Source organism: Peromyscus eremicus, chromosome 20, assembly GCF_949786415.1.
Source record: "Peromyscus eremicus chromosome 20, PerEre_H2_v1, whole genome shotgun sequence".
Classification (NCBI taxonomy): domain Eukaryota; kingdom Metazoa; phylum Chordata; class Mammalia; order Rodentia; family Cricetidae; genus Peromyscus; species Peromyscus eremicus.
The window spans coordinates 20925327-21206736 of record NC_081436.1 but is presented as its reverse complement, the minus strand read 5'-3'; the positions used below and the strand labels follow the sequence as shown (position 1 = coordinate 21206736).

At 48.0% G+C, this 281410-nt stretch overlaps 12 protein-coding genes and 1 pseudogene across 14 annotated transcripts in view; 8 read left to right on the top strand and 5 right to left on the bottom strand.

The window, feature by feature from the left end:
• Positions 1 to 18069, top strand: part of Csdc2 (cold shock domain containing C2) — a 19836-nt gene extending 1767 nt beyond the window's left edge. The window contains exons 2-6 of the mRNA XM_059248002.1: positions 3599 to 3602; positions 5573 to 5766; positions 15117 to 15418; positions 15685 to 15807; positions 16193 to 18069. Of these exons, the coding sequence (XP_059103985.1) occupies positions 3599 to 3602; positions 5573 to 5766; positions 15117 to 15418; positions 15685 to 15807; positions 16193 to 16355 (786 nt within the window). The 3' untranslated portion in view covers positions 16356 to 18069. The remainder of the gene's footprint in view (positions 1 to 3598; positions 3603 to 5572; positions 5767 to 15116; positions 15419 to 15684; positions 15808 to 16192) is intronic.
• Positions 18070 to 18260: 191 nt separating this feature from the next.
• Positions 18261 to 28050, bottom strand: Pmm1 (phosphomannomutase 1). 2 transcript variants are annotated; one of them, XM_059247841.1, is made up of 8 exons: positions 27891 to 28050; positions 24735 to 24852; positions 23361 to 23437; positions 23171 to 23262; positions 22764 to 22863; positions 19950 to 20025; positions 19113 to 19228; positions 18261 to 18770 (listed from the first exon to the last, which is right to left on the bottom strand). In XM_059247841.1, exons 1-8 carry the CDS (start codon positions 27975 to 27977, stop codon positions 18648 to 18650), a joined length of 789 nt encoding a protein of 262 aa, XP_059103824.1. In that variant the 5' UTR covers positions 27978 to 28050; the 3' UTR covers positions 18261 to 18647. The 2 variants fall into 2 exon arrangements, with proteins under 2 accessions (XP_059103824.1, XP_059103826.1); XM_059247843.1 differs by having other exon boundaries at positions 18261 to 18704.
• Positions 28051 to 33620: 5570 nt separating this feature from the next.
• On the top strand, positions 33621 to 34398 carry LOC131896931 (high mobility group protein B1-like; annotated as a pseudogene).
• A 5242-nt stretch (positions 34399 to 39640) lies between these two features.
• Positions 39641 to 41219, top strand: LOC131896669 (NADH dehydrogenase [ubiquinone] 1 beta subcomplex subunit 11, mitochondrial-like). 2 transcript variants are annotated; one of them, XM_059247419.1, is made up of 2 exons: positions 39641 to 39664; positions 40169 to 41219. In XM_059247419.1, the coding sequence occupies exons 1-2, from the start codon at positions 39649 to 39651 to the stop codon at positions 40627 to 40629; spliced, it is 477 nt and encodes a 158-aa protein (XP_059103402.1). In that variant the 5' UTR covers positions 39641 to 39648; the 3' UTR covers positions 40630 to 41219. The 2 variants fall into 2 exon arrangements, with proteins under 2 accessions (XP_059103402.1, XP_059103403.1); XM_059247420.1 differs by lacking the exon at positions 39641 to 39664 and adding an exon at positions 39739 to 39762.
• An 11415-nt stretch (positions 41220 to 52634) lies between these two features.
• On the bottom strand, positions 52635 to 73292 carry Desi1 (desumoylating isopeptidase 1). The gene is made up of 6 exons (XM_059247828.1): positions 73096 to 73292; positions 63838 to 63859; positions 62562 to 62631; positions 58376 to 58485; positions 56742 to 56864; positions 52635 to 52947 (listed from the first exon to the last, which is right to left on the bottom strand). Exons 1-6 carry the CDS (start codon positions 73181 to 73183, stop codon positions 52854 to 52856), a joined length of 507 nt encoding a protein of 168 aa, XP_059103811.1. The 5' UTR covers positions 73184 to 73292; the 3' UTR covers positions 52635 to 52853.
• A 172-nt stretch (positions 73293 to 73464) lies between these two features.
• On the top strand, positions 73465 to 99788 carry Xrcc6 (X-ray repair cross complementing 6). The gene is given in 13 exon segments (XM_059247827.1): positions 73465 to 74430; positions 75614 to 75671; positions 75673 to 75724; positions 77914 to 78052; positions 78293 to 78547; positions 82351 to 82534; positions 83916 to 84102; positions 86703 to 86871; positions 88294 to 88455; positions 89861 to 89990; positions 95462 to 95562; positions 96789 to 96902; positions 99404 to 99788. Coding segments are annotated over 13 exon segments (1821 nt in total). The 5' UTR covers positions 73465 to 74354; the 3' UTR covers positions 99598 to 99788.
• Positions 99789 to 102248: 2460 nt separating this feature from the next.
• Snu13 (small nuclear ribonucleoprotein 13) lies at positions 102249 to 107100 on the bottom strand. Its single transcript, XM_059247167.1, has 3 exons — positions 106931 to 107100; positions 104624 to 104744; positions 102249 to 102619 (listed from the first exon to the last, which is right to left on the bottom strand). The coding sequence occupies exons 1-3, from the start codon at positions 106931 to 106933 to the stop codon at positions 102357 to 102359; spliced, it is 387 nt and encodes a 128-aa protein (XP_059103150.1). The 5' UTR covers positions 106934 to 107100; the 3' UTR covers positions 102249 to 102356.
• Positions 107101 to 111466: 4366 nt separating this feature from the next.
• Positions 111467 to 118132, top strand: LOC131896633 (uncharacterized). The gene is given in 3 exon segments (XM_059247382.1): positions 111467 to 111736; positions 114113 to 117671; positions 117674 to 118132. Coding segments are annotated over 3 exon segments (4134 nt in total). The 5' UTR covers positions 111467 to 111526; the 3' UTR covers positions 118039 to 118132.
• A 2471-nt stretch (positions 118133 to 120603) lies between these two features.
• On the top strand, positions 120604 to 185309 carry Mei1 (meiotic double-stranded break formation protein 1). The gene is made up of 31 exons (XM_059247804.1): positions 120604 to 120781; positions 121587 to 121710; positions 122467 to 122517; positions 134522 to 134595; positions 137368 to 137473; positions 138942 to 139145; positions 139687 to 139817; positions 141024 to 141138; positions 142386 to 142502; positions 144800 to 144899; positions 145006 to 145140; positions 149112 to 149226; positions 150579 to 150670; positions 151948 to 152089; positions 153970 to 154081; positions 156230 to 156290; positions 158561 to 158658; positions 161590 to 161758; positions 162065 to 162212; positions 166444 to 166719; positions 170554 to 170719; positions 172752 to 172856; positions 175985 to 176095; positions 176376 to 176536; positions 178598 to 178679; positions 178839 to 179014; positions 182063 to 182144; positions 182567 to 182673; positions 183549 to 183680; positions 183846 to 183958; positions 184845 to 185309. Exons 1-31 carry the CDS (start codon positions 120605 to 120607, stop codon positions 184888 to 184890), a joined length of 3828 nt encoding a protein of 1275 aa, XP_059103787.1. The 5' UTR covers position 120604; the 3' UTR covers positions 184891 to 185309.
• A 650-nt stretch (positions 185310 to 185959) lies between these two features.
• On the top strand, positions 185960 to 199256 carry Ccdc134 (coiled-coil domain containing 134). Its single transcript, XM_059247482.1, has 7 exons — positions 185960 to 186082; positions 188012 to 188130; positions 189323 to 189444; positions 189650 to 189734; positions 192621 to 192802; positions 193114 to 193185; positions 197882 to 199256. The coding sequence occupies exons 2-7, from the start codon at positions 188028 to 188030 to the stop codon at positions 198005 to 198007; spliced, it is 690 nt and encodes a 229-aa protein (XP_059103465.1). The 5' UTR covers positions 185960 to 186082; positions 188012 to 188027; the 3' UTR covers positions 198008 to 199256.
• A 3769-nt stretch (positions 199257 to 203025) lies between these two features.
• Srebf2 (sterol regulatory element binding transcription factor 2) lies at positions 203026 to 262520 on the top strand. Its single transcript, XM_059247976.1, has 19 exons — positions 203026 to 203289; positions 227710 to 228144; positions 229095 to 229276; positions 230631 to 230777; positions 232963 to 233184; positions 235211 to 235325; positions 235482 to 235663; positions 238583 to 238775; positions 239273 to 239454; positions 241985 to 242261; positions 245244 to 245413; positions 251428 to 251596; positions 253230 to 253347; positions 254175 to 254284; positions 256020 to 256152; positions 257609 to 257777; positions 259441 to 259626; positions 261330 to 261441; positions 261910 to 262520. Exons 1-19 carry the CDS (start codon positions 203202 to 203204, stop codon positions 262128 to 262130), a joined length of 3411 nt encoding a protein of 1136 aa, XP_059103959.1. The 5' UTR covers positions 203026 to 203201; the 3' UTR covers positions 262131 to 262520.
• A 2659-nt stretch (positions 262521 to 265179) lies between these two features.
• Shisa8 (shisa family member 8) lies at positions 265180 to 270511 on the bottom strand. The gene is made up of 4 exons (XM_059247351.1): positions 269596 to 270511; positions 266652 to 266785; positions 265939 to 266085; positions 265180 to 265764 (listed from the first exon to the last, which is right to left on the bottom strand). The coding sequence occupies exons 1-4, from the start codon at positions 270117 to 270119 to the stop codon at positions 265370 to 265372; spliced, it is 1200 nt and encodes a 399-aa protein (XP_059103334.1). The 5' UTR covers positions 270120 to 270511; the 3' UTR covers positions 265180 to 265369.
• An 8350-nt stretch (positions 270512 to 278861) lies between these two features.
• Tnfrsf13c (TNF receptor superfamily member 13C) lies at positions 278862 to 280971 on the bottom strand. The gene is made up of 3 exons (XM_059247878.1): positions 280723 to 280971; positions 280337 to 280540; positions 278862 to 279877 (listed from the first exon to the last, which is right to left on the bottom strand). Exons 1-3 carry the CDS (start codon positions 280883 to 280885, stop codon positions 279699 to 279701), a joined length of 546 nt encoding a protein of 181 aa, XP_059103861.1. The 5' UTR covers positions 280886 to 280971; the 3' UTR covers positions 278862 to 279698.
• Between the last annotated feature and the right edge of the window lie 439 nt (positions 280972 to 281410).

Here is a 281410-nt window from a genome sequence, read left to right as displayed (position 1 = left end):
GTTTGAGGCCCTGGGTCCTATCCCAGTTAATCTCAAAGATGCAAGGAGAAAAACCGACCCAAATCATCATGGCCAATTTAATTAAAGCAAGCAATAAATTAAAGTAAGCTCAACCAGTGGTACATGCCTTTAATCCAGCACCTGGGAGGCAGAGGCAGGTGGATTTCTGTGAGTTTGAGGCTGGCCTGGTCTACAGAGCGAGTTCCAGGACAGCCAAGGCTACACAAAGAAACCCTATCTTGAGAAAGAAAAAAAAATTAAAGTAAGCTTTTTTTTTATTCATGTACATTGGCTGCCTCTCCCTAAGGTGAGGTTGAAGAGATCAGCATTGGACATGGAGAAGGGAAGAGCTTTTACAGCCCAGAGATAGGGGTTTCCAAATGGGGATTTAGCAGGCAAACAGTCGGTCGGGGTTAAAGGAGCAGGGTGAAACAAGGTGGTCATAGCAGGGTAGTTATAACAACAGGTGGTCATAACAACCTTTTGAAACAAAGACATGATTGCCATTCCTGGAACAGGCAGTACAGAACCATCTGTAGTTAAGGTTACAGGTGGGGCATAGCCCAGTTCTTGAGAAACAGAGATTTAATCATAAACAGGAATGAGCCTAGTTTATCTTTAGGTTAAGATGGCATTCAAGCCTAAAACTGGCAGCGCAAGTAATAAAATAAACTCTCAGTCTTCCTGTCTGGACCCCTTAGTGCTTTGTCACTCTTGGAGGGGAGCCAGCCCGGAGCTTACCTGACCTCATAGTATGTTAGATCACAAGCCACCCAACACCCAGCCCCACTCCCTAGCCCACTTCCTGCTTACTAGTTCTCTGGGACATTTACTGCCTTCTAACATGGCGGCACATGGTTATTAGGTTGTTTTATTGCCTTCCCCCTACTGGACTGTCAGCTCTATGAAGATAGAGTTCCTGCTTTGTTGGCTGGATTCCCCAGTACCTGGAAAAGAGCCAGGCGAGGACTGTTTGCCACCATGCTGAGGACCTAAGTTTGATCCCAAGACCCACGTGCTGAAAGGAGAGAAGCAACTCTCCAAAACTGTCCTCTGACCTTCTCGAATGGGCCACAGGTGGGCACGCACGCACATACACATAAATACATACAATGCTTTTTCTTTAAGTGCTAGAAGAGAGCTTGTCTGGCAGAATAGTACTGAGATTGGTGGGGGTGGGGATTAGCTGGGGGCTGGGGGAGCCAAAAGAAGGGAGGTGCTAATTTACGAGGCAAAAATGTTAGCAGCGCAGGCTGGGGATGAGTCCCATGGCAGAGGAGATGGGTGCCCAGGGAATAAGAAGCCACTTCAAATGGACTGTGGCACAGCAGAAAGAGGAAGAATGTAATGGAGCCAGAACCTGTGTGGTTTTTTTCCCCTCCAAGAAAAGGTATGACTAGGTAGTTCAGGCTGTGCTCAGACTCCAGATTCTCCTCTTTCCCAAGTGCTGGGATGATAAGCATGCAGCGTCATGCCTTTTTGAACCCTGCATTTTGTTTTAAAGATTTGTTTATTTTGTGTATAAGGGTGTTTCGTTTTCATGTACATCTGCACACCAGCAGAGGGCACTGGATCTTTTGGTTTGTTTGTTTGTTTGTTTTGTTTTGTTTGAGACAGGGTTTCTTTGTTCAGTCTTGGTTGTCCTGGAACTAGTTCTGTAGACCAGGGTGTCCTCAACTCAGAGATCCACCTACATCTGCCTCTGCAGTGCTGGGATTAAAGGCATGCGCCACCACTACCCAGCTGGCACTGGATCTTATAGAACTACAGTTATAGACAGTTGTGAGCCACCATGGGGGTGCCAGGAATTGAACTGAGGACCTCTAGAAGAGCAGCCAGTGCTCTTCACGACACCGGGCCATCTCTCCAGCCCCCTGAATCCTGCAGTTTAATACCAGCTCCAGTATGGGCAAGTTTCTTGTTTTGTTTTCATTTGAGGCAGAGTCTCACTATGTAGCCCAGGCAGACCTGGAACTCACTGTGTAGACTCTTCTGACCTCAAACTGTAGGCAATTCTCCTGCCTCACCCTCCTGAGTGCTGGGATTACAGGTATGAGCCACTATACCTGGGTGGACAAGGTTTTTAACCTCTCCTTGCCTGAACTTCCTATCTTCTATTGGGTGTACAGACACCACAGCGGTCTGTGTGCATTGAAGGGTTAAATCAGTGGATGCCACGCTGGTCCAGGGCTGGCCCAGCCTTTGGTTGTAGCAGGAAATTAGAGTGAGGCTTTAATGGAGAGAGCTGCGATGCTGTTCGGCTCCGCCCACCTCTCCCTCGGCTTCTCCACCGTGGAGGAAGGCTTTCGAGGAGAAGAGCTTTTAAATGCTCAGCTGTTCACAAAAATAGCCTTCCCGTAGAGCCCCTGGATGCAAGCAGACGATTTCTTTGTTACTCAGCGGCTGGTGGGTGGGTGGGTGTGTCTCTGCTGCTCACTTCCTGAATGAACAGCTGTGCCCTCTCCGTGCGTGGGGGGATAATCACCACAATACTTCAAACCAGGGCCAGCCTCCTTCATTCACCGTGCCCTGATGCTGGCAGCCTCAGCTTGTGTTTACCAGTGTCAGAGACGGAAAAGAAACTGGACGCAAAGGGAGGGATCAAGACCTTGGCCGTGGCCTTAGCCTGGTCTGCAAAGGGCCAAATCCTAGCCTCCATTAAACTGGCCTTTGAGCATGGCTCCCACCCACCTCATGTCTCAGCTCCTAACACTGACTTCCTTCACTTTTCCTGCTGTATCAACCCCTTCCCATTGCTCTGCTGAAGGATCCTTCGGCCCACCTGAGCAGAGGGCCTCTCCCCACAACCGCTTTCTAGGCTCAGGCAAGCCTGGCTCATTCCTGGCACTGAGCTCAGAGAAATCCTCTCAGGCCACTCCCTTCCACTGAATCCATCACTCCGTTCAAAGCCACTGGAAAGACAGCTGGCCTGGGCACCAATATCCCAACCAGGTCTGGTCACTGGTTCTGTTGGGCCAGACCTTGTCTCAAAAGATGCAGAAATTAGTTTCTTCAAGATTTATTTATTTCTGTTCTTTATGTATGTGTGAGTGCTCTGTTTGCATGTATACAAATAACAGAAAAGAGCATCAGACACAAGAAGCCATCAGATCCCACTATAAATGGTTGTGAATCACCACGTGTTGCTGGGAATTGAACTCAGAACCTCTGGAAGAGCAGCCAGTGCTCTTAGCCACTAAGCCATCTCTCCAACCCCTTGGAAAAAAAGACAAAGAAGGAAGTGGGGAACCAAAAGGGAGAGGAAGGCCCCTCAGTGTGGGGCAGCGGGACAGCCCCCAATCTCTCCTGGATTGTCACGACTGAGCCAGGCAGTGGTGGTGCACGCCTTTAATCCCAGCACTTAGGAGGCAGAGGCAGGTGGATCTTTGTGAGTTCGAGGTCAGTCTGGAATACAAAGGGAGTTTCAGGCCAGCCAGGGCTCTCTAGTATGACCCTGCCTAAAACCAAAGCAAACCAAACAAACCAAAAAACCACCACCACAACAAAATCATTTCCTGACATGTGATATGCATGGTGTTGCATTCCACACCCCTATAACCAGGTGACTAACACAGGCTGACCCCCCTTTCCTCTCTAGTACGGTAAGGACTACAAAAATAAGTGAATCTGCTGCTATACACAGTGTATAAAAAAGGACAATGCACACTTTCTGGCACAGAAGAACCATCAGTGCACCTTGGCTACTCTTTTTTTTTTTTTTTTTTTACTGTACATTCTTTTTTTTTTTTTTTTTTTTTGGTTTTTCGAGACAGGGTTTCTCTGTGTAGCTTTGCGCCTTTCCTGGAACTCACTTGGTAGCCCAGGCTGGCCTCGAACTCACAGAGATCCGCCTGGCTCTGCCTCCCGAGTGCTGGGATTACAGGCGTGCGCCACCACCGCCCGGCTTACTGTACATTCTTGATTTATCTGGGTTTTGTTTTCTGAACACAGAACATGCTTCTGGATTGGCAGTTAAGTCCCCATGTCAGTGTGATCTGTCCAGATATTTGTGGCCAGAATTAGTGCAAACATTTGGCTGCTCTTACTAGTCTTCGTTTTATTTTTCTTATCTTCCCTTTCCATCTTTTTATCTTTACTCTGGTGTTTGTTTGTCTGCTTGAGCTTTTTTAAAAATCATTTTTATCTATGTGTACGTATGTGTGTCTCTGTGAGTATCTGCCACATGTGTGCTGATGAGTTGGATCCCCCCCGGAGCTGGACTTGCAGGCAGCGCTAACCCATAGTACATGGCTGCTGGGAACCACACAGGTCCCCTGGAAGAGCATCTGAACTACTGAGCCCTGCCTTGTTTGTTTTTGCTTGGTTTTGATGGACATGGGTGCTTATCATAGACTCTAGGCTGACCTCAAACTCACGGCAGTCCTCAGCCTCAGCCTCCTTCGTGCTGGGATCACAGGTATGTACCAGTATGTCTGTTGGTGGTGTTTGTTTGTTTGAGACAGGGTCTCTCTAGGTGGCCCAGGGTAGACTCAAACTTGTAATCTTTCAGCCTCACCCTCCCAAGGGCTGGGATTTATCGGTCTGTGCCAGCTCCAGGGCCTCTCCTTGTGACTCAGTAGTACTAAATTGACACCAGAGAAGACTTCTTTCTAAGCTGAAGTTGAGGAGAGGCAACAGGAAGGAGGCAGAGAAGTCCCTTTATGGATGCCTCTTGCAGCCTGGCCCTGAGCTCATAGACAATTGAGCCTTAGCTCAACTAATCCTCTTGGGGAGGACTAGAGTTCTAAAGGAGTTGCCTAGGGTCTGAGGGTCAAATCCAGGACTGTCTGAAGAGAGACCCCAGAACTAAACTGCTTGGACTCAATCTGCTGAGTCTGGTCCCCTCTTCTAGGAGGCTCCCTGACGCTGTGTGTGTGTGTGTGTGTGTGTGTGTGTGTGTAGGAAACAGAGAGACACTCATTACTCTTTTAGATTCCTCTTCCACTGGATTCAGTAGCCCCTCCCGAGAACCTTTGTATGCCAGAGAGATGTGACCACATTCTTCACTGGAGAGTTCAGATCCTCTGAGGGGACGGAGCTCAGCACCAGCTGCTGGGGTCAGTCTGAGACTGGGCGGAGGTAGGGGGTCGGGGGGTGGGTGGGTGGGAGGAGATGGAATGTCTTGGAGTCCCTAGGAACCTGGCTTATTCCTAGAGGGTCTCCCCCCTCCGCTGGCCCCCTCCCTTCTCCAGGACACATCCTCCAACCCTGTAGGACCTCCCAGTATGAACACACACGCACATAAGCATCCCTCTGCACCTCAACGTTCCTGCTGTCTCTAGCTCTTCCTCCTCTGCATTCATTTCCCAGCAGCTACCCTGACCTGGTGGGGCTAATTATACCTTGGTCCAGCAATAAAAGCCACTTTCCAAAACAGGAAGCCTTAAAGCTCAGAGCGACGACGACGCAGCCTAGCCACTCACTCACCCAGCACTCGCCTGGCTCAGGAGGTGATGTCTGGGCCAGAGAGGAGAGAGAGCCTAGTGTCCCTTTAAGCTGGGAGTACAAATTCCCATCCTCTCCCAGTCCCTCCTCCAGCACATCCTGACGTCAGCAGGAAGGCGTGTGTGAGTGAGTGAGGGGCCGAGGTGCCTCCTGCACACACCACACACACACACACACACACACACACACACACACACACACACACACACGCCACCACGGAGTGCATCATCCAGACGTGACCCTTGCCAGCCAGCTCCACGGTCCAGAGATAGGTGCTGCCCACTACAGGAGGCAGTGCCTGGCCCCAGCTGCCAGGGCGAGGTAAGGGGCAGCCCGGGGGACCTGAGGGAAGCTTGCGATGGAAACTGTGGCAGAGGCAGGGGCGAGGGCGGTGGGTACCAAGAAAGGGTGTGTGGAGTGAGGCTGGAAAGGTCGCAGCTGGACCAGCCCCAGCTCTGCTCAGAGGATACTCGGGATGCGGAGGAGCCCACCGCCCTTCCTTTCTCTCCCCTTGACCCTTGAGAAAAGCCGAGGCAGGCGGAGTGGCTCCCTCGCGTCTGAATGCGTGTGAATGCCTGTGTCTGGGACTCTGTCTGGGTTCAGAGGCAGATAACTGCAGCTTCCTGCCAAGCCGCAGCCTCCAGTCTGGGGACTGAGGGAGGGAAAGCCATGGCTCCTTCCAGACCCTGAAAGGCCAGTCCGGAGCACTGCTGGATCTTGCCCCTGGAATCTGCATTGAGGCCAGGGCAGAGGAGAGAGACCGCCCGAGGCAGGCAAGGGTCCCAGAGCAGCTGTCTCCTCCTCACTCTATTTTCCCCGAGTATGGCAGAGATAATTGTGTCAACTGGCTGGAGGGATGGCCCCGGGTTATTTTTGCCTTTATGCCACCCCACTGAGTCCTTGCTCCCCCCTGCATGCTCGCTGGGCTAGCTCTGACCTCCCCTTTTGCCTGGGTACAGCCCACTGTAGGGCAGGGGTGACAGGCCGGCTGGGCCACCCTTGCTGTGGGATGCAAGGACTCAGGTTGGCCTGGGCTGGCATCGAGTCCCTGAGTGGTCTGACCCTGACACAAGGAGACTGAGTGGAGATAAGGGGTGATGCTGGCACCCACAAGGAGACAGCAGGTTCCTGCCAGGCTGCGGGCTCTTCCCAAGGGGGAGGGGGACAGGAGTGAGAACAATAATAAATCCAGAGTGTGAACTGCTGCATCCGCTGGGGCTGGGGGAGGGGAGAAGGACGTGTGCCTGGCGGGGGGTGGGTACCCTCTCTGACAGCCTGGCACTGGTTGCCTGGATGCCATCCAGTCAGGGCCTTTCCCTGGGAAGGAAGATTTCCAGGCCTTGTGGGGCAGAGTGTGGGGGTAGGGAGGGGGCTCTTTCCCAAACCTGACTCCATCCCAGAGGTCTCTGGATGTGAGTGTTTGGATTCTGAGTCTCCTCCCATTCTTGCCCCACATTGCCTTGAAGTCTTCCCCCCAAACACCTCTTTTCCATCCTTGTCTCACTGGCCCCACCTTCAAAAAACACAAACAGTGCAAACAGAAGCCGGCAGCGAAGGGTCCCAGGAGAACACACCAGTTTGTCCCAGGCCTGGGGACAGACAGCTGAATGAGAGGTTTGAGATGCTTATTGGCTAGGGAGGGGGCTCCCTAGTGGCCCTCGAGGATCCAGAGGGATGGAAAGATGATGGAGTAGGGTTATTTGCCAGCCATCCAAAGACAGAGTGCCCCCACCCACCCTAAGTGCGCCCACCCTTTACAGGTGATACCCAGCAGAGGGTGCTCTGGACCTAACAGCTGGTCACAATCACTAGTCACAAGCTTGGTGTCCAGGTCCCAGAGCCCTGTGGGCAGACAGCTTGGGGGACACCCACAGTCAGGCGAGGGAGTGAAATCAGAGGTGGGGCCTGCACACCCCAGGAAACGATAGTGACAGGGCAGGGGATGACTTAACAGTGACCACACTGAGCATCCCCACTCTGCCACTAAGTGTGACTTTGGCCAGTATGATCCTCTCTGGGGGGTGGGTGGGGGGTACCCTGAATGGGAAGGTGACTTGCTTAGGCTCACACAGTCAGGGAGAGGTGGAGCTTGTCTATGAACTTGGTTCTAGGTGATATTCTGGCTCCCCTTCCCCGACTAATGCCAGAGAAGCCCAAAGCCTTAGGAACAACAGCCCCAGAGCTGCCGGGACATGTGACCAGGAGTTGAGTAGAGGGTCACTTAAGTAATTAGTCTTTAGTATTGGCTGGGACACCTTACACACACACACACACACACACACACACACACACACACACACACACTATGGAGGGAAAGGAAGGAATCAGGTTTAACTAGGTCACCTCCAGCTGCAAGGGCAGCGTTTGCCCTGATGTGTTTTAAGGAGTGTCTAAGGGAGGAGCTGGGCGAGGGAGGAGCCAGGTAGGGTGGTCTCAAGGTTATCGTCACCTTCCCAGGACCCAGCACCACGGACAAGACTAAGACATCCAACCAGCTCTTCCACCACCTACCTTGTGTTCCCTGCCTTTCTATTTTTAAACAGATGTACCCATTCCTCCCTAGTGGTGCCCCCATAATGGGGACTTGGGGCGGGGCGGGAACGCTTTTATTGGGGGAGTTGTTTTGAAGCCTCACAGAGTTGGTGAGTGATTCACCCAAGGTCATGGTCTGAGTCAGCACAACACCAGAAATAGAACCCCAAATCCTGGCTCCCCAGTTCTTCTTTGGCCCTGTACATCATTCTCTGGGGGAGGCTGGAGGTGGGGAAGTTTTGTCCAGGGAATTGAGGGGTTTTTCACCTTGCCTTGGCTGCACACCCCTCTTCCATACCTCTCCAGGGCTCAAGAGGGCTGCTGGGCCAGCTGGGTGACTTCAGTGAGTCTCTTCACCCTTCTGGGCCTCGGTTTACTCTTCTGAGGAATGGGTACGTTGGTGGTAATTACTATTTAGGCTTCTTATGAGGCACAACTGGTACAGGAGCCTGACAGGTGGCAGAGACTTGCGGCACGAAGTCTAGCCCGGGAGTCTCAAATTCTACATTAGATGGGGACCCTCTATGGCCAAGGCTGCCTCTGCTGTGTATACTGCCCCAGTGTTTCTCAATCAGTTTGAGAGTGTGAGAGACAGAGTGTGAGTGTGTGTTGCTTGTGTGCGTGTGTGGGTAGATTTTGTAGGACATGGGTTGGGAATCGCCTCTTTGTGTATGCCCACGTGAGTATTTAACCTCAGAGGAGAGGTGGACTGGCCTTCATTGGTCGTCTGGATCAGCAATGATTCATGTGTCTAGGGATAAAGGTGAAGCCCAGAGAGTGAGTGACAGCTGCCTGTCCCAGGTCACACAGTGTGGATGGTGGAGCCGCTTGCTTTCACTGAGGCGCCCACACTGAAGGGGGATCCTCACTGTCAAGATATCCACTTGTACCCCAGTTTTTAGGAGGGAGGGTCTGAGAATTGGAGCCAAGTTCCAGCTGGCTCTAGTCACCTCTTGCCAGGGCTGACTCACCGTCCTGAGTGCCATGGTCCCGTGACACTGCATCACACCTTAGGTTAGCTCCAAACAGTCCTGAGGGATTTTTGGCTTTGCCTCTCTGGTCCCACCACTGCAGAAGTAGTCTGTTAGTTAGGTTTTCATGCGGGGGAATAGAGAGCCATGTGGTGGGCCAGAGCCACCGTGCATGGCCAAGGACATGCCTGTTCCTGGTGGGTCATGTTCTGGATCTCACATTGCCCGGCTTGGATGAGGTCCTGGGTTTTATCCCCAGTCCCGCATAGACTAGGTGTGATGATGATACCTATAATAACCCAGAAGATTAGGAGTTCGAGGCTAGACTTGACTACTTAAGACCTGCTTCAGTCTCCAGTACCCCAAGAAATAAACAAATGTAAAACAAAACACCAAACCAAAACAACCCAAAAGGCTTTTTGCATAGCGTGCTGGCATCCAAACAATGAAAGCCTTGATGCTACTTGTCTCTTCCTGCATCAATATTCTGGAGACAGAGTCCGGGCTGGAGGCTGGCTCTGCATTTTCTTCTCATCTCCCTGGGCTCTCTAGGTGTCATATAGCTTTTCCAACTCAGGTCCCTTTCTGGTCCCAGAGAGGGTAGAGCCCCGACCGACGAGCAGTAGCAAACCAGAGCATCACTGCTCAAGCCTGTATCCCAGTACTCAGAGGGTCCAAAGTTCATCCTTGGTCATAGGACTGCATGTTGAGGAGCTGGAGCAATGGATCATCCACTAAAAGCACTTGCTGCTCTTGTAGGGGACTAGAGTCTGTAACTCTAGCTCCAAGGGAATCTGATGCCCCCTTCTGGCCTTTGTGGATACTGCACACATATATGCACATTAACATGTACATACAAAATAAACAAATACAATTTAAAATATTTATTTATTTGTTTACTTATGGCTTTTCAGGACAGGGTTTCTCTGTGTAGCCCCTGCCTGTCCTGGAATAAGCTAAGTAGACCAGGCTGGCCTCAAACTCAGAGATCTACCTGCCCTAGGCCTCCCAAGTGCTGGGATTACAGATGTGCTCCACCACTGCCCAACTTAAAAAAAAAAAAATCTTAAATAAAAAGAAGAAGAAAAAGACTACAAATTAGTTCAAGGCCAGCATGGACTACACAAAAACCTGGTCTGGAAAGAAAGGGGTGGGGCACGGGAGAGAAGACTCACCAGTTAAGAGAGGTTGCTGCTCTTCCAGAGGACCCGAGCTCCTAGTGTCCTCTTCTGCACTCTGTAGACGTCTGCTCTTATGCATGACATGCATACAAATACGCACATATATACATGTAATTAAAAATAATAAAATATTTTTTTAAGATGTATTTATTATGTATACAGAAGAGGGCACCAGATCTCATTACAGATGGTTGTAAGCCACCATGTGGGTGCTGGGAATTGAACTCAGGACCTCTGGAAGAGCAGTCGGTGCTCTTAAACCTCTGAGCCATCTCTCCAGCCCAATAAAATAACTTTTTTGGTTGTTTTGAGACATGATTTCTCTGTGTAGCCCTGACTGTCCTGGAACTCACTCTGTAGACCAGGCTGTTCTTGAACTCAGAGATCTGCCTGCCTCTGCCTCTAGGGTGCTGGGATCAAAGGTGTGTGCCACCACCAACCAGCCAATAAAATTAAAAAAAATTTTTTTAATTTTTTGGAACAAGGTTTCTCTGTGTAATAGTCTTAGCTGTCCTGGTACTCGCTTTGTGGACCTGGCTGGCCTCAAACTCACAGAGATTCCCCCAGCCTCTACCTCCCAAATGCTGGGATTAAAGGCATGTACCACCACCACCCAGCAAAATAAATCTTAAAAAAGAAAAAGTAACAGTAGCCAGGCATTGTGGAGCAGGCCTATAATCCCAGGACATGAGAGGCTGAGGCAGAAGGATTGTAAATTCTAGTCCAGTTTGGGTTACGTCGGAAGTTCCAGGACAACTGGTATAGTGAGATCCTAACCCTCCCCAACTCCAAATACAAAAAGCAAAAGGGGGCCTGGGGATAGCTCGGTGAATAAAGGAACTGACATGCAAACCGACCTAGTTTGATTCCCAGCACCCCTGTAAAAAGCCAAGCCCATCAGAATACCTCTGTAACCCAGCATGGAGAGTAGAGGCAGGGGGATTCCTGAAGTTCACTGGCCAGCAGGCTACCCTATCTGTGAGCTCTGGACTGAGAGAGCAACACTGTTTTGAAAAACAAAGGGGGGGGGGGCTGGAGAGATGGCTCAGTGGTTAAGAGCATTGACTGCTCTTCCAAAGGTCCTGAGTTCAATTCCCAGCAACCACATGGTGGCTCACAACCACTTGTGATGATATCTGGTGCCCTCTTCTGGCCTGCAGGGACACATGCAGGCAGAATACCGTATACATAATAAATAAATAAATCAAAAAAAACAAACAAACAAAGGGGAGAGCAATAGAGGAAGACATTCAACATGAACCTGTGGCCACCACACCCATGCACACACATCATGTGAAACACACACACACGTGCACACACACACACACACACACACACACACACTTACCATTTCAAAGTCCCAGATTCAGTCTGTCCTGGTTTGGATGTTTGCCTCAGACACTGTGCCCTTGATTGATTTAACCTGAGCCTCAGTTTTCTTGTCTGTAAAGTGGGGTAATAATATTAGCCCTTAAGGGACGCTGCAGGAATTAAACCAAGGAAAGTGAGCTGTGGGGCAAGGAAGCCAGCCAGGAGCAGAGGAACAGTCCTTAAGGGAGGGAGGGGAATAGAGGGGACTGGTCTAGCACCTTCAGTCAGGAAGGAGCCCTATCTGTAAGGAACTGATTCCCCCAGGTGCAGCACCTGCGTGGCACCCCCACATTTACCTCAGAAGAGCCCCTGAGGAGGGAGGGCCTATTCTCATTCAGCTCCTTAGCTGGGTCGCTGAGGCCAGGCTTGGGAGAAGCTTCTTGATGTAGAAACCGCCTCTAGCCAGCTCCAGCCCTCTCAGCCTAGGTGAAGAGCCCTGGGAAGGCTTGCTTGCTCTTTCTGTTGCTCCCGAGGGCCGCCCCTGCCCCCTGCGGCTGCCTCTTCCGGAGCTCTCCCGGGTGGCAGTGTGTGTGACCTTCCCTTCTCACCGGCAGCTCAGCATGCTGCCCACAGCCCCCAGCGACCATCACCTGGCTGGTGGAGCAGTCCTCCTCAGCCTCTGCATCTCCTTGGTAACCACAGTGGCTCCTCCTATCCCATCCCCCAGTGACCTCCCGTAACCGGCGGCCACTGCACTGCCCAGCACACCGCCAGGTCTTGGGAAACTGTAGTGGGAAGGTCCAGTGGCCCTAGTTCCCACCGAGGAAGCAGGGATGTCTCCTCTACTGTCTCCCTCACCAGGAGGGAACCCAGGGCCTGGGACCAGGGCTTCTCCGGCTGGGTGATCCTGGGGACTTTGGTGCTTGCCTTATCTCTGGCAACAGCTTTATTGAGATTCAGTTCACATATTGTGCAGTTTATTTACTTGGAATCGGGGTGGAGCTCAGTGGTAGAGAGCTTGCCTAGTTGGCAACCATGCCCAGCATCAGAAAAAAAAAAAAAAAAAAAAATCACAAAGCTCAGTGGATTCACCGACTGTCACCACAGTGCTTACCGAATAAACGTTTTTTAGTAGTCAGCACCCTAAAAGAAATGACCTATCATTAGTCACCACCGCCACCCGCCACCCCGGCCCCGTGACAGCAAATCCACCTGATGTGTGCTATTGTAGATGCTTTTTCTGAGGTGTTCTCAAGGTTCATTGTGTGGTGACCGGAAGCAGTATTTCATCCCTGCTTAGGAGCCACATTCTGCTCTCTGCCTGGTAGAGAGCAGGCTATTAGCTTTCCCTTTCTTTATCTGCCCCTGGGGTGTTCGGTGGGTGGTAGAAGTTGTGACTGTTGTGAACAGCACTACTGTCAATATTCATGTGCGAGTTTCTTTTTTTGTGTATGAGTGTATGAGTGTGCGCACACCGAGTGCGTGAAGTACCCTTTAGAACCAGAAGAGGGCATCAGATCCCTGGAACTGGAGTTACAGACAGTCTGAGCCACTGTGTGGGTGCTGGAAACAATCTGGGGGCCTCTGCAAGAGCACTACGTCGTGTTCTGTACTTAAAGTAGCTGACCTTTGAGCCAATCTTCTCCACGCCTTTAATCCCAGCACTCAGGAGGCAGAGGTAGACAGATCTCTGAGTTCGAGGCCAGCCTGGGCTACAGAGTGAGTTCCAGGACAGTGAGGGCTACACAGGGAAACCCTGTCTTGGTAAACCAAACAAACAAACAAAACGACTAAGAGCTAGAGATACAGCTCAGTGGCAGTTTAATCCCTAGCACAAAAGCAGACTTTTTTTTTTTTTCTTAAATGAGGACACAGTGAAGGAATAAAGGGTTGGGGCAGTGGGGACTCTGCCCTGCTCCTGTCTTTGTGACTGTAGCTAAAGAAGGGCCTTCCTATTACAGGCTCAGCCAAGATTCAGGATGACCAGGGAGAGGGGCCGGGTCATCAGTCCCATTTCACAGATGAGGAAACTGAGGCCCAAGGTCAGCAGCTCTGAGGTCTCCTGGCCCTGAGGTCCTGCCAGGTCCTGCAGGCCACGTGTCTCTCCCCACGTCACTACAGTGGCATCTCTTAGGCTCCATGACTCTGAAGCTCTTGAGGAAGAGTAGGTGGAACATGCAAAGAGTTATAGTCTTTTCCTCAGTAGAGGTACATTTTCCCAAGGTCTTCAAGGTCGACGGGCCCTAAGATGTCACAATGGAAGACAATGAAATAACTCACAAAAGACTTTTTTTTTGTAAATAGTAGCACTGGTCAAGAAACGAGATCAGTATCTACTGATGCTCACAGGCACAAACTATCACTGAACCCTCAGCAGATACCTAGGGAATTACCAGTCTCCTCTAGGGATCTGGCCTGTTCCCTTACCCCCACCCCACCCTACTTGACGGGGATAGACCCCAGGGCTCTGAGCATGCTAAGAAAGTGCTCTCCCACTGAGCCGCAGCCCCGGCCCTTCAACCTCATTTTGAGAGGCAGAAACTGGGTTAATGAAAAGGAGAGACCATGTTCCCCAGAGTTCACCATGTGCTCGCTGCTCCTGTTTGGGGGCCTATTGAATGGCGTTTGGGCCTCAGGGTAACCTCCCTAGAACACAGGAACCAGCATTACCCACAGTAGAGGGCAGGACATGACATCAAAGGTCCAGAGTATTGACTGAGGCCGGTCACGCTTCTTGTCAGGTGGGCACCATTGGGAGGTCACCAAATCATAGGTAAAAATCTGAACCCAGAGCTGTGTGTGAATTTGAAACCACTAAGGTGTACACCAAATCTTGGCCACCACACGTCCCACCTCCAGCTCCCTGAGTCACAGAACTGCAAACTGGAAGAACTAAGGATTCTTTGTTTGTTTTGTTTTGTTTTCTGAGACAGGGCTTCTCTGTGTAGCCCTGGCTGTCCTGGAACTCGTTTTCTGTAGACCAGGCTGGCCTCGAACTCACAGAGCTCCACCTGCCTCTGCCTCTTGAGTGCTGAGATTAAAGGTGTGAGCCACTGTGCCCACAGCTGCATTTAGGGATTCTAAAGTAGGGTCTGTTTTGTGTTGTGACACAGAGTCCCATATGGACGGGGCTGGCTTCAAGCTTACGGTGGAATCCAGAACAATCTGGAACCAGGATTATTAAACAGATGCGTCATCATGCCTGCCCTGTGTGTGTGTGTGTGTGTGTGTGTGTGTGTGTGTGTGTGTATGTGTGTGTGTTTTCTTTTTTGTTTTTTTGAGACAGGGTCTCTCTTCATAGTCCTAACTGTCTTGAAACTCACTCTGTAGCCCAGGCTGGCCTCGAATTCACAGAGATCCACCTGTCTCTGCCTCCAGAGTGCTGCGATTAAAGGTGTGCGCCACCACACCAGGCCCGTGCCTGGCTTTATGTGGTATTGGCTGACTACCAGTTGAGCTACTTCCCCAAGCCCTTCTTTTGTTTTGGTGGTTCGGCTTAAAGCCATAGCCTCAGAGGCGCTGAGCTATGTGATTATTTTGTCTTCCTGGTGAGGATACTGAGGCAGGGTGGGGCTGCGGGTGCCTTTGGGAGTGGCTGGCCTCAACAATCCCCTCAACTTGTGTCCAGTATCCAGAGCTGTTCCCTGGCTGCATTTCACTGTCTCTTCTCTTCTAGACGGAGTCCATAGCTGGTGAGGCCGCTGAGCAGGGCAAGGCCGGGCCCTGCCCGAAAGGACGCCAGAGTCCTTCACCGGCCCCTGTGCCCCAGAGCCCACCAGGCTCTCCCGCTGGCCCCACCATGACATCCGAGCCTACATCACCCCCAGTGGTCCCACCTCTCCATTCCCCCAAGTCTCCTGTCTGGCCCACGTTCCCCTTCCACAGGGAGGGCAGCCGGATCTGGGAACGCGGTGGTGGGATCGCTCCTCGGGACCTGCCCAGCCCTCTGCCTACCAAAAGGACCAGGACATACTCAGCGTGAGTACCTTCCCCTCCCCTAGGTCCTCTGAACTTTCTCCAGGCCAGGGCCAAGCCATGTAAGTCTAAACATCTGGATGGAGGGTGCTATTAGAGGGATGCTGACAAGGAACCAGATGTTCTTGTACTACACCGAGAGACACTGGGCAGACCGTCACCCCGCCCTGGGCCCCAGTCTTTGTTATCTGCCCCGTGGCAGTATTATTGGGGGCGGTCCAAGAACAGGCTCTCCAGGCCACAGCTCCAATCCCCTACCCTCTCCCCAGGACAGCTCGAGCCTCAGCTGGCCCCGTGTTCAAGGGCGTCTGTAAGCAGTTCTCACGCTCACAAGGCCATGGCTTCATCACCCCTGAGAATGGCTCCGAGGACATCTTCGTGCATGTTTCTGAGTGAGTCCTCTCTACTTCCGTTTCTGGTCGGGCCCTGCCCAAGTGTCCATCCAGTCTCACCGGACCCTCCCCTAGCGGCTGAGGTGGGTGTTCCTGCTCTGAGGAGTGCTAAGACAGGGTGAGCTGGGGTCAGTTAGGGATCAGCTGGCAGTCTCCAAAACCCTGGTAGTTACTGCTGAGGCCCTGGGGTCCTATGCTAAGAATAATGGGAGTCCTGAGAGCCAGACCTGCTCAGTCCCCAGAGGGATTTCCCAGATTGTTCTCTGACAGCTTAGAAAACGAGAGTTCTGCGAAGTTGGAGGGTCCCTGGTCTAGGGAGGCTAAGGGCCACAGTGCTCTCTGGGGACTGGTCTGCTGATGCAATCCTTCCCCTTCTGTCCACCAGCATCGAGGGGGAGTATGTCCCCGTGGAAGGCGATGAGGTGACCTACAAGATGTGTCCCATCCCACCCAAGAACCAGAAGTTTCAGGCCGTAGAGGTGGTGCTCACCCAGTTGGCCCCCCACACTCCCCACGAGACGTGGTCTGGCCAGGTTGTGGGATCCTAGGCAGGTGGGGGGGGTATCCCCACGTGGAGGCAGGCAGCAGCCAGCTCTGTGCTCCCAGTGTGCCGCTGACCAGCCCTTGGGTGTGCTCGTTTGTCTGTCTGTCCGTGCTTGTGGCCGTGAATGTGTGCTTCTACCCACCTGTGACCCACGACTTGTGTGATCCGGCCTAGGGCTGGATGGAGCACAGCCACCAGTCCTGTTTCTCCTTCCTCCGACCCTGCCACGGACACACAGGACCTTCTCGTCCTCCTGCCCACCTATCTATACACTGAGTCTCTGTGGGTCTGTGTCGTGTTCCTGAGAACCTAGGGAGACGCCTCTCCTATGAGCCTGTTCCTCATCCCTGTCCTCAGACCCACTCAGTCCGGGACCTACCCGTCTGCTTGTGCTCCCCGTCTCCTGTGCCGGACCTGGGTGTCTGCTCTGGCCTGGACCCTTCCTTTGAGGAGCCAGGCCTCTGAGTGCTTTGTAGGGGCCTCCAACTTTAGGAAGAGGGCAAAACACGGAGGGAGGTTCATGGCCAGCCCCTGCCATAACCTAGCTCATCTTCCGGACCCCATCCTTTTGGTGCCCCGGAGAGAACAGAGCCGAGAGCAGGAGGGAACGTAGGTGCTCCTGTTGTAGACCAGTCCTCTCTCCTCAGCCAGCAGGGGCTCTTTGGAATCCCATGGACCTACGTTCCTTCCCGAGCTGGGGGAGCCAAGCTCATTCCCTCCCTAAGGTGAGCTGGGGACATGGTTTCCTCCAGCTCGAGCAGGACCATCTTTTCCATCACGATGCACAAACTCTGTGGATACCCTGCCCAGTGCTGGCCATGACAGCAGTGGAGGATGCAGTGACGGACTGACATGTCACCTCAGGCAAGGCCAGGTCCAGGCACCCACAAGAATGGTCCTCAGCCAGGGAGACCACTGGCCTTGCCCCCCGCCCCCGCCGCCCCCAATTAGACCCTCTTCCCAAAGCTATACAACGGCTCCTGTAGATCCCTGACAGGTCAGTAGCTGAGCTGGCTCTTATCTCATCCATTCCTCAAGTGTGACTGTCCCTCTTACCTGGAGTCCCTTTGGGGCTAAGCTGTATCCCTTCTAGAGAGCCCATTCCCTAACATGAAGATTAGTGGGATCACAGGCTCAAGAAGGGCCTGCTACAACAGTGACCCTTATGAGACCCAGTCTGCAAGTAAAATGTGGGCCTAGATGTCCAGGACGAAGGGGTCAGTGATTGTCTAGGTGGCCTTGTAGTTCCGGGACCACAGGGTAGTTATTTGGGGTGTTTGTACCCCCACCTTGTCCTAGAACCCTTTGCAGAGGCCAGCAGCCTAGAACCTCACACTGGAAAAGATCTACCTACCTGACACCCCACTGTGAACTAGGCTTCTCCAGCAAGGCCTGTCCCTGGAGAACCGTCCTCTGCAAGCACGAGGACCTGAGTTCAAATCCCCAACATGCCTGTAACCCAGCACTGGGTGACAGAGACAGGCAGATCCTTGACAGGGAACTTGTTGGTACAGGTGGGCCCCAGGGCCACCGAGGCCTTCCTCCTGTGAGCAGGTCCTCTTCAGGCATCAGTCTGAGGCCGCCTGACTGGCAAGGGGCACCAGGCCTCCTCTCTACTCTTGGACCCTGCAGGACCGAGTCAGAAACCTCTCCACCCAGACCCCAGCCACGGACAACCCATTCCTTCTAACACTGGCAATAAACTGAACTGTGACCCACCCTGCCCCCGAGCTGCCTGTGTGTGAGGGTTCTTGGGGAAGGGGCTGAGGAAGGAAACGACATGTTGGCCGTGCCTGGGGCTCCAATGGATCAAAGACTTCCTGGGGCAAGCCCCTGTCCCTATGTTTCCTAGTCTGAAAGTGTGGCCCTAAGAGCACGTGACAGGAACTACCACATCTTCAGACACATCTAACACGCCTTGTCTTGGAACTTTAATATCTGTGACAGTCCTTGGGTAGTGCCCCTTCCCTGTGCCACTCTGCACCTTGGCAGTCTGTGGCCAGCAGACTCCATAGCATAACTCACATGCTTCCCTCTGGGGTGCAACCTACGCTGTCCCAAGACCAGCAGCGTCAGAGTCCAGGGCCATCAGTGGAGTGCAGGAATAAGTCTTATCAGGAGCCATCTGGCTGGGGACAGTTGCCACACAAACCCTGGTTCTGTGTGGGTAGGCCTGTGGCGTCCCATATGATGCTACATGCTGGCCCAGAAGAAGGGGAACCCCGGCACCCCATGGTTCCCTCTTCAGGTCTGACCAGAGCTCTTTGAAGGTCCCAATGCTCAGCTGTGGTCACTGTCACGCCTCGTGGGCTGTCTCTGGGAAGAAAAGTTCTCGGCATCGTTGTACAGTATCCTGAGGGGAGACCACACTATGGCCGACAGTCCGGGGGTCCGCATAGATCTCAAAATCATTCCCACCCTGCATTCAGAGGAAGGACAGAGAAGACATGCTCTCAGGTGGTGCTTACAGGGCAGGATTACAGGTGCTTACAGGGATTGAGACCCAAGAGCCACCCTTCCCATACTGGCTCCTGCAGACCTGCCAGGAATCCCTCCACCCTGGCTTCTCAGACCTGCCCTGACTTGCTGTATAATGTGGAACACGTGTCTAGCCCTCTTTGGGCCTCAGGCTTCTGAACTGTAGAGTGGGAACACTGAGTGTCTTCTGGGAGGCCCCTGAGAGGTCTGTTCTATTGCCCCGGGTCCTGACCTTGTCCTCAGGTGCTTTGGGTTGAGGGGAACTGGGCAGGGCCACACTCACAGGACTGGTCTCATTCCCAAAGAAGTGGATGATGTCAAAGCTGTCCTCATCCAGGCTGTCGAGGCAGTAGCGCTTATCCCAGCCCTCGGGGAAGACATCGAAGCTTATCATGCCTCCTGTGGATGATGTGGGGGTTATGACAAAATCCTGGGCGGGACAGACCAAGGCTGGCAACTTCTCAGGGAAGCTCACAAGGCTAACTTGGGTGAAACACGCTTTGCTTTTGGGACAGAGTCTCGTGTACCCAGTTTGGCTTTGTACTATAGAGCCAAGGATGGCCTTGAACTCCCCATCTTCCTGCTGGGTTTACACATGTGTGGTACCATGCCTGGCTCTAAGGCACTTTCTTCATCCAACAACCCTGAGAGCCACCAAGGGCGGACTGGAGATCTGCGGGGTCTCATCTAGGCGGCCAACAGGCAGGAGCGAAGGCGGGCCCACTCAGCCGGCATCCAGGGAGACCCAAGGTGGCAGTAAGAAGCTGGGACACAAGCCACAGTGGGAGTACCTAGGGGACACTGAGCAGCAGGGTGACGCAAATGTCGGTTCTAAGTGACCATGGCATCTGTTCTCCCCTCTGGCTACTGGGGAACAAGCCGAGATGGCAGCTGGGAGACCAGATGTCCCAGGAGCCTCAGGGGAGCAGCTGGTGGCAGGGGTTGAGAAGCGTCAGCTTCGGAAAGATCTGCAGAGCCCTCGACTTCCTGGCCAGTTGGACTGAGCACGGGAAGGGTGGGGACCACTCAACATCGGGTGGTCATTGAACAAGGTGGGCAAAACTGGCACAGGTAAATAGCGTCCCCTGCTGTGCCTGCGCCCGCCCCAGCAAAGACATACCTCGGGAGAACCTCAGCCCCTTGCCAGCAAACTCTGTCTTCAGGGCTTCCACAAACTTCTCCCGGATCTTCTCCTTCTGTACAGGAAAGAGTGCATATTGGCTCAGGGGGGCCTTCTGTATACCATGCCTGTAACCCCCACCAGCTCCTTGGTTTTCTGGGTGAATATGGCCACCACTTTACAGATGGGGAAACAGAAGCCTGGCCTCAACGTCAATGCTGGGGTCTAGATCCAGAAATCAGTGACCCCCGTCAACAGGGGTATCAAGGCATAAGAAGAAAGGTGGAGGGCATGGGGGTAGGGTCAGGTCAGGCAGGACCCACCCTGGGATCTACAGGCTAACTGGGTTCTAGGCCTGGTGGCTAGGCTGCTTAGCTTTGTGACCCTAAGCAAGTTACCTGATCTCTCTGAGCCCATTTCCAGAACTAAATGATAGAGAAGAAATTAGTGGCCACTGTCTGCTTTTTCCTACAGGAAAAACAGAGCCGAGAGATGTGAGCCCCCTGCTGGCCTTGATTTTGCCTTCCTAGCTGGTGGTGTGTACCGGGGATAGCACTGTAGGTACCCACGCTCTGAGGAAATGTAGCTCAGAGCCCAGGGTTGGGGGGCTACACTTCTCTCCTTTACAGGGTCATTTGGTGGTTGGACAGCCTCATGTACCAAGTCCAGCCCTAAAATGTCCAGCTTCATGACTCTAAGCTGCTTTATCTAAGGAAGACATCTTGCCACCCCTCCCTGGAGTCTGAAGGAGATTTAAGCACGCACATGCCACTTGGACTGTGTACAGGCACACAGTTCTCAGAAACATCCACACATCCTAATCTCAGGAGAGATGAGAAAGAACCAGAGATGAGGGAAGGGGCTAGGGATGCCAGCCATATCCCAGCTTCCCCTACTGCTCCAGGCCAGGTTCATTACCTGTTCTCCATCCCCATCCAGTCAGTAAAGCTAGGACTGGAACCCTGGGGAACAGAGAAGGGGGCACCTGGCTGGGATGTTGTCAATGATCAGTCTTAACTATTCCAACCGGAAAAGCCCCTTACTCCTGTGTCCACTGCCTACTATAGACCTCTATGCACTGTGGGAGTGGCACTGTCGAGCCCAATCTCAGGGAAACATCTGGGACCAGCCAGCCATATCAAAGCGACACTCTGCAACCAACTCCCTAAGTGACCTGGGATGAGAATCACTTCTCTGAGCCTTGGTTTCCACATCGATACAGATGGGAATAATTCACCTGTTCATTCATTCCAGAGCATTTCAGGGCAGGTAGGCACAGTGGGACACACCCATGATACCAGCCAACAGGAAGTCACAAGTTAGAGACCAGCACGGTGACACAGTGAGTCTGAGGCCAGTCTGGGCTGCACACTAAGACGACACTGTTTCAAAAAGAAAATGTTTCTTGGGGCGGGGGTGTTGTGGGTGAGTGATAAGCACGTGCCTAGCAATGTATGAGGCCCTGGGACCCCCATACACTACCCAGGACCACAGGTCTCTGCACAGGACATAGAAGGGGGGGTGGGGCTGAGTGTGATAGGAGTAGTGAGGGTGAAGAAGAGGACAAGCCTGGTCTAGGGTGCTGTGCTCCCGGCAGAAGGCCCAGGGCTGAAGCAGGAAACGGCCATCTCTAGAATGAGCAGAAGCCGGCCGGGCGGTGGTGGCACACGCCTTTAATCCCAGCACTCGGGAGGCAGAGCCAGGTGGATCTCCGTGAGTTCGAGGCCAGCCTGGGCTACCAAGTGAGTTCCAGGAAAGGCGCAAAGGTACACAGAGAAACCCTGTCTCGAAAAACCAAAAAAAAAAAAAAAAAAAAAAAAAAAAGAATGAGCAGAAGCCATGGCTGCAATGGGGAGCAAGGGAAGAGCAGCTGGCAGAGTCGGAGTGAGAGCATGGATGAGGAGCACAGATGGATGAACTCACGCCACCCCTGAATGCCCGGTAATGTTTAGGGAGGCAGTGTACATGCTGAATGAGGTGGCACACTCTTGTAACCCCAGCATTTGAGAAGCTAAGGGAGATCACAAGTTCAAGGTCAACCTGGGCGAATACCAACAAAAAGAAACAAAAGCTGGCCGGGTGGGGGGCAGCAGCGCACGCCTTTAATCCTAGCCCTCGGGAGGCAGAGCCAGGCAGATCTCTGTGAGTTCGAGGCCAGCCTGGTCTACAGAGCGAGATCCAGGACAGGCGCCAAAACTACATGGAGAAACCCAGTCTCGAAAACCAAAAAACATAAAACAAAAATCTGGCATTTAAGAGAACTTGGTGTGTTCTGGATACAAGTGAAAACAGGACAATTGGAGACAGAAGGCTGAAAGGGTGAGCTGGAGGAGAGCAGACAGATGCCTCGAGCTGTGAGAGGCGCCTGAGACGCTGTCCAGCCGGCACTGAGGAGCCACAGAAGGCTTGTCACTGGGGAGCTACAGGCAGATGTGTTTTAAAGGTTCTTAAAGGCATGCTGGAAAGCAGAGGGGACAGAAGACAAAGGAAGGGACTTGGTAACCTGGAGGAGACAAGCTGGCCTGTGAGGACAAGAAGATGGGAGCCTAGAGTTGTTGGCTCTGGTGTGGGTAGGAATGTGGCAACGATACCGAGGCCATAGTGTGGGTCACTAGGGGCTGGTGGCCGCGGGTCACAAAAAAGGAGACCAGCAGGGACAGAAAGAGGCTGGTGCGCCTGCAGAAATGACACACAGACGGTGCCCAAGTTTGAACTCAAAACTCCTCCTTAAAACCCATTTTACTGATGAGAAAGCAAAGCCCAGAGTGTGGAGTGACAGAGCCTATGGGCCTGTAGCTGCTCAGCAAACGGCACCTTGTCCAGCTCAGAGAACTCGATCCTCTCCTCCAGGGTGCAGCTGCGGCCGATGGGGGAGATGTTCAGCATGCCATTCCGGAACTCAATGAAGGTTCCACTGGGGGTGATGAAGAAAAGGGGTCAGACAGCAAGGAGCCATGGGCAGGAGGGAGAACAGCTCTGAGTTCAAATCCTGTCCTATCTAGAACCAGCCTCCTTGGACTTCACAGGGTACAAAAATCTACCCATGTATAAGTTAGGGTCCTGGACCTGGGGGTGTTGCTCATTGTTAGAACGCTTGCCCGACACGGGCAAGGTTCCTGGGTTCTAACCCCAGTTGCAAAAAAAAAAAAAAAAAAATCCAGGGGCTCCGTGTGAGGGACTCCCACTCTCTTCCCCCAAGCCCAGCTCAGTGGGGGCCTCACCGCTTCTTGGGCAGCCTGAGCAGAGCCATGTAGCTGAGACAGAAGTTGATCAGGTCCTGCAGTAGCTCCTCCCCCAGGTGGTTCTGGATCGTCTGTGTAAGCAACACAAGGCTCGCACTGTGGCACACACAAGGCAGAAGGGACCAGCTTGGGAAAGCGGGGTGGCCCGGCTAAGGCCTGTGCCACTGACCTGCTTGGAGAGCAGTCGTCCATGCTTGTACTGCACTGTCCCGTTCTCGGCAAACACATAGTCAAACTTCTCGATGACTTGGGACCCATGGAGAAGTCGGAGAGGAAGAAAGAGCATGAGACAAGGACCCTCACACGGAGACACTGTCACCCCAGAGCAAGCCTTGGGGACGATGCCCGTGCTGTTCGGTTTGGCAGGCTTCACCCACTTTTCTACCCTAAACCGGCTTTTCTGGCATCCTGTCCTTCTGGCATTCTGTCCTTCTACGACAGCCAGTCACTCCTCTAGGCCATTGCTCAGTAGGTAGGACCTTCGGCCTGGACCCGCCCCCCTAGTGTCTCCTCCACTCATCCTCCAAGATCCAGCTCCCTCTTCTGGAAGACTTCCCAGGAATGCCCAGGAGAGGGCGCCATTTCCACCCTGCTCCCTCAGCCCTCCCCCACGAAGACTTCATTCTCCTTTCTAAAGTCTCCCTCTCTGTTGCCCACGGGGATTGCACAGCAGTTTCCAGCTCTGAGTGCTAAAGAAGCAGTTGGGAGTCTGGGAGCCTGGCTAGGATGCTCTGCAGCATCCGGGTGGTGGATGATCACGGGGCTATGGGGTGTGGTAGAAAGGGAGGCATGGACAGATGGCATAGAGAGTTTGGACTTGCTAGAGAACAAATGAGGAGGGACAAGGGGAAAATGATGGATCTCCAAGTTACTTCAGTTTTCACTATCACAAACAAGATAATCAGCTGGGTGTGGTGGCGCATGCCTTTGATCTAAGCACTCCAGGCAGAGGCAATCGGATCTCTGTGAGTTTAAGGCCAGCCTGGTCTACAAAGCAAGTTCCAGGACAGCCAGGGCTGTTACACCCTGTCTGGAAAAACTCAAAACCAAAACCAAACAAACAACAAAAATAAAAACAAAGCTGGACGGTGGTGGTGTACACCTTTAACCCCAGCACTCAAGAGGCAGAAGCAGGCCGATCTCTGTGAGTTCCAGGACAGCCAGGGCTGTTTCACAGAGAAACTCTGTATCGAAAAACAAAAAAGATTAAGAAGTAATAAATAAATAAATAAATAAATAAATAAATAAATAAATAAATAAATAAATAAATAAATGGAAACCAGACTCAGCAGGGAGCAAGGAGAATGTGCACCACCTAAGGGCAGGACGGCTGCCCACTGTGCTTCTAGCTGTCTCTCCAGAAGCTAGCACACCGGCTACTAACAGGTACTCACGAAATGTCTGTTAAGGGTGGAGCCCTCTGGCTGCTCCTTCCTCACCTCTTCTGCCCCACAGAAGCAGGGACAGGTACCCACATCTCCCGGCTCCATGCTCCTTCCACCCCACCCCAAACCCAACCGGAAAAGGGGTCGCCCAGGCCTACCTTCATCCCCATCACCCAGCTGCTCAGCGATCTTTGAGTAGTCAGAACCACCCACCACGCCAATCTGCACCCTACTTCGGAGCTTCTGCAGGAAGGCTGATACCTCAGGGTCAATTTTCTGTGGGGGGGGACAGGAAGGACAAAAGGACTCTGGTTATCAAAAGTCCAGGACCTCAAACCAGGCGGTGGTGGCGCATGCCTTTAATCCCAGCACTCAGGAGGCAGAGGCAGGCAAACTCTCTTGAGTTTGAGGCCAGCTTGGTCTACATAGTGAGATCCAAGCCAGTCGGAGCTACACAGAGAGGCCCTGTCTCAAAACAACAACAACAACAACAACGTCTGGGCCTCTACTTGGCTCTTAGTGCTCAGAATCAGGGAGTCCACCTTCCATGTGACTCTGAGCACCCCTAGTTAAAAAGCCAGAACTGTAAAATGCAGAACTGCTTGAGCACTAACATAATTCCACGGGTGACCTCAAGGGAAGTGTTGCAACTAAAACAGAAACACACTACAAATACTGCACAGAGCACTCAGGAGGCAGAAGCAGGTGGATCTCTGTGAGTTCGAGGCCAGCCCGGTCTACAGAGTTGCAGGACAGGCTCCAAAGCTACAGAGAAACCCTGTCTCGAAAACAACAACAACAACAAGACAAAAATATTGCACAGAATAGGGCTGGGATATATCCTTATGGTAGAGCACTTGTCTAAAATGCATGTGGTCTTGGGTTTGAAAAGAAAGGTATGTAAACAAAACAAAACACATATATAACATCCAATGAGTGGGCTTGGTGAGTGGAGGAACCTGCCTTGAGGCCTAACGACCTGAGTTCAATCCCAGAGCTCCACGCGCCCTCAATTGAGGCACAAACAAAATGCTACAATAAGCTCTCCTCAGAGTAGAACATGGTAAAGCCAGATGTGATGGCACACACTTGTGATTCCAACACAGAAGATTAGTTCAGAGTGTTTGCTTTGTCTTTATGATAGTGAAGCTGTCTCTAGGCTGTTTATCAGTTATATACAAACACAAATGAGCAGGGCGGTGGTGGTGCATGCCTTTAATCCCAGCACTCGGGAGGCAGAGGCAGGACTAAACAGAGAAACCCTGTCTTGAAAAACCAAAAAAAAAAGAAAAAGAAAAGAAAAAGAAAAAAAAAAACCCAAACTCAAAAAAACCACAAATGAACTTTGTGTTTACAAGTGGGTCCTACTGCCACGATAACTCATGTATATGCTCAGAATCTGAAAAATATCCAAAACCACAAACATTTCTGGTTGCAAATCTTTGAAATAAAGGATTCTTCACCTGCACAAGGCAGGGACCCCAGAAGTTCCCCCTGCTAAGCTCTGGCTCAGGTAACTGAGCAAAAGGCTCTGCCTTTCTTTGCCTCATTTCCCTTTTATAACATGTCTGCACAGCAGGAGCCCCTTTAAGGGGATCACAGTTACCACTGGGTGAAAGAATTGTTTAAAGTGTATACAGATTCTCCACTCAGGAAATCCGAACAACTGAGTCAGAATTCAAACTTCCATATACTCAGATTATCAAAGACCATTGCTGGAGACAATGGTAGGGGTATCAGGAACTCCCAAGTGCCGTCCGTCCGTCCAAGTATAAGTTGGTACAATTGTTTTGGAAGGCAATTAGGTGGGACCCACTGAAACTTAAAATGTCCATACCCTGTCAAACAGCATGTCAACTTCTCTTGCCGAAGGCACATACAGCAGTTCCTTGGAGTTTATAATAGTGAAAAGCACAAAAACAACTCCCATGCTTATCGGCCGGACAATACACACGCTTCCTCGGAAGTATTACCAGGCAGGGGTATACATAAGATAAGGCCAGATCTGTGCTTCCAGCAAGCAAGGCCCTAAAACATGCTGTTAACTGAAGCAAGGTGTAGCAGGATATTGCCGAGTCAGTAACCGCCTCACAAAATAACATCTAATATTTCCTATGGGCAGAGAGATCCAGATAAAAGCACCAAGCGGAGCCATACTACCCAGACAACATTACCTGGGGTGGGGAGTAGGGGCTGGCCCTAGCATACTGGTGAGGTCAAAGTGGTCTTTGGCCTTTAATGTTTGCATTCTTTACAAAAATAATGCACTTGTGAACACACCTATAATTTACAATTAACGGCCAAGCAGTAAACAAATTGGCAGGAAGTTTTTGTCCAGGCCTTGCCAAGTCAGGGCAGCATAGGGTCAGGAGAGGCGTGCCTAGGGCAGGACTACCCTCTGTCCAATCAATCCTGGCATCTTCATTCCTGATCCATCCCTGCTGGAAAGGAAGGTGGCTGATTCCTCCTGCAGATGGGAAGGGCTACCGGGAGGATAAGACTTGGGTTCCCACCAGCTTCTGCTCTGGAAGAATTTTCAGGTCATCCCGGTAAGAGAAAGCGGACTACTTGAAGGATGGGCAGGAACGACCCAGGGTGAGACAAAGGGATAAACACTTACGATGAGCGAAGATAGGAGGTTGAACCATAAAGCGCAGACAGAAAACACTCCCACTCTCACTGTGACTCAGTGACCCTCTTAGAGTATCCCTGGGGCCTCTCACTCCACATGGGTGGGCCAAAACGACACCACCAACAAAAGACAAAACTCATCAGAAAAGCAGCTCTCCCTCCGACCTGAGGCGGAAGGTAAAACCCTTAAGAGGCTTAAACTAAACCCCGGCTTCGGCCTGTGGACGCCAGGGCGGAACGGATCGAAGACCTTCCTTGCCCTCACTAGAGGGCGACTGTGGGCTTGGAAGCGCACCGAGCTCCGCCTGAACACGGCGTTCTTCTGCTAGCTTGAGGACTGACTAGTTGTGCATCCTAGGGCTGAAATTGGGTGGGAGCATCCCAGAGCCCAGCCTGGGCCTGTGGAAGCCTTGGGCCGGGGACACAGACGCTCCTCCCAGGACTGGATCCGATCTCTGCGCTCCCGGGAAGAACCGGGGGCGCCCACCCGCAGAGCGCTGTGGCCGGGAAGGCCCGGAGGGCCTGGGTCCCATCTCCTCGGTGACAGGAGCCGGTACCCCTGCGTTCCACATTCCACACCGGCTGGCGTGGGTGTCCGGGATCACGTGGCTGCCCGCCCCACGCCGGATCACGGATGTCCGCGTGACACCCGGCGGGAGCCGCCAAACCTCGGGGCCCCTTACCTGGCGAGCTGGCGTGAGGGTCCCGTCCACGTCAAACAGGCAGAGGATGCGCTCTTTCCTGCGGGCGCCCTCGACGGCCACAGCCATGGCTGCAACTCGGCGCGCCAAGCGCTGTCGCCGCAGCGGCCGCCGGGGTCGCGCGCGGCAGAGGTCGGGCGGGGCCGGGGCGGGGCCGGGGCGGGGCCAGCTGTGCGGCACGGGGAGGAGCAGCGGGCCCCGGTCCTCCCTCGAGGGAGCCGGGCCTGCGCCGCCGAGAGCGGACTCTGCGGGCACCTGGGGTGGAGGGGCGTGGCGGTGGGCGGAGTCAGAGTGCTCCGCGCCGACAGAGACAGGAACCGGCGGGAAAAGGGGTGGAACCGGAAGGCAGTGTCGGGCCAGGATTGGACTTTAGCTGGTTGGGGCTGGTTGCAAGGGCGCTCCCTACGGGGGTGGGGAGGCGAGGGCGAGGCTCAGAGCCCAGCGGCTCGCCGTTCCCAAGGTTTATGGGGCAAAGGGATTGCCCTGTAAATCCCGAGCTTGAAGAGCTCTCGGGGGAAACCTGGTGCCCTGGCTCACCTGTAATCCAGCACTTGGGAGGCAAAGACCGCGTGCGCCGCCACTGCCAGCGGTTATTCTTGGTTATATTTTTGTTTACTTTATGTATGTACTGTGTGTGGGCACATGAATGAAACAGCACATGGGGGGGGGGCGGGTCAGAGGGCAATTTACAGGAGCCGCTTCTCTTCCTCCACCATGTAGATCCCATAAATTGAACTGGGAGCGTTAGGTTTCGCATAGGTGCCTTTACCATTGAGCCATGTCAGTGGATGAGGCACACTAAATGCGCTTGATACAGGCTTGAGCATGAGGGTTAAGAAAAAGAGGAGCCAGGCGGTGGTGGTGCACGACTTTAATCCTAGCACTTGGGAGGCGGAGGCAGGAGGATCTCTGTGAGTGTGAGTTCTAGACCAGCCTGGTCTACAGAGCAAGTTCCAGGACAACCAGGGCTATACAGATAAACCCTGTTTTGAAAACAACAACAAAACCCAATATCAGCAAAAGAAGAAAGAAAAAGTAGAGAGGAGCTCAGAAGACAGTAACATACACCCAAGAGGTCTCAAAGAAGGGCCACAGAAAGGAAGACCTACCGCAGTGCCTGTCACGAGGGAGAGTCACAGTTGCTCGTCTTAGCGTGAGCCATATCTGTACCATCTTGATGACTCTCAGATTGGTCTCAAGGTTGTTAAACGCTCTTTCTCTTCTCTCTCTTTTGATGAGAGAGAGAGGTAAGGAACCGGAGAGAGAAGGCTCAGTGGCTAAGAGCACTTGCTGCTCTTAAAGAGGACCCGGGTTCAGTCCCCAGTCCCCAGACTGTAGTTCTCAACCCTCTGTAATTCCAATTCAGTCAATCTACCACCCTCTGCTGGCCTCCTCAGACCAGACACTCACAGACATGCATATGTGCAGGCAAAAATAAATAAAAATGAAATTTTAAAAGAGAGATGACTCCAGAGGTGCCTCAAGCGGACTTACAATATAAGGAAAAAACCAAAAGCCACAAAAATTGCACAAGGAGTTTAGTGTGTATCCTTTCCTGGTAACTGGGGTCTCTGGTGACATTCCTAGAAAATTGCAGTATAGCCAGGAAGGAAAAAAAAAAAAAAGACGCCTTAAAAGAAGTTGTTGGGGGCTGGGGAGATGGCTCAGAGATTAAAAGCACTGGGTGCTCTTCCAGAGGACCAGAGTTCAATTCCCAGCACCCACATGGCAGCTAACAACTGTCTGTAACAAGTTCCAGTGAATCTAACTCCCTCACACAGACCTACATGCAGGCCAAACACCAATGCACATAAATTTTTTTTAAAAAGTTGTTGATTTATTACATGAACAAGTTGTTAGTTGTGTGGAAATTCTTCCCTTTTTACTGGCAATTGGCTCCAACCGGATTCCTAGTGAAGGGTTCCTTTCTTGTCACATATCCCCAGGACTTCCTAAGACTCCCTATTCTGCATATTCCCTCCCCTCTAGACGTTGCTTCCTGATTTTTTTCTTTTCTTTTCTTTTCTTTCTTTCTTTTTTTCTTTCTTTCTTTCTTTCTTTCTTTCTTTCTTTCTTTCTTTCTTTCTTTCTTTCTTTCTTTCTTTCTTTCTTTCTTTCTTTCTTGAGATAGGGTCTCTCTATGTAGCCCTAGTTATCCTGGGACTCATTATGTACACCAAACTAGCCTCAAACTCATAGACATCCACCTGCCTCAGCCTTCTAGTGCCTGGATTAAAGGTGTATACCACCACCCTGGTTCTCCTCTTTTTTTTTTTTTTTTTTTTTTTAAAGATTTGTTTATTTATTATGTATACAGTATTTTGCCTGCATGCATGCCTGCAGGCCAGAAGAGGGCACCAGATCTCATTATAGAGGGGTGTGAGCCACCATGTGGTTGCTGGAAACTGAACTCAGGACCTCTGGAAGAGCAGCCAGTGCTCTTAACCTCTGAGCCATCTCTCCAGCTCCTGGCTGTCCTCTTTTTTTTTTTTTTTTTTTTTTTGTGGAGACCATTATTCACCAGTTCACTGTGTTGATATCATTTCCACATCTCCTTCTTTCCCCTCCAACTCTCCTCTTTTCACACACTCCCTCCTGGATTCATGGCCCTTCTCTTATTCATCTATAATTATAATGTAAATTATTATAAGATCTACTGAGTCCATTTACTGTTGCTCCTACATGTGTTTAGGGTTGGCTGCTTGGGACCCAATAACCTACCAGGATCTTATCCTTGGAGAAAATGGAGGACAGGGTCTCACTAAGTAGCCCTCACTGGCATGGAACCCACAGAGATCTACCTGCCTCTGCCCTCTGGCCTCTGGAGTATTGCCTCTGCCTCTGCGTGGTGAGATTATGAGATTAAAGGTGTGCACCATTATGCCTGGCTTCATTCTGGCCAGAGCCAAGGCCTCCACTTGGTTTCACCTAGGATCCACAGAGCACACCTGGGTGGGCATTTTTACCACTTGGATCGTCATTGTCTGGGCACCTAGGACCTACTTTGGCAATATGAAACAAAAATTATAGGAGGCCATTGTTTTGGCCCAAGTTCCTTCATAGGCCCCCAACAAGCCATACTGAAACTTGAAGTGGAAAACTGGAAATAAACTCAGGTTTTCAAAATCTGAGTTTTGGAAAGAAACTGAGAGAAAATTGTAATAGAATCATCTACATTGGAGTTTCATGTCAGCAAGCTGAAATCAAGCTTTGTCTGATCTCCAGGAAATGAGTAAGAGAGGTAATAGCTCAATATCCCAAGTAGGCCAGTTTTAATTGGCACAAATCCTCTATTTTAGTCCTTACACAGAAAAATAGCCTGAAATAACCTGATCTAACCAATCTACTCTTTTACTGTCCTCTCTGTCTCTGCCTTACAAGAAAAGTGTGACAGTTTGAATATGAACGGCCTCAAATAGGCTCATGCATTTGAATGCTTAGACACCAGGGAGCGGAACTGTTTGAGCATTTGAAGCATGGTGGGGGGCTGGCCTTATTGGAGGAAGAGTGTCACTCGGGGTGGGCTTTGCTGTTTCAAAAACTCATGCCAGGCTCAGAGTCTGTCTGTCTCTGCTTACGGACCTCTGAAACTGTAAGCAAGCCCAAATTAAATGTTTTCTTTGATATGAGTGGCTGTGGTCATGGCGTCTCTTCACAGCAATAGAACGGTGACCAAGACATCTATTGTCATGATGTTCCACACTGCATTGCGTCTAACCAAGGCATTCATTTCACAGCCAGAGAAGTGCAAGAGTGAGCCCATGATCATGAGATTCATTGAACTTTTTCTTTTCTTTTCTTTTTTTTTTTTTTTTTAGTTTTCAGAGCTTTATTAGGAGGAAACGGGGGAAGGGAAAGAGGCGAGCCAGGCCTGGAAAGAGAGAAAGATGGTGGGGGGTGGAGGGAGCAGAGCAGAGCAGAGAGAGAGAGCAGAGAGTCATTGGACTTTTTCAAGACTGGGTTTCTCTGTGTAGTTTTTGGTGCCTGTCCTGGAACTCACCCTGTAGACCAGGCTGGCCTCGAACTCACAGAGATCCACCTGGCTCTGCCTCCCAAGTGCTAGGATTAAAGGCATGCACCACCACCACTCGACGATGGAATGGCCTTTTGAAGACAATTACTGCATCAATTAGGAGACAGCATATGCTTTGAATCAGTGTCCAGTATATGGTACTGTTTCTGCCATAGCCAGGATCCAAGGGTCTGGCAATCAAGGGGTGGAAAGGGGAGTATTTCCACTCGTTAGCACCCCTAGTGATCCACTAGGAAATTTTTGCTTCCTGTTCCTGTGACCTTAAGTTCTGCTGGCCTAGAAGTTTTGGTTTCAGAGTGGGAGTGCTCCTGCCAGGAGCCACAACAAACATTCCATTGAACTGGAAGCTCAGACTCCCCCTGGCCGCTTTGGGCTTCTGATGCCCTTATTACACCAGGCTAAGTAGGAATAACAGTGTTAGGAGGGGTGATTGATCCAAATTACCGTGGGAAAATTGGATTGCTTCTCCACAGTGGAGGTAAGAAAGACTATGTCTGGAGTGTAGGAGATCCTTTAAGGCATCTCTTGGTGCTGCCATGTGCTGTGATTAAAGTCAATGAGGAACTACAACCCAATCCAGGCAGGATGACAAGGGGCACAGACCCATCAGGAATGAAAGTATGGGTCAGTCCTCCAGGAAAAGAGCTGAGACCTGCTGAAGCTCTTGCTGAAGGTGGAGGAAATGAATAATGGGTAATAGAGGAAGGTAGTTATACCAGCTAAGGCCATGTAACTTGCAGAAAATATGATGCTGTGGATCCAAGACTCTGAATCAACCCAAGCAGACACAAGAAATTACACAAAGCAAGACTTATTATTGGGCAGCCCAACAGAAACTGACCAGCAGGGACAACAGTATAGACTCAGGAGCTGACTGCATCCCTGAACATTCCTTTCAGCAAGTATTTAAGCACAAAACCCACAAACATCTGTGCCAAGTTACAGTTACATTTTCCACCAATCAGGATTCAGGGATAAGGGGCTTTCCTAGGAACATTGTTCTATGGTACATTTATCTTGTCCTCAGTGCTTGGTTTACTTTAGTGTAGTCGGGCAGCTTGCCCACCATTCAGGTCTCCACTTGCCAACCAGGATGCCAGTGACATCAGTTACCCAGAGATGTCTGGGGAGGTCTTGGGACTTAAACTTTATCTGGCCCCTGTTCAAGATGCAAGTTTTATTCAAAATGGCTTCAGTCTGGTTCCTTCCTATATTCCCTCCTTGTCTTTGTACATTATTCAAATCCTTGATTATCTATTTCTGAGTAAAAGGGATTGTACTGGGCCCTTAGGACCATGGGCTTAACTGAATTAACTTTAGAGTGAACAAGTTTAACTAAAGCATTCAGGATGGAAGACCTTATGAGGAGCAGGAGGAAAAGAAGGACCAGTTGTCCTGCTAAGGCATGAGCAAGGTGGTTAGCCAAGGGGACCAATCAAAGGGATTCAGGTACCAGTTGCCAGCGTGGCTCCTCTGTTCCTTCCTATCCAATAAGTTTTGTTTTAGTTTTGCTAAGGTGTCTAGGATTATTTCAGAATGATTGGCATAAAAACAACAGGTTTTGCCCCACTCTCACGGCCATTGCGGTACATTGAGCTCCACAGTGCCAGCGCCGGAGCAAGCGAGAGCCGGACCGGCACTGGGCAACTCTGTGCCTCGCGGAGGAAAATCAACTAAACATGGGCAAAGGAGATCCTAAGAAGCTGAGAGGCAAAATGTCCTCATATGCATTCTTTGTGCAAACTTGCTGGGAGGAACATAAGAAGTACCCGGATGCTTCTGTCAACTCCTCAGAGTTCTCGAAGAAGTGCTCAGAAAGGTGGAAGACCATGTCTGCTAAAGAAAAGGGGAAATTTGAAGACATGGCAAAGGCTGACAAGGCTCGTTTTGAGAGAGAAGTGAAAACCTACATCCCCCGCTAAAGGGGAGACTAAAAAGAAGTTCAAGGACCACAATGCACCCAAGAGGCCTCCTTCGGCCTTCTTCTTGTTCTGTTCTGAGTATCGCCCCAAAATCAAAGGAGAGCACCCCGGCTTGTCCATCGGGGACGTGGTGAAGAAGCTGGGGGAGATGTGGAACACCACCGCTGCGGACCACGAGCCGCCCTACGAGAAGAAGGCTGCCGAGCTGAAGGAGAAGTACGAGAAGGATATCACTGCCCACACAGCTAAAGGAAAACCCGATGCGGCGAAGAAGGGGGTCGTCAGGGCTGAAGAGAGCAAGAAAAAGAAGGAAGAGGAAGATGAGGAGGAGGATGAAGAGGATGAGGAAGAGGAGGAAGAAGAGGAAGACGAAGATGAAGAAGAAGAAGATGACGATGAATAAGTTGGTTCTAGCGCAGTTTTTTTTTTTGTCTATAAAGCATTTAACCCCCCTGTACACAACTCACTCCTTTTAAAGAAAAAAATTGAAATGTAAGGCTGTGTAAGATTTGTTTTTAAACTGTACAGTGTCTTTTTTTTTTTTTTGTATAGTTAACACAATACCGAATGTGTCTTCAGATAGCCCTGTGCTGGTGGTGTTTTCAACAGCCACTAACCTTGTCTGGTACAGTCTGGGGGTTGTAAATTGGCATGGAAATTTAAAGCAGGTTCTTGTTGGTGCACAGCACAAATTAGTTATATATGGGGACGGTAGGTTTTTTTTTTTTGTTTTTTTTTTTTGTTTTTTTTTTTTTGTTTTTTTCATCTTCAGTTGTCTCTGATGCAGCTTATACGAAGATAACTGTTGTTCTGTTAACTGAAAACCACTCTGTAATTGCAAAAAAGAAAAATGCAGCTGTTTTGTTGACATCCTGAATGCTTCTAAGTAAATACAATTAAAACAAAACAAAACAAAACAAACAGGTTTCCCCCAAAGGGAATTTGCCTTTGCCTTAGCATTTTCAGCCTGTTAAGGAAGCAGGGATGATGTATTCTCTTCTGTAACTACTTCCAGCTGAAACTGGGGCATCAATTGTCAGAGCCCTGGAAGGCTTGAAAGGCTAGTCAAAGGCTGAAAGGCTAGTCAAAGGCTGAAAGGCTAGTCAAAGGCTGAAAGGCTAGTCAAAGGCTGGGCAATGGGGTATCTATCAGAAGCATCTGATTAGCTGATCCAGGTGAAGGGACAACGTAGACTACTGTTTACAGCTCTAAAGGCAGTGGGACCTGGGAGAATGGAGCTGATAGATGAGGTGGACTAAAGTCTCAAGCAATAGCAACTTAATTTAAAGCATCAGGCAATGTATACTCTCAGAGTTAAGAAGAATCCTGTGAATATAAGGTGCCCAATCACAAGGACAGGCCATACAAAGGAAAAACTTGTATTTTTCATAGAGGCATATGATTAACCATAGCTGAAGTAAACTCACTTCTATCTGCTACACCTGAGAGGAGCGTGAAAACATATTCCAAGAATGTCTTAGTTAGGGTTGCTATTGCTGTAACAAAACACCATGACCAAAAAGTAAGTTGGGGAGGAAAGGGTTTATTTAGGACTGGAAATCAAATACAGTCTCAGTTAGGCATGGTGGCACACACCTTTAATCCCAGTATTCAGGAGGCAGAGGCAGGCAAATATCTGTGAGTTCAAGGCCAGCCTGGTCTACAGAGCAAATTCAAGAACAGCCAGGGCTGTTACACAGAGAAACCCTGTCTCGAACAACCAAAAATAAAAACAAACAAACAAAAACAAAAACAAAAAAACATAGTCTCGTGTCACCCAGGTTCTTTCTATGTAGCTGAGGATGGTGTGAACTCCTGATCTTCCTGTCTCTACCTCCCAAGAGCTAGGATTACACATGTACTGCCATACCAGTCAATATAAGCAAATTTTAGTAAAATTAAATAGGGGGTATATATTACCCACTAGTGATGTACTCAAAGAATTTTTTACTTCTTAAAAAATTTCAAGGAAATGAAACTTACATTATAGAAATAAATTCTTTAAACAGTAAAAAAAATTAATTCAATAGCAAAGCTTGGCAGCCAGCACCTATAACCTTTACGTTCATGAGGCAAAGACAGAAGGATTTCGGGGGGTTTTGTTTGTTTGTTTTGTTTTTTAGTTTTTCTTTCTTTTTTTTATTACTTGTACTTTCTTTTAATAAATATTTTTATTTTATAATTCATTTAATTTTACATATCAGCCACGGATTCCCCTGTCCTCCCTCCTCCCACCCCCCATCTTTCCCCCCAATTCCACCCTCCATTCTCACCTCCTCCAAGGCAAGGTCTCCCCTGGGGAGTCAGCTCAGCCTGGTAGATTCAGTTGAGGGAGGTCCAGTCCCCTCCTCCCTGCACCAAGGCTGGGCAATGTGTCTCAGCATAGGCCCTAGGTTCCAATAAGCCAGCTCATGCACCAAGGACAGGTCCCAATCCCACTGCCTGGGGGCCTCCTAAACAGTTCAGGCTCATCAACTGTCTCACTTATCCAGAGGGCCTGGTCCAGTTCCATGGGGGCTCCTCAGCTATTGGTTCACAGTTCATATGTTTCCGCTAGTTTGGCTATTTGTCCCTGTGCTTTTTCCAATCATGGTCTTGATATCTCTTGCTCATATAATCCCTCCTCTCTCTCACCAATTGGACTCCTGGAGTTCCACCTGGGGTTTGGCTGTGGATCTCTGCATCTGCTTCCATCAGTCACTGGATAAGAGTTCTATCATGACAGTTAGGGTGTTAGGCCATCCAATCACCAGAGCAGGTCAGCTCAGGCACTCTCTCGACCATTGCCAGTAGTCTATAGTGGAGATATCTTTGTGGATTTCTGGGGGCCTCTCTAGCACTCTGCTTCTTCCTATTCCCATGGGGTCTTCATTTATCATGGTGTCTCATTTATCATCATTTATCATGTTTGTTTTGTTTTTTAGTTTATCGAGACAGGGTTTCTCTGTGTAGCCCTGGCTGTCCTGGAACTCACTCTGTAGGCCAGGCTGGCCTTGAACTCACAAAGATTGGCCTGCCTCTGACTCCCAAGTGCTGGGATTAAAGGCATTCACCACCACTGCCCGGCAAGACAGAAGGATTTCAAAAAGATGGAGGCCAGTCTGGTCTACATAGTGAGTTTCAGGCCAGTCCAGACTATGAGGTAAGGCTCTGTCTAGACACAATAAAAGCAAATTAATGCAAAAAAAAAAATGGAAATCGATGGAGGATGAAGAGAAGCAAACAGTGCTAGCAGGCAGATGTTTACCAGAGCACCAGGTCATCTCTCCAGAGCTGGTGACAGACCAGGGATTTTACAACACACAGTGTGTGACATCCCTCACCTGCTTGGTGTGCTTACCTCAGAGGACTTACTAAGCCTGAAGCAGGAAAATCAGGCCTGGGTTGACCCATCCCACACTGGGGCCAGCACCCAGTCAGGACCACTGCTTCTCTTTCATGATGTCATACATGACACACAGAAGAGAGGAGAACTGAGGAGAAGCAGGGGATACACCAGTATGAACACCCAGGCTAATCATGAGGCATTTCAAGTTGTGGAATACCCCACGACAGCCTAGAAGGAAACCACTTGAGAGCCTGAGCCTCTCAGTGACCAGAGCATAACTGTCACCTGTCCCCCACCCCTCACCCATGCTGGCCGATACCCTGACTCCTGTGAGGATTTTCCTTTCAAACCAAAATGGAGCTAGAGAAAGACCCTTGTTTGTGGTCCAACCCAGGGATCCGACCTACCATTATTGGGTTAGACATGGACAGGAGCAGAAAATGAATACTGGTGCCTGTAGGCCAGCAACAAGCATGGAGTCCCCCACAGGCCCCGGTGACATAGACGGGTAGAGAAGGAGGTGGCAGGGGCAGCAGAGAGGAGGAGACCCAGGGTCTGGTCCTTGCTGAGGTGCTGCATGGTGTGGACTCCATCTCCTCTCACTCAGCTCCTGCCTCCCTTCTGCCACACTGGAGGGGGCAGCAGAGAGCGCCTGCCTGGATTCCACTGGGATTCTGAGCCTTTGATCTTCAGAGGTCTGGATCCCCAACAAGGACAGGGACTGCACCTTCACTGACCCTAGTGAGTGATGAGCTGACATGTGCAGTGTGCCCAGCTGTGCCAAGGACACAGGTGACATTTTTTTGAAGGCTCAGGACTCATCTTTCCATTCTCCTCATGGCCGCCCATCCTAACTACAGGCCTCTAGCATAAGAACACTGCCTCCATATCTTCAAATGGAAGACTGTTGGGGGAGAGATTGACCGACAAGAAACAAAGGGTGAGTAAAGGAAAGAGACCACCATGGGACAAGAACCTGACCCATCTATGGGCTCCAGGGTCTGTCTGACACTTGTGATACTTTCTTCTGCCATTGAGAATGATGCTGCCATTATCATGGGCTTATAATTATCTTCTTGAGCTTCGTTACAATTCTGTGGGTGTTGTATGCATGTGTATGCACACAATCAGACCAGAGGTCGAGAGCAGCTCTCTATAGTCTCCTCCACCGTATTTTATTTAAATTTAATATTTATTTTATTTTAAGTGTAGGAGTGTTTTGCCTGCATGTATGTCTGTGCGCCACGGGTGGGCTTGGTGCCCCAGAAGAGGGCATTGAATCCCCTGGATCAGATGGTTGTGAGTTACAATGTGGGTGCTGGGAATTGAACCCCGGTCCTCTGCAAGAGCAGCAAGTTCTCTTAACCACCAAGCCAACTCTACAGCCCCTTCACCTTAGTTTTTTGAGGTGGCATCCCTTCTTGATGAACCTAGAATTCTTCATTTCAACTAGACTGGCAGGTTCCAGAGCTCCTGGGATACACATGTCCCTGCCCACCAGCCCTGGGGTTACAGGTGCATGACTTGCTCTTACATAGGTCCTGGGGTCCTGTAAGATTGTATAAGTGGTCCATTTACCCTTAAAATTGTCTCAAGTGGACTTAAGTTTACCAGATCACAAGCAAGCAAGAGGCACCAGTCTCCTGCTGCAATTGCTACCTGCTTGCCTAGGCACTTTGAATTTATCTTGGGGTGGGGAATTATAGACATTCTGCTATGTGACCGAGCCCATGAGTCATGCATGGCTCTTGAGCTCCAGGATGTGTATGACAGAAGGGTCTGTGTCCTTGAAATTCAGAACCAAAACTAAGCGTAAACTTAACAAATAAAATGTGGGAACTTGGGGGTGGGCATTTTACCAGACAATGTGTTAGACTGTACCACCCTAGGTACCCAGCCAACGGGGCAAGAGAGGGATGGGTGATTAGGACTATAAAAACAATTGTTTGGAGCCTGATTGGCTTGCTCACCATTTTGTCTGAGCTGGTGCCTGACCCTGCAAGACTGTTAAATAAATCGTGTTGCTTTCAGAATTCTGAGTCTCTAGTATTCATTATTAATGTGTGTGCATGCGTGTGTGTGTGTGTGTGTGTGTGTGTGTGTGTGTGTGTGTTCCATTCCCCACGTTACCCTTTCTTTCTTTCTTTCTCTCTTTCTCTTTCTTTCTTTCTCTTTCTTTTTCTTTCTTTCTTTCTCTTTCTTTCTTTCCTTCCTTCCTTTTTCTTTCTTTCTTTCTTTCTTTTTCTTTCTTTCTTTTTCTTTTCTTTTCTTTCTCTTTCTTTCTTTCTTTCTTTCTTTCTTTCTTTCTTTCTTTCTTTCTTTCTTTCTTTCTTTCTTCCTTTCTTTCTTTCTTTCTTTCTTTCGTCCCCAAACTGAGTCTTTTCCCCCCTGGGAACTGTGGAACCAGTAAGACCAGACCTCAACTGGGCAGGGAAGGAAACTCCATCTTGACTAGGAATGAGAGAAGTCAGAGGTAAACTCCAAAAGTTAGGAGACTATCGACGTACAGAAAAGAGGTGGAAGGACAGACTATCAACGGTGGTGGTGCCGATGTCTTCCCCGAGAGTGGAGGTTTGCTGGGAATTTGGGTCCTGCCTCTCAGGTGACAGAGGCTGTTCCCAGGGAGGGAACAGGGCCTTGTAGATGTCAGCCTCGCACTCTACCCTAGCGGTTGTTCACAGTTCCTTTCAGCTCCTGCCGTGACAATCGTTGACGGTCAGGGCATTAGGTGCGTCATTTAATGTGCAGTTAGAACTGCTACCATAGTCTTGGAGGATGTCAGTGCTCTGTTGATATCAATCAGGGAAAGCTATTCTCCATCACATCCGTTTCCCCTCCAAACCCATTCTCCCCCCCCCCCCTTCCCCGCAAGGAGTGGATTCTGCCTCGGGCCATAGAAACAGGGCATCCACCCACCCGTTATTTCCTCCTTGGTACCCGCCCACCCCCGTCCCCACCCCCACCCCCACCTCTGCAGCTGTCATGGCGGCCTGGCGGTTAAGTTCGTGCGTTCGCAGCCTTTCGGCGATTCGAGGGCTCCAGGCTACCCACCTTTGCTGGAAATCGAGCTCTTCTAGGGCTGTGACTGCTCGGCCGGCTATGGCAGAAAAGAAGAAGACGAGAGAACCGACCATGGAGTGGATGGAGGACCCAGAACCCGAGGACGAAAACCTCTACGCGACGAACCCATACTACCATGGCTACGACGACGACCCCGTGGTGGACGACTGGAATATGCAAGCTGTCTTCTTCTTTGGTTTTTCCATCGCCCTGGTCTTAGGCAGCACCTTTGTGGCTTATGCGCCCGACTACAAGATGGCCGAGTGGACCCACCGGGAAGCTGAGATGCTCGTGAAACACCGAGAAGCCAGTGGCCTCCCCATCATGGAATCCAACTGTTTTGACCCCAACAAGATCCAGCTGCCGAACGATGACTGATGAATTACTGAGTGAGACGTAAGAAGCACTACCTTGTCCCAACCCCCTGCCTGACTTTCTGCTCACTCCCTAGAGCACCTATCAAAAGGACTGAAAGAAAGAAAAAAAAAGTGTGTTCCAGCTAGGTCTGTCAATTATTTGGCCAAGGGACCACATCTCAGGAAGCCTGACTCACCCAAAACTATGCTAAAGAGATGGGAGGAATAATTTATCTCCTTAATGAGACAATGAACTTTCCTTCCCAGAAACCCTTTCCTGGATCACCTGTGGGGCCTCTGCTTGTGGTCTGCACACTTTCCTGAATCCGAGCTTACAAAAACATAGCCCTTTCTTCCCTCCTTTTCTTTTGAGTACTTGCCAATGCCTGGGCATTTTCCCTTGATGTTCTGGGCTCTCTTGTTCTTCCTTCATATCTCCCCCTCCCTGCTTCAGTCACGGAGCGGCTCCGTCAACCTCTGTTACTAACCTTCATGCCTAAATCAAAAGGCATGGCTCTCTTCTCGGTCTTTCTTCTGGCCTCTGCCAGGATTTTCAGGTTGCTTGCCCTGCTATTTTTCTTTTAAACGCTAATAAAACTGTTCTTAAGGTTCCCTCTGGTTCCATTTTTAGCTTAGTTTTGTAAGGTTGACTTTAAATTATGTGTATACATGTGTCTGCGTGTGGGTATATGTGAGTGCAGATGCGAGGGAAGACCAGAGGCCTCAGATCCTCTGGAGCTGGAGTTGGGAACGGAACCTGGGTCTTCTACAAGAGCTGTATATTGGGCCATCTCTCTAGCCCTGTTCTTTTATCAATAAACCCAAAGAGGAGGCCCTAATTTCCCTAGTAGCAGAATTACTATTTAGGTAGAGGTCATCTGGCAGCAGTCTTAGACCCAACAACTTTGGCCAGGACTTCTGACCTATAGATGTCTCGTTCGCAAAGAGAAACGGGACTGGATGGGGTAGAAATGTAGCTAGGTCAGCTATCTTCAGAAATACTCAAGGTGTTGAACGTGGTGGTGCATGCCTTTAATCCCAGCACTTGGAGGCCAAGGTGGGTGGGTCTCTGTGAGTTCAAGGTCAGCCTGGTCTACATAGTGAGTTCCAGGATTTTGCCCCCCCCCATATATCTATATCTATATCTATATCTATCTGTCTATCTATCTATCTATCTATCTATCTATCTATCTATCTATCTATCTATCTATCTAATAACAAGACAGGAAATGTGCTGGACTGAAGAGCTCAGAATGGAGTCTGGCAAATGGAAGACTCATTTCTTTTTTTTTTTTTTTTTTTTTTTTTTTGGTTTTTCGAGACAGGGTTTCTCTGTGTAGCTTTGCGCCTTTTTCTGGAACTCACTTGGTAGCCCAGGCTGGCCTCGAACTCACAGAGATCCGCCTGGCTCTGCCTCCCGAGTGCTGGGATTAAAGGCGTGCGCCACCACCGCCCGGCGGAAGACTCATTTCTAAGCTCCGCGGCAGCTCTTTATTAAACAAACATGTCAGTCACTATTACAGATATTGGGAGCAATACAGGCCACAAAACAGTGGTCCCATCCTGTAACTACCACAGTGCCTCAACGCACATGCTCAGCTAATGAAGTACATTTCCAACCCCACAGGCAACCAGCATGTGTTCAGAATCACCTCTATGGAACGCATGGTCTAGTCTAACTCTCCACTGTACTTCCTGCTGGGTCCAGACAGATCTCTTAGATTTGGTCCCACAGAGCTCAAGGCTTTTCAAGGACCCATTTGCTTTAGTGCCTGTGGGGAAAGGGGGTTGGGAATGTGAGGGCTAAAGTTATGTTTTAAGTTTTTTGTTTTTTGTTTGTTTGTTTTTCTGAGACAGGGTTTCTCTGTGTAGCTCTGCTGTCCTAGAACTCACTCTATAGACCAGGCTGGCCTCAAACTCAGAGATCCACTGGCCTCTGCCTCCCTCAGTGCTGGGATTAAAGGTGTGTGTTAGGTTGGAGGTTTCGGGACAAAAAGATCCCCACCCACCCCCACTCCAGCCAGAAGCCAGGGCCTGCAGAAGTCCACAAATGGGACAAAGAGATTCCCCCCATAAGCCCTCACTTTCAAAAGCCCAGGCAGCCTGGCGGTGGTGGCGCATGCCTTTAATTCCAACACTCGGGAGGCAGAGGCAGGCAGATCTCTGTGAGTTCGAGGCCAACTTGGTCTACAGAGTGATTTCCAAGACAGTCAGGGCTACACAGAGAAACCCTATCTTGAAAACAAACAAACAAACAAACAAAAAAAAAAAAAAGGAAGGAAGAAAGTGGTAGTGGTTTTATGGTCTTCTTGCCCTGGGGTTAAAAGCATCTGCCCAGTTTTAAGTCTCCAATCCCTCCAACTGATGCTAGCTCCCTCCAGGAAGAATTCCTAGGTGTAAGAAGTGTTTTTTTTTTTTTTTTTTTTTTTTTTCTAGAAAAGGTAACAAACATTCTACAACTCTCTCCACTCTTTTTTTGTTTTTTTTTTTTTTTTGTTTTTTTGAGACAGGGTTTCTCTGTGTAGCTTTGCGCCTTTCCTGGATTTCGCTCTGTAGACCAGGCTGGCCTGGAAATCACAGAGATCCACTTGGCTCTGCCTCCCGAGTGCTGGGATTAAAGGGGTGCACCCCTGCCACCACCACCCAGCCTTTTTAAAAACTTAGCATTTTAGGCATCTGTACTGGCCTGCCCTCAGGGTCCTGACAGGATAGACCTCAGCTGCAGCCACTAAGAGCACCCCCTGTGCACATTAGCTACTTTTCCTTATACAAGGCGGGCCTTGCCCACCTCCCATCACCTTTCTCTTTATCTTCTTCATCCCCAGGGACCAGTCCTTGCCCCCTTCTCTGCCCCTTCTCGCTCCCCTTCCCCTCCATAAACCGCCTAGTGGACCCTGTCGTATGGTGTGGCTCCTTCCCGCCATTTTTAAAATACAACACCCACCCGGTTAAAACTTTTGTTCTCTTGATCTTCCTCCTGCCCCACTTTAGCCTACAAGCATTTACAGTGCTTCATGGCCTAGATACAGACCCCTTGGCCCTTCCTTTACACTGATTATTTTAAAACTAGCCAATCAAGAAAGGCTGTGAGGTCATTACCACAGCCAATGGGAAAAGACAGTCTCCACCTCTTGTACAATAGGAATCAAGTGAACCTGTGGCCCAGTGTACTTGCTGGGTAAGTTTGGTTCTGGAGCGCCCTTTAAACAAAAGGAAATTGGCTTGCCAACCTGCTTTCACTTTATTCGTGGTTTTTTTTTTTTGTGTGTGTTTTTTGAGATGGGGTTTCTTTCTTGCTCTGGCTATCTTAGAACTTGCTCTGTAGACCAGGCTGTGTAGCTAGAGTTTTTCTGCCTGGCCCATAGTCAGGACAAATCTCTCTCACCTGTCAGTCCCACAGCCGCTCAGACCCGACCAAGTAAACACAGAGACTTATATTGGTTGCAAACTGTATGGCCATGGCAGGCTTCTTGCTAACTGTTCTTACAGCTTCAATTAATCCATTTCCATAAATCTATACCTTGCCACATGGCTCGTGGCTTACCGGCATCTTCACATGCTGTTTCTCATCGTGGCGGCTGGCAGTGTCTCTCTGACTCAGCCTTCCACTTCCCAGCTTTATTCTCCTCCTTGTCCCGCCTATACTTCCTGCCTAGCCAATGGCCAATCAGTGTTTTATTTATTGACTAATCAGCAACACATGTGACATACAGAACATCCCACAGCAAGGCTGGCCTTGGACTCAGAAATCTCCCTGCCTCTATCTCCCAAGCATTGGGACTAAAGGTGTGTGCCACCACTGCCCAGTAGATTTATTTATTTATTTTGTGTAAATGGGTGTTTCATCTGCATGTATATCTATACACCAGAAGAGAGCATTGGATCCTATGGGACTACAGTTATAGACAGTTGTGAGCTGCCATGTGAATGCTGGGAACTGAACCCAGAACTTCTGGAAGAGCATCCAGTGCTCCTAACCACTGAGCCATCTCTCCAGTCCCGTGTATGTGTACAGGGTCTCTCCGTGTAGCCTTGGCTGTCCTGGAACTCGCTTTGTAGACCAGGCTGGCCTCAAACTCACAGAGATCATTTGCCTCTGCCTCCGAAGTGCTGGGATTAAAGGCGTGCACCATCACTGCCTGGCCCTTGTTTTTATTTTTAGGCAGGATCTTGCTACATACTCTTTGCTGGCCTACACTCCTTCAGCTTTTGCCTCTGGGGCAATGGGATTATTGGTGTGTACCACCATGGCCAACAATAAGGTAGTTTTATAAATGTTTTTCCTATGGCAGTCCCACCATAGTCCTTCAAGGATGAAGCCACTGAAACCCAGAGGTGGAACGATTTGCCTTGAGGCACAGATCCGTGTTGGGGCAGTCCCTGTGGCTTCCAGTGTGTCCCTTTAAGAGGAAGGTTTGTCCCTGGCAACAAGTGCTCAGATGGGGCCCTGGGGGAGCCCTGGGGAAGCTAGGAACAAGACTGGGGGAGGGGAAGACTGGCCAGTGGATGACTTTGAGAACCAGAGAAAGGCAGGACTGTCGCCAGAGGACCTGTAACTTCAGCCTGGCAAGATGATGGGCTCTTCTGGGTCAAGATAAGACTGAGTGTCTAGGTAAGTGCCTTCCATGTTTGGTTTGCGTGGTGTGGCTCCTACCTGGAGCATTTCCCCCACTCACTTCTGCTCTTCTACATCCCCAGCTTTTCCTGGCTGCCAGCCATTATTAGGAGGCAGCACATTACCAAATCCAAAGCAGTCGGAAGCTGGGCACAGTGGCATATTCCATAGGTTACAGCACTCAGGAGGCAGAGGCAGGTGAATCTCTATGAATTCAAAGCCAGCCTGGTCCACATAGTAAGGTCCAGGACAGCCAGGGGTTACATAGCGAGACCCTGTCTCAAAAACCCCACAAAGATAAAAATATTTATTTTCTATATGTATAAATGCTTCGCTTGATCGGAGGTATGTGTATCATGTGCGTGCCTAGTGCCTGTGGAAGTCAGAAGAGGGTTTGGATCCCCTGAAACTGGAGGTGGCTGTGAGCCACCATGCTTAATCCTGGGTCCTCTGCAAAAGCAACAAGTGCTCTAACCACTGAGCCATCTCTCCAGCCCCCAAAATATATTTTTTAAGTAATAAATAATTTACGGGGCCACCAGTCATTTCCTTTTTCTCTCCATGGAGTGTGACCTTTGAAGGGTGGACTTTCCGACCTCAAAGGGGTTGTTGAGACTTGACAGGTCATGAGGCTATTCTTCCTCTCTGGTGACCTTGGACAGGTGGCTCTTTTGAGTCAGTTCCTCTTTTTAGAAGCTGTCAACAGTGCTAGCCTAGGAAGGGGGGGCGGGAGCAGAGAAGTCATGGGCTTACAGAGGTTCTTGGCAAGACCTTCTGGGAATCAGTGGACTGGGACTATTGGTTATTTTTCCTTTCACGATGCGTGGTGTCTACATTGTCTCCCAATGGGCAGTCCACTGAATTGAAACAAAGGTTAAGGACGCATGCTCAGAGGGGGTTTGCTGGAGTGGAGGCTGTTGCTGTGCTGTGTACGGTCCCTTCGGGACTTCTTCCGCCAGTGAGGACAAAACAGTGTTCTCTATGGACCAAAGAGCACCCTTGGAGTACTGGACGGAGCATGTGAATAAGCCGCTCTCCTCACAGCACAGGCTAGGTCCAGAGAGTTGTTAGAGTGGATGGATCTTAGAGGCACCCGACTGACTTGGCTTCCACAGGTGAACACGAGGCCTAGAGAAGGGAAGACTGTGACCAAGGTCTCCGAGGCTCAGTTTAAATCTACAGGAATTCCAGCCCAGAGGGGTTTTGTTTTTGCGTTCATGTATGCACGTATTTATTACCATTGTTGTATCTAAGGGGGTGCATGGAACAGGGTCCATGTGTGGAGGTCAGAGGACAGCTTTGTGGAATGAGAAGTGCCATTCCACCTTTACAGTAGGTTCTGGGGATGAACTCTGCTGTCCGTTATCAGCAAGAACTTTGTAGCAGTACCGTTATGATGAGTGTCTCAGTGGCCCCAGAGGATGTTTGTCTGTTTAAATGACCTGCCTAATCCAACCCTCGTCCTTGTTATTATTCAGTTGATGCCATGGGAGATGGCCTGGTGGAAGTGTAGGGGAAAAAAAAAAATGCACCCTCATCAGGGGGTGTCAGATTAGGTGGGGAGAGATGAGGAAAGCTTTGGGGAGGCCTTATTGATGCTGGCCTTTAGTGCTGAGTGAGGCGTGAGGAAGGGGATCCAGCTTGGAGCAGATGGGAACTGTGTAAGGAACAGAGGTTGCAAAACCACCAAGTGACAGATAGGGACCAGTGTATTCATCAAGGTGTGGGGGTTGGTGTCCTGGGACAGGCTTCAGTTGGGCTTTGCTAAATTGGGGACAAAGAGCTTGGCTGTTATCCACTGGGCTCTTGAAAGTCAGGACAGCCTGATTCACAGGAGCCTGGCACACCCTGGCGTTTGGCTGAGGCCTGGAGTACCTTGCAGGTCTATAGCGCCGCCTGGTGTTCATATTTCTCCTGCAGTATAACCATTCCACTGGAGGAGGACAACATTGCCCTCCTGGACAAGTCCCCAGGCTCAGCAGGGGTTCCATTCATCGTTGTGACAGGTCCCTGCTGGGTTCTTCTAGGCTAAAGCCCAAGTGTGAGGAGGCTTGGGTCTCATGTTCTCCTTCCTAACTAGCATGGCAGGCGCCTTCTACATCATCACCCACTCTGGCCACACTCCTCTGGATCCCGGATGTACCGCTATCCTGTTGCCTATCTTCCAACCCACAAAGCTGTTCACAGAATGGTGAGCAGCGACTCCTTAGAATGAGGGACTTTCTGGTGACTTTCCTCCTTTGTCTTTGTGCTGTTATTGCTTACTGTCTTAGGGTTACAATCGCTGTGACGAAACACCACGACCAAAAGCAAGTTGGGGAGGAAAGGGTTCATTCGGCTTACACTTTACCTCATAGTCTGTCATGGAAGGAAGTCAGGGCAGGAACTCGAGGCAGGAGCTGATGCAGAGGCTACGGAGGGGTGCTGCTTACTGGCTGCCTCAGCCTGCTTTCTTACATAACCCAGGACCACCAGCCCAGGGATGGCACTTCCTCATCAATCACTAATTTAGAAAATGCCCTACAGGCTTGCCTACAGCCTGATCTTATGAAGACATTTTCCTATTTGAGGTCCCCTCCTCTACGATGACTTTAGCTTGTGTCAAGTTGACATAAAACTACCCAGCACGCTTACTTTTTTCAGAGCATTATTGCTATTATATTCTATCACAAGTTTCTTTTTTTGAGATAGGGCCTTGTTCTGTAGCCCAAGCTGGTCTGCAATTCACTATATAGTCCAGGCTAGTCCCAAATTAGTGGCAATTTTCCTGTGTTGGGATTTCAACACATTCAAAAGTGTTGGGATTGTGGGTAAGGCATGTGCTATCACACCTGGCACAAATTTTGTTTTAGAAAAAAAATAAGTTGAGAACTAAAGCATACCTCTTAAACCAAAGTTAGGCTTAGTGAAGCTCATGAAGGCAGGATACATGGCCCCGTGGCCCCATAGCTGGTCTTTGAACGTTTCATAGGGGCTCTCTTACGTGCTCCTGTACTCAGCTAGTGCTTCTCTATAGATCTGGGCATAGCTTTCCTCACCCAAATTCCTCCGCCACCTCCCACCAGTCTCTGTACAACTCCTGAGCTTCTCCTCCAGATTCCCATGACCCAAAAGGCCCTGCCCCCACACTGCTGCTTACTCCTGTTCAGCCACAGCGGCCTCCCTCTGTTCGGCTCCTCCAGGATTCTCATTTGCTGGTTCGGCTGCCCGGAGTGAACACCCCACTCCACCCGGGCTGTGCGTCACCTGGGTTTCAGGTAGATACCTCATCCTTAGAGCAGCCTCCTCTGACCTCCTAACCTCCATCCTCACACTGTTGGCACCTGGCATTACCACCTGGGTTCTCCTGTCACCTGTGTTTGCCTCTTTTCTCCAGAGAATGATTCCCGACCGGACAGGGCCCTACCTTCCCTATTGGCTGCTGTCCCCAAGCAGAGAGCCCAGTAACGCTTTCCAGTGGCTCCCGGGGAAATGGCTAGGGGTAAAGGGTCTCGGGTCTGGAGTTTGAGGGGGACACTAAGGTTGAATGAATTTACCCTAGATTGAATGGCCTCAAGTCTTTTTTTTTTTTTTTTTTTAAATTATCTTTTTTTTTTTTTTTTAAGATTTATTTATTTATTTTGTATACAGCATGTATGACCAGAAGAGGGCACCAGATCTCATTACAGATGGTTGTGAGCCACCATGTGGTTGCTGGGAATTGAACTCAGGACCTCTGGAAGAGCAGTCAGTGCTCTTAACCTCTGAGCCATCTCTCCAGCCCTCAAGTCTTAAAGTCTAAGGGTGGGGGGGGGGAACATCTGTTTTCTGTCATTTTTTTCCTCCAGAAGCAAGTCAGGTGGCTATACACCTCAGCAGAGAACTGGCCTATGCATGCCACTGATTTAAGGAAATCCACAGCCAATGGCTGTGGAAGTGTCTTAGTAACCTGAAATTTACTGACCATGTGACCCAAGCATCGGGTAGAGTGATCTTTACTTACTGCTTGGTACTACCCTACCAAGGTGGATAGCCCAGGCTGTTATCTGAGTAGGGATCTCAAGGTTCCCACCTAGTGTGTTCTTACGAAGCCGGTATGTCAGGCAAAGTCATCTCTACTCTGCCTTGTAGAAACCAGCACACTGGAAAGACTCCATACCTCAGTGATGACATGTGAGAAAATGGCCTGGATTCAAAGATGGCCTTGCCAACCTGCCACCTGGACGTTTCTCTGCCGTTTCCTCCTGTATAATGGGACCAACCCCCACCCCTGATCTGTTGTTGGGAAAGCATTACCACAGGCCTGGCCTACTGGATTTTGCATACAGCCACTCAGGCTGCACACCTGGCAGTACAAGGGAAGCTTCTAGAAAGCTGACCACCAACCACAGCACTTGTTCAGGACCATAGATGAAATCAGAAGCGAACACTTGCTAATTCATGAAACCAAATGCTCCTTGTTAGGTAGCACTATTCTTGGAGCCAAACTTGACTGCTCACATTTCCTCATAGGAGGGGTCCCTGGACCCTCAGTAGAATATTCACCCTTCCCAGCTAGTTGTATGCAATTCTGTCCTAACTGCACATGGCCCTGGGGTCTCTAGGAGGTGTCAGAGTATGTAGGCTGGAAAGACTCTATCTATGCAGGATGGAGAAGCCATCATGCATGCTGGGTACAGACCTTCCAGCGTGGCTGCCTAGGGCTACTCACACTTCTGTAACTCCCCACCTACGGCACTATGAGCACCCTAATAAACTCACTCAATTTCCAGAGTAACTTCTGGTAGGATGGAACTTTGGTTTGTCATTGGGACCTAGAGGGGGCTAGACATTGTATGGTCTCCCTTAGGGAGAAAATTCTTACATCTCCTAATGGTCAGGTCCTGGGGGAACACCTTAGAATCTGAAGCTACTCTATTACCAGTTGCATGCCAGTCTGGGGACACACACACACACTCTTACACAATTTTTGGGGAGGCAAGGGTCTCACTGTCTCACTATGGAGCTAAGGCTGGGTTAAAGTAGCCTCATGCCCATCGCACTCTCTGGGGTCCTTTCCCATCTCCCTACACCAATGGTGAGGACCTTTCTTTACTACCCGCACTCATCCACAAGCCTTCCAGCTAGGCAAAGGCAGCCCTCCTGGCCTCTGCAAGGTCAACCTCCCAGGGGATCAGGTGGGGAAGCCTGGGGTTGCTTCATGCCAGGATTCAACACCACATCACAGCAGCATAAATGAGTTTATTGCATTAGAAAAAACACCAATGAAAACCAGCAAACACCTCTGTATTAGACATAATTAGTTTGACTCCAAGGAATCTCAAAGGAACACGCTTCATTTTGTCTAGGAGAGGACAGTGGTCTCATACCTCCGCTTTTCTTGTCCCTTGACCAATGGACCTCCACAGGGGTGGTGTCTGTCATGTGGCACGAATGTGACTCAGTTCCCCCCCAGCTCACTTGTACATGCCCAGGTGGAGCCAGCTGGTCATTAAGAGTATGCTCCTGAGATACAGGGACAGAGATATGTGAAGGCGGGATGTGGGGTTCCTGGCCTGGGATTCTGGTGATAACAGGATTTGCATAGGGGAGGAAGAGCTTGCCTTCCTGCAGAGGTCTGAAACTGTCCAGTCCTCCCATCTCCCTGTGAGCCATGGGCACAGGCACTGGCATGGACGGCTGCTGGACATGACAGGAGGCTGTTCAAGCAATCAAATGACAAAAATTCTCAGAATATCATGGTATCTGAGTCACTGCTGCGAGGAGGGGAACCAGACGAATCTGGTCACATGGGAAAATCAGTCCAGCACCTGTCAGGAGAGAGGCGTGAGCTCTAGGTAGAGATGCTAGCAGCTGGGGCCAGGCAAATTAAAGGTGACGGCTTTTAGCAACCTCTACCTACCCAGAAGCCAAGCTTTGAACATTCCTCCTTCTGGGTCCCATTCTGTCAACAGACCAGCAGTAAACAATTCCTGTTGCTGTCCACTCTAATCTGTCATCGTCACGCACACTTGCAAACCGTTGAGACTTGAGACCCATTTGATTCCAATCTTCAAGTTCCAAAACACCACCTGACATCCCAGCTGGACTTGGCCCTGGTCAGGCAACAGGTCATCACTGAGGCTGAGATCCCGATGATGCCAACTGATATGGCTACTGGCAAGACAGCAGGGGAGCCAGCAGCAGCTTTTCAGGGAGGAAAGGCTGCCCCAGAAGGAGCAATTGAGCTCAAGTTTCAGAAGTAGTAGGAGGCCATGGCAGGGGCTCCCATAGATGTGGAGCTGAGTCTCAGGTGCCTGCTCTGAGTCCCCTTCTCCATATCCAGTCCCCAAATTAGCTAGTAGGAGGCTGACACCAAGAAAGGGAACCTTAAGTTCCTTCTAGAATCTAGAGTCTAGATCATAGACTTCTAGATGATTCCTGCCGATGAATCGTAGCGGCACATCACTAGGAAAATGCCCACTCACCCCAACACCACCTCTTAAGGTCAGAATGATGATGGAGATAATGTCTGTTCAAGACACTTTAGGATAATGTGAAAGTCCCTATTGTAGACAACTCTTAAATTTTCTTGCCACTTTGAATCTACACCATTATGGTATTCTCTCTACATCCTAGAGGGAACAACCATGTCCCCTCAGTACTTAGTTGACAAATGCATACTGGTTTGGGTGGGTGGGTAGCTGGCTGGCTCTACTGACTATAAACAAACTGATGTCATTATTTGCAGAGAAGGCCCAGGTCCCTGCCACTGCAGCCTAGACCTCCATTAATGGTGACAGGTCAAGTTATTGCTGAGGAAGAGCAGCTTGGGGCAGGCAGAGAGGACTGGCATTGAGTCTAGGAGGAGGAGGAGGAGGCATGGCTTTATCCTGTCTTCTCTGCCCTGATCCCGCTGCCACCGGCCTTTGATCCTGAGGCTCTGGCTGCTCCAGCTCCAGCCTGTGGCCTTGTTCAGGGATGAGGGGTAAACTTGCGGCTAAAGAGTAGTTCACTTAGGTTGAGGCAGTTAGCCTTCAGCCGACCCCATGTCCACCAACTCCTTTGGTTCACTTGCTGCTAGAGTGTGACTGCTCCAGGGTATGGACAGTATAAAACTCAGTGGCACACGCCTTTAATCCCAGCACTCGGGAGGCAGAAGCAGGCGGATCTCTGTGAGTTCGAGGCCAGCCTGGTCTACAGAGTGAGTTCCAGGACAGGCTGGGCTACACAGAGAAACTCTGTCTTGAAATACAAACAAAACAAAACAACACAACCTCAGCCGGGGCCCAGAGGTGTGGCCCCCTGGGTGGAATGTGGGTACCTCTGGAAAGAGGGTCCAGGACGGGATTCTCTCAGATTGTGACTCTTACTTTCTGTTTAAACAAGCGCCCCCTTTCTCCAGTGCAGAGGACGCTCAGGCAACAGCGTCAGAAGTGAACTCACAGACAAGACAGCCTTAATCAATTAGTATAATACTATTAGAAGGGATGGCATTTGTTCTGTTCTCAGGAGCACTGTCCTACGTGCAGCCCGACAAGCTCTTTCCCTGGGAAATTTAAAAAGCCGTCCCCATTAGCTCTGATGTAAAATTATAAAATAGAAATCTGGTAGGGTTTGTTTTGTTTAAAAAGGAAAATTCCTGGAGGGGCAGGCAGTCCCGTGCAGTCCTGTTAGCTCTGGCCATTGGGTCTGCCCACAGAGTTCCCTCCAGGAGGCTGGATCTGGATGGAGTCCAGGAAGGGTCGAAGTGCTTGTCCAAAGGGCCTGTGGAGAAAGAGACATGAGCTGGGAGAGCTTTGCAGTGCAGCCTAAACACAGACAGAACGGTGCCCCCGACGGCGGGCATGGCAGCACCGCTACACGCTGCCGTCCTTTTCTCTTTTGAGATATGTCTGTCTGCAACATAGAGTGATTTTCTTTTTTCCTTTCTCTTTTTGGTTTTTCGAGACAGGGTTTTTCTGTGTAGTTTTGGTGCCTGTCCTGGATCTCGCTCTGTAGACCAGGTTGGCCTCAAACTCACAGAGATCTGCCTGGCTCTGCCTCCAGAGCGCTGGGATTAAAGCTGTGTGCCCCCACCGCCCGGTGAGAGTGATTTTCAACTTTCCTAATACTGCGACCCTTTAATACAGTTCATGTTGTGGTGATCCTCAATCATAAAATTACTTCATTTTTACTTCATAACTGCAATTTTGCTACTGACAGGAATTGTAATGTAAATATCTGATAAACAGTGTATCTGATATGGGACCCCCAGAGATCGAGATCCATAAGTTGAGAACTGCTGTTCTACATAGTCTTGGCTGTCCTGAGACTAACTATGAGACCAGGCTGGCCTAGAAATCAGAGATCTGCCTGCCTCTGCCTCCCGAGTGCTGGGGTCAAAGGTGCGCACCACCATTCCCAGCCTTTTAGGTATATGTATTTTTCAGTTCGTTGAGTATTTTGTACAGTGTGTTTGGATTCTTTTAACCCTCCCTCCCTCCCAAACTCTTCCCAGATCCTCCCTACCTCCTTACCCACCCATCTCTGTGTGCCTGCCCTTTCCCCCCATCAAGGCCATTCTATGCTGCCCAAATATCTTGGATATATGGCTTTCCACTGGAGTATGGAGTATGGACATATTAGGTGTTACACTCTTGGAGAAAACTGACCCTCTCTCTCCCAGAAGCTAAACTTGCCAACAGCTCCTTGGGCAGGGGTAGGTTTCATGTCCGACTTCCCTCTCCATGCTGGGCTTTGGTAGGCTTGTGTATGCTGTCACAACCACCGGGAGCTCCTATGTTCAGTCAGTTGCCTTGAGTACCCAGAAGACACTGCTTCCTTGCAAGCATCTGTGGCCTCTGGCTCTTACACTCCTCCTGCCCCTCTTCTGCAATGGCTCCTGAGCCTCGGGAGGAGGGGGTGCAGTATATATGTTCCATTTAGGGCTGAGGATTCTCCAGTCTCCTACTTGGCCAGTTGTGGGTCTTGTTACTCAGCATCTCCTGCCACACTGGTCTTCGTAAGGGGGCTTGGTAAGTGTTCCCCAAGGTCCATGGGTTAGAGACTTGGTTCTCTGCCTGTGAAGCATTTGAGAGGTGGGGCCTATTGGGATGTCTTCTGGTCACTGGGGACATGCCCTTGAAGGACAAAGTGGAACCTTAGTCCCTTCTCCTCCTCTTTGCTTCTTGGCCACAAGTAAGCAGCTCCTGCTCTACCACGAGGAGCTTCTTTATCTCAGGCTCAAAGGTAATGGTGTCAGGTGACTATGAATCAAAACCTCTAGCAGTGCGTGTCTCTTTATAAACTGATTATCTCAGGTATCTGCTCCAGGAGCAGAAAGCTGACCAATAATCTTCTAAATAGCTTGCTTTATTTATTTTGTTTGTTTGTTGTTTTGGGTTTTTTAAGATGGAGTTTCTCTATAGTCCTGGCTGGCCTTGAACTCACAGAGATCCACCTGCCTCCCGAACGCTGGGATTTGTTCTAGGGTTTTACTCTCAGCTCCCTCCTCTGTGTGGGTGCTGCTATCTTATTAATGACACCTGCCAGGCCTGCTGAGCTGTGGGTGAACATTACCCACAGAGAACCAGAGATTTCTGTACTTGATGTATCCTTTGTTGAAAGGGTAGGATTTAAGACAGGCCTCAGGCATCTTGTACAGCTGAGGTTGGCCTTGAACTCCTGATCCTCCTGCTTCCATCTCCCAAGTGCTGGGATACAGGCATGCACCAAAACAACCAGCTTACTTGTATCTTCATTCTTTTGAAGATAAAAATAAAGCTGAAGCTGAGGGAAAAAGAGGGAAGCTGAGGTAAAAGGAAAAGGAAGTCAGGATGACGATGTCTGGAGTGAGGACGTTCCAAAATGAAGGTTCTTCTAGAAATGAACTTTTCTATTGAGCACAAGGACTATTCAGGATAAACAGTCATGTGAGGATGCCAGGTGGTGTTGTCACTTTCTAAAGGGCACCTGGATTGTTCCTAGAATAACTTAGCTGGAAAACCACTGTAAAAATGGAGTCTGGAGACTTTTCAGGATCTCTGTACCTGGAAATAAAGTACTCAGGAGGCAGAGGCATATGGATCTCTGTGCATCTGAGGTTAGTACAGTCTATGCAGTCAGTTCTAGGTAGTCAGGACTACACAGTGAGACCCTGTCTCGAAAAATAAAATAAAGTGGCTCATGACACACTCTGGGCACAAGCTTCATCCTCAGAGTCAGTCATATTCCCTGACTGAATATGTAACTCAGCCTGGCCTTAAACTCACTATGTAGCTCAAGCTGGTCTCAAATTCATTGTGATCCTCTTGCCTCAGGCTCACAAGTGCTATGATTCTAAGTGTGTACCACTGTGCCTAGCTGATACTGCACTTGTAAACTGATCCAAGTGTTAAATATCAACCCTAATCCAAACAAGCTCCAGGACTCCACCCACTAAGTAGTAACAGCAAGAATATTTGGCCACTCAGAAGTGCTCAGGGTCTCAGGACCCAGATCTCTTGGCAGGGAGGCTGGGTCCCACACATCCATCAGAAGGCAGTCCCAGGCCCAGGAAACTGGGTTCCACACATCCATCAGGAGAAGGCAGTCCCAGGCCTGGGAGACTGGGTCCCACACATCCATCAGGAGAAGGCAGTCCCAGGCCTGGGAGACTGGGTCCCACACATCCATCAGGAGAAGGCAGTCCCAGGCCCGGGAGACTGGGTCCCACACATCCATCAGGAGAAGGCAGTCCCAGGCCTGGGAGACTGGGTTCCTCGGCAGCCTTGTTTTCTAGGCTTTGTTCGTTTGTTTTGTTTTTCAAACTGAGTTTATCTGCCGGGATCCCTGTTGGTCAGGACCCCAATTCAAGAGAAACTGAGTCAGAGGCAACAAACGGGCACTGTCCTAGAGTGGGCAGAGGCAGCTTGGTACAATCACAAAAGGGAGTGATCAGGATATGGCTTGGGGGGGGTTGTGCCCTTTTAGGAGGTGACAGCTGGGTGACAGCCCACAGGCCCTTCTCAAGGCTGGGACCCCATCAGGGGCAGAGGAAACCTCTGTTGAGGGCTGTCTGTGCACTGTAAGTTCAAGCACAAGCAGAACTTGGTCTTTGGAGGGTGTCAAAGAGCTCAGGGTGTGGATGACAAAGACAAACAACAGTTATGAACTGGGTCATCCTGTTGTTCCTGATTCTGCCATCTACTTAGATAAGCATTTCTGGGAAATGACTTTGTGTACCAGGCACTAGGATTTTCTGTAAACATCTAAGCTAGTGTCAAGTGGGTTTCTTAAGTTCTGTGGTAGCACTTAAGCCCAGCTCCAAGGAGGTCTAGTGCATACTGGTGGGTGGAACAATGGTGGCCTTCTAGGTGGAACCTGCCATAAAACAGGTCCTACTGGCCAGAAGGATTCTGCTGCTGTAGGGGAGGGGCACTAAGTTTTCCTGTTCCTCTTCTTCCTGAGACATGGCCTCACATAGCTTAGGCTCCTCTCAGGAAGCTCACTATGTAGCCGAGGCTGGTCTGATCCTCTTGACTGCCTCAAATGGGGATTTTCAAGGCTGGCAGGGGTGGAAACAGAGTGGTCACACTTACGTGGAGAGAACTTCAGAGGGCAGGTCAGTGATGTAAGAAGGGATCTTCCGCCCAGTCAGGAACTGCGCCACTTCATTGCTAAAGGTGTTACAGTTGTGCTCAAAGAGGTTGTAGGCTTCTCCTCTGCACATGCAAGAGAGGTCGGGGGAGTGGGTGAGAAAGCCGGCAGCTGTGTGGAGTGGGAAGGTGGGCAAAGGCAGTCCTCTCAAACATTCCAGAAGGACCGCTGTCTGCAGATCTGAACCTCCGAGAAGTGATTCACAAGGGAAAGATGAACCAAGAATGTATGCTTTCCAGATAGTTCCAGAATTTTTACATTCACAACAGGATGAGGGTCAGAGGTGAATCCTTAATGAAACTGACTAGAGATTTACTTATTTTATGTATATGAGTGTTTGTATGAATGTATGTGTACCATGTGTGCCTACTTCCTGTGAAGGCTAGAAGAGGGGGTCAGAGACCCTGTTACCAGAGTTACAGTTCATTGTGTGCCTCCACGTGGGTACTGGGAACTGAACTCAGGCCTTATCCTCTAAGATATGCTCAACAAGTGTTTTTATCCTCTAAGCCAGTAGTTCTCAACCTTCCTAATGCTGTGACCCTTTAATACAGTCCCTCATTTCATGATAACCCTCAACCATAAAATTATTTCGTTGCTACTTCATAACTGTAATTTTGCTTTTGTTATAAATCTTAATGTAAATATCTGACATGAGACCCCCAAAAGGATCGAGACCCACAGGTTGAGAGTCATGGCTCTAGCCCCTCCTCTGTATTTTTTTTATATTATTTTCTGCGCATGTGTGTAGGAATACGAGTAAAGTCAGCGGACGATGAGTGACAGCAGCTTCTCTCCCAGTGTGGGCCTCAGGGATCCAACTCCAGCTGTCAGGCTCTCCGGCAATGCCTTCCTGATGAGCCCTCTTACCAGGCTTTGACTCAATGTTCTGTCTTTCCTCCGAGACAGGCTTTCTCTGTGTAGCCCTGGCTGTCCTGGAACTCACTCTGTAGCCCAGGCTGGCCTTGAACTCAGAGAGAAGGTGTGCGCCACCACAGCCTAGCTAAGTTTTTCTTTTTCTTTCGAGACAATCTCCTGCTCAGGTGGCCTTTCACTCGATATGCAGCTAAGGATGACCTCAAACTTCTGAGGTTCCTGCACTACTTCCTGAGTGCAGGAATTCCAAGCATAGGCCAACACACCAGTTTAGGTTTCTGTGGTGCAGGGGATCGAACCCAAGGCTTTGTGAACGATGGGAAAGCACTCTACCAACTGAGCTATATGGTCAGCCAGACTAAGGCCTCTTAGGATAAATTAATTCAAGTTGGTATTTCATCTCATTTCTCCCATAAACTCTGTTTTCAATATTTAGGAAAAACCACTTGGCCAGAGGACATGGGGAACAGCATTCACTGGTTCTACCAGGCTCAGCAGAAAGCACGCTGGGATGTATGTCTGCTGTTGAAGAGACCGGTGTGTGTGTGTGTGTGTGTGTGTTTCTGTAGCCCAGTAAGTGCTTCTTACTCTCTTACAAGGCCAGAGTTCAGTGTCAGGGCCGGCCACCTGGCTCCGCCTCCCAGAGTGTCAGTGTCTAGTAGAGGCGCACACAAGGAGCCGCCACCCTGTCCTTACTCACCGGAACAGAGATTCCCCCAGGGAGGACAGGTATTCCAGAAAGATTTCTTCTGTGACTTCTGTGTTCCCCACATCAACCACAGTGTCTGGAGGCCCAAGCAATGTCCCTCCCTGAAAGAGTTAACCCAAGAAAGTCACTAAGTCGCCATCTCTATCACTTTCGCTTTCTTTTGGCTGTTCTGGGGATCAAACCCAGGACCTTATGCATGCTAGGCGAGTGCGCTATCACTGAGACCCTCAACATCCTCTGTTAACTTTTAAGAAGGGATCTTAGGATCTCCAGGCTATCTTCTCCATTTGTTAAATTATTATGTAACCTGGCTAGCCTCCAACTCACTTGCCTCTGCCTCCCAAGTGCTGGGATTAAAGGTGTGGACTACTGTGCCAGGCTTGAGGGTTTTGTTTGTTTAAGATTTATCTTTTTATTTATTACTTATATATACAGTGTTCTGTCTGCATGTTTGACTGCAGGCCAGAAGAGGGCACTGGACCTCATTATAGATGGTTGTGAGCCTCTATGTGGTTGCTGGGAATTGAACTCAGGACCCCTGGAAGAGCAGTCAATGCTCTTAACCTCTGAGCCATCTCTCCAGCCACCCCCACCCCCTTGTCTCTTTTAAATTGTGACTTTCCACACAAAACTACACAACTTTGTCCCAACAGCTTCGTTTTTAACTGCTGGAACACTCTTGTCACAGGAAGAGGGCTATTTTCTGTTTGTACGGCTTCTGGTTGCTTGTGGGGCCTGGAAGCTGATTCCTGTGCAGTCTCTACACTGTCTACTCATTCTGTTGTTAAAAAGACAGAAACCTGAGTGTGATGGTGCACACTTTTAATCCCAGCACTCTGATGGCAGAGGCAGAAAGATCTCTGTGAGTTCAAGGCCAGCTTGATCTACATCTTGAACTCCAGGACAGCCAGGACTACATAGAGAGACCTTGTCTCAAAAAATATAAACAACAAAAAGACAGAAACCTGGAACCTGTGGTCTCCTTTGTCCCCAATAGATGATCATAAGGACAGAACATGACAGCTGGGCTGCCACAGGAGACTAAAGGAGTGGGAAGAGTAGCCAAAGGGTAAGCAACAGGACATCAAGGAGGGTAGACTTGGGGAAGGAGAACATTCCTGAACAGAGCTTGCCTATAAAAGCCACTAAGTGACAGCCCCAGAGCACTTCCTTTCAGGCTGACATTGTTTTAGGCACTGGGGAAGGCATGGTGAGCAGGATCAGTAATTATGGTAGCCAGAGGAAAATTACCTAATGTTCTAGAGGATAAGAGGTCACTATTGCGACTCCTATTATTCATCCATAGGACAAATATGTATTGAGAACTTATATGCTACTTCTAATACTAGACACTGGGAGTACAATGTATACAAAAAATGAGATTTCTGTCCTCACGGAACTTAAAGGTTATTAGGGAAGGCAGCTAAAAAATTCTATACATCAGTGGATGACAAGAAGCTGAAATAGGCCGGGTGGTGGTGGCACATGCCTTTAATCTCAGCACTCGGGAGACAGAGGCAGGCAGATATCTGAGTTCGAGGCCAACCTGGGCTACAGAGTGAGTTCCAGGAAAGGCGCAAAGCTACACAGAGAAACCCTGTCTAAAAAAAAAAAAAAAAAAAGAAAAAAAAAAAAGAAATTTTATAGCCAGGCGGTGGTGGCGCACCCCTTTAATCCCAGCACTAGGGAGGCAGAGGCAGGCGGATCTTTGTGAGTTCAAGGCTAGCCTGGTCTACAGAGGAGATCCAGGAAAGGCGCAAAGCTACACAGAGAAACCCTGTCTCGGAAAAACAAAAAACAAAAAACAAAAACAAAAACAAAAACAAAAAAAAAAAGAAGCTGAAATAAGGGCCATGCTGAAAAAGTGCAAAACACCATTTCTGAATACCTGTGGCAGGGGAGCCAGGCTGGGATTTGCCAGAGGGAATCAACACCCAGCTCAGACCTGAAGAATGGAAAGGCACATCCAAGTGAAGGCTTAGGGAACTAGACTGGAATTGGAGTACAGGTTCAAATGCCCAAGCTGGAAGAGGACGGGGTGGGGGGTGGGGGGGCACACCACGACGACGACGACGGGACGGGACGGACAGACGGACGGACGGACGACACAGAAACTGAAAAGAGGATGGCTAGGAGGGATCCAGAGACAAGATCAGCGGGAGACCCTACTGCCTTTGGCTAAAGCAGGGAGATACTTTGAAACATGAAATTTTTTTTAAAATACACGCCCCCCCCAAAAAAAACCCCCAAAATCACCCAGCATCTCGAAACTCAATATGTAGGGCATAGTAGCACACGCCTCTAGCCCCAGCAGGCAGAAAGCAGAGGCAGGAGGATCTTTTTGAGTTCAAGGCCAGCCTGTTCTACCTAGAGAGTTCCAGGATAGTCAGGGCTATGTAATCCCAGCACTAGGGTGACAAGGAGGGAGGGTCAGCAGCTCAAGGACACCCATGGCTACATGGTGAGTTTGATGCAAGCGTGGATGTGCATATCTTTAATTGGGAGGCAGAGGCAAAAGAAGATCTCAGAGATTCAGTCTGTCTCCTCCATGGAGGCCAGAGGGAGATCAGGCTAGCTCACAGGTCCAGTCTAGACAGGAAGTGGCCGGGACTGCAGTGAAAGCTCTGGAGGGATGGGAAGAGATGAAGAGAGACAGACTGACTTAAGACACACTGACAAGGTAGAACTGGCCGGGCTTTCTGGATGCAAACATGCCTGTGATCCCAGAACTTGGGAGGTAAAGACAGCATCGGGAGGGCTCAAGCTGAAATAATCAGCTGCATAGTGATCTTGAGGCCAGCCTTAGCCACAAGAGACCTTTTTATCCCAAAAAGCAAACACAAAAAGAAGTGACCAGGCCTAATGAAATATTCGTTATGGGTGGGGTGGTCAGTGAAAAATCATGACCCCCTACTTATGATATCAAAATGGATGGCTGGTCTTTGCTTGAGTCCATCCCTTGACAATCCTGAGGTGGCTCTCAGAGAAACGTTCTGAAAAGGGACCCACAGGAGCAGGCTGACTGGAGAGGGGTAACTGACTGGGTTAACTGGAAGGGTGTTACTGAATGAGGAGTCTTCTTCCCCTCTCCTCTCCTCCTCCCCAACCCCCATGATGAGAGTGTAATATGGGGCGTTGACGTTAGGCAAGTGTTCACCAAGACACACCTCCACCTACTGAAGGCATCTTAAGGCCTTTACTCTTTCTTTGGCTTACCCTTTTTTTTTTTTAATCTATTTGTGTGTATATATGTGTGCATGTGAGCAAAGTGGTCAGAGCATAACTTGGAGGAATCACTATATGGGTCACAGGGATCAAATTCAGGTCATCAGAGTTGGTAGGTAGCAAGTAACTTTCAGCTGTTAACCATCTCACCAGCCCTTTTTAATTTAAAACTTACTTTTATGTGCATGGGTGTTTTGCCTGCATGTATGTCTGTGCACTACCTGCATGTGGTACCTAAAGAGGGCATTGGATCCTCTGGAACTAGAGTTACAGTCAGTTGTTAGCTGCCACATGTGGGTGCTGGAAATCAAACCTAGGTCTTCTGGCAGAGCAGCCAGACTGTTAACAATCTCTCCCTGGAAGCCCTGTTTTATTATCTATCACAGCGTGCGCACACACGAGCTCCAGCCAGAGGACGAGGACAAGTTAAGGGATGGTTCTCTACTTCTGTGTATGTTCTAGAGATTGAACTCAGTTTGTCAGGCATGATGACAAGCACCTTGACCTGCTGTGTATTTCTGAGCCATCACACTAGTCCTTGTTAGGAGTGCTTTTTTGAGATAGGGTCTCATATAACTCAGGTTAGCCTTGAACTCAATAGGTAGCCAAAAAAGACTTGAACTCCTGATCCTCCTGCCTATACCCACAAGTATTAGGATTACAAAACTGCTCAGTTTAAGTCTTTTTTTTTTTTTTTTTTTTTTAAAAGAAAGTATCTCTGTAGCCCTGGCTGTTCTGGAACTCTCTGTAGACAAGGCTGGGCTTGAACTCACAGAGATTCATCTGCTTCTGCTTTCCAAGTGCTGGGATTAAAGGCCTGTGCAGCACACCACCATACTTGGCTTATGTACTATATGAGGAACTACCACAAGTCAGAGGTACATGGTAGAAGCCAAATTTCTCAGGCTATAGGAACCCCCCAGAAATCTGCAGGTCAGGGGAAGACACTCACCGGGGGACAGCTGGAAATACCGCCACTGCCGAAGAAGAACTCATCCTTGTGTACAACTATAGAGGTGTGCCTGCCACAGAGAGGGACAGTGAGCCAGAAAACTTGTAACTTCTCCAAGAAAAAGAAAGTACCATACTGCAGTGAGAATAATTTCTGCCCACAGATGTCCCTATGATAGCCAATTTTATTGTATTAGCCAGATGAAGACATGAGTAAGACATATTCAGTGTCCCTCTGAATCTGGGATGATTGATCTGGAACTGTCCCCATCTCCATACCCAAACTCACAGATGCTCAAGTCCCTTGTCTAAAATGGAACACAACATACATAGAACTTATACACACCCTTAAGTACATTTTGAATCATTTAAAGATGACACATAGTATTGTACATGATGTAAATGCCATATTGTCATTACACTCTACTGTTCAGAGAATAATGATAAAAGAGTCTGTATGTTTAGGATAAGCACTTTTATATTTCAGAACATTTAACATCCCCCTTTTTCTTTTTTTCCTTTTGTAAGACAGAGCCTCACTATGTAGCCCTGGTGGGCCTGAAGCTCCCCACGTAGACAAGACTGGCCTCTATTTCAGAGATATGCTTGCCTCTGCCTCCCCTCCTACGTGCTGGGATTAAAAGTGTGCGCCATCACTCCCAGCTAACACTCAGGATTTTGACCCTGCTTCCAGGAGCTAACTTAGGCACAGGAGAATGGACGGCACAGCAGCATACTCCTTTTTTGGAACATTTCCAATCTGCAGTAGGTGGAACTCGTGGACAAAGGTGGCAGACAGCACCACAGATTGGGGGTCCTCCCTCTGGACACTGACATTGGGGTGGATGACACTACTGTAGGAAGCATTAATGGAAGGTGATTACCTGTAGGTGACAGTAGCACCCTCCCTGTAGCTCTGACATGGAAGTCTCTAGACATGGCCAATGTCTTGGGAGCTGAAGGGACAAAATCAGCTCCACGGAGAGCTGCTGTTTTAGGATATGGGAAATTGGGGGCTGGAGAAATGGCTCAGCAGTTAAGAGCACTGCCTATCCTTCCAGAGGACCCAGATTCTATTCCTAGCACCCACATGGTGGTTCACAACTGTTTGTAACTTGAGTGTGATGGAATCTGACACCCTCTTCTGGCTTCCTGGGCAGCAAGCACTTACATGGTACACAGACATACATATACCATAAAAATAAAAATTCAAAATATATCTCTAGAAAAAAAAGGATACGGGATAGCATCAATATGAGGAGTCCCACCCCACTTACCAGATGCCTTCCAGTTGCTTCCCTGTGGAGAAAAGGAGAGGATTAGCCATTTGGGACAAGACTGAATGCCCTCCTCAGCCCAAGTAAACTTAGAACTCACTCAAACCAGGAGAACACTGTTAGAGAGCTCCTGGAAGTCTTTCTAGAAACTCAGCTCTTCCATGGCAGTTCTCTGGTTGTGACAAGGGTGCACTGTGTTCAGGAAGTTCAGAAGCAACTCTGCTTTATCAGAAAGCAAATAAAAACACTGGCACACGTGTTTATTTCCCAGCTGGGGTTAAATCAACTATGTCATTTACAGCAAACCCACAGTAAAACAATGAAGGATGTTACCTAGTTCTCCGTTAAGGTGTAAGTCTTAAGAAAACAATGGAACCAAACTAGATGGTGTGTTTTAAAAAGGCAATGCACATTTATTTGGTGCTGGGGACTGAATGAAGGCAGGTGTATGAGCATGCTAAGCACATGCTCTCCCACTGACCTGCACTTGGAGCTTATTATCCTATTCTTCTACCTACCAGCCACCTTCAGAAGCTCCAAATCAAGTGGAAAGAGACACACATAAATAATGAACTAAACACAATGCTGATAAGCTCTGAAACAGTGGTAAAAACAGGGTGCTATGTTAATAAAGATGAAGAGCTACCTTCAAGAGCTTGATTTCAGCCAATGAAGGAGCAAGCAGGGCAAAGATGGTTGTATCTGCCAGAGAGAACAGTCCGTGCAAATACGTGAAGACTGAGATAAGGTCTTATGCATTCTAGGCTGGCCTCTAACTTGCTATGTAGCCAAGGATGACCTTGAATTCTGATTCACTTCCCTCCCACTTCCACCTTCTGGGATTAAAGACGTTTATCACTATTTTCGGTTTATGTGACACTAGGGATCAAGCCCAGGGGTTTGTGCATGCTAGATAAGCACTTTGCCAGTGGAGCCATGTTTCCAGACCTATTCTCACATAGTTTAAATGTTACACAGTGTACATTTATAATCATTTAAAAAAGGTGAAAAGAGCCCTGTTTTAAGTTGGGCGCTAGTGGCTCACGCCTTTAATTCCAGCACTCAGGAGGCAGTGGCAGATGGATCTCTGAGTCTGAGGGCAGCCTAGCCTACAGAGCGAGTTCCAGGACAGCCAGACGGACGTTTTGTCTAGTACGAAAAGAAAGGCAAGACGTGAAGATGAGTTTGTTGGTGATGCTGAGGTAGAAATGCATGAGCCTACCCTTGGGAAGAAAAGAATGAGGACCATGGCCTCGGCAGGATGGCAGGCACGGGAAAAAGCAGGCTCCACCGTGTTTTAATTTTTTAGGCAAGATTAGGATAAGAGAAGGTGAGGTGTGGTAGTGCAAACTATGAAAGTAGGGCACAAAGCCCTTGGGGGACATGAATTAGACTCGTGGATATTAGCACAGCATAGAGAGGATTACTTCCCACCGGGATGTCCTCAGTCACGTGGCTGTGTGCCTCTAAGCTTATTGGCACACCCAGCACATTCACTCTGAGGCCTACGGAGTATGGATGTGGGAAACAAAGAGAAGACATGGGTGTCAGCTCACAGATGACCGAAGGTGTAGGGCAGGTGTGCTGGTGTCTGCCTTCACTGTCCAGGAGTAAAGAGGCACAGGAAGTGTTGGGGTGAGCACTCCATCTGCTCTTAGCCACGGAGCTGGAGGAGTGTAAACACACAGACACACAGGCCATCAGTCCCAGCATACTGCTGCTGCTATGCAGATGCCTATTACTAAGAGTTCAGAGGACGGCAGTAAGGAACTCCTGAGGCACAAGCCTCTTTGCAGTGGCCTTTCCTCTCAGTTTGGTAGGGAAAGGAAACACGTTAGCTCTATGGTATAGATCAAGTGCAGCCCTGGTTCACTCCACATAACCTTCCCCTAGCAACATAGTACTTTAACTGGCACTTCACCAACAATGAGATGCTTACGTGTTAACTGGAAACTCTGATTATTCTCTGGGAAAAAGGAAAAGAAGCATTTGTATAATGCAGCCCTCTGCCGTCAATATTATAAGAAAATGCTGCTGGGTGGTGGCGCACCTTTAATCCCAGCACCCGGGAGGCAGAGCCAGCCTGGTTTACACAGCAAGATCCAGGACAGGCACCAAAACTACACAGAGAAACCTTGTCTCGAAAGAAAAAACAAACAAACAAACAAAAAACACCCCCTAAGAAAATGCTTATTAGCAGATGGGTTTACCCTCCTTGTCCGTGAGGAGATAAGGGGTGCCAGGAGATCACCATGGAGGTAAAGCTCGGTGGTATGTGCCTTACACCATGCACAAGGCACCAAGTTCTAACCTGAGCACCACAAAGTAATACATTCTTCTAAAAGGCAGGCTTAAAAACACTGAACAGTATAGTACCAGTCTTTAGAGTCAGTACGGGATTTTTTTTTCCTAGTGTAAAAATAACTGTATCAGATGTGATAATACACACCTGTTACCCTAGCACCTGGAAGGCTGAGGCAGGAGAATTGCTGTTCGACCAGCCTGAGGTACAGGATATGTAGGTCAAATAAACCCTTTCCTCCCCAAGTTGCTCTGGTCATCAGAGTGTTTACCACAGCAATAGTAACCCTAACTAGAACACTATGTATGTATTTTTTTCTTAACAGAACTGGACTTTGTTGTAGAATCTGACATAGGAAGGCTGGTGTCTAGTGCGTTAAACATGAGGTGGCCGCAGATGTTAAGCAGGAGTGTGCAGAGTTGCAAGCTACATGGGTTTGCATTTTGCATAGAAAAGATGAAGGATTCCTATTCCCTCATTCCTTCAGTGGATATAAAACAGTGAGCACACAATGAACAACAAAAATGAAAACAAAGCACAATAGAGGGCACTAAAACATACAAGAAAAAACAAAACCCTCTCTCAGATCTGAATACACTCTAGTTACTCTCCAAGTCTGAGTCATTCCTATAACCAATACTGGGAAAGAGGGTACAGTTAGCGGGGCACTATCCACGTGGGTGCTCACATCCCTTAAGGAGCACCCACTCTCGGCAGTCACTGGGGGTACTCTGCGGAATGGGTGTCTCTGCCTCCAGAAGCTCCGGGCTCCTGCTGAAAAGATTCAAGCAGCTGCTGCATTTATCTTGGCATGAAACTGCCACCTCTTTTATATGGTTATTTCATTTTATACATGCATGCACATTACTTCTCAAGAAATTACACCTAAAGAGGCCCTATTGCTATTGTCCTAGGATCTAGATATAAAGACCCAAATAGTCACTGCATTCTGTCAAGATGAACGCAGATTCGGTGATTTTTTTTAAAAATTTTTTAAACCCATGGCATGCTAGGCAAGAACTCTAACACGCAATTTCCTAAAACTTTAACCTGAGAACAATTTGATGAGCTCCTAAGAAAAAGTAACTGTTAGGCATACATATAAAACTGAGTTAAGCCGGGTGGTGGTGGCGCACGCCTTTAATCCCAGCACTCGGGAGGCAGAGGCAGGCGGATCTCTGTGAGTTCGAGGCCAGCCTGGGCTACCAAGTGAGTTCCAGGAAAGGCGCAAAGCTACACGGAGAAACCCTGTCTCAAAAAAAAAAAAGACTGAGTTAAAACATGAAACACCTGTTAGCTTTGTTACAAAACCAATTTCAGGGCTGGGGAGATGGCTCAATGGGTAAATGTGGTCCTCATGCAAGCCTGAGGACCTGAGGCAAGAGTTCAAAACCAGCCTAAGCTGCATCATGAGACCCTATCTTAATCCCTTAATCCTCCAAAGCCTCTGTATTTATCTCTACATGATTTTTCACAAAAAGAGGTCAGGAAATTTAAAGAGTAGCTAAAGTTATTAAGAAGAGCTGAAGGACAATTTTAATACTAATTATATTAGCCAAATAGTGATATGGGGAGAAAAGGTGCAATTAAGCTGTCCACTCAATTAGAGTGCCAAGAATAATCGCGGCAAGTGAGGTACTGCAGAACACACACACACTTTCATGGGAGGCACATATCCTCAGAATAGGACAGGATAGGGGCCAGAGGGATGGCTCAGTGGTTAAGAGCTTCAAAGGGCCCAAGTTTGGTTCCCAGCTGCCATGTCCAGTGGTCCACACTGCCTGAAACTCTAGTCTTGGGGATCCAATGCCCTCTTTGGCTTCCACGGGCTACAGCACACATGGTGTACATTCAAACGAAGGTTATCAGGCTTGTATAACTAGAGCTTTTATCCACGAAACTATTTCCCCAGACCAGAAATGTGTTTGTTGTTGTTGGTGTGTGTGTGTGTATGTTTTGTCTTTTTGTTTTCTTGAGACAGGGTTTCTCTGTGTAGCCCTGGCTGTTCTAGAACTCACTTTGTAGACCAGGCTGACCTCGAACTCAGAGGTACACCTGCCTTTGTCTCCCAAGTGCTGGGATCAAAGGTATGCAACACCGCCACCCAGTGTGTTTGTTTTTTAAATTTTACTTACTACTGTAGTATACTCTCACATGTGGCATACAGGCACACATAAATAAAACTTAAAAAAGAAAAAAAGGACAAGATAATTTAGTGACGTCTAAGTCTGTGTTATTTAAGTCAACTATGAACTGTACCAGAATCAAATAAGGTCTTGAAGTTATTATTTTTTGGTTTTTTGAGACAGGGTTTCTCTGTGTAGCTTTGTGCCTTTCCTGGATCTTGCTCTGTAGATCTCGAACTCACAGAGATCCACCTGGCTCTGCCTCCCAAGTGCTGGGATTAAAGGCGTGCGCCACCACCACCCGGCGAAGTTATTATTTTTAAAAGTAACACCCGGCGAAGTTATTATTTTTAAAAGTAACTTTATTATTATTTATGTGTACAAGTGTGCACCTGGGAAGGTCAGAGGAGTGTCAGAGGCCCTGGAGCCGGAGTTATAGGCAGCTGTGAGCTACCTGATGTGGGTACTAGGAACAGGTCCTCTTCAAGAACAGCATGTGCTCTTGACCACTGAGCCTTCTCTCCAGCCCGTGGAAGGAAATTTACATGACTAAAGTGTGCCATGAATTTGCTGTGTGAAAAGGGCTAAGAGGGATGGGCACAGTGCTAAGAAGAGCAGCACACACAGGGAGCCCAGATTTTTTTCAGTAAATCTTGAGACGTCTGTCTAAGGACAGCTTTAGACATTAGTCGTAAGGGAACACATTACCTTGGACAGCTGGTATTAGCAGAATTGTGGTGAATAAGCTGTGTCCACAACCCAGCTCAGCTGTGTGACTTGGGGCAAATAACAAGACCTATTTCACAAGGTGTGGTGAGGATTCTAGTGTCCGCAACTCAGGAAAAGGGGTGGGGGGCAGGCTTGTGACAAGTTCTCAACTGCTCTGCTATATCCTTCTAGAATTCCTCTCAAACATGAGTAAATAAACACATTAATTTTAGCATATTTACTTCTGTGTGGTTGCAGAATGTTGCACATGTGGCAGTGAGAAGGCAACTTTCTGGAGTGGGTTCTCTTCTTAGGTTCTGGGGACCACAGTCAGGTGGTCAGGCTTGGTGACAAGGATCTTAACCTGATGAGCTGTCTTGCTGGCCCATACAAATGATCTCTTTTTTAAAGTGTACATATATTTGGGAATGAGAAATCAATACATGGGAACTAACTGAATGTGGGTATACCCAACTTTGATGATGGTGGTATCTCAAAGGGAACAAGAGAAAGGCCGTGCCTATTTCCACTTTTTTTGTTGTTGTTGTTTATTTTTGCTTTTTTAAAAAGTATTTTAGTGTGTGTGTGTGTGTGTGTGTGTGTGTGTGTGTGTGTGTGTGTGTGTACAAATGCCCACAGAGGCCAGAAGAGGGCGTCAAGTCACCTGGAACCATGGCTTTCCTAGTGGCTGTGAGCTGCTAGATGTGGGTGCTGGGAACTGAACTCCAGTCCTCTGCAAGAGCAGCAAGTACTGTTGACTGCTGAGTCATTTCTCCGGCCCTTTGGTTTGTTTATTGATTGATTGGTTTGTATGTGTGTGTCTACTTGTCTGTACTTACACTACATAATTACAAAGGCTAGAAGAGGGTATCTGGTCCCCTGAACCTGCAGTTGCAGACGTAGTGAACCGCCCAATGCGGCTGGTGGGAACTGAACCCATGTTCTCTGAAAGAGCAGCAAGTGCTCATAACTATTGAGTCATCTCTGCAGTTGATTCATTTTATTTTATTTTATTTTTTTGAGACAGGTTTTCTCTTCATAGCCCTGGCTGTCTTTGAATTCACTATATAGGTCAAGCTGGCCTCGAACTCACAAAGATCCACCTGTTTCTGCCTCCCAAGTAATTGGATTAAAGGTGTTCGCCACCATACCCAGCATCCGGTCAGTTTATTTTTAAAGAAGAGTTTACTGAATACAACCAGAGCACTGCCTGAGCACACATTTAATCCCAGCACTCGGGAGACAGAGGTAGGCAGATCTCAGTGTTTAAGGCCAGCCTGGTCTACAAACAAGTTCCAGGGTAGCCAGGGCTACACAGAGAAACCCTGTCTCAAAAAAAAAAAAATCAGTAATAATAACACCACCAGCAACAACAATCACTACTACTAGAGCCCTGGCTGCCCTGTGCTTACTTCTCAGAGACAGGCTCTCACTCTGCAGTCCCAGCTAGCCTCAAACTTGTTATCCTCCTGCTTCAGAGTGCTATGAACTACTTGGCTTTTCTTAAATGTCTTTAACTTTAAAAAGCAATGACTATGATTTTTGCTAATTCTTCCTTCCTTCGTTTTGTAAAAGGGAATAAAGACAATACAGGAAAAAGGAGAATTAAGTTTGTAGCAAGGCTCTAGCCTCTGATGTGCCATATTAGTGGAGTTTCATGTTTGGCTGATACCTTCTAGAGCATCTCATCTATTTAAAGGGACAGGGGTGCTAGGGATGGAGCTCAGTGATGGGACGCTTGACTAATATACTTGAAGTGCTTGTGTTCAAGCCCCAAGGGCTAAGGGTGGTGAGTCTATTACTTCACCTGTCTTATATTTTTTCCCCCTTTACAACCATACTCCCCACATAGGCATTTTTCAGCCCCTCCAACAGCCAGGCTTTCCTGTTCTAGATCTTGGCTGGTCAATCCTTTTATCTAGAGGCCTCTAACTCCCACATCATTTTCCATGGATGGTTGCTTCTTCCTCATCCTATATTTTCAGCTTAAAAGTCACAGCTTCTGAAACTCTTATTTAAAACCAAGTTTCTCATATTATTTTCTATCTTGGCATTTAGCACAGATCACAATTTGTTTTTAATATATACATATGTATTTAATATATATACACATATATTTCCCACACTAACTAGCTTCAAGATTGCAAACATCTCTGTTGGTTCTATTCACCTCTGTTAAACATTAACACATTATACATCAGCATATGCTAAACACTCCAATATTTGTTTAATGAACAAAACAATCTCTAGTGTTTCTTTTGGCTAAAAATAATTTTTTTGGATATTAGGACAAAAATTAACTAGTATGGGGGGGGGAGGCTTTATGGGTCTAGGAGACAAACAATGCCTTCCTGTGATAAAACTAAACAAACGGCTGCAGTCCAAGATTTAGCTAGAACCTGACTGATAGAATCTACTAATGACTCAAACGTCCCACAACTGATAAAGAAGACTGGGAAGTTTTGTTTTCAGATTTGCCTTACTTCCTTCTTAGGTGTGCTGGAGACTGAACTCAGGCCTTGTGCGTGTTAGGAAAGGCCTCTACCACTCACTGAGTCATACCTTGACCCTAAGCCCTGCCAACAACCCATGACCTAGGACAAACCACTCTAATAATGGGATGGGTTGGCTACATAAGAATGATCTGAAAAACTCATTCACAATACAGATTTCCAAAAATTCTGGTTTAGTGTTTGTGAAGCATGGCTCTATGATCCATACATTTAAAACTTACAGATGCGCACATCTATTTAAACAGTAAGAAAAGTTTAGGGTAAAGTTTCTCCTTCACTCCATGTCTGCTTTCATACCACATACCAGTTTCTTTGGTAGAAGAACTGTTTTAACCTCATCTCTCTCTCTCCATTTTCTTTCTTTCTTTCTTTTTTTCACTATGTAGCCTAGGTTATTGGTCTTGAACTCGAAACCCTCTTGTCTCAGCCTCCTTAGTACTAGGATCACAGGTATGCTTCACCACAGGTTGCTCTAATCTTTTTTTTCCCCCAATTTCAATTTAACCATGTATGTTGGAAATGAACGCATCTGTTTTTTGTTTCAGTGCTGGAGATCTAGCTTGAAGCAAGCCAAGCAAGAACTCTTCCAGCAAGTGAGCTACGACCTTAGTCAGGTGTGTTTTTAACAAACGTTCTAGATGATTCTGATGTGAAGTCAAATCTGGAAACCACTCACTGGCCCAGAGTTGAAGGATTAAGTTCAACTCAGTAGCACCTCACAAATGGATGCCGCCCTCAAAAGTTCCCTTGTCCTGCCTGGGAAGAACTAAGCCCTTCTTCAGGAAACTCTAGCGATTCAAACAAACAACACAAAACTATGTCATTTTTCAATCCCTGAAATCCTTTTCTGTCCACCATTACCTGAAAAGACAAACCTGGCAAGTCCTATGTGACACAGACATTTTGGTATTTGACTTGAAGTTGGACCTATACTGAAGGGCTGCTTTTCTCTCTCAGCATGAAAACATTCGAACTGAACATCATCGAAATATCTCCCTTTACTAATCCTTACTGATACAACAGCATCCCGTCCTCCCCCAGAATTGCTTTTTTCACCATCTGGTCAAAGGCAATTAACTGTTGAGCGAAGACTGCCTTGTCGGGACGGAATGTGATTAGTTCCAAGTTCTGGCTCAGGTTGACCTAGCTTGACCTAACCTGGAACCGGGCGAGGGCTGAGGCCCTCCGCCGCTCTAGCGCTCCCTTCCCATCCACTCCAAGGACTGCAGAGCGAGTTTCCTTTTGGCGCGGAGGGCAGTGACTCCGAGGGCCACCAGAGAATCTCCTCTGCAGTGTCGCTTCCACCTCCAGCGACACGCGCCGGAGGCATCCTCACTTTCTCGACTTTGAGCCAAGGAAGGAGTGTAGAGGGTTCCCCCAAGAAGCCAGGGGAACCCGCCAAGATCAGTCGGCTTACCCTGGTCCCTAGCTGAAGGGCTTGCTCCCAGCCCGCAAGGAGAGCGTGTGTGTCTCCTTGGATTCGATCAAGAAGCTGGAAAAGCGGTTCAGGAAACCCCACCCCACTCTCACCCGTGGGCCCCTCTTCCCGTCTCGGCAGGGCGCTGCGGGCGGCCACCTGCCTTCTTCCCACTGACCCCGGTCCCCTCACCCAGCATGATGGGGCTGAGCCTCCGGGCCAAGCCCTTGGACAGGTCGTACACGTAGAGCTTCACCGGATAGAGATTCGGCGGCTCCATCAGGACCCGTGGCGGCGGCCACGATGGCACTCGGGCACCCGGCAGCGGCTTGGACCTTCCGGTACCCGACCAAGGTGGAGAGAGGAGGGAGCTGGGGACCGAGCCCGGGCCCGGGCTGAGGGCGGGGGAGAGGCGGCCCTGCGCTACCCGCGCCCCCGCGCCCGCGACCAGCAACGACTACTGTGAGGTGACAGAGATCCCAGAGACTCCGCACGGAACATGGGGCGGGGACGGGGGCGGGGACGCACTTTCGCGCATGTGCGTTCGGTGCTGACGGGCCTCGGGGGCGGGGCTTCGAAGGAAGGGCGGGGCTTTCCCGGCCCGCGTGCGATCCAGTTTAGGAACTTGGGTGGAAGCTAGGGACGGGGATGGGCGTGCCCGCTTGACGGGCAGAAGGGCGTGTTGTGCGTGATGACGTGTCTGTCGTTGATTGGGAGAGAAAGCCGGAGCCCGCGTGGACGCGTTGCCCCGCCTTCTGTCCCCGCCGCTCGCTCACCGGCTGCAAAGGTAGGTCGGCTGTACTGTAAGTGTTGGGTGTGGCCTGCTGTGGCCTTGCACGTCCGCTCAGTGTCGCGCGGCCCCTTGCTTCGCAGCAGAGCAGCGCCGATCCGAAGAGACAAACTGTGAGTCCTGCTCCTTTCGCCCCGAGGTGCGGCGTAGGGCTAGTGGTTGAGGCTTCACTAGGAGTCCCCGGCTGAGGGTTGAGGGAGAGATGGGGGTGAAATAGAGGCGAGTGTTTTAGCCAGAGAACCAAGTACCCTCACAGTTGAGTAGGCGCCCGAGATGAGACCTTCAGGGCTGGGCCGCTCCGTTATACCCCGCCCCCCACCGCAGCCGCCGTGGTCCTGCAGCTTTCTTAAGGGATATCCAAGGGGAGGTTGCTGCTGGAATGATCCCCATGCTCATTTCCTCTGCTCCCTCCAGGCACCAAGAGCTCTGGAGGTAGCAGGACCCGTCATTCACATTTCCTCATTAGTGACCCGAGCATCTAAAAAGAAACTAGAAGTCAGTTTTCTTTCATCTATTTATTTATTTTTTTTTGTAGCACAAGACCTGGCCCGTGGTAGTCAGGCGCTCTATCTATCACAGAGCTGCTTTCCTCGGTATTTTTTTTTTCTGTTTAAATTTGTTTGTTGTTCATAATTTCTCTCACCTAGTGAGCAAAACCAACATGTCAGGGTGGGAATCCTACTACAAAACTGAGGGTGAGGAAGAGGAAGAGGAGGAGGAGAGCCCTGACCAGGGTGGTAAGTGGCTTCATCATGTAGTGTGGTCTGCTTTTTTTTGCTGGGGAGCACTTTGTTATCTGGTATCTCTTCCTTTTCTCCCCAGATAATCTAAAATGTTCATGCCCCCGCTTTGGGTTTTGCAGAGATATTCAGGTCCAATTCCAGTTTTCCTAACTGTAAATTTTTTTTTTTTTTAAAGATTTATGTATTTATTACGCATACAGTGTTCTGCCTGCATGTGTCCCTTCAGGCCAGAAGAGGTCACCAGATCTCATTACAGATGGTTGTGAGTCACCATGTGGTTGCTGGGAATTGAACTCAGGACCTCTGGAAGAACAGCCAGTGCTCTTAACCGCTGAGCCATCTCTCCAGCCCATAACTGTAAATTTTTACTAGTCATCAAAAGATTTTTCTTCTTAATCTCCAATCAATGATCTGTCCATGGTAATTTTTGTCACTTTATTTACATGTTTTTGGTTGTTTTAGAAACTATTTATTTTTATTTTTTTATGTATGTGTGTGCACCATGTGCAAGTCTGGTGCAAAAAGGAGCCAGAAGAGGGAGTTGGATCTCCTGGAACTGAAGTTGTAGGTGGTTGTGGGCATCTCTGTGGGCTCTTCGAAGTGAACTTGGGTCATCTGTAAGAGAGCAGCAAGTGTTTCTTAAATACTAGTTTAACCCCTGAGGTCACTCTGGCCTGTTTTGTTTATTATTTATTTATTTGCTTTTTCAAGACAGGGTTTCTCTGTATAGCCCTGGCTGTCCTGGAACTCGATCTGTAGACCAGGCTGGCCTCGAACTCAGAGATCCACCTGCTTCTGCCTCCTGAGTGCTGGGATTAAAGGCGTGCGCCACCACCTCCCGACTACTTAGATGAATTGTATGTGTGTAGGGCATGTATTTTGATGTTGGAGATTGGACCTAGGCCCTCACGCATGCTACAAAGAAAAATAAGAAAATGAGTACCCAAAAAAGTCAAGATAGTAGTTTCCTTTGGGGAGACATGGGAAGAATGTCGGGAAGACGGAGGGTGCCTGGCAGGACTTGGGGTCCTGACAGGAGTGGTGGGGTTAAGTGTGTTCACTGTCCAATAATTGTCAGGTTGCACTTGTGCTCTACGGGCTCTTTGTTTTGTGTGAGTGATAAAAACGTAAGTATGACGCAAAAGGCAGACATTTTCTTCCATTTATTTCCCCATAGGAGAATATAAGTATTCAGGAAGAGATAGTTTGATTTTTCTGGTTGATGCCTCCAGGGCTGTTTGAATCTCAGGCTGAAGATGAAGTCACACCTTTTGATATGAGCATCCAGGTAAGACTGCCTCGTTCTTGAACTCATAAAACTGAGTGGGGCATGGTGGTGCAGGCCTTGTATCCCAGCACTCGGGAGGCAGATCTCTGAGTTTGAGACCAGACTGGTCTATATAGCTAGTTTCAGGACAGCCAAGGGCTATATGGTGAGGCTCTATCTCAAAAAAATAAAACAAACAAACAAACAAAAATAGGAAGAAGTCTGTGGAGCAGAATGTGGGTGGGTAAGGTGCTATGTGGTAGTCAGTTCAGGCCCCTAGGAACAGAATAGCCTTTGTCTCCTGACTGACTGCCTTAAGCCTGCAGTTGAGATTAAAGACCTATGCCACCACTGCCTGGATATTTTTAAATTTTCATTGTGTGTGTGTGTGTGTGTGTGTGTGTGTGTGTGTGTGTGTGTGTAGGTCAGAGGGGTATCAGATCACCCAGAGCTTTGTGTGTGTGTGTGTGTGTGTGTGTGTGTGTGTGTGTGTGTGTAGGTCAGAGGGGTATCAGATCACCTGGAGCTGGAGATACAGGCAGTTGTGAGCTGCCTGATGTGGGTGCTGGGAATTGAACTTGGGTCCTCAGCAAGAACAATGTGTGCTCTAAACCACTGAGCCATCTCTCAGCCAGCCCTATTAACACTTTTTTTAAGTTGAGTGTCTCATGTAGCCTAGGCTGGCCTCAAAATTTACTTTGTACCCAAGGATGACCTTAAATTCCTTTTTCTATCTCCCATGTTACTGGTATTATAAATATGTACAACCATATCCAGCAAATGCCACATGTGTTTAGTTTTAAAGTTGACTTAATGAAAACTGTATTTATTTATTTGTGTGTGTGCTGTTTTGTCTGCAGGTAGGTCTGTGTACTGCTGGAATACTTGGTACCAGAGGATGCCAAAAAGGGCTTCAGGTCCCCAGACCTGGAGTTGCAGATGGCTGTGATGCACCTGAGTCCTCTGGAAGAGCAGCCAGTACTTTTAACCACTGGGCCGTCTCTGCAACCCCCACAAATACCGTTTTTAAGATTGCATGTTGATGGTGGATAGCCCCTCAGATGGTTACCTGCACTTGCATCTGATAAGGGTAGCCATGTTGGAGGACGCCCTCCGTTTTATTCTGGGTACTCGAGGAATACATTGCTCCCACCTTCTGTGTTAGCTTTGGGAAGATAGAGGTGGGTTCTCCAAAAAAAAAAAAAAAAGAAGTGGATTTTCCTTGGAGTTGGATTGTAAAGTCAAGTGATGCTGTTAACAGTGTGGATAAGGTCCTTTTGGGGCTGGCTTAGTGGTTCAATCCCCAGTACCACCACCACACACACACACACACACACACACACACACACACACACACACACACACCTTTTTGCAAGTAAAACCTGAGAGTTGAAAATTACTTGTAGTAAATAATTATAATGCAGTTTTAAAATGGGCAAAGAGGACTAGGGATATATATATATATATATATATATATATATAGGGATATAGTTGGTAGATTGCTTCCCTAACATGTGGAAGATGTTGGGTTGGTGATGTACACCAGTATTTCTAGCATTTGGGAGGTAGAAGCAAGAGAATTAGAAGTTCAAGGTCATCCTTAGCTACATATTCAAGTTTGAGACCAACCTGGGCTTCATGAGATCCTGTCTATAAAAGGGGCTTGAGGACAAAGGACTTGAGTAGACATTTCTTCAGAGATAACTAACATAAGCTGCTGTTAGGAATGCTGAAAGAGGCCGGGAATGGTGGTCACACCTGTAATCCCTCAGGAAGCAGGCTGGTCTATGTAGTGAGTTCCAGGACAGCTAGGGCTATGTAGGGAGACCCTGTCTCCAATAAATAAATAAATAAATAAAAAATCAAATAAAATAAAAAAATGTTTTTTTTTTTCCTTTTTTGAGACAGGGTTTCTCTGTATACCCTAGGTTGTCCTGGAACTAGCTCTGTAGACCAGGCTGGCCTTGAACTCGCAGAGATTCACTTGCCTCTGCCACCTGAGTGCTGGGATTAAAGGTGTGTGCCGCTTGGGGTTGGGGATTTAGCTCAGTGGTAGAGCGCTTGCCTAGCAAGCACAAAAGGCCCTGGGTTCGATCCTCAGCTCCAAAAAAAAAAAGGTGTACGCCACCACCACCCAGCAGTAGTTCTACTCTTAATGTATATAGAAGCTTGGTGTTCAGTCAACACTCACAGAATTTTTATTTTTTCAGTGTATCCAGAGTGTGTACACCAATAAGATCATAAGCAGCGACCGAGATCTCTTGGGAGTGGTGTTCTACGGTACTGAGAAGGACAAAAACTCAGTGAACTTCAAGAATATTTATGTCTTACAAGATTTGGATAGTCCAGGTCAGTAACCGTCAAAGAGCACGGTTTCCTTTCTGTGAGACCATCACTAAGCTGAAGCAAAGCTGGGCTCTGGAGGAGGAAGCAGCTTGGATCCTGGCTCCCCGGGGACTTGCCTTCTTGCACAGAAAGTCCCTGCTGGACCTCCACTCCAGTCACACGGTGGCGGTTGAGTGAGGCTGCCGGGGAAGGTGGTGCTGACGGTCTTGTTTCTCTGTCCCCTTTGACTCTGCCTCTTTCCAGGTGCTAAACGGGTGCTAGAGCTTGACCGGTTTAAGGGACAGCAGGGGGAAAAACATTTCCAAGACACGATCGGCCACGGCTCTGATTACTCCTTGAGTGAAGTGCTTTGGGTCTGCGCCAACCTCTTCAGTGACGTCCAGTTCAAGATGAGTCACAAGAGGATCATGCTCTTCACCAATGAAGATGATCCGCATGGCAATGACAGTGCCAAAGCCAGCCGGGCCAGGACCAAAGCTAGTGATCTCCGTGACACTGGTGGGTATCTTCCTTATCCTTTTATTTTATTATTACTTTATAAGACTATTGACTTGTTTTAGTGTATGTGTGTGCCTGTATGCATTGATATGCACCGTGTGCATTCAAGAGCCCATGGAGGTGGAAGAGACGTCACATCCCCTAGTGCTGGAGTTACAGATGGTTGTGCACGGCCACATGGGTGCTGGAAACTGAACCCAGGTCCTCTGCAAGAGCAGCCAGTGCTCTGTTTGTTTGTTTGGTTTTTCGAGACAAGGTTTCTCTGTGTAGCTTTGGTGCCTGTCCTAGAAGTAGAGCAGGCTGGCCTCGAACTCACAGAGATTCACCTGCCTCTGCCTCCCGAGTGCTGGGATTAAAGCTGAATGCCACCACCGCCCGGGCAGCCAGTGCTCTTATTTGCTAAACCATCTCTTCAGCCTCGTTTCCTTATTTGCTTTTTTTTTTTTGTTCTTTAATTTTATTTATTTTATGCATATGGGTTTTTTGAATGCATGCATGTCTGTGAATCTATCTGTCCAGCCGTACAGGAATGTATATTTTAATTTTTTAAAAATTTAATTAATTGGCCGGGCGGTGGTGGCGCACGCCTTTAATCCTAGCACTTGGGAGGCAGAGCTAGGCGGATCTCTGTGAGTTCGAGGCCAGCCTGGTCTCCAAAGTGAGTTCCAGGAAAGGCACAAAGCTACACAGAGAAACCCTGTCTCGAAAAAACAAAAACAAAACAAAACAAACAAACAAAAAATTTAATTAATTAAGAATTTTATTTGTATGGATGTTTTGCCTGCATAGATGTTTGTGTACCACTTTCATGCCTGGTGCCTATGGAGGCCTGAAGAGGGCATTGTATCCCCTGGAACTGGAGTTAGACAACTGTGAACTGCCATGTGGGTGCTGGGAATCGAACCCAGGTCCCCTGGAAGAGCAGCCGGTGCTCTTAACTGCTGAGGCATCTCACAAGTCCTTCTTATTCTTTTAAATGGCTCCTAACCTATTTTCTTTATAGCTGAGATCAAGCATTTGCTTTTGCCATCCAGGGACAAATGAAAGGGTAAAGTGGAACCCGGGGCAGACACTAGTGTGGCCTAAGTGGCCTTCCCAGCTGTCTAAAGGTCTCTAGCAGAGCATGCTTCTCTTGACCTCAGTGCCACTAGGAATGGGGGTTCTTTGAGTGTTGTTTGAAGTCATGGTAGCTGATTGGCATAGCCACTCTCTTTAGGTCCTGATAATGTGAATAGTCAATCTAGATTTTGTTTTGGGTTCGACCATTTTTCGAGATATTTTTGTTATATAACCCATGCTGGTCTGGGACTTGCTGTGTAGTCAGACAGGCCTCAGGCAGGCATTCTTGCCTTGCTTCCCAGGTGGTAGTACTGCTGGTGTACACCGTCGTGCCTGGCCTAGGGAGGCATTTGAAGGATGTGTGGCTTAGGCTGGAGAGATGGCTCAGTAGTTAAGAGCACTGGCTGGCCTTCCAGAGGACCTGGCCTCCATTGTTAGCACCCACATGGTGGCTAACAACTGTCTCCAGTGCCAGGGGATCCGACCAGCTTTCTGGCCTCTGTGGGCACTGCATGCATGAATTACAGAGACAGACACAGAGACAGACATGAAAACAAAACACAGATAACATATAAATACTTCTTTAAAAAAAAAAAAAAAGGATGTTTGGCTGTACCTGGTGATGCATGCCCCAAATCCCAGCGCTTTGAAGACTGAGATGAGGAATATGAGTCCAGCCTGGGCTACAGAGTGAGGTCCTCGCTCAAACACAACAATCCAGCAAACAAACCCCACTTGAATTTAACTGAGTTGGGCACAGTGTCATATCCACAGCTTCAGATGCTGGGGAGCCGGAGGCAAGAGGGCTGCCTAATCTAGGAGTTTCTGACCAGGCTGTACTGCAGGACACTGAGCACTGTCTGCCTGCTTGTTTGATAGATACAGATTCTCCTCTCAACCAGGCTGGTCTGGAAGTTGCTGCCGAGCTGAGGATAACCTTAAATTTCTGGTCCAAATCCTGACATACCTCCTGAGTACTGGGATTGCAGACATGCTCCACCACCGCCCTTGGCTGCATATATATTTTATACATATACCATATATATAAAAATGCATACATATTTGTCTTTTTGAGACAAGGTTTCTCTGTATAACCCTGGCTGGCCTCACACTTACAGAGATCTGCCTGTCTCTGCCTCCTGAATGCTGAAAAAAAGGGTGCATTGTAATTCACTGTGGCCCAAAACTCAGTACGTGGCATAATGTAGCCTCAAACTCACAGCAGTCCTCCTGCTTCGGCCTCCCAAGTACTGAGATTATTTGCATGTCTGGTGCAGACATGATCTTTTGAATATTTCTCTTTCTGGAGATAGGGTGTCACTGTGTATCTCTGGCTGGCTTGGACCTTGCTATGTGGACCTAGTGACTTCTAACTTTGTTACATTTCTCCTGCCTCTGTCTCCCAAGAATTAGGATTATCCATATATATCACATCTGGCCTGACATGTCTTAAACAAAAATGTAGCGGCCCCCGCCCCCCCCCAAAAATAACCACACTTAGCTGGGTATGGTGGTGCATGCCTTTATCCCAGCACTGGGAAGACAGAGGCAGATGGATTTCTGAATTCCAGGTCAGCCTCGACTATAAAGTGAGTTCGAGGCCAGTCAGAGCTATATACTGAGACCCTGTCTCAACTGCCCCCAATGAAAATAAACAAACAAACAAATAAATAAATAAATAAATGAAATTCTTAAAAATTACATTTATGCCAGGTAGTGGTAGCACACACCTTTAATCCCAGCAATTAGGAGGCATAGGCAGGCAGATCTCTATAAGTTAAAGGCCAGCCTGGTCTACAGAGCGAGTTCCAGGATAGCCAGGGCTACACAGAGAAACCTTGTTTTTTTTGTTTTGTTTTGTTTTGTTTTGTTTTGTTTTGTTTCCAGACAGGGTTTCTCCATGTCGTTTTGGTGCCTGTCCTGGATCTCGCTCTGTAGACCAGGCTGGCCTTGAACTCACAGAGATCCGCCTGGCTCTGCCTCCTGAGTGCTGAGATTAAAGGCATGCACCACCACAACCCGGCAAGAAACCCTGTTTTAAAAAAAGAAAAAGAAAAAAATTCCGTGTACTCATTTTATGTATCTGTGTGTGGGCACATGGATGTTACTTTGCAATCTGTGGAGGTCAAAGAATAGCTTGTAGGAGTCAGTCTTCTCCTTTCAGTGTGTAGGTCCTGGGTATTGACTCAGGTCGTCAGGCTTGGTGGCAAGTCCCTTTATCCAATGAGCCGTCATGGTGACTTAACAACATCTCTTTGTAGGACATGGTAGATGGCTCATTGGTTAAGAGTATGTAGATGCCGGGCAGTAGTGGCGCACGCCTTTAATCTCAGCATTCAGGAGGCAGAGCGAGGTGGATCTCTGTGAGTTCGAGTCCAGCCTGGTCTACAGACCGAGATCCAGGACAGGCACCAAAACTACACAGAGAAACCCTATCTCGAAAAAACCAAAAAAAAAAAAAAAAAAAAAAAAAAAAGTATGTAGAGCTCTTTTTTATTTTTATTTTTTATTTATTTATTTTTTTTTGGTTTTTCGAGTAGAGCTCTTCTTTAAAAAAAGTTCTTACCAGGTACAACCCATCATCCTAGCACTGTACAGTGGAGGGGTGTGGGGTGCACAGAGGCAGGAGCCTTGTCTCGAGTCCCAGGCCAGCGAGGACTACATACTGAGATCTGTCTGAACACAGACGATAAGTCTCATTTGCTGTATTTTGTTGTCCTGGTTTTGCTCTTCCTTTACATCAGGGATCTTCCTTGAGTTGATGCATCTGAAGAGACAAGGGGGCTTTGACATATCCTTGTTCTACAGAGACATCCTCAGCACAGCTGAGGATGAGGATGTCGGGGTTTACTTTGAGGAATCAAGCAAGCTGGAAGACCTGCTAAGGAAGGTTCGAGCCAAGGAAACCAAAAAGCGAGTGCTGTCCAGGTGGGCACCGGCCTGTGTGAGCTGCCCACCCTTGCCAAACAAATCGCAAACAGCGCGTAGATTGGACTTCCCCACCGATGTTTCTGCCACACCGTTCCTCTACCTGCTTTACCTCGGGTAGTATGGGCTGTCTCTTCTTGGCCGGAGATGGTACTGTGTGTTTCCACAGTAACGCAGCCTTCCGCTTCCTTGATGTCTAAGTACTCTGCAGCACTCCTTAGTACCTTGTCTGATCCCTTTAGGTGGCAGATGGCAGGAACATCTGCCTCGTTAGGTTATTTATTGTAAGGAGTAAGTAAAAGACATCTAACACACACAAAGAAGCTTAACAGATGTTCGTTCTTCCTTCCCCTTCCCCTTCCCTCCTCCCTTCCTACCTTCCTTCCTTCCTCTCTTTCTTTTCTTTCTTTCTTTTTTTCTTTCTTTCTTCTTGAGTTATATGTATGTGTGGGTGTCCATGTAGGCAAGAGGCACAGGATCCCTTGGAGCTGGAATTACAGATGGTTAATGAGCCACCCAATGTGGATGCTAAGAGTCAAACTCAGGTCCTCTGGAAGAGCAACAAGTGCTCTTAACCACTGAGCCATCTCTTCAGCCCCCAGATGTAGTTATCATTGTTAAAAATATATTATTAAGCCAATAAGATAGCTTACCAGATAAAGGTGCCTGCTGCCAAGCTTGATGACCTGAGTCCTATTTATTTATTTATCTGTCTATCTCTATTTGTCTGTCTGTCTGTCTGTCTATCTATCTATCTATCATCTATTTTTTCTGGACAGTGTTTCTTTGTGTAGCCCTGGCTGTTTTGGAACTTGCTCTGTAGACCAGGCTGGTCTCAAACTCAGAGATCCACCTGCCTCTGCCTCCTGAGTGTCAGGATTAAAGGCATGGGCCAACACACCTCGCTTTATTTTGCTTTCTTATAGCATAAGATCAATAGTAACAAGATTGTTAGATTATCATTTTTATTTATTTATTTTTTTAAAGACAGAGTCTTGCTCTGTATTTTAAGTTGGGGTTGTAGGTGTCTACTCCATGCTTAGCTGCATTCTGTGCCCCTGACCCCCACTTACTTATTTATTTGTTTGTTTGTTTTTATATTGTTGTGGACAGAGTCTTGTATGTAGACCTGCCTAGCCTGGTACTTGGTATGTTTCCCATGCTGGCCTTGAACTCATGGCGATCTTACTGTCTTAATCCCTCAACTGCTGGGATTGGACACTTGTCACTGTACCCAGTGCTGTATTTCGTTTACAGTCTACATGCTGAGATGATTGGAAAGAATAAAACAAATTGAAACTTGGCTGCTGTGAAACACTTTACATAGGAAAGTACAACGTTCCCATTCATGCTTGCTTTTTTTTCTTTTTCCCTCCCTCAGGTTAAGGTTTAAGCTTGGTAAAGATGTAGCATTTATGGTGGGCATCTATAACTTGGTCCAGAAAGCTAACAAGCCTTTTCCAGTGAGGCTCTATCGAGAAACAAATGAGCCAGTGAAATCCAAGACTAGGACTTTTAATGTTAACACCGGCAGTCTGCTCCTGCCTAGTGATACCAAGCGATCTCAGGTAGGTGGCTAATCACTGAGTTGTCTGCTCCAGGATTGACAGGAGGTGGGGGCTGGGGATGGCTCAGCAGTTAAGAGGACTTGGCTGTTCTTTCAGAGTACCCAGGTTCTGTTCCCAGCATCCACATGGTGGCTTACAACCATCCACAATTTCAGTTCCAGGAGTTTAGACCCTTTCTTCTGACCTCTTCATGCACCAGGCATGTGCATTGTGCATAAATAAATAAATCTTAGTGCAGATAAATAAATCTTAAAAAGTAACAGAAGCAAGGCGTGGTGGCACATGACTTTAATCCCAGCATCCCAGAGGCAGAGGCAGTGGGATCTCTGTGAGTCTGATGCCAGCTTGGTCTGCAGAGTGAGTTCCTGGACAGCCAGGGCTATGAAGAGACCCTGTCTGAAAAAGGAAAAAGAGCAGGAAGGGAACACTTTGAGCAGCCTAACCAGCTAAGTCACTGGTCACCTGCATCTTTCTAGATAAGCTGTTATGACAGGAAGCCGCTGACCTTGCAGCCATGGCATGTGAGTCTGAGAGCAGAAAGGTGAATAGGCCAGGTGTTGGTGCAAACTTTGGCCTTCATTGCTCAGCACACACCGCTGTAACTGTTCAAGTACAACCACAGGAAGTGCTTTGTAGTTAATCCCAGGCAGGTGCAACGGATTGTTGAAGGGTGGGAATTTATTTTTCCTGAACTAGGAAGATTTTTTTTCTTGCTTTGAATCATGCACATGTGCTTTTCTGAGCATGAAAGACCAAATGCAGCACCTTCTCTCTTGTCCTTTCTCTGATGTTTATTCTTTAGAAGGGTGTGATACTGAAAATTGAACACGTCCTTTTGTTATTTTGAGACAGGTTTTCACTGTATAGACCAGGCTGGCCTTGAACTCGGGGATCCACTTGCCAATGCCTCCCCACTGCTGCAATTAAAGGCGTGTGCCACCATGACTGTCTGAACACATCTTTTTTAATTATATAAAATATGGGAGAGGATCAGATTTTTGTATATGTTCAGGTCCTAACTGTTTGACTAATTATTTTTATTCAACCCATTATACACATGAGCATACACACACCCACACACACATTTATTTTTTGAGTATAAATTTCACACTAGAGGGTCTCTCCCTGCTGTTGGAAGGATAGAAGATATGAAACATTCTCTTTTTATTTATAAGTAACTAGCTATTGGGTAGCAGCCCTCTGACCACTCAGTTTATTAATTCAGTTTTCTAGATAAATCAGAAGGGCTGTTATTTTTTTTTGCTGTAAACCCAAATTTGACTCTACCACCACATTCTGGTATTAATCATATTCCAGGATCAAAGTTAAAATTTGGAAGTAAGTATTTTCTTTTTTTCTTTTGTTTGTTTGTTTGTTTTTTTGAGACAGGGTTTCTTTGTGTAGCCCTGACTGCCCTGGAATTCACTTTGTAGACCAGGCTGGCCTTAAATTCAGAGATCCACCTGCCTCTGCCTTCCAAGTACTGGGGTTAAAGGTGTGCTCCACCACTGACAGCAGGTGTAAGTGTTTCTTGGTGCCTCCTCCCTGCAACCAGACCTCAGTCTAGAACCTGATGTGGGATCTCCATCCCATAAAGTTCTGTGAGACAGTTGCTCTCCCACTGAGCCATTTCCACAGTCCTTGGTTTGTTTATCTGTTGTGTGTCATGGATAGGGCTGGGAGCTCAGTAAACATTAAATAAGAGAAAAAAAAAAAATTCCTGAGGAGCATGGCCTTTGGCACCAGAAAGATCTAGATTTAAAGACCACTGTAAGCTGGGCGGTGGTGGCGCATGCCTTTAATAGAGGCGGTCAGATCTGTGAGCTTGGGCCAGCCCGGTCTACAGAGCGAGTAGGACAGCCAAGGCCTCACAGAGAAACCCTGTGTTTTGGGGAGTGGGGAGAAGACCATTGCAGTTGTATAATCTGGAGCACATCACCCGACTTTTGGCCCTCGGTGCAGTTGTCTGTTAAACAGTTTTTTTTTTTCTTTGTTTAGCTTGTTTTAGTTCAGATTCAAGTCGGGCCTGCTGATTGCTAGGCAGGTACTTGACCGTTGACCCATCCCTGCAGCTCCTGTTAAACAGCTTTTCATACATATCTTCTCGGATTGTACAGAAGACAAGTTAGATGGCATATACATTACATGGATGTCCTTAAGTAAATGCTCATGTCTGCTTGTATGAGGAGGATGTCTCTGGTGACCTGTCTCCTGCTCTTTGAAGAAAGCTGGTCTGTGTGTGTATACACATCTGTGCACCGTGCACTCTTCTGTAGAGGCCAGAGAAAGACATTGATTACTCTGTTCTATTCTCCCTATTCTCTTAAGACAGGGTCTTTCACTGAACCAAAGCTTACTGTTTTCCTAGCCAGGTTGGTTGGCTGCAAGCCTTGAGATCGTGTCTCCTCCCACAGCCCAATAGTGTGGTTCCAGGCACATGTGGTATTACATGGGTGCCAGAGATGTAAACATGTGCTCTTCCCCACTAGCCACCCCAGACCCCACAGAGCTGATTTTAACTTGCTGAGGTTTGGTGGCCGCAAATGCATCTCTGCATAGCTCTTTTGTGGCCCTTCTTATTCCCATCCTTTCTCTTCTAGACCTACGGGAGTCGTCAAATTGTGCTAGAGAAAGAGGAAACAGAGGAGCTGAAGCGGTTTGATGAGCCGGGTTTGATCCTCATGGGCTTTAAGCCCTTAGTAATGCTGAAGAAGCACCACTACCTGCGACCCTCCCTGTTCGTGTACCCAGAGGAGTCCCTGGTAAACGGTGAGCACACAGACTTCCTGTGTGTAGACCCAGAGGAGTTCCTGGTAAACAGTGAGCACACAGACTTCCTGTGTGTAGACCTAGAGGAGTCCCTGGTAAACGGTGAGCACACAGACTTCCTTTGTGTAGACCCAGAGGAGTCCCTGGTAAACGGTAGACCAAGGGAGAACCCACATGTGTTACTGGGTTTATTGAGCCATGTTTCCTAAATGGATGCTGCTTGGACACCATACAAGAGATGGGAATGGGGTATTTTAAAAGTGTCTCATGTTCAGAAAAAGGAGAAAAGGTAATGTTTGCATGTAGACTGAGCAAAGTTAAATTTCTTCAGGAACCTCACTATACTGACATGCATTGTAAAAAATCCAGGGGTGGGAGGGGGCTGGGCTGTGGAATTTGAGTTGGGTTTTTGTTTTAATGGTCATTAGTGTTTTGCCATGGGTGTCAGGCCCCCTGGGAATGGAGTTACATACATTTGTGAGCTACCATGTGGGTGCTGGGAATTGAACCCGGGTCCTCTGGAAGAGCAGTCATCTCTCTAGCCAGCCATTGCTAAGCCATCGATGGTGGGTTTTTTGAGATAGTGTTTCTTTGTGTAACAGCCCTGGCTGTCCTGGTATTCACTTTTGTAGACCAGGCTGGCCTCAAACTCACAGAGATCCACCTGCCTCTGCTCCCAAGTGCTGGGATTAAAGAATGCTGGGATTAAATACGCCACCCCTCCACCCCCCACCCCCAGCTTTTTAAAAAAATTTTTTTTTTAAAGCTTTCATCCTATGGAATTGTAAGATGGACCAAATAATAGAGCCCAAACTAAACCCAGGACGTTCCTCTGCTCTAACTGTGGGCAGTTCAAGGTGATGTGACCTTTGCTCTTGTCTGTACCTGTGTTCTTCATAAGGAACTCTCCCCACACCCGAGTGGCTTCCATTAGTACTGGAAGCTCATGCCATTATCCTAATATCAGTGCAATGAGGTAACAATGATTCATACTCCCAAAGGGAGTATTTCAGCCCCCCAAACTTGGTTGCTTTTCTTTCTCTTCCTTTCTCTGCCCCTTCCGCCCTACTTTCCCTCGGCTCTGGGCCTTCACTTTTTACTTACTGAGGTATCATGGCCCTTTAAAGAAAATGAACAAAACTGTATGGCTGGGTGTGTTGGCACACTCCTTTAACGCCTTTCCCCCCAGCACTCGGGAAGCAGAGGCAGGCAGATCTCTTGAGTTCAGGGAAGCAGAGGCAGGCAGATCTCTTGAGTTCAAGGCCAGCCTGGTCTACAGAGTGAGTTCTAGGACAGCCAGAGCTACACAGAGAAACCCTGTCTCACAAAATCAGAGCAAAGCAAAAAAGACTATGATTATGCTGGGGATGAGGGGGAAGAAGAGTGTTTTAGGATGCAGGTCCTGTGATGTTTGTTTTCTAGGGAGCTCGACCCTGTTTAGTGCTCTGCTCGCCAAGTGTCTGGAGAAGGAGGTCATAGCAGTGTGTAGATACACACCCCGGAAGAACACCCCCCCTTATTTTGTGGCTCTGGTGCCACAGGAAGAGGAACTGGATGATCAGAATATTCAGGTGACTCCAGCAGGTATGTGGCAGAAAGAGCCAGACTCTTGAATCTTTCATGTGCTTTGGAATCTCTTAGGGGGTCTGAAACACCAGAGTCCCCAAGAATCAGGCCTGGGAAATGTGTGATTTTAAGGTTTTGTTGGTGGATGTGACGCCCTGACAGGCAAGGCCACCATCGATGCGAACAGTGTGCACAGTCACAGGGTTGTCAGGCTTCAGAGTTGCCTCCATTGTGACTTTTGGACATTTCTGATGCAAGTTTCAGAGCTTCTCTGTTGATACTTTTCTTTACTGGAAGTTTCTTGTCACTCTTAATACTTGGTTTATGTCCTGTAATTGCCAGGGCAGTGTGGTATAGTGGAGACATGGACAATTGGAAGTTAGGCTTGCTTTTGTTTCCTTAGCCCCTCTATACAAGGTCTCACTGTGTAGCCCAGGCTGACCTTGAACTTGTGTTCCTGCTGCCCCTGCCTCCTGAGCGTTGGTATTACAGGTGTGCACCACCATACCCGGCTGTGACTTTGTCTTATGCTGTACATCTGAGCACTCACTTTCTTTTGTTTTGGACCCATATCTGCCACTTGTCAGTTAGCCAACTTGGGGGCAGAATTTAAACTTCCTACTGTCGCCTGAAGCTTGTTTTATATTTGAGATAATTACATGTGCTTATTATGCTTAGCCCAAGATGTCTCTGAAGCTAGTCCTCCAGTCATGCTAATAAGAACAGATACCGACATGTTATTTCGGGGCTATCTAAACCAGGGTCATTGGCATGCTTGGTTAGAAGCACGTAACCTCTCAGCTGTAGTTCACCCTTTCGTGCTGTGTGCTGCCCAAGCTGGCTGTCCACGCTCAAAGTCCTTGTCAAAGGCCGACACACGGGGAGCTAGAGAGCAGAGGGGAGGAACTGCCTCGCTTGCTCTTGTTTGCTTAACACCTTCAGCCTTGCCACAAGGGCCCTCACCTGGCAGCAGCATTGATGACAGTGGCTGGGTTTTTTCCTTCTAGAACCATCAAGGAACTGTACCAGTATCCACAGGATAACTATCTCTTTAATCTGTGCTAGAAGCTACAGTAAAAATGGGAAAAGGCTGGAGCTCAGAGGAGAGCCCAGTGAAGCTAGGACCAGCTGGCTCTGGATTATTATTATTATTAACAACAACAACAACAACAACAATAATAATAACTAGACTCTGGGACCAACTGCTGTGGCCTGGCTGATGCTGCCTCTTGGGGCATCCCTCCTCTGTCAGGTTTCCCGTGTATCCCCAGAGAGTGTCTGTTAGACTGACTTTCACAGGTGTCTCTTGGTAAAGGAGAAACTGGATTTGTAACCCCCAGCCGCAGCATCACAGGACACAGAGTTGAACTTGGGGCCCAGAGACAAACAGTCAAACCTCAGAAGCCCTGTCTCCCTTCCTCAGGCTTCCAGCTTGTCTTCCTCCCCTATGCTGACGACAAGCGGAAGGTGCCCTTTACTGAGAAAGTGATGGCCAACGCTGAGCAGATAGACAAGATGAAGGCTATTGTCCAAAAGCTCCGCTTCACGTACAGGTGAGTGCAGGTGAGCACTGTCTCGTCCTCGGGCTTCCTTCTGGAGCTGTCTCCTGAGTTGGGCTGTATTAGAAATACAAGTTAGACATAGACTACGAGGGCATGGTTCTCTTTTCTTTAGTTAGTTAAAAACAGGAGATCATACTTGTCACCAAGAACTTAAAAAGTACATGGGCCTGGCCATGGTGGTACACACCTTTAATCCCAGCACTCAGGAGGCAGAGGTAGGTGGATCTCTGTGAGTTCGAGGCTAGCCTGGTCTACAGAGTGAGTTATAGGACAGCCAGGGCCACACAGAGAAACCCTGACTTGAAAAACAAAACAAACAAGAAAAAGGTACATAGAGAATGGAAGCTCTGCTTATCTTGAAGAGTCTCAGACTGCTGGGAGAGCTGAAAAGTCAGAGGAGAAGCCATGTGTGGCGGCATATACCTGTAATCCCAGTACTTTGGAGTTGAGGCTGGAGGATAACATATTTAATGCCAGCCTGGGCTATGTAAGTGAGATTCTGCCTCAAAAAAGAAAGGCTAGGTGTTTAACAACTTCAGAAAAGAATGGCGTGTGCTTACTTGGTTTGTTTCAGATGGGACCTTATTCTGTGACTCTGGCTGGCCTAGAAATCGCTATGTTGCCCAGGCTAGCCTTGAATTTGCAGTAATCCTTCTGCCTCTGTTTTAAATACTGGGATTACAGGTATGCATCACCGTGCCCGCCCCTCACACCTTTAAGATTTTTTTTTTTTTTTTTTTTTTGGTTTTTCGAGACAGGGTTTCTCTGTGTAGCTTTGCGCCTTTCCTGGAACTCGCTTTGGAGACCAGGCTGGCCTCGAACTCACAGAGATCCGCCTGGCTCTGCCTCCCGAGTGCTGGGATTAAAGGCGTGCGCCACCACCGCCTGGCTTTTTTTTGGTTTTTTGAGACAGGGTTTCTCTGTGTAGCTTTGCACCTTTTCCTGGAACTCACTTGGTAGCCCAGGCTGGCCTCAAACTCACAGAGATCCGCCTGGCTCTGCCTCCCGAGTGCTGGGATTAAAGGCGTGCGCCACCACTGCCCGGCAAGATTTGTTTATTTTTATTTTATATGTATGTTTAGCCTGCATGTGAATGTGTGCACCACACCCATGGCTAGTGCTCAAGGAGGTCAGAAGAGGGAGTTGCATTCCCTAAGGACTGGAGTTAAAGCCAGTTTGAAGTGCCGTATGGGTGCTGGGAACTGAACCCAGGTCCTCTACAGGGCAGCAAGTGCTCTTCATCGCTGAGCAGTCTCTCCAGCCCTCATGTAACTTTTTTTTGGAGGGTGGTGGTTTGAGACAGGGTTTGTTTCCCTGTATTAGAGACAGCTCTGGCTGTGCTGGAACTCACTCTGTAGTCCAGGCTGTCCTGGAACTCACTCTGTAGACCAGGCTGTCCTGGAACTCACTCTGTAGACCAGGCTGTCCTGGAACTCACTCTGTAGTCCAGGCTGTCCTGGAACTCACTCTGTAGACTAGGCTATCCTGGAACTCACAGAGATAGATCCACCTGCCTCCTGAGTGTTGGGATTAAAGGCTTGTGCCACCACCCAGCTCTCAAGTCACTTTTTATGAACTGAAAAGAGGACATCCTTTAAGCCGACTCCCTGTGACCACAGACATCATCCCGGGCCATCTTTCCTCGGTTTGTGTCTTCTGTAAGACGTTGCCTCCTCAGCAGGCTGTCAGTGCCCTGTAGAGGAACTGCTGGATGCTGCTCTGCTGCGGTCTGTCCTCCTGCACAGCTGCATGTGCGACCTGATCGGCCCCCGCCACTCTCAGTCCTGAGATTGACTGTTGCAGATGTGCACATCAGTGGAGTCACATGGTGTTTGTCCTCTGGCAGCTGAGTTCTTTTCCTCAGCACATGTCCCCGGGCTCAGCACTGTTGCTGCATGCGTCTGGATTTCCTTCCTTCTTTAAACGTTTGTAAAAAGATTGGTTTCTGTTTGATTTGTGTGTGTTACCTGAGTGTGTATTTGCACATCGTGTGTGCAATGCATGAGGTCAGAAGGGGGCATAGGACTCTCTAAATGAGTTACAGATGGTTGTGAGCAGCCACGTGGGTGCTGGGAATCACACCTAGGTCCTGGAAGAACAGCAGATCTATACCACTGAGCCATTTCTCTGGCCCCTTCTTCCTTTTTTTTTTTTAAAAGACTGACTAATAAATTCTAATATACTGAATATAAATATATAACATATACTATATTCTTTATCCAGTCATTTGTTAATGTATGTGTGTAGTCGGACTTTTCTTTGTGCTGCCAGCTTATAAATAATGACACAGAGACTTATTAATTATGAAAGATTGGCCTTAGCTTAGGCTTGTTTTTAGCTAGCTCTTATCTCTTATAACTTAAATTAACCCATTTCTTTCTTTTTTTTTTTTTTTTTAAAGATTTATTTACTTATTATGTATACAGTGTTCTGCTTGCATGTGTCCCTGCAGGCCAGAAGAGGGCACCAGATCTCATTACAGATGGTTTTGAGCCACCATGTGGATGCTGGGAATTGAACTCAGGATCTCTGGAAGAACAGTCAGTGTTCTTAACCTCTGAGCCATCTCTCCAGCCCCAAATTAACCCATTTCTATTAATCTATGTTTTGTCACATACTTCCCATCCTGGTTCCTCCATGTCTCCTTGCATCTTTCTCGTACACCTAGATTCTTCCTCCTACTTCCTTTCTCTGCCCAGAAGTCTTGCCTGTACTTCCTAGCTCTTGGCTATTCAGCTCTTTATTACACCATCACAGCATACACCTTCACACAGAGTACAGATATCTCACAACACATGTGTAAGGTTTCTTTCTATGTCTTGGCTGTTGTGAGGAGGGCTGTAATGAGATTGGGGATGTTGGTATATTTTTGACATCTTGATTTCAATTTTTGGATGGTTCTGTTTTTAATAAGAAAAAAAATCTACCTTTATTATTTATTTTGCGTGTGCTCCAGTTCATGGGTAGAGGTCAGAGGACTATTCATAGGAGTTGGTTCTCTCCTTCCATCATGTGGAATTCTGAGGATTAGACTCAAGCCTTGGGTTTGGTGACGAGCACCTTTGGGTATTGAGTTATCCTACCAGCCCTGTATTTTACATTTTTGCAATCTTACTTATTTGTGTATATGTGTGTGTGTGTAATGTGTATAGATGCGAGCAGGACAACTTTTGGGAGTTGGTTGTCCTCCAGTGCAGCAAGCCAAGTAAGCCAGCTCCTACCCACTGAGCCACCTCACTGGCCTGGCTGTACTTTTTGAGGACCCTCCTTACACTTTCCCATAGTGCCTGCCTATTTTACATTCTCACCCAAAGTGTACAAAGGTTCTAGTTTCTCCCCATCCTGGCCACGCTTCCTTGTCTTGTTGTTGTTTTTAAAGACAGTATCTTATTACTCACTGTGGTGCATACCTGTAGTTCCCAGCACTCTGAAGGTGGAGGCAGGAGGATTAGGAGTTAGCGGTCATCTGTGAGTTCAGGGCTTCCTTTGGGATCCATGAGATCTTTCTGAGGAGGTAGGAGACTGACTCAATATGTCAAATATGCCCTGGTCTGTCTTTACTGACTGTCTCCTGGATGCTGGCCTCGAACTTGCTATGTAGCTTAGGAAGAACTTGAACTTCTGACCTTGCCTTCCCCTCCCTAGCACTGGGATTACAAGCAAGTGCCACCATGCCTGGTTTGTTTGGTGTTGGGAATTGAACCCAGGGCTTCATGTTTAGTAGTCAGATACTCGCTCAGCTGAGCCGCATTCTCAGCCGCTGTCTTAGAGATGTGAGGTGATACCTCATTGTAGCTTCATTTATATTTCCCTCATGCTAACGACAGTTGAACATCTCTTACACACTTCTTGGCCATTGTATGTCTTCTTAGGAGACAGGCTTATCAAGGTCTAAGTTGTTTGGTTTTTCTTTTGTTAAGTTTTTGAGACATTGTCTTGCTATCTAGCCCAGAGTGGCCTGGGTGTGGAATTGGTGACATACATCAACATGTTTCGCCTGTATTCTATTTTAAAATCAGTTTACAAGCCTTTTTCTTTTCTTTCTTTCTTTCTTTCTTTCTTTCTTTCTTTCTTTCTTTCTTTCTTTTTTTTGCCATTGAGTCAGAGTTTTTTATATTCTATCTTTTTTATCTATGTTACTTCTACTTCTGGGCAAATGATAGTGTGGTGCACATCCATAATCCCAGCACTTGGGGAAGTGGAGGTAGGGATATGAGGAGTTTAAGGTCATTACTATGCTACAGAGTAAGTTTGAGGTCAGCTTGGTATATATAAAACCTTGTCTCAAAAAAAGCAAAACAAAAAAATGCTTTTCTCCTTCAGCTATAACTTCCTGCTATGGTCCTTTCCTAGAAAATGGGGGGGCTGGAGAAATAGCTCAGAGGTTAAGAGCACTGATTGCTCTTCCAGAGGTCCTGAGTTCAATTCCCAGCAACCACATGGTGGCTCACAACCATCTGTAATGAGATCTGGCATCCCTCTTCTGTATACATAATAAATAAATCTTTAAAAAAAAAAAAAAAAAGAAAATGGGAAAACTAAGAATCTACCATGTAGGGCTGGGGGTGCACTTTCCTAGCATGTACAAGGTTCTGGGTTTGATCTCAGGTGCATGTGTTTTACACACACACACCAAGAACTAAAATGTGCCATGTGTTAGACACTGTTCTATGTACAATGTCAATATTACGTTAATTATTTTTGTTAACATTTGGTGCTGAATTGAATCTGGGGTCCCGGCATGTGAAGCAACATGCTGCTACACCTCAGCCCTGTCCTTTATTCTTCATAAGAAACCTGAAAGGGGGCCCGAGATGGCTCAGTAGTTAGGAGCATCTACTGCTCTTGCAGAAGACTGGAATTTGATTCCCAGCATCCATGTCAGGTGGCTCACTACGACCTGTAACTTCAGCACCAAGGGATCTGACACCTTTGACCTCCGCAGGCATCTCTGCCATCTGCAGACACACACACACACACACACACACACACACACACACACACACACACACGTCTGAAAGAACCCTGCAAGGTTGGTTTTGTACCTAGTTTGCAGATGAAACAGGCTATAGGACACTAGGTCCTCTTTTTCGTCTCATCCAACTAGAAAAGCGTCGAGACCAGAGACCAGGCTCTGGGTTCAAATGCTTCACTGCTGTGCTGCTCTGTGCACATAAAACACTTTGGATTTTCTCCCTTTTCGTCCCGAGGTCCTTCGTTTCTCTTTAGTCATTCTTTTCTCTAGTCTCGTCTCTGCCTGAAGCTTCTAGTGACAACAAGTGGCCAGTCTCGCCTTGCAGTTAATGGGACAGCAATAAACTGGAAACTGAGGGAGAGAAGTTGATTTCTGACATCTCCATTTCCTCATGGTCTTTTTCTCTGCTGACCTTTGACCTGTGCTGTCTCAGCTGGCTATGTAGTTTCTCCCTGAAAGCTCTTCTGTTTTGATGTTGTTTTGACAGGAGTGGCAGTTTTGAGAACCCAGTGCTGCAGCAGCACTTCCGGAACCTGGAGGCCCTAGCTTTGGATATGATGGAGTCCGAGCAAGTGGTAGATCTGACATGTAAGAAATGGACTGAGCTGAAAGGCCTTTTGTTGTTGTTTGTCGGTGCTGAGGATTGAACCCTTGGGACTTACACACTACGGGATCGCCCTTCCACTTCATTTGATGAGCTATATCCTTAGCCGAGGCCTGGGCCTGTCTCAACTCCAAGTGGTGCTGGAATGTGCTTGCTGTGGGAAACCACAAAGGAAGATAGCTTTTGCTTTGCTGACCCTGACCAGTGATCTGAAGCATTTTTCTACCGTCTCCAACCCTCCTCATCCAGACTGTCTCTGCTTGAGAGCTTTTCTAGGTCACCTTAGACTGCCTGGAACAGATTTGGCTACCTCTGCAGTGACAGGAGGACAGAGTGCCAGGTTCCTGAGACCTGACTCGGAATTAACTAGGCCATCCCATGACCATGTTGGTGAAATTTAATGTTGATAACATTTCCTGAGGCCTACAGTGTGGCAGGCACTGTTGTCCTGCATGCGGACTCAGTTAATATTCATAGTTCTGAAGCAGGGGCTACTGCTGTCCTTACTTTACAGAGAAAGTTACAGGTGCCGAGCAGTCAGTACATTAGAAAACAGAGTCCTGCCCTCTCCGGGAACTACTGTGATTGCTGCTTTTCCATTAGGTCGGCCGTCTTGGGCCTTGCTATTCGACCCCTTCTTGGTGGTGTTTATGAGGACAGACTGTGACAGGAAATGAATAGTCACTGGACACAGATTGGACTTAATGAAGGTCCTCCTAACAGTTAAAAGGACCAGAACAATTAGTGTGACTTGCTTAGTGTCCTAGTTATCCACGGCTTCTTACACCAGACAAAATGGCTGTTATTAAAATCAGGCATGATTGTGGGGACTGTGTAGCCGGGTCTGGTAGAAGACAATCTTTAAGTTCAGCAACGTGTGAGGAAGGACTACTTCATATCCTCAGGTCACTTGAAGTACGCAAGAGGTGTGTGTAGATATATGCAGGTACTATGCCATTTAAATAAGGAACTGACATTTTCCAAGATGTGGGAATCTAAGGAGGTCTTAGAATGGTCCCTCACAATTGAGGACGCTATGCATGGAGGATGCCAGAAGGATTCTGTTCCATGTTTTCATGGTCAGCTGCCTTGTATCCAGCCCTTACCCCACCTGACTCAGTGCTCTCTGTATTCCCCACAGAACTGGAACTGGACAAGTCACTAAGATGTATGTGACTCACCTGACCACTGTGTTGTTTTGATTTTCTAGTGCCCAAGGTTGAAGCCATCAAGAAAAGACTGGGTTCTCTGGCTGATGAGTTTAAAGAGCTTGTCTACCCCCCGGGCTATAATCCTGAGGGAAAAGTTACCAAGAGAAAACAAGGTGAGGGGCTGGGTCTAGATGTACAGCATGTGCCTTTAAAAAGTATCCTCATGGTCTTTATGGTCTTAGCACAGAGATAGCTTATTTTACTACTTTTCTCTTCATTTCTTGGGGGGTGACGAGTGTACTGGGGGCCAAAGTCAGGACCTCACTGTATTACTGAGCTACATCCCAGCCTTTCCAGAAATTTATATACATAGAGTGGTAGGGCTTAGTGTTAAAATACTTGCCTAAAAATGTCTATACAGATATGCATATTTCAGCACAAATGGAATGCTTACATTGTTTCCCTGTGTGTGCATGTATTATGGGGCAGAGTATAGGCACATGTATGCCATGGCATATGTGTGGAGCTCAGAGGACAACTTTGTGAAAAATCAGTTGTCTTCTTCCACCTTTATTTACGTAGATTCCAGAGATCACTGTTTTACTTGGCAAATATTTGGGTCTGATGAGCCATTCCCCAGCCCTTTACCATATTAAAACTTCCTTTTTAGGTTTATTTTATGACTTTATGAGTTTTTCCTGCATGTATATATGTGTACCATCTACATGTCTGGTGCCTGCAGAGGTCAGAACAGAGTATCAGATCTCTTGGAACTGGAGTTACAGGTTGTCATGAGCCACCATGTAGGTAGGCTCTGGGAACCAAACCCTAGTCCTTTGCAATGTACATAGTGTTGTTAACCCTTAAGCCATCTCCAGCCCCTCTACCTCATTTTTAAAAACTTAGGCTGATGAGATGGCTCAGCCCATGGCTACTTGCCCTGTGCAAGCCTCCTGGGACCCCAATAAAGGTGGGGTAGAGAACTGATTCCATAAAGTTGTCCTCTTACGTCCACAGATACATCATACACACAATAGGAATGTTTTTCGTTAGGCTGTAGAATACTTAGAGTGGATCGGTGGCTAGATGTCCCTGCTTGCTTATTTACTGAGACCTCTTATTGAACATAAACAATCTTATGTATTTGTTTGAGCAGATCAATAGGGCAAATGTTAGCAGCAGACATTAAATGATAGACATTAAAAGTCTGGGGTTTGGAGCAATAGCTTAGTGGGTCAGAGTGCTTGCTAGGCAAGTGTAAGGACTTGAGTTCAGATCCTTAGCCTCCATGTCAAAATCCAAGCTTGGCCACACTAGCCTCTAAACCCAGTATGGGGGCAGACAGGGATGAGTTCAATGAGAGATCCTACATCAAGGGAATAAGGTGGGGAGCTGTAGATGACACCAAACATCCTCTGGCCTCTGCAGAGACATGCTCCTGTACACACAGGTGCACACACATGAATCTGATAAGAATTGCATTGGGTGTGGTGGCACAGGCCCATAGTCCTAGCACTCAGAAACCTGACAAGACCTGGGATATATAGCCTTCAAAAAAAGTGACATTTATACCCCATCGTGAAGAAATGAGTGTGTTTAGTATGCTCTTTAGTTGTTTTGTTTTGAGACAGAGTCTTTGTAGTTCAGGCTGACCCCTCAAGTCCAGGAAGCCCTGACTTATCCTCCTGGGTGGCATGGATCACCACACTGCCTTCTATGCTCTTAACAATCTTGTACTTCCCACCCATTATCTAAGTTTTTAAAGATTTATTTATGTGTTTTATATGGGTGTTTTATCTGCACACCAGAAGAAAGCATTAGATCCCATGGAACTAGTTATAGACAGTTGTGAGTTGCTATGTGGTGCTGGGAATTTAACTCAGGCCCTCTGAAGGAGCAGCCAGTGCTCTTGACTGCTGAACCATCTTTCTGGCCCAATTATCTAAACTTCTGTAAAAAAAAAAATGGCCAAGAGAATGTATGTCCTGTTTGATGTGTAGTTCTCTGGTTGGGAGTGTAGTCTCACTGGGTTCCCCCTCCCCCCATTATCTGTTCCTGGCACTGAGCATTTTTCTTACAGGACAGCCCTTTTTATTACTGATGGACCCCCAAGTTTCCTTTACTGTCAGGCTCACGTTTGTAGAGAAGCACCAGGTACACTGTCACCGTTTTGGAATGTCTTTGGCTAAGTAAAGCCATATTTAAGCCTTGTTGCCTAGTATATCCATGAGGACAGGAGTGACGAGATCAGATTGCTGGCCATCCTGACTGCTCCATTTTGCTTCAGAACCGACTCCTGTCATGACCTAGAAGTTGCTGTCAAAGCTTGTCAGACATTGTCTGTGGTTTACCAATGAATTTGTCACTTGCCCTGCCTGTTTTTATTGTCTGGTGCCTCAGAACTTAAATGGTTATTTCCTTACACCTTGGATTTGCTGACATTTAAACAAGGGCCTTAAGCATGCTAGGCAAGCACTCCGTTGCTATGCTGTATTTCCAGCTCCTGTAAATTTTTGTACAGAAAGAAAAAGTGATCGGCTCACACAGAATGATTAGCTGTTTTAGGTAAGCAGATGGTACATGGTCAACTGCAGCCCACATCATAGGAGGGTCCTGTGTCATGTAGCTGGGATACCACTGGAAGAATTTTTAGGTTGTTCCTTCCTTTCTCTAGATGATGAAGATTCTGCAAGTAAAAAGCCCAAGGTGGAGTTATCAGAAGAAGAGCTGAAGGCTCATGTTGCCAAGGGCACACTGGGCAAGCTCACTGTGCCTTCATTGAAGGAGGTTTGCAAGGCCTATGGGCTGAAGAGTGGACCGAAGAAGCAGGAACTGCTGGATGCTCTCACCAGACACTTCCAGAACTGACTGAAGACCACACTCACAGCAACTTCCCATACTACAGCCAGACCACCTGCTTGTGTTCCCGCCAGGTTAGCCGGTGTTTCTTAGCTACAGAGAGCTGCCTGACAGAATGCAAGGGACGTAATCATGGAGATTGCAGCCCTCCCACTTCGCTGTGCCTTCCACTACTAGATGAATAAAGAGCTCTAACTTTAGACCAAGTACTGTTCAGTATGAATGGGCAAGGAGCTTGCCTTGAATCAGAGGTTACCCTAATTGCTTTTAGCTAAACTTTCTCTTCCAAGGAAGCACATATCAAGGTGGAAACAAACATCTTAGAGGAGTTCAGGGAGTGTGACATTGACGGGTAAGTGGTCACACAGGTACTTCTGGAGTGACAAGCCTTAGCGAGACTGTATTTCCATATGTCCTCCCACTTGTTTTCTTTAAATGCTGGGGCTGGAGATGGCTCAGCAGTTAAGGGCACTTGTTGCTCTTGCAGAGGACCTAGGTTTGTTTCCCAGCACCCACATAGTGGTTCACAACCATCTGTAGCTCCACTTCTAAGGGATCTAATACTCTCTTTTGACCTCTGTGGGTACCGAGCATGCACACAAACATGCATATATTCAGGAAAACACAGAAATAAAATTAGGCCACCAAATTCCTTTTGGATTCTGATTAACTTAAAAAGGCAGAACTACCTGAAACCCCAATCCACAAATGTCAACTTACTGGGATGATGACTGGCCTCGTAGGTAAACAGGCCCTGAGGAGATGGGTCTTGGGCTCCCTTATCTTCAAGTGCGCTTCCTGCTGGTGTGGGAATACTGGCCCAAGCAGGCCATTAGAAAAATGAACATAATTTGTCCTCATTCATCTGGTAACTGTGGTATAGTTATCAGCACACTGGAAGGTTTGTGTGGCACAGGTGTGAAAGCACGGTAAGTAGGAGAGGTGGCAGTTCAGTTGCCAACACTAATTCTGCCTGTGCCTGACTGACTGCCAGTAGTGGTTTTCAACTGGGGGTGATTTTGTTCCCAGGGCACAGTGATTAATGTAGGATCATTTCTGGTTAGGAGTGGAGGTGGAATGTTACTGCCATCTAGTGTGCAGAGGCCTGCCAGGCTGCCCTACAAATGGGTCCCTGCAAACCAACTTGTGTTAGGAAATCCTGTTCTAGAATGTAACACTTCAGTGACTGCATCTGTACAAGAGAATTTTGAACTACCAAGCCAGAAACTTGTGTGATATGTGATAGCTTTACATAGCCCCTCCTTTTTTTCTATATTATTTTACTCTTATGTGCTTTGGTGTTTTGCCTGCATGTATGTTTGTGTGAGGGTGTTGGACCCTGGAGTTATAGAGCGCTGTGGGCTGCCATGTGGTTGCTGGGAATTGCTCTTAACCAGTGAGCCACCTCTCTAGTCACATAGCCCTCCGCTTTTTTTTCTCTTGAGATAAGCCCTAGGCTGGAGCCCCGACACCAACACACATTGAAACAAAACAATAAATGGGAGTGGTGGTGCATACCTGTAATTCCAGCATGGGAAGTGGAGGCAGGGATCTCTTGAGAATTCAGGCCAGCCTGGTCTACACACCCAGTCCATGTCTCAAGGCTCCCCCACCCCATGTTACAACTGCCCTAGAACGCTAAGCATTTCATTTCAAATATTAGCTAATAAAACTGAAAGTCAGGCACTGCTGCCATTTCATTTAACATGAAGTAGGAACATATTTATTAGGATGCTCAAGAATGAACAACATTATTATCACTCTCTTCATGTGATAGAGAATACATCTGACCCATGTTGTGGGAGGAAAAGGATAAAGCCTCCCTCCCAAAGTGGGTGTCAAATGGCTCCACAAAAAAATCCCCATTCAACCAAGGACAGGATGTTCCTGATAGCATTGTCACTGCTGTAAATTCCAGCCCCAGAGTCCTTTATTCCAGCACGAACTGACTATTTTGTCCTTGTCACTCTCAGATCCAGGCAAGTCAAACTCACCCAGGCTGCCTGAGTCTGCAGACCATCCCTTTGACTTGTTACTGCCTTGATACCCTCAGTAGGGAACGGGTGAGAATATAAGGTTACACATATCAAAAACACACAAACATTAATAGATGGCACTTGGACATAGGCTTAACATTATCAAACTTCCTCTACAAATGATGGTGTGGTGGGCGGGAGGGACTGCTCCCCAAACAAAGATCTTCAGTCCTGTTAACATTTATGGAGATCTTGTATGCAAAGGCATGAGGGACCAGTGTTACTTCATCTTACCCTGCACAGAGGAATGAGTTTGTAGGTGAAAATAGACACTATCCCTGGCTTAGGTTTTTCCTGGTTATTCCTGCTGTTAAATGGTGACATTCTGCCTCCCACCTGTCTTAGGTATCATTTCACTTTTTTAAAAGATTAAAAAATGGTAGAAGAGAGGATGAGGAGATGGGGACAAAACAACCCTGTAAGACAAAAATACAAAAACCGAGCTGGGCAGTGGTGGTGCATGCCTTTAATCCCAGCATTCGGGAGGCAGAGGCAGGCAGATCTTTGTGAGTTCAAGGCCAGCCTGGTCTCCAAAGTGAGTTCCAGGAAAGGCGCAAAGCTACACAGAAAAACCCTGTCTCAAAAAAACAAAAAAAAACAAAACAAAAAAATACAAAAACCGGATGTAGTACAATATTTATAATAGAAACTGGCTGAAAATACCGCATGCTAACAGACAATATGATACACAAGTGGGGTGGGAGTAGACAGGAAAGGGCAGAGGCCACAGGCCTACACCAGGAGCCTTTCAATAGACTGCTGGATGGACTGGATCTGCTGCTTTAGCTGGGAGCCTTCTTTGATGGTAACAGAACAGGCGATGACAGGTCTAGAGACCCCACAGGCCCGTCCTAGGGCCTGCTTGGAGCGCACAAATACATAGGGGACATTCTTGTCTTCACACAGCAGTGGGAGGTGCAGGATGATCTCCAAGGGCTCAGCGTCTGCTGCCATCACAATGAACTCAGAGATGCCCCTGTTGAGGGTTTTGGTGGCTGTTGAGACAGAACATGAAGCCAACAGATGACATGGGGCTTGGGCAGAGCAGCCACAGCAAAGTAAGGAAAAAGTAACCCATACAAGGACACAATGCTCAGGACAAGCCAGGCGAGGTGGTGCAGCTGGGAGGCAGATGTCTGAGTTCGAGGCCAGCCTGGTCTACACAGTGGGTTCCAGGACAGCCAAAGCCAAAGCTGCATAATTGAGACCCTGTCTCAAAGGGGGCCTGGGGCATGGAGAGAACAAAACAAAAACCAATTTTCTGCCTGGAGCGGCCCTGTAATGTAATAATACTTAATCCTTCCTCAGTGTCTTTCTCACCCACTCAGCATAAGGATATACCAGCACAAAGTAATGCTTCTATAGTTTTAACCTGTCCCCAAGGCCTCAGTTCTCTGTGCAAACCTCACTTTCTGAGAAGATTCAATCCAAAAAGATCCTCAAACAGCTACACGCCCCATCCTCCTTCACAGCAGGCCTGCCTTCCATAGTCCACACCTTCCTTCGTATGTGACCGCCAAGAATGGAGGACACAACAGAACAGGCCCATGAGCAGTAGTCTGCTTTGCCTTCTCCCCACAACATAGGTAAAAGACTCCCATTTCTTCAGGGTCCCCTAAAATCTCAAACGTGATATTTTAATTAATATCTTAAAAACAAAGCCGCTCGGCCGGGCAGTGGTGGCGCACTCCTTTAATCCCAGTATTCAGGAGACAGAGGCAGGAGGATCTTTGTGAGTTCGAGGCCAGCGTGGTCTACAGAGCAAGATCCAGGACAGCTAGGGCTGTTACACATAGAAATTCTTGTCTCAAAAAACAAACAAAAACCAAACCAAACCAAAAACAAAAACTGGAGAGATGGATCAGTGGTTAAGAGTACTGACTGCTCTTCCAGAGGACCTGGGTTCAATTCCCAGCACCCACATGGCAGCTCACACCTGTCTGTAATTTCAGTTCCAGAGGATCTGATACAGACATACATGCAGGTAAAAACACCAATGCACATAAATGGAAATAAAAATAAATTAAGAAAAAGAAAATCTCTACTACAGAAAGCTATTTGGTTTTCTTTTTTCTAGGCAGAAATGTCATGGCACATATAAAGTCCACTGAAAAATTGTTCATTCAACAAACTAAGCATGGCAGTGCACACCTATAATCCCAGCACTTGAGAGGGACAGGAGGATCAGCTCAAGGTTGGCTACTTAGTAAATTGTGAGGCTCTCCCAAACAAACAAACCAACAAAACACAAAAACTCCTCAGCCCGTCTGCCCCTACCCTGCAACTCCACCCCCTCCCCTCCACACACAAAAGAAAAATGTTTCTGAGAACCACTGAAATTCATGCATCCCACAGTTGCCAAATACTGAAAAGCATTACAATCCTTTTCTTTTTGATAGTTCTAAAGAGTAAAACTTCATACAGTTTTAACAACTGCTTTCCAAATGGCTCCACAAAAATAAATAAAATACATTTTTTTGGTTTGTTTTTCGAGACAGGGTTTCTCTATGTAGCTTTGCGCCTTTCCTGGGACTCACTTTGTAGAACAGGCTGGCCTCAAACTCAGAGATCCGCCTGCCTCTGCTTCCCGAGTGCTGGGATTAAAGGCGTGCGCCACCACTGCTGGGCTAAAATACATTTATATATTCAGAGAGAAAAGGCAAATATAGCAAAATGTTAACCACTGATGGCTCTACATCCTAACTACCTTTTGCATCTAATGCCAAATGGATCTTTCATTGGTCGGTAAAGAACTTCTAGAGTGCACATTAGCCCAACTATTTAAGAAGTTGAGGTAAGAGGACTGCTTGGGTTGGGGAGTTCGAGGCCACCCTGGGAACACACCAAGACCTGCCTCCACAAAGTAAAATAGAAAGTGAAGGATGGTGAAGATGAGTGAAAATAAAACATCCAGCCCTTCTTCCAAACTAGAAATCCAGGAGATCCCTGTTGAAAACAGGGGCCTTCAGCACCCCAGCATCACCCAGTGCTTATCTCACCTTCATTGGCTCCTTTCCGAAGCTGCTTGTAGTTACATGACTGCTGAACGAGGTCCAGCAACTTCTTGGTGAGGTGGGCATCTGCGAGGGGATAGGCCTTCGGATTTACATCAGCCTCTGTCTGTGAGACCAGAAGGTATTTCAGATAATTACAAACTATCAATGACTGAGACCAGCTTGGTTCCCTCCTTACACATACACATGCATACCACCCCCCACCCTCTACTTTAGGGATAGATGACACCCAACTTCAAAAACAGCCCCTAGCAATGCAACAAGAAACCAACCAAGTACAGACAGAATATGTATATTAACACAGGTCTGACCACTCTAATGCTGTCTTCTGGACCCTAAGGGCAAGAGCAATCATACACACACACACACACACACACTCACACACATATACCCATAATTACAAAATTTTAGCTCAGTGGTAAAAGCGCTTGCCTAGCAAGTGCAAGGCCCTGGGTTCGGTCCTCCGCTTTGGGGGAAAAAAAAATTCAAAAGTTAAACCACTTAATTTCATGTTTTTGTGATGCTGGCAATTCAAGACCTTGCGCATGCTAGCAAAGCACTGGATCTGTATTTTCAGCCCACACCTTTTTGAGACAAGGCTTGCTATACAGCCCAGGCTAGCCAACTTGAATCCCTAGCTTGATCAATTTGATCTCCTTGTATACCTGACAGTCAAACATGCATGTTTTTTTTGTTTGTTTGTTTTTGTTGTTGTTGTTGTTTTAAGAGATAGGGTTTCTCTGGGTAGCTTTGGAGCCTGTCCTGGAACTCGCTCTGTAGACCTGGCTGGCCTCGAACTCACAGAGACCCACCTGCCTCTGCCTCTCGAATGCTGGGATTAAAGGCGTGGACCACCACCACCCGGCTACACGCATGATTTTGATTTAGCAAATTACAGCCATACATAACCTAATAATGCCTCTGTCAACAAGACCCTGCTCACATAAAATTCCAACGGAGCTGAAAAAGGCCAGTGACACTAGCCACTTTGAAATTCTAGCAAAAAAGTTATGCTAGTTGTATACAGTGGTACATAAAATTACGCACAGTACATTAAAAGTTGCCACTTGACGTTACTGGCTTATGTTATTTACCACACTATACTTTATTATTTTTTGTGTATTATAAAGAGGTTACTGTAGATAGTACACTTGTTGTGGCAGCAGCATCCTGGTTTTAAGAATGACTGACCGACCAGCTTTGGTGTGGTGGCACACATCTGTAATCCTAGCTGAGGCAGGAGGATGAGAGTCCAAGCCGGAGCGCACCCGTCCTTAAGGGATGCAGGACTGCATTGCAAACATTACAGAAACTCGTTATCCCCATTTCACAGCCGGTGCAAACTGCCGCACAGTTCAACCGGAGAGCACCGGATCTCAAACTCTTCACTGGTTTAGCCCTGGCTTAGAGGCTTCCTCAAACCAGATGCAGCCAGTCCCTAAACCTCGGAGGAGGGGGCGCGAAAGTTACCAAAACCGATCTGGAACCCAAGTGCTGGATTAAATCTCAGTACAGACGTGAAAGGGCTCGCCAAACTCTTTCCTCCTTACTATGCTCCAATCCTAACTAGTCACAACAGGAAACACGACCTGGAACCCTCTCTCGACAACATTAAAGTGGCGACGATCGAGCGTTATCGTCACACGTGGTGCAAGCAGGACCTCCGATTTCTGAGTCTCACCGTAGGAATCTTTCCTGGGCCTCCAGCCGGGGTCACTCCACATTCTCCCTGACCCCAAACTTAAAACAAAACAAAACAAACAAACAAACAAACAAAAACCAAACGCCCCTGAATTCCCCAAGCCGTGTTAGCCCCTGACAGACATAGACAGTAGACGCAGACCCCACGGCGCCACTCTCCCAAACCCCGGGCGTGGGAAAGGAGTGGGCAGAGGCTGACAATCCCGTGATTTCTCGTCATCTTCTAGAGATCGTTTAAAAAGAAAAAAAAAAAAATAAGGCAAAGGGAATGGAGACCGAGTTTTCCAGACACCTCCACCACCCCACGTGGGGCGGTCATTTTCCCACGCGGCGCCCGGCCTCTCCCCCCCCCCCCCCCGCCCGGCCTCTAGCCACGCCCACCGCTGCAAAACCGATCGGGCCACGGAGCTCGGAGCCGGCTCCGGCCGCCCGGGTTCTCGACTCTGCCGCCCGAGTTCTAACCCGGGACCCGGAGGTCGGCCATGGCGGGGCTGGGCGAGATGGCGCGCGCGCTCCGCCTCCCGCGGGACGGAGCGCACCGAGGCCCGCGCCCCCCGCTCCGCGCGCTGGCGGCCCCACGCGCTCACTCACCATGGCTGCGGTGCGCCGGCCTCGCCGCGATTCGAGAACAGCCCAACTCCAGACGGGCCGAAACGCGGCGCAGAAAGAGGAGCGGAAATCACTTCCTGCGCGGGAGGAAGCGGAAGTGACGTCACTCCGGGTGCGCGGTGACGTCGCCCCGGCGCCGTTCCCACAGTGCTCAAGGGCTGAAGTCGTCTGTGGTTGAAGGAACGGCTTTTACTGGATTTTGTTAGCGTCCTAGTATAAATGATTGGCCCAAACTATGAATTAAACATTCGGGAAGCCGGGCGGTGGTGGCACACGCCTTTAATCCCAGCACTCAGGAGGCAGAGGCAGGCGGATCTCTGTAAGTTCAAGACCAGCCTGGTCTACAGAGTGAGTTCCAGGACAGCCAGGGCTACACAGAGGAACCCTGTCTCAATAAACCAAAAAATATAAGTAAACATTCGGGAGTGGCACACCAATACAAAGGGTTGTTTTTCAAGACAGGGTTTCTCTGTAGCTCTGTAGACCAGGCTGGCCTGGAACTCACAGAGATCCACCTGCCTCTGCCTCCTCTAAGTGCTGGGATTAAAGGTGTTTGCCTCTACCGCCCAGCTATTGCCTGTTTTTTTTTTTTTTGTTTGTTTTGTTTTGTTTTGTTTTGTTTTTTAGTTTTTTGGGTTTTTTTTGTTTTTCTTTTTCTTTTTCAAGCACGTCGTGTACCCTTTGAAAGTCGTCTTCTCAGGCCTGAGGTGATGGCCAGTCTGTCACTCCAGCACTTGAAAAATGAGGCAGGAGAATCATTTCGTTGCCAGCTTCGGTTACATAGCAAGTTCGAGGCCAGCTTTGGGCTACATGAGACCTTGTCTTCCTCCTCAAGAAAACAAAATAAAAACTCACCTGTCTAATCCCCCAGTGTTAGTCAAATTCCAAGTAAATATTTTCTTCCTCTTGAGATCGGCCTCATCAATATTTCTGGTGGAGCGTGGAGTTAGAACTCACTTAGGTGATTTCTACAGTCGGTTTGGAGTGGGGAGATAATTACAGAATGACAGTGAGGTTGTGTTTGGAGTCTTAATAACACACCTGCTTTCTTCTGCCCAGCGCCTTGCCCCAATCCTCCCCCCCTTTTTTTTTTTTTTTTTTTTTTTTGGTTTTTCGAGACAGGGTTTCTCAGTATAACAGCCTTGGCTGTCCCGGAACTTGCTCTGTAGACCAGTCTGGCCTCGAACTCACAGAGATCTGCCGGCCTCTGCCCCCGAAGTGCTGGGATTAAAGGCATGAGCCACCATCGCACGCTTGCCCCTTAATGCTGCACTAAAACTCTGGTTGCTAGGCCGGGCGGTGGTGGCGCACGCCTTTAATCCCAGCACCCAGGAGGCAGAGCCAGGCGGATCTCTGTGAGTTCGAGGCCAGCCTGGGCTACCAAGTGAGTTCCAGGACAGGCGCAAAGCTACACAGAGAAACCCTGTCTCGAAAAAACAAAAAACAAAAAACAAAAAACAAAAAACAAAAAACAAAAAACAAAAAACAAAAAACAAAAAACAAAAAACAAAAAACAAAAAACAAAAAACAAAAAACAACAAAACAACAAACAAACAAACAAACAAACAAAAAAACTCTGGTTGCTCTTCCATAAAATATTGGTTCAATTCCCAGCACCCACACAGCAGCTAACAACTATGACTCCAGTTCCAGGGGTATCCAACTCCCTCTTCTAGCTTCCATGAGCACTGTGATGTACAGACTTATATTCGGGCAAACACCCATACACAGGAAATGAAACTTTTGTTTTTAAAAGAGTGAATATAGAAGCCAGGTGGTAGTGGCACATTCTTTTAATTTCAGCACTCTGGAGTTCCATGCCAGCCTTGTCTACAGAGTTCCAGAACAGCCAGGGCTACACAGAGAAACCCTGTCTCGAAAAACTAAGTAAATAAATAAATAAATAAATAAAATGATAATAACAATAATAATAAAAGTGAATATAGCTGGGCAATGGTGGCACATGCCTTTAATCTTAGCACTCAGGAGGCAGAGGCAGGCAGATCTCTGAGTTTGAGGCCAGCCTGGTGTACAGAGTGAGTTCCAGGACAGCCAGAGCTGTTACACAGAGAAACCATGCAAAAAAAAACAAAAAACAAAAAACCCAGAGTGAATATCAAATCAGATCCTTCATTCCCCACACTAAACTTTATCTTTTGCACATCTAATAAGACTTGTTAAAAGGAAACAAAACAAAACCATCTCCAAACATTTCCAAAAAATGCTTGCTGATTGTCTCAGTGACTGCACCTCATCTCTGTTGGGTACTGTTTTATATCTCTGACTTATTTGGTTCAATTAGCCTCCACTGTTGGGGGAATGAAATCTATGTATTCTAATCCAGTCTTAGGTATGTCCTTATTGTTTGCTTCTTAGATGTGCTTTATGAAAATTTACAGTTATTATTTTACCTACTTGGTATCCTAGTTCACCACTCTAGATCTCCCTAGTAGTGACTGAGGGTTTTATTACTTTAATTTTCTCATTAGAATATGCTAATTATACATAATGAGTTGGCTAGTTGGTTGGTTTGTTGTGTTTTGACCTAGGGCCACACCCTAGCTGTAGCTGGTTTGAACTTGTAGCAGACCTCTTGCCTCCTCTCCCTCTCCAGTGCTATGGTTATAGGCCTGTCTCAAGATAATGTTTGACTCTACAGTGGGTAGGGATCAATCATCTCTGCCTGGCTGGGAAACTCAATATGTAGATCAACCAGTCTCTGAACTCACAGAGATCCTCCTGCCTCTGCCTCCCGAGTGCTGGGAATAAAGGCATGTATAGCCCAACTTTCTTTGGACCACCAGCTCCCAAATAATGACACAGAGACTTTTTTTTTTTTTTTTTTTTTTGGTTTTTCAAGACAGGGTTTCTCTGTGTAGCTTTGCGCCTTTCCTGGAACTCACTTGGTAGCCCAGGCTGGCCTCGAACTCACAGAGATCTGCCTGGCTCTGCCTCCAGAGTGCTGGGATTAAAGGCGTGCGACACAGAGACTTCTTATAGTTTGATAGCTTGGCCTTAGTTTAGGCTTGTTCCCAACTAGCTGTTAAAACATAAATTAACGAGCCAGGTGGTGGTGGTGGTGGTGGCAGCGGCGGCGGCGCACGCCTTTAATCCCAGCACTACTCCTTCAAGGTCACCTCTGTTTCAGAGAAGTAAAAACCCACCAAGCAGAGCAGAAAAACTTATTGTATTTTTTTTTTTTTTTGGTTTTTTGAGACAGGATTTCTCTGTGTAATTTTGGTGCTTGTCCTGGATCTCGCGCTGTAGACCAGGCTGGCCTTGAACTCGCAGAGATCCTCCTGGCTCTGCCTCCCGAGTGCTGGGATTAAAGGCGTGCGCCACCACTGCCCAGCGCTTATTGTATTCTTTAGCTCTAGAAATGGAATTTATTTTATTTAGTAAAGTAAATGCCTGGTGGCTTGTGCCTGTAATCCCAGCACTTAGAAAACTGAGACAGGAGGATTGCTGTGAGTTTGAGGTCAGCCTGGGTTATACAGTGATTTCTAAGCCAGAAATCTCAGAAAAGCAAAAGTAGGAGAGGAGAGGGGAGGGAAAGGGAGGAGAGGGGAGAGGAGGGGAGGGGAGGATAGTGATTGATTTGGAGATACAGTTCTTTAAGAACCTCGTGTGATGTGGTGGAGGCTGGCCTAGGTAGTTTTGCTTCTGGGATCCTGTTACTTATACAGGCTAGGTGTGGTGATGTACGTCTTTAGTTCCAACACCCCAGAGGCAGGCAGATCTCTATGAGTTCAAGGTCAGCCTGGTTTGTGTAGTGAGTTCTAGACCAGGTAGGGCTACATAGTGATATCCTATCTCAAAGAAAAAAATTTTTTTGTTTAATTAGCTATGTGGTTGGTAATGAATGCCTGTATTCCCAGCACTCAGTCTGAGGCAGGAGAATCAATGTGAATTTGAGGACAGCCTGGGCTATATAGAAAGGTCTTATCTCAAAACCAAGAAGCAGAAACAAAAAAAATCCAATGAGTTGTTGCCAATCACAGTTATCCTGTCATGCTGTAGAACGTTAGGAGCTATTCCTTCTGTCCAAATGCGCCCAACACCCATCAACGAGGTAAGCTTTTAGGCTACCACTAGCCCCCTCAAATTCAAAGTCCTCTGCCTAGTCTTCGCTTCCATGAGGGGCCAAGGGATCACCTTAACCTACTTATCAGTCACTACTTGGGTACAGATTTATGGCCCGGAGTTGAGGATGAGTCTTCCCTCTCTGTTCCTGGTGAGGGCTCTGGAACCAAGGTCTGGGAAAGCTGAGCAGGTCTATCTGTGCCCAACCTGCTGTTTAGCCATTTGGCCACAAGGGGGCATAACCCACCAGCTTGGAGCTCCTGTCTGAGCCTAGTCTGGACTGGCCAGGAGAGGTTTTCTCCACCAAGGGTCTGCTGGCCAGAACTACTAGCTAGCGCTGAAAGTGAGTGCAGCAGGCAGGCTCCTTTGTGAGGTGGCCCCAGTGACAGAGGGACTGTGAAGTAAGGGGGACCCCACCCCAAACTGAGTGAGCCAGCCACGCTAGTGTTTCCTACCCACTCCTCCCAACACCATCTACCGGACCTAAGCTTTGCCATGTTGCTACCACTTCTGGGAGCCTGTGCCGTGGTGGGCCCATTCCAGGGCCCTGAGTGGGAGCCAGTAAGAGGCCTGCTGTCCCAGGATCAAAGCTGCAGGGATCCCCGGTGCTGTGGTAATCTGCTTGTCTTCTGCCTCTTTCTGATCTGGCAGATCCAACAGTATTGGTACCGGGTCTCCAGGACCAGCAAGAGGAATACCATCAAGGTAAAAGGGGCCACTTCCTCAGCATCATGACTGTTAGTCACTCTCTACATGGACCCTGTTCGGTGTCTTGTGTATCAGAGGTGAACTAAAGAGCTTCGGCTGGTCTGTATAATCACCGTCTAGGCCTTAAAGCCAGGACTCATCTCTGTTCTTCACTCTATACACTCAATCCATTTGCAAATTTTAGGAACCCTCCATAAAATCCGTAACTCATAGCTATGACTTCTAGAGACCTCACTACGCCACCCAGGCAGAGCCACCAGCCTGTAGCTCTGGACCATGGTAATGGCTGTCTGTGTCTGCCTGGTGTGGCCTTCCTTCCTCCTTTAAAAAAAGCTATAATATGTACACACAATTACAAGTGTATAAATCAGCGGACTTTTACAGGCCAAACACACCCATGTGTAGTACCCACATTAAGAAACACCAGCAGGGGCAATCAAGATGGCTCTTTGGGTCAGAATGATTGTTGCCAAGCCTGATGACCTGACTTTGGTCCCCAGAACCCACGTGGTGGTAGGAGAAAAACAATTCCCACCAATCGTCCTCTGACCTCCACACCTATGCTATGGCATATACACATAGGCTTGTGTGTGTAATGGTTGATACAAGCCTGTAATCCCAACATTCAGGAGGCAGAGGCAGGGGCTGTCCCACGTTTGAAGCCATCCTGATCTACATAACTAGTTCCCATCCAGCCGGGGCTACAGAACTCTGTTTTGCAAGATATAAAATGAAAGAGAAAAGAAACAGACCATCAAGGAGAGTTGCCTAGTGATAGAATGTTGGTTTAGGTTGTATAAGGCCTTGGCTTCAAACACTGGCAATGAAAACCAGGCAGGAAGCTGGGCATGGGGCGCACCCCTTTAATCCCAGCACTCAGGAGGCAGAGGCAAGAGGATCTCTGTGAACGCAAAGACAGCCTGGTCTATGTTGTAAGTTCCAGGACAGCCAGAGCTACATAGAGAGGCCCTGTCTCTAAATAAATAAAAATAAATAAAGAAATAAAGAAATAAATAAAGAAAGAAAGAAAGAAAGAAAACTAGGTATGGTGGTTTATGCTGTAATCCCAGGACTCAGGACGATGATCAGGAGGTGTACTAGACTCGGTTCCAAGCCTTGCCTTCCCCTACTTCTCACCAAACAAACAAAAGGACCACCCCTCAAAAAACCCAGACCAAAACCCAAGTACTAGAAGATCCTGGGTTTAAACTCCAGCACTGAAGGAAAAAAAAAAAGACTTGAAGCCCCCAAATGTGCACTCAAAGGGGCTGATTGCTGATAGTGCAGACCTATACGAAAGCACACGGCAAGTATTCAACATTGACCTTACGTCCAATACTGTGCTTGTGAGCCAGACAGACTCTAAAAACAGATCAAAGCTCTCTCCTCCATAAGCCCCTGTGAGTCCGCTCCCTACAAAACTCAGCGCAAAACTCAAACTCTTGCCTCAATCCCAAGTCTGATAGGATCTAGCCTGTACCTCTCTCTGACCTCATCTTCCAGGGTTCTCCGTGTTGCTGGCTCCATTCTGATCCCATGGGTGCTCCCCCTCTCTCTTCCTTGTTCCCCTCTTCTTCTTCCTTGGTTTTTAAGGCTGGGGTAGAACCCAGGGCCTCCCACACTAGGCACTGTGCTATGCCGTTGAACAGCATTACGTTCTCACTGAGCTTCTTGGCTGTTTCTATGGACATAACCCTGCTTGCTCTGCTCCTAGGGTCTTTATACTTAATGTCTCCTCTGCCTACAGTACTCAAGTGTCATTTGATCTGCCCCTAATTTCATTCAGTTTTCCAGCCAAATATCACCTCCTCTGAGAGGTCTTCCTTGACTATTCTGTCTAGAGGCGTTAACGCCAGCCCTCTACTTTGCATTTATTTCCATTCAAATGCTTTTTGGGGTACTAACATGGATTTTTGTTTTAAGGTAGGATCTCATGTAGCTCAGGCTGGTCTCTAACTTGCTGTGTAGCCAAGGATGACCTTGAACTTCTGATCCTCCTTTGTCTACTTTCTGAGTGCCGAGATTATTGGAGTGGATTCTTTTCATGCTAGGCATAGACTCTACAAGTTGAGCCACATCTCTAGCCCGATAGTTATATATTTGGTTATTGTCTTCTCCATGTCTAGAATATAGCTCCCAGCAGGGACTTTGTCTTATTCACTTTGGTACCCAACACACAGAACGGTGCCTGGCTCAGAGCAATCTCTCACTATATCGGAGTGAATAAGTGCTGTTTGCTTAGGGGAAGTGTCCCCTCCCCTTTTTTTAGCACAAGTACCTTCATCCGGGTAGTGGGACATTTAGTCAGATCTGTAGGGGATCGAGGGGATCAGTTGTATGCCAGAGCTTTATTTCTCTGTCCTTGCTTTCCAGGTACCACCGCAGAGATGGGCAGTGTTATCCACCAGATGTGAAACTTTCTTTGGGATGATTCACAAATTCTTTACTCATGGAAAAATCAGAGACCTGGACGTTCCTGTCCGACAATGGACACAGAGGCAGAGATGGGGATATAGGAGGAGCCTCAGACAACAATGGGCCACCCAGTACCTGCTGTCTCCACAGAACTCATGCCAAGACCTGCCTTGGGTTGTCCACAGCTCTTCTGAGCCCATTATTTGTACCCCTTCCTTGTCAAGCACCTGTCTTCTCCCTCAGGACAATTCTTGGGAAGTGTGGCAAGTTCCCTGGTGTCCCAGCAGTAGCCAGGCCCACCCTTCCCTGGACATGTGCCAAAGAATGGAGCCGTGGCTGGCTCCCTCCCCGGAGAAGTTGGTGCCAATGGAGCCTGTTAGCCTGAAATACAACTCCACCTCCACCGCCTTAGCCATCTCTCTCCCAAACTTCCCTTTAGTTCACAGGTCAAAGTTCTGCCTCAGAGGGCTTCTGCCTGGTCCTCTTAACCAACAATTGGAACCGCCCACCAAGAAGTCCCTGGATAGCCCACAAGATCCCTCAGAACCACAGGGTGAAACTCAGACAGGCGGCAGAGAATATAGTGAAGATACCCTGCAATACACAGACCAGAGAAAGAGCAGAAAGGAGGATGCTTCAGAAATGCAATCATCTGGAGGCCCCCTCCTCCCTGTAGACTTTGGAGTGGAGAAGGATGGAGAGGCTAAGGCCCTGGGGTGTGGAAACCAGAGACTAGTAAGCAGAGAAACTGATGGAGAGATCTCAGTGCCAGAGCGGGAGAAGCAAGACCAAATGGGAACTGAAGATAGAGAACCAACTGAGAAACTATGGAAGAAAACCCAGAGGGAGCCTGGAGACAGGAATCCTTCTACCCAGGCTCATATGGGAGAGAATCAAGAAGAGGTCAGACGTAAAACTGACACAGCAACTCAGACACCAGAGTGGGGGAACCAGGAGGATGCTGTGGAGACTCTGGCTCGGGGGAAGAAGAATGAGAAAGAAGCGAGAGGGAAGGAAGAGGCAGAGGCCCGGGAGCAAGGACTGGAGACACGGAGCTGGATTGGAAGTAAGAACAGTGAGGATTCCCAAATGCTAAGTCAGGGCACACAAGACCCGATCGGAGGTAATACTGGCACAGAAACTGAGGCAGAGGAAGGAGGAAACAAGGGCCAGATGGGAAGTGAGGATGGTGTGAAAATCCGGACATCTGGGAGGGAGAACCTGAGAGAAACCAAACAACAGGACAGTGAAGAGACCTGGGCCCTGGAGTGGGAGAAACAGGGATGGGTTAGAACTCAGAATGAGGTCCAGACTCCAGCGGGGGAGGAGCGAGGATGGAGCGGAGGTGAGAACGCCAGGAAGACCCAAGCATCGAAGAAAGAGGACCAGAACCTGTCGAGACATGAAGTTCAGGTGGGGATGAAGAAGCTCAAGGAGATAAGAGAAGAGGACTGGGTGGTGATCCAGGCGCCCTGGTGGGGAAACCAGAGACTAGTACTGATTGCAATCGACAGAGGACTCAAGATATCATGTTGGGGAAATCAGGGTCAGATTGGAGGGGAACACACTGCAGGAATTCGGGCCCTGGAGAGTGACCAAAGACAAGGTGGAGATGGTGGAGATGATGGGACAAATAACCTGCCACCCGAGGCTGAGACGCAGGGTCAACTAAGAGGTAAAACTCCTCTGGAGACTCACGCAGTGGACAAGCTGTCACTAGGGAGGAGAAGCCAGAGAGAAGCTGGAGGTGATGTTGATGTAAAGACCCGGAGACCCAAGAGCAAGAACCAGGGACAGTTGACGGAAACCAGAGGAAGCCGTTCTGCAAGGTGGAGGAGCTGGGGACAGGCTAGAGAAGAGAAGGGTTCAGAAAACGGGGCCTTGGAGAAGAAAACCTGGGGCAAGGCTGGAAGCGAGGATGGTAGAAAGATCCAGAGAGCCAGGAGGAAGACTCAGAGGGTGCTAAGGAAGGTTAACGGAAAGACCTACTTGTTAGAGTGGAAGACCCCGCAAAAAATCAGAAAGGGGAACGATGCAGAAATTCAAAAACAAGGGAAGAGAAACTTGCGAAACTTCGCAGGTGATGGTGGCCCAGAGAGCCGAGCCTCACTGGGAGAGGACCAGAGACAGTCAGTGGGTGAAAGTGATGGAAAGATTCAGACCCAGGGACAAAGAGTCCAGAGCAAGGGTAGAGCTGTTGCTGCAGAAATCCAGGATGTAGGGGCCCAGAGCAAATGCGGAGCTGAGGAGTCTGACCAGTCTCACACGTGGAGGAGAGGAGACAACCACCAGGTCAGAAGGAAGGATGTTGTCAGGTCCAGTCTTCAAGGTGACTCTTCTGTGAGAGAGGGGCCCACAGGCAGGAAGCACAGCCTGGCTCAGTCTGCTTCTCTCATTTTTAGACATGGAACCCCTAGACACAAGCAGCCAGTCGCTGGAAATGGTACAGACTCTGCTCCCTGTCCTGAGGAACATCTAAGCAGGCAGGGCCCGGTCCCTGCCCGAAAGCACAGAGGCGGGGTCCGTGGAAGCTCCCAGAGAGCCCAACCTGGGTCTCAAAGAAGACAAGAAAGGGACGAAAGGGTGGAACCAGCAGAGGCTCCCAGCCTGACCTGCCAGCACCTCCACTCACAGTCTCAGCCATCCTCAGTCTTCCCCTCTCTCCTGTGTCCCCAAGTCCGCCAGGCTGCCGCGGCTCCAGCAAGCGTACCCGCTCTCACCACTCCGTCCAAATGGCCAGCCCTCAAGAAGAGCAAACATCTGCTCCTGGAGTCCCTCATGAAGAGGAGGATCGCACACCTGAGGTGGGGCCTCCCTCGACGAATCCTGGAGTCTTACTTGCTTTTTCACTTCTTAGAGTCTTGCGCTCTGCCTCGGGCTGGAGTGAGGCTGCCTGGATCACGCACAGACCAGGACCGCCAAAGGCAACAGGAACAGCACTGGGAGCCCCAGGGATCCCTGCTAGGCCCCGAGTGTCCAGGCAGGTCTCAAAGCCGTCCCGTTCCTGAAAGAAAAAGCTCAAAACTTTCTACCCAAGTCCAGGCTCTGGAGAAGGGTAAGCCACCCAAGTCAGAGCCAACGCGCAGCTCCGTTCCACCTAAGAAACCCAGGAGAATTAGGCCACCAGGGGGAGCAAGAGAACCACAGATCCAAGAGGAGGCCCCTAAGGCCAAGAATCCTGCTCCGAGGATTCCCAGGCCAGCAGCAGAGTCCAGGAGCTGGTGTGGCCCAGGACAGGTCCAAGAGCTTTCCACTGAGAGCAGTAGGGGCAGAAAAATGGTCAGGCCTGGAGTCTCCCATGTGCAAGAGAGGACTCCCAGCAGAGTGAGGGCACCATCCTGCACAGAAGGCCACAACCACTGGAAGAAGGAATGCGTACCAAGGGAAGCCTCTGAGCTCCCCAGACTCAAATGTCAGCAGTCCCCATACTTGAGAAGTGGAAGTGTGGGACCTGCAGAGGGCAGAGGGGGCTGGCAGCCACCTTTCCTCTGTTCTGCACATACCTCCAGCTTCAAGGGAATGTCCACTCTGCCACAGCCAGGCTGAGCATGACAATCTTGAGCAAGATGCCATGGTCACCACGGCTGGCGAAGCACCAGCTTTCAGCTCCTTTTCTTACCCCGAGGAATCCTACCCCATTTCCCAAAGTGAACGCCCCACATACAAAGGAGGACACCACCAGAGTCCCCACTGCTTTGGAGAGGGCCCTAGAGCCACCAGGGCATTGCTGTACAGGAGTCATTGTTCCCAAGATGGAGAGCGTCAAGGAACATGAGGCACCTGGGAACCCAAACAGGGCACCCCGAGATCCAGCAGTCTCACAGAAGTTTGGTTTTATGAGGCACTTGAGATATTTTCTCAGACACTATGGCCTTAAAAAGTAGGCCACAGGCCCAAAGTCCTTAGGGCGTGTCAGAGAAAACATGAGTGACCTGCTAAGTCCCAGAGCCTCTAATAAAATTGATTATTTGGATCGTGCAGGGCTGCAGATTCCTGTGGTGTGTTGTCCGACTGTTCTCTTTGGGGATTTGGGATACTTTGTGGATGGCAAAGACGCCACTTCTACTGTGCATCTTTTAAGGTTAGCAGAATGTAGGTCAACCCGGGGTCATCTACTACCAATCCTAACTTTAACCCTCTCCCTCCAGGCTCCTAGCTCCTCAGGGGAGAGGACACTGAGGATTTATCGTGGCTGTGTTTGCCCCATTCCCAAACTAATCCTGACTGAAGCAGGGTACTCAGTCTCAGTTGTTTGGAGGGTAGGGTAGTCCTCTGCATGAGACCCCTTTGATTACAAAGAAGTGAGGTCCTGTCAAGGCTGAGAACCATTGAGGAAGAGGGGACAGGAAGATGGTAAGAGGCAGAAACAGAGGAGGACCAGAGAGAAACTGTGTCTTTTGGAATCTGACAGGACGGCTGCACTCATAAACACACAGCAGCTGTGCAAGATCAAGCCAGTCAACATCCCAGAACAGAGTGTGAAGGGACTGATGAACCTATCCACTTCTGAGGAGCTGTGGGTACTCGACAGCTTCTGTGGAAGAGGAGAGTCAGTTTTCTTTAAGGTGTAGCTCTTAATAGGTCAACCGTACTCTAATGGATGGCCCCAAACCCAGGAGTATATGGGCAATAGGAACAGGAGTCAGGAAGTTATTTGAAACAAAAACAAAAACATGGAGCCAGGAGAGGCGGCTTGTGCTAGTTTGAATGTAATTGGCCCTCATAAGCTCACAGAGTGACACTTTTAGGAGGTGTGGCCTTGTTGGAGGATGTGTGTCACTGTGGGGGTGCGCTTTAAGGTCTCATATATGCTCAAGCCACGCCCAGTGTTTCAGACCACTTCCTGTTGCCTGAAAGCCAAGATGTAGTAGGACACTCGGCCACTTCTCCAGCACCATGTCTGCCTGCACGGCACCAGGTCCTGCCATGATGATAATGGACTAAACCTCTGAAACTGTAAGCTACCCCAATTAAATATTTTTCCTTTATAGGAGTTGCCATGATCATAGGTGTCTCTTCACAGCAATAGAAACCCTAATTAAGATAGAACTTGTGGCTTACTTAGGGTTTGACAAGTTGACACTGTCTTTAAAAAGTGGGGGAGACAGAAGGGTTGAATCCTGGAGCTCTGCTGCCCATGAACAAACTTCATAGACAAACCATCCTATTCTATAGTATTGCCCACCATAATTATTTGTTGTATTAGCCCACCCTGGGACATTCCAGAGCTAATAATTTAATCAAGTGGGAATCTTCAGGGCCAATCTTACGATGCTTCTTGCCTTGTGTATGCTGGGCAAGTGCTGTACCATTGAGCTGCCTTTTTAGCCTCTACATACTTTTTTTTTTGGTATAAACAAGCTATTTTTCTTCTACCTATGTCTTAATTCATCATAAAAGCCATACGTGCGCATTGAACACTTAGAAAATGCAATCTCAGCATTTGGGAGGTGAAGGCACAGGATTAGGAATTCAAGATCATTCTCAAGTACATAGAGTTCTCTACCTGCTTATTTCCTAAAAACAACAAAAAGCTCCCATAATTCTGCCACCCAGTTAAATTTTAATGTGTTCTTTCTGTTTTGTCCACCACTGCCCGCAGGATGTTCCTGTAGCAATCTCTCTACCTCTACCATAACACGCACACTATGGTAAGCCTGTAAAACAGCTTCCAGTGATCTCTCCCTTCGAGTGTTCACATCTTGTGAAATCCCCTCTCCTTGAGTGTGTTTTGGCACTACTGACTTCCAAAAATTTAGGTACAGCAGAAATTACGGAGCAATCCTCCAGTGTCAGTCTCAGGAGAATCAGGAATTTAAAGTCATCCTCAGCTGCATTTCATGTTTGGAACCAGTATGAACTGCACGAGAGCCTAACTAAAACCAACCAACCAACCAAACAAACAAACAAAAAAACAGGCTGGAGAGATGGCTCAAGGGTTAAGAGCACTTGCTCGTGGAGAAGACCTGGTTTTGGTTCCCGACACTAAATGGTGGCTCACAAGCCTCCTTTACTCCAGCTCCAGCCAATCCCTCTTCTGACCTCTGCAGGCTCCGGGCACTCACATAGTGCACATACATACACGCAGACAAACACTCCTACATAACATTGACTCTAAAAACATACAAACCCAAGCAAATAATAGCAGAAATTGATTTTCTTTCCTTCCTTTAAAGTAGGACAGCTACTTTATAAATACTTCTCAACTTTTGATGTACTGAGCACCAATTCCTGCCCAGGCCCATGCACAGTCCTTTTGGGTTTAGTTGCACAAACCCACAGTCCCTGCGGACACAAACCACCCTGGCAGCCGCTGCTCGCCTTGCCCTGGCAGCCGCGTCGGGGCACAGGAGACACGCGCACGCACGTACAGGGTGCGGCGCGCTCTTCCCAGTGCGCTTGCGCAAAGGCTGGGCGGGAAAACTTGCGCTGCAGAGCCCGAGCCTGGAGATGGCTGTGGGGCAGATGACGGCTGCTGACTATCCCGCAGCGTTTGGGAGGGATGAAGAAGCGGTGCTGCTCTTCGAGAGGACCCATCGCCGGCATGATCCGCGCTGGCTGCTGCCCGTGTCCCCTCACGTCTGCCTGGCCTGCGCCCTGGAGCTGCTGCCGGAGCCCGGCGTGTCGGTGCGACCTAAACCCTCCCCACCCCCCGAGGACCTGGCGTGGCCATTTCCCTCTCCTCCCTCACCTGGCTTCTCTGAACCAGGCTCACCTTTCCTGAAACCAAACCCCAAGCCGACACCCTTCCCCAAGGCTTGCCCCTCTCCCGGCTGCAGTGGCCATTGCTGCCCCCACCCTTAGTCTCTCCCCTGCAGCCCGCCTCCCGGCCCCCAAAGCCCAGGCCGACCTTTCTTCAGCTGGCCCTGCCCTGTCTCTAGTGAGCCTGTCCCTGGGTGCACTTAGGAAGTTAGTCAATGCCTGCTTAAAGGCTTGGATGTGAGTCCTTGGGCAAGTCTCTCGGAGACTGTTTTTCTCATCTACAAAATAGGGATAGCTTTTTTGCTTGCTTTACTAACTTGTTAGGCTGAAACGTGTTATTAGTGGCACACACTTGTAATTACAACGCTTGGGAGATAGAGGATCAGTTCAAAGCCAACCCCAGCTACATAGTGAGTTTGAGGCCAGCCCGGGCTACATGAGACAAAAAAGAATCTCTGTCCTCCAAGTGTACTGGTGGAGAGGAGTGATTGTAAACGAAGTGTTATGTAAACATAAGGTAGAAACATCAGTTTCTATATACTTCTATGTAAATGTATGAATTTCCTAGTGTAAATGTACTTGTCCATGCTCCCTACAGGGAGTATGGCTCTCCCCATAGTTTAAATGGCTGCGGTAGTACCATCCTGTGGTTATATTTGGAAATTATTGTTTGAATTCAGATTGACCCTGCCTTGGTCACTATTGAATATTTCTCTTCATTCACTCAAAGTTGGTGCGCAAGAAACATGTGGTGTTCTGCTTCCAAGATGCTCTCGTGAGACACACCTCCTTGGTCACACAGCTGGTAGCTCAGGACCAGAGAGTCTGCATCCATTTCGTACGCGTGCTTTTTGGTGAGCTTCAAAGGGAAAGCTGGCGTGAACTTGGCATGTGTAGCGTATGGTTTTCCCTTGGAGGACTCAGAAAGATGACTTAGATGTTTTGTGTTATTGTGACCCGTTTCCTAGCAAGTTGTTTGGTTGTGGTCTTAGCAATGTGGCCCCCTTTCTAAGCTACGTGAATCAGTTCATGGTAACTGTCCTTATTAGATCTAAGAGGCTAGTGAAAGTGCAGAGATACACATGGGAAGTGGGTGATTCCTCTTGTACAGTTGAGGTTCCGCTCAGGATCAGAGGCCTGGAATGGAGTCGGCTGACCTTGGATGTGATCTTGATCAGGTTGTTTTCCTTTTCATATGCCTTGGTTTCTTTACATGGAAAGTGAGGTGGTTCCTTCTTTGATATGATTACGGTGTCCAGTGGAATGAGTCCTTGTAGGGAGGATGGTTAACATGCACTGAGTGCTTCCCTGTGTTGAGGCTTTTCCCGGCTGACATAGGATAATCTTTGAAGAAAATAACAGGCAACATTTATTTTTTTTGCCCTTAGATGTGTCAGACTGCAGAGCATAGAGTCTATTTGCTGTGCACATGGACTATCATCTTTTAAAAGTTAGACTGGACGTTGAGAAGTCTAGGTGTCGCTGAGGGTAGGACTTAGCAAGGGCATTACTTAAAACTGCTGGTTTAGAATGATGCTTGCCTTTGTAGAACTGTTTATCTTGAAACAGCACTGTTAATCAACCTTTTTCTTGCTTCGCTCTGCTCCAAGGACTGTTAAGCAGTGTGGAAGACGGGAGTGTAGCAAACCTCTGTATTGAAGGTAAGGTGTACCTACTGAAACTATGCGTACCTACCATTCAGACTGGGGAGTATTAGTCCGAATTGCAGCCCTGGTTGTTGAGCCTTTAGTGAAATTGCCCACTTTGAAACATAGGCGGGAACTCAATCAGTTAAAGTAGTTCTGTGGTTTTTCTTTTTCTTTTTTTTTTTTTAAGATTTATTTATTTATTTATTATGTATACAGTGTTCTGCCTGCATGTATGTCTACAGGTCAGAAGAGGTCACCAGATCTCATTACAGATGGCTGTGAGCCATCATGTGGTTGCTGGGAATTGAACTCAGGACCTCTGGAAGAACAGCTAGTGCTCTTAACCTCTGAGCCATCTCTCCAGCCCATCTGCGTTTTTTCTTGAGCATCAACTCTTTGCTAAATCCTGCATTTGGTGTTAGGGATATGTAGATGGCTAAGATGTGGCACCTGCCTTCTAAGAGTTAACGATCGGGAGAGGAGATTGACTGCTAAGTAAGTGGAGTTGATGAGTGCTGTTACAAAGGCATGGATGCTGTGCCGGGCATAGTGGTGGATGCCTTTAATACCAGCATTCTGGTGGCAGAGGCAGGAGGATTTCTGTGGGCTTGAGGCTAGCCTGGTCTGCATATCAAGTTCCAGGACATCCAGGAGTACATAGAGAGACCCACAACCCCCTCCCCCCCAGAAAAGGAAGGAAGGCATGGCCAGCACTTTTTTTTTTCCAGACAGGGTTTCTCTGTGTAACAGTCCTGGCTGTCTGGAACTTGCTTTGTAGACCAGGCTGGCCTCGAACTCACTGAGATCCACTTGCCTCTGTCTCCCAAGTGCTGGGATTAAAGGCGTGTGCCACCACTGCCCTGCTCAACACTATTTTTTTTAAGCCATGTGTTCATGCCTGTAATCCCAGCACTTGGTAGGTAGAGGCAGAAGTATCAGTAATTCATGGTCATCTTAGGCTACCTACCGAGTTTGAAGCCATCCTGGGCTACATGAGGACCTGTTTCAAACAAACAATAGGGGTAGAGAGATGGTTCAGTAGTTTAGAGCACATGTTGCTCTTGCAGAGAACCTGGGTTCAATTCTTAGCACCTACGTGGTAGCTCACAACCATCTGTAATTCCATTTCCAGGGAATCCAGTGCCCTCTGCTAACCTCTGAAGGCACTAGGCATGTGCCTTAGTTAGGGTTTCTATTGCTGTGAAGAGGCACCGTGACCACAGAAACTCTTATAAAGGAAAACATTTAATTGGGGCTGGCTTACAGTTTCAGAGGTTTGTTCCATTATCATGATGGCAGAGAGCATGGCAGCGTGTAGGCAGACATGGTGCTGGCAGATTAGCTGAGAGTCCTGCATCTTGCAGGGAACAGGAAGTATTCTGAGACACTCTGTGGTCCTGAGCACAGGAAACCTCAAAGCCCGCCCCCACAATGACACACTTCCTCTAACAAAGCTATACTCACTCCAACAAAGCTACACCTCCTAGTAATGCCATTCCCTATGAGCACATGGAGACCAATTACATTCAAACTACCACAGCATGCATGTGGTACACATTGTATACATGCAGTCACTCATAAGTATTGAAAGAAAAACAAAAACCCTAAAAACTTCAAACAGTAAAACAATTCAAGCACAAAACTTTTTTCTCAAAAATTACATCTCATATAAATTTCTTTAAAATTGTTTAAATTTGATTTTTAGTTTTAAAACTGTATTTATTTGTGTGATGTGTGTGTGCCATGTGCTTCCAGGAGCTGGAGTTATAGTGAGTTCCCTAGTATTGGTGGAACTAACCAAACTCTGGTCCTCTGGAAGTGCAGTAAGAGCTCTTAATGGCTGAGCCATCTCTTCAATCCTTTATTTGTTTGTTTGTTTGTTTGTTTGTTTATTGAGACAGTCTCTCTACATAGCCCTGGCTGTCCTGGAACTCTGTATGTAGACCAGGCTGGCCTCAAGTCATAGAGATCCTCCTGACTCTGCCTCCTGAGTGTTGGAATTAAAGACATGTGCCACTTGAGGCTGGAAAGATGGCTCAGAGGTTAAGAGCACTGACTGCTCTTCCAGAGGTCCTGAGTTCAATTTCCAGCAACCACATGGTGGCTCACAACCATCTCCAGTGGAATCTGATGCCCTCTAGATAGAGCACTCATACATAAAATAAATAAATCTTAAAAAAAAAAATAGAAAAGGTATGTGCCACCATACATGGCCGACCCCTTATTTTTAGTTTTTAGTATATTTATTTAATGTGTGCATGCACGTGTGCCATGTAGGCTTATGGAAGTCACAGGACAACTTGTAGGAGTCATTCTCTTTACCATGTGAGACCAGTGGCTTTACTCAGATTGTTGGGTTTGGGGCAGGTGCCTCGCCTGCTGAGCTATCTCGTCAGGCCTCCTATAGATTTCTTGAAGGCTGTCTGCAGACAGGCGGGGGTTAAAGTGGAAGTGCATGTGTTTACCTCTAACGGTAGAGAGAGACAGTGTATCTATTAAGTCAGGGTTCTCTAAAGGAACAAAACGTATAGACAAATACAGGATTTATTAGAACGGCTTACAGGCTGTGGTCCAGCTAGTTCAACAATGGCTGTCTACTAATAGAAGGTCCAAGAATCCAATAGCTGTTTGGTTCACGAGGCTGGATGTCTTAGCTGGTCTTCGTTATATGCTGGAATCCTGAAGAAGTAGGCTTCAGTGCCAGTGAAGGAATGCACTTACCAGCAAGAGTCATAGTAAGCAGGCAAAGGGAACAAGCGTCCTTTTCTTATGCCCTCTGTATAGGCTGTTAGCAGGAAGTGTGACCCAGATTAAAGGTGGGTCTTCCCACCTCAAAAAGTCTGGATTAAAGGTGTATCTTTCCACCTCAAAGATCCAGATTTAAAAGTAGATCTTCTCACTTCAAATGATTTAACTAAGAAAAGAATCCCTTGTTGGTGTGCCCAGCCATCTGGGTTTTACTTCAGTTGTAGTCAAATTGACAACCAAGAATAGTCATCACAAGTCCACCTCTTGTCAAATTGACACACAGTCATGTCTCCTTATGTCATGACTTAATTTCCAAATGAAAACAATAATCAGATCATAATTATGCTTATTAATTATATATATGATATAACTATCCAATGTAAAATTACAAATGTGTTATATATTTAACCAGATCATAGTTAAACCTAAAATGATATAACTGTATAAACTGACCACATGACAGATCCATCTTATTGTCAAGGAGAAGGTTGTTTTTTTTTTTTGTTTTTGTTTTTGTTTTTTTTTTTTTGGTTTTTCGAGACAGGGTTTCTCTGTGTAGCTTTGTGCCTTTTCCTGGAACTCGCTTTGGAGACCAGGTTGGCCTTGAACTCACAGAGATCCGCCTGCCTCTGCCTCCTGAGTGCTGGGATTAAAGGCATTTGCCACCACCGCCCGGCCAAGGGGAAGGTTTTTTATTGTAGATATGAGAGAGAGAATAGCTAGAGACATCTGGAACAGTGTGGAACAGAGCAGAGAGAGAGAGACAGAGACAGAGACAGAGAGACAGAGATGACAGAGAGAGAGACAGAGACAGAGAGAGAGACAGAGAAGAGAGAGATGGGGAGAGGGAACAGGGAGAATGGCAGGGTTCTAAGGAGAATGAGCAGCTGGGGAGGGAAGTCATGAGCTGGAGGGAGTTTAGGGTAGGGAGGAGGTGAGAAGGGTTAGTATACTAGCATGGACTTTGAAATGTGTAGCAGGTACTTGTGATACTGAAGGAGCCTGGAGGCCAGCATGTGCTTTGATATGCTGATCGGTGCCACAGGTAGCCATATGTCCCTTGTGCCAGAGGTAAGGGAAGGACTCCTTTTGGTGGAAGGGAACCAGTTTCCTAAGTTCCTGAGGAATGCTGGCTTTTTAATCTAACCTCCAGAAATCCTGTAGTTCAGGTTGATCTTATTTCTAGATAGGTGGACCGCCTTTGGAGTTTGGGGAATTGGAGTTTCCTTTGGACCTAATAACTATTCCTTGTATAACCTCAAGCACATTATAAATTTAGAATAGGTGGCAATGTCCCTCGAGGGTCATTCTTTTAATAGCTCAACTTAAATAGGAAAACCACTAATATGCTCTTAATTTATGTTACATTATATGATAAAGAAATTGAGGAAAGAAAACACAAAATGTGTACAAGCATATTCTTTACAAAATATGATAGAAACACTCATGTCAATTATAATCCTCATTTCTGCAACTGGTCACATGGCCTTAGCTGGTGTAACCACCTTCCTCTACTACCCATTCAGTACTTCCTCCACCTTCAGCAAGCACTTCAGCAGGTCTTGGCTCTTTTCCTGGAGGAGGAGTGACCCCCACCTTCGTTCCTTCAGGGTCTGTGTCCTTTGTCATCCTGCCTGGGTTAGATTGTTGCACTTTCCCATTGACTTTAATCACAGGACGTGGTAGCACCAAGAGATGCACTAAAGCTGTGGCTGTCAACTATGAGTTGTGACCCCTTTGGGGGTTGAAATGACCCTTTCACAGGAGTTACCTAAGACCATCGGACAACACAGATATTTACATTATGATTCACAATGTAGCAAAATGACAGTTAGGAAGTAGCAAAGAAAATAATTTTATGGTTGGAATTTGTTATAACACGAGAACTGTAATAAAGGGTGGTGGCATTAGGAAGGCTGAGAATCACTCCCCTAAAGGATCTCCTGCACACCAGATATAATCTTTCTTACCTCTGTTGTGGAGAAACAACCTAATCTCCCCATGGTAATCTGGATCAATCACCCTTCCTAACACTGTTGTTGTTGTTGTTGTTGTTCTTCTTCTTCTTCTTCTTCTTCTTCCTTCTCTCTCTCTCTCTCTCTCTCTCTCTCTCTCTCTCTCTCTCTCTCTCTCTCTCTCTGTCTGTCTTCAGAGACAGGGTCTCTCTGTGAAACAGTCCTGGCTGTCCTGGAACTCACTCTTTAGACCAGGCTGGCTTCGAACCACAGAGATCCTCCTGCCTCTGCCTCCAAGAGATCAAAGGCTTGCACCACCACCACCTGGCTGTTATTCCTTTCTTATGCTGTTGGTTTAAGGGCATCAGAAGCCCAAAGTGGCCAAGGGATAGTCTGAGCTTCCAGTTCAATGGAATGTTTGTTGTGGCTCCTGGCAGGAGCACTCCCAGCTATGGAACCAAAACTCCTTGGCCAGCAGAACTTAAGGTCCCTGTAACAGGAAACAGAAATTTTCCTAGCGGGTCACTCGGAGTGCTAGTGAGTGGAAATACTCCTTTTTCCACCCCTTGATTGCCAGACCCGTGGATCCTGGCTGTGGGAGAAACAGTACCATATATTGGATACTGATTCAAAGCATATGCTTGCTGCCTTCTGGAGACCCCTGCTCCAGCCCTCCATGCTGCTGCCTCCTAATTGGTGCAGTAACTGTGTCTTCAAAAGGTCATCCATCTTTCTGTCAGGCCAGCTGCTTCAGGTTGGTGGGGGACATGGTAAGACTAATGGATTCCATGATTGTGGGCCCACTATCACACTTCTCTGACTGTGGAGTGAGTTCCCTGGTCAGAAGCAGTACTGTGTGGAATACCATGTCAGTGGATAAGGCATTCTGTAAGTCCATGGGTGGTGGTTTTAGCAGAAGCATTATGTGCAGGAAAGGCAAATCCGTAACCAGAATAAATATCTATTCCAGAAAGGACAAAGCGTTTATCCTTCTCATGGAGGAAGTATTCCAATGTAGTCAGTCTGCCAGTAGGTCACTGGGTGGTCACCCCAAGGAATGGTACCATAGCTGGGGTTCAGTGTTTGTCTCTGCTGTTGAGAGATCTGGCACTCAGCAGCAGCTGTAGCCAGGTCAGTCTTGGTGAGTGGAAGTCCATGTTGTTGAGCTCAGGCAAGACCCCCATCTCTGCCACCATGGCCACTTCTTTCATGGGCCCATTGGACAATGACAGGGATGGCTGGCAAAAAGGCTAGCTGTCCACAGAACATGTCATCTTAGCTACTTAATTATTGAACTCCTCCTTAGCTGAAGTCACCTTTTGATGAGCATTTACATGAGACACAAATATCTTCACATTTTTTTTTTGTGCATTTGGAGAGATCTGGCCACATAATTCTTCCTCAGATATCTTTCTCATCAGTTTTCCAATCATGATCTTTCCAAGTCCCTGACCATCCAGACAATCCATTAGCTATAGCCCATGAATCAGTGAACAATCACACATCTGGTTATTTCTCTTTCCAAACAAAATGTATGACCATGTGTGCTGCCAGAAGTTCTGCCCACTGTGGAGATTTCCCTTCACCTGTATCTTTCAGGGTTGTCCCAGAAAGCGGTTATAATGCTGTGGCTGTCCACTTCTGTCTGAGGTAGTGCCTGCCTAACGTGCAGAACCATCCCCAAACCAGGTCCCGGTCTTCTCTTCCTTAGTCAACAAATCAAAGGCTCACTCCATGAGTCTGGAACTTGAATTTTCACTGTAATTCAGCCAACCTTATAATGAGGGGACCAGTTTTTCATAGCAAGCTCTGTGGCTGCTGGAGAGAAGAGTCTCTTCCAGGACACACTGAGAAACCTTTAGACTGTTGTGTGCATCTGGAGCTGGTCAGTTATATTACTGAGTTCATGTTGTCTGTCACTGTATTCTGAGATGGTTAATTTTATCACAGAGCTCATTGTTTTCCTCTGTCAATTTACCCAGAGATATAGGAGCAACTGATAAACATCATCATTTTCCTTATTTTCCCACAAGTTGGTTGGGCATGGTGGCACACGCCTTTAATCCCAGTAGTGGGTAGGCAGAGGCAGGTGGATCTCTGAGTTCCAGACTAGCCTGGTCTACAGAGTGAGTTTCAGAACAGCCAGGACTACACAGAGAAGCTCCATCTCGAAAAACCAAAAGCCAACCAACCAAAGAATTTTTCAGTAGCTGGAGAGGTTTCAGTAACTGTAGGTGTTGGCAAATTGGAAAGCCTATTCCAGATGCTTAAAAAATTCATCCTTACTGGGTGGTAGCGGTGTGTACCTTTAATCCCAGCACTCAAGAGGCAGAGGCAGGTGGATTTCTGAGCTTGAGGCCAGCGTGGTCTACAGAGTGAGTTTCAGGACAGCCAGGGATACACAGAGAAACTGTTCCAAAAAAAAAAAAAATCAATCCTTATACTTCCCTAGAACTACTTCTGGTACCAAAATCTATTAGGGTTCTCTAAAGGAACAGAATTTACTGAATCAGTCTATCTGTCTGTCTATATCTATCTCTATTCATATTTATCATCTATCTTCTATCTCTCTCTCCCTATCTATCTATCTATCTATCTATCTATCTATCTGTCTGCCTATCTACTTACCAACCTACCTCCAACTATCTATCTATCTATCTATCTATCTATCTATCTATCTATCTATCTATCTATCTATCTGTCTGAAAGAGGATTTATTAAAGTGGCTTAAAGGCTGTGGTCCAGCCAGTCCAACAATGGCTGTCTACCAACAGACAATCCAAGCATCTAATAGTTGTTCAGTCCACGAGGCTGGATGTCTCATCGGGGCTCCAGAGTCCTAAAGAAGTGGACTTCTAATGGCGCTGAAGGAATGGGCTTGTCAGTGGGAGCAAGCAAGCAAAGAGAGAGTGTCTTCCTTCCATGTCCCTTATATAGGCTGCCAGAATAAGATGTGGCCCAGATGAAAGGTTTATCTCCCACCTCAAAAGATCTGAATTCCATTTCACAGGTGGGTCTTCTCTCTTGAAATGATTTAATTAAGAAAAAAATCCATCAGAGGTGTACTCAGCCTCTTGGATTTTCGTTAATTCCAGATGTAGTCAAGATGGCAACCAAGAATAGCCATCACAAATGGCAAGGGTGCCGGGGTGTAAAAAGTCTCGCAGAGAGTGAGAATTGTACCAGTCAGGCCGGAAACCATTCCAGTTGTTTTCACAGAGAAACAAAACCAACACAAAAACTTTAAAGAATTTTTAAGTTGGTAACTGAAGACACAAAAGGTTTTCTTAGAGGTAGTTACTGCAGAAAGTAGCTTCCATTCCTGAGGTTACATCTATGAAGGGAAGAGGTTAGAGTTGTTAAAACTTAGAAGGGTGCAAAGAAGCTGGTTCTGGAAAAACTGCAAGCCAAATTCAGCTCCTGTACTGGAGAGGTGTTGTTCCAGTTAAGATGAGAAGTCTTCGGGAAATACTCCTCAGTACAGGAAGCAGACGGTGAACTAAAAAGAAAAACAGATTAGAGGAAGCAAAGGGAAATGCCAACTCTTTCCACTGCCCATTATTGGCAGATCTTAATTCAGCCTCAGTGTCCCCAAATAATACTCAAAAGGGTTCATTTGGAGCTAAAAGACCATAATTGTGGGCTGGATTATATCACTCCTCCAACCCCAAAATTCATATGTTGAAGCTCTAATTTCTAGGACTTCATGTTTATTTGGAGATTGGGCCTTCAAAGAGACAAGTTAACAAGAGACCAGTGGGTGGGGTCCTAATCCAGTTTGATGGGCGTCTTTATAAGGAGAATGTTGAACACAGAGAGACACTTACTATGCACTTGTACAAAGAAGAGGCTTTGAGCTGGGCGGTGGTGGCGCACACCTTTAATCCCAGCACTCCGGAGGCAGAACCAGGTGGATCTCTGTGAGTTCGAGGCCAGCCTGGTCTACGGAGGGAGAGCCAGGACAGGCACCAAAACTACACAGAGAAACCCTGTCTCGAAAACAAACAAAAAAACAAACAAACAAAAAACAAAATGAAGAGGCCTTGAGAGGACATAGAAGGCAAGCAGGCATCTGCAAGCCGAGAAAAAGGCCAAATAGTGGGTTTTCAGCCTCCAAAAAACCCTAAGAAAATAAATTTTGTTTGTTTGATGGACCTCATCTGTAGTATTTTTATTGTGAAATTCCCAAATAGCTAATACAGGACATAGAAGTTCCACAAGTGTGCTATGAGGTACAACTGTAAGAGGAGTGAGTCCTACTTCACTCTGATTCCTGACCAATGTATTCTGTGGTGAAGAGGGGGCTTTATGTCCCAGGTAAGAAAGGAGCCCACCCCTTTAGAGTGGTGACTTCTAATTGGTGCCACAGCTGAGTCTGGATAGGCTGGTCCGCGTTGTTAGTTGGTCCCGGGTGGTGGACTGTAGGACAAGATCAGTGAATTTCCTGAGATTGAGCCCCTTTCTGTACTGCTGTGAAATGAGTTCCTTGATCAAAGTGATGTTATGTGGACTGCTACCGCAGTGAACAAGGGCTCTGTGCATTTATAGATGGGTTACTGGCAGAAGGTGCGTGGATTAGGAAGTAGACCCATATTCAGAATATGTGTGTATTCCAGTGGGGACACAGTATACAATCCACTCAATACCATGTGACTGGTCCCCTCAGGGAATAGTGCCACACTGTGAACTTAGTGTTGGTCTCTGCTATTGGTGGATTAGGTGTTCAGTTGTAACAGTAATTAGTCCAACCTTCAGGAGAAGTCCAAGTTGAGCCCATCCGTACACAGCATCCAAGTCTGCCACCACAGCCACGTTAAAACTGTGTCTATCAATCGATCCCTGGGTGGCTCAGGAAGGAGGGGGATGGACACCCACATGTGCCACTCTGTCACCTTGAGTGTTCAGAACCTCCTTTGGAACAGAAGCTCCTTAGGAAGCGCTCACATGGGATACGAATCTTGTCAGCTCATCTCCTTATTTTGTCTTTCCCAAGTTTGTGAACATCCCATAAAGCAATGTGTTCTGTTTCTGACCACATCTGCCCAGACAAGTATGTGGACAAACGTATTACGTGAAGTTCTGGCTACCAGGAGGAACTTCTTCCTTCCCTCTCTCGTGCTTATTTTCTCCCCTCCCTCCCTTTCTTCCCATTTCCTCTTTCTTTCTTTCTTTCTTTCTTTCTTTCTTTCTTTCTTTCTTTCTTTCTTTCTTTCCTTCCTTCCTTCCTTCCTTCCTTCCTTCCTTCCTTCCTTCCTTCCTTTCTTCCCTTCCTTTGCTTTCCTTTCCTTTGCTTTCTTTTCTTTTTTTCTTTTTTCTTTTTGAAGCAGAGTCTTGTAAGACCTGGCCTTACTCTAGTAGCTAAGGATAATTTGAATTTGGGATCCCACCTAGTGCTGGGATTACAGGGTGTGTCACCACACCCGGTTTTATGTGGTCCTGAAAACTGAACCTAGGTTTCATGCATGCTAGGCAAGTATTTTACCAACTGAGCCTTACGGGGGGGCAGGAGGGGGGAGGGCCGCGGTGCGGAAGTTTCATTCATGACCATGACAGTGATTCACTTTTAGCTGGTGCCACTGTATCTTACAGAACCATTATCTATCTATCTATTTATTTATTTTTGAGACAGGATTTCTCCGTGTAACCTTGGCTGACCTGGAACTTACTCTGTAGACCAGGCTGGTCTCGAACTCAGAAATCTGCCTGCCCCTGCCTCCCGAGGGCTGGGATTAAAGGTGTGTACCACCACTGCCCAGCCAGAACCATCATCAGACCCCTAAAAACTCTTGAGGTGCTAGAGGGAAACTAAAAGGTGCTAGGATCTGATGCTTTTTCCTGTTTCCTTGTTTGCTTCATGCAGCTTTCTGGCTTTTGGGGTGCTGTCTTAGACTGCTTTTTTTTTTTTTTTTTTTTTTTTTAAGATGTTTATTATGTATACAGTGTTCTGTTTGCATGTATCCCTGCAGGCCAGAAGAGGGAGCCAGATCTCATTACAGATGGTGGTGAGCCACCATGTGGTTGCTGGGAATTGAACTCAGGACCTCTGGAAGATTAGCCAGTGCTCTTAACCTCTGAACCATCTCTCCAGTCCCTTTATACTGCTTCTTTATTCCAACAGTGGTAGAGCATTCCAGCAATGGCTGTAAATCTACATTGAAGTTTTTCTAACGAGTTTATACTTCTCAAAAGTGCTAGCAGGGGCATCTTAATAATTGTGTAGCAAGTAAATTTGGGGCTGAGAGATAACTTAATAATTAGCACAGGAACTCCACTTATTTTATCTTTTCTTAGATATAAAGGAGCAAACTCCAAGGAAGGAGAAAAGCAGTTAAAACAGAGTAGTTCCCAGCCCTGGCTTCACAACAGATTTACTAAGAGACTCCAGCAATGGACTCACATTTTATATTAAGAAAAATGATTTTCAGGGGCCAGTGAGATGGCCCAGAGAGTAAGGACGGGTGATGATAAAGCCTGATGCCCTGAGTTCAATTCCTAGGACTCACATAATGGAGGAAGAGAACTGACTCCCAAAGGTTGACCTACACACACCACACACACATACACACACACACACACCACACACACACATGCACATACACACACACACCACACACACACACACACACACACACACAAACACGTAATAAAATGTTTTAAAATGCAAAATATATAAATAGGAAAGTATAAATACATAAGGAAATTCCACTAAAATATATTTTGATGTACATATATATGCTTACATTTGTGCACATTTAAGAGTTGTTCACATGGAGTACTTGGGGCCAGGTGCGGCGGTACATACCCGTAACCCCAGAATTTGGAGAAGATAGAGGCAGGAGGACCAAGGGTTCAAGATCAAACTTGGCTACATTATGAGTTCAAGGCCAACCTGGACTACAGCAGACCTTGTTTCAAAGCGAACAATAAATAAATGAAAAATAAAGATATCTGGCTTCTTTGTAGAGACTCTTATTTAATGGTCTAGAATAGGACTTGGATACTGGCCTTTCTTCTTTTTGTTTTGGTGGTGTTGGGGATTGTGATAAGCAGGCACTCCACCATAATCATGGCCTCAGTTCCATATTAGAATGTTTTAAGAGCCTAGTGATTCTGGTGCGCAGCCTGAGTCAGGAACTGCTAATACAAAACAATAAACGTTGTCGCGTGTAGTTTAATGATGGAGACAGAGAAACTGATACTAACTGCAACAGGTAAATTACCGTCATGCCCTTAGCTTGAGTAGATGGGCTGTGACAGCGGGACGATGGGTGTGTGGTTGTCTTCCGGTTTGTAATGCTGTTGTGTCTCCTCAGTCCTTATCCAGCTCACCACCCAGCTGAAGCTGGAGCAGATCATCCATTGCCTAGTGAACGAGTGCCACAGAGAAGTAAGTATATAGCGGTGGGTCCTTGAGACCCCTCAGAATCCTCAGATTCTGTCAGAGCTAAGTCCGTCCTCCTTTGAGTAGGTGGGGAAATTGAACTCTAGAGATTTGCCGAAGGCCCCACAGCTGGTGCCAGAGCCAGAGTATGGCCCTGAGGCTTCCGACCCTGCTCTAACATGCTCAATAGCCTCCTTCTACTTTCAGTATCCCAGATTCTGCTGCTGTGCAGAAGAGCCTCATAGTGCCTGTGCAATCATCCCATAGCGCATTCTCGGTGTCTTCCTCAACACAGCGCACAGTGCGGTCATCCCATAGCCCATTCTCGGTGTCTTCCTCAACACAGCACACAGTTCTTTGATAAATTTATCAAGGAAATAGGTTCTGTGTCTGAATTCGGTATTTCCACTTGGTTTTGAGTTGTATGCATGACTTGGTATCAGTATCTGAAGCAAATCTTGTACATGCATGTATAACATGCTTTCTTTACCAGGCTAACAGCCACTTAAACAATAACTTTTATAATATGCCTAAGACTGAGGGGTAATATCAGAGCCACCTTTTTTTGAGATGAGATCTCACCATGTAGCCTTGGCTGGCTGGGAACTTGATGTGTAGATAGGACTGGCCTTGAATTCATGGAGCTCTTCCTACCTCTGCCTCTTGAATGTGGGATCCAAGGTGCATACCACCACACCCAGCTTAGAATCACTTTTTACTTATTTTTCAGAAGGAAGACAAATGTTTACCTTAACCTCATCAAGAGCAATGTTTAATTTTATATTGTATTTAAATTAGATAATTATTTTGTATGTGATTAATTAAACTTATAATTATATGTAAATACTCATCATGATGATGCCATTAACACTTACTGAACACTTGCTCTGTCTTAGGCACTGTGCGGTGATTTGTATGCAAGGTCTTTTTCTATCCTTTTCTCTTTTTGAGATAGTCTCCCTATCTGTTGTCCAGGCATTGAACATTCAATCCTCTTGCCTCAGCCTTTCAAGTGTTGGCATTTTATACCACAATACCCAGCTTATAGGAAATATCTTTTTAAATTAAAATTAGGCTTTTATTTTAATGTGTATGGGTGTTTTGTCTGCCTGTATATCTGTGCACCGCATGTATGCCCTTGGAGACCATTGGGAGTTGTAGATGGTTCTGAGCTGCCGTGTAGGTGCTGAGACTCAAACATGGGTCCTTTGGAAGAGCAGCTAGTACTCTTAACCACTGAGACATCTCTCTAGACCCCCACCCGCTTTTTGAGACAGGATCTTATTAGTAGACCAGGATGGCCTTGAACTCAGAGATCCCGCACCTCTGTCTCCTGAATGCTGAGATTAAAGGCATGAGTTGCCATGCCTGGCCTATGTGCAGTATCTTATCCAGTCTCATCAGCAAACGTAGAACACTGCTGCTGTTGTTTTCCACCAGAAGAGCCTATGCAGCGGAAAAGGTTGCTCTCCCTGTAAAGCACAAATATAGTGCTTGCCACACAGAGTGTTCAATAAGAACTGAGCACAGTGGTACAGCCTGTTATACCCAGTCTCAGCTGTATAGAGAGTTTAGGCTAGCATGGGCAACGTGAGATCTCAAAAAACAAACAATTAAGGTTTGCATCTATCATAAGGTCAGTAAAATAAAAATGATTACTCAAGTCATGTAATATTCATTATGCTGGGGATATAGTTCAGTGGCATAGTGAAGTCCTGTTTTCAATCCCCAGTACTACATCCACAAAAAAGTTCAATAATGGTAGCTAAAATATGTAGGTATGTACATTTAGAGTCAGTGTTTTATCTTTATGAGGTTTCCAACTCTTACCTTCCTGTTTCTGGTTCTAAAGGAGGCCTAAAAAATACTTACCTACTTATATATTTTGCATTTTAAAACATGTTTTAAATGTATGTGTGTGTGTGTGTGTGTGTGTGTGTGTGTGTGTGTAGATTGAGCCTAGGACCCCAAGCTTGCTAGGCAAGTGTTCTACCACCAAGCTACATCCCCAGCCAAAGTATGTTAATATTAATACAGTTTAACAAGCATGTACTGTAGTTGGTTTTGTTTTGTTTTTTTGTTTTTACTCTTTGATCTTTGGGGGCCCACCACCCAGTTCCCAAATAAATACACAGGGACATATTTTTACTTACGAATGTCCAGCCTTAGCTTGGCTTGCCAGCTAAGTTTCTTGCCAGCTTTTCTTAAATTATCCTGTCTATCCTTTGCCTCTGGGCTTTTTATCTTTCTCTTTTCTATATACTACTCTTTTCTTCTTATTCCATGTTTGGCTGGGTGGCTGGGTGGCTGGCCCCTGATGTCCTCCTCCCCTCCTTTTTTTCTTGATCCTTGATCTTCTCTTCCCAGATTTCTATTTATTCTCTCTCATGCCAGCCCCACCTATCCTTTCTCCTGCCTAGGTATTGGCCGTTCAGCTCTTTATTAGACCATCAAGTGTCTTAGGCAGGCACAGTAACACAGCTTCACAGAGTTAAACAAATGCAACATAAAAGAATGCAACACATCTTTGCATCATTAAACAAATGTTCCACAGCATAAACGAATGTCACACATCTTCAACTGCTATTCCACAACAATGTGCTAAGCTGGGCTCTGAGGCCTCGGAGAGGAATTTGACTTGGTCCTTTCCTCCAGGAGCTCCTAGTTGAATGGAGGAGACGGAGACTTAACTAAAGCCAGTTGTGAGAGACATGCATAACAGGCTCTACCTTGGGGAGGTCCGCCATGACTCTGACGGCGTGTGTTCACTCTCTGTAGCTGTGTGGCATGTCCTCCATGGGAAGCAGCCTGGCTACCATGACTCTTCTTGGCAAGCTGGTGGATGCCATCCCTGGTTTGGCGGATGAGCTGGTAATGGAGCACGGTGAGTTTCCTGTAGAGGGGGTGGCTTCTTCTCTTTACCTCCTTTGTATTTACTGTGTATGCACACTTGGGAAGGCATTGTTTTCCTTACGTACGCTTCAGTTTTGTTTTGTTTATATCTGCAGAATGTGCTCTATATCGGTCAGTTTGAAAAAAGCCAGTTTCTTGACTCTGGTCTTGGGCTTTTTTTTTTTTTTTTTTGAGGCAGGGTCTTACTACATAGTCCAGCCTGGACTCAAACTCACAGTTTTCCCTCAGTCTACTGAGTACTGGAATTAGAGGTGTGCACTACACAAATGAATTAAGGGCTTATCATGACCTCCCTTTTGGGTAGAAAGATAACTTAATTCTGGGACATAGAAGCACTTTTACATTTTATTTATTTAGGGTGTGAAGGTGCACACTTGTGTGCAGGTATGTACATGTTTCAGAGAGTTTGTGGAGTTCAGAGAACAACTCTTGGGCGTCATTTTCTTCTGCTAGCTTGTGGGATCCAGAGATCAAGCTCAGGGTGTTAGGTTTTCAGGCAAGCCCCTCTACCCACTACTCACAGACTCAGAAGCACTTAAAAAAATCAGTGATGTGCAAATCTATATCTCCTAGAGGGCTACTATCCTTTAAGATTTGACTTTCTCTTTTTTTTCCATGTGAATTAAGCTGCTCGGGCATTAGCTCAAGCCTACCATTGTCTAGCTCTTACACTTAAACTCAGCCCATTTCTGTTAATCTATATGTCGCCATGTGTTCCGTGGCTTTACCCGCTGTCTTTACATGCTGCTCCCTGGACAGCAGGCTGGCATCTCCTCCCTCCGCCTTCCTGTTCTCCCAATTCTCCTTTCTACTAGTCCTGCCTATACTTCCTGCCTGGCTACTGGCCAATCAGTGTTTTATTTATCAATCAATCATCTACAGCAGGTGCTGGCATAACTGGATGTCAACATGTACAAGAATAAAAATAGATCCATATCTATTGCCATGCACAAACTCATTGACTTTCTCTTTTGGTTGTGCATTTAGGAAGCATTTATCATAGGGAATTTGGGAAATCACTATTGCCTCACTGAAGGCCCGAAAGAGTATCACATCCCCTGGAGCTGGGGTTATCAGGGTGGAGCGAGCCCCTTGATATGGGTGCTGGGACCTGAACTCAGGTCCTCCGTATGAGCAGTAAGCGCTCTTGAACTCTGAGCCATTTCTCCAGCCTCTAGTTTGGAGTATATGGTACCTGATGTGAGATCCCTGGTTTGTGGCTGGAGAGATGGCTTAACAGTTAAGAGGACAAGCCCCGTTCCCAGCACCCACATCGCGCAGCACACACCTGCCTGTGGCTCTGGATCTGACACCCCTCTTCTGCCCTCCTTGGGCACCTGCCGCCATCTGCATTCCCATGCACAAACCCACCCACAGGCACAACATTAAAAATAAAACTTAGAAGATTTCTCCTTGCTTCTTGGTTGCTTTCTGGACAGGCAACTTGATGGAGCATCTGTTGAGAGGCTTGGTTTACCCCAACGAGGGAGTGCAGGCTTCCATCTGTTACCTCTACGGGAAGCTCTACTCCTCGCCCACGGCAGCTGAGATGCTTTCAGGCCATTTCCGGGAGAAGCTGTGTCCCCTCTTCCTCTCCACCCTGGACAATGCCCAGACAAAGGAGCTGCAGTTCAACTGTCTGGGTAAGACAGTGTGTCAGAGAGTAAAGGAAGAAGCTCTTGAATTGGAGGACTTAAGATATTGGCTGGTGCAGGTGAAGCGGGGGGTTCGCTGCTTTGGAGAGAGCAGAAGGCAAGTTTGGGAGAGAAGAATCGTAGAGTGTGTGCGGGGTGCCTACATTTGGTGTGGAACCTTAAGAATGTTGTCTTCGGCAGAAAAAGATGGAGGAAAATAGAAGTTTTTTTTTTTTTTTCATCTCCCATATAGTCACTTTCCTAGTCAGAAAATCCTCTATGCCTTCTTCTGGCCTCCAGGGTGAAGTTCAAGTTTCCCTGCTTGTTACATAGGCTTCTTCTTCCTTCTCTTCTTTTTCCTCCTCCTCTTCCTTCTCCTCCTCCTCCTGCATTTGAGACAATGTCTCAGTATATAGCTTAGGCTGGCCTAAGGATTCTAACCATACTTCATGTCTACAGAGACCCTAAGAAGTCTCTCAGGATATGTGAGGGGCCCTCTTGGGAGGACTCTGGTGCCCTTCTGACCTCACCCAACCCCTCTGCATCCTAGGTTTGCTAAGGCAGTTGCTGAAGTACGATCTCTTCGTGTCCGTGATCATGAACAAGTCTGTGCTGGCGGAGAATGCTGAGGGCGCTGAGCGGCCATCAAGAGAGACCTCTCTGCCTCTGGTGCTCAAAAAGGTAGTGGTGGGCCAGGGATCGCAGCTCAGTCCTACAGCATGTGGCTTAGCATGTGAGGCAGGAGGGTCAGGAAGGCAAGATTATCTGGGCCACATGAGATGATCCTCTCTCAAAACAACAACCATAGCAGTAACAAAACCAAAACCAAACCAAAACAAGCAAAACAAAACAAAACAACAACAAAACCCCAAACCCTTGAAGAACAAAGCAAAATCAAAAACAGCCTCCCTCAAAACAACCAGGTTTTGATGAGACACTTTAGTTGCGGGAAGACCTCTAAATTTACAATTGTCTGACCTGAATTCCTACAGTTTTCAATTGTCTGACCTTGTCTTTGCCTCTTCTCGTCTGTGTGGCCCGGAGTTTGACCGGAGTTGACGGTCTGCTGAGAGGACCCATCCGACTGGACTGAGTGTTTAGTTACATGGCAACAACTTGTTACACCGAAAGGCTGCAAAACAAAATTGAAACAGGAAAAGGCACATGTGGGGAGGTCCGGGGGGGAAACTGGACAGAGGTTTCTGGAGTCCTCTCCCGGGGTGCTATAGCTCCTCCAACAGTTCATTGTGAAAACAGCTGGGAAATGTTGCCTACTGAGGGGGGTCTTTATGTTCTAGAGTTTTGCCTGGAGCAGGGTGGTCACGAAGGTACCCTCTGCCTCCCCTAGCCTAAGTTTCTGGGCTCCCGGAAGGACAGCAGCTGCTCAGCAGATACATGTTCACATAGTTTAGTGGTAGTTAATCTCATTGCTTCTGCACGAGTAGGGACCCTCCAAAAAACCCGAGTTCCAAACCCAGCCAGAGTTCAGTTTTGCAGACAGATCTCTCTCTCCAAGAGCAATAGCTTTAGGCTAGTTACATTAACTCTTTTTGGCACACTCAGAAAAGCGAAGATCAGAGTGGTGGAATCCTCTCTCCTTGCGTCACGTGACTAAAGAAATGCCCAAGCCAGAGAGGAGCTTTTGCTAATGAATCCCTGTTTCTGAGTTGGTGTTCCTTTGAGAATTGTCACTGGTGGGGTTTCAGTTCTTCATTCTATTTTTCACTGTGTTAGTCAGAGACTCATTTCCACAATCTATAATTGTTCCTCTGTTGCCAGGTACTATGACCTGGGAGCCCTGATGATTTGGGCTTCTGCCTGAGCCCCGTAGGTTGGGGCCTCTGGTCTTGTTGATGTGACTGGGACACTTTTCACTGTTTTTTCCAGTTTCTGCTCTCCAGAGACGAGATCCTGCAGGTGGCTAGCTCCCACTGTATAACTGCAGTGCTGATCCACTCCCCTGCAAAGCACGCTGTTGCCTTCATTCATGCTGACATCCCAGGTATGGGAAAGCTCTCCTCTTCCTCTCTGGGGCCTCGAGAATTGTGACTAGAGCTGTGAGGTCGCAGCAGCAGTTCTGTCAGAAGATCTCTGATAACTCACTCTGCAGGGCTAAGATCAGTGGTCTGTGAAGTTCCTAGTCTCTGATGGACTCGAGCAGGTTCTTACTAAGGTTTGTCATTAATTCGACCTTCAGGGAGTGGCAGAAAGACCTGAGCCAAGAAGGGCAAATGTCCATCTAGGAGCTTTGAGGGGCCAGGAAACAAAGCCTTGTGATTATTGCGGATGTCAAATGTTTTGGTGCCTGGCTTGGTTATTTTACTTTTTGTGGTTCAGGGTTTCAAACCAGGGCCTTGCACATACTAAGCAGGCACTCTGTCACCAAGCTGCACTCCAGCCCATCATTACTTTATGGTTTAGGAAACTGATTTTTCACACATATATAAGTACAGTGTAATTGTCTCCATGTATATAAGTGTGTATATATATACATGGAGACAGTTACACGGTACTCACCAGACCAATGTGAGTAGATACACCTTTTTCGATAGAGGAAGCGGGAAGATGTGGAACGCATTCAACTTTGAAGGGTTGTAAATGATAATTGAGGAGAATTAAGGTTCAGGGAAGGGAAATGATATTCCAAATCAACGAGAATAGTCATTGGCAGAGATGTGATGTGTAGCGGAGACTGATTCTCAAAGCTCCCCCTTTCTAAATTGTGCTGGTGCCCATCTGCTCTTCCTGAGAGTTTGAAAACCTGAAGTTCCAGTCTGCCAAGCAGAAATGGCCTTCACTGTCCCTGTAGCTTTTTCTGGTCCTCAGTTTACCCATCTGTTAAAAAAAAAAAGAAATACCACTGGGCGGTGGTAGTGCATGCCTTTAATCCCAGCACTCGGGAGGCAGAGGCAGGTGGATTTTTGTGAGTTCAAGGCCAGCCTGGTCTATAGAGCGAGATCCAGGAAAGGCGCAAAGCTACACAGAGAAACCCTGTCTCAGAAAAACAAAAACAAACAACAAAAAAAAAAGAAATACCTTCGTGACCCTGAGAACACGTTGAAGGTTTATCTGCAAATTGGCAGTTTCTGATGGAGACGTGTGTGTGTGTGTGTGTGTGTGTGTGTGTGTGTGTGTGTGCGCGCGTGTGCAGACACAAGGAGAAAGAAGAGATAAGAGTTCAAAGCCCCATGTCATTTAAAGGACCGTGACCTCCAGCTGTCATTCATTGTCTTCTCACTCCTTGGCCAGAGTTCCTCTTCGAGCATCTTTCATCCTCCAGCGAAGTGCTCGTGTGGTCCAGCTACAATTGCTTGATCCTCCTGGCGGAAGAACCGCTCTTCTTTTCCAAGTGCCACACCGTGTATGGTTGGTAGTGTGGGCCCTGCGCCGACTCCGGGTTCACGGCCAGCAGTTTCAAGTTGGATACCAGCTACAGAGTCGGTGGAGGGGCTGGCATCCACGTTAGGGGGTGGGGCTCAGACTCGTTCCATGTGTAAACACTGATATCTAGTTGGTCCTGTTGAGACTCTTCCTCAAGAGAAGGGCAGTCTTATTAGCCGCTAAATGAATTCTAGCTTCGCATCAAGCACTGCGATGATATTTTGTGTGTGCTCTAACAAAAAAAAACCTTGTCTGGAGATCAGAGTGCAGAGCTAAGCCACTGGTTAACCATAGAGTCCAGGTGGTGGTGGCCCACACCTTTAATCCCAGAATTTGGGAGGAGGAAGCAGGAAGATCAGGAGTTCAAAAACTCCCGGGCTATTGAGTGAGACACTGTCACACAAAAACCTCTCTCACATGCTTGGTTTCCTCTTTTTTTTTTTCTTTTCTTTTTTGTTCTTGTTGTTTGTTTGTTTTTTTTTGTTTCTCTGTGTATCCCTGTCCTGAAACTCACTCTGTGGACCAGGCTGTCCTGGAACTCACAGAGATCCTCCTGCCTCTGCCTACTGAGTAGTGGGATTAAAGGCATGCGCCACCACTGCCCAGCTCTGTTCGGCTTTCCAAGGAAGGTAAACCTTTGGTGTGGCTGAGGTTTGAGCTTTCAAGGAAGAGAAGGCTAGAGGACCCGGGAGACAGCAGGACAAGGTCAGAGGCCTATCTTGGCAGGTGACAGGAGAGCATTTTGGGTGCTGTATGACATTGAATAAGTCACTGGACCTCTGAATTTCTCTTGGTAGTCTGGTCACTATGGCTCTGGCCTGCAGAAGACCTGGGCTTGGGAGTGTGACTCTCATAGGCTCTGGCAGGGATGACTGGGCTGACATGACCCATGCTATCTGTCCCAAGTGCTATGGAGAAGTCCCTACTTGAGAGGTGACCAGTGTCCTGTCTGCTGAGTGTGTGTGACTTTGTGCTGGCCCTTTTCTCTGAGCCCCAGTGCCTCCATCTGGAGAGGAGGGGCTGGTGAGATGTCTCCTTTCGGCTTTGGGAGTCAAGGCCAGCCATGCTCACCCAGTGGGACAGTGCCTAGCACTGGAACTCAGGCTGTCACTTAACTAGACTGGGCAGCTACAATGCTGACCTGTTGGTTAAATAGGGCCCTCCAGCCACTCTGCCCATTGACTTCACCCTCCCTGTCACCTCTGCTCAGAGAGTCCAGTTTGAGCCGGACACAATGGGGCTGGTCTGGGAGGGAGAGAAGGGGCCTTTGGTGGAGCTGGGCGAAAAGAGATTTGGTGGCTGGAGAGATGCTCAGTAGTTAACAACGTGTGCTCTTCCAGAAGATCCATGGACAGCTCACAACCATTTGCAACTCCAGCTTTTCTTGGTTAGATTTTTGTCAACTGGACACAAACTAGCATTTGGGGAGAGGAGACTCAGCTGAGAAAAAACCTCCTTCCAGATTGCCCGACACAAGCCTGTGGGGGCATTTTCTTTTTCTTTCTTTCTGTTTTTTTTTTTTTTTTTTTTTTTTTGAGACAGCATTTTTTTGTGTAGCCTTGGCTGTCCTGGAACTCTCTCTGTAGACCAGGCTGGCCTCGAACTCAGAGATCTGCCTGCCTCAGCCTTCTGAATGCTGGGATTAAAGGCATGCACCACCACCACCAGTCCAGTTTTTGTATGCTGTTTCTCATTTATGTTGGGTACCAGACTGGAACCAGGAAGTTTAGAAATACATATAATATGGTCTCTGCTCCCAAGAAAGGAAGAGAGGTGTGAATAGGCAATTTTAATACAAGTTAATTCAAAGTCTCCCAAACAAAAGCAAAAAGAGCTCCTGGGGACACAGTTCACAGCTCTTCCTGGATGGAGATGGAGGGCTTTCTGGAGGAGCAGAGGCTGGACCTAATTCTTCGAGGAGGAAGGGAGTGTGCTAAGTGGGAAAGATGTGACTTAATCAGTAGGGGTTGAGTGCTTGAGTCTGTGTGGATGCAGGGGAAACAGAATTAGATAGATGAGGGCATGTCCTTGGGTCTCCTCCCCCCCCCCCCCCACACACTCCACCATGCTGGTGCTTGAACCCAGGCCTTTAGCACAAGGCAAGCATTCTATCACTATATGATAGTCCCCATCTTATGGCATCAGTTTAACCTTGTCAGGGTCATTTCACGAGGGTCCTATAGCTTGTAGGTTCTGTTTAGAGTATATCACCCCTCCTGGGTGGTTAGTGGAAGAACCACAGAGCACCGACCCCTTGTCTGTGGTCTGTTTTCCCGAGGTAGGGATTGAGGCAGTGGTGCGGAGCCTCCAGGGAAGCCTGCAGACGACCAACACAGAACTGCATAAGCAGGGCCTGCTGCTCTTTGCTGAAATTCTGACTCGGTAAGCAGAGTACGTGGGGGTGGAACTGGAAAAGGAGAGGCGAACATTTATTCCTGGTGGGCCCGGGGATGATTCATTCCCTCGTTTCTCATCTACCATTTCCTAGGCAGCCAGAAGAGATCAGGCTATTCACAAGTTCTGCCATGTGCAGAGACGCCAGCCGTGCCCTCCAGGAGGCGGTGAGCAGCCCCGTGTTAGACGTGGCCGCTGCAGCTCTGAGGACCATTTCAGCTTTTCTGAGGTGAGAGGCTGAAGCAGGCTGAACTGACCATGCCCGAGGGGCTGTGGAGGCCAGGGAGTTTCTAGGGAGGCTTTCTTGTATCACTCTCCTCACTATTATTTGTTGTTACTGTTGTTTTGTCAAGACTGGGTCTCCTACTGTAGCCCAGGCTGGCCTAAAATTCACTCTGTATCCCAGGCTGACTTCAAACAATAATTTTTCTATCTCTGCTTTTTAAGTGTTAGGATTAGGCATGAGCCCCACACCTGATTTTTTTAGTTCCTTCCTCCTTCCCTTCCTCCTCCTTTTTTAAAAACTTGAGACATGGTTTTTCTACACAGCCCTGGCTGTCCTGGAACTCACAATGTAGACCAGGCTAGCTTTGAACTCACAGAGATCCTTTTGCCTCTGCCTCCTGAGTGCTGGAATGAAAGGCTTTTGCCACCATACCCGGCTTCTGTTTGGTTCTTTCTGGGGAAAGGTCTGGTGTAGTCCAGGCTGGCCTCAGAGTTGCTGTGTAGCAGATGATGACCTTGAATTTCTTAGCATCCTGCCTCAGCCTTCTGAGTACTGGGATTATGCAAGCATGTCCCACCTCGATCAGCCAACTGTGGTTTGTGAAGCAATATTTGTTGCTTCTCATTCTCTCAGCCCCCACATCCCCCCACCAAGCCCTCCCGTCTACTTTTCAAGGTCAGTTAGCTGTAACTTTATTTTTACATTGTAAAGGTTGTTAATATTTATAGTTTCTTCCTTATATTTAAATCTTTGTGATTTGACTCCAGGGTGGTTCTAAAAATTGAAACAAAAAAAAAAAATAACATTTACATTACAATAACTTGAGCCTATCTGTCTTTCCTTTTGTGGTTCCTTGGATTTGAATCTCTAAATCTGGAGCATGAGTCCCAGGGTGGATGAGATGAGTAAACCCACATGGTGCCAGAGGCGTCGACAGAGGGAAAGCAACAGCAGTTAGGCTCCTGTGCAAAGGCAGAAGTCTCCCACAGGAGGTCTGTGCCTCTGAGAGGCAGGAAGCGGCTTTCAAGCAGGTGGTGGTATTTGAGCTGTGCTAGGAGGGATGAGGGAATGCAGGTTGTGGAAAGATAGGATTGGAAGCACAGTGTGAGGGGTGGGGGTGTGAGAGAGAGAGAGAGAGCGGGGTGCAGCCGTTAGCTCTGTTAGCAGGTATGAGAAGTGAGCAGCACCAGAAAAGCTGTTCGGTCAGAATTTCCGAGAGAGTTGGGGAGGGAGGTGAGTGAGTCCTTAATATTTTAATATTTGCACGGTGCTGAGGGATTGACTCTGTCCCCCAGAATGTCAGCTGAAGTGGTCCCTCTGAGATGGAAGGGTTCGGAAGCTCTGGGAAACACAGCTAGAAGGGAGAATGAAGAAAGTGAGGTGCTAAAAACCAAAAACAAACAGCAACCAACAAATATCATGGGCCCGGGCCTTGATGATCACTGCAGGGAAAAAGTTAGCGGTCCAAGATTTACATGGTGGCGCACCCCTGTAATCCCAGCCACTTGGAGGCTGAGGCAGGAAGGTTACTTGAGGTTAGTGAAAACCCATCTGCATGGGCTGGCAAGATGGCTCCGTGGATCAAAGCACTTGCTGCAGAAGCCTGATGGCCTGAGTTCAGTCCCCGGAAAAGCACGTTGGAAGGAGAGAACTCACTCCTGAAAGCTGTCCTCTGACCTCCACACTCTCTGACATACCTACTCACACATGTATCACACACAGCAATCAACAGTTTTTAAAGAAATGGTCTGTGCAACATACTTAGACCCTGTCTCAAAAAACAAAACAAAGGCCAGGTGGTGGTGGAGCACACCTTTAATCCAGCACTTGGGAGGCAGAGGCAGGTGGATCTCTGAGTTCAAAGTCAGCCTGGTCTACAGAGTGAGTTCCAGGACAGCCAGAGCTGTACAGGGAAACCCTGCCTCGAAAAACAAAACAAAAACCAAACAAACAAGAAAACAAAAGGTTTCCAGAAATGAAGGAGAAGCCAAGCCTGAACTATGTGCAGTTGACTGAGAACTTACTAGAAGGCCAAGTAGATCACTCAGTGTTCGGAAAGAACCCATGAAAGAGAGATCGTAGAGTGTTCCCTAGTTATTATACTGAGCTTTTTTTTTTCCCCCAAGACAGGGTTTCTCTGTGTAGCTTTGGAGCCTGTCCTGGAACTCCCTCTGTAGACCAGGTTGGCCTTGAATTCACAGAGATCCGCCTGCCTCTGCCTCCCGAGTGCTGCGATTAAAGGTGTGCGCCACCAGCGCCCAGCGTACTATACTGAGTTTTATAGAGTCTTCCCAATGTCATGTCTATGTAGAACCTGTGAGTATGTCTTAAGACATAGAGCTTTGTGGATATTGTCAAGTTAAGATAAAGTCATATAGCAGGGGTTGCAAATTCAGTGACTACTGTCTATATTATAAACTGCAGTGGTGGCGATTACCTGTAACCCTAGTGCTTGGGTGGTGGAACTAGGCTATATAGGGAGAATTTGAAGTCTACTTGAGACACCCTCTCAAAAAAAAAACATAACAACAACAAAAAAAACCCATCCGGACCTGATGGTGCAATGCCTGTAATCTCAGTACTTGGGAGTCTGAGACAAGAGAATTTCTGAGAGTTTTGGGTTAGCTTGGGCTACATAGTGAATTCTGAGTCAGTCCAAACTAAGAGTGAGACCCTGTTTCAAAAAGGTTGGAGTAGAGGCCTGGGGTTGGAGAGATGGCTCAGTGGTTAAGAGCACTGGCTGCTCTTGCAGAAGACCCAAGTTCACCTCCCAGCACCCACATGGCAGCTCACAACTGTCTGTAACCGCAGTTCCAGGGGATCTGATGTCCTCTCCTGGCACCCAAGGTTACCAGGCCCCACATGTTGTGCACATAAATACATGCAACCAAAACATTCCTATATAAAAATCAATCCAACTTTAAAAGGGGGCGATTTAGACACACAGTGACATGGATACGAGGAGCGGGAAGATGCCATTGTGAAGATGGGCAGAAATTAGAGCAATGCCAAGGAATGCCAAAGATTGCTGGCAACCACCACCAAGCTGAGACAAGGCAAGAGTCTTCCTAAGATGTTTTAGATTTGCAGGTCAATCCAGTCTTCTAACATTAGGACAAGACATTGTTGTCTACAAAGCTCACACTCAAGAACTATACAGTTGAGCTCAGCGCTGGTGGCACACTCCTTTAATCCCAGCACTCGGGAGACAGAGGCAGGCCGACCTCTGAGTTTGAGGCCAGCCTGGTCTACAAAATGAGTTCCAGGACAGCCTGGGCTACACAGAGAAACCCTGTCTCAAAAAAAATCAAAACCAAAACAAACAAACAGAAAGACAAAAAACAACTGTACACAATTGAATTACAAATTCTCATAATATCCTAAGTATGCTGGTTGGTTTAATGTCAACTTGCCAGAAATTAGAGTCACCTGAATAGGAAGCCTCACCCAAGAACTGTCCTGACGGCCACGATTGATGTAGGTAGGAAGACCCACACTGCAGGGTGGCCCCTTCCTTCTAACAGCTAAAAAAAAAAAAAAAAAAAAAAGAAGGGCGGTGGTGGCGCACGCCTTTAATCCCAGCACTCGGGAGGCAGAGCCAGGCGGATCTCTGTGAGTTCGAGGCCAGCCTGGTCTCCAAAGCGAGTTCCAGGAAAGGCGCAAAGCTACACAGAGAAACCCTGTCTCAAAAAACCAAAAGAAGAAGAAGAAGTGTGTCAGAAGGTGTGTCCCTTTTTGTTCCCCGGCCTTCCCTTTTACCCCCTTCGTTAATTTGCCTAACATGGTCCCCAGAGTCATTCTGTGGTGTTCTCTGCTATTCTCTTCCTTCCACAGAGGAAACTGGTGAGTGCAGAGGGTAAGCATGTGCAGAAGCTGTGTGTCTTCTTTGGGCATCCCAATGCCCCAAACCCTGGGGGCGTGGATTTTAGGGCGATCTCACCTCTCTGAGCTTATTCTTGTCTCCGTGGTTGTAGGAAGGACCATCAGAGCTCTCTGCCTGTGCAATACAGAGCACTTCGGGCCTTGCTTGAAGCCATGCTGAGTCGATGTATGGAGTTTTCCCAGACCCCACTGAATAGGAGGCCCCTGGTGAGTGAACTGCCACCATGCGTCTTCTGGAGCCCCTTGCTCTAATGTCTGTCTGTCTGTCTTTTTTCTCTGCCATAAGACTCTAAGCATGCATCACCATACCTATCTTAATTTATTAGATTCTTTTATTTTGTAATACTGGGGATTGAACCTAGGGCCTTGTATATGCTAGGCAAGCACTTTACCACTGAGCTGCATCTCCAGCTCTCCAATTTGTTTTCAGAAAAGCTATTTGTACATCATCTTATCTCCTGCGCCAGTTTATGGGCTTAAGGGTAACTATCTCCACTTTGACTGATGATGAGGAAACAGAAGCCGCAGGGGTTAAACACTTTTCTCTAAAGACCAAAATTTCGAAGTACCTCAGCAAGCAAGGCTCATACCTATAATCCTTATATTCAAGAGGCTGAGGTAAGAGGATTGAAGAGTTTGAAGCTAGCCTGGGCTACATGATGTCTCAAAACAATTTAACTACTATCCAAGTGTTGTTAATTACATCATTTTTCCTTGTTTTGTTTTTGTTTACTTGTTTGTTTATTGTTGTGCTGCTGGGAATCAAACCCAGGGCTTCAGGAGTAAAAGACAAGTACTCCACACTAAGCCACATTCCTAGCCCTAGGTTGTAGGCATGGTAAAGATTCTCACAACATTATTAAATACCAGATGCTTTAGGGTCTTAGAAAGAATCTGACTGATGTGTACTATGTTGTAATTATTGGCTTTTTTTTTTTTTTTTTTTTTAAAGATTTATTTATTTATTATGTATACAGCATGTATGACTGCACACCAGAAGAGGGCACTAGATCTCATTACAGATGGTTGTAAGCCATCATGTGGTTGCTGGGAATTGAACTCAGGACCTCTGGGAGAACAGTCAGTGCTCTTAACCGCTGAGCCATCTCTCCAGCCCCTAATTATTGGCTTTTAATGGTTCACAGACTTATGTATCAGGAAAGATACTCTCATTTGAGTGTTACATTTTTCAGGATTATAGTTCTCAGACCTGTTGGGGTAAGGATTTTCTTGTGTTACTGAGCAACAATGTGGTCATTACAGCTACTTAGGCTATTGTTCACCAGCTGTGACAGCTTCATATATATATATATATATATATATATTAGACCAAGAGCCATTCTTGAGGTGCTTAGGCACATGGGGTTAAAGTTATCCCCTCTGCTATTTTTAAACGACCTACTCAGATTTGTGAGGATATACCTAAGATCCCTTGGAAAGTTAGGTATGTGCGAAGGGCAGGCTGCAGTGAGGGAGGGAGAGGTCTGTGGCATCCAGACCTAGACTGGCACATGGAGTGGGTGTGTGACTCATGAGCTCCCCTCCCCTCCTCATCCCAGGGCCATGCTGGCAGTAGAAACTCAGAGAAGGCCACTCTTCGAAAGGGGAAATTCCTCCTGAGCACTCTGGAGGGCTTTAGGAATGCCTGCAGGTAAGGGCCCTCTGCAGCCTGAGGCTGGAGAGTAGGGGCTTAGGCAAAGGACAAAGCAGCATGTGGCCTCTGTGGCTCTCCAGAACTGTGAAAGGACTTTGGCTGGGCTTGGGGTATGTGGAGGAAGTTTCAGGACGGGTAGCTAGAGGTTGGACGGCTCTGGATTTCCCAAAAGCATCCTGGTGATGCTTCTGCTACTGTACCGTAAGTTTATTTTAAAAACATCTTTTTTTTTTTTTTTTTTTTTTTTGTTTTTGTTTTTGTTTTTCGAGACAGGGTTTCTCTGCGTAGCTTTGCGCCTTTCCTGGAACTCACTTGGTAGCCCAGGCTGGCCTCGAACTCACAGAGATCCGCCTGGCTCTGCCTCCCGAGTGCTGGGATTAAAGGCGTGCGCCACCACCGCCCGGCCTAAAAACATCTTTTAAGCTTTATTTATTTTATGTGTGTGGGTGTTTTCCTTGAATGTATGTATGTGTACCATGTGTGGTGATGCACGTCTTTAAGGCCAGTATTTGGGAGGCAAAGGTAGATCTCTGAATTTGAGGACAGCCAGGGCTACACGGAGAAACCCTGGAGAGAGGAGAGAGAGAGAGAGAGAGAGAGAGAGAGAGAGAGAGAGAGAGAGAGAGAGAGAGAGAGAGAGATATCCCCTCCTGGAACTGGAGTTACAGAGGTTGTCAGTCACTATGTGGGTGCTGGGAATTGAACCTGGGTCCTCTGGAAGAGCAACCAGTGCTCTTAACCACTGAGCCATCTCTCCAGCCCTCATGCGGTTATGCCTTATTCACTTTTGTTCCTCCCTGAAACTAGCCTAATGCTGTCACTCTTCTCTGAACACACTTCACATAAACAGATGTTTGTCACATCTGTGTACCAGACCTGGGGATAGGAAGATAAGTCAGAATGACTCCTGCCAATAGGGAGCTGACAGTCGCTGAGGGAAGGGACACTTTTGAGTATGTATGTGAATTCTCTAAGTTGTGTAGAATCCAAGGAAGGTGTTAAAGGCAGGGAGAGGAGCATTGGGAAAGGCAAAGAGATGTGTATCAGCAGATTGCATGAGATGCTTGGGGGTAAACACAGGGAGCCATATGTGATGTGGCAGCAAAGACTTGGAGGGCTAATTAAAGCCCTGAACTTCTCCTCATGGAGGACTCTTAAAATTGCCCCCATCTGAGGGTGGGAATACTTTCCCCAAATTCTGAGCTCAGTCTTAAGAGGGTTCATCCTCTCTCATGATGCATGGGTGTTAATAAGCACACATACTGATTTCTCAGGTTGGCTGTGGAATTCCAAGGTGAGCCTTCCGCCCAGGAGAATCCCTTCACAGCTCCCAGTGCAGAGAAGGAAGATACCTTGGAGGCCTTCTCAGAATTTCTTCTCAGTGCCTGTGACTCCCAGTGTATCCCTATGATGATGGTAGGCTCTTCTCCACAGGCAGCGTGGACCTGGGGGACCATTCAGCTAGCCCTCGGGCCCTTAGCCATATTATTCTTGCTGCCACCTTTACTTTGGGTGTAAAAAGACAGTGCGTTTCATTATAAAACTAGTAGATTCATCTGAAGAAAACGTTGAAACGAGTAACAACAGAAATAATATGCAGGTGATGTTTGTAATGTGGTACTTGTCTTACAGGCACTGTGTAATTTTATCCCTGTGGCCGTGGAAGAAGGGTGTTAGATTTTTCCCTAATATCTCTCCCCTGCCTCAGACCTTACACATGCTAACAAGTGTCTGTTACTAAACTATACTCCTTAATTTTTGACTTCTTCTACTGTTAGAAAGCATGTGCCAGGCCTGGTGGTGCACACATTTAATCCCAGCACTCGGGAGGCAGAGGCAGGCGGAACTCTGTGGTTTTGAGGCCAGCCCAGTCTATATAGTGAATTCCAGGACAGCTAGAGCTATGTAGAGAGACCCTGACTCAAAAAAAAAAAAAAAAAAAAAAAAAAAAAAGCAAGTGCATTACAGTGCTGAGAAAGAGCATGTAATCTTATATTTATAGCTTTTCTTGTTTTCTCCCCCCCCCCCAGTAGTTAGCAACAGGGAATATATATGATCCTCGCTTCAGTAAGGACATATGTGTTCCACAAATCAGAGATACAAGTCTGAAATGAGACCTGGTCCCACAGAGCTTTGTTTATAGTTGAGCTGGGATTAAGATGATGGGGTGCGGGTTGCAGAGTGGTTGGCTCTGGGGTCACCAAGAGTCCTCTCTTTCTGAGGGTTTGAGCATCCTGTGAGCCTGTCAGGATTCCCTTGTTAGTCAGGGTGGATTATAGTTATGTTATTCCTGCTTTCTACTTGCCTTTATTTTTGTAGATTTTTCTTTAATAAGTACATGCTTATTATTATTTGGTTTTATGTTTTTGAGACAGTCTTACTGTGTAGTTCTGGCTGGCCTGGAACTTGCTATGTAGACCAGGCTGGCCTCTAACTTACAGAGAGCTTGCCTTTGCTTCCTAGTGTTGGGATTAAAGGCATGCGCCACTACCCCCAGCTACTACTTTTATAATAATATATATGTATTTCAATGTTTTGTTTTAAAACTAAAGGGCTGGCATGTCCAAGAATAATGTCTTAAAGGTCCCAGCTGTTCACACATAGAAACTGAAACTCAAAGAGGAGGACGTGACTGTCTAAGGACATAAAGAGGCGGCCCCAGAATTGCGCTTGGGCTTGATAGAAGACAGATTCCTTTAATCCTGAGGTACTATATCAGTCTGTCTCATGACTGTCCCAGGATCACATGAATCAAAAAAAACAAAAAGCCAGGCGGTGGTGGCGCACGCCTTTAATCCCAGCACTCAGGAGGCAGAGGCAGGTGGATCTCTGTGAGTTCGAGGCCAGCCAGATCTACAGAGTGAGTTCCTGGACAGCCAGGGCTACACAGAGAAGCCCTATCTTGCAGGGGGGGGGGTGTGTGTGCAGGGAGTGAAGGCAGTTGACTTCTATATTACTATTGAAATTGTAACTGTAGTGAGAGAAACGTGTCACCCTGCATTATGGCCTAGAAAGTGCCTTTGTACGTTATAACTCTCTGTTCCTGGGAGGCAGGTGTTCCTGTTCTTATTGGGGGGAGGGGGTAGAGCAGAGGCCAGAGAGGTGAAGTGTCTGGTACCATCTGCTGGCAGAGTCAGTCCTTAGGTGTAGGTTTGTGACTTCAGAATCCCTAGATTTTCTTGTGTTGATCAAAGGAAAGAGGTTATCTGAACTCGGTAGATTTGATGACAGTTTCTGAAGACATCTTCTTCTCCGGAGACTCAGGCCTGTTGTATTCTCCCTTCTGCTGCTTTCAGAGGTACTCGGAGGAGGCCACGCATCCCAGCCTGATGGAAGTTTTCCTCTCCATTCTGCACAGCCTCTTTGTCATCGTTCCCCACATGAAGGTGAAGTTCTCCAGGAAGCTTGGTAGGTGGCAGGTCATTATGGGTGTCTGTAGGGAGGTGAGCCCCGTCAGCAGCTGTTGAGAGTGCTCCAAGAAAGCATTAGCTAAAGCAGACATTTGCATGTCTGTTAAACTGTATAGCCTTGTCTCTGTCCAGTGTTGAGTGGTAGGAGAATCATGGGGCAATCAAAGCTATTGAAGTCAGTTTCCCAACTTACAGATACTGTCAGTGTTGTCTAGAAGTCCAGGAGGTTCTCTTAAGTGTTCACAGCACAATCTTTTCCACATTTCTCCCTCCCTCCCTCCCTTCCTTCCTTCCTTCCTTCCTTCCTTCCTTCCTTCCTTCCTTCCTTCCTTCCTTCCTTCCTCCCTCCCTCCCTCCCTCCCTCCCTCCCTCCCTCCCTTCTCTCTCTCTCTCTCTCTCTCTCTCTCTCTCTCTCTCTCTCTCTCTCTCTCTCTCTCTCTCTCTCTGAGACAGGATCTCACTATATAGCTCTGGCTGTCCTAGAATTCACTCTGTAGACCAGGCTGATCTCGAACTCACAGAGATCCCCCTGCCTCTGCCTCCCGAGTGCTGGGATTAAAGGCGTGTGCCACCACTCCTGGCTCCCCCCATTCCTTTCATCTACCATATCCCTGAGACTGCAAATGATGTTTAGGGGCTCTGGTTTCTTTTCTTTTTGGTCAAGATTTATTTTTAAGTTACATGTAATAAAAATTTATAAAAATAATAAAAATACTTAATTAATTTTAATTAATGAATTAATTTTATTTATTTTTGTTTTTCGAGACAAGGTTTCTTTGTGTAGCCCTGGCTGTCCTGGAACTCACTTTGTAGATCAGGCTGGTGTTGAACTCAGAGATCCACCTGCTTCTGCCTCCCTGAGTGTGGGGTTAAATGTATGCATCACCACTGCACGGCAAAACTATTTTAAAGATTGTAAAAATCATAAAAAAATGAAATGAATTTCATGGATATGTGTGGTTGTGTTGATATGGGTGGGTGAGGTTATAAGCATGTGAGTGTATGCAGAAGCCAGAAGAGGATGTTGGACCCCCTGAAGCTGGCTGGAGTTATAAGCAGTTAGGGGTCACCTGACATGGGTGTTGAGAACTGAACTTAGATTCTCTGCAAGAACGGTATATGCTCTTTACTGCTGCATCATCTCTCCAGCTCCAGAATCTCTGATTTCTGAGTACCGGATGCTAGGTTATTAGTCATTGTGAAAACTGAAAAAGGTCTTAACATACCTCCAAGTGTCTTCTGAGGGCTCAGTCTCCCTCTGTGTAGAAGCTACTGTTTGTTGGTCTGCTGAGATTTCTTCCTATTTTTATCATCCATTCATCCAACCATCCATCCATCCATCCAGATTGTGTGTGTGTGTGTGTGTGTGTTTAGGGTATATGCTCATAATTGCAGATAGAGCCAGAAAAGGGCATGGACTCCCTGGAGCTGGAGCTACAGGCAATTGTGAGCCACTTGATGTGGGTTCTCGGAGTGAAAGCCCAGTCTTGTGGTGGAACAGCCTGGGCCAGGGGCACTAGCTAAGACAGAAGCTGTTGTCAGGTCTGTGGTGTGAGATCCAGTCTCTTTCACAGAGGCCACATAGAGATGGGGATAGGCAGTGACGACCACTGTTCTGTCCGAGTCTGAAACTAGAGTGTTTTCTCCAAAGATGGGACAAAGGGTAAAAGCAGCAATGTCCTTCCTGGTGCCTGTAGAAAGTACCAGGGGATAGGAGAATGTAATTGAGAGACGAAGGAGGTGAGAGTCATCCAGCTCCTACCCTGAGGCAAGCATTTGTTAGGTGTACTTATTCCCACCAGGTGGTGGAGGTGATGGTGCCTAGGGCGGAGCACACTTTTGGGAGGCAGAGACAGGTGGGTCTCTGTGAGTTCGAGACCAGCCTGGTTTACAGAGCGAGTTCCGGGACAGCCAGGGCTTCACAGTGAGATCCTGTTTCAAAAAAACAAACCAATAAACAAAAAGATGTACTTATTCCCAACCTATGGGGTACAGATATTCAAAGCAGAGTTTCAGAAGTTACTACCACTAGATCCTGGTGAGCCAGACCCCAAGACTACAAAACCAGTACTCTGACACCAACACCTGGAAGTTTCTGTGACAAGCCTGGTTTAAACAGCTCTGCCTTCTTCCCACTTCTCCCAAGCTGACTCGTCATTCATACGACTGACCCTGGAGCTGAAGGCCAGGTTCTGCAGTGGCCAGAGGTATGTATGGTCCCTGGCAGAACTGAACAGCAAGGGGCCAGAAAAATTTTTGACTGGGCAAGTGCAAGTGTCTGGTTGGTGTTAGTCATGGGACCCTGGTGTGTTGGAAACAGTGTCAGCGTTGCCTAGCGACTGACACATGAGCTGGAGGTCCTTTCGTGAGTTGAGTTTCGTCTGCTATGGAAAGGCCGTGCGTAAGTGGGCTGCAGTCACATCAAAGCGGGAAGGGCTCTGCCCCGGTTTCGTTTCCACGGCTGCGATGAAACACCCTGATAAGACAACGTAGGGGGGGAAAGGGCTTGTTTCAGCTCAGAGTGGGGACATGAAGGCGGCAGGTCCTTCAAACAGCCAGTCACATCGTACTCACAGTCAAGGGAAGAGACAAATGAATGTGTCCATGCTCACTTGCTTGGTTGCTTACGCTGTTTGCATTCTTTATTCTCTCGCAGTTCAGGACCCCCTGCCTAGGAATGGTACCACCCACAGTGGACTCAGTCTTCCTACACCAGTTAACTTAACACAATCTTCAAAGATATGCCCAAAGACTAACCCAATGTAGATAGCCTCTCCCTGAGACTCTTCTAGGAGAGTCTAGGTGGTGTCAGCTTAACAGTGAAAGCTAAGTATCACAGGCTCCAGGAGATCATTTGTGATCTCATTTAAATGGAGAAACCGAGGCCCTCAGAGGTGAAAGGATACAATATTTCTCAACTTGTAGTTGTTGCCAGCCCAGCAATTTCAAAGGATCAGTTTTTGTTCATGGTGGATGTCACTGTTTTGTTGCCTTGCTAGTTTTCTAGAGCACCCCTCTGTACCTTCCCATCTGGGGTTTGCCACTGTCCAGAGCTTAGAAGTGACCACAGTGTCATATGTGGCTCTGCTTCCATAGCTTTGAATAGGACACCCACATTCAAGAGAGTATTCGGGAATCAGTCTGGGTTCAAAGTCAAAACTGCAATTCAGTGTCGTCGTCGTTGTTGTCTTCTTCTTCTTCTTCTTCTTCTTCTTCTTCTTCTTCTTCTTCTTCTTCTTTTCTTCTTCTTCTTCTTTTCTTCTTCTTCTTCTTCTTCTTCTTCTTCTTCTTCTTCTTCTCCTCCTTCTTCTTCTTCTCTTTCTCCTCCTCCTCTTCCTCCTCCTCCTCTTCCTCCTCCTCCTTCTTTTTCCCCGTCTGCCTTCTTTCTTCTTCTCTTCCTCCTTCTCCTTCTTCTTTTCCTCTTTCTCCTTCTCTTTCTTCTCCTTTCTTCTTTTTGCAAATGGTCTACCCCAGGCTGGATTTTGGTGGCTATCCTCCTGCCTCAGCCTTGGAGTGCTGGAATTATGTACTACCATGTCTGGCAGCTCCTTATATTTGTACTACTCCTTAGCCCTTTCTTTCTTTCGTTTGTAGGTTTGGGTAGCTGTTGTTGGTTGTTTTCTTTACTTTTTTGCTCTTAGCTCTCTGGGGGAGGGCCCACCACCCAGCTTCCAAATAAATCACACACGGAGGCTTATTATTACTTATAAGTGCCTGGCCTTAGCTTGGCTTGTTTCTTGCCAAACTTTTCTTAAAATTATCCTATCTACCTTTTGCCTCTGGACTTCTCCATTTTCCTTCCTTCCTTCCTTCCTCCCTTTCTTTCTTTCTTTCTCTCTCTTTTTTTCCTGGAACTCACTCTGTAGCCCAGGCTGGCCTAGAACTCACAGAGATCCACCTGCCTCTGCTTCCCGAGTGCTGGGATTAAAGGCGTGCGCCACCACCGCCTGGCTCATTGCATCATTAAACAAATGTTCCACAGCATAAACAAATGTAACACATCTTAAATAATATTCTACAGCAGGTAGCCTTCCTTAATTTATTTTTTGAGGAAGCCTTCAGTGATTCCATGTGAGCCAGGTGCCTATTGCAAATGTGGCAGCTAGTTCCATATTTACTTTAAAATGTTTGTTATCTTCATTTTATGTGTGTGTGTGTACCTGCTTGTCTGTATGAATGCTGTGCCTGTGGAGGCAAAAGAGGGCATTGGGACCCTTAGAACTAGTGGTTATGTGCTGGGAACAGAACCTGGGTCCTTTGCAAGATCAGCAAATGCCCTTAACCCCTGAGCCATCTCTCCAGTTTCTCTCCCCAACTACTCACTTCTCATAGCCACCGTAGGGTCTCCTCTGCTGTAGCCATGGTTAGGCTTTCACTGGGCTCTGCTACAAGGCAGTGATGTCTTAGCACATGCTGGGGTTAACGGTGTTGGAGCTGAAGTAGTAATGTCTCTTTTCTTCGTACTTCCCCCTTTAAGCCACTCATCCCTAAATCAGGTGTGTTCCAGTTTCCTCTACTACCTGTGCCTCAGTCTCCTCTCAGCTCCCGAGAAGACAAAACCGCCCTCCCAAGAAGGTGAGATGAAGTGATCTGACCGCTCCTGAATCCCATGACAGTTTTCGGTCTAGAAGTCTTGCTGATTGGCTGGATATTGAGCCAATACAATGAGACCACTTTGCTGGAAGCTACCCTGATGGAATTCTAGAACGATTTCTAAGGAGAGGGAATAACAATAGAGAAACTGGTTGGATCCAAGGTTCCTGGGATATTAGACCCTGGACAGTTGAGAAGGACCCTCAGCTTATCTGGTCTAAATCCTCTCTCCCATCTGTCTCTTCTGCACCATCCCCATCCCCACACCACACTTTGCTGGTCTACCTCCAGCCCAGGACTCACTGTCTCTCGAATCGTCTGTTCCATTTCTCTGTTCATTCATTCATGAAGTAGTTCTTGTGCATACATGGTGTGCCAGCCTGCATTCCAGGGGCTGCTGAAAGAGCCGGGGAGACAAAGCCCTGTTCTCTTCCAGCGAGAAAGGCAGACATTATACACTAGATGCAATGTCAGGGACGGATAGCGCTGTGGAAGAAATAAAAGTGGGCAAAGGGATGGGAGAAGACAGAAGAGAGGAGGCTGTGCCAGACGGGGGACCAAAGGAGAGCCGTGCAGGACCCAGGCAGGAAGAACAGTGGGTGTAGGTAGGCCTCATGTTAGAAGTCTTCTCTTTTGTTGAGTATTCACTGAATTCTCCCCTATGCCCGGAGAGGCACAGGTAGGTCAAACAATGATTACAGTGCTATTTCCTGTGAATTTCCCCTATTCTGGACTTCTCATTTGGTATAACATAAGACGATCAATGTTTTATGTACTCACTCATATCCCGTCTTTGTGGGTTAGACTTGGTGTTGAGTGTATTTCTTCCTTTTATCACGATGAAGATTCTGTGTCATCCTCTACTCCCCTATCTCCCCCGTCCGTTCCCTTTCTCACATACCGCGCTGAGACAGACAGGAGTCCAGGCGAGCATTCCATTACTTCCAGCATGACCTGGGTCCTGATTCTTTCATTACACGGCCAGTCTTGGCTGCATGTTTCCCAGCAGTCTGCTGCTCAGGTATAACTTGCAGAGAGAAGACCACAGTGTCTCTCTGCTGTGGTGACAGACTGTGTTGGCAACCACATCAGCGTGGCTGGTCTCTTACATCCCCTCCTTTGTTGGAATAAAAGAAAACCCCTTTCAGGGGCTGGAGAGATGGCTCAGAGGTTAAGAGCACTGGCTGTTCTTCCAAAGGTTCTGAGTTCAATTCCTGGCACCCACATGGTGGCTCACAACCATCTGTAATGAGATCTGGTGCCCTCTTCTGGCCTGCAGGCATACTGTATACATAATAAATAAATTAAATTAAAAAAAAAAAAAAAGAAAACCCCTTTCACCCATTCCCTTGGGCACTGGGCACTTGTCAGACCTCAGAATGCCAGCGAAAGCAGTCGACTCACCCCCATACTCACAGCTTCGTTTCCTTTTCCTGTTTGTATCACAGGAGAGGGCAGGCAGGTGGATGTTTGAGGCTCAAGGATACTCATCTTGTTATGGAGCAGGTTGGCGGAAAGGGAGTTGAATTGGAATTAGAATACCTGATTTGCTGTGCTACCATGTTGTTCTGGGGATCCCCTCTGTGTGTTTAGGACTTGGCCTTAGCAGGATGTGGTCTCTCAGCTGGCCTTCAGCTTGGATATCTGCTTCTCGTTGCTCATGCTCCAACCCGTCTCCACTCACTGCTGAGGTAGCTACATGGGAGGTTTTAGGGTCTCACTCCTCTGCTCTCCAGCCGTGGTCCTCACAGTCTGTGGAGCGGTGTCAGACAGTGGGGGGAGAGGTGGCTGGCCTTTGGTGAAATGTGGAAAGTAAGGATAATGCGGTATCTTGCCAAAAGCTCTGAGATCCTTTCATTTTCTCTTCCTCTGCTTCGCTTTTTGTAAAACAGGTTCCGTAAGAAAACTAGGATCTCTCCTCCCAGGAGAACATACAGTGGCTTTTGCTATTTTGTTTTGTTTTGATATTTTTAAAGATTTATTTGTTTATTATATATACAGTATTCTATCTGCGTATGTGCCTGCAGGCCAGAAGAGGGCACCAGATCTCATTACAGATGGCTGTGAGCCACCATGTGGTTGCTGGGAATTGAACTCAGGAACTCTGGAAGAGCAGCCAGTGCTCTTAACCTCTGCCCCATCTCTCCAGCCCTTGATTTTTTTTTTTTTCTGAGAGAGGCTCTCACTATGTAGCCCAGGCTGTCTTCCCTTCTACTTCAGCCACCTGAGTGCCATCCTGATGCGTCGCCAGTGTGTAACAGGAACTGCATGTACCACCCCACCCTGCTGAAGTACTAGTGTGCCCTGTTAATGTTCAAGTTCTTGAAGCAGCATATGACGTCTTTTGCAGTCACCTGATCCTATATTCCCTGATGCCCCACACATGTTCACACTGAACAGAAATGTGCCCACCTAGGGCTCTGGGTCTCCAAACTCCTTGCTTCCTATCCCTTGGACATTTCTCTCTCTCTTCCCTGCCTGTTTTCTGCTTATCCTCTATGATTTTCTGCCCCTTAAGGTTGCCCTCTCCACCCTAGGTAGCCTGATTTACTCTTTCCACACTGGAACATGGCACTGACCATTTGTCTGCAATTGTTTGTCTCATCAATCGTTCCCTTCGGGGGGCTCCGAGAGGTTTCACAGTCTGATTGAGCATGCCACTCAGTGAACAGACATCAGAGGAATGACTGAGTGAGTGAGTGAGTGAGTGAATGAATGCTGTCTGTATCCTTCTGCATGTTAAGTTCAGTCTCTTCTGACAGACCGAGAGCTGCATAAGGGGAAAGGAACCTCTGATTCCCTCGGTACTACCCTTGGGTGCCCTGTGTAGCCTCCACATGCAATGGTTCTCAGGCGTCATTACCTGCTTTCCTGTGTTCTCTTTGTGGCCTCCCCCTACCTGCTCCCTCCCAGAACTCTCTGCAGTGTCTGAGTTCCTGCAGCATGGGTTGCCCCAGATCAGCAGCTGGACCCCAGAAAGCCTTGCCTTCCTGTCAGATCGCCAGTATGTGGAGGTCGCCGCACGCCAGAAACAGTACTGCCTCCTGCTCCTCTTCTACCTGGCTCACATCCATGACGACAGGTCAGTTCTCAGGGCCGACGGCTGGTGTGAGTCCTGGGGCTTTCGTCTGTAGCCCAGTTCCATGTAATGAATGCATGTATGTATGTATGCACGTTCATCTATGCACATATGTTTGAGTGCATGTGTATTGCACATGTGTGACATTCTTTGGAAGTCTACACAACACACTGTGTGTGCATGGTAGCCTCAGGCTGTGGGCATGCTGGGGAAGGACACTGAGTTGAGGGAGGATGGGGCCAGCAGAGTAGAAGGCTCCACTGGCCTGGCCGCTCTGCCCTTCTCACTCAGGCTCTTCTTGGCCAACAGGTTTGTCCCCGAGGCAGAGTTATTTGTGGCCGTGCAGAGCTTCCTTTTGTCTGTGCAGGACCAGGGTGAGCACCCTCCACCAGCGATCTGCAAAGCCTCCGTCTATCTGCTGGCAATGTGCCAGGACAAGGACAGTGCCCTGGGTGAGGTACGAGCCAGAGCGCCTGGGGCTCTCCTTCTGCGCCTCTCTACGCTAGCTAGCGTTCTCTGGGGGAACGTCATGATGTGTGCAGACAGGGGTGACAGAGAGAGGCCGAGGTGAAATGCCGTGGGAAAAGAGAGGAGGACAGCGCTGAGCACAGTGAGCCTAAAAATCAGCTAGTTCTCTCAACAGCCCCGGGGGTGGGGGTGGGGGGTGGGGTGGAGATGGTTACTTCCGTTTTATAGGTAAGAGAATGGGGACAGACGTGAAAGTATGTGGGATCACACCTGTAGCACTAGTGAGGTGGAGACAGTAGAGGCCCGCCTGGGTGACTGGTGACCTGCCTGGAACAAACACACCCCCCAAAAAAGAAACAAGTGAAAATAACTTTCTCTTGGGCACACAGGCCTGTCCTTGGTGCCACCTCTGTGCTGTGAGAGAGTTGTGACGAAAGTTCATCAAACTGAGTGATCATTGTTAGCTGGACTGGTTGTGGATCTGTGTGTGTGTGTGTGTGTGTGTGTGTGTGTGTGTGTGTGTGTGTGTGTGTGTGTGTCTGTGTGTCTGTGTGTCTCTGTGTGTCTCTCTGTGTGTGTATAGGAGGAGGTTCTGGAGATTGAACCCAAGGCCTTCCACATGCTACGTTCAACTACTCAGCTATATTCCTAGACTTTTTTCTCTCTTATTTTATTTTGAGACAAGATTTCACTAACTTGCACAGCTGTTGCAATTCTCAAATTTGGAATTCTCCTGCCTCAGTCTTCCAAGGAGCTAGAATTAAATGCTCTACCACATCTGGCTATTGGATTTTTTTTAAACTTCTCCCTACTTTAATGATGCTTATAGTTCTAGTGTCCAAGTTTTCTCTAACTGTTTTATAAGTCCTGGAAATCAAGAACAGTGTCTGACTCATAACTGATTTTTTTTCATAGAAATTTGCTTCTGTGTCTTTTAAAAACATATTTTATTTTTATGGTTGTGTGTGTGTGTGTATGTATCTAAGTGAATGTATAGCACATGTGTGTGGTTGCCTGTGGAGGCCGGAAGAGGATGTGAGATTCCCTGGAGCTGGAGAAATTAGAGATGTTTGTGAGCCATCTGCCATGGGTGCTGGGAACAGAACCTGGGTCCTCTGGAGGAGCAGGAAGTGCTCCTGACCGCTCAGCCAGCTTTCCAGCCCCACTTCAATTTCTTGACTGTGAACTTCTCAGTTGTTACCTAAGAATATATATATAGCTTTTGTATATTGAGACAGAGTTTCTCTGTGTAAAAGCCCTGGCTGTCCTGAAACTCGATCTGTAGACCAGGCTTGCCTCAAACTCAGAGATCATCTGCCTGTGCCTCCCAAGTGCTGGAATTACAGATGTGTGCTACCACTGCCTGGCTACTATAGAATATTTTTATTGCTGTTTACTTGTTTGTTTGTTTGTTTTCAGTGCTGGGTATTGAACCCAGCATGCTGCATATACTAGGCAAGTGATATATCACTGGTCTACGGTAACAATTAAGTTTTTGTTTTTTGAGACAGGGTCTTACTATATACCCTTGGCTAGCTTAGCACTCACTTTGCAAATCAGGTTGCTCTTGAAGTTTAAGAGATCTGACTGCCCCTGTCTCCTGAGTCCTGGGACTAAAGGAGTGTGACACCACGCCCAGCCTAACAGTTAACGTTGCTTCTTTTTTATTGCTATTGGTCCAAATGTGATGTAAACAGATTAAGTTTCATTGGAATAGAAACATAAAGAACATGGCTGTGTAGATGTAGCACACAGGGTCCCACTGCTCGTCTTTGTGGGTTATCAGCAGCCTCCAGTGAGTGTTGTCCACACTCATTACTTCCTTAGAGATTTCCCCACAATAATATCCTGATTCTATCATTCTTCTTGTTTGTAGCTTAAAAACTTGATTATCATTGTGTGAATGTATACGTGTGCGTGATGTCTGTGTTAAGTGCGAGCACACATGCCAAAGCACGTGTGTGGAGGTCCGGGGACTACTTTGTGGTGTTAGTTCTCTTCTTCTACCCTTATGTGTGTTCCGGGGATCAAATTTAGACTGTCAGTCGTGGACAAAGTATCGGAAGGGAGGAGGTGTTCAGAGAAGTTTGAAAACAGACTTTTTCAGTAACTGGTTTCCAGAGGACACAGTGCAATCTTTGGGGAGCTGAGTAAGACAGGACAGGAGAACAGGAGAGGGCGTGTTGAGCCAGATGGGGATGATTCTGGGCTTCTGTGACTGCCAGAGACAGAGGAGAAAGGCATGATGAGAACTATCTCAGTGGCTTCTCGATGATGGTGTAGCAAGGTCTTCTTCATACTGCTGCTGGTGTGGGAGCCAAGAAGGAAGCGGATGGGACTCTGGGCTTTCTCCCTTTTAGGCCTGAATCTGTAATGTCATATAAAACCTACAGCCTTTTACAAGGCAGGCAAACACTCTACCATGGAGCTGTAGTCTTAGCTTAACTTTTACATGAATATATAAATGTACTACACAACCACAGCCTGATTTAAATGAGTTAAGACAGGTCTCATGCTGTTTCTCTGACTGCCCTCAAATTTGAAATAATCCCCCTGCCTTAGCTTTCTTAGTGCACCACCATGCCTAGCACCACAAACCTAACTTTATTTATTTATTTAATCTTATTTTTTTCATTTTTCGAGTCAGGGTTTCTCTGTGCATCCCTGGCTGTCCTGAACTCACAGAGACCCACCTGCCTCTCTCCGCCTCTGGAGTGCTGGGATTAAAGGTGTGCACCACCACCACCACCACCACCACCACCACCACTGCCAGTGATTCATCCCTTTTTTAAAATAATGATTTTAATTTACTCTCCCCCAGTCTTATCTTTCTGAACCATTTGAAAATAATTCTCAGACAATTTTTGATATGCTCTTTTTTCCTTAAATGCTTCAGTGTGTATTTCCCAAGAATATCGGCCTTCTAGGTTGGTTGTGGTGGCTTATGTCTGTAGTCACAGTGTTTGAGAATCTAGGGCAGGAAAATTTTGGTTAGCTCAGACTGCATATTAAGTTCTGGGCCAGTCTGGGTGAGGCTCTGTTTCAAACAAACAAAAATCTGGAGATATTATTACTGTACTCAATCCTTAAGTCAGTAGTCTAATTTCACTCTTTTATTTTTTTGAGTGCTAGGGATTGAATCTGCTGCTTTTGTTGTTGTTGTTGTTGTTGTGTTGTTTTGTTTTTTCTAGACAGGGTTTCTCTGTGTAGCCCTGGCTATCCTGGAGTTCACTATGTAGACCAGGCTGACCTTGAACTCAGACATCTGCCTGCCTCTGCTGGGACTGGAAACATGTGCCATCACGTCCAGCTAAGCCACAAATTTATAGTGGAGTTTTTTTCCGTTTCTCTCTTTTATTCCATTTAAGCTCCCACCCTCTAGGATGGTGACGCTCACATTCGGGGGAGATCTTCCCCCACTCCCCTCATGATCGCCCTCACAGACACACTTGGCTGTGCCTTACGAATCTCCTGAGCATTTCCCAGCCAAATCCAATCTTTCTGTTAATCTTTATTGTCAACATTACCTAAGGAGTCTGAATGTTGATCTGTTTTCCATGGGAAAGTAGTGGGGTTTTTAGTGTTTAGTAAATGATTCAACACATGTCTGCTTTCTCCCTTCTGAGCCAGGCCCTCTGCTAGGGTAGCAGACAGACAGACATATTGATGTATATTCTTTTTTTTTTTTTTTTTTTTTTTTTTTTTGGTTTTTTCGAGACAGGGTTTCTCTGTGTAGTTTTGTGCCTTTCCTGGATCTCACTCTGTAACCCAAGCTGGCCTCGAACTCACAGAGCTCCGCCTGGCTCTGCCTCCCGAGTGCTGGGATTAAAGGCGTGTGCCACCACCGCCCGGCCAATATTCTATTAGCACTACTTCTGTCTTGCACTGGGTTTTTTCCCCTGTGAGGGTCTTTGCTGGCATTGTAGGGTATTTGGCATTCCTGCACTCTCCCTAGTAGATGCCAGTGGCACTTCCCCTGTCATGATAATCAGAAATGTCTCCAGACTCAACCAAATATCACACAGGGAGCAAACCGCTCCTGGTTGAGAACTGCTGTTAAAAGGCAAGCACTGTGGGGTTTTCTCTCCAAGCCCATCGGGATGAGCAGTGAGATGGACTGGGATGCTGAGATGCCAGTACGTTTTCCTCAGCCACTGGTTACATCGTTGGGGTCTCAGGCCCTCTGCAAAGTATATTTAGTTGCTTTCTTTTCTCACCAGGCTGTGATCAGTGCAATCAGAAAATTCCTAGAGGGCATCTCAGACCTACACCTGGTCTACACTCACCACCCACTCCTGCTCAGATTCTTCCTGGTTTATCCAGGGTTGATGAGCAGGTTTGGGCATCGTGCCCTGGAACTTTGGTTTTCTTGGGAAGAGTGCAGCTATGAGAACCTAGATGACGACTCGTCTCCTGGACGGACCATCTTTCCTGCCAACTTAGCAGCCCTGTTCCAGATGCTCAGAAGCACGCCTAGCATCCTGCTCATTTTGCTGGTGGGTGCACTCATTCATTTCTGCATTCACAGACGGCAGGCTTTGGGAGATGTAACTCAGTTGACAGAGTGCTTACCTAGTGGGCGGGAGGCCCATGGTTTCATCCCAGTTTGCATAAATGGAGCATGGAAATGCACGCCAGTAATCCCAGTGCTTGGAATGTGGAGACAGGAGAATCAGTAGTTCAAGGTCATCCTCTACTATAGAGTGAGTTTTAAGACAGCCTGGGTTTAAAAGAATGACAAGGAGAAGGAAGAAGGAGAAAAGAAGAAGGAGGAAGAGGAGGAGAGATTTTGTGTGTGTGTGTTTGTGTGTGTGTGTGTGTGTGTGTGTGTGTGTGTGTGTGTGTGTGTAAGCCCTGGATAACTATGCTCTAGTTGCTCTGAAGGCTTTCTCCCTTTACCTATGGGCTCCTGAGTCTCTGCCTCCTGCTCTTTATGTTTTAATTTCCTTCCTTGGCACAACCCAACTGTAATTGTCTACTTCAAGCTTTTTACCTCCATCTCCTTAACTGATCAGCCCTTTGGCTTCAGACCCTGATGCTCCTGAAAACTACATCTCCATGACAACAAGGATGTCTCCGTAACTAATTACCATAGGCTTGTTGGTAATCATCTTAGGTGACCTGTAGATATTGATGGCTGTCCACTTTCTTTTTAGTGGCACATTCTGGGTTTAAGGAATGCCATCTCTTGATTTTCCTCACCCTTCTCTTGAGGCTCCTTCTCAGTGTCTTGGAGATTTCCCTGTGCCCTGGCTATGTCTTAAGGATGGTATTCTGCAAAATTCTGCCTGAGGAACTTCACTCATTGCGTTTTTCCTGGGATGACTCACCTATCCCAGACTCTGGCAGTCTTCTACCTGTGTGCCGATGCCAATGAAAGTCTACACGCCACTTCTGACCACTCCAAGCTCAGTCTTAAAATGCCAACCATGTTTTGTCTAACATGGAGCTCCTTGGAATGGAAGTGTGAATCAGTGGTAGAACGTGTGCTTGGAACACATGAAGTACTGAGTTCATGAATAAGTAAACATGTAAATCTATAATTAATATGAAAAAAGTGTGGCTCATTAGCTCTTCTTCCAGTTCCTTTCACAGTTTAGGCCTTGTTAGGGTGGAGGCTACCTACTTTGGCTGAAAACTGTCCTGGGCCACCAGTTTCAAAGAAAATAAGCTCTTAGGAGAAGCAAGCCAAAGAGAAAAATGAATCTCAGAAGACCAAATCCTTAGATTCTGTGTTCTCAGGAAGGAGTGGGGTGCCCCATTTTATCCTTCCGGCCCAGGCCTTGCCCTTGGATGTATACTGTCCCATTCATCTCTTCTTGGAGGTGGCTACATCAGGCCACAGGAGGCTTTGACTTCCCTTTGCCTAGAGCTCAATAGGAAGGAGCTACCTTCATGGCTAGATGCTGTTTAGAGATCTGGGAAATGGAGGCTTTCCTGTGTTTCAGGTGAAATGAAGCTAGCAGGCGGGCTGGGAGTTAGTATAGAGGAATATTAAACGGATACCGCATACAGATGATCACTTACTAATCATTGGCTCTGAGTCTGAGCTAGATAATGTTCATGTCAGAGATGCTAATAGAATTGCCCAAGGTAATAAGGATCACGGCCAGGACTGGAGACCACAGTTACTGAATCTTACTAAATTAGATCCTAGAAACATCAGTGGTGAAAAGAACAGCAAGAAACAACTTTGTTTTCTGTTCACACATGTAATTCCCACCATTTCTTCCCAGCTTTTAGCCACAGGAGGGAATAAAGTCTAAAAATATGTGCTGGGACCAATTTCTGGTTTTGATATGGGTAATTAAGAGCTGAAAACAAAGCTGTTAATTGCCACTCTTATCCACGGGTGGTCTTTCACGTACATTGTTTAGCTGTGAAACACAAGGCTGTCACAGATGCTCTGTTCTGAGTCTGGACAGCTTTGGACAGTTGAAAATGCAGTGGGCCATGGGGCCGCCCAACACCTTCTCACTAACCCATGTGATGAGGTACGTATTAGCATGCAGCATTTACTGTGGCCGACAAAGACCTTGTAATCCCTTTCCTTTTAGACTTTTAAAACTCACAGACTTCTGAGGGACCAGCTTTGTGACCCTGCGGCAGGGATGGACCAGCAAAGGACAACAGGGTACTAAAGGCTTGACCTTTACTCTCTTGACCCTGAGCAAAGTATTCTGACTTTAGATTTCAGCCTCACATTCTTTAAAGCAGGGGAGCTGGATGAGCTTGGGACCCACCCATCTCTGTCTCCTGAGTTCTAGAGTTTTAGGCTTGTGCCACACATCTGTCTCTGAAATTATGTAGATTTTCCTTAGCCCTCCAACTTGTGATTTTGTCTTCTCAGAGATGGCTTTTGAGTCTCTATGAAGTGATGGAGGTAAAGCCACCTCACTAACCCCCTCCCCTTCATTAACACACACTAGAGTAGAATTTACAATTCTGCTGTTTTCTTTTTCTTTTTAAGACACCATCTTATTCCGTAGCCTAGGGTAGCCTGGAAATTAATATATAGCCCAGGCTGGCCTCACACTCATGGAATTCCTCTCCCTTATCCTCCTGAGTGCTGAGATTATGGGTGTAAGCTACTACCTCTGACTCTTTACTACTTTCTTGATAGACAACTAATTGATCTACCTCAGTTTCCCCACTTGAAAATTGGGATGACACCTAACTGGAGGAGTTATCAGGAAGATGTAAAAATGTATAGACAGTCAGGCATGGGGGCACACGTGTTTAATCCCAGCACTTGGGAGGCAGAGACAATTGGATCTCTACGAGTTCAAGGCCAGCTTGTTCTACAAAGCAAGTTCCAAGACAGCCAGGACTACATAGAGAAACCTTGTCTGGAAAAACAAACAAACAAACAAAATGTATAGACAAATGTATGGCTATGATATAAAAACAGGGCAGCACCTATGTTATTAGGTTCTAATTGCTGATATTGTCATTGTTTCTCTAAAGCCCATGCCCTATGCTCATGTTTCCGCATCCTGCCCTGCCTGCCCAGTGGTCATCACATCAGGATTTGTTTGGCTGAAGTGCCCTATAGTCATGTTTCTCTGTGCTGGGAGCTGGCCTCTCTGTACAGAGTCTGTGCGACCTTGGATTCATAGCACCCTGTCCTAACTGGCCCGACACATTCACTTGTCCAAAGGCATTGGCGTATTCGAGCTGGTAGGTGCCAGGAGCTATCAGAGACAGCTACTGGTGCCCCTTCTGCCTGTTTTGCCTTCAACATACGTTCATTAAAATAACTCCAAAAGCAAAACAAAATGAAATGTCCTTTTTCATTTCCTGAATCCAAGACTTTCACTGCCTGGGGCAGGGATGGGCAGATGCCATGGCTGAGAAGAGGCCTGACCTGGTCCTCACTTCCCGTCCCATACCCTGAATCTCTCCCAGCCTATCCTTCCCTTGGCCTGTGACTTCTCTGTTCTCTGTGTAGTCTTCTGGTTGTCAGGTTCCTGGTCCTAAAAAATCTCTTCTTGACCCTCATACTTCCAAGAGAGAGGCACCCTGAGTCCAGAGGCCTACATTTATACCCCTGGTGCCACTTACTGCCTTTATGTGACCTCGGGCCAATTGTGTACTGTCCCGGAGCCTCTGTTTGCTTCTTGATGTAATAGGATGGGACTGCTCTCCAGGAGTTGTGAGCAGTCAGTGCATCCACCAGGGTATTTGGTACAAAATCAGGTGCAAAGTGAGAGGACTTCATTCTGCTTTTGTGAAACCGTCAACCTGGCCGCGTTCCCTGACCCTTTCCTGCACTGTCTACCTGTCCCTGGCTGTGTGCTCTCTGAGCTCTGGCTTCTTTCTCCTCTTAGGACCTCGTCTATTCCAGTCCCATGGACACAGCCCGCAAGGTGCTGATTGTCCTGAGGACCTTCATTCGGGAGAATGAAGACATCAAAGTGGGTGGTCTCATCCGAGGCCACTTCCTGATCATCCTGCAGCGCCTGCTGGTGGAGTATGCAGCTCCCACCTCCGGAGGTCAGTTTTCCTTGAACATGTTTTTGACATGTAGAGTAGACCATTCTATTTTGGTGGAGTGTGCTCTAAGAAAGAGAATCAGGTTTTGCAACAGAAGAAAAATCAGGCCAGTCCCTACCACGCACAGCATGTGCCCTGAGCTGTTTGTCACAAAAAATGGCAGCTCCCAGAGGGAAAAAGAAAGTGGAAATCTGGAGGAGGCTGGGGAACCAGCAGGGCTGTGGGAGTAGGGTGGATCTGTGATGTGTTGAATCCCCAGTGAGCTCCAGGAGGATATGCTAGCAGTCACAGAAGCTGGCTTTTCAATATGAAGAAACTCAAAATTAGGGTTGATTTGTCTTTAGCTATTTTTAAAGAGGCTGGATTTTTTTTTTCTTTGAGAATCTGATTTTGGTTTTGTTTTTTTGAGAGAAGGTCTCATATGGACCAGCCTGGCCACAAATTCATAGAGATCCACCTGGCTCAAGAATCTGATTTTTTTTTTAAAAGGTCTTCCTGGGTAGCCTTGGCTGCCCTAGATCTATCTCATTTTGTAGACCATGCTGGCCTTGAACTCACAGAGATTCACTGACTCTGCTTGCTGAGTGCTAGGATTAAGGCTATCATGGCCACACCTGGCCCAAGAATCTGATTGTTTTGTTTTTTTTTTTAAACTAAATTTCTGAGCCATCAAGGGCAAGTGGGAAGAGGTTTGTGGCTCCCAGGTCCAGTCCTGAAAGAACACTGGAGTTCTGAGGGTCCAAGCACCTCCTTCCTAGCGAAGAACAAAATGTGTCTGGATGAGAGTACTGTTTACAGTAAGGTGTGGGCCAGTGAACCGGCTCAGCAGGTAAAGCACTTGCTGAACAGCCTGCCAAGCCGAGTTGGACTGTGATGTAAAGGTGGACGGAGAGAACTGATTCCATGAAGTTGTCCTCTGATCTCCATGCGTGTGCTGTTGCACCCTCCCCCTATTACATGCACACGTGCGTGCTCTCTCACACACACACACTCTAATAATAATAGTAGCAATAATAATAATAATAACAAATAAATTTTAAACATTTTAGGCCAGATGTAACAGCATGACAGCACTGGAGAGACTGAGGCAGGGGGATCTCTGTGAGTCTGAGGTCAGCCTGGTCTACATAGTGAGTTCCAGGACAGTCAGGGAGGGTTACATAGACCTTGTCTCAAAACGAAACAAAATAAAAAATTTTTTAAAAGAGATTCACTATAGGCAGGTATTCCTTTAATCACAGAATTTGGAAGGCAGAGACAGGCAGATCTCTGAGTTCGAGACCAGCCTGGTCTACAAGGGGAGTTCTAGGACAGCAGGGGCTGCACAGAGAAACCTTGACTCAAAAAAAATGGGGGGAGGCAAAGGCATGGGAAATAGATTTAGATGTGTGTTCAATATCTGTCTTTGTTTTGGTGGTTGTAACAGAGCACCATAAACTAGGTGACTCATGAACAAGAGGATATTATTAGCAGGTCTTGGGAAATCCTGAGTCCAGATCCCAGCAGATTTGATGTCTGGTGAGAATCCACTATGTTCAGATGCCTTGTATCCTCATGAGGCAGAAGGGACAAGTGACTAGTCTTTGGAGTCTCTCTTATGGGTACTAATCCTGTTCATGGGGACCACATCTTATGACTCAATCAACTTCTAGTGGCCCCACTTCCTAGTACTCTCACATTGGAGGTTAGGATTTCAGCATAGGAACTGGGGGCTTACAAACATTCAGAGCATAGCACCCTGCCTTTCAGGAGCTGTGGGACCTCTGAGAGAAATGACCATGTGCTTTATGTTCCTAACTGCAAAATAGGAACAAAAGTCCCTGTTTGGTGTGTTTGTTTTATGGACTTTAGTGAAGTAATGAATTCCCAATGGCTACCCAGAGTTGGCATCCAGTGTATGAGCTACTACTGTCCCCCAGGAGAAGAAATGAGAGTCAAGTGCCCTTCCTTAGGGCTGTTTGTGGCAGGGAGGTGTTTGACCTGTGGGTGGGCTGACGTCAATCTCTGAGCAGCCCATTCCTGCTCTCCTTAGCCTCGGGGAACCTGCCGCTGCTGCTGAATCTCCTCTCCTTGGTGCAGCTGAGGAGTGAGCCGGAGCAAGAATTGGACAGCATGGCCATGAAGCTGCTTCACCAAGGTGCCTTGGCTGCTTGAGACAGGGCCCGCTGGCCTGAGGCTGAGTATGGTGGGGCCCAGTGGGTTTGGAAGATGTGAACAAGTCAGTCTGTTCCTGGGGGCATCATTTGATCTCCTCTACTCATTGTAAAGGAATATTTGGGAGACACCCCCTCTAAAAGCAAACCCAAACCCAAATTAACAAACTAACAATCAGTGTATGGTAGGCACCAGCTCTAGTGAAGTCAGAAAGGCCTTTGCATGTTCGCTATCGATAGCTGTGTGGACCTTGCCTGTGTTAAGCTCATAGGTAAGATGGACTGTCTCTCGTGTAGATACAGATATGTGTTTGGGTAGATGTGTAGTGCTTGGCACACAATGTCCTTCTGGATACGGTCTGTGTCAGGTCATGCTTCCCAGTATCTGGTCAGCTGTCTTCCCTGTCTCTCAGCTGACTCAGATCTCTGATCATCCAGTTCACAGTTCTCTGAGCATCGTTCTTTTTTAAAAATATTCTTATTAGCTGGGTGGTGGTGGTACACATGCCTTTAATCCCAGCACTTGGGAGGCAGAGGCATGCAGATCTCTGTGAGTTTGAGGCCAGCCTGGTCTGCGGAGTGAGTTCCAGGACAGGCTCCAAAGCTACACAGAGAAACCCTGTCTCGAAAAACCAAAAAAAAAAAAAAAAAAGTAAGCAAACAAAAGAGACTTAAAAAAAACATATTTATTTTTTATTATTGTGATCCCAGAACTTAAGAGGGAGAAGGATCAGGAGCTCAAGATCATCCTTTGTTATTTAGTGAATTCAGGGCCATCCTAGACTTCATTAAAGGCTAACACAGAATGATTTTGATTATTCTGAAATGTGAAATACAGTAGACATTTACACACTGTTCTTGAGTCCTTCTGTCTGAGAGAGGAAAGGACTCTTTCGGGAGTAGAGGTGCTGTTGAGGGAAGACTTCTTGACCAGTTGACCACGAGCCGGTGAGAAGTCAGAGTGTGATGTGGCTGCCATAAAGTGAAAGGAGACTTGGGTGGGATCCGAATGGTGGTGGAGAGGTGGGCGAGGCTTCCAGGACGAGAGGGAAATATTGTCTAGAGCGCTGCTTTTTGGTATCATGACTGCTCTGGTTAGGAATGCAGATGAGCAGTCCAGCTGGGCAGAATGGTTACAGAGATAATCTGCCGACTGAATATTTTTTGTTTTGTATAGATAACCCGTGATGGCTTCCAACTTGGAATTGTTTTCGCCTCAGCCCCTTGAACACTGGTTGTTATTACAGATGCATGCTATTGTGCCTGGCCTAAGCTAAATCTTTCTGAACCAACGTTCCATCTCACCCTCCCTCCTATCCACTTTTCTTGCCCAATCAGAGGCTGTCATGGAGGGTTCCATCTTCAGGGCCTTTTCACATGGTTATTCCTTGCTTTAATAGGCATGCTCCCTCTAGGCAGCCTCAGTTGTGTGTCTTATCACTCAGGGAAGGAGCTGCAAAACTGACATTTATTATTATTCGGTGTGTGTATGATTTGTATGTGATCACAGGCGTGCTTCAGCATGTGTGTGTGGAGGTCAGAGGTTAACTCTGTGGAGCCAGTTCCCTCCTCACATCTTCTTGTAGGTTCTCGGGAGTGAACTCAAGTTTTCAGGCCTCGTGGCAGGTGCTTGGACACACTGAGCCATCTCACCAGCAACTCTCTCGTTTTAAACTTTTGTTGATTACACCGCAGCTCCTTATAATCTCGTTCAGTATGTGTTTTCAGGGATTGCACTTTGTCTGGTCTGTCACCCATTTGAGGGACATCCCTGTACTCGCATACATGGTGGACCAAATTCATCAAGGGAGCATGTCACCCCACATGGGGAAAGATGTCTACCCTGGGATTTCTCCATGGATGCTCCACCCTCAGATGGCTTAAGCATAACTGCGTATCTTACCCACCTCTAGCAGAGGCCATGCAATTGTTCCACTCTGCATCATCTTTGGTTCTACAGTATTTGTAATGCTGCATTGCTCTTCCTGGGGAGATGTAAGGAAATGTCTGTTCAGCTCAGATGGGGCTCTGACAGACCAAAGAGGATTCCCTCTCAGTTCAGCCAGTGAGGTTAGTGGAATTAAGAACATGGCTGACTCGAAGGTAGCAGCACCATTGAAAAGCCTAGCCGGGAGTGGTGATGCATGCCTTTAATCCCAGCATTTAGGAGGCAGAGGCAGGAGGATCTTTGTGAGTTCAAGGCCAGCCTGGTCTACAGAGTGAGTTCCAGGACAGCCGGGGCTGCACAGAGAAACCCTGTCTTAGAAGAAGGAGGAGGGGAAGGAGCAGAAAGTGGAGGAAGAGTCCTGGCCCAGCAAGGGCAGTTCATGAAAGCCTGCAACACTAGAATCCCCGACCTGAATTTTGGAGGCTGAATAGGAGTCAAGTTAGCCAGAAAGCAGCGATACAAGAAAGAGAACATACCAGATATAAGTGTCTACCTGTAACCAGAGAATTCTAGAGGTTGAGGCAAGAAGACTGTAAACTCAAGATCAGCCAGGACTGTAAAGCAAGATTCTGTTTTTTAAAAAGGAAAGCTTAGAATGGTGGCGTGCACCTGTAATCCCAGCACTTGGGAGGCAGAAACAGGAGGATCAAGGGGGTCAGTACCATCATCAACGACTAGTCCAGGATACACAAGGCTTGTCTTTAAAAAAACAGAGAGGGTGGAAGGAAGAAGGAGGGGAAAGAGGCAGGAGGATAGCAAGTATAGGACTTGTCCATCCAGCGTCACAGAACTCCCTTGGGAATGCAGCGGGGATGGTTAAGTGACTGGGCGGTTTTAGGGAGTGAGGACCACTGCTAAGGTAGCAGGCTGACGCATGCACAGCGAGAGGATTCCCTTGACAAGTGAACTCCTAACAGTGTGTTCAGGTTGCCAGTTGGTTGTGGGTTGCTTATGTGGCTCTTACAGATGGAGGGTGTGAACAAACATCCCTTCAAATTTGTCACCGTCCTTCTCTCCACTGGCTGTACCATAATGTCTGTGTTCTCCCCTGAGACTGGCCTCTGAAATTTGCCATCTGTTGGCCAACATCTGTGTGAAATGTAAGAGTACTTAAACCACGGAGTGCTGTGCCATAGGCTACCTAGGGTCTCTGGTTTCTTGCAGTCAGCAAGCTGTGTGGGAAGTGCAGCCCTGCAGATGTGGACATCCTGCAGCCCTCTTTCAACTTCTTGTACTGGAGTCTTCATAGGACCACATCCAGTAGCCAGAAAAGAGGTACGGGGGCCGAAGCAGAGTCACTGAAGAGGCCAGTGTCAGGGGTCCTCGGTGGCCTTGGGTTTCTCTTCTTAAAACATGTCGAGGTGTTTGTGTGTAGTTGACGATGATGAGACCCTCCAGTTCTGGTAGTCTGTGATTCTCCAGTGTGCAAGCCTCCTTAGGTCCCCTCAAGGAGCCACGTTTGTTTATTTTTGTATGATCGAAGTCCTAGCAGCAGGCACTCAGCACCACAGAGGTGTTAGGCTAGACGGCCGTCCCTCCTCTCTGCCCCTCCCAGCTGCTGCTGTACTTCTGAGCGGCACCGCCTTGCTTGAGCTCCTGGAGAAGATGCTGGCGCTTACCTGGACAGAAGTGGGCTCTCCCAGGACTCCACTGCTCTGCTCTGCCTGGCTGCTCACTGCCTCCTTCTCTGCCCAGCAGCACGATGGCAATTTGCAGGTTAGTGTCTGGTGCCATGTCTTTGGGACACGAGACAGCACTCGAAGAAGTCCCGAGTTCCGTCCCCAGCTCTGTGGCATATTAGCTGTGTGACCTTGGCAAAATACTGAACTATGCTGAGTTTCAGAATTCCTACCTACAAAGTGGGAATCGAGGGAGTCAGGGTTACTGACACCTTGGTTTAAATTACTCTTCACAAATGGATCACCTCCATGTCAGGCTGTATTCTGAGCACAGAAAAATAAAAATGCCTGGAGCATTCGCCCTAGCCTTAGGGAATGTGTTTTCTAAGTAAGCCTTGAAGGAAGACTCTGTTGGGCAAAGCGGGTGGGGAAAGGTGCTCCAGAGCAGAGTACAATATGAGCAGAGACATAAAAAGGCACCAATTAGGACCTGGGTACGGATTTAGTGATAAGCCAGTGTGTGTGGCTAGAACGAGGGACTGAACAAATAGATCGGTTTAGACAAGAAGGCAGGAGCCAGCTGTGACCTTGTAGTGCCCAGTGGCAAGACGCAGAGTGCCACAAGTAGTTAGCTGTCATTGTCACTGTTGGAGGTGGGTGCAGGGGACACGAGAGCCGTGGACATCTGCACAGAAAACCTCGTGTCCTTGTGGAGGTCCTTGTCAGCCCAGTGTCCTTTGTGAGCGCCACTCTTTGCTAGTTCGTGTTCAAGTATCTCTTCCCCAAGCTGCTCCTCGCGGTCCGTCTCCGAGCTTCCACAGTATCTGCACAGCACCCCAGCACTGCCAGGCTAGTGATGGCCACACGGTTTATCTGTTAGAAGGGGATCAGTTTGGGCTCCTGTGGTAGTGACAGACTGTGGCGGTTATGTGCTGAGGCAGACCCTGCATGGTGTTGTCTAGGGTTGATTTTTGTTTCTTTATTATTTATTTATTGAGAACAGGGTTCCTCTATGTAGCCCTGGGGCTTGTTATGTAGGTTGCTATGAGCAACCAATGGATTAGGTTGATCTCCCCCTCACAGAGACCTGCCCGCCGCTGCCACTGGAACGGTGGGATTAAAGGCATGTGTAACCATGCCTGTCTCTTTATTTTTATTTTTTTAATTTTATTGAGATAGGGTGTCATGTAACCCAGACTGGCCTCAGATTTGTTATGTAGCTGATTCTGGCCTTTAACTCCTCCTCCTCCTGCCTCTACCTCCAGATGTGCTTTTCTAGGTGTGTGTCACTGTGACTGTCTCATGGTTGACTCAGAACAGAAACCTTCTCCGTTCTTCTTTGTGAGGAGCTTGGGCCACTTCTGTGGTGATATGCCTGGGTAGAAGCCTGCCCCTCCTTCCCCCTTCTTGACCGTGCCTGGCCATCGGCATATACCTGGCTGGCGACCTGCTCCCACCCAGCTCCACGGTCCTAATTCAGTCTAGGATGTTTAAGGAATTGCTTTGTGCTGGACCCCGAGCCAAGCAGAGTAGTCGTTGCTGCCCTCTGACAGCCCGTGTTCTGGTGGAGGAGAGCAGAACAGACGGGCTTTGAACCTGCCACCCCGTCTAGCTCTCAGTTTGGACATTAGGCTCACGTTTACTTATGGTGCTCCTGAACCAGTCTCCAAAATAACTCCGGAGGTAGCGAAAGCAGGAAGCACTGTTTTCATTTCATAGACGAGGAGAGCGGGGCAGGCTGAGAGAGATGCAGTGATTGCGCACTATATATATTTATATAGTGATTCGCTCTATCATTCAGGCTGGCCTCAAACTCACAATCCTCCCCTCTCAAGAGGACAGCAGGCATGCGCCACCACCCTTGGCTAGAGCCAAGGTTTTGATTTGGTGTGTCATTCTCTAGGTCTTCTGAGTTAGGTAAGTAGAGCCGGAGACCAAACCACACATGAGGCTGAAGAAGGCCTCCTGGAGGCTGTTGATGTCTGGGATGACTTCAGAGGGGAGTTAGTTCTCTAGGCGAAGGCTTGATTGTCCTCCTCACACTGCTGATGTCATGATGTCTTGATGTAACAGGTATAACAAGACGTGGGCAGGCCATTTTGTACCCATGTCTCCAGAACACTGATTGGGCTTAGCCCTCCCCCCCCCTCTCCACCAGGTTCATCAGACGTTATCTGTGGAACTGAGCCAGGTGTTGAAGGCTCTCAGCTTTCCAAAGAAAAAATCTGCACTGCTCTCAGGTATGGTGTGGACTTCCCAGCAGGAGAAAAGCCTTTCCCTCAGATTCTGAGATAGGACCATGCACCCAGACCATAATTATTTATCAGCACCATTTCCCCTTCTGGGTAGAAGATGGGGGAGGGGGCAGGAACCGGGTGTCAAGAGTCTCCTCTTTCCAGCTGCCATCCTACGATTCCTGCGGACAGCCCTGCAGCAAAGGTTCTCTTCTGCCTTGGTGGCCTTGGTGCCCTCAGGGGGTCAACTGATGTCAACTCCTGAGGACACTGTCCTAGCTCCACTGGGAACATCACAAGTGCTCTCCTTGCTCATTGGGCTTCAGAACCTCCTGGTGCAGGTAGGGCTCTGGCTGAATGGGCCCCGGCAGTGGGAACTCCTGTTTTCAGGGCAGCAGGAAAAGGTGGCTTCCTCTCGGGAGACTAGTGTTTCCATCGGAGGCAGCCATTGTGTCATATACGTGAAATCCCATCGTTTGGGAGGTGGAGGCAGGAAGACCAGGAGTTCAGAGATCATTGTATTCCAGATCTCTAGGGAACAGAACAGATAGAATGAATATGTAGTAAAAGGAGTCTATTAGATTGGCATACGAGATACAGTTCTGATTCCAACTGTGGCTGTCTCCACACTGGAGAGCTGAGAATCAGTAGCTACTTAGTCCGTGAGGCTGGCTACATCCATGGGCCCATTCCAGCGCTGGTCTTCCTGCCATGTTGGAAGGCTGAAGAGACTGGGTTCTGGTGCCACTGAAGGATGGACAGCATAGAAGGGCTGACTAGTGAAACATAAGCCATCAGGCATAAAGCAGCAGCTGCCCCTCTGACCTGCTTACAGCGGGGCCGCCATGACCACGGTGACGCCACACTTCTTTCACCTCAGTTAGCCTAATCTGGAGAATCCCTCACAGGTGTGCCCAGGTTCAGTGAGGCTGAAACCAAGGTTAACCATCACAGTTATCCTCGGAATATAGAGAATTCAAGGCTAACCTGGGCTATCTGAGACCGTGTCTAAACCAAACCAAACCAAACAAAAACCCAGCAATGATAACCAAAGCCTGAGTTGGTTCCTGACTGAGAAGTGTGGGATACCTAATGGCTTCAAACAGAGTCTCAGGCTAGAGAACCTCTCTCTCCCTTAGCTCAGCTCTGTGCTCCTCGATGTCCCCTTTGTTCTCACGGGCTGCATGAACAGCAGCTCCAGGCTGATATCCTTAATGGAAAGAAGTTCTTTCCCTGAAGTTCCTGGAACTGAGTCTCCTTAGCCTGGCGTAGGGTATAATCACCGTGCTAGCTTGGCCTGGTTAATGCCTCCTGGAAGCTGGAAGATATATGGTCGACTCTGTGCAGCTTACATGGATTGAACATGAGAGATGACAGATGCTTCTCCAAAGTAAAACTGTTTTCAAGGGAGAATGGATCCTAGCCAAGCAGAACAGATGTCTCCCCCTCTTAAATTAAAAAAAAATTTTTTTGAGACAAGGTCTTACGTAGTTCAGGCTTGCCTTGAATTCCTGATCCTCCTGCCTCTGCCTCCCAGTGCTTGGATTCAGGTGTGCACCACCACTCCCAGTTCTGAAGAAAGTCGCTCTTACTACTATAGTACACGTTTGTATGTGGATAAATAAAGGTTTCTGTGTTAATACCCAAAAATGGGACTGTTGGGTCAAATGATGTATTAGTGATCTGTTTGTTTCTTTGTAATGAGTTACCAAAAATATAGTGATATAAACACCCCCTACAGTCCTGTTAGTCTTCTCATAGTCCTATAGGTCAGAAGTTTGGGTGAACTCACTACTTAGGTCAGTGGTGTCTTTGTGTAGTTTAGGGATCAAACCCAGCGTTCTCACACACTAAGCAAGAGCTCGGTCACTGGGGTTTCCACTTGGACCCACATGGCTAAAATCAGTGTTAGCCAGGCTGGGAGCTCAGAGGGGGAAGTGAACTCTTCCCAAGGGCCTCTTTCAGCTCTTGAAGGTTGTTCAAGTTATTTCTGACACAATCCTTCCATTTTCAGTACCACAATGGCACATGAGTCTTTAAGTCACTCTGATTCTTCTGCTGTAGGGCAGAGAAAACTTCTAAAAGGTTCACAGGGTTGTCAGTCTTTAATTTTAGCTCTTGCTGGGTGTAGTGACTATCTCATAGTATTAATTTGCATCTTCCTAATGACTGATGATAGTGAATTTTTTTCATGTGTTTGTGGGAGTTTAAAGTTTTGTTGGGTAAAGGTTCTGATGTTTAAAAAATGATACCTACTGGTTTAGATAAACTGAAGATACCTTTTAGATACCTATTAGTGGGTCCCAGGGTTCATTTCCTTTTCTAAAACAAATCACTCTTTCAAAAAAGGTAACTTAGTGGTTTGGAGAGGGGGTCAGTGCTTCGGGGTACTCCCTCCTCTTGCAGAGGACCTGGGTTCAGTTTCCAGCATTCACATGGTTGACGGCAAGCATCCGTAACTCCAGTTCCCAGAGATCCAATGCCCTTTTCTGGCCTCTGTGGGTACTGCATTCACATGGTATGCTTTCATACATACATACACATATATTACATATATATATACATACTCATACATATAAAATAAAAATAAATAAATCTTTGGGGGCTGGAGAGATGGCTCAGTGGTTAAGAGCACTGGCTACTCTTGCAGAAGACCCTGGTTCAGTTCTCAGCGGCCACGTGGTCGTTCACATCCATCTGTAACTCCACTTGTATGGGCTGCAACACTCTCTTCTGGCCTCTGAGGGCACCAGGCACACATATAGTGCATAGACTTACATATAGGCAAAACACTTTTTCTTTTTTTTCCCCCCCGAGAAGCTGAGGACCGAACCCAGGGCCTTTCGCTTGCTAGGCAAGCGCTCTACCACTGAGCTAAATCCCCAACCCTGCAAAACACTTATACATATAAAATAGAAGTAAATAAATCTTTTTTTTTTTAAGTTTGTTACAGCTAAGTGCCTTGTTGTATCCCTAATCTTAGCACTTGGGAAGTAGAAGTGGAAGGATTGCCACAAGTTTGAGGTCAACCAGATCTCCATAGTAGCCAGATATATAATAGTGAGACCTGTTTCTAGAAGAATAAAGAGGGATGCTTCATAAAAAGGTGTTACTTAATAGAAGCATTGTGCTCTGTATGTGACAGATGACTAACATACATTTAAAAATTATCTACAGGACTGTATTCCATATCTGAAAAACTGAAATCTAATAACTAAAGAAATAACTTTTTCTTTATTAAAACTAAGCCTTATTGGTTTATATATATATAAAATTCTGGAGTTTGAGGCCAGACTGGACTACATAAGATCCTGTCTCAGAAAAACAAATAAATCCTGACCCTAATTCCTTTTATGTTTTTCTGTTTTGTTTTTGTTTTTCTCCCCCAGAAAGACCCTGTGCTATCTCAAGCCTGTGTTGGCTGTCTGGAAGCCTTGCTTGACTACCTGCATGCCAGGAGCCCCGACCTTGGTAGAAACCTTCTTTATTCTCTCATTTTCCTATGATCAAGATTGGAGGGAATGAACCCTGCTATCCTCCTGTCCCAGTGCTTTGACAGCACTGCAGAGGACACCATCGCGCCCATTGTACAGATGTGGGCACTGAGTGTCGGCGTGTTCGAGCGCTGTGCCTAACCACAGTCACAGTGCTCTGAAGTAGCAGACACCCTCCAGTTGTCTGCCTCTCCTAGTCTTGGGACAGACTCTCACTGAGAGTCCATATGGGTAAAAGTCCAGGCAAGAGACCTCATGAACCCAGCCTGCCTAATTTCCTGCCTGTAACTGCGCAGCCTTTTTTTTTTTTTAAGCCAATAGGAGAAACTCCTCTTTGGGCATGCTCCTGGGTCTCTAGAAGAACAGCATTAACCACTTGAGGACTGATGTTTCTTGCAGCACTCCATGTGGCCTCCCAGCCCTGGAATCGGTTTTTGCTATTCACCCTCTTGGATGCTGGAGATAATGCCTTCCTCAGACCTGAGATATTAAGACTTATGACTGTGGTAAGTGCAGAAAGGATAGTCCTGTGGTCGGAAGGTATCAGCAGGGTCCTGCTAAAGAGGTCCAAAACATGACGGTATTTTAGGTGACCCTAATCTTCAAGGAGCAGAGGAGTTGGGTAGCCTTCATTCTACAAGAGACCTGCCCAGAGACTTCCTGTGAATAGCTACATCTAACCTTAGGACACATTTTCTCTTATTTCTTTCGTGAAACAATGACCAGGGTTGTTGCCACATGACACGTCTAGGTACTAAGGATGTGGCGGAGCCACTCACATACTCTGCCTCCAGAGGTCCCTCATTCTAGGAAAGGAGAAAGACACGTTAATGCATAACTGAGTTTGGTATTTTGAATGATAGAGTATTTGGCACATAATAATTCTTGTTGAATAAAGAACAAAGGAACAAGCTCATGGGTGACAGTGAAGCTCCCCCACAAACAAACCAGAGGTGAAAACACAGAGAAAAGTAATTGTGTTTGTGAAGAGTAGGTGATGTTTCAGCCGAAGCTCAAAGGATCCGCAGGCAGAAGGAGGCAGGAGTCTAGGAAGTGAGGGGAGTGTAGGAGGGTCAGAAGCACATAGGGAGGTGACAGGAACGACACTCAGTTCATCTTGGCCAGGAGTTTGCAGTGCAAGGCTGCGGGAGGAGGGAGCTTGATGTCCAGAAGTCACTGAGGCCAGGTCTCCCAGGACCACAGTCTACCTCATTTGCCCTGTTCTCCTGTGAGACAACCCCATCCATTCTCACCAGTGCAGAGCTTAAAAGCAGGACCCTGGACTTCAGAATGATGTTCCCCACTCAGTGCTGGGCACAGCAATGCACAGAAACGGCATCTCCTCTAATTATGGACATTTGGGGCTTTTCTTCTGGGCTAGTTTGTGCAGTACCGGAGCAGCAACGTCCTCTCTCGTGAAGAGGTGGGTCTTATTTTGCAAGGTGCAGCTTTGACTGACCTGTCAGCTCTCCCAAATGATACACTCAAGGCCCTGCATGGCTTCTTCCTGCAGGTGAGTAGAAAAAGGATGCTATGCAGTTCTATGAGGCTAGACCCTCAAGACCATCTTCTCTGCGGAGGGTGGACGCTCTGGCCACTTAAGCCATTGGGAAGTCAAGAATATGGGTGGTGGGGGACAGTTAGAGAGAGCCTGTCTTTCCTGTCCCTTCTCCCATAGGTCCAGAATGTGGGTCTCCTGACTGACCACAACACAATCAAGACCTTGCAGGCTTCCTTGGAGGGCCTTCCCTCCAGTGCCTTCCCAGACCAGCCACCCCTTCAAGACATGCTGTATCCTTTCTTGCATCTGGGGGCTTTGGCCTGGGCAACATCACCAAGGCCATGAAGGCTGTAGCATTATGCTTTTCCCCAGCCCAAGTAGGGAGGGCTGGTGAGTGGTAAGTCCTAAGAAAGCCTGGGGTTGAGACCAGACATTGTAGCACATACCTGTAAATCTCAGCACTCAGGAAGCTGAGAAAGAGGACCTCAAATTTTCATGCCAGCCTGGACTACATAGCAATACCTTGTCAGAGAGAGAAAGGAGAGAGAGATATTAATCTCAGCACTCAGGAGGAGGAAGGTGGAGCTCTGAGTTCAAGGCCAGCTTGATCAACAGAGAGAGTTCCAGGACAGCCAGAGCTACACAGAGAAACCCTGTCTCAAAAAACGGGGGGGGGGGGGGGGAAGGAGAGAAGAAAGGGGCAGGGGAGAATAAAGCCTGGCTGGAGGCCAGAGTTGTCTAGGTTGTGATGTGCTGGAGACATTATAGTGCCTGTGTGTGTGTGTGTGTGTGTGTGTGTGTGTGTGTGTGTGTGTGTGGAGGAGGAGGAATACTTCAAAATTTTAGAAGCATCAATGCTTTTTTAAAAAAATAATTTATTTCTACTTTATGTGCATTTGGGTTTTGTCTGCGTGTATGCATGTGTGAAGGTGTCAGTCATATCCCCTGGAACTGGAGTTACAGACAGTTGTGAGCCGCCTTGTGGGTGCTGGGAATTGAACCTGAGTTCTCTGGAAGAACATCCAGTGCTCTTAACTGCTGAGCCATCTCTCCAGCCAGGCATCCATGCTCTTATCTGACCATTCTTGCCCTTTTGGGGTTCTGGAAGTGTGATATTCCCTCCCCTGCCCCTTTAGCTCCCTCTCTCTTCTATTCTCCTCTCATGTTGCATACCAGCTGCCTTGGAGGTGTGTATGTCTCCCTGTCCCACATCAGAGGCTGAGCCTTAAGGACATAAAGGCCCAGACACAGAAAGAAGTGAGACCTGTAGACAAATTCAGCACAATTGTTGATGGAAAAATGACAATCTCCTTTATCTGGAGCCATTTTACTCCACTGTGGAAATGGAATCAGGAAATAAAACAAGGCATTCACGTTCCTGTGTGGGCTTTCGTTCTGAACTCATCTTTCTGGAACTTGTTCCTCAGCTAGTCAGTTGGACACTGGGTTGTTCCAACAGAGGATGGAGAGAGACAGAATGGAGATAGCATTTAAGGAGCGTGTGCAGAGTGCCTCATAGTAGTTTGTACATAGAGGACATGAGGAGGGAGGGCCCTGAGCTGGGAGGGCAGAGAAAGGTCTTGTGCTTGGAACTTTGAGAGGTACTTTACCTCAAATGGTCATGGGGAGAGGTTTAAATCTCAGGCAAAGAAAATCAAACCCTCAGCCTGCCTCGCTGAGCAAATCTGCCTCAGCTCCCCTGGCTCCAGCCAGCCCCCTCAAACCGCTTTTCTGTACCCAATGTCGCTGGCTGCTGGCGGACAACTCTGCGCACATCTGTTTGTCTCTCAGCCTGGGCCTCCGTGTTCTAACTGACCACTCCACCTGTCTTCTCCGTATCTAGCTGTCCCGAGCAAAACTGAAGAACTCTGGTTTAGAAATTAGTGGACTGGAGGGGCAAGTAGGGGGTGCCCGCGGTCCGCGCTGCGGAATCTGCTAGTTCCTTTAAAAAGTTCTCTGGATCTTGTGAACTGCGGTTTAAAGGCGACTCAGATGAGACATCAGGCATGGCCCTTACAACGCCCGGGCAGCCAGAGTTCCGGGCCTGGGTTTGCTGACGCGCTTTATGCAAAGTAAAGGCCCCGCCGCAGCTTAACTTCCTCCAGCTCGACCAGAAACGAGATCTGCCGCGCCGAGCGACGCCTTCCACTGGACCACGCCGGAGCTGACAGCTGTAGCGACAGGCACCGGAGCCCAGGCGGGGCGGGGCCGGAAGTGAAGTCAGCGGAGCGCGGCGGTCGCGGCCCGCTCTCATTGGTCCGGAGTAGCGCAGTGGGTGGGACGGCCGCTGGTCGGTCTCCTAGCGCGGCTGGCTAGGTGCTCCAGAGTTCCGCGCTTTCGGCGGAGTTGGGTGCGTCCGGCAGTTGAGCTGCACGCGGAGGGGCTTCCCTCACCTCCTTGCACCTCCGGTCCTGGTAGGTGGCGGTGGGGGTGCAGATCGGCTTCTTGGGAGGGGAGCGCGGAGCCCCCCCGCACTGCGTCCGGGTTGCGAGACTCCGACACCTCTTGCAAGGGCTCTCCAGCCCCTCGGACGTCCCAAGGCTTGGAACCAACCAGCGGCCGGCCACTACCACTAGCTCTTCAAAACGAGTTCAGAGTCGCCTGCCGAGCCTGAAAGAGCTCTGGGGACGCTCTGGACAGAAGTGAGATTTAGAGGCCGAATAGTAGAGTTACAGTCAAGAAAACCAGACCTGTCCCCACAGTCCGCCTCTTTCTTTCCTTTCTCACGTTCGTCCTGCTTGAGTTATCTTATTTTGTGTGGTGAATTTCTGTTTGCCTAAGTTTTGCCGTGGCCTGGTTCAGGTTCCCTTGGGTCCTGGAACGTGAAGCGGAAGGTGGAGGGTCCTGGATGATCTTGGGGTCCTCTAGGCTTCAGCTGTCCCGTCTAAGGCAGAGGTTCTCCTAAGGGCCTCTCACCGAGCAACTCAAACCTGGGGCTGGCGTATGGCCAGCTCTGATATGAGGTGGCCTGTGCCTATTTAGAGACAAGAGACACTACATTGAACTTAGAGTCGGACTCTGGGCTCAGTCTGGGAACAACTGTGAGACTCAGGACAGACACTTCATTCATTCATTCATTCATTTGTTTATTTTTGTCCCTCAGTTTCCACATTAGTAAAACTGGGTATCTGAGTATGAGGCCTCGGTTGACTTTCGTCTTCCACCCCTATTCCATCCATTTTGGAGTTGTAGACAAAATCTCACCACGCAGCCTCAAACTGCCTCAGCCTCCCAAGTGGTGGGCTTAAAGTTACGAACCACTACTTCTGGTTCCCACTTATTACTGTTGCACCTGATCAGCTTCCGCTCATCATTTCCTTTTAAAATTGTGTATGTGTCCATGTGTGTGCCTCTCTCTGTGTGCATGTGGAGTGGAGGCCAGAGGTCAATATCAAATCTCTACCTTAATGGTTCTCTACCCTGTTTGTTGAGACAGGATCTTTCACTGAACCTGGAGCTCCTAGATTCAGCCAGACTAGTTGGTCAGTGAGCCCTAGGGATAGTTCTGTCTCCAGCTCTAGGACCACAAGCATGCGCTGTGCCCAGCTTGTACATAGAGGCTGGAGATCAAACGCAGGTCCTCATGCTTCCAACTTTACCAACCAAATCATCTCCCTAGGCCTGTCTTTCTCTCTCTGTTTAAAAATATATATACTTGTGTATTTGTCGATTTGTCTCTTATACAAGGGACAAAGTACAGGGTGTTTGGCTTGCCATACTGACTGTGTCTGTTGGAATAGGAACAGATGTTGCATGTGGTTCCTGTGGTTCCCATGTGAGTGAGTGGTAATCTCCAAGAGTTCCCACTTCCCTTCCCACCCTGTGTCCCTTCTTTCTGTCTGATGTCGGAAGAAGTCGGAGGAGGGAGACCACACAAGTTTTGCATACTGTTTCATGGCCTGAGACTTCCTGGTTGACCCTCCTAGGAGGCTAGGGCCAGGGAATTGAGAGGAATGCTATGGGCATTCCTCCAGACATAGTACATCATCCAGACCTGCCTCTCTGCCTCAGGAAAGAGACCTCCTAAGCCCTGTTTTACAGGTAAGGAAGCTTTGGTTTAGAGAGCTGAGACAATTGCTCAGTAACAAAGGCAGATGTGGTCAAGACCCCAACCTGCCTTCTAGTCTCAGTTGGTCCCCATCCAGTATGATAAGCATTGCTAAAGTCTCTCTTTCTCCTACAATCCTATAGGCCTACATTGTGTGCCTGCTAGTCACCAGCCCTGGCTAGATCTTCAGGGCTTTCTTTCCAGAGCTGGATTCTTGGGATTTGGAGGTCGGGCCATGTCTGGGGAAGTTGCTTTTGCACTGAACTTGCTTGCCTTCTTTGGTTTATTCCTCTAGCTCCAGAGTCTCAGATATGGGCCTTCTTCAGTTCCTGGTGTCCTCCTTTGTCCTACTGTTGTCTGGCACAGAAGTCACAGGCACCCTAAAGAGCACCCTGGACCCGAGCCTCAAGATTTGTATCTTTTTAGGGAATGGGTGGGGTGAATGGGCTGTCTTTGATGGGCTGGTAAACGAGATCTCTCAGCACCCATAACTCCTTCGGGGGAGTTCCAGAGATGAGCAGACAGAGTTGGTAAGAATGGGAGGGAGAGGAAACAATCTCTAACTAGATTGCGAGCAAGTCAGTTTTCTCCTGAGCCGGTTCCCCTGTATGTTAACTGAAGTTTGGGTCCATCTCTCAGATCTGCAAGGCGCAGTGAGGAGTGTATGTGTGTAGCACCTGACTGGTAAGACCCCAGGTGGGTCCTCCAGAACTTTGGATTGCTAGCTTGTCTTGACACTGGTCCTCTGAGCCATGCCTTGGCAACACAAGGCTGAGACAAGATCATCCCTGGTTTTGAGGCATCCACAGAGCTAGAAGGAGAAAGCATGTGTCTTAGTTACTGTTCTGTTGTTGTGGAGAAACCATGACCAAGGCTGCGTTTGATTGAGGACTTGCTTACAGTTTCAGAGGGTTAGTCTTTGATCATCATGGTGGGAAGCATGGCAGCAGACAGGCAGCCATGGTGCTGGAGCAGTAGCTGAGAGCTTATATCCTGAGGCAGGAGGCAGAGAGAAAGAGTGGGCCTGGTGTGAAACCTCAAAGCCCATCTCTAGTGGCACACCTCTAACATGGTCACATGTCCACCTCCTAATCCTTCCTAAAGGATCCAACAAACTGGGAACCAAACATTTAAATATGACCTATGGGGTCCATTCTCATTTAAACCACCACAACATCTGAACGAATGGCCTTTGTTCTCTGTGGTTGAGGCTCTGGTGGATACAGGAGGTCTTGGGAGAAACACTGTACTGTGTACCTTCTGAGCAAGGTACTCCAGGAGAATGGTGGGGGCATCTCAGGCTGAGGTTAGAGTCTGAGCAGATTGCTGGAGGTCCTGGAGCATGAATGATTGTGAGCGATGACAGGAAGACACAGGAATGGAAGGGTAGGTGCCAGGTCTCAGAGTGTTAGGCTTCCGCTCTTTGAGAAATGGTACACTACAGGACCTGTATACTACACAAACAGTCTCTTCCCAGGCGCATCCAGCCATGGCCATCCACGGCTTTTAGTGGTACTGGTTAGGAAGGGGCGGGCCCTCTGGGTCAGGGCCACTGCATTGTCCAGGTAGGGCTTTTGTGCTTGTCCCTTAACTTCGTGGTGCGCAGACAAGAAGATGTTTGAGGTGAAGCGGCGGGAGCAGTTGTTGGCACTGAAGAACTTGGCACAACTGAAGGACATCCACCAGCAGTACAAGATCCTGGACGTCATGCTTAAGGGACTCTTTAAGGTGTGTCGGGGAGCAGGGCAGCTCACAGCAGGGCCGGGCTTTGATTGGTGCGCTGATGGATGAGTAAGAGTTCTCTGAGGGGATAGTGTTCAAGGAGGGAGTGAACTGTCTGACCAGAAGAATTAGAGTGGGATTCAGGTAACGAGATGGAGCTAGGCTGCGAAGGTCTCCACAAAGCCACTTAGCTGACACGGGATTCCTTCAGGTGCTGGAGGACTCCCGGACAGTGCTCACTGCTGCAGATGTGCTCCCAGACGGGCCCTTCCCCCAGGATGAGAAGCTGAAAGATGGTATGGTCTCCCCAACACTTCACTTGGCTCCCTGCCACCCTAGTATTCTCTAGGTGGTCTTTCTCTGTTCTTATCATTTGTTCCTGGGAATATCCTCATGTGATACCTGAATAGTTGGCCTAGTCTATGGTTCTCTAAACATTTCTGGAATCTGGAGCCACTCATAATTACATAATTTTTCTGTCCTTAGCACATATTCCTTTATGTTGTTCTGTGATTAGGACAGGGGAATTAGAGAAGAGTCTGCCTACCACCGCTCCAAGGGCCAGGGCAGAGTCTGCCAGTCACTTTTGGGGGAGGCAAATAGGGATTGTCTCCATTGGAAGAAGTGACTGAGGCCTATCAAATAGCCGAGTGAGTGTGATTGCCAGCACTCTTTGCTACTATAGGAAACAACCCAAACTCCTTAAGTCCCTTTTCAGACTAGGTGAGAAAAACAAGTAAGATGACGGGATGTTTCATGTCCCTTTGTCCCCTCTTGCAAGAACTTCTGTCAGTGGTAGTCCCTCCTCACTCATGCCTACCAACAGTTCATGGTTTTGTTTTTTTCTTACTATGTAACCTTGGCTATCCTAGAACTTGATATGTAGACCAGGTTGGTCTTAAATTATTATGATCAAAGCTAGGCGGTGGTGGCGCACGCCTTTAATCCCAGCACTCGGGAGGCAGAGCCAGGCGGATCTCTGTGAGTTCGAGGCCAGCCTGGGCTACCAAGTGAGTCCCAGGAAAGGCGCAAAGCTACACAGAGAAACCCTGTCTCGAAAAACCAAAAACCAAAAAAAAAAAAAAAAAAAAAAAATTATTATGATCAACCCATGTGAGTCTATTAAATGGGTAACAGAATTTATTAAGATATAAATTGAGGAAATACACTCATGATTACAGAATGGAGTAGATTCATTTGTAATCCCCAGCGAGGCAAAACTTTTTTTACTTCTTTAAACATGCTTTCTAAGGTGCCTAACTTTGGATCAACTAATAAGATATCATCCATATAATGATAAATTATGGATTGTGGAAATTTCACACGAATTATGGCTTTTTGCACAAAATATTGGCATAGGGTAGGGCTGTTTAACATTCCCTGTGGGAGGACCTTCCATTGATATCTCTTGACTGGCTGGGAACTGTTATAATTAGGTACTGTGAAGGCAAATTTTTCTCTATCATTTTCTTATAAAGATGTGGTAAAGAAACAGTTTTCTAAGTCAATAACTATTATAGGCCATTCTTTAGGTAGCAGAGAGGGCAAGGGCATCCCAGTCTGTAGGGAGCCCATAGGCTGGATTACTTTATTAATAGCTCTCAGATCTGTCAGCATTCTCCAATTACCAGACTTTTTTTTAATAACAAATACAGGAGAATTCCAAGGGCTGGTAGATTCTTCAGGGTGTTGAGCATTTAACTGCTCTTGAACCAGCTGTTCTAAAGCATGTAGCTTCTCTTTTGTCAAAGGCCATTGTCCAACCCAGACAGGTTTACCAGTTATCCATTTTAAAGGAAGGGCTCACACCTGTAATCCTAACTTTTAGAAGAAAGATCATGAAATCAAGGCCAGCCTGAGCTACACACTGAGTTTTAGGTTAGCCTTTGGTCACACAAAGACACTATCGAGAGAGAGAGAGAGAGAGAGAGAGAGAGAGAGAGAGAGAGAGAGGAACTTAATAGAAAATTAAAGCTAGTTATGGTGCACACACCTGTAATCCCAACTATTGGTGGGTAGAGACAGAATTAAGAGTTCAAGGCTATCCTTGGTTACATAATAAGTCTCAGTCCTACTTGGGCTGCGTGGGATCCCCTGTCAAGCAAAAAAAAAACAAAATTAAAAGGAAAGAATATTTTAAACAACACTACTACAACTCTTTGCTGGCCATCCTGACAGAACTGACCCTGCACAGACGGTTAACACCAAGACTCAGCTCTGGACACTGGGTTCCACGGCTGTGGAGTTGGCATCTTTGTACAGAACAATGCCCATCTCTGAGTCACAAAGTAAATGGATTTTTTTTTTTTTTCAAAACAAGGGAATACCTAGGGTTTTATGTAGCCCAGGCTGGTCCCATGACTCTATAACCAAGGATAACCTTGAATTCCTGAGCCCTGGTTTTGGACTGCCCAATGCACTGCTGTGCCTGACTTCAGCAAGTGAGTCTTCCCAGCAGCAAGTTGTGAGTCTGAACACATTCCCAGGTTTGCAGCCTAGGTTTGACCCTCATCAGCTACTAAGCACCAGTTCCCTATCTATCTGTGTCCAGGTTTGCTCCCATTCCTGTGATAAACACCTTGACCAGAATCAACTTGGGGTGAGGGAGTGGGGAAGGGTTTCTTTTTGCTTCCGGATCACAGTCCATCATTGAGGGAAGCCAAGGCAGGAACTGACGCAGAGACCATGGAGGAGTGCAGCTTACTGGCTTGGTCCGCATGGTTTGCTCAGCCTGCTTTCTTGTATAAGCCAGGATGGCTCACAGGTGGCACCCACGGTAGGCTGGGTCCTCACATTAATCCTCCAGCAAGAAAATTCCCCAGAGATGTGCTCACAGACCACTTCTGATGGAAGCAGTTCCCTGAGGTTCCTTCTTCCCAGATGACTCCAGCTTATGTCAAGTTGAAAAAAAAAAAATCCAACAACAAACAAAACAAACACCAACCAATGCAGTCTGTAAAACAGGAACAGCAGTTGTCTCTCCCTGTAAAGTCCGTCAGTGGGGTAGAAGGCCCTAGCACATACTGCACATGCAATGAACAGCCTGTATCAATGGGTGCCAACCCTTCTCTGATTGGTGGGTTTAGTAGATGCCTCCATTCCTGGAGGAGGTCTGGGGCCAGCTAGGTGGACAAGAGGAGAAGAACAACCACCCTGACAACTCACTAAGATCCTCTTGCCAGCTTTCTCCCACGTGGTGGAGAACACAGCCTTCTTTGGTGATGTGGTGCTGCGCTTCCCGAAGATCGTGCACCACTACTTTGACCATAATTCCAACTGGAACCTCCTCATCCGCTGGGGCATCAGCTTCTGCAATCAGACAGGTGTCTTTGACCAGGGGCCCCACTCACCCATCCTCAACCTGGTAAGGACTGGTAAGAGGGCTGGGAGCCCTGTCAAGTGGTGGGCTGGCAGCCTCGCATCTGTCTGTGGTTGGCCTTATCAGTTATCCTTGGTCATGAATACTTAGCTACGTTTGTTTGTGCATTTCAGGGCACTTTGGGTCATGGAGGCCTAATTCAAGGGGTTCTGTGCTATCCTGGAGGGTCCCTAGGGATTGTTTTTAGCCTACATCTGGCCCAGGGTCTGAGGCTTAAGTCCCTGCATGGTGGGAATGGCTCTCTGGCAATCAGGGAGCAGAAGGCAGAAGAGGATGACGAGCTTTTTCATTCACAGATGGCCCAGGAGCTGGGGATCAGTGAGAAAGACTCTGACTTCCAGAACCCGTTTAAAATAGACCGGACAGAGGTGAGCTGCTGGGGCCTGCAACTGTTTGCTTTATGTCTGATGGGTATGGGAGGCTGGGTCTGCAGGGGCTACGGCCTAGGGAAGGCTGTGAGAGCTTTAAACTTGGAACCCGACAATCCAAGACTATGGATCCAGAAACCATTACTCAAGTCACTGAAGGTTTTGGCAAGTCACTGTACCTCCCTAAATGTGTACCATAGCTGGAGGTGGAGTGGAGACTGGGGGGGGGGGGGAATTCCTGAGACTATGATCTTTATCTCATTGCACACTATGTACCCCAAGTTGTGAATGTGAGAGTGACCAGGTGAGGTCAGATCATGCTCTTCCCTGCTTCGAGCCTCTGATACTGGTACACTGGGGCTTCTGTTCTTACTCCTACACACGCCTGTCTTTCATCTAGAGTTCTAAACTTGGCTCTGGGGGCTAACAGCTGCAGTTTGATAAAACAGATGGTGACACATACAGGGAGGAAGGGAGCAGAGGGAGCAGGGCAAGGCCAAGAAGGGCTGGGAGGAAGGACCCCTCTCATGCCTAGGAAACTAGGACGGACGCCTGTGTAGAGAGGGGTGTGAGTCTGACGGGGCTAAGGTTGTACGGCTTGCAGGCTGACCAAGTAGCCGGCTACTGTTTGTAGATGTCAGTGGGTCACAGACGCTCTTCAGGGCAGCAGAAGCAGGAGCTAGACTGTTGGGCTCATGGTCTTAGGAACCCTTGTTCTTCCAGGTCTCTCCATGGAAACCGGGCAGGTGTTGTGCATGCAGGGTTTGCATTATACCTGCAGACTGCTGTGCTTGGAAAGTTAGCCATCTTTCTTCATAACAAATTAAACAGATCTGTGCTTTGTCCAGGGAAAGACTCCTCAACCTTCCAAGATTAGTCTCTCTGCAAAAATAATCCTGAAAAGTGGTCTGGGTCAAGTTGCTAGAAGGGAGGTATAGTGGTACTCTCCTGTAACCCCAGCACTCAGGAGGCTGGAGCAAGAGGCCACCTTGGCTATTTAGTGAATTTAGGCCAGGCTGGACTAAAACTGCCTTAGAACAGTTATTAATCAAACTAGAGAACTTAGCAGATTTTGCATTACTGTGCTCAGCAAGAACATAGGACGGTGCCCAGCGCCAATCACAAATAGCCTACTGCCTGATCAGTCTGACTGAGAGGCCGTGACCAAATCCATTCAGTTTGTTTCATGTCGTTTACGGAAGCTGCAGTTAGATGTATTGCTTTTTGATTGTTGGTTTGACTTTTAAGACAGTCTCACTATATAACCCCAGTTGACCTTGAACTCTCTACATTCCTGCCTTAGCCTTCCTTCTGAGTGCTGAAATTACAGGCACAAGCTACCACACTATTCTGAATGCCGGGGTGAGGCCAGCCTGCAGAACTGACGGCAGTTATCATGTTCTCCAGGGTCCCTGACTCAGCTAGTCTTGGGGGGACTAGTGTGTCTCATTTTGAACCATCAGAATATCATCTAAAATTAATGTATTAGCCATTACACCCACCTAAAATTTAGATTTTTACCTACCAATCTCATTGAATGTATTTGTTAATAATTATAGGAAGCAATAGATGGGCCCAGAGCAACAATCATCCACCGTGGATAGACATTCCTGTGGCCCTTTCTCTCCCACTTTACATTTTTACGTCTTTAGTACATTGTTTGCCTTTCAGTACATGGAGGGTATTTAACTGCAGAATTTTAACCTAGGTTGCCTGTGTGGTTTAATGCAAGGCTGCTCAGGCATTAGGAATAAAAGACAGGCCAGGCAGTATTGGCGCATGCCTTTAATCTCAGTACTCGGGAGGCAGAGGCAGGCGAATACTCTGAGTTCATAGCCAGCCTGGTCTACAGAGTGAGTTTCAGGACAACCATAGTTTATCTGTGAGAATAAAGCAAGGCTGTACTCTTCTTTGTGTGTGCATAGGTACTCCGAGGAGACCTTTGATGGTGTGGGACACAGACTAGTTCAGTGCTGACTGTGTCAGTGTGAGTGTCTCCATCATGTGGATGGGAGTTTGCACACCAATGACTGTTAGTGGTGTCTGCCACTGTGGTGTTCTCTGGGCCTTCTAGAGTCTCAAGCCATTCCCAGGTGCTGGAGTCATTGCTGAATTATTCATGTGTCCCATCCTGATACCAATAACTTCTCTTTTCTCTAGTCACCCACTTCTTTCACCTAGACCTTTCAGAAGGTTCAGATATGAGTGGGACAAGGGAGTTTTTACAAGGTTATAGAGACCTGTTGGCCAAGTGTGGTGGCACATGTGATCCCAGCTATTTGGGAGGTTAACTAGGACAATCACTTGAGCCCTGGAATTTGACACCAGCTTTGACACATGGGACAAAATCCAGGGAAACCGGCTTTCTGTATTGTCTCGCAGTGGTCACAGATGTATTTAATTCCCCCAGCAACAAGTTGTAACATGTATGAGCTTCCTTTGTCAACTTACTAGAGACCTAGTACCCTGGTTTTTACTGGGAGTTGGTTATATGAGTACCCTGTATCTAACTAGTACCCAAACTGCAAGCCGCTGGAAGGAAACTTACCATAAACCTTATCGGTTTCACAGAGTTTGAGAACAGTGAACCACTCTTACTGATCAAGACTATGGTTTCCAACTGCCTGCCAGTCAAGGGCCAACTTTAGACACATAGCCTTTAAAAGATAGCAACCAGACCTGCAACTCTTCCTGGGTTTCTCTATTGTTTTCTTGTTTGTTTTGAGACAAGGTCTTATGAAGCCCAGGCTAGCCTGAACTTCTGATCTTGCATTTACCTCCCAAGTGCTGGGATTCCAGGCATATGCTACCATGAACGGCCACACCTGCAATGTTTGCTAATTTCTGGTCAGCACCTTAGTTTTTAACCTAGCTGAACCACAGTGGACCACGCCTGATTATTTACATCTAGCAGAACCTCTGAGGTTCCTGTTGAGCCAGTGTTTTATGTGCCAAGGGTAGGGGATATGGTTTTCCCCCTGAAAGTAGTTGCTGCTCCTTCCCAGTGGTACACCCCTCAAGGCTGCATGCTATAATCATAACTCTGATAAGTAGCCCTGGACAAAACCTTGATTCTACGTGTACCCAGTCAGTGCATGCAGAGGTGCTCAGGGCCTTGGAGAGATTCTTTTTGCCACAAGGGGGCACCTAGGGAAATGCTTTATTTCTACAAGTAGGTGCTTCTCATCCTGCAGTCAGATATGCCTCTGACCCACAGGAGGGCGAGTCAGCTAAATTCCAGGATAAATTTACTGTAACATTATGATATGCTCTCAGAAATGACCATAGGAACAACATAATTTCCTTCTTGTCGGCTGGAGATAATCCTGATAGTTTTACCAATCCCCCCTCCTCTCCTCCCCATACTGGGACTTGAACCCAGGGCTTTATACATAATATACAGATGATCCCCAGCCTGCCCACTTTTTTTGTATTCAGCATGGACCTCTCAATGAGAAGATTCTCTTATGAGACAAGAATGGTAGGTATCTGAGAGATGAGTGGGATGCCTGGTTGGATTAGTCCTAGTTAGTTGGGCATTCCATTAGCTGTGTGGCCTGAACACATCATTCCTGTCTCAGACCACTCTTGGGATGTCCCCCTTTTCCCAGAGGCATGGACTACTTATGTGGCAGGTAGGTTATACCACAAGGTGGCACTCTTAGTTTGTTTTTAATGCCTACCTTGATCCCACTTGTCAATTTTGTCCTAAGAATACATAAAAGGGACATATTTCACAACCTAAGTTTCGGATCCTTTTGTGTTTATAGTCTAATGAGCCCATTCATTCATTCTGTTAAAAGTGTACACTGAATGCTGTTATAGTGCTCTGTGCTTGGGACACAGTGGAACACAACACCCAATACCAACATTCCGTCGTCATGAGACATGCTGTTGTAGGTGACAGTCACAAAGTAGGTGACCACAAAGGAGAAGCACGAGTAAATTAGTACAAAGTTGAAGAGAGGGTGCCAGTGAGGAGGCAGATGCCACTGAGGAGGCAGCCATGGAAGAGGTCCCAAGGGCAGTGGTAGCAGAATCGGAGCAAATGAGGTAAAGCGGACAGGGCTGGGAAGGGCATTCTGGGCCTAGGCCACAGCATGTTCAAGGCCTGCAGGAGTGTAGTCATGGGAGCCGCGGTCTGTGACCGACAAACAGACACAGAGACCAGCAGAAGCTGTGGGTTAGGGGAGACTTCTGGAAAGGGTGGAGGGAGATGAGTCATGACCTGGGATTGAGTTGAAGTTGCCCCCAAATCCTTGTCCTCTCTCATCTCTGTCTGCCTGGCCTTCCCGTCTCTCACTCCTGATCCGCTTTGCTCCCGTGTCCTCCTGTGTGGGTCTGTTCCCTGGTCACTAGAGGCAGCACCTGTTGTCTGGGACTCCTAGCTTGCCTCGCTCCTGAAAGGTGTCAGGCAGGTATTCCAGAGCCACACTGCTCCCTCTTCCTGGAAGAGAGTATTTGTTTTCCAGTTCATGCCTCCGCTGACATCTCCTGTCTTCCCTATCTGCCTGTCAAGCCCCTGATTATCTCAAGATCTAGTCAGCATTTCCTTGAGCCCGTTCATCTGATTCCTTGTCTGAGACTCCCTAAGGGCAGGGCCTTCTCCTGGAACCTTCTTGTTTAACATTCCATGAGTTAGCTCAGAGGAAACTTTGCTACCCCTAGACTAAATCAAATCACTCTGCTCTCTCAGTTCATTCCTAGCACTGACCCTTTCCAGAAGGCCTTGAGGGAAGAAGAAAAACGCCGGAAGAAGGAGGAGAAGCGGAAAGAGATCCGAAAAGGCCCAAGAATCTCAAGATCTCAGTCTGAATTGTAGCCCTGGAGCAGTTTGGGACCTAAGGGATCATCAAGAGGCCAGTCAGAAGAGGCGCTGCCGTGTGGCTGTGGTATAGCAGCATCAAGCACCATGGTGAGCACCAGCCACTTCCGGATGGGGACCCTCTGTTTGCTGAGTCCTCAGGAGCTGGGTCTGAGCCTTGGCCAAAAAGACTGAGCCTCTGGGATCTTAGGGCACACCAAGGGGGCCTTGAGAGGACACTGTTCTGTAGACAGGACCTTGCAGAGAAGCTGTTGGGGGAGGCTGGCTGAGGGACTCCTGGTCTGGATCCTCTTGGTGAGAGTTGCAGGCCAGCCGCTGGCCTTTGTGAGGAGTGGTAGAATCTGGCTCTGAATTACAGGTGAAGGTGTCATGCTTGTAGCTGGCCTCACTGTATTCCTGGGCTGCCTATCACCATTCCAGCTCTCTGCAGAGCAACACTTTAAAAGCCAGCAAATTCACTGGCCTCACCAAGGCTGACGAGGAGGCTGTAAGGACACCAGGAGCTTCTAGCATGGCAGGACCAGCCTGGAGTATGTTTCTGCCTCATCAGGAGGGAGCCCCAGGCCTTCGCATTGCAGAGAAACAAGAACAAGAAACAAGAGGTTTAGGCCTCTCATTCACTCACTGCTGCCCTTCATAAGGGATCAGTTTGGAGGGGACCCAGAAGTGTCCTGGGAGGGTGTTTATTTCAAGGAGACCTTAAAAGAACATGATCTCTATTCTCAGATAACTGGGGACAGTCACTGAGCTGGTTCAGGGGACAATCAACTTGTTCTCTCTACTGCTAAAGCTAGAGCCTGTGTGTGGGGAGGTGTTGTAGGGGACAGGTTACAGGAGGCTGGCTTGGTAATGGGACTACTGTAAACTGCGCTGACCGGACGGTGAGCTTCTCAGTTCAGGGTTCAAGCAGAGTCTCATGGCCACAGGGCAGGGAGCTGTGGAAACAGTTAGGCCCTCAGAGGGCAGCCTGGTTTCTATGAATTCCAAAGCAGGTGGCTGCCTTGGCTCTATTGAAATTACAGTGCTACCTCTTTGATCTTGCCAAGCCAAAATGTATCCCTGAAAGGCATGGAGACACCCACCTTTCCTGTGTCATCCCCAGCCATACCCTGCCTTCAGGAACACTCTTCCTCTTGCTGCTGACAGTGGTGGCGAGGCCTGAGCCTTAGCCTGACTGACCTTGGCCTACTCTCTTCCTTCCCTGTGCTGTGCCTTCATTGGTAAAATAAATTGGATGATGTCTGAATCCTCCGCCAAGCTCTAACCTACATCCTTGGAGGCTTGCCTTTCTACTGGCCAGCATAGCAAAGGGAAGCCAGGTGTTGGGAAGGCTTCTTGGAAGGTCCCCGAGTAGCCTGCATCTCAACAGTCATTTGGGAAAAGTATGGGGATGAGAAGTAGTCGGGAGGAGGGCTGGAGAAGTTTTCCCATAGAAATGCTTCTCTGATGCAGAAGGGATACACAGCTGGTCCAGGAGACCTGGGTTGTATTCCCAGCCTGTCCCTTCCCAGCTGTATGACCTAGCCGGTTCCTGTGAGGTTTCTATGATAGGACAGCATTAGAGTCTGGGACTTCCTGGCCCATGGAAAGGATGAGATCCTACCCATCATCTATTGAACCTGTGCTAGTGCTTGTGGGACTAGGGGCCAGAGCCAGCCACGAGGGTCCTCCCTGTTCCCTTCCTCTTTGAGAGAGGTTGTGGTTGATGGCTTTGCAAGGAAAATGCTTCTTCCTTTAACTGAAGGAAGAACTTCTAAGGAACCAGGTCAGCTTGGCTGTGGACCTGTCTTTCTTTTCTGTGATCTTGTTGTTGTTGTTGTTGTTTGGTTGGTTGTTTCTTTGAGACAGGGTCTCACTATGTAGCTTAGACTGTCCTGGAACTCACTCTGCAGATCAGGCTGACCTCAAACTCACAGAGATTAATCCTGAGATTAAAGGCGTGTGTCACCACACCTAGTGGTGGGTGGGTGGGTGGGTTTAGAAAACAAAAACACAAAACACTTGAGGGAGGGCACTTGCTTCTCCAGCTCACTCAGTGGCTGGGATTCAATTATGTGACTGTAGCTCTACCAATTGTATGTTTAGGTAGTGGCCGTGGCCTGAGTAACTGTGTATGTTTTCTAGTGGCCTGACCAGTGGCCATTGCTATGTGTGCTCATGGTGGCAATAATGGCAGTGTGGTCTTGGATGTTTCAGCCTTCTAAGTCCAGTCCGTGGCACTCCTGGAGACTCTGGGAGTCCCTTAATTTTCCTTTAAGGCAGGGCATTTCAACAGTGTGGCACTGTTCACATTTTGGACCACTTTACTGTTGTGTGAGAAGGCTATCCTGAGTGGTGTAGGATATTTAGCAGTATCCCTGCTCCCCACCTGCTAGATGCCAGTAGAGTCCCACTGGTCTAACACTAGTTAGGGCGACTAAAAATGTCTCCAGCCATTGCTAGATGTCTCTCCTTCCCTCCTCAGTTCTGTTTTCCTCGGCCCTCCCTAGTCAGTGTCCAGATGGACGAGGGCTATTCTTGTTCCGAGCTCTGTCCTTGGTCAAAGTCTGCTCTGTCTCTAGTAGTGTCTCCCCTCAGCTTTTCTTTAAAGGAATAGGTATTTGGGCCTAGCTTCCCTTCCCTTGGCTTCTCTTCTTGGACAGTCAAAGCTTAAATCTGCCCTGCTACCACCTGACAACCGTCATTACCTGTGTTTCAGCTCATTCTAGCCACACTCTTGATCGATCCAGCCAGAAAGCTTCTTATTTATTTATACTTGGTTTTTCAAGACAGGGTTTCTCTGTGTAGCCCTGGCTGTCCTGGAACTCTCTCTGTAGACCAGGCTGACCTTGAACTCAGAGATCTGCCTACCTCTGCCTCCAGAATGCCAGGATTAAAGGCATGCACCACCATTGCCCTGCTTAAAAAAAAATAAAGATCTTTCAAGGAAAAAAAAAAAAAAGTCTACAAACCTAGTTCAAGGACAGCATGTACTACATAAAACCTGTCCCCACAGAAAAGGTGTGTGCCACCAACCATCTCTACTGGGCCTTCATTTGTGCTTCTTCAGGCCAGTTGACCAAGCATACACGGAAAGGACAGAACTTACGGGAATTGGTTCTCTCCACTTCGTGAATCCCAGGGATTGAACTTGGGTTGTTGGGTTTGTCGGCAAGCACCTCTACCCACTGACCCATCTTGCTGGTCCCAGGCCAGAGTCTTGATATCACAAGTCAGGCCCCTTGTTAGTCTCATCACACCTTTTCCTTGGTCACTTGTACCATTGTCTGTTACTTTTATGTTCAGTATTTTTGTCATTCACACACACACACACACACACACACACACACACACACACACACGTACTTAATGTAAGGCCCTCAAGTGGCCAGGTCCTGACCCCAGACTACTCTAAGGTCCCTAAAGGCAGTTTTCAGCCCCTCAAGATGCAGGTGGCCAAGCTCTGCTCTACCAAAAAAAAAAAAAAAAAAAAAAAAAAAAAAAAAAAAAAAAAGGAGGAGGAAGAGAAGAAGAAGAAGAAGGAAGAGGAGGAGGAGGAGGAGGAGAAGCCGCCTAAGATCAGCCACAGAAACTCACCAATCCCTACTTGCTCCTAAGATCAGGCCACAGAATCTTGCCAGGAAACCTCCATCCACACATACCCGCAAGAAACCCTGTATAAAGCCTGCCTCCTGCTCAGTTCTCTGCCGCTTCTCCCAGCCACACTCTTGTGTCTGTGCCTGTAAATCTCTTGTGGGAGGTTTGTTACCTTCCCCTCAGAGCTGCAACACTTGCATTGGGAAAACCTTTCCCCCCAGGGCTACAACACTTACACCTGGAAGGCAAGAGCTGTTTGCTTGCTACAGAAATCAAATAAATGTGAAAATTCCGAGGGTGGTCCTGTGCTGTTTTGAAGATAACAAAACCGAGGCTTAGCAACAGTTGCCTACCCAGCCCAATGCACCGATTAATGGAGCCACAAGTTTCTCCATACAGCCTGTATGGTCTTTAGCTCTGTCTGACCCCTAAAACAGCTGCCTCAGACTCTGGAAGATTTTTCCCATGTATGTCATGAAAGCTTTTTCCTGTCAATAAATGCACACGTCTTTCTTCTAATGCCCATTCCATAATTTTTTAAGGATGCCATGGTCTTTCACTGTGGAGGTAATTTATATGGTGACTTCCTGGGCTGCTTGGGTTTTCCCTAGTTACAAAGAACTCTGTCATGAATGCCTTTGGGTATATGTATTTACTCAGCATTTCTTTGAACACTAATCTTTGTTTCCCCGGGATACATTCTTGGAAGTTTGCACCTTGGTGTACTATGTGACCGACCACCTGTAAGATGATGCAGTGAGGTGACTGACTGCTGGAGTGGGATGCTTCAGGATCCTCGGAGTCCCACCTCTAGAGACCAGGGCAAATGACCTTGTTCAAAGGCCTTGAGTGATTACGAGGTTCCCATGATCGAGGGCCAGTTGTAAGATGTTGACAGCACCCAGGCGATTCAAGACCCTGTCAGGTCTTGGGTGGCATAAAGTGACCGGCCAGGTCCGGACCGTCTATCCATCCCTGAGTGTTGGGGCGCTGTGATTCTTGTATTCAGGGCTAGAGCGAGGGAGAGGCAACTGGGAAGATGACGTAATGTGCTCACAGCGCACCGGGGGTTGTGGTCGGTAGCGCCCGGCAGCCAGCCGTCTGTTAACCCTTCTAGTCCTGGACTCGCGCCCAAGTCGCTCCTGGAGCTGATCCAGCGGGAAAGTAGCGGCTCCTTTAAAGCAGCGGAAGGCTGGGTCGAGGGCCTGGCGGCTACTCTCCGCGGGCGCGGGGAGGCCGTGAGGGGCGGGGTCCCGCTATGCAAATCTGAGCTGCTGATCGATGACGCGCCATCACCCCACGAGCCGCTCGGCGCGCCGATTGGCTGAGCAGAGCCTGGTCCCATTGACAACAAACATGGAGGCGCGGGGGCTGGGGGCGGGGCCGCAGTGGGCGCGGCCCGGGGCGGGGGGGAAATCCTGCCCCGCCCCTTCCGTGGAGTCGGGGCGCAGCTCAAACATGGCGGCGGCTGGCACGGGCCGGTGAGGCGGTACCAGGTGGGGGCCGTCGGGTGTCATGGGCGGTGGCGGCGGCACCGCCTCCGCGTCTCCCTGAGCCGGACCTCACGGGGAGGGGGGTGGGGGGGGGAGACGACGACTCTGCGCCAAGCTGGGCGATGGACGAGAGCAGCGAGCTGGGCGGTCTGGAGACCATGGACACCCTCACGGAGCTGGGCGACGAGCTGACTCTGGGGGACATCGATGGTGAGTGGCGGCTGGGTGGGCGTGCGGGGGGGCGCGCGCGGGGAGGAAGGGGTTACGGCGGCGCTCGCGGGTGCGCGTGCGCCCACCCCGCGACCGCCCTGGCGTGCGCGGGAAGGAACCCGCGCGGACCGGCCGGGGCTGCCCCCGGCGGTGCCCGGTTCTTCCTTGCTCCGAAGCCTGAGCCCGGGCCACGGCGCAGGAGGCTCCCGGAGGCTGAGGAGTCCTGGGCGCCGCGGGGTCTGAAGCGGGGCTGGGAGGGGCGGGGGGTCGTCGCGAGCGCTGCCGGAGGAGGAAGCGAGGCGGCCGCCTCCCTCGCGCGCCCACACGCGCTCGGGTTTGTCCGGTCTCCGTCGCCGGCGTCGCACCTGTCACTCCCTGCCCGGCCGCTGGAGCGGCTTCGGGATTTCCCGGACTGGGCTCTTAGGCTCGGCTCCCCACGCCCCTGCTCTCTCCGCGACTGACGGACAGCCAGCCGGGTGGCTCCAGGCGCTCTGGAAAACTTGGGGCAACAGCTGCAAAAGCAAGTTACTGATGGAGCGGGCAGAGGCGGCGGGGCGGCGGTCTCGGCTGGAGACCCGGGCGCTCCTGCTGTCGGCCCGCAAAGGGAGTTGAGCAGCCAGAATTTTGAGTTGTGCCCCCCCCTCCCCCCCGGGTGCAGACTAGGGAGCGGGTGGCCTTTGTTTCGGCAGCCTTAACGGCGAAGTGGACGAACTGGTAGGAGCCCAGGGATCCTCTCTGGCAGTTCTCTCACTTTTCGGCCGCGGGAACGGAGGTTTGGAGAGGGTCCCAGACTTGCCCGCGGTCATCGTGCTGGTTAACAAAGCCCGGTTCTCTCAGCTCCTGAGCCAATACTAGTTTCTTTCCACTCCACCTTTGAGGATTTGAAGTCCAATGAATAGGCTAGTAATTTAGTCAGTAATTGGGTTCTTTTGATATTCCCAGTCCCAAATACTTGGCGTTATTTCATTTATTGCTTGCACAGTCCTGTGAAATAGGTATCATTCTCGTGTTTTACAGGAGTGTTATCTAAGGTCACTTACTTTAGTGAGTCCAGAACTCTTAAGCAGTGACTCAGTTTATTGGAGTGTTATTACATCTAGAATCTACAACCTAGCAGGCAAATCTGTTGGCTACATCCTCATTTTGCAGATGAAGAAACAGGTAGAAGGTTCTCTTCTGTAAGAAGAAAGAAGTGACAACATTTGTTTGAAAAAAGGTGTTTGCCCCTTTCCTGTATCATTCCCCCCCCCCCTTGGTTTGCCCTTACTTTTTATTCTGGTCATCCAGGCAGTGTGACAAGACCCTGTAATCGAAGTTCCACTTTTAACCACAGATTCTTCCACTAAGTATTGCTAAACACAAAGATAGGTTAACAAATGGGAGGGTTAGTTCTCGGAACACAAGGGTAGCTAGTGTGTTTTGAACACTCAGGTACAAGACACAGTGTTCAGCACTCACACATTCTCAGTCCTTATAACAGCCCTTTCAGGTAAAGATGACTGTTACACTAGTCATCTCCTCCCCCCATGGGTGCTGAGCCTGAAGCCCAGGACTGTTCCTTAGCTCCCCAAATGTTCCAGTCAGTAAGAAGTAGATCTAAAACTGCCTACTATTAGGGGCACAAGAAGAAATTCATGGGTTTTTTGTACTTATATTTTATAATGACCTTTATTTGTCGTAATTTTCAGTATGTTAAGTTACCTAGTGGTTGATAGTAACTTTATCTTCATAGGTTGTTAAATGCATAGTCTAGAAACTACAGCAATGGGTCAGTGGTTTCATAGGCCTCTATGCCAAGTTTGGGAAGTGCTTCCTTGCTTCAAGAGCAATAACTCATTCGCTGGCTTGGGTATCTCAGTTGTAAGGAGCCATGGAAGATAAGAAAGATGGTGTTTTATGGCCATATGGGATGGAGGTGAGGGCTACAGTGCTGAGCATACAGTAGCTTGTGTTTGCATAGGGCAGTAAGTGAAAGTCAGGGGTGAGGAAGCTGGCCAAAGGCTCATTTACCAGGAAGATCTCACCAAGGAGACAACCATTGACCCTTAAAAGACAAGAAGAACCAGCTGGACAGACTAAAGGCCATAGGTCTAGAGACAGAATTGTCCCTCGAAACCCATCTGTTCCCCTCAGCATGTTACCACCACAAGGGAAAGGACTTTTCCTCTTCTTCCCACAGTTCTTTGCACCTAGAACAGCACTTGGGACAATGAGACTGTTCACTAAGTGTCACCAAAATGCCTGTATGAATACCTGGGACGGGATACTAAACGATTAGGTCTAGTTTTCAGGATTGGATTAGGTTAGGTGACCAGCCCATGTGCTTCTAGGGTGAGGAAGAAGAGAGATTATATGAATGCATTTACTTTTGTGTGTAATTGGGGGTAATTTATAACCTAGAGATCCCACTGCCTCAAGGAAGTCCTCTTTGGAGCTATGAGTCTAAGACCAATAGGGTCTCTTCTCATAGCTTTAAGTTTTTGGTTCATTTGAATAAAATAAATGGTCAGTGAGTTGGGAATATAGCTCTGTAGTAGGGTACTTGCTTGGAATGTGTAAAGTCCTGGGTTCAGTACCCAGTCCTGCAAAGACAAGCATAATGTGAATGAGCATAGTGGCACACAATTACAATCTCAGTTACTTTAGAGGCTGAGGCAGAAGGGTTGCCTCATGTTCCAAGACCAGCCCAAGCAATTTAGTGAGACCCTCATCTCAAATAAAAAGTAAAAAGAGGAGTGGGGGCCTAGCTCAACAGTAGATCTCTTGCTTAGCATACATGTGGTCCTAGGTTCAATCCCCAGTACTATCCAAAAAGTAGAATAAATAAACAATTTTAGCAGGACACTATACAATGAAATGGGGCTATTTTATAGAGAGTACTGAGATAACCTAGTTTAGATTAGGTAGCAGAGTGAAGCCTCTTAGAATATAAATGTCATTCTCTTTGAAGCAATGCCAAAGTCTAGATTTTTATGTGAAATCTCCAGGTTTTTAAGCATTGGCTTCATTATCTTTTTTCTTTGTGTGTGTGCATGTGAGTCCAGCCACAGCTGTGCCATAGTGTTTTTGTGGAGGGTAGAGTCTGAGTTCAGGTGTCAATTTTGGCTTTCATCTTCTTTGAAACAGGGTCTCTCTTTTCTCTTGTTTGACACTGCATACACTCTCTGGCCTCCAGCCTTCCAAGGATTCCCCTCTTTCTGCCTTCCATCTTGGCAAAGGAGGAGCACTGAGATTGCAAACTTGCCCTACCATACTTAACTTCATGTGGGTTGTTGGGATTTGAACTCAGGTCCTTACACTTGTGTGACGTTTCCCCAGACCTTATTTATTTTTTACATTTATTTATTCAGTTTGTGAGTGTGCATTTGCCCACCCATGTGCCCATGTTTGAGTGTATGGGAGCAGAGGGCACCTTTTAGAGCCTCTTGTCTCCCTCTACCATGTAGGTTCTGGGGACTGAACGCACATGATCACGTTTGGCGGCATGCCCCCTTACCCACTGCGCCATCTTGCTGGCTCATCCTCTTAAAAAATTATTTTTGAGAATTCCATACATGTGTACAATGTATTTTGATCATATCCATCCACCAAACTCTCCCCAAACCTCCCCACCACATTTCCCTCCCAACTTCATGTACTCTTTTTCTTTTTTGAATAACTCACTAGTCCAATTAGTGCTGCCCATATGCACATAGGTGTAGGACCTGCCGTCCACTGGAGCATGGCCACCTTCCAGGATCCACACTCTTGGAGAGAACTGGCTCTCTCTGCCTTATCAGCTGTTTCCTTGTTTATTAACTGTTTGTTTTTGAGACAGGGTCTCTCACTCTGTAGCCTTGGTTGGCCTGGAACTTGCTATGTAGACCAGGCTAGCCTGAAACTCACCAAGATTGCCTGCCTTTGCCTTCCAGGTACTGAGATTAAAGGCATGTGCTACTAAGCCTGTCTTGTCCCTCTTATTTTTAATGATGGAGAGACAAAGGCCTAAAACCGAAACTTCTAAAAGAACCACTCGTTTTGGCACATCTTGTATATCTCTCCTCAAACTTGACCTTGGCCTCCCACTTGGCTTGTGTTTCAGAGTAGGGTCTTTGAAGATGTACTTGTTGACAGCAGCCAGGGCTGTCTTTTTTGGGGGGTGGGGGGTGGAGTTCAAGACAGGGTTTCTCTGTGTAGTCCTGGCTGTCCAGGAACTCACTCAGTAGACCAGGCTAGCCTCAAACTCAGAGATCCTCCTGTTTCTGCCTCTTGAGTGCTGGGGTTAAAGGCGTGCACCACCACTGCCTGGCTCAGCCAAGTGTTTTATAAGGGCAGAAAGATAGAATCTTCCACTGGGATTAGGAAAGGCAAAGTCAAGAAGGTGATTTTTGCTAGGCACAAAAGAAATAGGTGTCAGGGCTGCAGAGATGGCTCAGCAGTTAAGAGCACTGGCTGCTCTTCCAGAGGATTAGGTTCAATTCCCAGCACCCACATGGTGGCTCACAGCTATCTGTAACTCCAGTTCTAGGAAGTCCAATGCCCTTATAGTACACAGATATATATGCAGGCAAAGCACCCATATACATAAAAATGAATTAATCAACTTTTAAAAATAGTTGTCAGGAGCAGCACTGATGAGCATATAAAAGAATAACCAAGCTACCTTAGACATAAAAGGCTGCTAAAGATGTTTTGTAATTAACATTATGTGTAAGAAAATATTGAATGAAATCCAAGAGGTGAGTTAGAACTAAGTTGTGTTCTAGATACAGGTTTTTTTTTGCGGAATTTTAGGAAGGTAACTGTTGAGCATGACAAAGTAGAGATAACTCTTACCATAGGTTAAAAAATTTCAACTCTGTCGGTAAGAAACTTCCAGGTTCACATGAGGGTGTGACCTCTGTGAAGGGTTGGCCCTGAAGACAGAGCATAGGTGGAATTGTAGGATTCCATTGAGGCCTTGAGCATGGGGCTTTGATGAAGCTTAGAAGATAGCTATACTAGAAAAGCTTGCTGGGGAGATGATGAAATTTAGTCTTAAATAGGCTTAAGTGGGGAATAGTCACAGAGTAGAAATGGGAAACATATTCAAAAGGTCAAAACTGGCAGTAGAGATTGGGAGTGGAGAAGAGAACTAGAATGGTTGAAAGAGAAGTGTAATAGAAGTGTAACAAGAAGAGGTGAGTTTCTCGAAGAGCAGTCAGCGCAGGATGGACAGTGCTGCAGAGGGCAGCAAGGATGGTAAGGCATAAAAGGAGCCAGGAGCTGGGCAGGAGCTAGTCAACCCGGGGTAGAGCCGTCAAGTGGAAGGGGAGGGATCCAAAGTTAGATGGCCCAAACAGGAGTCCAAAATGGAAGGGTGAGGGGCAGGCAGAGGCAACTGTTCTCCCTGAAGGAGGCTGAAGAACTGGAAACTGCACCCAGGGCCTTGGGCATGTGAGGCAACCACTCTGCCACTGAGCTGTATTCCCAGCCTCATTTCTACGTTTCATTTTGAAACAGGGACTCACTAAGTTGCTCAGGATGACCTGTCTCAGCCTGCAGAATAGCTGGGGTTGCAGGCCTGCCACTACTAAGCCCAGCTTTACTTTCCTGTCTTTATGAGTTGTCTGTTCTAAACATTTCATGTACATGGAGCCAGAGCCCGTGGCTTCTTTCACTTAGCACATGTTCAAATTCATCCATGTTGCAGTGTAATGTATCAGTACGGCTCATTTTACTAACTCACTTGTCAGCTGCCAGACATTTGGGCTCTTTCTCCCTTTTGGCTATTAGGAGAGAAGCAACTGAGAACATGTGGTTTTCTGTGGGTATGTGTGTTCATTTCTCTCCGGTAGACTATCCATGTTGTTGTTTGTATCCACTCACTCACTTTCTTAGTTTCCCCGGTCAGTTCTTTCGTTTCTTGGGCCCGCCCTTTGTTTGCCCATCTCTGGGTAAGTCAGCCACCCTTAACTAACCTACAGAGTGATGTTGAAGTTCCTGTTCCTGGTTCTTGGTTTGGGGTGGTGACGGTGTTTGCTTCCTTGGTGTTGCTTGATACTGAGTTTAATGCAGCCCAGAATGGCCTCAGATGTACAGCCACAGTTTGAACCCTGGTCTGCTCACTTCTGACTTTGGACCCCTCCCTTTCCATCTGAGGGCTCTACTGGAGGTTGACCTGAAGTCCTGGAACCACAGGCATGGCTTGGAGGTCAAATTTTGAGGACGGGCCTGTTTAAAAATATAGTCAAATCTCACTCCAACTTAATAGTTTGTTGGCTGAATTTAGAGTTTTAGGCAGGATTTTTTTTTGTTTGTTTGTTTTGTTTTCAAATACAAGGTTTTATTGTGCAGCCCTGGAACTCACTATGTTGAAGAGGGGAGTGCTGGGATTAAGGGTATGTACCACAACCCCCAGCTAAACATAACATGTTTGAGACCAGGTCTTGCTCTGTAGCCCAGGCTGGGCTTGTGATATTCTTGCTAGGCCATCAGAGTGCTGAGGTAACAAACCTGGTGTGCAGGGCATGTAGGACAGAGTTGGTATCGGAATTTTGAAGAGGTTGCTTGTGCTTTAGCTTCTAGTTATGGAGAATTCTGATCCTAGTGTGTAGCACAAGCTTACCTAGAACTTATATCCCCCTGCTTCTACACCCCCACTCCCCCATCCCATAGTGATGGTAATAAAGGCATACACTGCTATCCCCATTTTGCCATTGATGTGCTGGGAACTGAATTCAGGTCTTTGTGCCCACCAGGCTACACTGAGCTACAACCCAGCCCCACCATTTTGATTTTGTAGTTTTCTTCTGAAAGCTCTTGAAATCTTGCTGTTGTCCACAGTTTGTTTATTTTCCACATGCTTAAGTTAGTTCTTGGTTTTATCTAGTTATATTTTCTGGGGCTTCTCAGACCACCAGACCAGAGTCCTCTTGAGTGTCTCCTCTCCCTGTTTGACCTCTCCCTTGTTAAACATTCTCTGTGTTCACACCCAGGCCTTTGGGCTAGTAATGTTCTTGAGCATTGCCTGTCTCTCATTGAAGTCTTTAAAACCGTTTTTTTTTTTAAATTTTTTATAGTTTTTATACTCTGCTCAAGATCCTGATACTTTTTTTAAAAATGTGTTTTTGCTTCTATCTCAAGTAGGTCTTGTTCTTAAGTTAGTACCGAAAAAGGAAAGTCAAGCAACTTTATATCAATTAGAATTTCCTGGGGCTGGGTGTATAGTTTAGGGGTTCATTCCTCAGCACCACATAAAGCAGTGTGTGGTGGCCTACTTCTGCAGTCCCAGGCTAGCTGGGCTACAGAAGATCCTGTCTCAACAACCAGCAGCAACAACAGAATAACCCCTGAGTATCAGATTGTCTGTATCCTTTTGCACTCTTGTTTGTTTGGTTTTGGGTTTTTTGAGGCAAGGTTTCTCTGTGTAGCCTTGGCTGTCCTAGAGCTCGCTCTGTAGACCAGACTGGCCTTGAACTCAGAAATCTGCTTGCCTCAGAGTGCAGGGATTAAAGGCTAGCCAGAACTGTTTGGTTTTTCAAGACAGAGTTTCTCTGTAGCTTTGGAGCCTGTTCTGGAACTTGCTTCTGTAGACCAGGCTGGCCTCGAACTCATGGAGATCCACCTGTCTCTGCCTTCTGAGTGCTGGGATTAAAGGCATGCACCACCACTGCCCGGCTAGCCAGAACTTTTGTTTGTTTGTTTGTTTGTTTGTTTTTGTTTTTGTTTTTGTTTTTGTTTTTCGAGACAGGGTTTCTCTGTGTAGTTTTGCGCCTTTCCTGGAACTCACTTGGTAGCCCAGGCTGGCCTCGAACTCACAGAGATCCGCCTGGCTCTGCCTCCCGAGTGCTGAGATTAAAGGCGTGTGCCACCACCGCCCGGCTAGAACTTTTAAAGTATATACACAATTATCATATTTTCACACACAGATCGCCATATGTTGCAATAGTTGTAGTATAATAGTATATAATTGAGTATAATCCAGCCAAATAGACAACTCGCATGTCTCTGGCTCTGTTGAACATTTTTGTTATTTGTAACCTCTCATTAGCGTAAATGCTCTTGCTGCAAACACTTAGGGAAAGTCACTTTGGAGTTAGGTCATGAGTGTGTGTTACCCAAAGAGGAATCGCAGGTCAAGAGCTGGAGTCCACATTGCTAGCTGTAGCCTTTTCACTTTTCAAATTTTTCCATTGCTACAAATTACTGTGGTGACTATTTTATTTTATTTTTTTTTTGGAGGGGGGAGGGTAGGGAGGTGCTGCATTTATATGGGTCAAAATTTTAAACGTGTAAAACAGGACTGTGGAAAGTTTTGCTCTGTCTACTAATCTCCCTAAACTATACTTCCTCAAAAGTAATCACATTTGAGCTGGAGAGTTGATCCACTGGTAAGAGCACTGACTGTTCTTCCAGAGGACCAAGGTTCAATTCCCAGCCCTCACGTGGCTAAAAACCATATGTAAATCCAGCTCTGAGAGATCAATATCCTCTTCTGGCTTCTGAGGTTACTGCACACACCTGGTCCACAGACATACATGCAATGAAGGCCAGATATCCATACAAATACAAATAAATCTCAAAAAAAAAACTTTTTTAAGTTTCTTTTACCTCCTGCTAAACTTGTTATTATAAAGACAAGCAAAGACAGGTGATATGACTTAGCAGGTAAAGGTGCTTGCTGCCGGAGGACCTGATTCAATCCACAGAACCCCCAAGATAAAAGGAAAGAACTGACTTCTGCAAGTTGTCTCCTGACCTCCATATTGCAAGCACTACACATACACACATTGTAAAAGGAAAACAAAACAGAAAAACAGGTATGGTAGCACTCAGGAGGAGGGAGAGGCAGGCAGGCAGGTCTCTGAGTTCAAGGCCAGGCTGACCACTTTTCACCATAATCTCTAAATTTAGGAAATGCCCTTTTGTGTTTTTTCTCATAATACTTTTAATTTAAGAAAAAAAAATCTCTCTTGAAGGACTAGAGCAATGGTTCTTAACCTGTGTGTCATGACCCCTTTGGAGGGGTTGAACAACCCTTTCACAGGGGTTGCCTACAACCATATGAAAACACAGATATTTATGTTATAATTCATATCAGTAGCAAAATTACGGTTATGAAGTAGCATTGAAAATCATTTTATGGTTGGGAGTCATCACAGCATGAGGAACTGTTTTAAAGGGTCACAGTATTAGGAAGGTTGAAAACCACTGGCCTAGAGAGGTGGCTCAGCAGTTAAGGACTGTACTGCTCTTACAGAGGACCTGAGTTTGGTTCCTAGAATCCATATCAGGTAGTCCTCAACTGCTGGTAATTTCAGCTCTGGGAGTTTGGGGGAGTCCGGTGGCCTCTTCTGGCCTCTGAGGGAACCTGCTCCACTCGTATGCACATACTCATATACAGATACACACTTATATACAATTAAAGTTTTTAAAAAGTTTTGTTTTGGTCAGCCTTGAAGTTGGGCTTGCTAGTGCACACCTTTAATCCCAGTACTTAGGAGACAGAAGCAAGTGGGTCTCTGTGAGTTCAAGGCCGGCCTGGTGTATGAATGGGTTCCAGGCCATCCAGGGCTTGCATAGTGAGACCCTATCTAAAAAATAATTGGCTTTAGTAGTTTTTCTAAACTGGTTAGGGGCAAGCTTTCTCTTTATTTCTTGGGCAGGGTTGGACTGCAACTAGTGATAGCTGTTTTCCATGGTGTTTTATTTTTTTTGTGCTTACATAAAATTGCATATAATTGTTTAAAAGATTAATTTCATTTGTTTATTTAGTGGGAGGGGGCATATCACATATCATGTATTAGGAGTATGTGTGTGGGGTTAGAAGAGTTGGTTTTCTTCCACAGTTGGTTCTCTAGTTCAACCATGGGGCCCTAGGGTTATCAAACTCAGCTCTTCAGGCTTGGTAGCAAGTGCCTCTATCCACTGAGCCATCTTGCTGACCCAGGACCATTTATTCGTTCTTGATTGTAGATATTGACATTGATGTTCTCCAGGTAAATGTGACTTGTTTTGTTCCTTATTAGTTACTAGCCATCTGCCTTAGTTTGTTTTCTGTTGCTGTGATAAAACCCCATAACCAAAAGCAATTTGAAGAGGAAAGAGTTTATTTTGCTCACACCCCTGGATCACAGTCAATCACTGAGGGATGTCAGGGTAGGAATTCAAGGCAGGAACCTGGAGGCAGTAACTGAAGTGGAGGCCATGGAGGAGTACTGCTTACTCCCAGTCTGCTTTATTATAAGATCCAGGCCTACCTGCCCAGGGGTGGTACCACCCACAGTGGGTTGAGTCCTTCCACATTAATCATTATTACAATCAATGACATTAATCAAGAAAATGCCCACAGATTGGTTTACAGGCAATCTGATGGAGACATTTTTTCATTTGATGTTCTTTTTGCCCAGGTGACTGTAGCTTGTGTCAAATTGACAAAAACCAACAGCAAACTAACCAGCACACTGTCCCTGTAATCACATCTACGTTTTGATCTTCACATTTTAAAATCACATGTAGGCAGCAGTCACCATGTGCTCGGCACCACATCTGTTCAAACCTTTTCAGAGGATCCGTTTTGTAGTATGCCCTGGAGTGGGACACTGTCAGAGGTTAAACAGAACCCCCGATACCATGACATGAATGTGTTGGCCCTGAGTTCCAGGCACTATTTGCTCTCTGAACTATGTTGTCTTCTAATACATTTTGTTTTAAATCTTTTCTCTAGTTCTCCAGTAACTTAGGATCTGAGGCCTATGCCACACAGCTAGAAATCAGTGTGTTGGTAGCTTTAATCCAGATGTGTCCAGTTCTAAAACCTGTGTATTTTTCCTCTGGTCCATGCCACATGCCTGTCTGATGTAAGCAGTCTTCTGGATTGCAGATGCAAAGTAGTGTGATGGAATTCAAAACTAGAGAGATGCTAGATTACCTATTAAGTTTCACCTTCAGTGAACGTGTGCTTAATCCCTGGGCACTGGGAAGTGACTTAATCTGGGTCACCTGGCTCTTCTGTGCATTCCTTTTATGTGTAGGGTAGGGGTTGGGATATCTGTATCTTGGGTACTTGAAGATGAGATGAGCTAAAAGCACATAGTTGGAGGGGCCAGGAACTAATTTTTTTTCTCTCTCTCTCTTTTTTTTTTTTTTTGGCTCTACTAAGAATAAAGGAATTGAATGAACTTTAATTTGATTGACTCTAGAACCAAGGATTTTTTTTAGAACAGTTTTAGAAAGTTTATTTTTTTTCTTTTGAAAGGGCTTTTGTAAGTATGTTGGGTGGGACACAGGAGCAGTCAGAGTGTGGTATGAAACATTCAGTTTTCCTCCACAAGACTCATGGGTTAAACTTTTTGATGTGGTGGAAATTTTTAGAGGATAGCAGAGTAGCCTGGGCCTCAAGGTAAAGCTCTCTGTGAAACTCCTCTTAGAAACTAACCTTCGAGCGCTGAAGGACTCACAGACTGGAAGATGGCTCTTTCTGCATCTCTCTAGCCTTGGGAGTTGCTAATGACCCTCACAATCTTACTCTCTCATCTGGCCTGGGAACAGGTCTGTTGGGTTCAGGGTCTGGTTTGGAGTGGTGATGAAATTCTGAGCTGCTGAACCAGGTGTGGAGCCGCCTTGTTGAACCTTCTGCCTAGCCCTGGCTCTTGCCATCCCACAACTTCAGGGGAAATAAGCTGTTTCCTAAGTGCTAACATTCCTGTGAGGCCTTACACTTCCCAAAAGTCCTCCTGATAGCATTTATCTGCCTAACAGTGCTATGAGATTGATCCTTGATTTTTATCCCCATTTTTCATGGGCATCCATAGAGGTTCTGTAAAAGAGAAAGAAAATGATTTATACAAAGTTTTCTATGTTGAGCAGAGTGTGCCATTCATCCTCTTCCTTGCCCTGTGAGTATGAGGTGGGAGATGTCCTGATGAAGGAAGCCTGGTTGTCTAGGAGCCTTTTCTCTGGTCAGAAGTTGCAATGAATGAATGCCGTGTATTCATAGCTCACTGCTAGAGGATATTTGAAATTAATGAAACAGTCCCTGTTTTGGGGGAGCTTTTTCTTTTGGATTTCTGTACTCAGAGTACAAGCTTACATCTAACTGTTCACAAGGAAAAAATGTAACAGGCACCATCCAGGAAGAATTCCATATGTTTAAAGCACTAAGGAATGGACTTAGGGAAGTCTTCATAGGTACTTTGTCACTTGGGCCAAGTTGTGAAAGAGGCGGTGAGCAGATCCATTCTTGATAAACTGTTAACCTTCTCAAACAGTTTTGGTCAGGTTCTTCTTTGCGTCAGTGTATTCTTTATCTGGCTAGCTTGAACTAAAAAGTCGAGATTTATTTGGGGATTATGTTTATTGACCAGAGAACCTCTAGAAAGCTGGGCTTGGGAAATGGGTTTGAACCCAGAGAGGCTCAGCAGCACCAGAGCCCAGCCATGGTTAAGCTAAACAGCAGCCTGCTTAGGACCCCACCATCCTTATGACCTGTTGTCTACTTTCCTGGGTCGTTCCCTGGTAGGAGCATGCCTTAATCAGAGCTGACTGTAGGAAGCCTTGTCAAGACATGCCTGGTGGGCATTCTCCAAAGGAAGATCAGGGTGTTCGTGGGGGATCCTGACCTGATGGTGGGCAAATGAGACAAGAATGGCAACTGTCCACTGTGCTTCTACTCTGTGATGATGGCATTAAGGCCTTTTACATTTTATCTGTAGGCAGCTCCATCCAGCCCCTCTTTCCTTCTACAATCTCTGTATTAACAACTTGCAGGACATTTCCTGGTGCTGTGTTTTGTTGTTGTTGTTGTTTTTCCCCCTCAAACTTTCCCCTTTTTTTTGAACATTTTTCTATCCTTTAACTCATAAAACCCTTTTTATCCTAGGTTTCGCTTTCAGTCTCCCACAGTGGATTGGTCCTTTATTCTCTGACAGCCTTTTCTTTTTGAGGCATTTATTTGCCTGTTCGCCCTTACGTTAAAGTTTGTGGAATTGGTTGGGTTTCTGTCCTTGCTGAGATTTTCTTGAGCATGCCAGGCAAGCATTCTACCACTAATAGCACTAAGCTACAACCCTAGCGTGCCCTCCCCCCTTTTAGACACTGTCTCACTGCAACAGAATGGCATCAAATTCACAAGCCTCTTGTTTGGGTCTCCCAAATGCTGGGGGATTAAATCCAGGGCCTTATATATCCCAGGCAAGCACTGAGCTACACCCGCGAGCATCTCTGAGATTGAAGGGTGAGAACCAGCACTTTTCTTTTTTTCTGTCTCCTTTCTTCTTTCAATCTTCTCTCTTATTTTCCTGTCTTCTGAGATGATGAGGTTTCTCTTTGTGTCCTAGGCTGGTCTTCAGTTATCATCCTCTCTTAGCCTGAATGTTGAGATCACAGTTGTGAGCCACCATGCACAGCTCAGTGCTTTTGTCTGCTCTGTCCAGGGTCTCACACGAGGCATTTACATAAGATCCTCCAAGCTATCAACACAGTAAAAATCACAGACCAAGTGGATGTTTGTATGTAATTTAATAACCTACTTTGCATACATTTTTGGCCTTAGTTTTAGGGAGATTTGAGAGTATGATAGTGAATTGTAGAGTCTTGGTGTCTTACATTCCTTAATGGTTTTAGTACCAATGGGGGTTGAGGTCCTTTGCTTTGTGGACTCTGCCCCCAAGAGCACAATTCAGGTGAAGTGGTTTGTGACTGACTTTTTGACAGCCGGTCATCTGTCATTGTGAAACACGAGGCCCTCTTAGAGCACAGAATTATGTAGGATCAGTTCCTTGAGCATCTTGCTCAACTTTTACTCTGCTGTTTGAAGAGCATTAAAGAGAGCCGTGTAGCACTAGGGTGGGGACAGATAATGAACTAGGAAAGACAGGAAAGGCCTGAGAGGATGACTCGTCCTTTCTTTCCCGAGCTTGGGTGTTCACTCTGCTCACTCATCAACGAAGCACTCATTGAGTAGCTGCCCTGTCCATCTGCTACCAGACTTGGTTTGCTGCGATCCGTGTGATGATGGAAACAGAGCAGTTGTGCAGTGACTGCGCTTGATGTTAAGTCCCAGCTCCACTACCTGCAGGTTGTGTGACTGTGGTCAAGTTGCTTAACCTCTATGCCTTGTTTCCTTGTCAGAGAGGGGGTGATGGCAGCACCTATCTCCAAGTATTGTAGAGATCACACAAGGAAATCCATGCCAAGTGTTCAGTGGGGTGCTGTCATGCTGGGTTTGTTACTACACTTACTAATCAGCCCAGAGCCATTTCTTCTGGATTGCTGTATTCAGAGTAGAGACATATCAAAGTAATACGTGGAACATCATGGGGACAGCCCTTGAAACATGGGGTGCCAAGAGTCTGGTGTCTCCTCACAGCCTTAGGTAAGAACTAGAGTGCCTGCATAGGGTTCTTATATGGGTGGGAACTCCCATGAAACATTCTAGAATCCCGCTACTGTGAGATGGGGCAGTCTTAGGGAGGGAGTTCTTAAGGAAAACCACACTGTGTATGTTTATGGGGATAACTTCTACAGTAGGATGCTTGTGGGGGAAAAGCAGGACATCTCCACCCCATCTATCTCTCTTCTCATTTATATGCTTGAGACTATGTGCAAAACTCCTCTTTGGACTTGAACTTGTTTTCTTAGGCACAGTCAACTCCACATTTAAGCACTTCAGAGCCAGGCAGTATGTAAAATGCCTTACACGCCAACACTTGAAAGCGGAACCTCATGGGGTGATGTTGAAGATTATATAACAATGTGTGTGAAAGTGCCTAACAAGGTTTACAGGGAAACAGCAGTGGCAGTGCTAATGAAGTTGTTTTCCAGTATTTAAAACCACGTTTCTACTTTGCACAAACACAGGTAAAGAAACAGCAGCGAAAATGCAACATCTTTTCAGGCAGCAGACCCCTTTTTACAGTCCCTGTGCTTTGTGCCCGGCCCTAACATGTCTACACAGGCTTTCACCACCAGAATCTGCCTCTTGGAGGCATTTACTTTTGTGACTGACATGTCATAGGATCTCAGTGAATGTTTATTCCATGCATGTCTTTCTTGGTTTGCTGTTTATTAAAGCAGAAGGGGCTAAGGAGACACTGCCTTGGAAGGAATATCTTGTCAAAGCAGATCTCCTTTATAGAGTGAGAATTTGGATAGAAAAGTATACCTATAAAAAAAGCTACAAACAACCAGGTAAGACTATCTCTTCCCTGTTTCCCTCCATGAGTCAGTTATAAACGTACTTACCTAAGGTGGATGTTCTTCAGATAGCTTGGGGTGTGTGTGTGTGTGTGTGTGTGTGTGTGTGTGTGTGTGTGTGTGTGTGTTTATGATGCTGAAGATTGTAGCTAGAGTTTTCCTGCCTGGCCCACAGTCAGGGCAAATCTCTCTCACCTGCCTTTCCCACAGCCGCTCAGACCCAACCAAATAAACACAGAGACTTATATTGGTTACAAACTGTATGGCCGTACCAGGCTTCTTGCTAACTGTTCTTACAGCTTAAATTAATCCATTTCCATTAATCTAAACCTTGCCACGTGGCTCGTGGCTTACCGGCATCTTCACAATGCTGTTTGTCATCGTGGCGGCTGGCAGTGTCTCTGACTCAGCCTTCCACTTCCCAGCTTTATTCTCCTCCTTGTCCTGCCTATACTTCCTGCCTAGCCACTGGCCAATCAGTGATTTATTTATTGACCAATCAGCAACACACTTGACATACAGACCATCCCACAGCAGAAGATGGAACCCTAGGGTTAGCTGAGCTCAGTCCCCAGATCTCTTCCATTGACATTTAAATCAATATTGAAAGCAGTCTGTGAATTATTTCCGAAGTGCCTTCTAACACCTTCATTTTTTTCTCTATTGTCACTCAGGTCTGGATTGCATCTTTTTCCCAAGTTGTGATTCATAAAGTATTAAGACATATTTGGGAGCCAGGTGTAGTGGTGGATGCCTTTCACCCCAGCACTCATCAGGAGACAGAGGCCCGGGATCTCTCTGAGTTTGAGGCTAGCCTGGTCTACAGAGCAGTTTCTAGGACAGCCATTAACAAGAGACACCTTGTCTCAAAACAAACAAACAAACAAAAAACCAATAAATAAATAAATAAATGGGCATTTTGGAAACCAGGCATAGTGACACATGCCTGTAATCTTAGTACTCAGGAAGTGGGGGCAGGAGAATCAGGAGTTCAAGACTAACCTAGGATACATGAGACCCTATCTCAATACCCTACACACACCAAAAAAGGGAGGGGGCAGCAGTCAGTTGTAACTATTATATTATCACATAAACTTAATATAGATGAATATGACTACAGTTGTAGTCACCTCCTATACATTTCAATAAAATATAAATATGCTTTCTAAATAAAAAATAAAATTTGCTTTTAGACATAAATAGTGTAATGGTTTTTTTTTTTTTTTTTAATGACTTACCTACTTTTTTATGTGAAAGGCACACATGGAGGCCACAGGACAACCTGCTGGTGTCAATTGTCCCCATCCACCACACGCATTCCAGGGGTCAGCTCGGCTCATCAGACTTGGTGCTGCGCCTCTCTACTCACTGGATCATCTTGCCGGCCCTCATTTTTTTTTCCCACTATAAGAGTTTAGGGGTTGCTTAGGCCTATGGAAAGATCGTGCAGGAGGCCCTCCTTATTTTTTAAAAAGATTATTTTATTTTATGTGTGTGAATGTTTTGCCTGCATGTAAGTGTGCTGTATGTGTGTCTGTGCACCATGTACACACCTGGTACCCACAGAGGCCAGAAGAGGGCATCAAATGCTCTGAGACTGAAGTTGCAGATGGTGAGCCACCATGTAGGTGCTGGGAATCAAACCCAGGAACCATCCTTAAGAAGAGCAGCCTATGGTCTTAACTACCGATCCAGCCTTTGTATTTTGTTTTTCACAGAGTCTTGCTGTGTATCCCAGGCTGTTTTGAAACTCCTGCCTCACCCTCCTGAGTGCTGGAATTATAAGCATGTGTCACCACACACCTGGCTCTTAGGTCTTTGGTTTGTTGTCAGTGCTGGGATAGAACCTGGGACCTCTCTCTCTCTTGGTCAGCTGCAGTACCACTAAGCTATATCCCCAGCCTAGGTTCTTCTAGAAGAAATCTTGTGTATTCAAGAGCTAGCAGATCACTGGTGTGAGGTGGGGAGCCCTTGGCAGAAGCCAGCAAGTAGTTTGAAGTAGAATGTCAAGACAGCTTAGAGGAAGAGTGAAGGTGACCTCAAGCAGAAGTCAGAACACAGTGGTCTTACCCTGAGAATGACTGCCCAACCCCAAGCCTGTGCAGCAAGGGAAGTAGGTGTCTCTCAAGGGTAGATGAGAAACTAGTGAGTGAGAAGTGAAACCTTTAAGAGTTGGAGACAGTGGGGCTGGAGAAATGGCTCAGAAGTTAAGAGTACTTACTCCTCTTTCCTAGGACCAAAATTTGGTTCCACGCACCCACAATAGTTGGCTCACAACCACCTGTAACTAACTTGAGCTCAAGGGAATCTGACTGGTCCCCTGCGGCACCACATAAGCTGAAGACACATACACACACACACACACACACACACACACACACCTTTAAAAAAAGAAAAAGAGCCAGGTGTTAGTGGCGCATGCCTTTAGTCTCAGCACTTGGGAGGTGGAGGCAGAGGCAGGTGGATCTCTGAGTTCGAGGACAACAAGGCTACACAGAGAAACCCTGTCTCAAAAATACAAACAACAGGAGTCAGTCAGAGCAAGTGGTAGGAAGCTCTGAAACTTGTGTTTAAGAAATTTGATTTGGATCTAGAGAGATGGCTCAGCAGTTAAGAGTACTTGCTACTCTATAGAGGACCTGAGTTCCGTTCCCTGCACCCACATGGCAGCTAACAACCATTTGTAACTAGTTCCAGGGTATTTGATGCCCTCTTCTGACCTTTCTGGGCAGCAGGCATACATGTGCAGGAAAAAGAGCCAGCCCTTGCTGTTTTTGTGGAGGACTTGGGTCTGGGTCCCAGCACCTACATGGCAGCTCATAACAGTCCTTAGCTAAAATTCCAGGAGACCATTATCCTCTCTTCTCCTCTGTGGGCACCAGACACACCTGTAGTGCACATAAAATAAAAAATAATTTAAAAATTTAAATATGATTAGGAAGATGGTTCTCCCAATCAGATACTCAAAGCTGATGCTAGTGGACAGGAGACTGGTTGAATTCAAAGCATGATATAGGATGGAGTGGTAGCTGCTGCGGAGCTACCTTAAAATAACACCTAACAACTTCAGGGTGAACTTGTGGCAGAGTAGAAACCATTGAAAGTGGCCTTGAAAATAGCTCCTCCAGCTGGGCTAGGCTGGAAACCAGTGAGCCCTCCGATCCATCTCTCTTCAACCTCCTAATTCTAGAGTTATAAGCACACACTGCCATGCCCAGATTTTATGAGTACTAGGGATTTGAACTCAGGTCCTCATGCTCACAGAGGAAGCACTCTTATTATGCACTGAGCAGGCCTTTTTCTTCTGATTTTTTTACTTTAGTGTAATATATGTGCAAAGGAATCCATAATTTTAGCATGTTATGAACACAAGCATTTGAGAACCTCTGGCTCCCTGTCCAGTTTTCTTTTGTGGTTTCTTTGGCAATTAAAAAGAATTCACTCATCTGTCACTTAAAAGTCCGAGATAGCTAGCTGGGCATGGTAGTAATACACACCTTCAATCCCAGCACTCATGAAGCAGAAGCAAGTGGATCTCTGTGAGTTTGAGGCCAGCCAGGGCTACATGGTGAAACCCCTAATCCAACTCATGACAAGGATGACCTTGGGATAACCTTGAACTCCCTCTGCCTCCTTCAGGTTCAAGATTGCAGTCATGTACCACCATGCCCAGCTTTTCATGTGTTTTGAATCTTGTGACCCTGATGCATTTTTTCCCGTAAGCCCCTTGTTTATGAAGATTTCTTTTTCAGGATTTATTAACTTCATTTGTGTGTGTGTCACATTTGTGTGGGTGCACTTGGAGGCCAGAAGAAGGTGTCAGAGCCCCTGGCCTGGGAGCTAGAGTCACAGGTAGTTTTGAGTTGTCCAACATAGGTGCTGGGAATCAAACTCAGGTTGTCTGGAAGAGCAGCAAGTGATCCTCCAGACCCCGGTTTTTATTAAAGTTTTTGTTGTTGTTGTTTTGTTTGCTTGTTTGCTTGTGTGTGTGTGTGTGTGTGTGTGTGTGTGTGTGTGTGTGTGTGTGTAGGTCAGAGAACAACTCTCTGGGGTTGGTTCTTTCCTTTACGTGGGTTCATTCCAGCAATCAAACTCTAATCTCAAGCTTGCATTGTTGGGTGGAAAGTGCCTTCATCTGATGAGCCATGTTGCTAGCCCTTGTAGGTAATGCAGAAGATTTTAAAGCAACCATCTGTTTTCACTAAGTAATTAAGTGATTAACTCTATGGCACCAATATTATAAAATATAGTACTGTAGAACTCCTGTTTTTGTTGTTGTTGTTGGTGGTGGTGGTGGTGGTGGTGGTGGTGGTGGTGGTGGTGGTGGTGGTGGGTTTTTTATGTGTGTGTTTTTTGGTTTTTGGGTTTTTTTTGACAAAGTTTCTCTGTGAAGCCCTGGCTGTTCTGGAGCTCACTGTTTAGACCAGCTGACCCCAAACTCAAGAAATCCGCTGTCTCTGCCTCCCAAGTGGTGGGATTAAAGACACATACTGCCACCACCACTTGGTCTGTTTTCCAAATTTGTCTATAATGAATACATTCCTTTCATGATTTAAAACATTGTCAAAGTCTGGCAAGATGTCTCAGCAGGTAAAGGCATTTGTTACCAAAACTGATTGATGACCTGAGTTTCATCACCAGAGCCCACATGGTGCGAGGAGAGAACTGACTCCTAAAAGTTACCTCTACACATGTGCCCTAGTATGTACATGTCCCCTTCCCCCCAGGCAAGTAAATGTAATTAAAAATAATTAAATAAAAATAAATTATATTATCTTAACACAACATTTATAATAAATATAAAATGAGAATAACATTTATGAAAGTCTCGAAGAATTAGTAAAATGTGTATTAAAAAAATAAGTAGTGGGCCTGGAGAGCTTACAGAAGACCCATGTCCAGTTCCCAGTATCCACATGGCAGCTAATAACATCTGTAATTCTAGGGGATCCAATGCCCTCTTCTGTCCTCTGTGAGCACCACGTGCACATGGTGCACAGACACATTCAGGTAAAATACCCATACAATAGAAATAAATAAGTGACCTTTGCTGTATGTGGCCACTCACAGTGTAATGTCATGTCTGAGGAGGGTAGGAGAAGCCAGCCTTGGTAATGCGGTAAATTCCAAGTTATGTGGTAAGTTGTGTAGTAAGACCCTGTCTTAACACTTGTTCCTACCCCACCCCCACAAGAAGCAAAGAATAATGACCTCTGTACCAGCTCTTCCCTCACCTCCCAGGGCTAGATAGCAAATACCTAAAGAATTAACACATTGTTACTCCATCTGGGATAACTCCAGGCCCATCTGATGTTACCCCATCAGTGGCTGCCCTTTCGGAGGACCCAGGTTCAATTCCCAGCCACCCACACACGTGCCAGCTCAGAACCATCTGTGACTCCAGTTCAGGGCATCTGACACCCTCTTTTGGCCTCCTTGGGCACGATGCTTGCACTTGCTGTGCAGACATATGTGGGCAAAACACCCATATGCATAAAAAGAATAATAAAAATTTGATCTGATCATATTTCAGGTTATTTTATTGCACTCGATGCTGTGTGGTTAAGCCAGCCAAGATAATTTATGTTGCCTCTAGGTCATAAACTCCATAGAGCGAACATGAACTTGTGTCTCTTTGAAGCATGTAACTATTTGAAATACATGGATGTTAAACAGGGCCTCTAGTTTTGTTTCTTGCTTTTAAAGAGACGGAACCCAAATGTAGTTTCTTAGTGCTCCAGCAACTTACCTCTAAATTTTAGAGACGGCTAAGGCTGGGAATATGGTGTAGAAGAAGAGTGAGGTGAGCTTGGATGTGCCAGTCCACTTCTGGGAAGCCTTTTTGCCCCTGTGCTCTGTGAGCTGCAGCTGGAACACAAACTCCATTTTCAAAGCTTCATAAAACCTTCTCCCAGTCCCCCCTTTTCCAGGTCTCATGGCTCTCTGTGGAAATGAGAGTCCGTGTAATTGCCTGACACAAAGCAGGGAGCAGGGAACAGGAAAGAGGCATTACGACGATGCTCCTGCACAGTGGAGCGTGGAGCTAAAGAGCATGACTGTTCCTGCAGCCTATAGCTTAGCTCACTGGGGTCCCACATGGTGTCTCTGTATGGCGCTCCTTCTCACAAATGCTCGTCTTTCCTTGGTTAGGCCTGCTGCCCAGCTGTCTGGAGATGGTGTCACTGGAGCTCTCATGAGAGTTAAAAGGGATTTTACTTTAACCAAAAAAAAAAAAAAAAAAAAAAAATCAGGCAGTTCAGTTCCATCTGCGTATACACTCTTAACCTGCTTTGTCAACTAAAACCTTATGACCTCTGCACACCAGCCTATGTGTCTCCCAAGCAAAGGGTTTTGGAGAGCAATTGATGAAAACCCAAGTGGGCCCAAGTGCCTGTGTAGTGGGTGCTCGAAGGGTGCCACTAATGAGGGGCTTCGTAAGGGCCTGCCCCTTGCAAGCACTCTGCATACATTATCTTATTAATCCTCAGAGCAAAGAATCAAGTGTGTGTTTTCCAGACAGCCTTCTGTGGTGAGGAAACTGAGTATAGAGAAGTAATTTGTCCTCACAGCTTTTTGGGCTGCCTTGCTGAGACCTAGGCCCACAGGGACCAAAGCCTGTGTCCCTCCAGCAGACTGCTCTTTTATCTTGGCTTTCTGGGAACTGTGAAAGACTCAACAAATTGTTAGGTTTCTCTTGATGGTTTTCTTAAAGTTTTCTATAATCTATGTTGTGCTTGAAATGTATGAACATTAGATTTGTATTTGGTTCATATTTTGTTCTGAGATTAAGAACGGCTCTTAGATTGTGTGAAAGAAATTGGCCTTAGTTGACAGAGTTGCAATATCTGTGACGTCTGCCCGCTCTCCCACCCACACACACCAGGCTGGTGATGGCAGAGCAGAGTGATAAGGTGTTCATAAGTACTCACACTGTGGGAATTTAGCTTGGCAGAACAGTTATTCCCCATGGTTGAACCGAGTGAATACTTACAGTACTGCAATTGAAATGCTAAGCTCCAATTACTCAGTTTGGACCACACTAAGAATCTCCAGTGACACTCTGCTTGCCCCACATATGACTGACTCTGCTACCTCTGACATCTGCCCCCAAGGCCCCTCCCTCCTTTAAAGACTTAGAAAGGACTTGCTGTAGGGATTGGGGGGAATGAATGGAGATGGTGCTTTTCTGTTTGGGTGGCTGGTTTTGTCTTTTTATTATTATTTACATTATTGTTTTGTGTGTGGGAACACACGCCATGACACGTGTGGTGGTCAGAGGACACCTGTGAGAGTTCTTTCTTTCCAACATGTGGATTCTAGGAATCAAACTCAGGTCATTGGGATGGGCAAGTATCTTTTCCCACTGAGTCATCTTGCCAGGCATAGTGGCTGTTTTGGTTGTGGTGGTTTGTCTGGTGTCCAAATCAGAGAATCAGTGGCCAAGAGAATTTGGAGAGAGAGATTCTTGACTACTTGAAAATCACTACAGTGACCACAAACAATCACTAACTTCATGGGTACATGTGGGTATTAGAAAAGGAAGAAATGAACGGTGGCATGGAGATCTGAAAATAAGTAGGACAAAACTGAAGCTCCAGGCATCTAGTAAGGAACAACCCTAAGAACAAGAAGCAGTCATGAGAAACCAGTGGGACATGGAGTAAGCAGAGTTTAGGTAAGCCTTTGCAGGCTTGAGACTTTGAGGGCTAGAGATTCAAGGGTTATAGTCACTTGGAATATGATCTAGAAAGGAGAGCATGGTTTCCAAGTGCACACATCTTGGCCCCACAGATTTCTTTCCCAGAAAGGAAAGAACAGCCAGAAGTCCAGAAGGGCCCTGAAAAGCATGGAATCTGGTTCAGGACCAACTACTGTGCCTTGGCCTTCAGACAGGGCTCTGTGGTACCAAAGGTGAATGAAATAGTATGGCAGAAAACTGGATCTGAACCTGGCTGTGTGCTGACAATCCATGTTACCATGTTCTGGTTATTTCCAGGACTTTACATATAGTTTCACTACTGAATGTAGCGTAGGCTGGCCTCAAACTCATGAGCTGAGCCCCTGCTTCTGCCTCCTGAGTGTAGGGATTACAGGCATGTGCCACCAGGCCTTGGGCTTCTGAGGATACCAGTAATACCCAGACATGTGCCTTGGTTGGAGCAGATGACCAACCATATGCGTCAGTATCCTATTGAGGGTAAAAGAGTGGAGAAGAAGTAGTGTTCTGGTACACTACAGCCCCAATAGCTCAAGCACTGCCATCAGGGGTAGTGCTGAGACTGGAGATCGCTTCACGGCCAAGGCTACTGTACTCCAAAGCTTTGACAGTGACAACCCACCCTCTGCCGTAGGGGGGTTGTGTAGATCCATCCTGATCCATTCTTGCTTTAGTCTTAGAAAAGTCATTGGAGAGCTGGAAATGGTGACTTACACATGTAATCTCAGCACTCAGGTGGCAGAGGCAGGAGGATTGATGCAAGTTCTAGACCTGGCAAGGATATGTAGCAAGACCTTATCTCAGAAGAGACAAAACATTAGATTTTCTTTTGTTTTTGTTTTTTCCAGACAGGGTTTCTCTGTGTAGCCCTGGCTGTCCTGGAACTCACTCTGTAGACCAGGTTAGCCTCGAATTCAGAGATCCACCTGCCTCTGCCTCCTGAGTGCTGGGATTAAAGTCATGTGCCTGGCATTAGATTTTTTATTCCCTATATTTTCTGTTTTGTGTTACACTGCTTATGGTACCAGAAATGGAGCCTAGAGCTTTGTGCATTTATATAAATGCTGAGTGCCACCCCTAACTTGAATGGATCAATTTCTTAATCAAGTTTAAAAGTTAATATTTGGGAAGCTGAGGATGGAACCCAGTGACAGAACACTTGCCTAGCATGCACCAGGCTCTGAGTTCAATTTCCCGGTACCTCAAAAGAAGTCACTAAGTAATTAATAACCTGAGTCACATTAAAGAGAAGTTGGCTTTCAGTTCAACTGTTAGCCAAGAGCTCTAGGCAATAGGATTACTCTTCTTTGCCCACTAATTACATACAAATCCATAGGAACCATTTGAAAAAAAATGTGCTTGTGTTTCATCAGCCTACTATAGTGGCACCTGCCTGTAATCCCAGAGCTTGGAGAACTGAAACAGGAGGATTGTTTTGATTACCAGACCACCCAAGTCTACATAGCAAGACCCTGTCTCAAAAGACAAAACTAAAAAACTTTATATTTTGGGTATCAATACAATTACTCCTTTTCTTTTGTTCACAGAAATGCTACAGTTCGTCAGCAATCAAGTGGGAGAGTTCCCCGATCTGTTTTCAGAGCAGCTATGTAGCTCGTTTTCTGGAGGGGGCGGTAATGGTGGCGGCGGTGGCGGTGGCGGCAACGGCAGCAACAGCAATGGCAGAGGCACCAGTGGTGGAGCCACAGACCCTGGACTACAGCGGTCGTTCAGCCAGGCCCCGTTACCTACCTTCTCCCCCTCAGCTGCCTCCTCTCAGGCTCCAGCCCTCCAGGTCAAAGTCTCTCCTACCCCACCAAGGGCAACACCTGTTCTCCAGCCCAGACCCCAGCCCCAGCCCCCACCTTCAGCTCAGCTTCAGCAGCAGACGGTAATGATCACCCCAACGTTCAGCACTGCTCCACAGACGAGGATCATCCAGCAGCCTTTGATATACCAGAATGCAGCAACCAGCTTTCAAGGTGACTCAGAAATCAGAGTAGTTGGTTGGTTCCAGAGCCCGTGTGTCAGTGTGTAGACACTGCAGAACTATCATCTGAGCATGATAGAATATTTCAGTATGGTCCTGTCTGGACAAGTTTCTGATCATTGGCAGAATGGTACAGGAACATGTCTCCTTCCTCAAAGACCCTAATGTTTATTTAGACCTACTTCAGAGTCCAGCAAACATGGTAGATGCAAGGTTGTCTTGATAACCAGAGGTGGAGTCCTGAATAAAATTAGGTCTGAAACTTACATAGTTAACATCAGATCTGGGCATCCACAGATGAAAACCATGCCCTCAGCACATAATTCCTAAACAAGCACTGTGGAGATAAACCACTTTTAAAATCGGTGCTACATCTCTGATTAGCAGCCCTCATGGTGGGCATTCAGGATATGTTGAGTGAATGAGTGACTGAAGCACTTGTTCATTCTGGGATGTGCTATATCCAGCGACAGTGGGGAGCTCTGGGTAGGCTCAGTATTGCTCTCAGTTTGAAGACTCACATAGTTTGCTGGTGGGTTTTGAGACTTTGGAAGAGGCGGTATAAAACAAAGCAGAGACTCTCATCCCAAAGCAGATTTTCCATCTAGAAAGGATGGGAGGCAATGAGACTCTAGGGGGTTGTTGGTTCTCAATGTCTATTAACTCCATTGCGGGTGCAGCCATTTGCCAAGTAGCTTCCTTACTTTCCCTCCAGCACCCAGAGTAATAAAACAATTTGTACTCATTCTATCAGAAATTGATGCAGCCCTTACGGGATGTTCCTATTCTCTAAACCAGCTTGTAAATGGTTGTGCACATCTTCTTCAGCAGCAGGTGGGAAGTTGAAGTAATTATGAGACACTCCATCCTCAAGTTATGCTGCAGCTACAGTGACATTGTGCATTTCTTATCCGTGTAACTTTTTTCTCTTCTCCCCCAAAGTCCTGCAGCCTCAAGTTCAAAGCCTGGTGACATCCTCGCAGGTACAGCCAGTCACGATCCAGCAGCAGGTGCAAACTGTACAGGCCCAGCGGGTGTTGACACAAACAGCCAATGGCACGCTGCAGACCCTTGCCCCAGCCACAGTGCAGACAGTTGCTGCGCCCCAGGTGCAGCAGGTCCCGGTAGGTGGCTTGGAAAGGATTCAAGGGGGAACTGGGGGAGACTCAGAGCTATTCCTTGGTAGAAACTTTGGCATGCTAAGAAGGGTCATCAAGAGTATACACAGAACAGCTGGGAGGGCTAAGAAGGGAACCTGGACAGGATATACCTGTGAGTACCATACAGCGATCTGACTGAGCCTTCCCTGTAGATAGACTCTGGCATTCCTGGCAAAGGCTGGTATAGTGACTATATAGTGTTGACTCATGGTGGGTATAGAACTGGAAAGAGGGCTAATGAGTTGGCTCAGTGGACACAGGCACTTGTTACCAAGCCTAAAAACCTGAGTTCAATCCCCAGGACTCATAGGGTGGGAGGAAGGACCAACTCTTACCAGCTGCCCATGATTTCTGCACCTGAGGTGTGGCATGTGCTTCACCCCTTGACCCTCTCCATACCATGTAAAACTAGTAACTCTCAGATAACTGTCTTTAATTTTGTTTTCCCTGTTTGCAATGGATACTAAGTGTGTATCGTGTGTGTGGTGGTGGTAAATGTGCATTATTTTTGTAATTAAAAAGACAAAAACAGAAAACATGTTTTAGGGGGCTAAGGAGATGATTTAGTAGATAAGATTGCTTGCTCTGTAAGCATTAGGACCTGTGTTTGATTTTTGTTTTGATTTTTGTTTGGTTTGAGACAAGTTCTCTCTATAGCTCTGGCTGTCCTAGAGCGCACTCTGTAGCCCAGGCTGGCCTCAAACTCACAGAGATCCGCCTGCCCCCACCTCCCAAGTGCTGGGATTAAAGGCGTGCGCCACCACCGCCCGGCTAATAAATCTTTTTATTACATTTTAAAATATTTGTGTGCATGAGTGAGTGGATGGGTGGGTACACACATGTGGAAATGAAAGGACACCTTGTGGGAATTGGTTCTCTCCTTCCACCTTGTGAGTCCTGGAGCTCAAACTCAGACAATCAAGCTTAGTGACAGGCACCTTTATCATGGAGCCATCTCGCTGGCCTCAAATTAATTTATCGTAAAAAAAAAAAAAAAAGCAAATATCCTGGCTGTCTCTCTCAGCCATCCATTGTGAGCCATTCTTACTCTGTTCCTGCCACACAATGGCATTGCTAGCCTGAAAGCCCGAAGCCTTAAAATACTCTGTAGCTGTCCCTCTAGCCTCTTCAACACGGGATGCAAGCTGCACAGAATAGCCAACTTTGGGAATTGTCTGTAGGGGTTTCCTTTTTTTTTTGTTTGTTTGTTTGTTTTCAGTTTTGTGAAAATGTTTTCTTACTCTTTTGTGATGAGTCTATGTAACAAGAAACAAATGAAAAAATACAAAAATAATGCTCCTTTTTGTCCTCCTCGTAGGTCCTGGTTCAGCCTCAGATCATTAAGACAGACTCCCTTGTTCTGACCACACTGAAAACAGATGGCAGCCCTGTCATGGCTGCAGTCCAGAACCCAGCCCTCACTGCTCTCACCACCCCCCTCCAGACAGCTGCCCTTCAAGTACCAGTAAGAGTTGCATTCTCCTTCTCCTGCACTTCTGAGTTTTTAAAGCCTACTGCTAAGTAGACGTTGGGAGCTTTTATGGAATGTGTTCGTCAGATTGTAAATATCTCTGCACTTTTTGGTTTGCTTTTTCCCTTGAAATGTTGTTAGGGTGTGTTATATTAAATCTTGGGATCTTGCAAGAGGGTGGAAAAGACCCCAGATGAACCCTGCAGCTGGGCAGCAGCTCCACACAGGACCAGCATCTCCTAGGCACTGTTGTTGCCATGGAGCTTAGACTTCTAGGGTCACCAGACAGGGAGAGATGTCAAGACAAGCAAAGTGCCATCCTTCACTTATGGGATCCCAGCCACTTTGAGTAAAAGATTATTTAAGTTTTGGAAGCACTGGCTTTATTCATAAAAACCAAGAACTAGGGTTGATAGAATACTTGCCTAGCTTGCATGAGGCTCTGGGTCCAATCCCCAGGAACACATAAACAGGGTGTGGTGTCACATGACTGCACATGACTCCCCAGCATTGGAGAGGTGGAGGTTGGAGATTCAGAAGTTCAATGTCATCCTCAGCTACATAGCAGCCTTGGGGCCATCTTAAGCTATGTGAGACTTTGTCTCAAAACGAAATAAAAGCTGCCAAGAGGGGCTGGAGAGATGGCTCAGAGGTTAAGAGCACTGGCTGTTCTTCCAGAGGTCCTGAGTTCAATTCCCAGCACCCACATGGTGGCTCACAACCATCTGTAATGAGATCTGGCTCCCTCTTCTGGCCTGCAGGGATACATGCAGACAGAACACTGTATACATAATAAATAAATAAATCTTTAAAAAAAAAAAAAAAAAAAGAATGAGTCTGAGTTTTAAAAAAAAAAAAAAAAAAAAAAAAAGCTGCCAAGAACTAGAAACATCCAGTGTCCATCCCTAGGATAATAAACAACTCACAGTGCACCCATAAAATGGAAGTGTTGCCAACAGTAAGAAAGGGGACTATTGATGCCTAAGACAACCTGGCTAAACCTCAGAATGACAGAGAGCAAAAGAAGCCTATCTCAGAGCTTCACACTGGTGATTCCATTAGTACGAAGCTCAGGAGATGAAACATGGCTGTGGTGATTGTCCCAGCAGGGTTCTAGGTTAGGACATAAGGGAACATTCTCAGGATGTAAGGGGACATCCTAAGGTGAAGGGTTTTTGTCTTGACTTGCGTGCTACATGTTGTGCTCATATGTAAAACTTCATCACACTTCTAAAAATGATATTTGTTACGTGTAAATTATTATTTGTTTTGCTTTTATTTTGTTTGTTTTTATATAGGATCTCTCAGGTTGGCCTCAAACTCAAAATCTTCCTACCTTGAGCCTCTGGGGGCTGTGGTTATAGACGTGTGCCACCTTGCCTGGCTGACTTTTTTTTGGAGACAGTGTCACTATGTAGCCCTGGATGGCTTGGAACTCACAGAGATCCACCTGCCTCTGCCTCCCAAGTGCTGAGATTAAAGGCGTGTGCAGTTACCACCAGCCCAGTGCAATATTTCAAATTCTAATGAGTTAGAGCAGGTTTTTGTCTCTTTATTGACCATTTGGATATTGAAGCCATTTATTAAAGAAACTAAGAACAAAAATTAGTAAACATGGGAACAGGGAAAGGTAGAAATGAGGAAAGAAGCCTCTGTGGTTGAACTGATTACTTAAGCAAACAGCTCTGAATGAAAGTATGAGTTTTACCTTTGTAATCTCTGATGGTCAAACTATAGAAAAAATGTAGGAATTTACTTGTCATTTGAAAAGAGAAAAAAACGTGTCACACGCTCAGAGAAAGTTTTCTCTTGGCCCAGTTAATGTAGTTTATACATGTGTATTCAGAGGTGGCTGACAGTTTGACAGCAAAACCATACAGCTTTTTTCCAGCACCCCCTAGATCAGAAGTTAAGGCTGAACTAATCTTTCTGTGGTACAGCTTATTGACAGTGACTATGATGGGAAGATAGGAGCTGATGAGCTTTTGGTCAGCTCTTGAGGTTTTGGGGGACCTGGCCTCATTAACCCAGGAGGTATCAGACCACATGGAGCATTCCCAGCTGACACCCCATATGCAGGAGCACTCCTGGCTGACACCCCCAATGCAGGAGCAAGCCACTTTGTGTTGGGAGGTTACTTTGTTTAAACTAACAAAGGATAACTCTGCCCTTGTTCTAGACCCTGGTAGGCAGCAATGGGACCATTCTGACCACAATGCCTGTAATGATGGGACAAGAGAAAGTTCCTATTAAGCAAGTACCTGGAGGCATAAAGCAGCTAGAGCCCCCCAAAGAAGGAGAGAGACGGACAACACACAATATCATTGAAAAGCGATATCGATCCTCTATCAACGACAAAATCATAGAGCTGAAGGACTTGGTCATGGGAACAGATGCCAAGGTAGGTGCCAAGAAGAATGGAGATTCGTGCCTCGGTGTCTCCTGTCTGTCATGGGAATAGGGAAGATGCAGGCTTCAGCTGAACAGACACAGAAGTGAGTTAGAGGTACATGCTTATTGAAGTACCTCCGCGTTGGACAGGACTATAAAATATTGCCCAGGAGACACGGCAGGAGGATTGCAAGTTCTAGGCCAATCAAGGCTAAAAGTCAGTTCCATAAATGAATGACTGAATGAGGAGGGCTGGAGAGCTGGCTCAGCAGTTAAGAGCATGTACTGCTCTTCCAGAGGGTTCTGTTCCCAACACCCTTGCTGTGGCTCAGGACAGGCCGTAACCATAGTTCTGGGGACCCAGCGCCCCTCTTCTGTTCTCAAGCACTGGGCACACATGAAAGGCAGGCAGAATACTCATAAAATAAAAATAAGTGCAAATTATCATCTAACATAAATGGAATGTTGAGAATTGATGATGTGGTGACCTCCTAGTACCTTCGAGTCCCTCAGCCATGCTCTGTTGTGACTGTCTATGACACCGAACGTAAAGGATGCTCTGCTATGACAGACACCCCAGTGTTAGCGGGAGATACACTTCTTACCTAGTGGCTAGGCATAGGATGGAGTACCTTGGAGGCAACTAAGGACATTCTTGACATATTTTTAGTAGTGTTCCCTTTTAGGGGAGAAGAGAGAGTGGTGATTGAGTCCTTTGACCAAGCAAAGCAGAGGAAATTAATTTTCTCATATATATATATATATATATATGGTTTTTTTTTTTTTTCTTTTTTCAATGAATGTGTCTCCTGGGAAATGGGAGGGGTTGTTTGTTTGTTTAAAATAACAACCCTATTTTAAAGGGAAGTTCATTGTTTTCCTTACAGTCTACAAGAGTATAAGTATAAATATTAAGTAGAAAGTATATATTGTTATTTAAAATAGCAGTTGAGAAATGCTTGTTCTAGTGTTAGATTGAGTCCATGGTTTATACGTGCTAAGCAAGCACTCTGTTACTAAACTGCCTGTCTAGCACAGTACTGGTTTGTTTGTTGGTCTATCAGCCTGGGTCTCATTAGCCCTGGCTGGCCTGGAACTTTCTGTGTACACCAGGCTGGATTCAGACTCAGAGAGTCACCTGCCTCTGCTTAAGTGCTGGGGTTAAAGGTGTGCGCCACTCTATGCAGCCTCCAGTGCTATCACTTTGTTTGTCTGCCGTGTGTTTTCCTTAAAGTTTTTCTGTTGTCGTTGTTGTTAGTGGGTTTTTGTTTTTATTGTTTTTTGGTTCTGGTTTTGGTTTTTCTGAGACAGAGTTTCTTTGTGGAGCCCTGGCTCTCATGGAACTTACTCTATAGACCTGGCTGGCCTTGAACTCGGAGATCTTCCTGCTTCTGCTTCCCAAGTGATGGAATTAAAGGCATGTACCACCACCGTCCAGCCTTAAAGTTTGTTTTTCTTTTTTCTTTTCCTTTTTTTTTTTTTTTTTTTTTTTTTCTTTTTTTTCTGGGTTTCCGAGACAGGGTTTCTCTGTGTAGCTTTGTGCTGCCTTTCCTGGAACTCACTCTGTAGCCAAGGCTGGCCTCGAACTCACAGAGATCCACCTGCCTCTGCCTCCCAAGTGCTGGAGTTAAACGCATGTGCCACCACTGCCCGGCTAAAGTTTGTTTTTATGTTTATTATAAGAATTATTATAGCCAATATTTACATGTCAATTATATGTCAGTACAACCAGCCTATGGTTTATGTACTATCATTATTCCCATGTTAAGGATTAAGGGGAGGGCTTAGGATTTAGCTCATGATAGAGCTAGAATGTTCCAAACCCTGGATCCAATCCCTAGTATTATCCCACTTCACACACACCCAAAAAAGAAAAAAGAGGTTCAGAGTTAGGGTGAGTTTTATGCCAGATAGCCAACATTTGAACCAGTGTTTGACACCTCACAGCTCTGCTCCTCACTCATGAACTCTGGGGCTCTGCTCTCTTTGCTCCAGCATGCACTGCTTTAACTGTGTTTTATCTATCTTCTTCCCAGATGCACAAGTCTGGCGTTCTGAGGAAGGCCATTGATTACATCAAATATTTGCAGCAGGTCAATCACAAGCTGCGTCAGGAGAACATGGTGCTGAAGCTGGCAAATCAGAAAAACAGTAAGTCATTGTGTTGAGAAAGGCCTATCAAACCTCACAGTTGTTTGGAGAAGTCCTGTGATGGGCACAGGGGAGGACTCAGATGTGTTATGAGGCCCTGTCCATGCGGGATTTTGTAAAAATGGACAGTTTTCTAAGGGGGAGTTTTCTTTGCAGAGCTTCTGAAGGGCATTGACTTAGGCAGTCTGGTGGACAGTGACGTTGACTTGAAGATTGATGACTTTAATCAGAATGTCCTTCTGATGTCTCCTCCGGCCTCTGACTCTGGGTCCCAGGCAGGTTTCTCCCCCTATTCCATTGACTCTGAGCCAGGAAGTCCTCTGCTGGATGATGCAAAGGTATGAGCTTTTAAAATTTCTCACCCTCAGAATCTCTCGTTTTTCCTAAAGCAATAGTAGCCACAGAGAGGTGACTGGATCAGTGCTTATCCAATGCGGGGTGAAGAGGACGAGGAGTTCTGTGACATTAGCTGCATTTAAAGGGGCGAAAACTGTTGAGTGTGGTGGTGCATGCCTGTAATCCCAGTGCCAGGGAGGCTGAGGAAGGAAGATCTTGAGATGGCAGCAAGACCATCTCAAAAAAAAAAAAAAAAAAAAAATCTGAGAAGGAACCAACTGCCTCTGGATGAGGACACAGACTCTCAGATTTAACAGGTCCTTATAGAGAGGCCCCATCAGAGAGGAATGAGGACAGAGCGGCTGTCAGGCGGGTGGGCTCTGGGAGTTGCTCGATGTGCTCCATTACTTCCTCTGCCCATAATGGGCCTGGCTGGCAAGACCACTGAGGCTGCTATGCTAGTTTAGCTGAGGCCGCCTCTGGGTGCTCTTTCCGGAAACAACTACAATTTGCAATCTAACAGATAACATTCTACCAACCCAGGGCTCTTAAATGGTCCCTGAACAACAACAACAAAAACCCCATGGCAATTGAAGTTTTATTGGAATTAGTTAGACGAGGCCTTAAGCTTAATGAGTTTCCAGGAACCTTTGGAGTCACTGGATCCTGTACTGCATCTTGACATTGGTGTTCCCAACTCCAAAAGCATATGGTTTCCTTCTAGCATTTGGTTTTGTTTGTTCGAAGGTTATCATGTTGCTCTGGCTGGCCTAGAAGTTGCTATGAAATTTAGGAAGACCTTGACCCCCGATCTTCCTATCTCTCTACCAAGTTCTGGGATTACAGGCATTGCCAATGCCTTCGATATGTGTGGTACTGAGAAGCCATACCCAGGACTTTGTGCATGCTAAATAAGCATTCTTTTTTCTTTCTTTCTTTCTTTCTTTCTTTCTTTCTTTCTTTCTTTCTTCCTTCCTTCCTTCCTTCCTTCCTTCCTTCCTTCCTTCCTTCCTTCCTTTCTTTTTTTTTTTTAAAGATAGGTCTCGTAGTCCTAGCTGGTTGCCTGGAACACTCTATTTTCTATGTAGACCAGGCTGGCCCAGCACACAGCAAACATCCTTTTTTTTTTTTTAAACATTCTTTTTTTTTTAAATTTATTTATTTTTATTTTATGTGCATTGGTGTTTTGCCTACATGTATATCTGTGTGAGAATGTCAGATCCCCTAGAACTGAAATTACAGACAGTTGTTAGCTGCCATGTGGGTGCTGGGAATTGAACCCAGGTCCTGGAAGAACAGCCAGTGCTCTTAACCTCTGAGCCATCTCTCTAGCCACACAAACATTTTTTTGAAACTTTTTTTGTAAATATGATTCTGTTTGGTAGTAGTGGTCCATATAACATACAATTTGGAATGTGTGCATCAGGGCTTGGGGAAAATCTTGGCTCCAATCCTCTTCCTCACTCCTTGTCAGTTCCCTAGGGCCTCTGCTTCCAGTTCTGTCTGTAAAATGAAAGAGACACAAAAAGCACATTCTAATTTTTGTTGTTGTTGTTTTGGGTTTTTGGTTTTTCGAGACAAGGTTTCTCTGTGTAGTTTTGGTGCCTGTCCTGGATCTTGCTCTGTAGATCAGGTTGACCTCGAACTCACAGAGATCCACCTGCCTCTGCCTTCCGAGTGCTGGGATTAAAGGTGTGCGCCACCACTGCCCGGCTACATTCTAGTTTCAATAACCGAACTCAGCTTCAGCATTCTCTCTCCTCTTCTGTGTTTCCCTGGCCACTGAGGCGAGACAAGCTGATCAGCTCTGCCACCACGGCTGTCCCTGGTGTGAGGAACTGAAACCTCTGAATCCATGAACAAAAGCAAATGTCCCCTTTAAAAAAAAGTCCTACTCCTTTTCTCTAAAGCATGGTTTTCATCATTACTGGGGTGTGGTATAAACACAATGAAATAGTCAGTAGGATGCCTCAGCAGGTACAAGTGCCAGCCATGCCACCTGGAGCACCTGAGGTCCAGAGCCCACGTTAAAAAACCAGAGTAGTGGGTCAAATTGTAATCCCATCTACAGGACTCTTAATCTGTTTTTAGCCACAATGCTTTTGCTCATGTGTACAGCACAGTGGCAAAAATAACAAGAGACCCTGCCTCTAAAGCAAGGGTTGGTTTCTTTGTAGTCATGGGACTGCTCTTTGATCTCCACATCTCCAGCCCCAGTATGCTCTCTATTGTTGGAGAGATCCATTTTGTAAGAAAGTTGGTCTGGCACTCAGGAGGCAGAGACAGACAAATCTTTGAGTTCAAGGATCATCCTGGTCTACATAGAGAGTTCTAGGCCAGCTGAAGATGGATAATGAGACCCTGTACTCCTTACTTTTGTTCTATGGAATATACTCAGTTAGTAATAGAAAGATTATTCCAATGTTTGAGTAATAGTTTGTGAATCATGGACTTCTTAGGTCCCTCCTGGTTTTTCTCCTCTCTGACTTAATGGTCTTGAATTTAAACCCCGCAGTTTGTTTCTTGGTGTATGTATAAAAACAGTGTCTTGGTTACTTTTCTGTTGCTGTGACAGAACACCATGACTAAGGCAACTTATAAAAATAAGAAAGCATTTGATATGGACTTATGAGTTCAGGGCTTAGAGTCCATGATGCAGAGCAAAGAAAGCCAAGGTGGCAGGAACAGGTGAGAGCTCACGTCCAGATCTACAAGCAGGAGGTGAAGAGAACACACTGGGTATGGCGTGAGCATTTTGAAATCTCAAGGCCATTCCAAATGACGTACTTCTCCAGCCACCAACTGGGTGCCAGATACCAAATGCCTGCGACTTCCGAGGGACATCCCATTCAAACCACCCCTGCAAAGTGCTGTAAAAACACAAATGGTAATCATTCTAACCCCGAGTTGCTGTTTTGAAGGTCAAAGATGAACCAGACTCTCCTCCTGTGGCACTGGGCATGGTGGACCGATCTCGAATTCTGCTGTGTGTCCTCACGTTCTTGGGCCTCTCCTTTAACCCCTTGACTTCCTTGCTGCAATGGGGAGGGGCCCACGATGCTGACCAGCACCCATATTCAGGCTCTGGCCGCAATGTACTGTCACTGGAGTCAGGTAGGTGGGTCCCCTAATACTGCCTGGGTTAGGTGGACTGCTGTGACAAAAGGACCCTGTGTAAAACTGCATCATGTATCTACCTAGTCCAAAACAGGGATGGGTCTCCTACCTGCTTGCTTCCGACAGGGGCTGGCCTAAGTTTTGCACAATAAGACAAACTTAAGTTTAGTTGGAACAAACTGGAACCTGCTTTGTTACAATTACCATGGAGAGAGGGGGTGGGAGAGATAGGGGAAGTGCCTGCTTGAGGGACTGTGTGGTATTATGTCAGGTGTGAGATCGATGTCCTAATGTCCTGTAACTGAGCTGTTTGTGGCACTCAGCTCCATGGTGCCAGGGGATATAAAGATTCCTATTAGGCTATAGAATTGTCTACCATTTCTTCTGAAAATGATGCAGAAGGCTCTTTGATCTCACACTTCTGGAGCCCATCAGGTGCCTTGCTGTTCCACAAGGCCCTGCCTGGTAGTCTCAGCTGAGATGCCCCTCTTTAGGTTCTGGGGGCTGGTTTGACTGGATGATGCCAACTCTCCTCCTATGGCTGGTAAATGGTGTGATTGTCTTGAGCGTCTTTGTGAAGCTGTTGGTCCACGGGGAGCCAGTGATCCGCCCACACTCACGCTCCTCAGTCACCTTCTGGAGACACCGGAAGCAGGCGGACCTAGACCTTGCCAAAGTGAGTTCTGTCATCCACCTTTCTTCACCTTCCTCTGTGCTCAAACAAGAACACAGTGAATGTTGTTGACTCCCCAGTGTGTGCCAAGTCCTGTGGCAGGTGCCGGGGTGACGGGAAAGGAAAGGGCACTGTACCTGTACCAGCCACAGGGCAATGGGAGGGAGATCATCTCTGGACGCTGGATGGTCTTTGTCCGTTATGACATATGGTGCTGTGAGTTTCAGGGTATAAATGACACTGTCCTGATCAAGTAGGACAGGCAGACAGGCAGGCAGGCAGGACCTTTCAAGCTGATAGTGCCATGAGTAATATCTTAGTCACTTTCTCTCTGTTGTAACCAAGTACCTCACAGAAGCAATTTAAAGGGGAAGTTTATTTGAGCTCATAGTTTTTAGTCCCTCCTGGGAAGGGCTGGTGGTCATGGGGCAGGAGCTTGTGGCATGGTATCCCAACATCTTGGCAGATCAGGAAATGGAGCATTCATACAAGAACTACAAGTGGAGATCACTCGCAAGATCTGCCACTAGCAGCCCTCTTCTGTCAGCCTGGCCTTAGCTCGAAGGATCCATGACCTTTTAAAGCATTGCTACCAGCTGGGGACCAAGTGTTGGAATACATGAGCCTGTGGGGGAGGCATTCACATTCAACTATGACGTAGACAGAGGGTATGTGTGTCTAAAGTGCAGGCTTATGTCGCAGAGAGATGGCAGTGAAGGCTAGTGGTGTAGTGGTCCACGTTTGCAGTTTTGACTAGCAACTGAGTTGGGTGGGGTTTTTACACTTATTTTTTATTTATGTGTATGTGTGTGTGTGGAGGTATATGCACATGTGTGCAGATGCCCACTGAATCCAGAAATGGACACCAGATTCCCTGGGGCTGGAGTTGCAGGTGATGCTGAGCTCCCTGGCCTGGATGCTGGGAACCAAACTTTGATCCACTGGAAAAGCATCAAGTACTCTTAACTCTGTGAAGTCTCTCCAACCTCTGAATTAGGTTTTTCTTTCCAGTTCACTAGTGAATCAGGGAAGATTTTTGAGCAGCAAAATTAGCTGAAGGTTTTTGTTTGGAATCAGTATAAGGAGAGGTTATAGGGAGGGCTCTATGGCACCTTGTGACACTGAAGGATATTACTGTTAAACATGCGTACTTCGGGAGCCATGTGACTCAGAACGGTCCTGAGCAACAGTAAACCCAGTGCTTACTCTCCCTTTGGCAGGCTGTCACAATGAGTTGTAGCCCATTGAAATCTGTGCCCACAGCCCTGGGTCCTAAAATACAGATGTGATGGTCGGGGGAGGGTTGTTCACAGGAATATTGTAGAGGCAGGTTTAAGCGTGTTTCATGATGCCATTCTAGTGGCTGTATGAAGAATAGGTTGGGGAATGGAAACATGAAAGGTACAGAAACAATTTAGGAGGTTCTTAGAATGGATGGAATAAGAGATGAAAACCTGGAATTTAACACTTTAAAATGGTAGAAGTGAATACATATTTTGAGATGTAAAGTAAGTAGTAATGGTGTTAACTCAAAGGTGGAAGAGGCCGGAAGGTATCGAGGGCTCTTTTGAGGCTATTGCTTGGAAACACTCAGATGCCTTTGTATGGGAGCAGTGACCAGGAGGCAGGCTGCAGGGCTGAAACGAGTCAGTGCCTGAGTGGGGAGCTGCATTCTTGCTAGGAGAGGATGTTTAGGGAGAGTTGGGCTGGTTGAGGCAAAGGAGCAAAATCAAAGCCATCCTGGAAAGCAGCAAGCCCTCTAGGAAAATAGCTTCTGGTTGCCATTGACAACCTCTCAGTTACTAATATCAGCAGGGTGCTGTAGACTCTGTTAGACCCACAGCGGGGCAGAGATCCCAAATTGAGGTAGTTTAGCAATGTAGCTGTGAGTTGGCCTTAAAGCTGTGGTTCATGGCTTCTACAGGCCACAGAATCATAGGCTACAATTCCAGAGCTGTGACTAAGCAACTCTGAGGTAGGGCTCAACAGATTTTCAGAATCTAAGCATGTACTTTATCTAAAAACTAGTTTCTACCTTATTTATAGAAGCTACTGTGGCAGCTGGGTGGTGGTGCTGGCAGCATATGCCTTTAGTCCCAGCACTCAGGAGGCAGAGGCAGATGGATCTCTGTGAGTTCGAGGACAGCCAGGTCTACAGAGTGAGTTCCAGGACATCCAGGGCTACACAGAGAAACCCTTTCTCGAAAAACAAAATAAAACAAGAAGTTGCTGGAAACTGCCAGCATTTGCTCAAAGACAGAACACAGCGCAATTTAATTTAGTAAAAAGGCCAGGGAGTTCTTCAGAATGTCTGTGATGATTCTTTGTGGGAGATGAGGTTATAGGTAGCTTCTTTTTATGTTTTTGTAGCTTTCTAAAGTTGTTCAGATTTTCTTTAATGGAAGTTGTGTTTTATTCTGACGACAAACACGTTTTATACTCATAACAAGATGGGTAAAATAGAAATATCTTAAAACAAAAAGGCCATGCATGGCAAAGCCAGTGACCATTATTACCACTTGCTGCTTTATAGGGTGATTTTGCGGCTGCTGCTGCCAACCTACAAACCTGCTTATCAGTTTTGGGCCGGGCACTGCCCACCTCCCGCTTAGACTTGGCCTGCAGTCTCTCCTGGAATGTGATCCGGTACAGCCTGCAGAAGCTGCGCCTGGTACGCTGGATACTCAAAAAAGTCTTCCAGCGCTGGCGGGCTACCCCAGCCACTGCAGCTGGCTTTGAGGATGAAGCTAAGAGCAGTGCGAGGGATGCAGCCCTGGCCTATCACAGGCTACACCAGCTGCATATCACAGGTGAGAACATAACTGCTGCCTGGTTTGCTGTACAGTGCCCTGCACATCTCTTCCTTAACTTGCTTTGCCAGAGTTCCACTTTGACAGAGCCACTTTTACATGGCTTTAATCCAGCCATCAGCCTGCATTGTCTGTAGCTGTAGTTTACCCTTTCTTTCCTTCTTTCTTTCCTTCTTTCTTTCTTTCATTTTTTTTTAATTTATTGATTTTATGTATATAGATGTGTGCCACATGTGGGCAATGCCTTGTGGAGGCCAGAAGAGTGCGTCAGATCCCCTGGAACTGGAGGTACATATGGTTGTGAGCTGCCATGTGGGTGCTGAGACTCCAATCCAGGTCCTCTATCTGTAAGGGCAGCCAGTGCTCTTAACCACTGAGCCCCCTCTCTAACCCCAAGTTTACCATTTCTAGGATGGACATCATTCACAGTGACAATGACACTTCTCTATGTACTTAGGCCTGGCCGGGAGGCACACACCTATAATCCTAGCACTAGGGAGGTTCAGGAGTTCAAGATCATCCTTGGCCAACTTGAGCTACATGAGACCCTGTCTCAAAAAAAAAGAAGGAGGAGGAGGAGGAGGAAGAAGAAGAAGAAGAAGAAAATAATGAGGGGCCAGCAAGGTGGCTTGGTTGGTAAAGGCACTTGCCACCAAGCATTACGTCCTGAATTCAATCTTATTGACTCCCGTGACAGGAGAAAACTAACTTTCTCAAGTTTTGCTCTGACTTGCACACACATGCCATGGCACACACATGCCCACACACATACACACATAAATTATCAGTAAATATTTAAAAAAACAAAAGTGCTGCTTAGGATGGCTTCCTGGCTTCCTGCTAGGAGTTTGGTTGAGCAGTGGTACCACTGACAGCTGACGGAGACAAGAGGGGAAGTTGTTTTCCAAGGAAGGGTGTCATGCACTGTTTGGGACACTTGCCTATGAGACAGAGGAGAAATTTTCAGTAGACATTGGACCTCTGGGATCTGCAGCCCACATAATGGCCCTGGGCCTTCAGGGGAGAGAGAGAACCAAGGGTGTCTAGAATATCTCACCAAAGGACAGGTAGAGCAGTGTAGTCGAGACAGGCGCTGCCTTGCTGGGCATGGTGGCACATCCTTTACTCCCAGCACTTGGGAGGCAGAGGCAGGTGGGTCTATATAAGGAAGTCCAGGTCAGCCAGGGGTACATGGTGATCACCTGTCTCTAAAAACAAACAAACAAAAAAACACTGCCTGAGAGGGGCAACAGTCAAAGGTCAGAGGAGAATCAAGAGGTTTGGCATGTAAGAGGGACAAAGTAAGGACAGAGATGGTTAAAGAAGAGAAGGTTGTGCTGGGCGGCGGTGGTGCAGGCCTTTAATCCCAGCACTCGGGAGGCAGAGGAAGGCAGATCTCTGTGAGTTCGAGGCAAGTCTGGTCTACAGAGCGAGATCCAGGACAAGCACCAAAACTACACAGAGAAACCCTGTCGCAAAACCAAAAAAAAAATATGAAGAAGAGGAGGAGAAGGTTGCTGCTGATGTGTCCACTAGCAGTAGATGAAGTCAGAGATAACCTGTTAGGTGTGGTCCTAAGGTATGGAACATTCCTTGTGAGTTTGAGAGGGAGCAGGCCCAGTCATCTAGGATGGAGGAGGGACCAGGAGATAAGATAGTAGGCATCAGCTTTGACGGGAAATCCCTAACTGCAGATCTCTCCTGCTAATTTATTTTTTTTCCTGCCACTCATGGTACCCTTAGAGCAGACTTTGACATCCCAGTCTCTGCTCAGGAGATTAAGCTACTAGGATCTAGAGTTCCAAGCCAGAACACTTCACACCACTCATCTCCATACTCATTGAACATTCTCAACTCCAGAACCTAAGGGGGCTCTTCAGGGATGAGGTGCCCACAGCATGAGTTTCATGCTGTCTTCTATCCTTTCCCTAAAGGAGAAAGCTTAGAGCTTCGTGGGGAAAACAAATACCCCACACTAATACAGAATGAACTCAGGGCCTAAGAGCTCCCATGCTGATAACAAAAAGGCAGCTGGGTAAAAAGAACCCTCAGCTAAAGAGGTTAAGAGGGCCTGGTTGCTGCCTGACCTCAAAGCCAGGAGACTGCTAGTCCTTTATCACCTCCCAGCTTCTGTATGAGGACCATAGCAAGAAACTAACTGTATGAAAGCCTCAGGACAGCTAGGATGGGTCCTTGGGTCTGTGTCGGGGCACTTTGTCCACTGATCTCGTAGTAGAAGCCTTTACCTACTAATCTAACGTATGTAACTGGCACTGTTCAGTGTTCTATTTCCTTTTCTGTGACGCTTATGGGAGGAGCCTGATGAAAATCAAATCCACTCTGTTTTTATGTTGTGTTTTCTCCCTTCAACTATTTGGAAATTCAGACCTTTGTCAACAGAATGAGGCCGTGCTATTGACACTGCTTTGGAAAAGATTGCACCACACACCTCTGAGCTCTATCCAGTGACCAGCAATCCCAACAACTCCATTGTCACAGAACCAGAGCCGTGTCCCTGTCAGTTTGGGAAGTAGATGAGCACAGCACATAGCTAGTAACTTGCTGAGCCTGCATCCCATCTGGACCTACCTGATCACAAAGGTCACTCCTTTCCCCTGGCACCTCGTGTATTTGTTACTGTGCTTACAGTGAGGCAGAAATGAGAGGAGTCATTTACTTTGGCTCACAATTTGGAGAGAGAGTAGGCAGAAGGGAGCTTTCAGCCACAGGTAGAAAGCTGAGTCAGACCAGATCTGGAGGTGTGCTTTAGCCCTCAAAGACCCACTGCAATAGCCTCCGCCTCATAAAGGTTCCTCAGCCTTCCCAAACATCACCACTAAGTGGGGACTAAGTGTTGAAACGTCCGAGCCTGTAGGTGACAGTTTACGTTGAAAGCCGAGCATTGTTAATGATTGTTCTGGGGACAGAGATGTTTAGTTCGGAGACTCTGTCAGCATTAGTGTCTGTTTCTGCCTGCCCTAGGGAAGCTTCCTGCAGGGTCTGCCTGCTCAGATGTACACATGGCTCTGTGTGCTGTGAACCTCGCCGAGTGTGCTGAGGAGAAAATCCCACCAAGCACACTTATTGAGATCCACCTGACAGCTGCCATGGGACTCAAGACCCAGTGTGGAGGCAAACTGGGCTTCTTGGCTGTGAGTACCCTTCGATTCCTGTATTAGTTACTTTCCCCATCACTGTGGTAAAGTACTGGGACAGCTTAAAGAAAAAAGGACTTATTTTGGAAAGGGTATGGTCCATCATGGCAGGGAGGAAGAATCAGAGATAAACCAGAAGCAAGGCCAGCCTACAACCCTCCAAGTATCTATACTTTTAAATCCTCTATATCTCTGATCTGCTAAGTAGGCCCCATGTCCAAAAGTTCCACAATTTCTAAAACAATGCCACCGGCTGGGGACCAAGTATTCAGAGAGCCTGTGGGCAGTATTTCATTCAAACTGTAGTGTTTCCACTGAGCACCTTCCCAGCCTGGAGCTACAAGGCAACATGTGCCCCACCACTTAGGGGTTGGTTTTCCCTTGCTCTCCACAAATACGTAGAGCAGTGAAGAGAATAGAACAAGATGTCCCCCTAGCTGGGGTTCTCAGGCGTAAAGCCTTATTGGGGACATTCTGGTGCATGGAAGTAAAAGTGTCAGTTTGTAGACGTGGACAGCTGTATGTGGGATTCATGTCTGACTTCACTCTTAGAATCTTGTTACATTTCTGATCTCTTTAATTCACCCAAAAGCTGTTTTGGGGGTACCTTGTATTGGTCTCAGTACTATAGATCCAGAAATAAAAGCCAAGAGCTCTCTGCAAAGAGCTCAGGTCAGATGCAAGGTGGGAACTGAAGTTAGGAGGCACGTCCTACTCGTTTGGCAAGGTGCCAGCATTGGTTCTTCACAGCTGGCTGGTTCCCAGTTCTTGTTATCAGCTAGTTCACAGCATCTGCTGACCTCAGGCTTTCTCTTACTCTAGCAGAGATAGGCACATTGTACTCAGTGCCCCACACATTAGATATGTTGAAAATCGAGTTATCTTATCTCAGCTTGTTGCCAGTTGCTAATGGAGGTGATATGCTGAGAACAGACCAAGAACATGCTGTGTGGTAACACTGATCCATTGCCTCAAGTGGCTCATTGCAGTCTACGGGACAGAGAACTCAAGAAAACTCTCCACTCTGTCTTTATGACCATAAATGAAATAGCCATTGGTTGATTTCTTCAGCAAATTCTGCCTAACTCCTGTTCTGGACCAGGCACTCCCAGAGGGGACATAGAAGCATAAGATGTGTCGGGAGACCCCAGAGGGTTCAGGAAACAGAAAAACATGTGGATAGAGCTGACACGGGATCATCTTGTCACCCTGAAGCCCCACTTAGCTTCAGTGCTATTGCTGACATACAGCTACTTTGATAAAGGACTCGGCCTGTTGGAGTTAAGCACACGTGGCAGCTGAGGATCAGAAAAAACAGCTCCATTCTAACTGTCTCTAAAAGCGGGGGCTGGGCCACACCTTGTTGACCCATCTGCTTGGGAGGTTGAAGCAGGAGGATCACTTGTGCCTAGAAGTCCAAGGCTAGTCTGGGCAACTTAGCCAACCTTATCTGGCACTGCTGAGGGATGTTTGGAGCACCTCCTGTACTTGCTGTTACAGCCTGCTACAGACAGGAGATGTTTTTATATTGTCACCCACCTCTGTGAGCTTCCTCATACTAAATCTCTAGTGACAGTGCTTCTGGAGCAAAGGGTATAAACACCTGAAACCTCGACAATGTGGCCCAATTTGCATAGTCAATAAGGTGGGGGAGGAGAGTGATGGGAGGCCAGCATGACCAGCTCTTTCTGTTCACTCCCTTGTGGAGCAGCTGAATTAAGAGATGCAGACAATAGACACTTTGATTTTGGAGAGTTCGATTTATTTAGCAAATGAGCCGGGTATTGGGAGCAAACAGAGGGCTCACCCCTGAAAATAGTTTAGACCAGAAGCTCCCAAACTCTCTGTGTGTGGCACTGTCTAACGGATGTTTTTATAGTACTGAAAGAAACACCTTCGAGTTGGTCAGTCAGTACTGGCAGTTTGGTTTTGTTTGTTCAGTTGTTAGGAGTTCCAGTATCCTAAAAAGTATTTATGTCTTCACAGCTTTGTGGGGAAAAAAAATAATAGGTCAATTGAAAGAAGAGATGATGTCTTTATTGTTTTAGATTTTTGAGACAAACTTTTAAGATTTATTTTTATTTTATGTGTCTGGGTGTTTTGTCTGCATGTATCTGTGCACTATGTCCATGCTTGTGAGCCACCATGTGGGTTATTTGAAAGAACATCTGGTGCTCTTAACTACTGAATCCTCTCTCCAGTCCCTTGCCTCGGCTTCTCTTTTCCTTTTGACACAGGGTCTCTACCTACCCCCTGGCTGTCCTGGAACTCACAGAAATCTGACTGCCTCTGCCTCCTGAGTGCTGGGATAAAGGTATGAGCTACCACACTCGGCTTGCCTCCACTTTTTAAGTATGACTATTACAGACATGTACCACCACACCTTAGAATTAGATTAGGCACATTGCATTCCCCATTCCCTGTTCCATGCTGATTTTCACATGCTAATTGCTGTTTAAAACAAGACAAAACAAACAAAACCAATAGCTTCCTAAAACTCATCTTTACAAAACATGTGGTGTCATTTAAAAGAAGGTAGTATAGCTTGGCTTTTCCAATGCCAAGCACCTTGATCTAGTATTTTACATAGTGTCCACATGATGTTGAATGTTCGTATTTTAATCAAAAACTTCAGATATCACTTGGCTCCCTGAGAACTCAATGTGGCACTTAAGGTACTTGGCACACAATTTGTGAATGGTAATGGTGGGGACTGGAGTTGGGCCTGGTCCAGGAGTGCTAGATAGCTCTCAAGATCTGAGCAATGCTGGGGCTCCTGCCTAGCTTCTCATGTCAGGCAATTAGCAGATGAATTACAGGAGAGAGGCCTCTATGCTGCAGCTCAGGAGTGGTCTGGTGTCTATAAAATTTAGAGGGAAAGTATTTTTTTTTAATTAGGAACAGTATAATTGGGCTTATAAAGCCAAGAAAATTAAAAGAACAATAAAAATTATTTTTCCTTATAGAAGCCAAGTTGTACTGTTTATCCAGGATTTCTGTTTCTTATTAGTTCAAACTACTAAACTCAGGTCTCCCCGCAACCTCCCATGGAGATTTCTTATTAGCTTATGCTTCTTAAAAATTCAGGCAGTTCAGAACTGCCTGTCACTCCAGCTCGGGGAACTCCAACACCCTCTTCTGGACTCTATGGGTACTACACTCACGTGCAGAACACAAAATCTTTAAAAATTCTTAATGTCAGGCCAGGCATGATGGTACATGCCTTTAATCCCAGAACTCAGGAGTCAGGGGCAGATGAATCTCTGTGAGTTCAAGTCCAGCTACAGCTACAAAGTGAGATTCTGTTAAAAAAAAAAAATTTCTTAATGTCTACAGCATGATTTCAATGTTTGTTTGTTTGTTTTTCTTTTTAATTCAGCTTAAAATTTTATTTTAACTTAATAGTTTCCTGATGGCTTCTGTAGACTTTTCTTGCCATCTGACCTGACAGACTCTGTGCTTCTCTGTTGTCCCTTGGGACAACCACCTTACCTTGCTGATTAACCCTATGGCCTGGAGAGAGTTGCTCAGTGTTTAGAAGGTTCTGGGATGTAAGAGGCATCATGTGTGTGTAATCTCACACGCACAGGCACACACACACAGCCTCTGTTGTCCACAGTTGTAGTTATAGTTGAAGGTCATAGCAGGTCATGGAATTCTACTCTGTTTGCTTTCACAATACCGTGTTGTCAGTGCTGGACAGTGACTAAGACACTGGGTCACTGTCCCTTTGATTTAAGTGAAATGCTCTCCTGGTCCCATAAGCTGCCATGAAAATGCCAGTAAGTATTGGTAGAGCAGTTCAGCCAGGCAGCTGTCCACACCATGTTCCCCTGCAGAGTCTCCCCATTGCATCCTTGAGTGGATGTGCTTTGGCTGTGCTATTTCTGACTCTGGCATTCAAGTTTTCTGAAGCTGTTACATTAACTGATTGCTGCTTAAAGTCTATTAAAGGTCAGAACCATCAGACTACCAGACCATGAGATAGATGCCCTCATTGTGCCTAAGCTAGAAGGGGGAAGTTCCCAGACCAGCAGCCCCTGCGATGGATGCCCTAAGCTCCATGTATGCTTCTTCCCCCTCCACCTCTGCTCAGCTCCCTATTCAGATTGAGTAGTTTTATAGATTGAAATCATGAGTTTTAGAGTAGAGATTATAATAGAACTAGAGGCTGGGGTGGGGTGGGGGGTGGGGAAGGATTTCCAAAAACAACCAACAGCATTGTCCTTGTGTGTGTTTTACGCTGGGGCCCTAGATGTTGTTCCGGCTAGGGCACTGGTGGTTTGAATTCCAGGAAGATGCTTTCAACATCTGTTTTTGAGACAAGGTCACTATGTCCTAGAACTCACTCTGTAGACCAGGCTGGTCTCAAATCTTACAGAGATCCACCTGCCTCTGCCTCCCAGGTATTGGGATTTAAGAAAGGCATGTAACACCACACTTGATTCAACATCCCTTTCTTATGGAACTAGCCTAGATTTCTATCAATAGATACTGGTAGGGTAATGAAAATGTGTGTGTGTGTGTGTGTGTGTGTGTGTGTGTGTGTGTGTGTGTGTGTGTGTCTGTCTGTCTGTCTGTCTGTGTCTGTGTTTGTGTGGTGGAATTATTTAGCTGTCTATGAAGGAAAACTACATCATGAAATTTGTAGGAAAATGGATAGATCCATCCATTTTTCTACAAATTTTTATATTGAGCAAAAATTATTATATCAAGCAAAGTAATACAGCCTCAGAAAGGTAAATCCCACATTCTTGGTCATATCCTAGTTGGGGTGGGGGCAGGGCATGAAACTAGAAAAGAGACTGTGGAAGCGGTGGAGAGGAAAGCATGAAAGCACTAAAACAAGTGGAGACAGAAAGGCCACCGGAAGTGTACGGGTGTGGGGGTGGGAGAGGGAAAATGGAGGAGAAGCAACACTTGTTTTGTTTTGTTTTGTTTTTCGAGACAGGGTTTCTCTGTATAACAGCCCTGGCTGTCCTGGAACTCTCTCTGTAGACCAGGCTGGCCTCACAGAGATCTGCCTGCCTCTGCTTCCCGCTGTGCTGGGATTAAAGGCTGAGAATCAACACATTTTGTTTGAAAATGCCAAAAAGAAACCTAATCCTTTGTATGTTAATTTTAAAAGGCTGGAGAGACAGCTCAAGGGTAAGAGTACTTGCTGTTCTTGCAGAGGACCAAGTCTGGTTCCCAGCACCCACACCCGGTGCCTCACAACCACCTAGAGCCAGTTTCAGGAGCTAGAGCACCTCTTCTGGTCTCAAGGGCACACACGTGGTGCACATATACATAGGAAAACGTTTATGTCGTTTACACTCAGTACCATTTTAGGTTTGCCTAGGGGAAGAGAAGTCCATTTCTGGTCTTTCCTCTCAGGTTGGGGCTCATGCAAGGAAGGCATGAGACTTCCTGAAGAGGCTTCCTTTCAGGGTCACACATGGACACACAAATGTACCATGGTCCTGGGCAAGCCTCCTGCTGCCTGGTGTGGTACCTAAAGCTGCCTCTGGGTGTGCACAAACTCGTCACACTCAGGTAAGAGCTGAAAAAATTAGTCAAACAAGACAGTTTGCCTAAAAATACTCCAGAGATTGTGCAGTTTACATTACTTGAGACATCCCAGGATTGAGGGGGCTGCTTGGCGAGGCACCCTCGGTGTCACAGATAAAGTTAGGGACTTCTGAGGCCCTTCCTAAGTGAATACCTGTTGTCTACTAGCAGGTGAAAGAGAAGTAGACTCTGGAAGGCCTAGACAGGCTTAGCAGGACAGGGTGGAGAAGGAAAGTGCATCGTGTGCCCTGGCCCTGCTCCTAATGCCAGCTTCCCCAGATCATAGCAACTTTGCTACTTTCTCTAGTTTCTGTGGTGGGATCACTTCTAGGGGTTCATGCAGGGCCTGTCCTCTGTTGATCCACCTTTCCCCAGCAGTTAGGTTCTTCCTGATGACTAGGCAATAGCTACAACCAGCTTTCTGCTACCTTGGCATCACTCCTGGTCCTTTTCTTTTACAGAGCTACTTCCTTAATCGTGCCCAGAGTCTGTGTGGCCCAGAGCACAGCACTGTCCCTGACTCCCTGCGCTGGCTCTGCCACCCCTTGGGCCAGAAGTTTTTCATGGAGCGAAGCTGGTCAGTCAAGTCAGCAGCCAAGGAGAGCCTGTACTGTGCCCAGAGGAACCCAGGTGAGGGTGCTGTCTCTACTGCTCAGAGCTGGTGACAGGCTAGGTACAAGGGAGACAGGAGACCCGGGTGTCTCCACCTTAGTATCTTTTTTAACGATTGGGTCTCATAAAGATGAAGTAACTTTCTTGAGGTCAAGCCCAGTCAGAGCCTGTCTGTAACTTAGCTCAGTTCACAGCTCTGCTGTGTAGGGGGCAGTCATTGCCTGTGGTCACTACATCACAGGGCCTTATACCCGTGGTAAGTTGTGATTAAGCACCAGCTGTATTCTTAGCCCCTGTTCTGGACACTCAGGAGATATAAAAGGTGCGGGGCTTGCTGTTCCCTGGCCTCTGGGCCTTCTGGTCCCATTGGGAAAGCAGACAGACATGTATGGAGCAGTTAGGGAACAATAGGCGGCAGGCACTCATCAGTGCTCAGAATGGTGACAGGGACAGGGCTCCAGGCATCAGAAGGCCAGGCAGGCTTTCTGTCCCTGGCATTTGATAGTGATTGGAGTTGACTGGCCCAGTCCTAGCGTGCAGAGGCTGGCAGGGTAGACTCATACAGGGAACACTTGAGTAGTTCTTCTATGGCTTCTCTGCTGAGTGGAGAGTCTGAGACAAGGAATCATACCCCCTGAGTACAGAATGGATATCAAACGGGTTTTTTTTTGGGGGGGGGGAGGGGAATCTTGCTTTTTTAATAACTGTTGTGAAGTATAAGGATGATGTTTGACACCAAAAATTGAAGAATAAAAGAATGAAAGGAAAAGTAACCTCAAGTCTTTTGACAGCCTCGTCACAGGGTAGACCCCAGAGACCTGCACTCCCCAGGCTGTTTTGTCACAGAGAAAGTGTCCAGAAACATCCCTCTTTCTCTCAGCTGTATCAGGGCCAGAATGGAAAGGGCTGGTGATGCTGTACAGGCCCGCCAGTGAAGGGCCTTGTCAGCCATTACAAGCTTTGCAGGCCCTTATCCAGTCAGCTTAGTCACAGCACGGCTGACCACGGGTTCTACGCTAGAGAGAAATCGGGTTCTTTATAGTCAAGAGTGCTGCAGTGCCCACTGCTGTCCTTTCCAGCCTCTCTGTACTGGGGTAGGGTATAGAGATGCACCTGCATGGACACACACACCCTAGGGGGCCAGTTCAGAACCACACAAAGGCTTGCACTACCTTGAGGCAGTTTTACAGGGTAATTCTGTTCCTTCCTTCTTTCTTCCTTTTAGACATCTATTTATTTTGTGTGTGTGTTTAGTAGGGGCACATGCCATAGCATGCACGAGGTCAAAGGACAGTTTGTAGGAGCCAATTCTCTCCTGCTGTGTGGGTTACAGGGTTGAACTCAGGTCATCACCCTTGGTGGTGTATTCCTTTGCCAACTGAGCCATCTCACCAGCCCCTGAAGGGTAATTCTGGGTTTGGTTGAGAAAGATTTGATCCCTGTTACAGGCACAGCTGTTTCTAAGGCTCTTTCCATGCCTTTTTCACCATAAAAAGGTCTCTGGTTTATTTGGGTTTTTGGTTTTGGTTTTGGTTTTTTCCCTTACTGTACAAAGACTTCACAGATGTAAACATGTATTCTCTTGCTGAGTACACCCCCAAGTCCAAAGGTGCTCACGAGTAAGACCCATTTAACCCTTCTTCCTCTTCAGCTGACCCCATTGCCCAAGTCCACCAGGCTTTCTGCAAAAACCTACTGGAAAGAGCTGTGGAGTCCTTGGTGAAACCTCAGGCCAAGAAGAAGGCAGGCGACCAGGAAGATGAGAGCTGGTAAAGTCCCAGTCCCCTCGGGCAGCACTCCTAGACCAGTCAGCCAGGAAATGGAATTTGGGGTTATTTCTCAAAAGCAGAGCTCTGATTTAGACCCCACGGTGTCTGTCCTTTTTTTCACCTTTTACATCCCTTCACCAACTGGGGCGGTTGTCAGAGCAGGTTAGAAATTGGATGAATTCGCTTTGCTTTTGGGGACAGAGAGCAGTGAACTGTTGAGAGAGACAGGAGTGAGGTATAGAGAGCTCACCGGGCAGCCCCATCAGGCCCAGAGTGCTTGGAAACCCAGCTCTGCAGTGAGTGTGCTGTTTTTAAGTTCTTACATAGTTACCCAACATGAGCTTTCCTTCACAGATTAAGACCCGATGAACTGAGAAGTGTCAGCTCACTCACATAAGTCCTGGTCCTGAACAGAGTGCTCCTGAGGAACGAGGGAGAGGCAGTTCCACCTAGGCAGTAGCAAATGTCTGGAAAACTGTGGCATTAGAATCTAGTCTGGGGAAGAGGGGTCAAGGTTGTCTACTGAGGGAAGAAGAGACAGATCCTGCCCTCAGGATAGACTTCCTAGTAGAGGGAGGAATATCAGTGCTCTCCTAGAGATGCCTGACAAAGCTTGGCCTATCAAGCATGTATATGGTATGCGTGGGCAGAACTTGGTGAGCTTGGGATTGTGGGGGAAAGGAACCACAAAGGGCTGTTCAGTCTTAGTACTGGATCTCTAAGCAGCCAAGCTTAGAGATGTAAGTATGTACGTGAGTGTGTAAGACAATACATTAGTATGTTCTTTCTGTATGTTATACACATGGGACCCTTTCTTTTCTTTTTAGTGAATTTTCCAGCGCCCTAGAGTATTTGAAATTACTTCATTCTTTTGTGGACTCTGTGGGATTTGTGACCCCACCATTCTCTAGCAGTTCTGTGCTCAAGTCAGCCCTTGGTGAGTATCTGTGGGTGGCTCCACAGTCCAGAGAATTTACTCTGTCCAGCCCACTACCCCTCCAGTGTGGATCCAGAATGAGTTAGGAGCATGTCTCAAAGGGTTCGTATCTGTGTCCTCCAGGCTGCCCAGCCCACAGAGGGCCTGGGCAGGATTCTTTGAGCAGAAAATAATGGAGCAGTGAGTGGTGGAGTACCCCACTGAGGCCCTGGCTAGGTAGTCCATATCAGGACCCTTTCCAGATGCACAGGATGGCACCAGAGTCTGAGTACCTGGAGCTGGTGGGTTTCCACCCTAAGCCCAGAAGGCCCTTGGAGCCGGGTGCTAACACTCCCAGCCGGCAAGGCTCCATCTATGCCTCTGTACCACCCAGCTCACCACTGCCTCAGGTGTAGTCTCCTCTGCTGACTACAGAGCTGAGATTGTATTTGCTTCTCCCTCTAAACTGCCATCAGAACGACAGCACATCAGCTGCCACTTCTCAGCTTCTAAAGCACCTTGGGGTATGGGTTGCCAAGCTACCCTTGCCCGCTCTTCCTAGGGAGAGAAGGAGCCTAGAAAATCAACTGTGGTAGCGTGGTCTCCACTGACGTCAGTGTTTAGAAGATAGTGTTCTTCCTCCTTCTCTGTCACTGGCTGTCTCTCACTGGTTTTGTGAAATCTCTGGTAACAGAGTTTGACAGTTGAGAAACCTGAGGCTCAGAGAAGGAAAACTGTAACAATGAAAGCATAAAATGAGTGTGCTGCTACATCTCTTTGAAGAGACCTGTCCCTGTGCCTGTTAGAGCCTTACCTTACATTTACACCTAAGAACAAGCTGAGCCAGGGGTGCCGGCGCATGCATTTAATCCCAGCACTCAGGAGGCAGAGGCGGGCAGAGCTCTGTGATTTTTGAGGCCACCCTGGTCTACAGAGTGAGTTTCAAGACAGCCAAAGCTATGTTCAGAGGCCTTGTCTCAGACAGAACAGAAGAGAAGAATAACAAGCTGGTTGGGAATGGAGCGGTGGCTCAGCCCTCGCTGCTCTCCAGAGGACCCGAGTTTGGTTCTCCTCACCAATACTAGGCAGCTCACACCTACCTGTAACTTCAGCTCCCAGGAGATGCAGTGCCAGCCTCTGGACCCTCTGGGCACCTGCACTCAAATGCACACACCCACATGCACATAATTTAAAAAGAGAGTAAGTGTTTAAAAACAATCAAAACATGAGCATGGTGGCTCACATCTGTAACCCCAGCACTTGAGACACTGAAGCAGGAGGATTGCCACAAATTCAAAGTCAGCCACATACTGAGATCGTGTCTCAAAAAAGACCCAAAACAGGCCAGGCATGACAGCACGTGCCTTTAAATCCTAATACTTCAGAGGCAGAGGCAGACATATCTCTGAGTTTGAGGCTACTCTGGTCTACATAATGAGTCCCAGGATAGCCAGGGCTACAAAGAAAAACCCTGTCTCCGAAAATAAACAAAAATCTAACCTTAAAAAGAACATTTTTGTTAAACTTCTTTTCAAACTGGTTTCCTAATGTATCAAATATGGGATTAATAGGTTAATAGGCATGAACATGTTAAGGTTCTTGATACATGTTGTCAGATCATGTAGGCAGATAACCCCAAAGACCCTTTACCCATCACCACAACATAAAGATGACACATGCCATTAAGGCCACAGAGTTCCTCAGACTTGGTTCCAGTGGGTACTAATGGGTGCTTCCTGCGGCTGTTCCCATCCAGGTCCGGATATCATCTGTAGGTGGTGGACATCCGCAGTCACTATGGCCATCAGCTGGCTCCAGGGAGATGATGCAGCTGTGCGCTCTCATTTTACTGAAGTAGAACGGGTCCCCAAGGCCCTGGAAGTGACTGAGTGCGTAAGCTCCTCAACTGTTCATCTACTCCTCTCCAAGGGAATCTTATGTGAGGTAGCAGAAGGGAACAGGTCCACATAGCCATGTTGATCTGGGGTCAGAACTGTACAACAGATGGGAGCTGGAGGAGGGGCAAAGGAGCCACAGAGACATGATCTAGGTCGGCACAGCCCTCCCTCTGTGTGTGTTCTGCGTGGCTCTTCGGGCACCTTAGCAGCTATCCCTGATGCTTAGGCCGCCTCTTCCCTTCTGCTTCCGTGATGCCATGTGATACAGATGAAAAGAGCATCGCCCCTGGCAAATTCAGAAGCAGCAGTGGGATGTAGTTGTGGCCACTGCAGCGAAGTCCTGCAGCTTGTGTGGACTCGATTTCCCGTTTCTTACAGTTTCCACTCCCGTCAGCCCTGACTGCTCTGCGTGTGTGCATGTACATCTACTCAAATGTGTGCTTGTCATGCACATAGGGAAGTCAGAGGACAGCTTACAGAAATGTGTTCTTCCCCTCCACCTTATGGGTTCGGGGACCAAAAGGCCATCAGGCTTGGTGGCAAGCACCCTTACATGCTGAGCCATCTCTCCAGCCCTCAGCCTTTTTCTTATTACTAAAGTACCTATAGCATGAAGCATAACCAGAGACTTTGACATTCTTTTTGATACTGTGTCTTAACCTTGGAGGTGTCTAATGGTTGGTTAATGATAAACAACCCTACCTGCTGATACCCTGGCTGTTTTTGGTTAAATCTGGGTGTTTGTGGTAAAATTATAAAATGCTATAAGGCAAAAGGTCCACCTGGGGTCCTGTCTTGAAAGCCAAAACACATTTCTTGCCAAATAGAATTCTACCCAGAGCACAGAAGGGCTGCAGAGAGTGGGAGTGAGCAATTTGAGCTGTCCCAGTTTTGTTTAAGTGGCCCTATTTTTAAGTCTCCATCCAATAAATACCCAGCCCTGTACCCACCCTGCATAGCTCTCCCACCTGAGTGTGTCTGCCTTGACTCACCTAGAGACGCTGAGGCTCAACAGGTATGTTATCTAAAGTCACTTGGCCACTGAGCCGCAGAGCCACAGCAGACATCAACGATGCCTCATAGGCATCCCTCCTACCAGTGTTCTCGGCTCCTCTGCTCCTGAGAACGGATGAGTGGGAACCCTTGCCAACCCAACACCATTACTTCTCATTCTCTCCCCAGTCCAGAGACTTTAACACCAAATCTGGGTCTCTGGTCACCTCTAGCACCAAGTAAAGGAATACCGAACAGGTAAAGGCTTGACTTGGCTCAAAACCAGTGTTTCCTAACTGAAGCTGGCTACAGGATACCACTATGACATCAATTATAGTGACAGCAGATACTGCAGTGATAGAGGGTGTGACGAGCCCAATCTGAGGCTTATCCACCTGTTTGTAACCAAGCTAATATGCTCTTCCCTGCTTTCTCTTCCCGGTCACTGCTCTAGGAGTCCCTTGGTGAAGGCCGTCTTCTATGCCTGTAAAGCCATGCATGCCTCACTCTCTGGGAAAGGAGATGGCCAACAGAATTCCTTCTGTCATTGTGAGAGGGCCAGTGGTCACCTATGGAGCAGTCTCAATGTCAGTGGAGCTACTTCTGATCCTTCACTTAACCATGTGAGTGGGGACCTTAGCCCCTCAAGACAGACAGCACTGGGGTCTGGTCTGTGTGAATGCTCCCACCCCAAGTTTACCTAGCCTGTTGGATTGTCTAAGAGACACAGAAACCAGAATAGTAGTTCCCTTCCCCAGAATGGAGCCTACTGGGGCAGGCATACCTTTTAGTTCCTGGGGCAAATGTGTTTGCACCTTCTCCTCTCCTTGGCTCCCTTAATCCCAGATCCTGCTAGCCGGCAGCTTCCTATAAGCCACAAATGAACTGGCCAGGGCTCTGCATTTCTCCAGGTAGTCTGTGCTACCTCCTGAGACTCTACAGTCCCTCAGGCCTGTGTGGCCCGCTGCACACCTGGCGGGTTGCTGTGGTGCATTGTAGTTGCATTGCATGTTCTGGCCGTACCTGTGCAATGTTTCCACAGTGCATCACAGAGGCCTGCCCTGGCTTCCCACTGTACAGTGACCAACGGTCTCAACACTGGAGGGGACACTGGTTGGAGGGCACTGCTAAAGGCCGAATCATCCTGGGAGAATGAGGAGGATAGAATGTCACAGCGGGTCCCCTAGGAAATGTGTGGTGTAACTCCGGAGAGGAGGGAAAGTTAGAACTAGCTGCTCTCTGGGGTTTAGTCCCAAGTAGCTGGGCTAGATTTTCAAGGTAGTGGTTGTCAGCAGGCATAGGTGCTTTATCGAAATCAGGACAGCATGTCAACAACCCTACAAGGATAGCTGTTGTGTAGATCACAGGCTAGATGACAAGCCACTGTTGGACTTCCTTAGGTCTCCCAGTGTATATCTTCACGAGGAAACCATTGTCAGCCACATTGGAGGAACTAGAAAGTTTGTAGTGGCCATCCTTGGAGCTGTGGTTCCTAGGTAGCAGTTCAGGGTGGGAGAATAGGCCTGGGAGAGCGTGGTCAAAGAACAAGATCCAGGCCTGGCTACTTTCCCACACCCAAAGATGTTGTTCTGACACCTACAACTTAGAAATGCCAGCTTTGGTAGGAAGTTTCTCATCTGTGTTCCCCTGAGGCTGTCAGCAGCCAGAAGATGGTAGCCGAGGGTTAGGGACTTGTGCAGGCATGGGGCAGTACAGGTCTGGGCAGCACGGTACCCCAAGTCCAGTGCCTACAGGAAAGCAGAAACCGCCTAGGTGAGATGAGAAGTGGCCTTCAGGGAAATCTCGTGGTCCGTTTAGAGCTGCTCTCCTCTCACTGCTGCACATGGTACTGGTGGGCGTCGCCTTGTCAGCCCTTGCAGAGTCCACACGGCTCCTGCTGTGCATGCAGAGCGCTGTTTTGTAAATGCTCATGCAGCTGCGCTGCCAAGTCCATTTCATAGATGAGCAAAGTGAGGCTTAGGTTAAGTCGGTGTGGGAAATCTGTGCCCTGAGACCCACAAGGACTTTCTCCCAGCCCCTACTCCCTGTGCTGTGTCCCTTTTAGAGCTTTCATTTTCTTCCGTGGAGAACGATGAGAACAGGCCTCCTACCTCCTGGGGAAAGGATTAGGTCCCCCACAGCTGTCCTTTGAATGCCAGCCCCTGGGTTTTGTGCTTCAGGCCCTAGCGCTTCTGAGTGCTGGGCTGAGCGAAGGTCTGCAAGGTGCTGGGGTCCTTGCATTAGGCATAGGCCAATCACCTGTCTTCCTTTTGGTTTATCCCCTAGGTGGTCCAGCTGCTCACCTGTGACCTACTACTGTCCCTGAGGACAGCACTCTGGCAAAAGCAGGCAGGTGCCAGCCAGGGTCTGGGTGAGACCTACCATGCATCAGGCACTGAGCTGGCTGGCTTCCAGCGGGACCTGGGTAGCCTGCGCAGGCTGGCCCATAGCTTCCGCCCGGCATACCGCAAGGTGAGACCTAGCAGGCCAGTGGGATGTGCAGATTAGCATATGTGGGTCCTGGGCCCCAGGTCCCTTCGTAGGCATATATTGTGAAGGTGACGCTCTGAAGTCAACCACGTGACCTGTCAGGCACCTACTGGGACTCAACACTAAGCTGGGTGCCATGTGTTCCTTTGCATGTGCCCAGCCCAAAGCCATGTGTCACCAGTCAGGCACGCAAGAGCATTCAGAGGGCAGAGGAGCAGCTAAGGACCTCCCCAGTCCTGGCCACAAGGGAGCCTGACAGTCATAAGTAGTTGTCAGCCTTACCCTAGAGCCACACTCAAAGCAAAATTCACTGATTCTCTTTCTAAGGCACTTGGGGACTGGCTCTGCCACCTTCTCTCCACAGCACCCCAGCTCCGGCTCTCGGATCTGAGATCAGCCTCTGAGGACAGTTGCACAACTGCATTGATACTGGGCTCAAGTCATTTCTTCTGTTTATGCTGCCCGTTAGAATAATGCACTGGGCCTTTTGTTTTGTTTAGAGCAGAGTCACTATATTGCCTAGGCTGGCATTGAACTCCTGGCCTCAAGTAATCCTCCTGTCTCAGTCTGTCTTAGCACGTTGTATATGGAATTGCAAGCACATACCTCCAAGCTTAGATTGTATTAAACATTTCAAGTTGGGGGACAAGGGGGTGACTAGAACTTGCTATGTCAACCAGGCTAGCCTTGAACTCACTGAGATTCATCCAACTCTATCTCCCAAATGCTAGGATTAAATGGTGCACCACCATGCCCAGCTTAAAAACGTATTTAAATTTTTTATTTGACACATAATAATTAAACATTTATAGGTTTATATATAATACATATTTATTACAAGTTAATCTATACATAACATGTCCCAGGTCCAGCCAACCCACCTATAGCCCACATGTGACCAAAGAGCAATGAGTGGCTGAACACAAAATCATAAACTTAAGAGCCAGACATGGTGGCGCATGCATTTAATCCCAGTACTCAGGAGGCAAAGGCAGGTGAATCTCTAAGTTCAAGGCCAGCCTGGTCTACAGACGGAGTTCCAGAACAGCTGGGACTACACAGAGAAATGCTAAGAAAAGAAAAAAATCCTGAACTTAAAACGAGATTTCTTGTGTATGTGATCTTTTGCCAGTGGGGAGGGGAGTGAAGGGCTGGCTTTATTGCACAGTTCTTAGGCATGACCTTGTAGAAGACAGTGTTGTGTTGCAATGTCAAAGGGCCGAACAAGACTGTGAGTCCAGACTCCGTTCCTTTCTGAAGAAATAAGATACTGAACTTGATACCAACCTAGCCGTTCCCCCTCATCCCTCTCTCTCCTCCTTTGCCCTTTTGGCCTACTGGGACACAGCCTTCAAGGACAAGGCTTCATCCTAACTCGCCTTCAAACCCTAGAGGATACCGCAGGGCTTTGTTGCCACCAGGAAAAGCTCCCTCTGGCCTCTGGCTCATCTAGTATTGCTCCTGCCCAGCGGCTGGCCTGTGCTCTGTCCCCATTCCTACAGTTCATCTAGGTTTCTAGCTTGACTTGAGGACAAGGTAGGTTGCTCTCCAGGAGCGAGAAAGGCAGAGTGATGTGGAGAAGAGTGGGAGGCATCGGGTAGAAGAGGAGATTGCTTGCTTGAGACAGAGCCTCTAGAGACTGGCCAGAACCCGAGAGTTTGACTGAGGCCCCCTGTACCCGCCAGGTGTTCCTGCATGAAGCCACCGTGCGCCTGATGGCCGGGGCCAGCCCCACCCGTACACACCAACTGCTGGAGCACAGCCTACGGCGGCGTACCAGTCAGAACAGCAAGCACGGTGAGTCCAGCAGCTCCCTTACCACAGGCCTGGTGGAGCCTTGCACTCAGGGAGAAGGGAGGATGGAGCCCTGGCATCTGGCAGAGTGTGCTCTACACACCTACCTCTCTTGGCTGCTTAGTGGAGCTGACACTTGACGCAGTGGGCAGCAGGAATGGGGTTAGCTGAGTAGTCGTGATTGGGCTTAGGACATCGTCCAGTGCAGAAGCAGGGGAGGAGCTGCATGGGTTCACATATCTCAGCCCACACAGTGGCTGTATTTCAGTGACCCAGTGAATTTCATCAAGTTTGTTCAGAGGATCATGGGACCTCACCAATGGCTACACCGCCTCCAAGTCCCTCTTCTGTCCTGTGAGGAGGACTCAGGAGAGAGCAGAACATACCTCCTCACAGGATGAGGGGTGAGTTCAACAAATGAGGCCACACGAAGTCCTTGGGACTGTGCTTACATAAATCTCATTCCCACAGGAGAGGTAGACACCTGGCCCGGCCAACGAGAGCGAGCTACTGCCATCCTGCTGGCCTGCCGCCATCTTCCACTGTCTTTCCTGTCCTCCCCGGGCCAGCGGGCAGTGCTGCTGGCTGAAGCTGCCCGCACCCTGGAGAAGGTGGGGGACCGACGTTCCTGCCACGACTGCCAGCAGATGATTGTCAAGCTGGGTGGTGGCACTGCCATCGCTGCCTCCTGACCACGCGCGGGGCTTGGTCCACGGCTTTCCACCTGTGTCTCTGTCTCCCAGGATCTTCCCTCTGTCTCAGACTGTCTCCCCATCTGTTTTTCTCCCTCCTCCAAGAGCTGTGAGGATGAAGGCAAGACTGACTTTCTGAGCTGTCACCTGCCAAGGCTTTTGGATCATTTCAGGCCAGTAGCACCATGGGCAAAGCTCCTTAAGACTGCTGCAGTAAATGCCCATGGTCTGAGCCCAGGTGGGCTGAGAAGAAAGGTGGTCTGAGCAGGAATGGGGTGATCGCCTCACTTGAAAGCAACCTAGGGTGCTGCCGAGCCCCTTCCCCAGCCCTCTGGAGACTCTGAGTGCCCCTCTCTGCCTCTTTGGGGTTTTGTTATGGTTTTTTTTTTTTTTTTTATCATCAGGCTTTCTCTGGGAACTAGGTTTCTGTGCACCAGAGAGCATTTTGGACTTATCTGGCATGCCCTTTTTTATACAGATGTTTTTATATGTGTGTACTTGGGCCTGCCACGATACAGGGCAAAGTTGCTGTGGCATCTGGATTTCTCCCTGGGCCTGCATTCTCTCCCCTAGGCCTGCCTAAGCCTGGTCATTGTTTTCTCATCATTACAAGGGACAGCCAGGGAAGGAAGGGAGCCCAGCCCTGGGGAGGTGGGTGGGAGGCAGGGGCAGGTCTAGGGATGGATAAAATAATGTTGGCATTGTTTTTAATTTTTTAAAAAATAAATGGTATCTTATTTAATTGTCCTGTTCCTTCCCACTCTTCCACCCCCTGAGATGGCAGCCTGCGCTCAGGGTAGGCCCAAGGGGCTGGACAGGATGAAACCACCATTGGGTCTGGGATCCAGGGGTCTTCAGCATGATTTATTTTTCTTCCTTTCTACCCCAGCCTAAGTCCTACCTCCCATATAGCCTATTTTTATCCCTAATTCCTGTCTGTGAATAAGCCAGGGTGACAGACACTGGTCCCAAGCCCTCCCCAGCAGCAAGCCTCTTTGTTCAGGGTAGGCAGCGGGAATCAGGTTATCTTGCCTTGAGACGGGGGAGTCCTAGGAAGAAGAGTGGTCCTGCTTGGCTCAGGGCTTCCTGAGAGACTTGAGAGGAGCCCTCCCTCCTCGTGCTTCGTCAGGCTGGTTGAAGCAGAGAGTAGGTGGGGGCGGGCCCTTCCTATGCTTGGACCCCACCTTTCCTATCCTCTATCTCCCCAACTGTCACTGTAATTTATGGCCCCACCCATGGGGCAGCCCAGCCCTTGTGTCCTGTGTATATACTGTGCCTTTTCTCCTTGTTGAGGGGTGGGAGGGTGGTTTTTCACTGAACGGGATACACCTATGTCTTCCTTCATTCACCATGTGCTGGACATAGGGTTATTCAATAAACACAGATTGGTACCACCTAACACAAGGTGTGTGAGTCTGTAGTATGACCTCTGCGATGACTTAACCAAATGACTGCCCAACTTGGCCAGCAGTGAGCTAGGGACTAGGAGCAGCCAGGTGGCTGCAGTCCGATGGTCCTTCCTTGCCCACAGGAGTACCTGACAAGCTCTAGGGATGGGTGAGGGTCTGGGTAAAAGGGCTGTTATCCAGGTTCCAGCCCCTTGCCTGGCCATTCAGCTGGCTGCCTGGTAGCACGTCTTTGGAACTGAGATGTCAAGTCACTCCTCCATCAGGTGGGCCACTCCTTCGTTTCCACTTATTGGAGGCAGGTCCTAAGCAGCTCACCAGTTGATGGCCACATACAAGTACGGGTCGGTATTTCCCAGCAGTCACTTTGGTGAACTGCCCGTAGCCTCCACTTGCATGCTAATTCCTACTTTTGACCTCAGCACCACAAGCTTACTGCTCATTTAGAGCGGTGTGACATGTGTGAATTACCAGTGTTCAGTGAGTGCTTTGTGGAGCTGGTCAGAGGTGGGTGGTAAGACCACACGGAGTATTTGGGCCTTGGTAGAGGTAGAACGGAGGATTCATTCCATCTGAGAATGAGCCTGAGGCTGAACTGTTTGGTGTGTGGCCGCGTCTTGTTCATCTGTGTTCATCTGGCCGAGAAACAACCCTGGACCACGTCCTAAAGGGCATCTACAGCGGAGGAGTACCCTGCAGAGGTTAGAGCAGCCAGGAGGGGTACCCTGCAGAGGTTAGAGCAGCCAGGAGGGCCAACCAGCACATTGGCCTCCGCCTAGCCCCAGTGAACATACAAGGCTCTTGAGCAGAAGGGTCACGCTTCAAGACCTTCATCAGCATGGCAGGTGGCCTGAGTGACCCTGGGCAAGGTACTTAGGTCCCCAAACCTTAATTTCCTTATCTGCAGACAGCCCCATAGGTCTCTTAGGATTACAGATGGCAACAAATAGTACCAGTGTGCCAACCCTGGGGACAAACGAAGGGCATATACCTCACCTGGCTGTAGCTAGGGTATCCCCACACACACCAGAACCTGGAACTGAGGGACTTGGGGAAGATGCAAAGAGGCTATGACAGTGCCCTGGGCCTCAGCCAGGTACTGGGAGCTTCTGGCAGGAAGGGGGAGAGAGCTGGCAGTGCCAACCCCCTGCAGCGGGAGCACCCCAAGGGAGGGGCATCGCCAGGCTCGCATTCCAACATCTCCATCCCCCTAACCCCAGAGCAGCTCCTGGGAGGAGGCTAGGCTCCTCTATCCTGAGCACCAGATGTCCATGTGGCCTACACCCATTAGGGGGGTGGCCCTGGGCCAATCTGGCCAAGCAGCCTGCAAGCCAGGAGCCGGCCTGGGGCCAGACTGTGAGGATCAGCCAGGCTGAGCTAACTCAAACTGTTGAGTGAGAGATCAGCTGCGGGTGGGGAGGGGCCTAGCCTCTAGGAGAGCACATAGACCTCCCCACACACACACACAGGGGCCCAACAGACCCTCTGCCCTGAACCCAGGCCGTAAGATGACTGAGGCCTACCTGCTCTCTTCTATGGCTCCTTCTGCTCTGAGCAACGTTTGGCATTCAACCCAGCCACCCTCTCCGGCCACTTCTCTGGCTTGCACTACGGTCTTGTACAGTCAATGACTGATGATCCCCTTGGGACTGGAACCACATTAGAGGGTTTATTTACACAGGTCCGGATAGCCCTACATTCCCAAGGGCAGAACACCTGGCCCTACCCTTTTGGCCCCTTTAGTCACAGGCTCCAAATGTCCCCAGTCCCGTGTGCACCGCCACTCCACGGCCTGGGGCCCAGGACCACGCAGAAGGCTCTAGCAGTTCTGCTTCAGACGGTGACCTCGGCTTTGCTGTTGGTGCTTAGGTGCCGGGGCCCTCGGGCCGCGCTGCTGTAAAAGGTGGCGGGCTGCGCGTTGAAGGCCTCGGGCAGCTTCTCCACGCTGAACTGACGCCGCGGCACGTGGCTGGGCCGCCGGGGCGCAGGGGAGACCTGAGCCACCAAGTGGCCACGGGGAACCGGCCGTGTGGGGCGGCCCGCGGTCCAGGCCGCATAGGGGACCGACGAGACAGGGCCGGCGGGAGGTACGTAACCCGGAGGGGCCCAGGGACAGGCTTCCAGCAGCGCGGGCAAGTCCTCCGGAGGACGCGGGGTCCGCGCAGGGAGGGTCCGCGGAGCCGGCTCGGTAGAGGGAAAACGTTGATAGAAGTCCTGGGGTGCAGCCTCTGCAGGGGGGCGGGGGAGGGACAGGACGGAGAGCCGGAGGTCAGATGCTGAGGGAGCTGATTGGCTACTTGGGGACGTCCTGAGCTCTGATTGGCCAAGCCGGCTACCCTCGAAGGCGAGAAGGTAGTATCCCTGTATCCCTGGGGGACTGGCGCCAGCAACATGCACCTCACCTGTGGCCTTGAGGGCTGCTGCTTTGAGAGTCGCGAACTTGGTGTAGTCGGGCTGCAATGCCAGGCTGCCGCCACCCTGCAGCCGGGGGCCGCGCGGGGGGCCCGGGGTAGCAGATCCCAGAGGTGCATTATTGAGGCGTTTCTTGTCTAGAGGGGAGTCGGGGGGTAGAGAAAGAAAGCCGACCTTGCCTACGCCACCACCTCTTCTCAACGCCCTCCCCAACAGCAGCTCCAGGCAGCTTGGAGCATGGATGGCTGTCCGAACGTTCTGGCTTGACTCACAAAAACATGAACAATGGCCGCAAGCCCCGAAGGATGCTACCCGAACGGATGGCTTGCTCGCTAGCAAGGCGCTGCTGAATCCCCACAGAGATGCAGGGGCACTGAACTCCGGAACCCGACATGTAGAAGGTGGGGGAACCGCCAAGAAGACCGAGAGGGTGGGTTCCAGACCCACAAGCCAGAGCCTCGGAACCACAGCCCTAGCCAGTATATCCTGAATCCGGAGCCTTTCTCACAGCACCCTTGCCCAAGAGATGGTTCCTCTCCACCAGGGCTTTGTCCAGACCCCAATCACACTCCTGCACGGGCACATATACGGCAGCCACTGTTCCGCCTCCGCTCCCTAGCCAACCAAGCAACTCTCCCCACTCCCAACACCTCCTCCACTGACTCCACAGATGGGCCGATGCCCATCCACTAGCCCTACTCACCTGTGTTGTTGAGGGGGGAACCCCGAAGAACACCATCACCCATTTGTACCTGGACACAGTTACCCAGGTGTGGGCCCAGAGGTGGAGGCAGGGGTTCCTGGGGGCTTGGCTGCTTGAGAAGTTCTGTCAGTGTCCTGGGGAGAAGGAAAGATGCTGAGGGGACTTGCCAACCCCCTGCCTCCCCATCAGCCAGATAAGGCTGGCCGTAGCCACCACTGTCTCCTTCGTTTTGTTTTGATTTTTTTTTTTTTTCCGGAGCTGAGGACCAAACCCAGGGCCTTGTGCTTGCTAGGCAAGCGCTCTACTACTGAGCTAAATCCCCAACCCCTTATTTTATTATTTTATGCATATGGTGTTTTGCCTGTAGCACATGCTTGCTTGGTGCCCTCAGAGGCCAGAAGAGGACATCCGATTCTTGGAACTGGGATCACAGGTGGTCATAAACCAGTGGTTCTCAACCTTCCTCATGCTGCGACCCTTGAATACACTTCCCCATGTTGTGGTGACCCCCCAACGATAAAATAATTTTTGTTGCTACGGGTCCCCTGAAAGAGTAGCCAGTGCTCTTAACCACTGAGCGATCTCACCAGTCCCCCATGGTCCCACTTGGTATCTGTGGGCAGTTCCTTGAACCTCTCTGGACCCTCCCTTCTGTTCTTTCTAGTGACTGACCTCAGATATCTCATTTCCCCCACCAGGCATGACCCGTCAGCCTCACTTGTGGTCCCAAGATGGCCATCTCCCAAAGCAGGTCAGGCAAGTAGTGAGGTCATATGGAACGCCAGCCACCTCGTCTTCCTGAGGTTCCTTCCCATAGTTCACTCCCCGAGACCCTCCCTGTTGAGGTCCCAGCAAAGCTCTCTGCATCCAGTACCCCTCTCTTCACCTCCTCCCATAGTTTTTTTGTTTGTTTGTTTGTTTTTCGAGACAGGGTTTCTCTGTGTAGTTTTGGAGCCTGTCCTGGATCTCGCTCTGTAGACCAGGCTGGTCTCGAACTCACAGAGATCCGCCTGGCTCTGCCTCTTGCATGCTGGGATTAAAGGTGTGGGCCACCACCCCCCGGCTCCTCCCGTACTCTTATTCATTCAAATGCTGCCAGAGTCCCTCCTCCAAGGTCTCCCTTACCTGCACCCTGCAGTGCAGGCTTCTGCTGGGCCTGGGACCTAGCTGTCACACAGGCAAGGAAGGCAGACAATGAAGAAAAAGAGGGGAACCACAGAGATCCCCTCCGTGACAGCCCTGCACCCAAAGGCTGTGTGACCTTGGCCGACTGCCTCCCTGGGTACCCAGCACACCCAGCCCCCACCCAGCTGCGACAGTGTCTGGCTGAGCCTTCCCCATAGGCAGCCCGGCCTTCAGCCCAGCTGCCTGCAGTACCCAGAACCCATGATTTCCTCCTACTCTGTCTGACCCTCCTTCTGGGACTGGGTTATGACTGATTAATGAAGAGGCATAATGGGAGACACCTGAAGTGGCCAAGGATTAGCTGCAGGGCGGCAGGGTCTAAAAGGGTCTGCAGCCTGCCTGAGTGGACACATACCAGGACGAGCACTGATATAATCCAGTTCTCCCAGTTAACGGCAGAATCATCGTGCCTCTGGGCCTTTGCACATGCATACTCCAAAGCCTACTTCAATCCCCTCCATGCCCTCTGAGAAGCCTCCCCTAGCCATCTGTATCAGCATGGCAGAATTAAAGAGAAATTTGGGCAGGGGTTCAGAACACACCCACCCAGGAGCCCAAAGAAGAGAGTCAAGGCACATTCTTATGGGCACATAACCAGATCTGAATTTTCAGACAGGTGTTGCAAATGAACAAGCTGGCTATGGACTAGCCCAACCACCCTCTACCCCAATAGGTCTCAGCTCCCTCCCATTGCTTCTCTGACCCACTGCTACCTCTGTTCTGCACCAGAGACCCCAAATTCAGAGGCTGAGCCTCTGCCTCTGCAGCATTCAGAACACACACACACACACACACACACACACACACACAACACCCATGCTGGCAATTCAGTAGCTAGGGGAGAAATCCAGCTGTCTGGAAGGGATGGGCTAAGTGGTCTGGTGGCAACAAGTCTCATGCTCTGCCCCTGAGACATCCACATCTGGTCCACCAGGTTGGGGGAGGGGGACTTCTCTCTGCTGTCACTCCCGATGGCAGCCTGTTGCATGTAGTGTCAACAGTCTGACCAGGCTGGGACGTGGGTGGATAGGGAGAGCATACAAGCAGGACACGAGATTTGCTGGGGACGTAAGTGGCGGAGGTGGGGTGAGAGCTCCAGGGTCAGGACAGAATCTCAGCATTCCCATCCGGCTGAAAATTCAAAATAAGCTCAAAACTTGAGCCAGCACCTGGCAGATCTCCGAAACACACAGGTCTCTATTTCCTCCACACTTGAGTCCCATCTGAGCAACCGGAGAGACAGACCTTTGCCTGGGGGCTATTGAGGAGACGCGTCTGAAACTCCAAGGAATGAAGGTCAGGTTTGAGTCACACTGGGTTGGGGAAATGGATGGAGGTGGGAGGGAGGGAGGGAGGGGAAAGTGGGAGACGCAGCAGGGGAACCCGCCAAGCACCACCCTTTCCCTTCTCTCCGCTCAAGACCACCCTCGATACTGCCCCAGTCCGTGTCCTGCCTGGCCATCGTCCATGCATGCCCCCTCCCCTGGACGCCGAATTTTTGTCTTCTGTAGAGGAGGTTTAGAGCTACAAGGAGAAAGACCCAGAGCCCAGGATAGGCAGGGAAGGTCAAGGGGAGAGGGATATCAGGTGGCTCCTGCGGGGGCAGGAGAGAGAGACCCAGAAGAAACAAAAACAAAAAGGGAGAAGTGGGGTGCCAAGAAGCCTAGACTTATAGGGGGGTCGAGAAGGGTGCAGTTGCAGGGGAATTTGGACCCAGCCGGGAACGGTGAGGACGCGGCGGACTGGAGGGCGCGCTCACCTGGTCACCGTGCGCCGAGCGCGCGGGCTGTGCGCTCTCTCCAGGCCCAGGCGTGCCCCGATGCCAATCAGCACGAGTAGCGCGGCGACACCGCACACCGCGTAGACCGCAGTGTGGCTGCGTTCGCGGCCCGGATCGCGCGGGGCGGCAGTGTCACGGGTGCGGGCGGGCGGGCGGCCCGTCTGCACCCAGGCCGGCGTGTCGTAGTTGGAGCAGCGGCTCTGGTCCAGGCGGCGCGGGCCGTCGTGGCAGCAGAAGCGGTAGCCGCACGTGCCGCAGCAGAAGCTGTAGACACCCGAGCTGCAGTTGAAGGGCGGGTCCCACTGGCCCATCACGTCGTAGTAGCCGCGGCAGCGGTCGCCTCCCTCCGGGGCGGCGGTGCTGGAGGCTGCGGGCTCCTGCGCCTCGGGAGCCCCCGCGCGGCCCGACGGCGACCCAGCCAGCAGCAGCGCCAGCCGGAATGCGAGCGGGAGCCCATGCGGGCGCCGGCCACCGCGCTGTCCCCGCGCCCCAGCGCGCTCCATGCAGCCCGCGCCTCCTGCTATTGCGCCCCGCGCATGGCTCGGCGCGCGGCCGCTCTGCCCGGCTCCCCCGCGCCCTCCGGGACCGGTCGCCCCGCTGTCCGCGCTGGCTCCCGGCCGACGCCTCCTGGTACGTCCGCGGCTCCAGACACAAGTGAGCTCCGTGCGGAGTGCGCTGGGCTGGACCTCCGGTGGGCGCGCCCTCCTCCCGGGCTCACCTCGGACTGCTCACGGTGGAGCCCGGCGGCGGGTGTTCGCCTGCGCCGTCCCCGGCTCCCTCTGGCCCCGGCGGGCGGGCTGGGCCCGGGTCTTTCGGGGACTGAGCCGGGCGGCGGGTCGCCGGACACCGCTACCTTCCCGCCGCCCGCTCCGCGCTGCCCGCGCTCTGGCTCCGGCTCTGGCGCGGGCTCGGCGCGGGCTCGGAAGGGCGGGAGAGGGAGCGAGGGGAGGAGGGCGGGAGGGAGGCAGAACCGGGGGAGGAGCGCGGCCGCTGCGCCGGGAGGGAGGGCTTCTGTAGGGCCAGTGCTGCGGGCGCGCCCGACCAGGGACCCTCTCTAAGGCCTCCCTCAAATTGTCTGAATTGGACCCTCGAGGGGGCTCATCTTAAGAGCTTTGGGGACTCGGATCTGGCCTTGGATGAGAGGTTCCCTTCTTTTTAAGTAAGGGGATAGAGGCATAGAGATCAAAGCAGCCTGGAACAGGCCAGGAAGAGTCGGCACCCCCACACACACACCCCAACGTTCCTTCTTTCTGTCTATCCTGATCGTGACATGAGTGAAGTCCTTCTACAATAAGGACCCACAGCACAAAAATGGCGAAGAGGCAAACTTGGATCAACCCCTCTCTGGTCTGCCTCAGAGCATGCGCCCTGCTACCAAAACATAGAGACGTTTGGCTGGGGTCCTGGGATGTCCCAGTTCTGGGCACAGCCTGGCCAGAGCCCTCAAGTGGTCTGCTCCCCTCCCCAGCCTCTGCCTTAGAAGGTTGACCAAGTCCTGGGGACCAGGCCAGTGGCACTCTCCTGTAAGTCCTTGGTCTCTCACTCCCGGCCACTCCCAGGTCCTTTCACAAGCTGAGGGAAAGAATGGCAGGGCAGGATCCAATCATCGCCCACCCCCTCCAACCCCCTGTTGAGTTTTTAAGGGGAATGTGACCCCAGATGCTGGGCCTTGCTTCTCCCTGTTTCAGTAGTTACTGGTAAAATCAAAAGGTTTTCCTGGTACCTGTAATGATGAAGCAGTACTGTAGACTTGGGAGGCTGAAGTGGGTAGACCACTTGGACCCACAACTTTGAACATCCTGGGCTACCCTGTCTCAAATTGCAAACAGAACAAAATGGTGTCACACCCCTCAGGATGGAGCAGGAGGGTTGCTTGAGGCTGAATTGGTCTACATGGTGAGTTCCAGTCTTTATTGGAAAACCCTGCCTCAAGAAAAGTAAGGAAGAGGGAAAGAAAGCCAGCAATTTGGGTTTGGTGGCGCATACCTGTAGGATTAGGAGTTCAAGACCGAGCTGGGCACTGGTGGCACACACCTTTAATCCCAGTACTCGGCAGGCCAGAGGCCTAGGCAGGCAGATCTCCAGGACAGCCTGGTCTACAGAGTGAGTTCCAGGACAGCCAAGACTACACAGAGAAACCCTGTCTTGAAAAAACCAAAACAAAGCAAAACAAAGGAGCCTGGACCATAGGAGACCTTATCTCAAAACCAAAACCAACCAACTGACCAACAAAAAAACAGTGAAATAAATCAAGACCTTTCCCTGAAGGGTAGGATTCATAATCCATTCCTTCCAGGAGGTAGAGATTAACAGGCCACTTCTCGATGTCCAGATGGGGACACCAGGAGGACAAGGACTAGGTTTCCAATTCACCCCAGTGTCCCTCTGTCCCAGCACAGCCAGGTGCCTGTCAATATCTGCTGAAAGAGTGAAAGACACTTGCTTCTAACTTCTGTATGACGAAGAATTTACCCACCCTGGGGGCTTTTCTCCTCCGTTCTCTCCCTCCCTCCTTTGGAGCCTGGAATCAGCTTATGAAAATGGAGGGTATAGCGGGAGGAAGAGGAAGGATTTACATCTTAAGGAGGATCGCGTCCTTGTGCTGTGTGAGATGAGGGCTGACAGGCTATTAGTGGGTTAAAGCTGGAAGGGGGGCAACCACCCACCTCGTGCCCATCAGTCCATCTCCATTTACCCTAGCTAAAAATGACCAGTCCCCTCCCCATACACATGCATGCATACCCATGTGATCTCCAGCCAGACCCCCTCCCCCATCCCCATAAAGACTTTCTACATTGTCATTTAGAAGGTGGGGGAACAAGATGGACAGGGACATGATGTGCTTTAATCCCATCACCCCAAGACAACCCGCCGCAAGCAGATCGCACATTACCGCCTCTGTTGGGACTGGTTTTTAGTTCAGGTTTTTGTTGCTCTGTCCAGAACTTAGGAGCTGTGCTTTCTGAGGCACCCTTTTTCCTGCTTCCTTCCCTGACTTTCCTAAAGATGGGGCAAGCACCACCAACTGTGCTGAGTACATTAGGTTCCTGTCACCCTGCCGAGCTGACCTTGGGGCTGCAGGGGCTCTGAGGGTGCCCTCTCTCCAACCCCATTTCTGAGCAGCGCTCTGGAACTGTGTTGTCTTCCTATCTGGAGTCTGCCCTTCTTGCTCCTCTTCTGGGGCCCTCTCTTACCCTATTGTGTTGGTGTCTGCTCAGCACTGACCTCATATTGACTCCTCGGGACCAGCAAATACCTGTAGTGTAGAGCAACTCTGTCAGGCTGACAAAGGAAATGATTCCAGTTCCCCATCCTTCACAGGGACCGATGTCCAAACCTCACCCCATCCCCAGCTCTCTCCCCGTCTTAGCCCGACTCTATGGATTCTATGGTCAGTCAACAACCACAAATGCCATCAACTACAAGGTCTGTGCCAAACATTCAATGCCTGTCTGTATGGACACGTGCTCTTGGGGTGAGGGGCAGCAGGAAAGAGGTACCAGACACAGCTGGTCTGTGTTCTGGGGTCTGACTATCCATGCAGCTGATACCCCACTTCAGGAACATGGCCACGAGCAGGGCTACCAGTTCTAAAGATAATGCAGTTCAGTGAAGGACAGACAGACCTCTTTATCCCGGACCCCAGGGTCTCTGATCACAGCAAGGCTCTAAGGCACCCGCCCCCTGTCTTTCCCCTCCCAAGCCTGTGTCACCAAAAAATCGCCCATTGATCCAGGCTTAAAATAACCCCTGGCATCTGCAGTGAGCCCCACGGGGCGGGCAAGAAGAGCCGAGTGTCTGCCTGAAGGGCACCCGCCCCGCCCCCCAGCTCCCAGGGCTGGCAGCTGAGTGTAAGTGTGCAGGCGGAGTGTGCTCCTGGATGTGTGTGTGTGAGAGAGAGGGCATGTCGGGGGCAAGGGTGACTCTCAGGGACTTCCCTGCACTGTGGGTTTACATGGGCATTTCACCGCCTGACTGGCTGTGGGAGCCTGAAATTCTGTGGGCATTAGCAAAAGCTCGTCGGGCCCCAGTGTCCCCATCTGAGATGTTAGGTGACCCATCTTCCACTCTGTGCAGTTGTGGACAGGAAGGTTTGGAATTTACTAGACAGAAACCTAAGAACAGGAGAGGGGAAGTGACTTGCTGTGACTGGCACAAAGCCAGGAGGAGCCAGGGGCTGACCAGGAGCCGTCCTGCAAGCCGGGAGCCTGCCATGGGCCAGCTCAGTATCCAGCGGTTAGAAGCACTGTCCCAGGGAAGCATTTCTTCCCCCTGACCCGCACATCGCCAGCCAGTGCAGAAGGCCTCCCCGGAATGGCTAATCTTTCAGTCACCTCACCCTGGAATGCCTCCTTCTGCCCTTATGATGGTGTTTCTGTTCATTGTGGAGCAGTGCTTGACTAGGTTACAGTTCCTGCTCTAGGTGGACCCGTGCATCCCTCTAAATCTTAGTTTTCTCATCAGCAAGATGGGTAGCCCAGCAGTCCTTTCACAGAGCTACAAGGAGATGCGGAAAGGCCGTGACCGGAAACAGCTAATATGGGCAGCCACCTGGGGGTGCCCCTGCAGAAGATAGTGATGTGGCATCAGCTGCCACTCAAGTCAGAAGGCAGCACCTAAGTTCTTCCATTTCCTCCAGAGGTTCTGGGGAGGTTAGACTCCCTGCTAGTACAGATGCTGACTCTAGGAGGGGGTCTGGAGGGAGGGCCCTGGGCTGCCTTTGTCTCCTGAGAGGCAGCTCGTGACTCAGGCTCCAGCTGCCTGTGGGAGGGAGGGGGCGATCGGGCTCCTGAGGTCTCAAGGGAGCAGCAGGATTGGGGGGTGGGGTGGGGGAGCTGGGCTCTGAAACTCAGCCTGCCTGCCCCAATATTTATGCACTGTGTCCTGGCCTCTGCCTTCTCCTGCCTGGGAGGCTCAGGTAACCTCCCTGTGCTTGCACCCACCGGATTAGTGTCCTTCAGGAGCCTCCAGAGACCAGAGCTGGTGAGGACAGGCCTGGAAGGCCATTAGACAGTGCGGCCACCGGTTCAGGAAAGTCCTTCCAGCCCAGGAAGCCCATGCCCGGGGGCAACTCTACCGAGTCAGCTCAGAAAGTGGGATGTGGGGGTGTCCTGATTCCTGTCATTTGTACAACATCCTAGTGTGTGTGATGGCCCACATCCAGACCCCTCTTACTCCGGCCGCAGTTCTCTGGAAGCACGTGAAGCCTCGTGAAGAGAGCTAGCTAGAGAAGAGTAGGGGCTTGTACTTAGCGCCAGAGCGCTAGCCTGGTGAGCACAAGGGATTCCATCTTCAGCAGCACGAAAAGAAAAAAAAAGCTTTGGCGTGGCAGCGAACATCATCATTTGTAAGGGGTCGACCAGATCAGGAGTTCAGGGCCATTCTCCACCACACCGCGAGTTTGAGCCCAGCCTGGACTACTGGAGACCGCTTCTTAAAACAAACCGAGAAGGTACAGTTGCCTCGGACCCGACCTGCCCTTTATCAGTCTCCGCCCTTGACCCCACCCCTTGGATTGGCCTCTGGCCACACCCCTTTTCTGCAACCCCGCCACCTCCTCAGCTCCGCCTCTCCTTGACCCCGCCCCAGGCCCCGCCCCGCCCCGCCCCTCTAGTCCGACCCCCTAGGCTGCGGCTGGTGGTCTGTCGCTGACTTCCTGAGCTGCGCAGATAGAGTTTCTCCCATCGCGGAGGCAGGGATGACAGGCAGACCAACTTCTAAGGACGGTCCTGTCTGTTCATCTCGGCTGACAAAGAGGAGGTTGGGGGTGGGGGGTGGTCAGCAGGCCTTCTTATCTGGCTTCGCTAGTGGGTCCCCACCTCCACTTTGAACACTCAGGCCCGGAGCTGCCAGGCAGGAAGTGAAAACAGCCTGCAGGAAACACCAAGGGGAACTGAGACTTCTGCCCTCTGCCCCCACCTGTTAGTCCCTGGGGACCTTGGGGAAACCAGACCCTCCAAAGGAAACCCCAGACAGAAGCAGGCTAGGGGGTGTCGGGCTGTCTCCCTCTGTCCCCACTTCATCCACTGTGTCTTCCAGAATCTACCTTGGGCCAAAACTAACGCCAAAGACAAGTCTTGGAGTAGTAATGAAAACGACGTGGGGTCCAGCCGCTCCCAAGAACCTAGCTTGGGTAGGTGACCCCCTGTTGGGTAGGCAGACCAGGTAGGGGCAGGAACCCCAATAAAACTCAGCCCCATCGCTGGTTGTGATTTGTGCCTCGGAATCACACAACCACGCTTGCAGATATGAAATCGTCCTAGCCATCAGGAAAGGGGCGTCACCCACAGAGGTCATTAGAAAGGTCAAGCCTCCAGTGGTGGCGAACGCCTTTGATCCCAGCACTCAGAAGGCAGAACCAGGTGGATCTCTGTGAGTTCGAGGCCAGCCTGGTCTACAGAGCGAGATCCAGGACAGGCACCAAAACTACACAGAGAAACCCTGTCTCGAAAAACCAAAAAAAGAAAGAAAAAAAAAAAAAAAAGAAAAGAAAGGTCAAGGCCGTTGTCACTGCGGTCCTTCTGGAAACAGAGACCACGCAGAGGTTTTTGCAGAAGGAGGCGCTTGCTCTGTGCCGGTGACGCCAGCAGAGCCTGCAAAGGACCAGATGCTTCATGGAAAACTTGACAACGTTGAAAAGCCCAACTGGGAGTATTTAAAGACAGAACCTACTGTGTGCGACGATCGAGATGGAACTTCAAGGAAAAGGTATGAGGAGGACAGTACACACTTGCAGAGGTCAGGGGGCAACTCGTGGGAGTCAGTCCTCCCCTTCCGCCACGTGGGTTCCAGGATCAAACTCGGGTTACCAGGCTTGGCAGCAAGCACCCTGACCCGGTGAGCCATCTTGGCCCAAGATGGGAAACTTTTAAGACTGCAATGATTATGGCGGGGAGCCACGCACACGGCGCACACAGAAGCCAGCTCTTTGGGCCATGGTCAGCTCCCCTCAGCAGCCTCCACTCTGCATCATCGCAATGTACTTTCCAACTCATATGCAAAGAGAGTATCTCGATCCCCCCACCCCCCCCACCCCACCCCCCCACCCCACCCCCCCACCCCGCCCAGGGTTTCTCTGTGTAACAGCCCTGGCTGTCTTAGGATTTTCTCTGTAGACCGGGCGGGCTTCGAACACACAGAGATCCGCCTGCCTCTGCTTCCCAAGTGCCTGGCTTATTTTTAATACTTTTTAAAACCAAACATGAATCCCTTCCCCCTTCCAGGTGTTGTTATGAAAACGAAGTGCAGAATGGAAGGGTTGGTTAGGGTTTCTTTCCCCAGAAAGCAACGCCAACGGCCAACGGGAAGGTGCTGATTTCACTGCCTGCCCTTGGGGGGAGGGGACAGCGTCCCTACTCCTTGTCCCCTCCATTTGCTTTTCCTGGCTTTCCCAAAGAGTTTCCTTTTTGTTTGATTATGGTGACGAGAGCAGGTTCTCTCCCTATGGAGGCCTCACTTTCCTCATCTGTAAAATGGGGATGTGTGAGACTTCTCTCAGGTTCCTTCAGCCCTTCTCCTTTAGGGGCCAGCGACCAGGAAGAGAACTTTGTATCCATCCCCCCATTTTCTTCAAAAGAAACAGGTTGAGGGGAAACCATGTACCAGCCAGAGGCTTAGCTGGGATGAAGAGGGGCCAAAGGTTTGCATGCCGTGGCCCCTCAGGGGTTTCATAGTCCTTTGTACCTCCAGAGCCTAGATCCCCGCTATAGCGGATACAGGTGGCCGGGGACAGCTCAGACTTTTCCAGCCCCAGGCTAAAGTGGACAGCAAGGGTTTCACTGACACCTGTCACTCACTGTTTGCCATCTGACCTCATCCTACTCACCTAGCCCCCTGGAGAGAGGAGGGGCATCTTGGAAATGGATGTCCAGGTCCTGGAGGCTCTAAATGCCACTAGCTACTGTTTTCTAAACAGAGAGACTGGCAGGCAGGAACAGTGCTCAGCCAACACAGAGGGATTCCATTTCTGACTCCCGGGCCAGTGTTCCTCCCAGCAGAGGCTAAGCGGTGACAAGTTCCAACAAGCTTCACCATGAGGAGGGCAGGCAGGAGACGTGATGGCTGCCCGTGAGTGCAGGGTGTCCCGGAACTGGATAGAGAGGATGTGTAGCTTCAGAGCGAAGAGCACACTGTCAGGGAACAGCTTCCACGGGGTGATGTCGAGCCTGGGGTTAGCACAAGATTGGCCAAGAAAGCCCAGGTCAAGGGGCGAACAGTCCACAGAGGGAACACAAAGGACCTCGGCTCAGCCTGCTTCCGAGCCAAAGGCCTGCCCCGGCCTCTCTGTGAAGGAGTCCCATAGGCCACGGCCCTATGTGCGGCCAAGCGGGCTGTGCCCAGGGGACACTGGGCCCCAGGTGCTCTCTGGGGGAGAGTACCACCGTGGTGTTCCTTCAGCTTGAGTATAGACTCCAGCCTGAGACTACAGATTTCTTCCTATGGCTCTAGAAATTGCCATTGCGGTGAAGATGCCATCTTCTGTCCCAGCAGACTGAGCCAAAGAAATCCATGGTTATTCCTGGTTATTAACACCTGAGACTCAGGACAGCACAGCCCAATCATTTCCCCCAACTCCCAGGTTATTTCTAAAAATTGACCTTATGGTTGGGATGTAGCTCAGTGTAGACCACTTGTTTAGCATGGGCCTGGTCCCCAATGCTATGAAAAATGAAAATTCCAGAGAATCTTGCACTAAATACCCATCAGATCAAACCATCAGCTCGTTGCCGTCACCTGCATCAGTGTCAAAGCAGGAGAGCTCTCAAAGCAAGAGGCGGAGAAACACGACACCCAGATACAGGCTGAGCATCTTCCTGCCGGCCGGCCTTTATTCAGATTAATTCTGGCGTAATGGCACCTTCCCTGCTACCAGGAAAGGCTCTTGCTCACAGTGCCTGCATCAGTCTGTTTTATAGTACTGTAACAAAACGCTAAGGCTAAATAACTTTACAAAGAAATAAGGTTGACTTAGCTCACAGTCCTGAAGGCTCACATCCGATGATAGCCCTCTTGCTGGCAGAGCCCAGAGTGGGCACAGTAATCACAGGGCCAGAGAGAAGGAGTGCTCGTTGCTACTTACTGCTTCGTCCTGGTGACTTTCCCTGACCGTCCAAGCATACCACTTCTAAACACCAGAATGAGATTAATTATCTAAAAATAGCAATAATTAGAGGAAAAAAATCAAAATTTAAAAAAGATTTTATTACTATTATTTTGAGACTTGGTCTCACTATATAGCTCTCTGGCCAGCCTGGAACTTGCTCTGTAGACCAGGCTGGTCTCCAACTCACAGAGATCTGCCTGCCTCTGCCTCCTCAGTGCTAGGATTAAAGGCGTGCGCCACCACACCCAGCCTGTATTTTGTAATTTGTAAGTGTGTGTGTGTGGGTCTGTACATGGGAATGAAGATGCCCATGGAGTCCAGAGGCATCTGATCCCCAGAAGCAAGAGTTAAAGTCGGTAATGAGTCACCTGAAGTGCATGCTGGGAATTAAACTCTGGTCCTCTGGAACAGCAGTAAGCACTCTTAACCACTGAGGCATCTTTCCAGCCCCTGTTTTTAACATTTTAAATTGTGTGTGTGTGTGTGTGTGTGTGTGTGTGTGTGTGTGTGTGTATACATGTGCGAGCAAATGAGGCTGGTACCTTTGGAGGCAAGAGGCTTTGGATCTCTCGAAGACAGAAGTTACAGATGGTTGTGAGCTGCCAGACATTTCCACAAGAACAGTTCATGAACTTAACTGCTGAGCCATTTCTCCAGTCCACCACCCAGATTTTGTAGAAAGAGATCAAGTGTCCAGTCTCTACCTCTTCGAAGAGATTAACATCCAACCCTCAAGCCTACCCAACCACTGAAGGCATAAGAGCTTAAAAAACAACCTTAAAAATGGAATGTTCTTGAGCCAAAGGCTAGCACAAAAACAGTCTCATGTTGGTGGGAGCCTGTAACTTGTAGTGTCTGTGGTTCTGCTGGGTTCCCTCTAGGCAATGGGCTCCGTCCCTGAAGAGCTGAACTCCTTTTCCAAGCCCTTGGGTGAGAGTCCAAAAACTCCACAGGGCTCCCTCGGTTCCCTCCACGGCTGCTATTCCTCAGGGCCGGCTGTCTTGGTGGTCACCAGCTCAGTGGAGCCCAGTTCCGTGGCTGGCACTGGGATGCTATGGCCTGGCAGGGTGGTGTCTGCATCTTCTTTGGGGGTAGGCCAGATGGGAGCAGAGGCATGAATGGTTTCTGAGGAGGACACGAAGACATTGTCCAGGGACTCTAGGGTAGGTGAGGGACCGGGTAAGGCAGGTCAGGATTGAGTCATAGCCTCCCTGCCTGTTCTAGAAGCCTCCTCTGGAACAGCCCTCAGTGGAGGAAGTGGACAGCACATGACAAGTCTTCAGGACAGGAAGTGCTGAGTCCAGAGACTTGAAAAGATGAGGAGGTGGGGGAGAGGGGTGTCTGGACAGTCTACTGGACATAACATAGGACCAGGCCCCTCGGGCTCCCAAAGGGCAGGGCACACACTTTCATCCCCAAACATCTGTCCTGGGCTCTGAGTCCTTGCTTGGATTAAGGCTTGAGCTGAGCTGTCCTCCTTGCGCACTTGACAGCCTCAGAGCTGACTCTTCAAGACCCCCCTCAGTCCTGGGTGCTGGTTCTGGACCTCCCCTTATCACCCAGAGTTGTGCCCCCGACCCCCAGCCGCCATTGCGCTCCCCCAGACACGGTTCTCACCTTCCTGGACTCCGTCTGGGATGTCCTGGGAGGCCATCCTGCGCTGCTGCCACCACCTCCAGGTCACCAGGGCCACCAGCAGCACCAGCAGCACCAGTCCCAGGAGCGCGGGGGCGCCGAAGAGGAGCCCGGGCAGCGGCAGCGTCGCGTCAGACCCCGGCCCCATGCCCACCGACTCCTGCGGCTGCAGCGCTGTCCCGGGCGCTGATGGCGAAGGGGATGCAGATGGAGGGCGGGGGACCGAGGGACCGAAGGCTGGGCGGGGGAGGGACAGAGAGAGACAGGCGGTGAGGGCCATGGGGGGGGGGGGCGCTGGCCCCAGGATCAGCAGAGGAGGCACGTGGCACTGCCGGGCTGGGGACCTTGGGTCGGGTCCCGCCTGTCACCGTGGCCTTGCTTACCGTGCCGAGGAGGGTCCGGCGTGCGGAGGAGCTCACAGGCCACGCAGTGTCGCACCAGAGGGTCGAAGCACAGTGTCTGAACGCATGGCGTGGGCACCGGGCTGTCCCGGCTTCTCCGGCTTCTGGTCCCGCGCTTCCTGGCGTCCATGTCGCCACCGCATGCAGGTGGGACAGAGTTGAGTCTGGGCTCTGTGCCCCTCTAGTCTAGAATGAAACCCGGACGCGGCATCCTCGGCCCCGCCCTTGCCTGCTGGGGTGGGACCACTGGGGTGGAGCCGCAACCCGGCCTGGAACCTCAGACCTCTTTCACCTGTGGTTCCTGTATTAAACCACTCAACTGTCACCGCAGACGACAGCTGAGCATTGCCAGCGCTGGGGGCTGGAGGGGGGGGGGGATGTCAAACTAGAGCCTGCTCTAGGACAGCAGAGGGGATGGACCCAGCCGTCACCTGTCACCTCCCTCCCTCAGCCTCCTGTGGCCTCTGCTGTGCCTTACCAAGACCAATTGCTCCCACTAGCCATCTGCCCCCAGTTCCTTCCTCTTCTGCCCTTCCTAGCTAGGGTCAAGACATTGAATGCCCACAGTGGTGACGGAGGGCACGGATATCCTAAAAGACTTCCTAGTCTCGCTACCCTCTTGTCTTCCATATTCTTGTCCTCTGCCCAGCCCTGC

Coding starts and splice junctions, on each gene's coding strand:
- Snu13 (XM_059247167.1), bottom strand. Junction 102,620..104,623: donor TCGGAAAGGAGCCAATGAAG/GTGAGATAAGCA, acceptor CTGTCTCAACAG/CCACCAAAACCCTCAACAGG.
- Desi1 (XM_059247828.1), bottom strand. CDS start 73,183: ATGGAGCCGCCGAATCTCTATCCGGTGAAGCTCTACGTGTACGACCTG. Junction 58,486..62,561: donor GTATTTCCAGCTGTCCCCCG/GTGAGTGTCTTC, acceptor TAACTCTTTCAG/GGAGGGACATTGCTTGGGCC. Junction 52,948..56,741: donor CCCTCTGAAGTTCTCTCCAC/GTAAGTGTGACC, acceptor CTTTCTCCACAG/GCCCTTTGGACAAGCACTTC.
- Pmm1 (XM_059247841.1), bottom strand. CDS start 27,977: ATGGCTGTGGCCGTCGAGGGCGCCCGCAGGAAAGAGCGCATCCTCTGC. Junction 23,438..24,734: donor GCTGGGTGATGGGGATGAAG/GTAGGCCTGGGC, acceptor ATGGGTCCCAAG/TCATCGAGAAGTTTGACTAT. Junction 20,026..22,763: donor AGTTCTCTGAGCTGGACAAG/GTGCCGTTTGCT, acceptor TTTCCTGTACAG/AAGGAGAAGATCCGGGAGAA.
- Tnfrsf13c (XM_059247878.1), bottom strand. CDS start 280,885: ATGGACGCCAGGAAGCGCGGGACCAGAAGCCGGAGAAGCCGGGACAGC. Junction 280,541..280,722: donor GCACGGTAAGCAAGGCCACG/GTGACAGGCGGG, acceptor CTTCGCCATCAG/CGCCCGGGACAGCGCTGCAG. Junction 279,878..280,336: donor CCCAGACGGAGTCCAGGAAG/GTGAGAACCGTG, acceptor CACCTACCCTAG/AGTCCCTGGACAATGTCTTC.
- Mei1 (XM_059247804.1), top strand. CDS start 120,605: ATGGCTGTGGGGCAGATGACGGCTGCTGACTATCCCGCAGCGTTTGGG. Junction 141,139..142,385: donor CATTCATGCTGACATCCCAG/GTATGGGAAAGC, acceptor CTCCTTGGCCAG/AGTTCCTCTTCGAGCATCTT. Junction 161,759..162,064: donor GCTCACATCCATGACGACAG/GTCAGTTCTCAG, acceptor CTTGGCCAACAG/GTTTGTCCCCGAGGCAGAGT.
- Srebf2 (XM_059247976.1), top strand. CDS start 203,202: ATGGACGAGAGCAGCGAGCTGGGCGGTCTGGAGACCATGGACACCCTC. Junction 203,290..227,709: donor GACTCTGGGGGACATCGATG/GTGAGTGGCGGC, acceptor TTTTGTTCACAG/AAATGCTACAGTTCGTCAGC. Junction 251,597..253,229: donor CTGTGCCCAGAGGAACCCAG/GTGAGGGTGCTG, acceptor CTTCCTCTTCAG/CTGACCCCATTGCCCAAGTC.
- Ccdc134 (XM_059247482.1), top strand. CDS start 188,028: ATGGGCCTTCTTCAGTTCCTGGTGTCCTCCTTTGTCCTACTGTTGTCT. Junction 188,131..189,322: donor GGACCCGAGCCTCAAGATTT/GTATCTTTTTAG, acceptor CGTGGTGCGCAG/ACAAGAAGATGTTTGAGGTG. Junction 189,735..192,620: donor GGATGAGAAGCTGAAAGATG/GTATGGTCTCCC, acceptor TCCTCTTGCCAG/CTTTCTCCCACGTGGTGGAG.
- Shisa8 (XM_059247351.1), bottom strand. CDS start 270,119: ATGGAGCGCGCTGGGGCGCGGGGACAGCGCGGTGGCCGGCGCCCGCAT. Junction 266,786..269,595: donor GCTCGGCGCACGGTGACCAG/GTGAGCGCGCCC, acceptor CCTTCTCCCCAG/GACACTGACAGAACTTCTCA. Junction 265,765..265,938: donor AGCAGCCCTCAAGGCCACAG/GTGAGGTGCATG, acceptor GCCCCCCTGCAG/AGGCTGCACCCCAGGACTTC.